This window comes from Manis javanica, chromosome X (genome assembly GCF_040802235.1).
Source record: "Manis javanica isolate MJ-LG chromosome X, MJ_LKY, whole genome shotgun sequence".
NCBI lineage: Eukaryota > Metazoa > Chordata > Mammalia > Pholidota > Manidae > Manis > Manis javanica.
This window is the reverse complement of record NC_133174.1, coordinates 57,784,321-58,031,120: the sequence shown is the minus strand read 5'-3', so window position 1 is coordinate 58,031,120 and position 246,800 is coordinate 57,784,321. Positions and strand designations below refer to the sequence as shown.

General features: G+C 41.9%; 4 protein-coding genes and 2 long non-coding RNA genes across 22 annotated transcripts; 4 read left to right on the top strand and 2 right to left on the bottom strand.

The window, feature by feature from the left end:
- Positions 1-6,215: 6,215 nt before the first annotated feature.
- Positions 6,216-15,657, bottom strand: GDPD2 (glycerophosphodiester phosphodiesterase domain containing 2). Of its 10 annotated transcripts, none has more exons than XM_017670888.3 (16): positions 15,371-15,655; positions 13,602-13,715; positions 13,251-13,354; positions 12,866-12,959; positions 12,638-12,697; positions 12,308-12,406; positions 12,035-12,128; positions 11,725-11,870; positions 11,553-11,635; positions 11,305-11,413; positions 9,555-9,776; positions 9,192-9,340; positions 7,493-7,640; positions 7,250-7,332; positions 6,971-6,999; positions 6,216-6,877 (listed from the first exon to the last, which is right to left on the bottom strand). In XM_017670888.3, the coding sequence occupies exons 2-16, from the start codon at positions 13,704-13,706 to the stop codon at positions 6,825-6,827; spliced, it is 1,578 nt and encodes a 525-aa protein (XP_017526377.1). In that variant the 5' UTR covers positions 13,707-13,715; positions 15,371-15,655; the 3' UTR covers positions 6,216-6,824. The 10 variants fall into 10 exon arrangements, with proteins under 10 accessions (XP_017526377.1, XP_017526375.1, XP_017526376.1 ...); XM_017670886.3 differs by having other exon boundaries at positions 11,305-11,455; positions 15,371-15,647; XM_017670887.3 differs by lacking the exon at positions 6,971-6,999 and having other exon boundaries at positions 6,216-6,928; positions 11,305-11,455; positions 15,371-15,657.
- Positions 15,658-17,432: 1,775 nt separating this feature from the next.
- On the bottom strand, positions 17,433-170,442 carry KIF4A (kinesin family member 4A). 5 transcript variants are annotated; one of them, XM_037002939.2, is made up of 32 exons: positions 170,309-170,349; positions 170,148-170,203; positions 169,825-169,963; positions 169,594-169,708; positions 160,963-161,153; positions 159,153-159,245; positions 150,011-150,177; positions 149,680-149,774; positions 97,638-97,754; positions 96,834-97,009; positions 93,121-93,182; positions 81,533-81,665; positions 79,787-79,845; positions 79,588-79,693; positions 75,132-75,188; positions 73,554-73,739; positions 68,060-68,163; positions 66,981-67,125; positions 66,124-66,234; positions 58,711-58,794; positions 58,126-58,239; positions 52,765-52,920; positions 52,542-52,642; positions 48,881-49,010; positions 47,527-47,697; positions 29,575-29,682; positions 28,510-28,587; positions 27,853-27,951; positions 27,148-27,330; positions 20,229-20,345; positions 18,465-18,587; positions 17,433-18,187 (listed from the first exon to the last, which is right to left on the bottom strand). In XM_037002939.2, exons 2-32 carry the CDS (start codon positions 170,168-170,170, stop codon positions 17,984-17,986), a joined length of 3,747 nt encoding a protein of 1,248 aa, XP_036858834.1. In that variant the 5' UTR covers positions 170,171-170,203; positions 170,309-170,349; the 3' UTR covers positions 17,433-17,983. The 5 variants fall into 5 exon arrangements, with proteins under 5 accessions (XP_036858834.1, XP_036858835.1, XP_073083892.1 ...); XM_037002940.1 differs by lacking the exon at positions 170,148-170,203 and having other exon boundaries at positions 170,309-170,442; XM_073227791.1 differs by lacking the exons at positions 18,465-18,587; positions 170,309-170,349 and having other exon boundaries at positions 170,148-170,295.
- Positions 18,096-25,626, top strand: LOC118969200 (uncharacterized). 2 transcript variants are annotated; one of them, XR_012127447.1, is made up of 3 exons: positions 18,096-18,206; positions 20,104-20,156; positions 25,082-25,626. It is a non-coding gene; the product is annotated as an uncharacterized lncRNA (long non-coding RNA). The 2 variants fall into 2 exon arrangements; XR_005057138.2 differs by lacking the exon at positions 18,096-18,206 and adding an exon at positions 18,583-19,089.
- Positions 170,443-170,450: 8 nt separating the features above from the next.
- Positions 170,451-173,448, top strand: PDZD11 (PDZ domain containing 11). 3 transcript variants are annotated; one of them, XM_037002945.2, is made up of 7 exons: positions 170,451-170,592; positions 171,100-171,200; positions 171,657-171,740; positions 172,011-172,067; positions 172,359-172,457; positions 172,685-172,745; positions 172,893-173,448. In XM_037002945.2, exons 2-7 carry the CDS (start codon positions 171,114-171,116, stop codon positions 172,925-172,927), a joined length of 423 nt encoding a protein of 140 aa, XP_036858840.1. In that variant the 5' UTR covers positions 170,451-170,592; positions 171,100-171,113; the 3' UTR covers positions 172,928-173,448. The 3 variants fall into 3 exon arrangements, with proteins under 3 accessions (XP_036858840.1, XP_036858839.1, XP_036858841.1); XM_037002944.2 differs by lacking the exon at positions 170,451-170,592 and adding an exon at positions 170,636-170,660; XM_037002946.2 differs by lacking the exon at positions 170,451-170,592 and adding an exon at positions 170,681-170,898.
- Positions 173,449-195,093: 21,645 nt separating this feature from the next.
- Positions 195,094-207,623, top strand: LOC108406670 (arrestin-C-like). The gene is given in 11 exon segments (XM_037002958.1): positions 195,094-195,106; positions 195,856-196,055; positions 196,173-196,232; positions 196,413-196,483; positions 197,098-197,233; positions 197,412-197,502; positions 197,764-197,840; positions 198,229-198,362; positions 199,875-199,930; positions 200,945-200,987; positions 207,500-207,623. Coding segments are annotated over 11 exon segments (1,005 nt in total).
- A 9,685-nt stretch (positions 207,624-217,308) lies between these two features.
- LOC140847389 (uncharacterized) lies at positions 217,309-231,970 on the top strand. Its single transcript, XR_012127371.1, has 3 exons — positions 217,309-217,417; positions 227,323-227,452; positions 229,787-231,970. It is a non-coding gene; the product is annotated as an uncharacterized lncRNA (long non-coding RNA).
- The last annotated feature ends 14,830 nt before the right edge of the window (positions 231,971-246,800 follow it).

Sequence of the window (246,800 nt, the reverse complement as noted above, 5' to 3'; positions counted from 1 at the left end):
GGGTGAGGGTGGTAGAGGAGTGGGTTGGAGAGGGAAAGGGGAAGAGCAGCAGCAAAAATCCTGACTCTCCCCTAGGCTTCCTCTGACACCACCCAGCAGGGAGGGAAGGCCTTGTTAACCTGTGGGAGTGGAAGTCCAGGCTCCCTACTCAGCCTTACCTGATCCTGGGAGAGGGAGAGGGGGTGGAGGTACAGGGAGCCTGATGAGAGTAAAAGTCTGGGTTTCTATTTGACACTTGCTGGTGTGGTTTCTGCTGCAGTTTTTTTCTGTGGTGTTTTATTGCAGTAGAGTGGTTGCTGTCTAAGAGTTTTCTGTCTAGCTAAGCTGCCCATTTTCTGGTCTTTTGGTGAGAGAAAACAGGCTTTTATTGAGGCTTTTTTGTTTTTCTTGTGCCCATTGGCATTTTCAGGATGCTGGCTTCTCTAGCACTCAGTGTGGGATAGATGAGGCAACAAGAAAACCCAGGGAACTCACCACCATTAGTTCAGGTCACTGGGGTTCTTAGTCTGCCCTTTTCTCCTTCCTTCAGAGCCTTCTTCTGTTTGATGTATATATAATGTCCAGGCTTTTCACCATACTTAGTGGGAGGAAGAGGAAAAAGCATGTCTATTCCAACTGGATCCAGAACTAGAAGTCTCTCTTCTTCTTCTTCTTTTTTAAATAGTGACATTAGCTTTTTAAAGAGACAAGCCGGTTGTTTTGTAGAGTAGCCTACATTCCAGACTTGTCTGCTTTTTGTCCTGCATGGTGTCATTGATCGCATTCCTCTATACCTTGCATTTACTGTAAACTGTAAATTAGAATAATAGCCATCTTAAATAGGTTGGTCAGGGTAGGCCTCACTGAGAAGGTGATATTTGGGCAAAGACTTGAGGGAAGTGAGGAAGTGAGCCATGCAGAAGAGTGTGCAAAGGTCCTGGGTAAGTAGTATACCTGGCTTGTTCAAGGACCAGCAAGGAGGACCAAGTAGCTAGAGCAGCGTGAGGAAGGAAGAGAGTATTAGGACAGGAGATCAGAGATTTAGTAGGGGCCTAGATTGTGTAGGGTCTGTAGGCCATCATAAGGATTGTGGCTTTACTCTGAGAGAGATGAGAAATCATTGGAGGGTTTTGTGCAGAGAACTGACAAGGTCAGCCTTGGGTTTAGCAGGATCCCTCTGGCTTCCATGTGGAGACTAGGCCACATGGGGGACAAGGGTGGCAGCAGTGAGACAGGCCATCAAGGGGTTACTGCAGTGATCACTGTGAGAGGTAATGGTGGGTTGGACCAGGGTGGTAGCACTGCAGGTGATGACAAGTGGCTGGATTCTGGCTGTACAAGTACCCCCCACTTTTTGAAAGTTCACTTTTATGGAAGACCTACATTAGTGAGATAGGGACGCAGCAGAGCATAACTCCTGCCTAGTTAGAGTACAGTGTGGGCCTTGGAAAAGGACAAAGTCTTACTGAGGCTTCAGGAATGTAGGAAAAAACAGGGTGCTTGAGATTGAAACCATGTAGTGATGTATTCCCCACCAGGACTCATTGCTCATAGTCATGTAGGTACATTAGTTTACAATAGGGAATCCGGGAAACCTTCACAGAGATAGGTTAAAATATAACTAGCATTCTGGTTGAGTCTATAGAAAACTCCCACTGCAGTAAGCATAAAACCCTAGACACCGAGACACCGAGCAGGAACCTTGCCCCTACCTGCACCTGCAGGGAGTTCCGTATTTTCTCTGAATAAAACTCTCTCTGTAAATCTCCTACCTTGCTTGTTCACGCAGCTCATTCTTCAGCTCTGCGAACAAGAACCCCGGCATCATTAGTACCTATTTTTGCTAACCAAAAGAAATCCATGGAAGATTTTTCTTTTCCAAAAAAAGGTGAAAACTGAAAATAGCGTTCAGTGTTTGTTTTGCAGAGAACCTTATAGAGGCAGCACACACCTTGAGCAGTGAGAACGGTATCATCAAGCTCCTTCCTGGGGAATTTCACTTAGCATGTCGGCACCAGGCCACCATAGCTTTGAACTGTGTCTGTGAGGATCTGTGCTTTATCTTGATTTATTTTGTACATCTGTTAGCATGAAGTGTCCTAAGGAATCAGGAAAGCCTAAGAGTTATTTTTTGGGTCTGGGAACACTTGAAAATGTTTCCATATAAATTAACAGTAATTGTTTTTTTTGCTTTACACCATTTCAGTTTAGAGAGGTTCCCCAGGAACGCTCTATTTTGGATAACAGGGGAAGCCTGTATTTTGAAAGGAGAGTCATCAGGATTTGCTGACATTGTGTATAAGGTATGGTTCCAAGGATTTTTGGTCAGAGGAACTGAAAAGGTGAAATTCCCATCTACTGAGGTGAGGACAGCATTAGGAGGAGCTTTAGGAAAAGATTTTTGGGGAAAAGATTGGGTGTCCAGATTTGGACATATTGAATTTGAGGTGTCTATTATACATCCAAGTGGAGAGGAATAGTAAATAGGCCCCGTCACTGAGGTGCTCAAAGTTAGAAAAATATGGAAACAGATTATTACAATACCTGCGAAAGGTGTTATTTCAGAGGCTGTACTGGAAAAGCAAGGTATCAACTCTACTTGTGGCACGGAGGACACAGAAAAGTTTCACAAAGGAGATGACATTTTTAGTTTGGTCCTGAAGGGTGACTAGGGTTCATTAGGTAAAGAGAGAAGCATCTTGTTTTACATATTCTTAGACCCTTGCACACAGTAGTTGCTCAGTCAGACCAAACCTAGTCACTAATTGTGTAACCTTGGGTGTTATTTTATTTCTCTGAGCCTCAGTTTATTTTGAAATGGAAATAATCATAGGGTTTTTGTGAGGATTAAATGTGAAACAGCACATTACCTAGTACGCGGGTTAGGGTTAATTCTTATTGTTGAATGAACAAATGAGTATCTTCCTTCTTAACCAATCTAGGCTAGGCGGATAACTTGGGAGCTTAAAGTCTTTTATATGCTCAGTAGTTTGTCAATAAACAGTGCTAGACTCTTCCCTACATCCTAAACGTAGCTCAGGAGAACAGCCCCTATAGCCTGGGCCCTCTAAACTGCTCGGAGTTACATTGCTAAAACTGTAATGAAAGGAGAGGGTCAAACTACCCTCTGCCACCCCTTCCCCATTCAGTGGTCCTCTCTCTCTCATTTTAATTTTTAATGACTGAGTAAAATCCCTTTAGATCCACAGTGAGCCTCTTCCCACTCCACAGGCTCTCTGAGACTCAGACTCGATTCGGTCGGCAAGCCTGGGAGGAGGTTGGCAACCTTGAGATGCTTTGACACTTGGAACCCCCTCCCAGCGGCTAGAGCTCCAGCCCGAGGCCCTAGGTAAACAGGCGCCCCCTACAGGTGGAAAGCAGCCCCACGCCCCTGTAGGCGGTGCTGGTTGCCGGGCAACCGGGGGCCGCGCAGAGACTGAAGCAATCTAAGAGTACGCGAAGGGATTTGGGAGGAGACCATTTCTCATCCCATCTACTGCCTCTCCGGCTCCCTCAGCAAACTGACGAGGTTGGGGCAGCGTAGCCCGCTGCTGTCTGATAATCTGGGCTCATTCTGGAAAGCAGAGCTTCACTGGGTGACCGCAGTTTTTGTGTGTGGAGAGACAATCATCTTTGCCCCTGAGCCATCTGATTTCACCTGGGAGCCGGAGTCAGTGAAGGCAAAAAATTTCTGGTTTGCACGTAGGGGCATTGCTGTAGGTGTGCATCCTCGGTGAATGGAATTCTACCAAACTGGGCGTGGGTGGGAATAATTTTGGTGGTTAGCCCAGTAAGGTATGAAGATTTTCCCACCAATGTATAGATCAGGGAACTCCTACTTAAGCCCATTAAGATAAAAAGGCCCCATAGGATTGACAATATATAAAGGAACACACATTCATACCTTGGCGGAGACAAGTTTCTTAGTGGATTTTCAGAATTAGGCTTCTCTATGGAGTTGAGAGAGATCCTGAGATTTGTGTGACCCCTGTGAGTAGGGACAGAGCCCAGCAAGAGGGAAATAAAGAAAAAGAAGTGTGGGGAGGGTGGTAAACATAGAATTCAGCAGCTTTCTAGTGCTGAATCTGGTTTGGGGCTAGCAAACACCCAGGTCTGTGGCTCCTCTATTAGGACCATGCTGAATCACCCTGTCCTTATGAGGGCCTTTGGGGACCAGAAATCCACAGCTCTTCCTCCTAGTAACCTAGCATTCTGGCCCAGAAGTAGGTCAAGGCAGGCCAAGGCCATTGCCACGATAACTCCTCTATTTAGGACTTGTCTCTTCACTCTTAGCTAGTACAACAGGAGCTTCAATGTGGCAGAGCCCCAGCCATGGCAAGCTTAGGGGAGAGCTGTGCCCAGAAGTCTCATTGTGGGCTTTCCTTCAAGGGTTCCAAGGCAGAGATAGCAGGCTGAGGTACTGGCAGCTAGAGAGGTACTGGTCCAGCCACTACCCCAGTCCACAACATCTTCACAGAGCACGATGGCAAGGGCAGGCTCTGCTCTGTGTGCCTGCAAACTGAACTGGGTCGGGGCTGTGCCTCAGCTCTATTAATAGCCCCCTAGCTGGGCCTGCTAGCCCTAAACCCGGATGCCAGGAACTGTGAGTCAGCAGCTAAAAATAGTGGAGAGCAACTACACCCCAACCCCATGAGCAGCTCCCCGAGGCCTTCCGCCCTCAAGTTTTTGTCAGTCTCATTCTCCAGTCCAGGGCCTCATAGAGGTTAAGTGCACCATAGCTGTCCAGTCCTTCTGGGAAGAGAGTAAGGCTATGCGGTGGTGGGCTCAGGGCTGACTACCCAAGGCTGGGGGCTGGGGCTGGGTGCTGCCATTCTGGCCGGGAGTCTGGACTGGGGAATTAAAGGGCCGCAGCCAAGAGCCTGGATGCTAAGAAGTTGAGGCTGCGCGGGTTGGAGACCCTGGAAGTTGTCAGGGTTAGGTGGGGAGGGGAAGAAGAGGCTGCAGGGCTGCGAGGCTGGGCGACTGGGAAGGGTCGGAAAAGAAGGGATGGGGGAGGAGCTACCTCTCGACACGTGAGAGCCCGGCAGTACCCGACAGCCTGGGCACCCCACAGCTTAGGCCGGCCCCCGATCTGATTGATGAGAGGAATCGGGAACGTGCGATAGGAAGGAAATGCAGCTTGAAAAGGTGTGGAAAGGAGACCTGCCCGGTACTAGGCGGCGTGGACCCCGGAGGAGACCCGGGCTAGGCAGCGGCCGAAACGTGGGCTCCCGGGGCTTTCCCCGCCACCCGCCGTCGCCCCCACCCACCGAGCCAGCTGCAGACCAGGTATGTTGGCGTGGACGGCTGCCCGTGTATGTATGTGCATGTGTGTGCACGGCGGGACCGGGGCGGTGAGAGAAGGGAAGGGGCGGGGTCCGGTAGGAGGAGGGGGCGGGAACACAAATTCAAACTCGCCTCCGTCAATCCTGAGACCGGAAGTTGCCAAGGGCCTCCTGGGAAGTGTAGTTTTTGGGACTGCCCTGCAACCGCGTGGGGTCCTGGCACAAGGTGCTGGTGCTGCCCCAGGGCCCAGTCTGGCAAGGTAGGGGAATGGAGTACCGACCCTCCTGACCTCGCCACCGCCTTAATTCGATTTCCCTTAGTGTGAAGACACGTACCGGAGAGAATGTTGGTGCGGTGGGGAGCTGAAGTGTCAGCCTCAGAGGCCCCTCCAGTCACCGTTTTTGCCTTCGCCCCTTTCCCCACCAGACTCCTCATCTTGGGCCAGGTCCGCACGGGTCACCTTCAGTGTTTTAGCCCAGGGACTCATGAGCAGCAAACACACTCGGGAACTTCCTCGTCGAGGGGGAGGTGGGCCAGGGAACCGGACCCTGCGTGCGTCCCACCCAGATAAGTGAACACTTGTGGAAATCGGGCCATGCCCTTAGGGTCCGGAGCCAAGGACACAGGTCCCCAACCAGCACGGGAAACAGGTGGCCTTCAGCAAATAGGTCACGCTGACGATCGAAAATGCCCTTCTCTTGGGACAGGTGACCACAAGGTGGAGCTACAGCGCAACTCTGCACTGCGTGCTTCGGCCACCCGGAACGCCCCCCGTGGCGGCCGCTCTCTGGCTTCTCTCCTGCAGTCCTTCATTGCCCCAGGCGGTCCTCCTCCCACCGTCAACCCACGAATCTCTCCGTGATGACCCCTCGATATCATGTCACATACAACTCTAGATGTAAAGTGCATCCTCCACCCAGACCTAGCACTGAAAAGATTAGACTGTGACCGATAGGAATTAAATTCATTGAATAACAGATTAACAGGCAAGATACATGAACCAACCTTTTTTGAAGAAAAGGCTGTGCACAGCAAAAAGCCACCTGTAGGCACAGAATTCCCTAGCTAGATGGGCTCTTTAGCCCCCAGCATCTGGGCAAGAAAGCAGCTAAATTGCAGGCGTCAGGGGAGACAGTTAATGGAGTGGGTTGGTGTCTCCATCATCTTAAAGTTCTCTAGGAAAGGCCTTTTGTCATCTCCTTCAGTTCCTCCTCAACTGTTCCTTCTACACAGGAACACGTGCATACAGGTCTGAAACATCATCTTGGCAATCTCCTTTTCACTTCCTCTGTTCCAGTTTCATTTGGGGAGAAACTTCTCATGATTCACTGTCTTCCCAACCACCTCAGATCAAAAAGCTCAAGGGGAGTAGATTCCATGGAAGCTTGGAGCATACCCACTATCTGGACAGTGGGTCCTTAAAGTTCAGAACCTCTAATCGGTAAAGTTTACCCCACCTCAACCCCACCAACAGTCTGCCTTGTTCACTCTCCCTTCCTTGCTGTTGTCCAGTGCAGACAGCCCCAGACTCTGGCTGGTGGGGATCCAGGGAAGAGCATTCACTCCATTATGAAGTTGTTGATCCTGGTCAGCAGCACTGCTGTTTCAAAGCCTGGGATGGTGGGGAGAGGGAAGGGCATATAGGGAGTGAGCAAGAGGAAGTCTAGAGGAGGAGAAAAATGAGGCAAGGGGAGAAAGTTCTTACCAGTTCTCTCTTTCTCCTTAGCACATCTCCTATTGGGAGAAAAGCTTCCCATTGTGAGTTCAGCCAGCTTCATGCACAACCTTTTGACCCCAGGTTCCCCCAAACTTCCTTTTCCCAGGTTCAAGCCAACTTGGTGTATAAGGAAGGGTCTAAGAATCTTAAAGGAACCAAACAGACCAAGCCCTGAGTCCCAGGCAGCATATATGAGTCTGAGTTGGCCCCATCAGCAGGACCCTGGGAAGAATAAAGACCCAGAAAGCTGGAGCACAAAGCACTCACCGTTGGAGGAGGAAGGTCCACAAAAGCAGCAGGGTAGAGACACAATTGGTAATGATCCACATCATTAGGTAGGTTTGAGGGGGCTGTGGGAATCAGAAAAGGCCCCTGTTGGTGGCCAGAGTCCCAGAGGTAGTATATGGGAGTGGGGCGGGGGTGGGGAATAAATAAAGAAGAGAGACACAGAGTTAAGGAGAACCAGGGATGGGAGGAGAAGAGGAGGGGTGCCAGTCCCAGAGTTCTTACAATAAGCCAGACAGGGTAATGCATCTGCTGCAGGAGCTGGCAGTCGTTGGTGGTGACTGAATTCACCCCTGCACACCAAAGCAGGGAGAAGAGCCAGGGCTTGTTCACTACGAATAGGTTCACTGAGACATTATCCTTGTGCAGTGCCCTGTGGAAGTGGGAAGAAACAAGAAACGTCCACAATCATGGGGCATGAGGTACAAGTCAGCTCCCATCTGTGCTTGAATCTGCAGTGTTGCTGCGAAGGGGCTGTCACTTCTACCTTTGCATAGCAGCCCCTGACCAAAAGTGATTTTCTTTGCATAGCTGAACTATCTCCTGGTGGACTCCACCTATGGTTCCTAGCTTTGCTGTCCAGGGCCACACAAATGTGTCTTCTTTGTCCCATGAGAGCCATTCAGAGGTCTGAGAAAGTGACCATATTCCCTAGAGTCTTCTCTTCTCCAGGCCCACCAGCCCCAGTGCCTTCAACCATGCGTGGGGCATGGCTTATCAATCTCTTCACCACACAACTCTCTTTAATCTGATTTTTTTCCAGTTTGTCAGTGTTCCTTTTGAGATATGAGGCCTGCATGTGAACATGCTTTCCCAGGTGGGTTTGGATGAGCTTTAAGTAGAGCACACCTCTTCCTGCCTTCTGAGCACACTATGCCTGTACGAAGGCAGCCCAGGGTGAGGTTCACTTTCGGCAATGTCACGTGCCACTGATGACTCGTTCTGTACACTGTTCAGTCAAAGCCTTGGTCTTTTTCACATGTGCCACTGCTGAAGTCAGTGTCTCTTCTCTTGACATTGTGCAGTTAACATCTATTCCTGTTGCATTTCATCTTGCTACATTTGGACCATCATCTTAGAGTGCTTAGACCTTCCAAGGCCTCAATTCATCACCAGTGTATTCATTACCAATTCACATGTTCTGGAAACATGATCAGCAATCAATGTTGACCAGGATAAGACTAAGGTGAGGGCCAAACCTGATGTCGTATCTCCCTCTATGGTGACAAACTGGGGAAAGATCTGTGAAATACTTAACGATAACTGGCCTATCATTCAGTCCACATTTTTTCTATCTGATCACAAGGACATTATAAGAGACCTTGGTAACCACATGTTTTGAAGTCTGTCATGTTTACTGGCTGGGTCAGCTTCTGGGGCTCAGCTCACATCTGAGACACTTGTGCCTCTTTCTCCTGGATCCGTCCTCTTTTGCACTTATCTCTTTGGTATAGAATGAAAATGAAAATCCTTCTGCTAGCCTACAAGGTCCTACCCAATTTGACCCCTGCCTACCTTTCCAGCCTCGTCTTCCCTTTGTTCATTAGGCTGCTGCTCCTGCTCTTCTGCAGCCCTTGGGACGTGTTAGGTCTCAGCCCAGCACCACCACTTTAACCACTCTTCCCAACATGCCCCCTCCCAAACACCTCACTCCAACCCCAATCACTCTACTACATCTTTCCATTTTGTTGTCTTCATTTTGCTTATCACTATCCAATACGCCATTTTGTTCAGTGGTTTCTTGTCTGTCTCTTTCACTAGTACGCTCAAAGCCTTCAATAAATAGGGCCTGATGTATAGCAAGCATTTGGTAAATACCTGTTGTATGAGTGAATGAATGAGTGGCCTTTGTCATCCCTGCATTGGCTCTTCCCTGCCATTAAGCCTCAGGTGATCCTTTCAACTCCTTTCCTCTGATACTCACTTAATATCCAACAGTGGCAGGTCTTGATAGGGAAGGTTGAGAAACTGGGGCCTCTCAGTTCTGTTGCCTCTTGGCTGTCCATATATCTGGCGCATTCTGGGTGCCCGTTGTTGGACATTAGCCCGGTCTTCATCGGGTAGCCAAAGGACCTGTGGTTCAGGGAGGATGGACATGAAGCTGGCAAAGGCCTGGGGATTCTGGATTGGGGGAAGGGAAGAGAGCTTTGACCACAGAATAGGGTATTGAGCTGGGGTGGGGCCCTGGGACAGAGGGCAGCCTCAAAAGTATCACCGTGGCCTGGGGAAGGCAGGGTGTAGGGAGGAGTGGGCCAAGAGAGAGCACTTGGGGGCCTGGCAACATCACCATGGCTTGGGGCACCCTTGCACTCAGCACAGTGTCCAGTGTCTGGTTCACAAAAGTGTCATGGTATGTGTGGTTTTGTGGGGGGCGGCGCAAGTCAAACATGATGGAAAGGTTGAGGACAGCAGCTTCCTTCAATAGCTCCTCCAGTGTTGGTACTGTCTGATTCTCAGCCTCTTTCCGATCAGGGCCTGACAGCTGCTTAGCCTCCCAGAAGGGTTGCCTCTATAAGAATAGAAAAATTATTTTAAGACCAGAAGAAACCTCCAGACCATGCCCCCATCCTCACCATCTTCACTCATTTCTCCCACTTGGTGTCTAGCTTCTGAGCACCTTCTGAGCCAGGATCTTTTTCAAAACAGTGACAGTTTCCAGACCTGCTAACAGCTAACTCTGTGATCCCTCCCAACCTCCTACACTCCCAGTTTCCTAACTTCCTCTCTCCCATTATAGTTGCCTTTTGGTCTCTCAGAGACCTCTGGGATCTTGACCCCTTGGTTTCTTCCCAATCCATCAGCCTCTTTCTGGCTACACCTACATCCCCTATGCATAGTCCATCCACAGCTTGAACTGTGCTCTTCCACAGCAACCTCAACTCCTTTCCTGCCCTGCCTGCTCTACAAATCCCAAACTCTGATTCAATTCTACAATTGTCTGCCTGCTCCACCCCTAGAGTTGGGGGGCGGAGTATACCATGTGGACTGCTGGCTCTGTAGTCCTAGTTTTTCTCTCAGTGCCACTTAGCCAACCTTTACTTGTTCTTGATTTGTTCCCTCTCCCGTCCCTCCTGGTGGCTATTCCAAACCTCTGCCACTCTCCTCTCCTTCCCTTGTAATCAGCAAATGACCTTACCTCCTAATCACTGACATGGGAAGAGTGAGCTATCTGATACTTATTGAGAATTTACAATGTGCCAGGCAGTCTTAGGAGTACTTTATAAGGTGTGTTAATTTATTTAATCCTCCCAACGATCCTGCAGGGTAGGTACTGTTCACATTCACCATTTACAGATGAGGAAAATGAAACACAGAGACACTAAGGAGTATTTTACCTTGGCTCACAAAGCTCAAAGTGGTGAAGCTGGGATTCAAACCCAGGCATCCCTTGCTTTTAATCACTCTGATACATCATCATGTATAGAGTTAAATGAAAGAAAAAAGCTCCCGAAGAATTTGTGAAATGATCCTATTTGTGCAAAATGAAAAGTATGTGTGTGTGTGTGTATGTATATATGCCTGTATGTATGTATATGTATATATGGAATGTGTACCCAACTTTAACAGCAGGTATCTCAGAGGGGTTGGATTAGGAGAGAACTTTCAATTTTTAGGTTACTTCTCTGATATTTTGCTTTTTTACAAGAAATATGTATTATTTTTGTAATCAGGAAAAGAGGAACCAAAAAACTAAAGGATCCTTTTAAATATTTCCCATCATGGGCAGGACTGAAGTCTGTACTTCTGCTCAGGCATCCTTTACTGTGACACCATTCCAGATACTCTCCCACACCTACCCTGCCAAACAGTGACTTCCTTCTCTCTCCTCCAGCCGGTAAAGATACTGTTTTCTCTCTAAGTTTTGTATTTTGACAGCCTGTTGGCTAGAATCTGTTCTTTACTAGGAAGGAGTGACTTGAAGGCAGGGACTGTATACCTACTGGCCAGCACAGGCTCAGTGAATGCTTATATCAGTGAATGAACTCCGCCCTGAGTAGCCTTGCAGGTGGCCACTGATTCCTGAAGGCTGTCCTCACCTCTAGGAACCAAGCCCCGGCATTGAGCTTCTTCAGTTCAGCACAGGAGAAGTCGCTGCTGTGGGCACTGATTCGGGTTGGGAACACAGAGGCCACATCCGTGGTCCTGCTGAGGTGCTCGTCATGCATAAGGAAGGGGATCCCGTCAGAGCTAAGACACAAGGGGTGTCAGAGAACCAAGCCCTGAGGCTGGTCATCGCTTCCTGAACTCCCTTGCTGTGTCCCTCAGCACTCCCAGCTTTCCTCACCTGACCATCACATCAGTCTCAAATACAGCAGCTCCACATTCGGCTGTCTTCCTCAGGGACATCAGGGTGTTCTCGGGTGCCAGCTGGGAAAGGGAATTGCTGAGCAGGTAGCAGGGAAGGGTGAGGGCCTGGGAACCCTCCCCGCCCAGTCAGAATTGTACCCAGCACTTACCATGGGGGCCCCTCGGTGTCCCACCAGCCCAGGCTTGGTGGGTAAGTCTCTGGGTTCCATGATACAGGGTGAAGAGATGCACAGAGGGGCCAGGTAGATGGTCAAGGCAACTCCAAAAAATAGGAATAGTAGCAGAATCTTGGGACCTGTGAGGAGTGGGGGAACAGGCTATGGGGAAGGGGCAGTGGGCAAGATGGGGGGTGGGGGCAAGCAGAAAGTGGAGTGCAGATACAGGAAGCTGGGCAACAGGGCAGCAGGAGGCAGAAGCATTGATGGCCAGTGAGGGTGTTTTGGGGAGTGGAGCTGTCACCTCTTTGGTGGATATGGTAGAAGGTATCAGCCATAGGCCAGGCCAGGAGGGTGATGCCAGCAACTGCTCCAATATGAAGGAATGGGGCTGTGGCCTGTGAACAAGAACTGTTGAGGAGGGCTTGTCTCCCTAGTCCCTCTCCCCTTCTCCTCCTAGGACCTGACTTCCAGAGTTCAGAGCTACTTGCCATCTTAGGGGCCAGGGAGCAAGGTAAGTCCCAGGGTTGGCCATAGGCCAACGCTTCTACCTAGGCACTGGAGATCAGCTACTCACCTGCAGTGACAGATGTAAGCTATGCCATTCCTGCTGCCATTGGATGTCCAGTCCCACAAGGCCAGTGGCCACAAGAAGCATAATGAGGAGCAGCAGCACCTGGGGGACCAGGGATGAATAGGGCCTCCTGTGTCAACCTGGGTTCCTGGCTACCTGGGCTGTCCCCTTGCTCTATGAAAACAGGACCACTCCCATCCCCAGACTCATCCGCTTTCCTTGTTCAGGTGCTGAGCTCAAGTCCTGGGATAGAATACTGAGGTTCTCAGCAAGGAGCGGGACAGGTACTGGGCCCAGTGGCCCCTCTCCCGCTCCCTTGCATCCCCACTCTACCTTGTGGATACTGTGCAGATGCAGAGGCTGGCCAGAGAGCCACAGCAGCAGGGCCAGGAGCTGGTGGCAGAAGCAATGGGGAGTAAGGAGGTGCCAAGAGGGATCACTAGAGTGGGCTTCCCAGGCTGACACCCCTCCTCCTCTCCCCTCAGTGGCCAGTGGGTAGAGCTGAGTGGAAGGAAGGGAGGGCTGAGGTGGGAGGGGTAAACCAGCTGTCCCCAGACCCACCAATAGCAGGGATGCGTATGTGACCAGTAGAGAGATGACCAGCAGAAATGCCAGGGACCAGTCCATCCAGTGTCCCCAGTGTTGGAACAGGAATCTGTGGTAAGCGAGAGAGAAGTGTCCAAATGGGGAAAAGGGTGGTAATAGTGGCCTGAGGGCAGTGAGGGTGGGTGAATCCAGGAGGACAAGAAGGGTGTGAGAAGGAATCTCCCATGGGGCCAGGACTCCAAGGATTGGGGAGCCTTCAGAGGGATTTCCTAAAAAGGTTGGGTAGCAGGAGAGCTGGACAGGGCTGGGGATGGCTGAGCACCCAGGGGTCCCAGGGTGGGGTGTAGTTGGACATGTATGCTGAGGAAAGTGGTGAGGGCGGGTAGATTCCATGACACACTCATTGAAGTTGTGCAGGTCATTGAGGAGGATGAGCCCGATGTACAGCCAGCCCAGGGAGAGGAGAAAGGTGAGGAAGAGCAGACCAAACCAGATACAGTCGCACTGCAAAGGAGCAGGAGAGAAGCTCACAGTGGATCCCCACTTCTATCTCAGAGACCCCAACGGATGGCAGCTCAAGGGGGCTCCCTGCCAGGCGTTGGGCTGCTCTGCTCTGTAGGCAGAGGGAGATTTTCTTCCTGGGGAGAGAAAGCCCCTTCCCCGCAGCTGCCTCTGAGCACACTTGGCCTCCTTATCCCCTCCAAGCGGCCTCTGCCTTGGACTTATGCCCCCACCCCCATCTCTACTCCACCTTGCTGGTTTGCATCCTCTCTTTGGGGCATTTCTTCCAGTGGCAGCTATACAGGCAGTGGAGGCAGCGGGCCCATACAGAGCAGCAGCCAGGGGACTCGGCCATGGCGAGGGCCTGGGGGAAGGGACACTTTGCTATTAGGGACCCTGGAAGAAGGCAGATCGCAGCCTCCCTCCCAGTGTATCTGAGGCCAGGGGGAGGAGCAGAGGCCTAGGCAGCTGCTCAGCAACGGGGGTCATGTGGCAGGCCCTGAGTACCAGATTGGATAAGGAGGTGAGCAAAGGGGGACAGTCTCCAGGGTCTTTCTTTCCCTTTAATCTGGATACCTGGAAAGTCAGTGGGACACCTAGGAGATCCAGCCTCTTTGCAGGCAGGATGTATATCCACTCTCTCCAACTCCTCCCCTTTTAACAGTATCCCGCTGTGGGGTTGGAACAGTAACCACCCCCCCTCGCTGTGGGGATGGAAGGCCTGCCTGGGTGGGACTCAGGAGAAACTGCCTGGGGTGGGACAAACTTGGTTCAGCAAGTTGAGGCACATCTGGCCAAGCTTCAGGCAGCCCCATGTTGGGGAGCCTTCCACCCCAGGAACCAGGAGTAACCTGTAGCAGAGGTTCCAGTTCTGACCTGGGGCAAAGGAGGCCCAGCTAGTTGGCTAGTTGCCATGGATACAGAGATTGCACACATTGCAAAGTCCTGACTGAAAGATTCTGTCTCCTTCCAGGGGGCAGTGAGAGGAAGGCTTGAGGGGAACAGGTGCCTGGGTCACTCCCAGCCTTCTGAAGGAACCCTTTTCCTCCCCCTACACACCTGGAAAATTCAAGCTTCCTCGCCCCAGTCCTGTCCCTTCCTGCCCAGTCATTCCCCAACCCCAGCCAGGAACCCAGTCTCCACCTTCCCCCTTTCAGGAGCCCCACCCTCTGAGGTCGCTTTGATAAAAGTACAACAAATACAGGGCAAAGGTGCGTGTGCATGTGTGTGGCAGGGTGGGGGTGGTTGTCTTGGGGCAGGGGATCTCTATACCTTATGCTTTGAGGTCAGGCTGAGATCGAGCTGTCTTACTGATTCCCAGGCTAGCTGGGTGTGTGACTGTGATTCTATATGAGAGGGTGTGATTTGTGTCAGCATTAGTATGTGTGTGCGCACCAGTGGGTTGTTACAAGTGGTTTTCAAGATGACTTTATGTACAGGAGCCCCTGGAGATACCCAAAGTGTGTGTGGTCTAAGTGACATGACCCCTTGTAATCTGGGAACCCCTGAGGCTGTGGAGTCTTAGGGGGCTGTGCACAGTGGCTGGGTCCCTGAAAGGAGGGAGAGTGTGACTGCTCCTGAAACCGTCCTCCTTACCCTATGCTTGCCTTGGGGAAGGAGGATTAGGGTAGGGCCAGGAGTGGGAGGGGAACTGGAGCTGGGTGGGGAGAAGGAAAACTTTTTCTTGAGACCCCTCCCAGGAAAAAGCCATCCCAAAGGGAGGCCCCTGTCTCTTCCCAACCTGGGACTGGGTTGTAATAGCCTGCCCTGGGCTTCATCAATACCTCCTGCCTTCCCTCAGCTCTTGCCCCTGTACACCAGATACTGCCTTCTGGAGTGCCACCTCCCTGCAGGAGTTGTCTGTTGGATGGTGTCAGCATCTGAGCAGCAGCCTGAACACCCCAGTCCGGGAGCTGAGCAGGGTTGCTCTCAGCCCCCCGGCCCAAGCCCTGCCGGTGGGAGCCGGTCTCCGCCCCACCGCTCCCTCCTGTAGCCCCCAGCCTTCCCGAGCCCTCACACCTTTTCTCAGCGGCAGCTCTGCTCTGCTCTCCGATTTGCACTGCACTGCTTTCCCAGCTCCTCTCCAAGTTGTATGCCTCCTCCCTCTTCCAGTCCTTGGCTCAGTCCCACCAGTCAAACAGGTGGCACTGTTGCCACCTACAGGAGGCTATGTGGGTCCTCTCTGAAGGCCTGCAGCTTCTCTATGGACTGTGCCCAGCCAGGGTGGGAAGATGGGAGGGAGCAAGGGGGAGGGAGAGCCGATCTGCTCCTTTACTCGCTGCCGGTCAAGGGGCTTGGGGTGAGGAATTCTTTTGTGCAGCCTTCCCCATCGCTCTGTCCCTCCTCCTGTTCCCATCTCAATCACTGCTGGGGCTTTGTCCTGGCTCAGGGAGGCGAGGACTGAGGGCATGGACGTGTGGGGAGCAGGGGGGAGGTGACCACACAACTTTGCAACTTGGCAGTGGGGAGAAGGGGCCTAGCCAGCACCTCCATCCCCACCGCTCCCCCGGGAAAGGGTGTGTGCGTGCGCAGGCGCATGCGAGAAAGTCTAGCATCTAGTCTCAAGCTTCCTGGGAGGACAGCCTTTATTCATCAGCCTTCCTTCCCTCTTGGGATCTTACTTGTACTTCTACCCTGTGCATATAGCAGAGACAAAGCTGCAAGCTACCTGCCAAACTCTAGGCAGCAGGTGCCCTGTTTTTGGACCAGGCCTTGTGGACCCTGGGTGACATTTCCCCTTCCCCCGCTCAGCCCAGACAGGAGATGCTCATTCAGGACATGCCGACTTGCTGCGTTTTCCCCAGGGCCTCTGAAGTCTCTTTTCAAGACTCATTTGAGAAATGTATAACGTTAGGGTCACAGGCTTTTGGAAGATGTATATGTACAAAGACGCTGTACCTATGCCACGGGCAGGAGCGGGTTCTGGGTGGGATGGGTGCTGGGAGCTGGTCTGACAGACCTTCTTTCTCTACCTTTTGGCTGAATTAGTAGCTGGAAGCCTGGGGGCTAGTGCAGTTTTGGCGGGAAAGGATGTTTTCTCTAGGGAAAGTTTGTTTACCCCTCCCCCCACACACCCTGGATGTATACGGGTGAGAAGGAAGACTGGCTCCGATGCCAAGAGCTGCCCTCCGCCCTCTTGGCCTTCCCATTGTATCCAGGGGCTCTAGTTGGCAAGAGCAGAGGCTCCCTTGGCATTAAAATGCAAAGAGAAGCAGGGCTACTTGTCTGTGGGAGGCCAGAGAGGGCTGCAGGGTCACCTAGTTTCCTTTGCTGGGCTCTGGTGGATTTTAGGGGAGTCTTGGCTTTCAAGTGTCGAGTTACAGGAGCTTCTTTTTGGTGGGTGGAGTGAGCTGGGATTCAGAATGCATGGATACCGAATCCAGGGTGTTTGAACTCCTCAGAAGGCTGCAAAGCCAGTGAGTAGCCTGTGTTTGGCATTCCAGGGCTGGCCCGATTTGGCTCTGAGCAGAGATGGAGAACACTGATGCACAGTGAGTAAGCTCCACCCCGCCTTTTCCCTTTCAAAGGAGAAAGTGGGCAGCCAGTGCTGTGCTGTCCCAGGACTAGGCAACGGTACAGTCCCACTCTCATGCCTTGCCAATAAATCAGGCTGCAGGGCGTTAGGAATGGCGACTGCTGCTGCTCTTCAGTCATACAAGAAGCATTGGTGTTAGACCTGGGTTCAAGTCCTACCTCTATTACTCACTAACTTTGTTACTTCAGAGAAATTATATAACTTCTTTGTATCTCACTTTCTTCATCTGCAAAATAAGGACACCTGTGTACTTGAGCTTTTTTGTGAGGAGAAAATCAAACTGTGGCAGGCTCACGGAACTGCTTAGTCAATATGGTTCCTTCCTCCCAAAGCTAGAGGCTAGGAAGGCTCTACAGGGAAGGTTAGGCCACTGGCCTTGTTAGCCTTATTCCACTTTGCTAAGGTAGCAGGGCCACATGAAGACATGATACGGAGCCCCACACTCCTCTCCGATAAGAGGGCCACTATAAGATAGTGAGGCCTGGATACTTGCTCTGACTCTCCATTGTATTTCTCCCTCTAGCACAGAAGGAGCATTCCAAATAGTAGATGGACTACAATCTATTTATTTACTTAACATTAACATTTAAAAATATTTCATTTACCTCAGCAACATGGAAGACAATTGAGGGTACTATTAAAACACTTAAAGTCTACAGATGGTCAAGGCAGAAAAGATCCCAACCCCATTCCTGAGGTGGGGTGAAGGATCAGTGCCAGGTCTCCAATCCTAGGCCAGGCTCTTCCATTAACTTGAGACAACCTAGAGACTGGACAGCCTTACCTGCTTACAAATAAGAAAGAGCTAGAGTGTACTGGGGACTGGTTCCTGAGAAGTCATTAGGAAAGTCAGTTGGTTCTCTCTTTAGTCGGTGGCTCAGCACCATTCTGGAGGAGACAGAGTAGTAGTTGGACTGGGGAACTGGAAACTGAGGGCCAACACCCAACAAAGTTTCCCTCCATTTCAGTAACACACTGTCCCTTTTTTCTCAACAGCAAAAAACCTGAAATTGAGAGGAGTCACTAAAACCCCCTTCTTGGCTGCAACCTGAAGGGATCTCCCAAGCCAGGCTGGGGCAGAGATGATGAGTCCTACGTCAGTGGGCCTCTTCTTCAATAGGGGAGCAGCCAGAGAAGAAGCTGGTATTGCTGGCCAGAGCTCGTTTCTTTTTCTTCCCTGGAACTTTATTTTCTTGGGAATCTGTTGCCATGTGTTTCAAATCTGGGAGGCCAAGGGAGGAGGCAGCCAGAGCGGTCTGCTTCAAGAGCACCTGTTCCACATCACACATCTCTTTCAGGATCTAGGGAAGACAGAGACAGGTAGGATTAGGTCTTGGCTAGGGGCAGTGGCTTAGCCCAGCTGAGCCACTACAGTTGCTAGGCCCACTCCCAGCACTACAAGGTGCCCCCCAAGATTGCTCTGTTGCGAAAAAACAAAACACATCCAGCCTCTGCCTTATTCCCAGTTCCCAGCAAGCTGACTGTAGGTTTACCCTCTTTTCTCCCATTGCTCTGTCATACTTAATGCAGAGATGGACAATAATACAGTTGGAAATGCCTGCCTTTTAGCCCACCTACCTTGCTGTTGGGAGTGGCACAGACGGGATTAAAGAAGCTCAATCCTGGGGTCACCTCAGTGGGATCCTCCAGTTTGAAGGAGCCTTCGGAATCCTGGGTCTGTTCAACAGCGCCCAAGCTATCCTGAGAATCAAGCAGCCAGGCTTATTAGAAATTCAGCTGCCAGGGTTACAAAATCAGTTTTCTCCACTTCAACCATTGAGGTACTAGCTGATAGCCTTATCAGTCAGTCCACACAAGTCTTAGGGAATCCCTGCTCGGAGAGTTGGAAATGCTTGGAGGCAGCCTCTGGAGGCAAAGGATCAGGTAGGACAGCAGCATGGGACACAGCATAAGGCAAGGTTTAAAGCAAGGCTAAGCCAAGCCTTGGTCATTTCTTTGATTAATCTTCCCTCCTCTACAATCTGCAATGTCCTTTTTAGCATCTCTGCAGGGTGTTGTTTGTATTAGCTTCCTTTCGGGGAAGGAAACTGAGGCCAGGAGAGAGAAGTTACTTAGGTAACAAGGTACCTCTCCGATAGCGTTTGGTCTGGAATTATAACCTGTTGTCAAGGCAACAACTGGATTAAGAGTCAGGAGGCTGGAGGCCCAATCTCAGCTGTCACGATCAGCTGTGTAATATCAGGTGAGTCACTTAAGCTTATCTCTTAAGTTTAAGAAGGGACTTAATTTCCTTCTCTATAAAATGGAAGCATTGGACTAGGTCAGTGGTCTTACAGCTGAAATCTCTTAAGAGGAAGCCCAATAAATAAAAAGTAAAGAGCAAGTTGCTTTGGTTGACATGGGGCCAAACTGAGTCGGGCCACACTCCTCTGCCCAGAAGCACTTCCATGGAGCCACCACAGGACTCCGGATCCCAAACTGACTGACAAACCACAGGAACAGGGAATCCTTAAAGGTCCCTGCTGCTCCTCCGATTCTTAGCCTGACCTTTAGCTTGCCACTTTAGTCTGTGAATGATTACCTACTTACCTTAGAAGTATTTTTAATAGAAGACCCAGGGTGAAACCATTCACATGTAGATGTTCAAGAAATGCATGACTGATCATTAGACTAAGCTTGCTAGAATTATTGTCTCTCACGTAGAGCTGCAGGAGTGAGCTTTTGCCTTGGGCACAGGTAGGCGGAAGGCAGGTATGGGGATCTGAACTGCTTGGTGCTTCCCTTCTCAGCACACATTGTTTCCCTGAGTTTGCTATTCCTGGGCACAATATAAGGACAGCTAGTTAACTTGGCTCACAGCAGTGACTATTCAAAAACACCAAATTCCTATGGGTCTTTTCTTAGAGCCATGGAATAGCTGGTCCCTGGGGAGAGGGTCTAAGTACTTACTGTTTCAAGATGTCAGAAGGATTAACTTCCTTCTTGGAAGCTGCCACCTCAGCAAATGGCCCTGACAGTTCCAGTTAAGCCTCTGGACTAGTTTGATCCTGCATGTCTATATGCTTGTAAGTGCCTGCTTTCCTGTTTCTTGTTCCTGCCTCAGAAACTAAAGAAACTTCATAGTCAATGCTGGGGGTGGGGAGCTGCATATTCTAGAAATCTCTTGGGAAGGGCTGTAGATTCTGAAGGGGATGGGTGGAAAGGCTAGCAGTGAGGAAGAAGGACAGATGTGAAATGTTTCTTTTTCTGGTTGCAGAGAGAAGAAGAGTAGGAAGAGCTGTGCAGGAGACTCCAGGTTCAGGATGGAAGGTAGAGTAGAAAAGGGTCTACAGTGGAGGGAAAGTGTCAAGGGATGGTGAGGGGCAACAGCATTGCTCCTACCTTGCTTTGCTGACGGTTCCTACACTTTGTGGGGTCACAGCTGCAGTCCATGTCACAGTCTGACTTTTGCCTCCTGCACCCACACTGCTTGTTCCCACACCAGCCCTTGCAGGAACACTGCAGAACAGGTTTGTAGAGACATATTACTGAAAGGGCTTGAAGATCAAAGTGCCTTCCCTTCATTTGCAAGCCTTTCTAGAATAAATGGAAAGGACCATGAACTTTACCAAGCTACTGTCTCCTCAGTCATCTCTCCTTCAGGGAAACAATGATCAGCAGGAACCACCATAGGTTTTCTAAGAACAAGTTATGCCAGACAAATCTATTTTATTTTTTGGATTGTATACTTGAAAGACAGACTGGAGGGAATGCCATAACGATGTGGGGCAACAGAGACTCATAGTTTTATGGGCAAAGTGAGGAACTGCGAGCTGGATGGTAGTAGACGTACGTATATTTAAGAACTGAGTATAGTTGCTCGAAATCTTTAGATCTACCCAGCTTACTTTCATCCAACTCACATTTCTGCAGTTTGTTCAGTGTCAGCCTGGGCTTTGTCCTTAGCAGTTTAATCATTCAACAAACATTTTAATAAACCACTTTTGATATGAAATAAAATAATTTCCATCTGCATATAGCACTTTGCAGTTTTCAGAGTACTTTCAAGTACAGAAATACAAAATCTCATAACTAGTCTACAAAGCAGGCATGTTTATCAGCTATAACAATGACACAAGGCTGGAAGGATGATTAATATGTAAGATAACAGGATCACAATTCAAAAATATTTTGACAGGCTGCAATTATGGGCTGAAAGAAGAAAGAAAAGTTGTAACAGTGATAAACATAAGTCTGGCATTTAGGTTTCCCCCAAATTAGCCATATAAATCTAATATGGGGGAGATCTGGCTTAAAAGTAGTTTGTGCAAAAAGGGTTAGGGATTTGAGATGTCAGCAAGCTCCATGAGTCAACAGTGTGAAATGGCTGTCCAGAAGCAAACCAGTCAGGCAGAAATCTGGAGTTCAGAAATCATGGGGTACAACTGTTTCTCTACACCCTGGGTCAGACCTTGTGTGAAATAACAGATCCTATTTTAGGGTACCATAATCGTTTTCTCAGGCATATAAGAGCATAGACAAAACACGCACACAAAACCCACTGATGTCCTGACCCCTCCCTTAATAAGCAAAATACAAATATCACTGAAGCCTCCTGTCTGCCCTTTCCTGATACCATGTGCCTCCCTCCTTTCCGAGGGGCAAAGTCTCTTGAATTAGGTATGTATTATTTCCATGCATGTCTTGTACCACACATGAGTTTTCATTTTTAAAAAATGAGGAATTATCTTACACTTTTTAGAACTTTCTATAACTGGTATGTTATGTGTTGACACATGCAGCTCCAGTTCTCTTCATTCACACCCTATGAACATGCCACGATTTATCCGTGCCCCTCCTAGTGCCCGGACTCACACTTACCAGCAAGGCTGCAACAGTAATAGTTGACATTAATGCATGCCAGGCAGTGTTTTAAATGCTTTCCATGCATTAAACCCACTTGGTCAATAAGTGTGTTTCTGTATGCACATTCAGGAGTTCACTGTGTGTATGTGTTTAAGAAAGAGGATATTAAACAAAAAAGAGGTGGGTGGCCAGGATTGTAGAAAGTGATGTTGTAAGAGAAATGGTAGAAAAAAGTGAGATAGTTTGGCTTGGAAGAAACATAGGTGGCAGAGTTCACAGAATGATGGATTAGTCAGAAGAGACCTCAGCGATCATCTAAAGCCTGATTTGATGTATGAAGCCCTTCTCTAACATCCCTGGTCTAATTAGCTGAAGCTGTAGTTATCCTGAGATAAGAGCTTCTATATAACTTGTGACCACAGGACCCAATTCTGCCATCTGGATTGACATGGAATCAGTTTAACCCCACTTTCACAGTACAGTTCAAACCCTGAGCATAATTTTCACTCCTCTGTTCCCTTCTGTCCATATCCTTTCAGAGCAAAATATACCTTGCTCCCGCAATGATCCATCACATGACATGGTTTCCAAGAATCCTCACCACCTTGACTACATACCAATTTGTCCAAGTTCCTCTTTAATTGCAACATCCAGAAATGAGCATAATTTTCTGAAGGTGGTGTGACCATTGTGAAGTAGATTGATATAAACACCTTCCTAATTATGCACCCAACAATCCTGTTAATGAGACCCAAAGTCACAGCAGCTGTTTTCCCTTGTCATATCTTTGTGGATTCATACTTAGTTTACAGTTAAATGCAAGTCCTTAAGTCTCTTTCATATGACAACCACCACTGCTGTACTGTAGTCAGAAGGTAAAAGAAATCATTATAGCATCATTTTTTAACATTATGAGAATAACATATCATTTCATAAAATTTGAAAATCATAAATATGATTTTTAATATTTAATTGTTGTACATAGTATTTCATCATGTGGAACTGTTATTGAATCAATCCCCTAATTGTTAAATAAGGTTATTATCAAAGAAACTGTTTGATATTACAAATCACCTTACAATGAATATCCTGCTAGATGAACACAATCTACATCTTACTATGGTTGACAAAGCCCTCCATGATCTGGCCCCTGACTGTCCCTCTGACTTGATCTGTACTGCTGTCCTCTCTCCCTCTCTCAATACACTCCAGTCATACTGGCCTTTTCAGATGCTCCTTGATAAACCAAGCTCATCCTGCCATGACATCTTTGCATTTGCCATTCCCTTTTCCTGGAATGGTTTTCCTGATTCTTTTTCTGACTTGTTCCTTCACTTTGTTCAGATCTTAGCTTAATTATCTGCTCCTCAAAGAGGCCTCTCCCAATCCCTCTTCCAAAGTACTCTTTTCCTACCTCATATTCTTGATGACTTCACTGTATTTTCTGTTTATCTTTTATCACCACCTAAAATTATTTTATTTGTTTTTCTGGTCACTGTTTGTCTCTCTCCACAAGAATGTCTTCAGTTCCATGAGGCCAAGATCTTACCTGTCTTGTTCATTGCATCTTTAGCACCTAGAAACAGTGCCTGATACATAGGTGCTCAAAAAAGATTTATTGAATGAATAAATCTTTTTTTCATACCAATGAGGATTTCCTTAGCATAAGTTCCTATGTGTATAATTGCTGAGCCAAGGGATAGGAACACTTTAATAAAGGTTTTTGACACATATTTTCAAGTTGCCTTCCAGAAAGGTATACCAATTTATACTCCTAATAGCAATAGACAGGAATGCCCAGCTTAGTCTCTCTCACCAACAATGGACATTATAATAAAAATAGAAATCTTTGCTTCTCTGAATAAGACAGGGCAAAATAATTCTATGACATGTCCTAGAGACACCTCACTAGGATGAAACCGATCCATTGATTGCTGTAGGCTGGGTGTAGTCCTCTGATGATTTGTAAATTCATCTAAATGCCTCAAAAATACTCTATTACCATGTCCATATGTTTCTATTTTATCCAAAGGGATAATAGTATGAAAGTGGTATCAGGAGGGCTGTGATAAGGAAGAACAGTTAGACTTTTACAGAGCCGCTGGAAAGATTTATAGAAGAGCACATTTTAGCTCAAAAAGGAACAATTTTCTAACAGTGGATTACAATGGGCTGCTCTGTGAGACTATGAGCTTCTCCCTACTGGAAGTTTTCAAGCAAGCAGAAGCTACATAAACACCTGGTTAGTGGTATTATAGAACAGTCATACAGACATACATGACATACATGACATATGTAGTCACATGAATGCCATGTGCACTGGCTGTAACTTCATCCTACTCTTTCTCACACCAGGACGCAGATCAGAATGTAAGCGAAGGAGCATAGACATATGCCATAGACATAACCTCAAATACATATGTATATGGTATGTGTGTGTATACATGTGTGTGTATCACAACTGCTGGCAACCCATCAGCACGTCCCAACCCAACAGTTGAAAACTAACAGAGGAATTCTTTATATAGAGTGGGAAACAGAGCTGAAAGAACTTGGGGGTTCCTTTTAGCCAGTACTTCTCAACCCTGTCTGCACACAGGAGATCTCTGGGGAGCTTTTTAAAAAACCAGGTCCCATCTCAGGTGGGGTCCCAGGCTTCCAGTGTTTAAAAGTCCCCTTGGGGTTTCTTATGTATAGTGAGGGCTGAGGACTATTGCCTCAAAGTCTGTAATTCTTTTAGCACTAATTTGAGTGTTATACTGTGTCTGAGAATGATTAAGACCTGGTAAAAATTTTAACATAAAGAATATCAGCCTAGGAATTAGGAGACTTGGGCTCTAGTCCTATATTTAATACCTGGCATGACCTTGGACGAGTCATTTCATCCAAGTTCATCTCCATTCTTTCATCAATAAGGTAGAGACAAGAATACCTTCTCACTCTTTGCCAAAGGGGACAAATGAGAATATTTGTAAAATGTTGACAGTGCTTCAATAACAATACCTGCATGATATTTTATCCTCACAAGGTGTTTTTTGCCTATATTCCTTCTTTTAACTTCTCAGATACTACATAACATCATACAAAGGTGTTATTAAACTCATTTATTATCCCCCCCTCCCCACCAAAAAAAAGCCAAATCCCATTTATACAGCTTTGACTCTGGATATTGTGCTGGAAGAGACCTTATACATCATCTATTCTCCTCTAATCCCTTCACTGTATAAATCAGGAATCGGAGGCCTAGGGAGATTAAGGGACTTGCTTAAGGTCACCCAACTATCCAGTGGGAAACTCAAGACTAGAACTCATGTCTACTTGGCTTCTAAGCTATTAACTTTTTTTCCTATAGCACATGGCCTAACCCTCAGCATCTCCTTTACATACAGGAAACATGGCTGAGTGAGGAACCCCCTTTTTCAGCATTAGCTTTGAACAAGTCATCATTTCGATGCCTGCTGCGGTCTCCTTTGGAGTAACCTAGGGGTCATACCAGCTCACTCCAGCTGTGTTGGAACAAATAATCACCTTCATGCAAAGCATCAAGGGCTACATCTAATGCATCTTTGAGCAGTCTGATCACAGAGCAGACATAACATCCATGCACTTCGAAGTTGACAAAAGGTAAAGACTAGATTGCATGCTTCCTTGTTCCCCTTAAAGCACAGTTATACTCTCTTCTCAAGTAATAAGATCAGTGAAAAAGCCTAGAAAAGAATTATCTTTCACTGTTTCAGACAGAATTTATCACTGGTAGCAAATATTTGCTATACTTACAAATTTTGTTATACTGCTGTATTTCCTTTTTAAGCTTGGAGCAACAGTGCTGTAATACATATAATATGCTTTCCCTGAGGACAAGTATGTACCCATATTTGCTTCACATTTGGAAATCCTTCCCAGGGGTTTTAGGTCCTCTATCATTTGTTTCTGTGTGTACTTTTCAACTCTGTTTCTTATTAGTTAGCTGACCTTTTCATCTTCATTCAGCTCATGCTCTCCACTGCATCCAGAGCAGAGTCCATAAATGTTTGAGTAAGTGAATGGAATTCAGACATGTTCTGCCCCATCTTCTCCCAATGTCCTAAGCCTCTGTCCCTCTACTACCTATTTGTGCAATATACTATTGTGTGCAAGATACATTGAGCCAGAAATGGTCTTCCAGTTGCTCCCAAGACTTATTTCCCTGTCTTATACTGCAGCAATAGTCATTGCCTTCATGGCATCTCCTAAACAATATCTACTTGGTTTGACTTTATAGTCACTCTTTCTAAGAGTTAAAAAGTCACTCTCTTTAACTCTTAAGTCTACCTCCCTGAGATGAGCTTGCTGTGGTTTTGTGGTGTGCTTCTACTGCTTTGCCTCATTTTCCCACTAGATTATAAGCTCTCTGATGCTAAGGACAAACTCTTAGTTCCACTAAGAGCACACACTATGCTGCACTCTTCATGACTCTTCCCAAATGAATTCATGCCACCATGACTGCCTATTCCTCCTAACTTGCTTCTTTTTGGTGTTGCAGCTTTATAAGGTTTAGTCCCCCGTGTCCTATACTACCAGCTACTGCAGTCAAGTAACCCTCCAGGAAGCTAGCTGGGGTAATGTGGGAACTGTTCTCTTTAGATGGAATATGGCTACAGGGCACAGTTGGGGTAATGGTGAACTATGTGGTGCCTGGGAAGTTAATGCTTCAACATCAAACATGTCAGTTTGGTAATTATGTGGGACTAGCATTGTATTAGTAAATAAAGCATGTCTTAAAGTCAGGCTGTTCCTAACTCTCCTTAACTTGGTGTGCTCAATCTTAATGACTAGACTTTCCTATAATTCCTGCTGCCCCTTAGCCTAGTGAGAAAAATCATTTTATTAGGAAAGAAAGATAACATTCCCACTTAGCTTCTGGTTTGTATTTTTAACTGATACGACCATGATGTGGTAGAAACAAACTGGACTTGGAATCAGAATATTTGGTTTCAAGTCCTGACTATCACTTTTAATGACCTTGGGCAAGGTCATTTCCCTCCTGTGATCCATCCTTCTCTCAGATCCATCTGTAAAATGCAAACAATAGGCACCTCACTGGCGTTTTTGTAATGATGAAAAGAGATAACATATATGAAAATGGCATATAAACTGTACAGTGCTATAAAAATGTGAAGGATTACTCAGATCACTTTGGAAGCAGCCTCAGTGAAGTGGTATAGAACAGCAATACCTACTTAGACTGCTAGGAACCTGACAACATGAAGAGAGCCACCTTGTGCCCTCTGACAGCCCTCTCTACTAGCTGTGCGGCCCACCCAGTGCTAGCCCAACGAGCACTCGGCAGCGGGGCCGATGCCTCTGAATGGGAGATGGGGCTCGGGTGCGCAGTATGGGGCTCTCACATTCCGTTCCCACTGGCAGTGAAGACTAATGACTAGAATCCCTGATAGAGATGACAGCTGCCTCCTACCCCTTGGATGTTCTTCTTGGACACCTTGACTAATTTTGTTGGCTTCCATTCCTCATCATCCCCTTCATCCCCATTGTCATCATCATCCTCAGGCTCATTCACAGAATGCTCTGAATGATATTTTAGATCCTCGATGTCCATGCTTTGTTCCAGGAACTTTTCTTTAAAACGGGTAGGTTTTGGCTATGAAAAACAAGTTAGGGATGGTTATTTAATGAAATAAAAAAAACACATGTAGATCATATCTTCCTAATAGCTGTTGCCAGTTATATTCTCTGAACAGAGATTTCAGACTCCCTCAAATATACCCCACTTGGCTTTACCAAGTAGAAGAAATTTTGCTTTAGCCTTTGGCCTTGCAGTCACTGAAGGCATAGAAACTGAGTAAACTGAGGGATGAAGGAGGGACTCATGATATGGTGAGATAGAAATCCTTGGATGGTCAGGAGAACACTGCTATTTTCTCTTGCTCCTCCTCTTCAGTTGTGTTTCATAATGCCTGTGCATGGCCCAAAGTCAGGCTTCTGGGGAGGAAGAATGCCTAATTTCCTCAAGATTGTACTCAGGTTTTATCTGGGACTACAAGGAAAACTGAGATGCTGAAATTTAGGAATTTTAAATCTCAACCTCCTATAAAAAATGCTTTTTGCACACTTACCCCAAACCATGGCTATGTGAGGGTATCAACAGCACTGAGCAGTTTACCTTAGGTGGGACATATTCAAAAGAAGAGTCTGGAGATAGAAGAGTATTCTTCGGAAGATGAGGTTTCTGTCTGCTGGCTACTTGGAGAAGGGTCAGTTTCTATTTGAAAAGAGGAAACAAAATGTATTTTGCAGGGCAGCTTCTGGGGGTGTTCATGGCTAAAACAAAGATTCCTAAGTTAATTTTAAACCATAGTAAGTGAGGCAAGGTAAGAATAAAGTAGGTTGAAGGACTCCCACTTTACAAGATCAGTATTAGATTCAAAAAAGAGTAAATTTAAAAATGTTTATACTACGATTAGCAGACAAAATGTGGGAAGGGGTGCACAGGGAGGGCAGTACAACACAGAGAAGACAAGTAGTGATTCTATAGCATCTTACTACGCTGATGGACAGTGACTGTAATGGGTGTCTGGGGGGGGGACTTGATGATGGGGGGAGTCTAGTAAACATAATGTTCTTCATGTAATTGTACATTAATGATACCAAAAAAATATGTTTATACCATTTTGAAATGTTCTTGACTATATCACATGAGAACTTGATGTAGACCTCAAAAATACAGCCAAGTCATCAAACTCAGGGTTGCTCCCAAGAGCTGGGCTCAGCCGCAAATGGTTCTCCCAGGGCTTGTTAAGTGGGTGGGAAGCTGTGTTACCTGCTTGATGATTTCATTCTCTTGGAGAAGCTGCTGATTTTGTTCACACACTTGTCGCATCTTCTCAAGTTCTTCATCCTATATCCAGGTAGTGTGCAGTGATAGGTAGGGTTATTTTGGACACTACATATGGTTACCAAACAACTCACACAGATAAAAACATACTGCTGCCAAGTTGCTGGCAGCAGATAGTTTCTGCACGGCAGGCATTGGCACCCAGAAAAATGCCCGATTCCCACCAGTTCCTAGCTGTCCTGAATGCCTCTTCTATTCCATTGCTCCCAAGCAGCCCTGACCACACTTGCAGGAACCATGGGCTCTGCCCTAAACGCCTTCTTTATCCTTCTCTATTCTCTAGCCTTACATCCCTTAGTCACATCAGGATACTGATTAAGAAACCCACATGGTAGGTTAGCTCTGTTTCTCTGAAGTCTATAAATGCTTTTGTTCATCTTTCTCAACACATACTAGGCAGTTTATTTGCTACTCTAATAAGACTGATTCAACTTCCTGGCACCTAAGACAACTGGATTCAGAGATACTACCTTAACTAGTTTGGTTATGTCTTTGATGAGAGGTGCCAAGGAAACCCTAGAGGAAAAAGATCCTAAGTTGTACAAAATAATGCTCTAACATGCTACTAAAGGGTGTGGTGTTCCCGGCCTCTGGAAGAAATTCAGACCCAGGCATTTTACAAACATGTTACACCTCAGCTCAGAAGAACAGGCTCAGGAAGAGACAGCTGAATACCCCTAGCTGTCTACTGGATGATTTGACTTTTTCAACTCTTTAGAGCTCAGGGTTGAGGCAAAAAACCAGGAAGACTCAGAGTCTGGTGTGAGGCATATACAGTCATTTCTATACCAAAAAGGAGGATATTCCATGTGGAGTACATTCTAAAGACTTCTAAATTGATCAAATAGGGCCAAAGACAGTAGAGACTACCATTATAAACCTTTTTCAGTAGCTAGTTACTCTGCTGTAAGAACAATGGTCTAAATCAGACAGGATTCTCAGCCAGGCCTGTGGAACCCATCTCTGGAGCCCATTGCCTCATGGCCATACCTGACACTTCAGTGTGTTCAGCAGCTGCTGTTCTTTTTCACTGACTGACTCCTCCAGCTGCTTCTCTGCCATCTGGCTTTGCTGCAGCTGACTGAGAAGGTACAGCACCTAGAGAAAGATACAACCCAGTGCAACCAAAGGAACAAGAAGAAAAAGGAATTCCAGTTTAGTTCAAGCAGTGATACAGATGACTCCTCTCTGACTTAGAAGTAAACTGTTCTCCTTTGTTCCCTGGCTTGAAGTAGTAAGCAGAGCCACAATGTACATCAGCAGGTTAATCTTGGTATTAAAGTTGCAGGCTAAGAGCCATTGTTACTGGTATGTATAAACTTAGAAAAGTCATTTCTCTCTGTTTCAGGTTTCTTATTGGCAAAATTTGGAAATACCACATGGTCTTTTGAAGGAAACTTCATACTGTATACTATATATATATATATATTTTTTTTTTTTTTTGAGAGGGCATCTCTCATATTTATTGATCAAATGGTTGTTAACAACAATAAAATTCAGTATAGGGGGGTCAACGCTCAATGTACAATCATTAATCCATCTCAAGCCTAATTCTCGTCAGTCTCCAATCTTCTGAAGCATAACGAACAAGTTCTTACATGGTGAACGAATTCTTACAGAGTGAATAAATTCTTACATGGTGAACAGTACAAGGGCAGTCATCACAGAAACTTTCGGTTTTGATCATGCAATATGACCTATAAACCATCAGGTCAAATATGAATATTCATTTGATTTTTGTACTTGATTTATATGTTGATCCCACATTTCTCCTATTATTATTATTATTTTTATTTTTAATAAAATGCTGAAGTGGTAGGTAGATGCAAGATAAAGGTAGAAAACATAGTTTAGTGCTGTAAGAAGGCAAATGTAGATGATCAGATGATCAGGTGTGTGCCTATGGACTAAGTATTAATCCAGGCTAGACAAGGGGAGCAAGACATCCACGGATGCAGAAGATTTCTCTCAAAGCAGGGGGGGTGAGGTTCTGAGCCTCACCTCTGTTGATCCCCAAATTCTCACCTGATGGCCCCCCTGTGACTGTGCCTGTCTTAGGTTGTTCCTCCCTTGAGGAATCTTACCCGTCTCTGGCTAACCAGTCATCTTCCGGGGCCATACAGGGAAATGTAAAGTTGGTAAGTGAGAGAGAAGCCATATTGTTTGCAAAGGTTAGCTTTTTACTTCTTTGCCGATTTATGCCCTGTGGCTTCTATGCCCAGCACTTGTCTCGAGGTATCTTTACCACCTGGAGGAATTATGATACTCGGTAAATTCGATATGAGGCACGAATTCTATTTAAAGTTTGTAATTAGGAAGGAAGAAGAAAAGCTATAGATGTAGCATATGAAGGAAACTTGGGAGGATTGATTATTTCTTTGACATATCTTCTTGTATAGTACCTTAAGTATGTATAGGTTTTAAACTACTAACTAATTTGCACACACATATTGACATAATAGGAATACGGTGACATAAACAAAGCAAATCTATAATTACCAGCCATCTCCAGTGAAGCCAAGAAAACCATTTAGGCACCCTAGGCATTTGTGAAAATTTATCTATGATATGATGGATATTTTCCAACTGTACTTGAACCATCAGACAAATTAAAGCAGCCCATTTCTGGGATCTGTTCACATCCCATATGTTCTTTTAACCATAGATAGTCTATAGTCATGAGATTTTGGGGTGCTACAACTTGCACCCCTCCCAACTCCTGGTTGAGTTCCAACAGTACAGATCCAGTCAAATTCGTTGTCTCACTGTATGCACATGCCAGCCTAGACATCTCCCTCCTCCTTCTTATGGCAAGTCCAGGAGATGGTGGGCTGGATGCAGCCACAACCGCAGCATCGTCCGGATCCCTGTGGAGGCTTTTTGATGATCATCCCCCGGCACGAGTTCTCCAGAGAGTGCTGATGCCGGAAGCTCCTCCTCATATCGTATCTTAGTTCATTTTCTGGGTATCCAAGCTAGGCCTTGATCTTCTGCCTAGAAACAAACAGACCCTTTGCCCACACTTTGACATGCCCTCTATACCACTGTGCAGAACTCATTGGAGGTCAGCACACAGTAACTGCTTTTTTTTTTTTTTTTTTAATTAAGAGAAAGGAATATTATCAGAAAAGAGTACCTCCATAGCTGATCATCTGACACCCTTTAAGTGATCAACATTAAGGATATTTAAAGCATGCGTTGATCTTTGATTTACCAATAGTTTTATCCTGTTAAGGAGTAATCCCCCTTTTCTTTCTTTCTTTCTTTTTTTTTTTTTAAATTTTTAATCTACACTTACCTGAAGAATACTATGTTTACTATGCTCTCCCCTATATCAGGTCCCCCCTAACAACCACATTACGGTTACTGTCCATCAGCTTAGCAAAATGTTGTAGAGTCACTACTTGTCCTCTCTGTGTTGTGCAGCCCACCCTCCCCTTTCTCCCTCCCCCCCATGCATGCTAATCTTAATACCCCCCTTCTTCTTCCCCCCCCTTATCCCTCCCTGCCCACCCATCCTCCCCAGTTCCTTTCCCTTTGGTACCTGTTAGTCCATTTTTGGGTTCTGTAATTCTGCTGCTGTTTTGTTCCTTCAGTTTTTCCTTTGTTCCTATACTCCTCAGATGAGTGAAATCATTTGGTATTTCTCTTTCTCCGCTTGGCTTATTTCACTGAGCATAATACTCTCCAGCTCCATCCATGTTGCTGCAAATGGTTGGATTTTTCCACTTCTTATGGCTGAGTAGTATTCCATTGTGTATATGTACCACATCTTCTTTATCCATTCATCTACAGATGGACATTTAGGTTGCTTCCAATTCTTGGCTATTGTAAATAGTGCTGCGATAAACATAGGAGTGCATCTGTCTTTCTCAAACTTGATTGCTGCGTTCTTAGGGTAAATTCCTAGGAGTGGAATTCCTGGGTCAAATGGTAGGTCTGTTTTGAGCATTTTGATGCACCTCCATACTGCTTTCCACAATGGTTGAACTAATTTACATTCCCACCAGCAGTGTAGGAGGGTTCCCCTTTCTCCACAGCCTCGCCAACATTTGTTGTTGTTTGTCTTTTGGATGGCAGCTATCCTTACTGGTGTGAGGTGATACCTCATTGTAGTTTTAATTTGCATTTCTCTGATAATTAGCGATGTGGAGCATCTTTTCATGTGTCTCTTGGCCATCTGTATTTCTTTTTTGGAGAACTGTCTGTTCAGTTCCTCTGCCCATTTTTTAATTGGGTTATTTGTTTTTTGTTTGTTGAGGCGTGTGAGCTCTTTATATATTCTGGACGTCAAGCCTTTATCAGATCTGTCATTTTCAAATATATTCTCCCATACTGTAGGGTTCCTTTTTGTTCTATTGATGGTGTCTTTCGCTGTACAGAAGCTTTTCAGCTTAATGTAGTCCCACTTGCTCATTTTTGCTGTTGTTTTCCTTGCCCGGGGAGATATGTTCAAGAAGAGATCACTCATGTTTATGTCTAAGAGGTTTTTGCCTATGTTTTTTTCCAAGAGTTTAATGGTTTCGTGACTTACATTCAGGTCTTTGATCCATTTTGAGTTTACCTTTGTATATGGGGTTAGACAATGGTCCAGTTTCATTCTCCTACATGTAGCTGTCCAGTTTTGCCAGCACCATCTGTTGAAGAGACTGTCATTTTGCCATTGTATGTCCACGGCTCCTTTATCAAATATTAATTGACCATATATGTTTGGGTTAATTTCTGGGGTCTCTAATCTGTTCCACTGGTCTGTGGCTCTGTTCTTGTGCCAGTACCAAATTGTCTTGATTACTATGGCTTTGTAGTAGAGCTTGAAGTTGGGGAGTGAGATCCCCCCTACTTTATTCTTCTTTTTCAGGATTGCTTTGGCTATTCGGGGTCTTTGGTGTTTCCATATGAATTTTTGAATTATTTGTTCCAATTCATTGAAGAATGTTGCTGGTAATTTGAGAGGGATTGCATCAAATTTGTATATTGCTTTCGGCAGGATGGCCATTTTGACGATATTAATTCTTCCTAGCCATGAGCATGGGATGAGTTTCCATTTATTAGTGTCCCCTTTAATTTCTCTTAAGTGTGACTTGTAGTTTTCAGAGTATAAGTCTTTCACTTCCTTGGTTAGGTTTATTCCTAGGTATTTTATTCTTTTTGATGCAATGGTGAATGGAATTGTTTTCCTGATTTCTCTTTCTATTGATTCGTTGTTAGTGTATAGGAAAGCTACAGATTTCTGTGTGTTGATTTTGTATCCTGCAACTTTGCTGTATTCCGATATCAGTTCTAGTAGTTTTGGAGTGGAGTCTTTAGGGTTTTTTATGTACAGTATCATATCATCTGCAAATAGTGACAGTTTAACTTCTTCTTTACCAATCTGGATTCCTTGTATTTCTTTGTTTTGTCTGATTGCCGTGGCTAGGACCTCCAGTACTATGTTAAATAACAGTGGGGAGAGTGGGCATCCCTGTCTGGTTCCCGATCTCAGTGGAAATGCTTTCAGCTTCTCGCTGTTCAGTATAATGCTGGCTGTGAGTTTATCATATATGGCCTTTATTATGTTGAGGTACTTGCCCTCTATTCCCATTTTGCTGAGAGTTTTTATCATGAATGGATGTTGAATTTTGTCAAATGCTTTTTCAGCATCTATGGAGATGATCATGTGGTTTTTGTCTTTCTTTTTGTTGATGTGGTGGATGATGTTGATGGATTTTCGAATGTTGTACCATCCTTGCATCCCTGGGATGAACCCCACTTGGTCATGGTGTATGATCCTTTTGATATACTGTTGAATTCTGTTTGCTAATATTTTATTGAGTATTTTTGCATCTACGTTCATCAGGGATATTGGTCTGTAATTTTCTTTTTTGGTGGGGTCTTTGCCTGGTTTTGGTATTAGGGTGATGTTGGCTTCATAGAATGAGTTTGGGAGTATTCCCTCTTCTTCTATTTTGTGGAACACTTTAAGGAGAATGGGTATTATGTCTTCTCTGTGTGTCTGATAAAATTCCGAGGTAAATCCGTCCGGCCCCGGGGTTTTGTTCTTGGGTAGTTTTTTGATTACTGTTTCAATTTCTTTGCTTGTAATTGGTTTGTTTAACTTTTGTGTTTCTTCCTTGGTCAGTCTTGGGAGGTTGTATTTTTCTAGGAAGTTGTCCATTTCTTCTAGGTTTTCCAGCTTGTTGGCATATAGGTTTTCATAGTAGTCTTTAATAATTCTTTGTATTTCTGTGGAGTCTGTCGTGATTTTTCCATTCTCATTTCTGATTATGTTGATTTGTGTTGACTCTCTTTTTCTCTTAATAAGTTGGGCTAGAGGCTTATCTATTTTGTTTATTTTCTCAAAGAACCAGCTCTTGGTTTCGTTGATTTTTGCTATTGTTTTATTCTTCTCAATTTTGTTTATTTCTTCTCTGATCTTTATTATGTCCCTCCTTCTGCTGACTTTAGGCCTCATTTGTTCTTCTTTTTCCAGTTTTAATAATTGTGATGTTAGACTATTCATTTGGGATTGTTCTTCCTTCTTCAAGTGTGCCTGGATTGCTATATACTTTCCTCTTAAGACTGCTTTCGCTGCATCCCACAGAAGTTGGGGCTTAGTGTTGTTGTTGTCATTTGTTTCTATATATTCCTTGATCTCTATTTTGATTTGTTCATTGATCCATTGATTATTTAGTAGCATGTTGTTAAGCCTCCATGTGTTTGTGAGCCTTTTTGTTTTCTTTGTAGAATTTATTTCTACTTTCATACCTTTGTGGTCTGAAAAATTGGTTGGTTGAATTTCAATATTGTGGAATTTACTGAGGCTCTTTTTGTGAGCTAGTATGTGGTCTATTCTGGAGAATGTTCCATGTGCACTTGAGAAGAATGTATATCCTGTTGCTTTTGGATGTAAAGTTCTATAGATGTCTATTAGGTCCATCTGTTCTAGTGTGTTGTTCAGTGCCTGTGTGTCTTTACTTATTTTCTGCCCGGTGGATCTATCCTTTGGGGTGAGTGGTGTGTTGAAGTCTCCTACAATGAATGCATTGCAGTCTATTTCCCTCTTTAGTTCTGTTAGTATTTGCTTCACATATGCTGGTGCTCCTGTATTGGGTGCATATATATTTAGAATGGTTATATCCTCTTGTTGGACTAAGCCCTTTATCATTATGTAGTGGCCTTCTTTATCTCTTGTTACTTTCTTTGTTTTGAAGTCTATTTTGTCTGATATTAGTACTGCAACCCCTGCTTTCTTCTCACTGTTGTTTGCCTGAAATATGTTTTTCCATCCCTTGACTTTTAGTCTATGCTTATCTTTGGGTTTAAGGTGAGTTTCTTGTAAGCAGCATATAGATGGGTCTTGCTTTTTTATCCATTCTATTACTCTATGTCTTTTGATTGGTGCATTAAGTCCATTTACATTTAGGGTGACTATTGAAAGATATGTACTTATTGCCATTGCAGGCTTTAGATTCGTGGTTACCAAAGGTTCAAGGTTAGCTTCTTTAGTATCTTACTGCCTAACTTAGCTCGCTTATTGAGCTGTTATATACACTGTCTGGAGAGTCTTTTCTTCTCTCCCTTCTTATTCCTCCTCCTCCCTTCTTCATATGTTGTGTGTTTTGTTCTGTGCTCTTTTTAGGGGTGCTCCCATCTAGAGCAGTCCCTGTAGGATGCCCTGTAGAGGTGGTTTGTGGGAAGCAAATTCCCTCAGCTTTTGCTTGTCTGGGAATTGTTTGATCCCACCATCATATTTAAATGATAGTCGTGCTGGATACAGTATCCTTGGTTCAAGGCCCTTCTGTTTCATTGCATTAAGTATATCATGCCATTCTCTTCTGGCCTGTAGGGTTTCTGTTGAGAAGTCTGATGTTAGCCTGATTGGTTTTCCTTTATAGGTGACCTTTTTCTCTCTAGCTGCCTTTAAAACTCTTTCCTTGTCCTTGATCCTTGCCATTTTAATTATTATGTGTCTTGGTGTTGTCCTCCTTGGATCCTTTCTGTTGGGGGTTCTGTGTAATTCCATGGTCTGTTTGATTATTTCCTCTCCCAGTTTGGGGAAGTTTTCAGCAATTATTTCTTCAAAGACACTTTCTATCCCTTTTCCTCTTTCTTCCTCTTCTGGTATCCCTATAATACAAATGTTATTCCTTTTGTATTGGTCACATATTTCTCTTAGTGTTGTTTCATTCCTGGAGATCCTTTTATCTCTCTCTATGTCAGCTTCTATACGTTCCTGTTCTCTGGCTTCTATTCCTTCAATGGCCTCTTGCATCTTATCCATTCTGCTTATAAATCCTTCCAGGGATTGTTTCACTTCTGTGATCTCTTTCCTGACATCTGTGATCTCCTTCTGGACTTCATCCCACTGCTCTTGCATTTTTCTCTGCATCTCATCCCACTGCTCTTGCATTTTTCTCTGCATCTCATCCCATTGCTCTTGCATTTTTCTCTGCATCTCAGTCTGCATGTTCATGATTTTTATTTTGAATTCTTTTTCAGGAGGACTAGTTAGGTCTGTCTCCTTCTCAGGTGTTGTCTCTGTGATCTTTGTCTGCCTGTAGTTTTGCCTTTTCATGGTGATAGAGATAGTTTGCAGAGATGGTACAAGTGACCGCTGGAAGAGCTTCCCTTCTTGTTGGTTTGTAGCCTTTTCCTGGGAGAATAGCGACCTCTAGTTGCTTGTGCTGGGCAGCTGTGCGCAAACAGGGCTTCTGCTTCCTGCCCAGTTGCTTTGGGGTTTATCTCCGCTGTTGCTGTGGGCTTGGCCTGGCTGGGGCTGTTCCTCCAAAATGGTGGAGCCCCGTTGGAGGGGGAGCGGCCAGGAGGCTATTTATCTCCGTAAGGGGCCTCTGTGCTCCCTGCTGCCCAGGGGGTTAGAGTGCCCAGAGATCCCCAGATTCCCTGCCTCTGGTCTAAGTGACCTGTCCTGCCCCTTTAAGACTTCCAAAAAGCATTCTCCAAACCAAAACAACAACAGCAACAATGAGAGAGGGAACAGAAAGAAAGAAAAAAAAAAAAAAAGGAAAAAACAAGCGATTTTTTTTTTTTGTCCTCAGGTGCCGGTCCCAGGCACCCGCTCACTGGTCCTGTTGCCCTGTCTCCCTAGCACCAGGGTCCCTGTCCTTTCAAGGCTTCCAAAAAGCACCCACCCACCGGTCCCGCAGTGAAGGAACGGTCGATATTCTTTGTCCTCAGGCACTGGTCCCATGCACCCGCTCACCAGTCCTGCCGCCCTGCCTCCGTAGCACCGGGGTCCCTGTCCCTTCAAGGCTTCCAAAAAGAGAGAAAAAAAGGGGAAAAACGCGCGATTTCTTCCGTCCTCAGGTGCCCGTCTCAGGCACCCACCCACTGGTCCCACAGGAAAAAACGCGGGATATTCTTTGTCCTCAGGTGCCTGTCCCAGGCACCCGCTCACCAGTCCCGCCGCCCTGCCTCCCTAGCACCGGGGTCCCTGTCACTTTTAGGCTTCCAAAAAGCACTCGCAGAAAAGAGAAGAAAAAAAGGGGAAAAACGCGCGATTTCCTCTGTCCTCAAGTGCTGGTCTCAGGCACCCGCCCACCGGTCCCGCAGGGAAAAACGTGGGATATTCTTTGTCCTCAGGCGCCGGTCCCAGGCACCCGCTCACCAGTCCCGCCACCGTGCCTCCCTAGCACTGGGGTCCCCGTCCCTTCAAGGCTTCCAAAAAGCGCTTGCCAAAAAGAGAAAAAAAAAAAAGGGGAAAAACGCGCGACCTCCTCTGTCCTCAGGCACCGGTCTCAGGCACCCGCCCCCAGGTCTCGCAGGGAGAAACGCGGGATATTCTTTGTCCTCCGGCGCCGTTCCCAGGCACCTCCTCACCGGTCCCGCCACCCTGCCTCCCCAGCAACGGGGGCCCGTCCCTCTAAGGCTTCCAAAAAGCGCTCGCCAAAAAAAAAAACTGCTCCGGTTTCTCTCCACCCGCCGGGAGCCGGGGGGAGGGGCGCTCGGGTCCCGCCGGGCTGGGGCTTGTATCTTACCCCCTTCAGAAGGCGCTGGGTTCTTGCAGGTGTGGATGTGGTCTGGATGTTGTCCTGTGTCCTGTGGTCTCTATTTTAGGAAGATTTTTCTTTGTTATATTTTCATAGCTCTATGTGTTTTTGGGAGGAGATTTCCACTGCTCTACTCACGCCGCCATCTTGGCTCCCCCTCTATATATTTTTTAAATAACAAAAAGCGGCGGAGCCAGGATGGCGGCGTGAGTAGAGCAGTGGAAATCTCCTCCCAAAAACACATAGAGCTATGAAAATATAACAAAGAAAAATCTTCCTAAAATAGAGACCACAGGACACAGGACAACATCCAGACCACATCCACACCTGCAAGAACCCAGCGCCTTGCGAAGGGGGTAAGATACAAGCCCCCGCCCAGCGGGACCCGAGCGCCCCTCCCCCCGGCTCCCAGCGGCTGGAGAGAAACCGGAGCGGTTTTTTTTTTTTTTTTTTGGCGAGCGCTTTTTGGAAGCGTTAGAGGGACGGGCCCCCGTTGCTGGGGAGGCAGGGTGGCGGGACCGGTGAGCAGGTGCCTGGGAACGGCGCCGGAGGACAAAGAATATCCCGCGTTTCTCCCTGCGGGACCGGCGGGTGGGTGCCTGAGACCGGTGCCTGAGGATGGAGGAGGTCGCGCGTTTTTCCCCCTTTTTTTTTTCTCTTTTTGGCGAGCGCATTTTGGAAGCCTTGAAGGGACGGGGACCCCAGTGCTAGGGAGGCACGGTGGCGGGACTGGTGAGCGGGTGCCTGGGACCGGCGCCTGAGGACAAAGAATATCCCACGTTTTTCCCTGCGGGACCGGTGGGCGGGTGCCTGAGACCAGCACTTGAGGACAGAGGAAATCGCGCGTTTTTCCCCTTTTTTTCTTCTCTTTTCTGCGAGTGCTTTTTGGAAGCCTAAAAGGGACAGGGACCCCGGTGCTAGGGAGGCAGGGCGGCGGGACTGGTGAGCGGGTGCCTGGGACAGGCACCTGAGGACAAAGAATATCCCGCGTTTTTTCCTGTGGGACCAGTGGGTGGGTGCCTGAGACGGGCACCTGAGGACGGAAGAAATCGCGCGTTTTTCCCCTTTTTTTCTCTCTTTTTGGAAGCCTTGAAGGGACAGGGACCCCGGTGCTACGGAGGCAGGGCGGCAGGACTGGTGAGCGGGTGCATGGGACCAGTGCCTGAGGACAAAGAATATCGACCGTTCCTTCACTGCAGGACCGGTGGGTGGGTGCTTTTTGGAAGCCTTGAAAGGACAGGGACCCTGGTGCTAGGGAGACAGGGCAACAGGACCAGTGAGCGGGTGCCTGGGACCGGCACCTGAGGACAAAAAAAAAAAATCGCTTGTTTTTTCCTTTTTTTTTTTTTTCTTTCTTTCTGTTCCCTCTCTCATTGTTGCTGTTGTTGTTTTGGTTTGGAGAATGCTTTTTGGAAGTCTTAAAGGGGCAGGACAGGTCACTTAGACCAGAGGCAGGGAATCTGGGGATCTCTGGGCACTCTAACCCCCTGGGCAGCAGGGAGCACAGAGGCCCCTTACGGAGATAAATAGCCTCCTGGCCGCTCCCCCTCCAACGGGGCTCCACCATTTTGGAGGAACAGCCCCAGCCAGGCCAAGCCCACAGCAACAGCGGAGATAAACCCCAAAGCAACTGGGCAGGAAGCAGAAGCCCTGTTTGCGCACAGCTGCCCAGCACAAGCAACTAGAGGTCGCTATTCTCCCAGGAAAAGGCTACAAACCAACAAGAAGGGAAGCTCTTCCAGCGGTCACTTGTACCATCTCTGCAAACTATCTCTATCACCATGAAAAGGCAAAACTACAGGCAGACAAAGATCACAGAGACAACACCTGAGAAGGAGACAGACCTAACTAGTCCTCCTGAAAAAGAATTCAAAATAAAAATCATGAACATGCAGACTGAGATGCAGAGAAAAATGCAAGAGCAATGGGATGAGATGCAGAGAAAAATGCAAGAGCAGTGGGATGAGATGCAGAGAAAAATGCAAGAGCAGTGGGATGAAGTCCAGAAGGAGATCACAGATGTCAGGAAAGAGATCACAGAAGTGAAACAATCCCTGGAAGGATTTATAAGCAGAATGGATAAGATGCAAGAGGCCATTGAAGGAATAGAAGCCAGAGAACAGGAACGTATAGAAGCTGACATAGAGAGAGATAAAAGGATCTCCAGGAATGAAACAACACTAAGAGAAATATGTGACCAATACAAAAGGAATAACATTTGTATTATAGGGATACCAGAAGAGGAAGAAAGAGGAAAAGGGATAGAAAGTGTCTTTGAAGAAATAATTGCTGAAAACTTCCCCAAACTGGGAGAGGAAATAATCAAACAGACCATGGAATTACACAGAACCCCCAACAGAAAGGATCCAAGGAGGACAACACCAAGACACATAATAATTAAAATGGCAAGGATCAAGGACAAGGAAAGAGTTTTAAAGGCAGCTAGAGAGAAAAAGGTCACCTATAAAGGAAAACCAATCAGGCTAACATCAGACTTCTCAACAGAAACCCTACAGGCCAGAAGAGAATGGCATGATATACTTAATGCAATGAAACAGAAGGGCCTTGAACCAAGGATACTGTATCCAGCACGACTATCATTTAAATATGATGGTGGGATCAAACAATTCCCAGACAAGCAAAAGCTGAGGGAATTTGCTTCCCACAAACCACCTCTACAGGGCATCCTACAGGGACTGCTCTAGATGGGAGCACCCCTAAAAAGAGCACAGAACGAAACACACAACATATGAAGAATGGAGGAGGAGGAATAAGAAGGGAGAGAAGAAAAGAATCTCCAGACAGTGTATATAACAGCTCAATAAGCGAGCTAAGTTAGGCAGTAAGATACTAAAGAAGCTAACCTTGAACCTTTGGTAACCACGAATCTAAAGCCTGAAATGGCAATAAGTACATATCTCTCAATAGTCACCCTAAATGTAAATGGACTTAATGCACCAATCAAAAGACATAGAGTAATAGAATGGATAAAAAAGCAAGACCCATCTATATGCTGCTTACAAGAAACTCACCTTAAACCCAAAGATAAGCATAGACTAAAAGTCAAGGGATGGAAAAACATATTTCAGGCAAACAACAGTGAGAAGAAAGCAGGGGTTGCAGTACTAATATCAGACAAAATAGACTTCAAAACAAAGAAAGTAACAAGAGACAAAGAAGGACACTACATAATGATAAAGGGCTCAGTCCAACAAGAGGATATAACCATTCTAAATATATATGCACCCAATACAGGAGCACCAGCATATGTGAAGCAAATACTAACAGAACTAAAAAGGGAAATAGACTGCAATGCATTCATTGTAGGAGACTTCAACACACCACTCACCCCAAAGGATAGATCCACCGGGCAGAAAATAAGTAAAGACACACAGGCACTGAACAACACACTAGAACAGATGGACCTAATAGACATCTATAGAACTCTACATCCAAAAGCAACAGGATATACATTCTTCTCAAGTGCACATGGAACATTCTCCAGAATAGACCACATACTACCTCACAAAAAGAGCCTCAGTAAATTCCACAATATTGAAATTCTACCAACCAATTTTTCAGACCACAAAGGTATGAAAGTAGAAATAAATTCTACAAAGAAAACAAAAAGGCTCACAAACACATGGAGGCTTAACAACATGCTACTAAATAATCAATGGATCAATGAACAAATCAAAATAGAGATCAAGGAATATATAGAAACAAATGACAACAACAACACTAAGCCCCAACTTCTGTGGGATGCAGCGAAAGCAGTCTTAAGAGGAAAGTATATAGCAATCCAGGCACACTTGAAGAAGGAAGAACAATCCCAAATGAATAGTCTAACATCACAATTATTAAAACTGGAAAAAGAAGAACAAATGAGGCCTAAAGTCAGCAGAAGGAGGGACATAATAAAGATCAGAGAAGAAATAAACAAAATTGAGAAGAATAAAACAATAGCAAAAATCAACGAAACCAAGAGCTGGTTCTTTGAGAAAATAAACAAAATAGATAAGCCTCTAGCCCAACTTATTAAGAGAAAAAGAGAGTCAACACAAATCAACATAATCAGAAATGAGAATGGAAAAATCACGACAGACTCCACAGAAATACAAAGAATTATTAAAGACTACTATGAAAACCTATATGCCAACAAGCTGGAAAACCTAGAAGAAATGGACAACTTCCTAGAAAAATACAACCTCCCAAGACTGACCAAGGAAGAAACACAAAAGTTAAACAAACCAATTACAAGCAAAGAAATTGAAACAGTAATCAAAAAACTACCCAAGAACAAAACCCCGGGGCCGGACGGATTTACCTCGGAATTTTATCAGACACACAGAGAAGACATAATACCCATTCTCCTTAAAGTGTTCCACAAAATAGAAGAAGAGGGAATACTCCCAAACTCATTCTATGAAGCCAACATCACCCTAATACCAAAACCAGGCAAAGACCCCACCAAAAAAGAAAATTACAGACCAATATCCCTGATGAATGTAGATGCAAAAATACTCAATAAAATATTAGCAAACAGAATTCAACAGTATATCAAAAGGATCATACACCATGACCAAGTGGGGTTCATCCCAGGGATGCAAGGATGGTACAACATTCGAAAATCCATCAACATCATCCACCACATCAACAAAAAGAAAGACAAAAACCACATGATCATCTCCATAGATGCTGAAAAAGCATTTGACAAAATTCAACATCCATTCATGATAAAAACTCTCAGCAAAATGGGAATAGAGGGCAAGTACCTCAACATAATAAAGGCCATATATGATAAACCCACAGCCAGCATTATACTGAACAGCGAGAAGCTGAAAGCATTTCCACTGAGATCGGGAACCAGACAGGGATGCCCACTCTCCCCACTGTTATTTAACATAGTACTGGAGGTCCTAGCCACGGCAATCAGACAAAACAAAGAAATACAAGGAATCCAGATTGGTAAAGAAGAAGTTAAACTGTCACTATTTGCAGATGATATGATACTGTACATAAAAAACCCTAAAGACTCCACTCCAAAACTACTAGAACTGATATCGGAATACAGCAAAGTTGCAGGATACAAAATCAACACACAGAAATCTGTAGCTTTCCTATACACTAACAACGAATCAATAGAAAGAGAAATCAGGAAAACAATTCCATTCACCATTGCATCAAAAAGAATAAAATACCTAGGAATAAACCTAACCAAGGAAGTGAAAGACTTATACTCTGAAAACTACAAGTCACTCTTAAGAGAAATTAAAGGGGACACTAATAAATGGAAACTCATCCCATGCTCATGGCTAGGAAGAATTAATATCGTCAAAATGGCCATCCTGCCCAAAGCAATATACAGATTTGATGCAATCCCTCTCAAATTACCAGCAACATTCTTCAATGAATTGGAACAAATAATTCAAAAATTCATATGGAAACACCAAAGACCCCGAATAGCCAAAGCAATCCTGAAAAAGAAGAATAAAGTAGGGGGGGATCTCACTCCCCAACTTCAAGCTCTACTACAAAGCCATAGTAATCAAGACAATTTGGTACTGGCACAAGAACAGAGCCACAGACCAGTGGAACAGATTAGAGACCCCAGAAATTAACCCAAACATATATGGTCAATTAATATTTGATAAAGGAGCCGTGGACATACAATGGCAAAATGACAGTCTCTTCAACAGATGGTGCTGGCAAAACTGGACAGCTACATGTAGGAGAATGAAACTGGACCATTGTCTAACCCCATATACAAAGGTAAACTCAAAATGGATCAAAGACCTGAATGTAAGTCATGAAACCACTTAACTCTTGGAAAAAAAACATAGGCAAAAACCTCTTAGACATAAACATGAGTGATCTCTTCTTGAACATATCTCCCCGGGCAAGGAAAACAAAAGCAAAAATGAGCAAGTGGGACGCCATTAAGCTGAAAAGCTTCTGTACAGCGAAAGACACCATCAATAGAACAAAAAGGAACCCTACAGTATGGGAGAATATATTTGAAAATGACAGATCTGATAAAGGCTTGACGTCCAGAACATATAAAGAGCTCACACGCCTCAACAAACAAAAAACAAATAACCCTATTAAAAAATGGGCAGAGGAACTGAACAGACAGTTCTCCAAAAAAGAAATACAGATGGCCAAGAGACACATGAAAAGATGCTCCACATCGCTAATTATCAGAGAAATGCAAATTAAAACTACAATGAGGTATCACCTCACACCAGTAAGGATAGCAGCCATCCAAAAGACAAACAACAACAAATGTTGGCGAGGCTGTGGAGAAAGGGGAACCCTCCTACACTGCTGGTGGGAATGTAAATTAGTTCAACCACTGTGGAAAGCAGTATGGAGGTGCATCAAAATGCTCAAAACAGACCTACCATTTGACCCAGGAATTCCACTCCTAGGAATTTACCCTAAGAACGCAGCAATCAAGTTTGAGAAAGACAGATGCACTCCTATGTTTATCGCAGCACTATTTACAATAGCCAAGAATTGGAAGCAACCTAAATGTCCATCGGTAGATGAATGGATAAAGAAGATGTGGTACATATACACAATGGAATACTACTCAGCCATAAGAAGTGGAAAAATCCAACCATTTGCAGCAACATGGATGGAGCTGGAGAGTATTATGCTCAGTGAAATAAGCCAAGCGGAGAAAGAGAAATACCAAATGATTTCACTCATCTGAGGAGTATAGGAACAAAGGAAAAACTGAAGGAACAAAACAGCAGCAGAATTACAGAACCCAAAAATGGACTAACAGGTACCAAAGGGAAAGGAACTGGGGAGGATGGGTGGGCAGGGAGAGATAAGGGGGGGGAAGAAGAAGGGGGGTATTAAGATTAGCATGCATGGGGAGAGGGAGAAAGGGGAGGGTGGGCTGCACAACACAGAGAGGACAAGTAGTGACTCTACAACATTTTGCTAAACTGAGGGACAGTAATCGTAATGTGGTTGTTAGGGGGGACCTGATATAGGGGAGAGCATAGTAAACATAGTATTCTTCATGTAAGTGTAGATTAAAAATTAAAAAAAAAAAAGGAAAGAAAGAAAGAAAAGGGGGATTACTCCTTAACAGGATAAAACTATTGGTAAATCAAAGATCAACGCATGCTTTAAATATCCTTAATGTTGATCACTTAAAGGGTGTCAGATGATCAGCTATGGAGGTACTCTTTTCTGATAATATTCCTTTCTCTTAATTAAAAAAAAAAAAAAAAAGCAGTTACTGTGTGCTGACTTCCAATGAGTTCTGCACAGTGGTATAGAGGGCATGTCAAAGTGTGGGCAAAGGGTCTGTTTGTTTCTACGCAGAAGATCAAGGCCTAGCTTGGATACCCAGAAAATGAACTAAGATACGATATGAGGAGGAGCTTCCGGCATCAGCACTCTCTGGAGGACTTGTGCCGGGGGATGATCATCAAAAAGCCTCCACAGGGATCCGGACGATGCTGCAGTTGTGGCTGCATCCAGCCCACCGTCTCCTTGACTTGCCATAAGAATGAGGAGGGAGATGTCTAGGCTGGCATGTGCATACAGTGAGACAACGAATTTGACCGGATCTGTACTGTTGGAACTCAACCAGGAGTTGGGAGGGGTGCAAGTTGTAGCACTCCAAAATCTTACTATAGACTATCTACGGTTAAAAGAACATATGGGATGTGAACAGATCCCAGAAATGGGCTGCTTTAATTTGTCTGATGGTTCAAGTACAGTTGGACAATATCCTTCATATCATAGATAAATTTTCACAAATGCCTAGGGTGCCTAAATGGTTTTCTTGGCTTCACTGGAGATGGATGGTAATTATAGATTTGCTTTGTTTATGTCACCGTATTCCTATTATGTTAATATGCGTGTGCAAATTAGTTAGTAGTTTAAAACCTATACATACTTAAGGTACTATACAAGAAGATATGTCAAAGAAATAATCAATCCTCCCAAGTTTCCTTCATATGCTACATCTATAGCTTTTCTTCTTCCTTCCTAATTACAACCCTTAAATAGAATTCGTGCCTCATATCGAATTTACCGAGTATCATAATTCCTCCAGGTGGTAAAGATACCTCGAGACAAGTGCTGGGCATAGAAGCCACAGGGCATAAATCTGCAAAGAAGTAAAAAGCAAACCTTTTCAAACAATATGGCTTCTCTCTCACTTACCAACTTTACATTTCCCTGTATGGCCCCGGAAGATGACTGGTTAGCCAGAGACGGGTAAGATTCCTCAAGGGAGGAACAACCTAAGACAGGCACAGTCGCAGGGGGGCCATCAGGTGAGAATTTGGGGATCAACAGAGGTGAGGCTCAGAACCTCACCCCCCCTGCTTTGAGAGAAATCTTCTGCATCCGTGGATGTCTTGCTCCCCTTGTCTAGCCTGGATTAATACTTAGTCCATAGGCACACACCTGATCATCTGATCATCTACATTTGCCTTCTTACAGCACTAAACTATGTTTTCTACCTTTATCTTGCATCTACCTACCACTTCAGCATTTTATTAAAAATAAAAATAATAATAATAATAGGAGAAATGTGGGATCAACATATAAATCAAGTACAAAAATCAAACGAATATTCATATTTGACCTGATTGTTTATAGGTCATATTGCATGATCAAAACCGAAAGTTTCTGTGATGACTGCCCTTGTACTGTTCACCATGTAAGAATTTATTCACTATGTAAGAATTTGTTCACCATGTAAGAACTTGTTTGTTATGCTTCAGAAGATAGGAGACTGACGAGAATTAGGCTTGAGATGGATTAATGATTGTACGTTGAGCGTTGACCCCCCTATACTGAATTTTATTGTTGTTAACAACCATTTGATCAATAAATATGAGAGATGCCCTCTCAAAAAAAAAAAAAAAAAAGCAATGAAGGTTTGTTTCTCAGCATAACTTCTTGGCTTGCCAGAGTTTACCTTTTCTTGGTGTTGTTGCTCCACTCTGACTAGCTCTGCCTGTAACTCTGTCTCTATTTCAGCAAAGTGAGTTCGTTCTTCAAACAGTATCTTCTGCATGTCAGCACAACTGGCCTTGTTCTGTTTCAGGCTGCTTTCAAGCTTGCTGACCTGTATTTTGGAGGAGACCAGCTGGAAGATATAAAAGAAGATCAGTTTATTTTGAGAATGGCTACCTTTCCCCATTCGTTAGGCAGGAAAATGTCAGCTTTTTTGAAATGGACTGAGAAAAGTTCTTCCATGTCCAAGTCCATCTCATTTTTTCCTGTCACACGAATGCTACCATTGAATAGTAACAAGACTATCCAGGCCAAGAGCCTGTATTTCTGTTGAAATAGTTATCGCAGAGCTAGAAGGCACTGCTAAGGTCATTTATTTTATTTTATTTTTTTGCTAAGGTCATTTAATCTCTTGCTCTGCCTCAAGGCAAGAATAAACTGAACACAAACAGTATCTGACAACTCTAAATGCTAATATTTAAGACATTCTTCCTTTAAGGGAAATCCACAGGACACATGAAATCCTTATGGCCAATTATGTACCATCTCAGAATGTCTGTGCTCACATGCTGGAACTTGTAGACACATTAGCTGAGACTGCAGATCTGGCTCTTCAGGATAGGCTGATATCCTATGCTGGCCAAGTTTTATGTTCTCTACTAGCCCAGCTGGTGAACATCATAAACACCAGTGTTCATAAGACTAACCAGGATTTCCTTAGTGGAAAGATCTGCTAAGCCACCACAGAAACATATAAAGGATAGCAGGGCTCAAACGAATGGAACTAGAGTTTGTATGCTTATCAAGTAAAAGAAATGTCTCAATCATCACAGGTGATTTAATTCTCCTGGTAACAATGTAAGATGATATATTATTTAAGGTGGTGGGAAGATGGATTTTCCTTAAGATGAATCTTTCTATAGCAAAAGATGATTAGGTTTTCTTTTCTTCTAGATTGCATCTTCTACTTTTTGAATATACATCTCATATGAATTTTAAAAAGTAGACAGTCTATGAGTTTGTGTTCAACCAGTGGTCTACTATGGCATTCTGATCTTTTCCTGATAATAAAAGTGAACATTTATTGAGCACCTGACATATATGCCAGGCATAACAGGTATCAATTTGTAAGTCTCATCAGTTTCCTAAGTGACTGCCTTGAACTTGCTCACTTCAACCTTTACTCAACCATGTTAATGTCATTGTGGTTTCTACCATGAAAAGTGTCAATAACATTACAAAGGCATTCCAGGCTAACATCTTATTTCAACCTAATAAGCCAGACCCCTAATTGCTGGTATTAGAGGGATGTTTACCTCTCCAATTAAATATTTCAGGGCACATTTGGCTTCCAGAATGGTAGCAATATTCTCCCAGCGGTGTTTTGGCCTGTCTTCACTTTCTGCATCCAGAAGCTTCTGTTGTAGGTCAGCAATCTGAGCACTCCTTCAGGGAAAGAAACAGTGAGCATATTGTTAGTAGTCTTAACACCAAGGAGAAGGGGATCTTTTTCCTTCAAGCTCTGAGGAGAAACTTCAAATAGTTTTATGGGTGGAGGTATAAATATTATTTAAATAATGATTGCATCATCTGGTTAGGATTTTATACAGTATCTCAAATCCTGTTGCAAAAGGACTCCAAGAGACTAAATGGTTTTATTTTATTAAATACTGGTTGAAATAAATAGGGCATTTAGTGGGACTCGGAAAGATTTGTTTTAGGAAGGCTTTTGTTGTAACTTGGTCTTGAGGCTATATAAGCTCAGTTTGTGATATGCCGGCTTACCTAAGCAAGGATAAGATTCAGATTGGAGACCTAAAGGAAAAAGATCTCAAAAGAACAAACAGGTAGATGTTTTTTGCTGGAATCAAATACCAAACTGATACCCGGGGGAGCTATTGTAAAAGGTTATCTTGAAGTGCCTACTACATGACTGAGAAGTTTCTAAGAAGACTAGATACCCTGATCTGCATTATAGCTTTCTGACACTTTCTAATCAAGTATGGCGTGAGACCAAGGTCTACACAATATTTCAGTTTCATTAACAGCTTCCTTCTTACCATGTGTTCAGTGAGAGAGAGCATACTAGCTTATGTGTAACATGCAGTGCTATGTAAGGTACTAGAAAGAAAATGGGTACCAAAGTAATTTAAGATAGCAGTTCTCAAAATTTTTGGACTCGGGACCCCTTTAGACTCTTAAAAATAATTGAGGACCTCTAAGAAATTCTGTTCATGTATGTTACACCTACAGATATTTATAGTATTAGAAAGTCAGACTGAGAGACAATTAAATGTTAATTCACTTAAAAATAATCCATTGTACAGTAACATATTTTATGAAAAACAACTACATTTTCCAAAACAAAAAAATAACTTGGTGAGAAGAGTGGGATTGTTTTACATTTTCACAAAGCTCTGTAACGTGTGGCTTAGTGGAAGACAGCTGGATTCTCACATCTTGCTCTGCACTCATTCTTTTCTATCAGGTTTTGGTTGGCATAAATGACATTCTGGTCTCACATGGATACATAGCTGGACAAGGGAGGAGCATTTTAATAGACTTTTCAGATAATTGTGGATATTCTTTGAGATTACACCCAAACCCAACAAGTGGTAGTTCCTTAAAAGTTAGTTGAAATGTGGAATTTGAAACTATTATTAACAAACTTTTCTTACTCTTTTATATTAAAATCTACTGGTCTATGTTGTTATCTGAATAGATCTTTTACCCACCATGATTCTGTAATGTCACTGGACAACAGTGATCATGCAGAGCCTCCAAATGTTAACACATTTCATTATACAATATGTAAAAAAATTATAATTCCTAATATCACTACTAGTCTCATCAGAGAAGTTATGAAAATTGTCAAGCTCACAGTGGCAGATACAAGTTTTCCAAAATTAAGTCTTGCTTGAAAGCTCAAATTGTATCTTTGGTGACAAACACCGTCAGCTGTTCTCCTTAAAGAGAGAGGCTCACTGTTCACTTTTGAGAAATGTCTGCTAAGTACCCGCGATGGAATAAGCACAGTTTGTCAGTCGTTCCTTCAAGTAAAAATGATGTTCCAGGGAAAACAAGGCCTGTTGCGCTCCCACCTCAAATAACTGCACAAACTCCTTCCCTGGAGAGGACGTTGTGCCCCAGCACGCAGCAGAGGTGCTTCGTGGCGCCCCTCCTGTTCAGCTCCGCAGCACGGCAAACAGATCTGAACGCAATGGTCCAGATTTCATCAAGGCAACCATTGTTACTGCTTCAGCAAAGCCATCCTTAAATGAAACTGGACTTCCCCCTGGGAGCGTGCGGTGGTGAGAGGGACAATGACCACTAGGTACAGGTTGGTGCCACTGCTTTGACTCAGGCCAAGGTGTCAGCAGGTTTGTCCACTATTGCTTTTGCACTATCATGGCAAATGTCAACATAGTAAAAATGGCAAATAACATATTAATATTATTATTATGTGAGTAGTTTTGATGGCTCAGACTTCCTGAAAGAGCCTCAATGACACCCAGGGGTTTGTGGACCATAGTTTTAGAACCCTGGGCTAATAGATAGTCCTTTTCTTCAACGAGCTTATAATCTGTCTAGATTGACAAGACTAATAAATACAAAACACTAAATATAAATGTAACCTGTATTATCTGTGCCACATGATTGCGTAAGCTCTGTAGGAGTTTACAGAAATGGAGAATTAGTGAGGGATGAAGAGTCAGTGAAGGCTTCTTGGAGCAAGTAGGCCAAAACAGAGTTGTCATCTAGCATATGCCCTTTCCTGTCTTCTCTGATGTTTATGTCCATTAATTATTTCAAAATTTAGTTGAAGTCTCATCAACTTTAGGAAAATTCCCTTGATTAAACTTAGCTCTGTCTACTTGCCCTCTACTTGGCTCCTTATCTACATTTAAATAATCATTTACTTATGCACAGTGATCTGCAGGTAAGTGTATAACAATCAGCACTTAAAAAAATCAAACCCGATTTGTAGTTTTTGCTAGTTTCTGTGATGTAATACTTTCACCATAACCAATTATAAGCTATGAATGGTTTACAACATTCCTGAAATTTTAACAAATGATTCCAACATGATACTGTGAGTCATCATACTAATTCCACTTTGAGAGCAAGGATGATGCCATCTATTATTTCTATATATCCTGAATGATCCAGTGCAGCACAAAGCAGAAACTCAACTTTTGAGTGACTTATAGATGTATCCAAAGATAAATAACTAGTGAGTGTTACTAAAAACAAATTAAATGATCTCCTAAGTCTTCTGGACAATAAAATTCTATTAGTCAAAGACACTATAAAGTCTGTCAAAGTTCTGTTGCTTCTAGAAATCATAGATACTTAAAAGACAGTAACAGTGATTAGAGAGGCTGTGTAGCATACTTCTGATCTTAGAGCTGGGAAGGTAGAAAGAGAATGTTTATTGAGCACTTCTAATATGCCCAGTACTGTATTATCTATGTATTTTACTTACAAATCTCATTTGATGCTTGTAACTTCACTTATATATTATACCTACTTTGCTGATGATTTCTAAAGTTCTCCTACATTGTTGCTCTTCTGGTCATTTCTTGGGTTTTGTTTTTAGTTAGTTCTGTATTTCAGAGATACTATTGTATAAAAAATTGTGGTACATCCCATAAGGGCTTTGGGATTAGGTAGATGGGATTTCAAACCTTGGCTCTGTATGACCTTTAGCAAATTTCTTAAGATCTCTGAACTTCAGTTTAGATTTCTAAAGTGAGAGGATGATACTTAACTCATAAGTTATAATGACACCTCATAAGGAACAAATGAGAAAATGTATCTGGTGAAGTGTACTGTTCTAAGAATTGCTTTCTCTTGTTTCTCCACCATCACAAAGCTTTTGAAAAACAAAATTGATTGATAGGTTCTATTTTGATTGCAAGCATAAACTTTCTTCCAGGCAGTAATTTTTATAATGCTTTAAAATAGTCCCATTACCTGAATTCCATTTCAGTCTCTAGGCTTTCAATCTGTTTTGTAATGGAATCCTCTGACTCAGAAACTTGACCACGCAGTTCAGCAAGTGAGAATGTGCGCCTCTGTAAAGAACAGTGGGAATGAGGGTGAAGTACTACAAGGAAAAGGATCCTCCAAAGTGGTGCGGGCTTCTGAGAAGTGCAGAGTCTGATTATGGGTAACATATTGCCGTATGGGCATTTACCCGGAGTTTAGGAGGCGGATTCTCCCCAGATTGCTTTTTCTCTTTGAGTTGAGCCACATCCTGAGCCAGGATTTTTCTATCTTCAAGAAGGTCACTCAAATGGCGTTTGGCTTCCTCAGTACTGACCATAACCTCAATTTCATTTCCAAGCCAATTCTAGAAGAGAAGTCAGTGATGTGTTAGGGATAAGGAATCTCTTCCCTTGGGCTAGATTTAGCTCCAGATTTAATTTCACTCAGATGAGAGCCCAAGTAACAAGAAGTGAGATTTCCATTTGTGCCTAAACTCCCCCAAAATTCTAACAGCTCTCTAAGAAACTTTAATGGCAATATCCCAAAAGGTCACAAGAGAGGCTTTCTGCAGAAAAACTTTTTCAAGGTATCCTAGTATTTTGATGTACTATGTGTTTACCCTTTCCCTTTTTTTCCTTAACCAGTCACAATATAGGATTCAAGTATATTTCAATTATCCATTTTGTGTAATAAACAGTTATCCATTCTTAATCTTTAAATTAGATGAATGGAATACTTTCCAGCAAACAAAATTAACCTAATTCAGTTTTTAAAAAAGTAAACATCCCTGAGAACACTTTCACTTTTGGTGAAACTATACCATGCTAAGAGTAAGCAACACAAAGCTGGAGTGGATATATTAATATCAGATAATATAGAATTCACATAAAAGAATATTACCAAGGATAAAAAAAGATCATTTCATAATGATAAAGGAGTTCATTATTCAAGAGAACTTAATCCTTAACATTTATACCTCTAAAAACGAAGGACCAACATATATGAAACAGAATCACATATAAGCCAATAAGGAGATAATATGGAATCATAAAAATACTCAATTAGTCCAAAAAAAGCCAAAAAAGAATGAAAAAGGGAATGAAGAACAGATAGGACAAATAAAAAACAAACAGCAAGACGTCAGATTCACACCTACCCATATCAATAATCATATTAAATTTAAGTGGTCTAAACACTCCAATTAAAATGAAGAGATTGTCAGATTAGATTTAAAAAGCTAGACCCAGCTATATGTTGCTTACAAAAAAACCCACTTTTAAAATGAAGGACTAAATAGGATCAAACTGAAAGGATTTTTAAAAAATTGTGTTAAAATAGCCAAAAGAAAGCTGGAGGGGCTATATTATTACCAGAAAAAGTAAATTTCAGATCACAGAATATTACCAGGGATAAAAAAGTTCATTGCATAATAATGAAGTGATCATTTAATCCTAAAATTTTATGCCCCTAGTAACAAAGCTTCAAGATACATGAAACAAAAACATATAGAACTACAAGGAGAAAAAGACAAATCTATAACATATTAATATTATTATTGGTAGAACAAGTAGGCAGAAATTTGGTAAGGATACAGTTGAAATGAACAGCACAATCAATCAAATAGACATGACTGACATTTATAGATACTCCATCCAACAACAGCAAAATACACATTTTTCTCAAGTACACATAGAACATTTGCTAAGATTGACCATATTCTAGGCTCTAAATATCAATAAATTCAAAAGGATTCAAGTAATATAAAGTATGTTCTCTAATCGCAATGGAATTAAATTAGAAATCATAACAGAAAGGTATTTGGAAAAATACCCCAATATTGTAAACTAAATAAAATACTTTTAAGTAACCCATGGGTCAAAGAAGAAATCAACAAGGAAATTAGAATGTATTTTGAATACAATGAAAATGAAAACATAACTATCAAAATTTGTGGGATGTCATTAAAAGAGTACTTAAGGGGAAATTTATAATACCACATACCTAAGAAAAAAAGATATCAGTGATCCCAGTTTCTAGTTTAAGAAACTAAAAAAATAAGAGCCAATTAAGTCCAAAGCAAAAATGAGGAAATAATAAAGATCAATCATCAGAAATTAATGAACTGGGTTTTTGGGGTATACTTTTTATTGTGGTAAAATATACATAACATAAAATTTGCCATTTTAACCATTTGTAAGAATGAATTGGTTCTTTGATACACCTCTAGTTAAACTGATCAGGAATAAAGAGAAATACACAAAATATCAACAACAGGAATGAGATATATGACATTACTACAGCTTTTATAGATATTAGAATGATAATAGGGAATATTATGAGTAACTTCATGCCAATTAGACAACATAGATGAAACAGACAAGTTTACTGAAATACACAAACTATCAAAGCACACTCAAATATATAACCTGAACGGCTATATTTATCTAAAAAATTTTAATTTAGTTAACTGTCCTTCCCCCCAAAAACAAAAACTAACAAACCCTCAGGCCCTGATGGTTTAACTTGTGAATTGTACTGAACTTTAAAGGAAGAAACCATACTAATTCTATATAAACTCTTGTAGATAAGTCAAGAGGAAGGAATACTTTCCAACTTATTCTAAGAGGCCAGCATTTCCTTGATACCAAAACCAGACAAAGACATTACAAGGAAACAGACCAATATCCATCATGAACACAGATGCAAAAATTTTATACACAACATTTTAATTTTATGTGTTGTTGCATCCAACAGTACATAAAAAGGATGATATATCACAACCAAGTGGATTTTATCCAAGGAATGTAATGCTGGTTCTATATTTGAACATCAAAATAATTTAACAAATCAACAAACTCAAAACAAAATGCATTTGACAAAATTTACATCTACTAAGAATAAAAACTTACAGTAACCTAAGAATAGATAAGAACTTTCCCAATCTGATACAGGGCATCTACAAAACACCTACAGCTAACATCATACTTAATGGTGGAAGACTAAATGATTTCACCAAGATCAGGAAAAAACAAAAGGGCTTCTACTGTTACCACTCCTCTTTGATATCATCCTGAAGGTCCTAGTCAATGCAATAGGGCAAGTAAAAGAAATAAAAGACATACAGATTAGAAAGGAAGAAATAAAACTATATTTACAGATGGCATGATTGACTATGTAGAAAATCCCAAAGAACCTACAAAATAGCTACTAATTAATAGAAGATGAAAGTTAATATACAAAAATCAATTGTATTTCTATGTACTGGCAATGAACAACTAGATAAGCAATTTGGCAGTTTCCTATATAAAGTTAAAAATATATTTACCATATAACCCAGTAATCCCACTCCTATGTATTTACCCAAGTGAAATGATGACCTATATTTATACAGAAATCTGTATGTGAATGTTTCTGTAGCAGTTTTATTCATAATCACCAAAAACTGGGAAGAAACCCCCCAAGATATCCTTTAACAAGTGAATAGATAAACTGTGGGATATCCATACAATAGACATCCAGAAGTCTATTGACTTCGGGAATACAGAAAAAAAAGAAGCAGAAACTACTGATAGAGGCAACATGGATGAATTTCAAAATACATTATGCTAAGTGAAAGAAGCCATACTGTATGTTTCTATTTATATGACATTGATGCAAAGGGAAAACAGTAATGACAGACTACAGATCAATATTTACCAAGGGCCAGAGATATGGGAAGACTTGACTACAAAGGAGTACAGGGGAATTTTGGGGGATAATAGAACTACTATATACATACTATACTATATGTATATATATACACAACTATATCTTGATTGTGGTGGTGGTTACACACCTGTATGTGTTGTCAAAACTTGCAGAATTGTACACTAACAAGGGTAAGTAAATTTTACTGTATAGAAGTTATGCCTTAATCAAAGAAAGTGGAAAAAAAATCAATGTCATTTGCCATATTAACAGAGTAAAAACAAACCATAAGGTCATCTCAATAGGATTTAGAAAAAACTTTTGAAAAAACCTAACATCCATTCATGATAAAAAGTTTCAGCAAACTAGGAATAGAAAGAAACTTCTTCAACCTGATAAAGGACATATACAAAAAACCTACAGCTAATATCATACTTACTGGTGAAAGATTGGATGCTTTCTCCCTAAGATTGAGAACAAAGCAAGGATGTCCACTTTCACCTACTATATTCAATATTTACTGGAGGTTCTAGCAAATGCAATGATGCAAGGTAAAGTTAAAAAAAGAACAGATAAGAATAAATAGAATTGTACCTATTTGGAGATGACATGATCATTTATGTAGAAAATCCAAAGGACTCTACAAAAAAGCTGAAAGAACCAACAAATATGTCCAAACAGTTGCAAATTGAAATAAAAAAATACATTTCCAATATCTTAAAAATACGAAATATCTAAGGATATATTTGACAAAAGATGTGTAATATCTGTACATTCAAAACTAAAACACTACTGAGAGAAATTAAAGACTTAAATAAATGGAGAGATGTGCCATGTTCATGGATCAAAAGATTCAATATTGTTAAGATGTAAATTCTCCTCAAATTTATCCATAGATTCTATGTAATCCCGAAACTCCTGGCAAACTTGCTATAGAAATTGACAAGCTGATTCTAAAATTTTGGGAAATGAAAACTAAAACAGCAATGAATTACTACTCACTGCCCATTCATTAAAAGACCTAACATTTAAAAGACTGACCATACTAAGAATTGGTAAGAATGTACGAGAACCCTCATATATTGCTATAGAAATACAGAATGGTACAACCACTTTGGAATACAGTTTGGCAGTTGCTTAAAAGTTAAAGCACACACCTACCATATGAACCAGCCATTCCACTTCTAGATTACCAACCCAAAAGAAATAAAAATATATATCCACACTCAGTACAATATTTGTAAGAGCCAAAAACTGGAAAGAACACAAATGTCCATCAACAAATGAATGGATAAACAGTTGTGTATCCATACAATGGGATGCCACTCAGCAATAAAAAAGGAAAGAAGTATTGATACACACAACCACATGAATGAATCTCAAAAATAATTATGTTGCATGAATGCCAAAAAAACCCCACCCTTGTATGATACCATTTTTATAAAATTATAGAAAATGGAAACAAATCTATCATGACAGTAAGTAGGTTAACGGTTGCCTGGAGATGGGGGATAGAAGGGTAGATTGTGGAGGGGAGGGAGAAATTACAAAAGGATACAAAGAAAGTTTTGTTCATGATGGACACTGACATTATCTCAATTGTGATTATTTCAGGGTTGCATATGTTTCAAAACTTATTCAGCTGTATAGTTTAAATATGTACAACTTATTGTAGGTCAGTTATACCTCAATAAAACTGTTAAAAAGTAACTGAACCTCAAAAGGGGCAGGGATAGAAAGTGTTCTCTACTCTTGGTCAGTATCTTTAGGAAATAGACTTTCAAGTTCTTCAGTATTTACGTCTAAATGAAAAGAAAGCTATTTCACATATTTTCCTATCTCCAATGTGCACAAGAGAAATGGCAGTTCAGCCTGTCCATACCTTCACTCGAGCTGCAGTGCCTTCCATTCCACGGCTCTGAGTCTCTTTCCGCTTATCTGCGACCTCCCATTGTTTTTGGAGAGCGTCTTTGAGACGCTTGTTAGCAGCTGCTGCCTAAATAAAAATAGCTCATAGTAATGTTGAGTTGAAGGGTAAAAATAACATTTTAATTTCTAGCATATAAGTAAAGAAAAATAAAAAATTCAATGGGCTTGAGTTCCTACAGGAACCAAGTTTATAACTCTTCAAGTACATAATGTTGGCAAACAGCTACTGTTTTAGAGCCTAGGAAAGGCACACATTTCAAGGAAGTATTGTAAACTGAAAGTGTCAGGAAATGTCACATATCAATATCACTCTGCAATTTTTTTGGAAAGAAGCAAGCCCAATTGAAAAAAAATTCTTATTTGAATAGTACTATTTTCATCAGGTTTTTATCTGCTCACAATTTATGACATATAAATAGGGGTCAAGATTTAGATCCCTGGTTTCTCAGGGCACTGGATTATTTAAGGGATATTACTTTGCCAGCATCTAAGCCTGGAAGTGACAATACACTTGACCTAGCAGTTTGGATTTTCTTACCTCCTCAGTCTTACGTCTGAGCACATTAGACTGTTTTTGGAAGTTTCTTTCAAGTTTGAGCAGTTCATATTGCCTCTTACGGTTCTGAGAAGAAAAAAGTCAGACTTCTAATTTTTATTTAGCTAGCTAAGATAAAACCTTATAATATAACTAAAGAGTCTTTCAATGGTACAGTCCTTATGGAAAACAGAATGGGGATTCCTCAGAAAATTAAAAATAGAACTACCATAAATCCAGTAGTCACACTACTGGGTATATATTCCAAAGGAAATGAAATTAGTATCTTGAAGAGATATCTGTATTCCCATATTCACTGTAGCACTATTCACAATAACCAGGATATAGAAATGTGTTTGTCAACAGATGAATGGATAAAGAAAATGTTATATGTACAGACACATACACACACACACACACACACACCAAATGGAATATTATTCATCAAGAAGGAAATTCAACAAGAAGGAAATCCTGCCATTTGTAATAACATGGATAAACCTGGAAGTCATTATAGTAAGTGCAATAAACCAGACTGAGAAAGACAATACTGTATCTCACTTACATATGGAATCTAAAAAAGTCACTCTTAGAAACAGAGTTACCAGGTTATGAGGGACTGTAGGGGTGGGGAAAATGGGGGAAGTTTGGTCAACGGGTACAAATTTTCAGTTATAAGTTCTGGGGATCATTGTGTAGCATTAGTGACTATAGTTTATAATTATTATACACTTGAAATTTGCTAAAAGTTCTCACCAAACTGAATAAAAAAGGGTAACTATATGAAGTGATGGTTATGTTGCAATCAGCAAATATGACATCTCCAAATTTATTCTTCTCTTTCAAGATTCTTATGACTATTCTGGGTCACTTGTATTTCCATATGAATTTAATGAACAGCATATGAATTTCTGCAAATAAGCCAGATGTAATTTTGCCTGGGATAGTGTTGAATCTGTAAATCAATCTGGGGATTTATTCTATCTTAAGAGTATTAAGTCCATGAATATGGGTTTATTTAGATCTATTTATTTATTTAGATCTTTAATTATTCAAGATGTTTTGTAGTTTTTAGTGTATGTCTTACACTTGTTTTGTTAAATTTATTCCTAGTATTTTATTCTTATTGATGCTATTATAATGGAATTGTTTTAATTTCATATTCAAATTCTTATTTGCTAGTGTATAGAAACTGATTTTCATATATTGAACTTATGCAACCTTGCTGAACTCATGTATTAATTCTAATAGTTTTTTAGTAGACTCTCTAGGATTTTCTACATATAAAATCCTATGATATAAAATATCATCTGGTAACAGAAAAAGTTTTGCTTCTTCCTCTCCAAACTAATGCCTTTTATGTATTTTTCTTGCCTAAATGCCCTGGCTAGAGCCTCCAGAACATTGAATAGAAGTAGCAATCTTCTTTGTCTTGCTTCTGATTTTAGGGGGAAAGTAACTTATCTTTCACCATAAATATGATGTTAGCTGTGGGATTTTTTCATAAACGTCCTTTACCAAGTTGAGGAAATTCCCTTCTACTCCTCATGTCTTGAGTGTTTTTACCATAATATGGTGTTGGATTTTGTCAAATGCTATTTCTGTGTCTATTGAGTTGATCATGTATTTCTTGTCCTTTAATCTGCTGATATGATGTTTTACACTAATTGATTTTCAGATGTTAAAGACGACCTGCAATTTTTCAGATAAACTTACTTGGTCATGGTGTATCATTCTTTTTAATTTTTTAAAATGCATTACATTTTTATTATAAAAACTTATTTTTGAACAAGTAATACATACACATGATTTAAAATTAAAATTTTCCCTCTGTCCTGTCTGTTATCCACCCAGTTCCCTTCCCTGGAAACACCAATGTTATTAATAATAGAGTATTATTCTTTTTATATGTTGCTGGGTTCAGCTTTTTAGTATTATGTTGAAGATTTTCATGTCTATATTCTTAAGATATATTGTTCTGTAGTTTTCTTTTCTTGGGATGTCTTTGTATGCTTTTGGTACCACGTAAATACTGGCCTCATATCATGAGTTGGGAAGTGTCCCTATGCTTGTTTTTTGGAATAGTTTCTGAAAATTTGGTATTATTTCTTCTTTAAATGTTTGAAGGAACTTACCAGTGATGCCAGGATCTGAACTTTTCTTTCTGGTAAGTTTTACATTACTAACTTAATCCCTTGTTACAGGTCTGTAAAGAAAGACTTTCTATTTCTTCTTGAGTCAGTTTTGGTAGTTTTTTCTTTCCAATAATTTTTCCATTTCATCTGGGCTATCTGATTTGTTGGCATACAGTAGTTCATAGCATTCTCTTATAATCCTTTCCTTCTGAAAGACTAGTAGTGATGTTCCTGCTTTCATTCCGAATTTCAGTAATTTGAATTTTCTCTTTTTTTCTTGTTAAGCCTATCTAAAGGTTTGCCAGTATTTGTCAATCATTTCAAAGGACCAAATCTTGGTTTCATTGATTTTGTTTATTTTTCTATTCTCTATTTCATTAATTTCCACTGTAGACTTGAATACTTCCTTCCACTGACTAGCTTTTGGTTTAGTTTGCTCTCCTTTTTTCAATGTCTTAAAGTAGGAGGCTAGGTTATTGACATCTTTCATTTTTAATATAGGCATTTACAACTATAAATTTCCCTCTTAACACTGCTTTAGCTGCATCCCATGTTTTGGTATGTTATGTCCTTGTTTTTATCATCTCAGATTTTCCTTGTGATTTCTTCTTTGACTCACTATTTAATTAGGACTGTGTTAATTTCTTCGTATTTGTGAATTTCTCAAATTTCTTTCTGCTGTTGATTTCTTGTTTCATTCCATGTGACTGGAAAACATACCTTGTATTATTTCAATTCTTTTAAATTTATTGAGGCATGTTTTATGGCCTAACATATACTCTATCCTACAGAATGCTCAGTGTGCACTTGAGAATATATATCTTGCTATTGCTGGTTGGAGTGTTCTATAGATGTCTGTTAGGTTTAGTTTATAGTATTGTTGAAGTCTTTGATATCCTTGCTGATCTTGTGACTAATTGTTATATCCATTATTGAAAGTGAGGTACTGCAGTGTCTGAATATTAATGTTGACTTGTCTATGTCTCCTGTCATTTTTGTGTTTGCTACATGTATTCTGAGGCTTTGTTAGGTGCGTATATTTTCTATAATTGCTTTATCTTCCTGGTGGATTGACTTTTTTACCATTATAAAATAATCTTTTATTTCTATTAACATTTTGTGTTTAAAGTGTATTTTATTTGTATAGCCATTTCAGCTTTTACGGTTGATGTTTATATGGCAGGTCTTTTTCCATCCTGCTTTCAACCTCTCTGTATCTTTGAATCCATTATCTACCTTCTGTAAACAGCAAATTTTGTTATATATCTTGTTTTTTAATCCAGTCTGACAGTGTCTTTTGATTAGATTATTTAATTCACTCACATGTTTCTATTGACATGGTTAGATTTATGTTTAAGTTTACTTTTTGTTTTCTACATCTTATCTTTTTTGTTCCTCCATTCTTCTTTTATTGCTTTCTTTCATATTAAGTGAATATTAATATTTTGTAGTATAGCACATTAATTCCTTTAATGATTTCACTATATTTTGAGTTTTCTTAGTAATTGCTCTAGTGCTTATAATAAACATCTTGTCAGAATTCACTTCAGATAGTAACTTAATTAGTTTAATTCCAGTGAGACATAGAAACATTATCTCTATATAGCTGTTCTCCTCTTTTTATGCTATTGTTATGCATATTGCATCTATATGTAATCCCAAAATATATTTTTATAATTATTACTTTATACAGTTTATATTGTTTAAACAAGCTATGATGAAAGGAGAGGAAATATATATTTATAGAATTTGTTCTTATCTACCATTTCTGGTTCTCCTTTTTTCTTCCTGTAGATTCATATTACCATATGATGTCATTCTATACTCTAATACAACTTTGCTCCCAGCCACCTCCATTGTGCTGCTATTGTCAAATATATTACATATTTATATGTTATAGGCCCATCAATACAATTATGACAGATGATTTTATACACCTGTTTTTAAGTCAGTTAAGAAAAGAAAGGAGAAGAAATATACAATTATACTCTCTTTTAGAATTACCTACATAATATCTTTACTGGCACTTTTTGCTTTTGTGTTTTCTTTTTCTTTTTTGTGCAGATTCAAATTATTGTCTCGTACCACTTGCTTTCATTCTGAAGTTCTTTTAGTATTTCTTATAAGGTAGGTATACTAAAAACAAATTCACTTAGCTTCTGTTTACATGGGAATGTCTTTATTTTGCCTTCATTTTAAAAAGAAAACTGCTGTCTGTTAAGATTCTTGGATGACAGTATTTTAGTTCAGCACTTTGAATATGTTGTCCTACTGCCTTCTGGCCTCCATTGTTTTTGATGAGAAGTCATCTGTTAAATTTTACTGGGGTTTCTTTGTATATGATAAGTCATTTTATCTTGCTGCTTTCAAGGATTTTTGTCTTTGTTTTTCAACATTTTGACATGATGTCTCTTGGTATGGATCCCCTTGCATTTTTTCTGTATGGGGTTCACTGAGCTTCTTGGATGAGTAGATTAATGTTTTCATCAAATTTAGAAAAATTTCAGCCATTATATGTGAGTATTTTTACTGCTATTTGATTTATTGTTCTCATTGAGCTATCAGTTTCCTCTAAATTGTTCACCACCAAAATTTCCATTGTTTTGGACAGCCTTTTAGGTTTTAATTTTCCCACACTCTGTCTTCAAATAAAGTCAGTCCCCTTAGGTAAGGCTGCATTCCTGTAGCTGTTCCTATGGCCTGCCTCTCCCCCTGGGCAGAACCTCTGAACCACAGCTCAGGACCTGTGGGTGGGGACAGCAGTTCACTTTTCTGAGTGATGTTTCTGTTCTATGAGTAAGGTACTGGGAAGGAGCAGTATAGCCTGTTTTTCTTTGCTTGCCTGTACTAACATCCTATGATTAGATAGGCTGCAGTAATCAGCTCTAGTATTCCTGACCTTATGCAGCAGGGTTATAGCTTCTAGCCTACACATGGGGGCTAGGTGGAAGAAAGGATACCCAGACTGTCTTGGCTGCTCTTGCCTAAAATAGAGCTTCAGCAACATGGAGCTGCAGGGGATGAAAAAGAAAAAAACATAGCCATAGATTGGAAGCTGGGGGGTAAGGAGAGGGAGTTAGTCAGGGCTAAAATGCCACAGACTCTTGCTTCTTATTGAGATTTACTAGATATGCTTGAATTATCATTGGTTTGCTGTATGCCTTAGGATGATTTCCAGAGACTTTTAATGGTTGTTTTTGTAAGTTTCACCAGATGTCCTTTTACTGGGAAGAGTCCACAAAGCTCCTCACATCACTAATCCAAAAGTACTTTTCTCTGTATTTCTTGACCCAAAATATCACATTCTGGTCCATTCTAAAAATTTCTCCAAATCAATGTCCTCTCCAAAAACGCTGTTACTACTCTAATTCAGGCCTTTACTATCTTTCTGGATGATGCAATATCATAACTGGTGTTCTGGCCTCCAGTTTCTCAATAGTTCAGTTTGTTCTATACATTACTCTTAGATGTATCTTTCTAAAGCAGTACTTTACTGATATCACTTTGTTTCTCAAAAACTACAAATCTTTGTACCACTAACAAAGTTCAAACTTCTTGGATCTTTAACAATACAGCTTTGACTTGTCTTTTTAATGGAATCTTCTACTATTCTTTATCCCACCTGGAACATTCACCATTCCTTGACCATGCCTATAAAGTTGTTGTCTCTGTTATCCTCCCTGTTATTCAAGGCCTGTTCACCTATCATCTTTTCATTCCAACTAGAACTGTGCTTCCCTTTTAAAATTACTTTGGTTTTTTTTTCTCATGCATCATTATCAATTTTCTCTTGGCTTCTGCCTTCCATCATTTGAAACTGCTGAAGTCCCTTCTGGCCTAAGAGCTCTTGCCTATTTCTCCCTCTCACATTCACCTAGTCTCAAGTCTTTAAGTCCACAGCCAAGTTTCTTGTAAGTTATCTATAGGCACTCCATTTTCTCCTCTCCTTTCTTCAAACCATTGCCACTTGTCTCTTCTTGCTGAAGTCATTTATGGCTCTTAGTTGTTGTATCTAGGGCTCATATCTCAGCCCTCTACCTAATTGATTTTGATCTCTGGGAAATATAACCCTATTGATCACTCCTTCTTTGTAGAAAACCTTGACACTTCACTGGGGAATGCCTCTTTAGTCTGTAAGCCTCTTGAGGTCAAAGTCTGTATCTGCCTTAGTCATTGAGGAAGCACCCATTGCCCAGTGTGGTGTTGGCCCTATAACAAGCATATGATAATTGTCTAATAAATGGCTCCCTTGCCATCTCTGACACCTACTCCAGTCATACACCTATTTCTCTAGCCCTCATTTACAAGTGACTCGTCTTCTTCTATCCTCTACTTAAATACTTTCTCTTCCCCAAGGTCTGTCTTTGATCCTCCTATTTCATGCTACAGGCTTGTCTTTGGGTTACCTCATTCTTTTTTTTTTCATTCTAATCTTTTTCCCTTCACCTATTTCACCCATCCCTCCACTCACCTATCCTGTGGTAACCACTGTGTGTTCTCTGTGTTCATGAGTCTGTTTTGTTTGTTTTGTTTTTTTAGATTCCACATATAAGTGAAATCATATGGTATTTGTATTTCTCCATCTGATTTATTTCACTTGGCATAATACCCTCTAGTCCATCCATGTTACAATGGTAAGATTTCATTCTTTTTAATGGCTAATATTTCATTATATATATGTACCACATCTTTTTTAACCATTCATCTATTTGATGAGACTTTTAGGTTGTTTCCATGTTATGATTATTGTAAATAATGCTGCAATAAACACTAGAGGGCATATATCTTTTCAGATTATTGATTTTGTTTTCTTTGGGTAAATTCCCAGAAGTAAAATTACTGGGTCATATGGCATTTCTATTTTTAGTTTTTTGAGAAACATCTATGCTACTTTCCTTAGTGGTTGCACCGATTTGCAATCCCACCAGCAGTGTACAGGGTTCCCTTTTCTTCACATCCTTGCCAACATACTTTGGTATTATAGACCATTTGTGAAGCATAGATCTCTTTAATCCTTGGATTGGAGAAAACCATGCTTATGTCTAACCTTTCCCTTTAGACAAGACATTCTTTAAGGGCAGAGCACATATTACTTATCTTTCTATTTCCCATGGTATCTAGTGGATAGTATCTTACACACAGTAGATGTTAACAACTAGCTGCTAAATTCATGAATGTGTCATATTTTTGGAAACATCAGTTGTTCAAAGAGAAGCTTTAATGTTATTCATCCCAGAGAAGGGTTTATTAAGCAGGCCTTTGAGATGTTGTAGTTACTTACTTGTTCTTTTAACTGGATTACTTCTTTGTCTTTTTGTTGCTTCCATTGTCTAAACTTCTCAGCATCCTCTTTCAGCTGACGCATTAACTGTACACGCTGGTTTTTCATCACCTGTAAACAAAAACCAGTACAAATATTAGTTATCTTTACTTATTCTAGGCTGATGTACAGATGGATAGACTAATCATTAAGAAGAAAGAAAACCCAGAGCTAATCTCAGAAGACTGCCAACAGGTTTTCTGATTAGGCTTGCAATACCCCTTGCTATGCTTGCACAGGGTTTCCAAGAGTGTAGACTACACAAATGAACACTGAAGAAATAAAAGAAAAAATGTACTTACAAGGTAAATCTAGCCCTAAGTTCGCTGTGTATAAATGAAATTTCAAGGAAATATCTACTAAGCCTCAAGGACAAATTCACCTAGCAACAATTATATTCTAAAGGTTTCAGTACAAGTGGCCTGTAACCACCATTTTGCAGATGTCAGAAGTTGAAGATTCAATAACTGAAAATTTTCTCAGTGTCTATCACTTTGCAACTATTTTATGAAACTATTCCATATGACCATGGAAGATGGTCAGAATATCACCACTAAATATTAAGGTATCTTTGCTCTTTGGTTTCATAGAATCTAACATTGAACTCCAAATGTCAAGGTAGGGTTTGATTATTCAGATTCTAGATGACTACAAGCACAACGTCCTGCAAAAGGGACATTTGTGGAGATTCACACACTGGAAATGATGGCCCTGCCTGCAACTTTTTCACCTGAAAACACCTCTGTAGTATAATTCTAAATGGAATACCTATGCTTGTAAGTTTCAAGAGGGTAAATGAAAGGATGAGAGTTTATTACCTGTATCTCCTGGTTCAGTTTGGAGACAGTATGTTCTGTTGATTCTTTCAGCTTCAGAAGTTTTGATTGTTCATTCAGTTTCTTCTTCAGATCAGCTATTTGACCCTCTAGTTCCTGGAGACGTTTGCGGCGGCGCTCACTCAACCTAAAGACAGATAGTGTACGAATGAAGACTAGCAGCAGCAAAGCCTGACTTCAAAAGACATAATGTTAGACTCTCTGGTTCACAATACTGATATATATAAAATTGGTGACCAGTCACATAGCTACATTTAATAATGAATATCACCCAACAAGCAAAACTGTCTCAATAATGGGAGCTTAATACAAAGAGTAAAACAACAAATTTTTGAGTATGTAACAATGCAATTGCCTTAGTACACCATTCCTACACCACTCTGTGTTAAAAGGATGATTCTTTGAAGGCGTTTCACTTCACTTTAGCTCTAAGGAATAATTCAGATGTTTGTTATACAAGCTTAAAATAGAAGGTAAACATCTGGCATAATTTCAAAGAACACAAACTTTAAACTCAATAGATAGAGTCACTGAGTAAAAGGAAGGTAGAATAGCATATAAAGCAGAGGTCTGAGGAAGAGTAGGATATTCTGGTTATCCATCTTGGTTTTATTCTTGACTAAGGGATGACTAGATTGAATTTTCATTTACTACTCTGGACATTAATTTTATTCACAAGCTAATTAACCATCAGTTGCAGGAACAAAGAAACTATTGCTGACTGGTAGCTCTGATACACTTTCAAAATCCAGCTCAAATGCTAACTTCTTACATAGCCTTTCTTGATTATACCAGCCTAAACTGGTAGCTCCTGCCTCTGACATCTTAAAGCAATTCTGCCTAGGAAATTAATTTGGCCTCTAATCATATGCTGTGTTATGACATTCTTTTACTGAGATGTTATTTAAAATCTCAATTACTTAACTTTTCTTTTGTTTAGGTCTCTTCCACAACTATGTTTAAATCCTGTGGGGGCAGGAAATGGCTTTTACTTCTCTTTCCTTTATAACTCCTCATACATAGTAGGGACTTGAAATAATATTTATTGGCTTTATTCTTACTTGGCTTGGTTGACATCTTTCTTTGTTGTCTGAAGTTCAAGAACCAGTTCTTCCTTTTCCTTTTGCAGATGGATGACTTCCAATTCTAGATTTTTTATGTTATCCTAGCAATGTTATAGGTCAGAGAGAAAGAAAGCATATAAGACAGGAAGAAAATCACTTCAATATTCCACATCTTAAGGAACTATGCATTCAATTTTACCACTTCAATTGCACACTAAAAACATCTGTACCTGATTTGATGGAGATTAAGTTATGTAATGGGAAAAGTATGGACTTAGAATCTAAAGGCCTGTGTTTTAACCTTGACTCTTAAAGAAGTCACTTCATCTCTTTTAGCCTTAGTTTCTTTACAGAAAAGAGTTAATATAGCTGGCCTGAGAGTGCTATTCTTAAAAAGTCCTGCTTGCAAGGTTGACCCATGGCTCATGTCTGGGACCTTGGATTTTGGTAGGGTCCGTTATTCCTTAATTTATACAAGTGGCTCACTATGCCTAAACTGTGCAAACACTATCTTCCTTGATGGACACCATTTCACACATGTTGCCACAAATCATTGCTGGAGGAATTAAGTACATACTATTACTCCATTGGGAGAAGACTCTTGGAAGATTGCACCTGGTTTCTGTCAGACTTTGCCCCCTGTGCCTCTTCCCTTGGTTGATTTTGCTTTGTATCTTCCACTGCAATAAATCTTAGCTGTGAGTGTGACTAATATGTTGAGTACTGTGAGTCCTCTCAGTGACTTGTTGAATCCTGGACGTGGTCTTGAGGAACCCTGAGAGTTTCTCTATCTATGTAAACAATTAACAATACCACTTACCTCATAGGGGTTGTTGGGAAGATCAAATTTAAAAAAAAGTAAAGACATTGTGTACACTATAAAGAGCTGCATAAACATTCCTATATTTAGAATTTTCAAAGGTATGTATTTAATAGCAACTTCAGTTCTGCATTCATTTAAGAAACATACTAGAAACTGAAGTTTAGTATTTCCAAGATTGGGAAAACCCAAAGAACAGATCCCTTTCTTTTCTAATAAACAAAAAAGATGAAAGGCAACTAGTTGAATGATTGGTTGGTAGCCAAGAATATTATATGCAGACCCTAGACTAGTACTAAAATGACACAAAAAGGCAGAGGCAGGTTAGGTGGGGCTGTAACAGAAAAGCTTTCTAAATAGGCAAGAGCTGTTCTCCATGAGATATACTGAGCCACTACAGTATAACCAATGAAAATCAATCTCATTGCTTTATAGTTACCCTGCAAATTTAAACTGCAATAACATACGTGTGTGTATGTAATACACTTATAGAAGTAACACATGAAAAAATTCTTGTAAAAAATAATCCAGATAATACATACAAATGGCAAGCTCCCTTAAATGCCTCCCCATGCCAAAATTCCAGTCCCTTCTCCAAAAGTAACCACTATTATCAGCTTGGGCTAGAACTTGTAGACATTATTTTTTCAGAAATTTACTTATTGTAGATATTTGCACATATATGTGTACACTATATTGTGACAAATGTCTAGAATATATAATATGCAAATAAAAATAATATATAATATAGATATACATATACATACATACATGAATGTGTGTATGCACACTGAAATGTGTTAAAGATAAATAGAATTGCATTATATGTATATATTATTCTGTAACTTCTTTTTTTAAACTTGGTTTTGTAGATTTATTTATATCAGTGCATAAGGATCTATCTCATTCTTTTTTCTTACCATAATGAAATATTCTTGTACATGCCTTTTATGCATATGTGCAAGGTTTTTTCTAGGGTAGAGACAAGTAAATTACATGGTCAGGGGGAAATCTTTTCAATTTCAATAGATGCTGGCAAATTGTTCTCTGAAGTGGCTATTCCAATTTACACTCTTACTGGCTATCTAGGAGAGCACATTTTCCTGCACCTCTATCAACATTTTATATTACCACACTTTAAAATTTTTACCAGTTGGATGGTGAAAATATTATCTCTTCACTATATATGCTGTGTTCAGGTGATAATTGTCTCACTGACTCTACAAGGGGTATCACTGAAATATTTAAGTCCTGGGCTACTATAAGTTATGGAAATCTTCATTAATCAGAACCCTATGTTCTCAAATTTTTCTACAGTAGTTCTTCACAGTGTAGGAAAAATACTGTTTAGAAGAAAAAACTACCTTTATTTCCTGTTAAAAGAGAGTGATGAGTGATTTATATGTGATTAAAAGGTACTGTTTACATTAAGAATTTAATTCCTCTTAAGTTTAAGGTTTGGGAGTTCAAGTATATTTGATCTAAGGGAAAAAGGAGAGGATATCTTACTACAGCTCTAGCTCTAGCTCATTACTAGCACCTATTCATAGGGTTAGAAGTGTACCCAGGGGAACATATGTCCTGTGTTTCTAGGCAAGAGTACGAGAGGAATAATTTCTCAGCTTGATCATTAATCCTTTGTTTACCCTGGGAAGGTCAAAATATATTCAACCTAAAAAAAGCTGCATTTTATGTCCTGTTAACATGGAAGACTGAGCTACATATTTAACTTGCTCCCTCCTGAAATCCCACTGAAATGGACCAAGCTAAGGATATATATATATATCAGCAAAGATGAAGAGAGCAGCCAAGAGATATAAACATCTTTTGGAGGAGGAAAATAGGTGGGTAAGTGGTAACTGACTTAGAAGAGTAGGAAAAAAAAGTGCTAAAATATGACTCTTATAGGACAAATGCCAGGAGACAAGCCAGTTCCTACCACAGGATCACAGAGAAGAGCAGAGGTTTCCTCTCTGGAGTGGCTGGACCTGACAGGCTGGACATACAGACAGCAGACATTGTAGAAGGCAGGGATAAAGTATCACACTCCTGAAAGAGGATTAAATAAAGTGGAGTTCCCACCAACTCCCTTATTTTCTCTGGATTACCAGAAATAAGGCATACCACCACTCTGCCTACACAACTTCACGCAGGAGAGTGAAATATTTCTTTGGCGGAAACTGACCAGCCCAAGAGAAACCCATGCATACAGACCTTTCTATTGACTTCTAGTGCTACACTGTTAAATATGAAAGGAGAGCCAAAGATCACTGGAAATTGGAGGAAAGCTTCTTACATGAAAGAAAGACTAAAACAAAAGCACTAAAGAAAGGACTTTGGAGGAATCAGAAGCAAGGTAGGAAAGAAGAAAAACTTGACAAAATTTAATTACTATACTTAGAGATGAATACTGCATCTATGAGAAAAACAGTAGAAAAAAGAACAAAGGATTAAAAAAATCTTAGAAATTAATAGGCAAATTTAAAAAAATCACCACAAGGAGTGGAAGGAAATCTACCAGCGTGTGGAATAAAAAGACAAAGAAATAGAAAATAGGAGGGAGGAGATAAAAAAAGCACAGGCTAAATCTAAGAGATTAAATAGCTGCCTAAGAGGAGTACAGGAAAAGAGAGACAGAGAAAATGGAGAAGGGGCATTATTAAAGAAATAATATAAGAAAACTTTTCATTAAAGGAGAATACAAATTTCTAGATGGAAAGGACCTAACAAATACTAAGCACAAGTGAGAAAAGACGCATACCAAGGCACATCACTGTGAAATTAAATAACACTTGGGGGCAAAGAAAAGCTCTTGAAAGTTTCTAGAGAAAAAAAAAGGTCAAATAAAAAGAATCAGGAATTATAACAGATTTCTCAACAGCACCACTGCAAATAGAAGACAATAGAGCAAAGCCTTCAAAATTCTGAAGAAAAATGATTTCCACTATACAATTCTAAACCCAGCCAAACTAATAAGTATAACAATAATAAGCTATTTTCAGATTTACAATTGTTTAAAACATTTTCCTGTCATGTACATTTTCTTAGAAAGCTATTGGGATTATACTCCATCAACAGAAAGGAGTATTCCAAGAACAAGAAAGATATGGAAGCTGTTTCAACACATAGATGAGAAATGAAGCTGACTCCCAGGATGATGGTCCCTGGTTGACAGCTGGGCCAGGACTAGAAAAAGCAAACAAGGACAAAAAATTCCAGGAGAGCTGTTCTCAAGAAAGAAATAGATTGATAAATTACCAAATTACCATAATGGATTGATATTTTTTACCATATTAAGAGGAATTTTATAATTCTGCTAAGAGGTTTAGAGATGATTATGGACAAGTACATTGAAGACTAAGTAAATGAAAAAGGGAGATTACTAACTCCAGAAATACAAAAAGCTATATGAAAAAGAAAATGGAATCATATTATAATGTGTGACTCAGCTGTACTGACATAATTTACATAATCATAAAACTTTAAACACTAAATATTCATTTAATAAAAAATTATAGTCATTTTGAAAGACAGAGATAAAACAGTGTACATGGGTGGCTGTAAAACAGCCAGCCATATTCTCATCTCCCATAGTGAGAAATCAGCTGATAATGTCTAACATTTTAAAATTAACATAATTATACTACCACTCTTATCTAGAAATATGGAGGCAAATGTCAGAAGAAACAGCTTACAGAACTTAAAGTATAAGCTTAGGGAACAGGGGAGAAGGTGGTAGGGCAGGAGATTGCGTTTACTGTCTTCAGTATTGTACTATTACTATTTGACTTTTAAAAATGATATACATATATTTGTTCAACAAATAAAAATCAAGTTTTAAAAAAGTTAAACAAGACTGTGATAACAAAAAGGAAATTAAAACCTCTATTGGCAACTTGGTTATTAGTGCTTTGGAAGCAACCTCCACCCTAAGGGAAAAAGTGGTGAAAATGATTTAGGAGATATACTTCTTGTTTTCACTTTGAAAATTTAGGGGAGCTGGTGGTAGAAATGCATGAGTACTACAGGGATTTTTCAATACCAGCATATAGGACTTTGGGAGTAGAATATAGCTAGATGGGAAAACAATCCACCCTTCCCCCTACCAGCCCTGCTAACTAACATTCCTTTGTGGATGGGAAACACTGAGCTACAAGGGAAAATAAGGTCTGGAGCAAGGTAACCTTGTGGTAACCTGAAAGCTAAAGGCTTGTCTTTAAGTAAGCAAAGATCTGATTATTAATTAGCAGGGGCCACTTAGAACTACAACTAGGAAAAACAGTTTAGCCATTTGCCAAGTCATGTGATATCCACTACAAGTCTCTTCATAATTCACCCTATAACCCAGACCATCTAAGAGATGTAGCTTCCTCAGAATTCCAGCATAGTTATTAGTACAAAACTTCTCCACAAATAGGGACATTTATTATAACATTATCAAACCGTTTATTAAATACTTGTTGCATGAAGTAAGGTATTAGATTAAATGAAAAAAAATTACAGGTTCCCTATCCGGAATGTATCCTTTTTTTAAACCAACAGTACAACTCCAGTTGTACTATTCCCATTGAGCTGTCTTGTTACCATCAAAAGCTGCATGCCTGTTTTCTTTCCATACAATTAAAGAGAGATGGTAGACAGGAACGAATGCTACACTAGCAAATATTTTACCTGGTACTGGAACTGAATGGGCTGCAGTTGGCTGTCATTCTGAGTCATCTTCCTCGCCAGGGCCTCTTTCAGAGCAAGGGCTTTATTCAACTCAACCAGTTCCTTAGACATCTGAGCTTGACGTAGAGCATGCTGAGTGGTGAAAGCATCAGAAGACCTGCTATTTTCTGGACTGGTTTCCACTTGCTGGAAAAGATCAGGATAATGACTTGGAGTTCCTAAGGCACTGTTTCATCAAGTCTCATAGCCACTTCTCCATTATGAGTATCTCTGCCCTTTTATTTATTTAATTGAAGTATACTTGATGTATACTATTGTATTGGTTTCAGTGTACAACATAGTGATTCAGCAGTCATACATACACATTATGAAATGTTCACAAGTAAGTGTAATTACCAGGTATCACCACACAAAGATATTACAAGATTGTTGATTATATTCCCTATACTGTACTTTTCATCCCTGTTATTTCTTTCTTTCATAATGGGCAGTTTATACCTCTCTATCCCCTTCTCCTATTTTTCCCCTCCCCCACTGCCCCTCCCTTCCCCTATGGTAACCACCAGTTTATTCTCTGTTTAAAAGTCTATTTGTTTTGTTTTCTCATTTGTTGTATTTTTTTAGATTCTGCATATAAATGAAATCATATGGTATTTGCCTTTCTCTAACTTACTTCACTTCTTTTAAACTAGCTTCACATACATTTGCTTTAAACATATGAAATAAATCAAGTCAGCCTGTTTCCCTGCTCTCACAAGCTACTTATTTCTTATAAGGAATATAACTGTGTCTTTTAGAGTGAAGTAAGCTTCTGCTCTTTCCTTTATTGATTTGGCCAACATTTCTTACTTTTACCTCATTCTAAGGGGTCCTCAGAGGAGAGTGAGCTCAGGAAATGGCACATTTGGAAGGGTAGATATGGAGAAAAGCCTTCATTCATTCTCACAGAGCTGACCTCTGGCACCTGATTTAGCCCCTATTTTTCTTCTTTCAGAACATGAAAAATACTCATATATATTTGTTTTAGGTGGAAAGGCTGTCTCAAGCAAACCATTACCCAGCCTTTCATTCCGACTTGGCTCCACAGCCTTTAGCCAACATCTAATACATCTTATCTATTCTCGTACCATGAACACTCAAAACACTTGCCTTGGTTCTTTTAGCCCATAACCATTTCATCCATAGACAAGTATGCTGAGAAAAAAATTTCTCTTCCATTTCTTCTCTAATGCTTTTCAACTTTGCCATAATTTCCTTATTTGTTCCTTTCCTCATTTTAACTTGCTAGACAGTTGATGCAGAATGCTAGCATTTAACAAGAAATCAGTAAGCCAGACTGCAAATATAGAAGTGATATCCTTGAGAAGCCTTGCTGTGCATTACCAGTTACACTGTTAGAAACAAAGCCTATACAAGTTAGGGAGTTTACAAAGCTGAGATTCATACTCAAGATTGGATTTTGAAGGCATTTCATGCAGGATGATAGCAATCAGGGATTCTCTTCCTCACCTGTGTGATAAATTATAGGAAATGGCACAGTTAAAAACCTCTGGTTCTACACAAATGGTTATTACTTACAGTTTCTGGTTCCACTGAAGTATCAATGTCTGTGGCCATGGAAGCAGCAGTTTCATCCTGTAATGACAAATGATGTTTCAGTTTAGCAGAAAGATTCTGAAGTGAAGCTTACTAGTGGATTTTATATTGGTTATTTAATTTTTTTCAAGTATATATAGAGACCATTTAAGGTATTGGACCCATTTTGTACTCACATATACTGCAACAGCCACACATTTCCATTTCTCAAGAGTCTGTCTTCTTTATAAAGGTCAATTGTATAGTCTTTATAAAAAACAGGGTCATGTGCAACTGCCATATTTATTGCACCTTTCCTGTTCTGCCAGAGATTACTGGGCCAGAGTGAAACACTTAGTCATTCTAACAGGCTAAAGTTTAACCCACTTTATAGACTCTACCCTTTCTTTTTTAATGTTTTTACCACTGTGTCTATCTCTATAATGTACAGATAGGTCTAACCGGTTCTCGTGGACTTACCACTATAAGAGCAGACACATGAAACAAAGGCAATGCAGCAGTAAAGTGAATAGAATGAAGGGCTATTTTTGATTTTTATTTTACAGTTGGTCAAGGTAGCAAGAACCTACTCTAAGGAAATAAATGCCACAGGTAGAAACCCCAGAAAAATGTGCTTATGAAGTCAGAAAAATATACTGCAGCCTCTGCCCTTCATTTGCATAAGAACTGATCACATACAGCTACTCCACCCAGGTAGTGGTTACTTGAAGGAAAAGAGTAAAGCACTGATTCTCTCTCAGAGAAGGGCAAATTCCCTTTTTGGGCATTGGAACACCACCTAGCAGGGAAACCTAAAACTACTTATTAGGACTATTGTTTTTAGGCTATCATACGAGCAAGCTCTGTTCTCCCCATTGGAATTTAGGCTTTATTTGGCATTGCAGCATACGGACTGCCACTTTTGTTTAAGTGATTCTCCAAAGCCTGGGAAGAAAGGATTATTTCCAGGAAGTCATGTGCTTAAGAAGGTCATAGGTGACAGAGCTATTGGCTCAGTAGCAAGGAAAGAATTTAGGGTTAGCACATTGGAGTCGCTGCACCAGCCCAGTGAAACATTACATAGTTGTTGAAACTTGAATCTCAGTAGCCTTAAGGTAAGGAGTGAAGAGGCCTTTAGTAAGTGCTGTTTGTAAACCATTTCCCATATTCTGCCCACAAATTCCCAAGCAGTGAGACTCCTAAAGAATTCAAAGGAAGCTCCGGTGTTCCCAGATCCTTTCTCATCATGCTTTGCAGTACTGATGATTCTCCAAGGACAGGACATATTAAAGCCTTCTTAAAAAAAGAACACTTCAATATATTATGAGCTAACGGTTACCCTTTCCTCTCTCCAGTGTTTTATGTTTCAGTAAAAGGACTATTGTAGATTGGCTTTTGAAGACTTTTCTCATACCTCCCAGAGGGTCAGGATCAAAGTCAATGGGTTAATCCTCAAGGAAGACATGTTGTTAACCATGCAGTTACCTTTTGGATTTTGGCCCAGTGAAATTTCACAATGTTAAGGCTTAAGCTTTGGTGACATGTTCCACATGAACATGGTAGGATTCTGCCTTCATAATCCTAAATGTAAATATATAACAAAAGGATTTATTTTAAGCTAACAGCCTCTTTCTCCCACATTCTAAGGCTACAACTGAGAAGCTCTTGTACAAGTTAAAAGGCATAATTTGCTGAAGGTGATGGTCAGGGAAATAAGGCTGGGGTGTACTGAGCTACATTAACCAAAACTGACCTTCAAAATAAAGTTTGTGCTTGTAGGCTGTAGACAATACATTTACAGGGCATGCAAAATGCTTTTTATGGAACTGATCTTGGAGGAGGTGGTAAAAACAAAAACACCTGATTTTGTGGGAACTGAAAGGATTGCATCAATGTCCTCACAGGTAACTGCAACATGGGGGTTTACTTGAATTGTATTTTAAAAGAAGAAATGGTACAGTTTAGTGCTTAAAGCCCTAGGAGGAAGATTTAGGAACAATGGTTGCCTTCATAACTGAAAAGGCAGTGTTCATCCATCACTTAAAATACAAATAGTATTAATCCAGAATGAAGGGCACAAGCACTTAGATTTAAAACATTTTGCTTTCACTGTAGTGAGTCTTAAAAGCCACAGGATACACTGTTGTGTATTTCCAAAAAATATGTAGTTGGGAGGGTCTCCAAACAATAGACACAGAGAACTGATTCAAGAGTACAGCAGGAGCCCTGAGTTAAAGGGTTTACTATACTTAATCATGGCAGTGGATAGAAGCCAGGAATTTTATAAGCTTGTGACAATCTTTAGCAACCTCTTGTTGCATATGCCAAGTGAATTTCAGTGGCAGACACAGCCCTATTTTATTAACTTGGGTCCATGTGTTTCCTTCTTCATCTTTCCCATGTGACTCAAAACCCCAAAAATGAGGTGTTGTGAAATCTTCTAACATCAGTGTGGTGGCCATGAGCAATGGTGCCCCAGATCAAACTTTTCTAATCTCACAGGCTTTTGCTCCAGTACAGTTCTGGAGCCTAGATTATCTTAATTCTGAGGCAGCTCACAAAAGGTTTTCATAAACTAGATGTTTTACTATAGTTAAGTGCAATTACAGATGGTGAAATTTAACCTTCTGATAGCTATTCTCTGGCATGCACTCTATACCTAATCCACTTTGAAGTTTTTACCATGTTCTAAACTTTCCTACCTCTTTGCTTTTGCATATACCTTTTTCTCTATATAGATTGCCCTTTCCTCTTTGTCTGTGTGGCAAATTCCTATTCATTTTTTAGGACCCAGTCAGTTTCTTCTGTGCTGTGACTTCTACGCAGTTTATCATCCCTTCCTTTGTGCTCCCACTGCAATTTGCTTATATTGCTAATGTTAAGAGGATTAAAACAGACATGAGAGAGGGTTCCTCGTTTTCCTTACTTCCTTTGCCTTTCTCCCTTTTTTGCCACCTCTCCCACCTGTGAACCTGGCCAACTGACAAACTACAAGGCTTGCAAGAACAACTCTTGAGAACAATTGGACAGTTATCAGGATGCGATTATACCAATGTTCTTGAGTAAGAGGCATGAAAACTGGAACAGCCTCCAACCAAAAGTTCTACAGCAACACAGCAATTAACAACAAAAACTGCTACCTGATCCAAACCACAAGGATATAACACTCCTCTCTTCTTAGCCTATAAAAGACCAATACTGTTTTGAGTTGGGGAGTTACCTGGAGTCTTCAAGTGCTCTCTGAGTGCAGCAGTTAAATAATGCCTTTAACCTCTATTTGAGTCACTTAAATCATTTTCTTTTGATATTAATGCAGTACTTAGCAAGGTTACATAGCTAATGAGTGGCAGAACTGGCTTCAAACCAGGGCCTGTCTGGCTCTGGAGCCCAGGTTTTCAATTACTGTGGCCTATTCATTAGAGAAATAAACTGCCCTCTTGGACTGCTTGTGATAGTTTTATACAATACTACTTATTCTAAAACACTGCTTTCTAGTCTTTTGAGAGCTTTCTTATTTAATTTCTTGGAACTGGCCATTCCAACCCTTCCCCCCAAAAAATACTGTATGGTATTTTTTTTCACTGATTCTAAGAGTAAAAGGTAGGTGTATATGATTTTGTGATACCCTTTGGACAACTCTAGAAAACACTGGGTAAGACCTGGGATGGAGAATCACTGTTCTGGTAAAATTAAAACCTCTGCCCAAGAGCTAGGAATTATCATCAGGTGTTTACATATACATTACTGCCACAGAATAATAAACAAGAGGGTATAGGTGGAATAAAACCAAGCATACCCTTTAACAACCATGACTTCTTAACATAATATGATGTCAATTTTGTAAAAAAGTAGGTATGCCTAAGGAATAAGATAAAGAAGTAATACCAAAATAAAGAGATTTTAGGGTCGTGGGATTATAAGAATTTTTCTTCTGGGGAAATCAACAAAAAACCACCCCCTCCTAAAACCCACCCAAGACTACTATGATAGTTCTAAAAATAAATTAAAATGGTGAACTTATAGCAGCATGAGCTTTCAGATTAACTTATTACTGGTTATAAAAGAGATCTATGGTTGCTCTAAGCTACCTGTTAGAACCCAGCTAATTTAAAGTAAGGATATGGTACAAGGCCTCTTATTAAGTTAGCTTGCACTGAGAAGATAACAAATCAATGACTGCTACTCATGCTACCTAGGCTATTTGGCCCTGCTATGTTGTTGCTTCCAGTGTTTGATTAGAACACTGAAATATTAATGTGCCATTGCATGTGTAACCTCTGAGTGTTCTGATTTAACAAATTCAATATTCAGATCATATCCAATGACCCCTGACCTCTGTCCTCAAGTAGCTCACAATCCAGTTGTTTCAGCAAAAGTCACACAGTTAGACATGTTTACATGTATCAAGAGGAACAAACGAAAGCAGTATATCTTTTTACCCTGTCCCTACTTGGCTTACCGATAGTTGGGTAATCACTTGCTGCAGATTATGAATTATCTCTACATTATCTTTTAATTCCTGGTCTTCCAAAGTCTCAACTAGCTTTTGAAGATCCACTTTGCAGCTGAAAATTCAAACAAGGGAAGCCAGGGGTTAATCATACTGCAAAGGCCAGAGGTGATATAGGTCACTACCAAACATCTGGTAGGAAACTTACGCTGCATGTTGCCTGAGCTCTTCTAGCTTGGCGTTCATTTTTTCATTCGCTTGTTCTGTCTGAAACAAAGACCCAGGAGATCATCAGTGGCAGTGCCTGACAGCCTTACCTAATTATGTCCTCTCTCTTACCCCCATGGATTAAAATCTAGGTAGAGAGACTGCCTCCTTTGCTGTAATAAAGGATTTAGCAGGCTTTGGTTATTTAGTGAGAAATGTGTTTTTTTTTTTAACAGTCACGGAAATTAGCCCTTCAGTCAACATAAGCTACTAAAAATAACACCCAACCAGCTGGGTGTTATGCTTGCCATGAAGCTCAAACTATGGCATGGAGTGTGAAGCCTTCATTTCATACAGAACTTTGCAACTGGGGAAAAAAAGCAATACTTCCTGGCATGCTACTCCCTGCTGTTTGCAAAAAAAACCACTTACTTTAAACTGCCTCCTACGCTACACTGTGTTCTAGCCCCAGCATAAGGGCATTTAAAACATAAAAGGGTCTTGTACTGAATATGAACAGAGATTTTTTTTTTCAAGTTACATTATTTGATATGGTAGGCTAGTTTTAGCAAAAGAAAGCAAGAAAAAAGGGGGAGGCCTACGAATGATGGCAGAGAAGAAATGGAAGAGGTGATTGAAATTTTCCATTTTATTTCAGTCACACTATCTGTAACATGCTAGATGCTGCAACAGATTTGGGGAGGATAAGTTTATATAGGACAAAAGTGTTGTGCTTGTTATGAAGTTCTGAAAGGACATTAAACAATAAGCCTATCAGGTAGCCATTATAACAACCCTATAAAGATCAGATGAGTATGTGGCTAGAATAACAAGTACTGTCTGTTATGTCAGCCACACTCACACGGGAAACACAGCTTCCAGGGTGACTTCAAAGGCATAAAATCTAACAGTGTAGACAAAATTGTATATAAAAAAATCCCCTAGATCCCATTTTCATCCTTCCATAGTAATGGACAATACAATGGATGTAGGATTTGGCCCCCTTTAAAGAAATCTTTAAGCAGCTTACCCTTCCTTGACTGGAGAGCACACTGATGCATGAAGGTGTGTAAATTACAGATGTTCAATTACATTTTGGTGGAAATTCATTTTCGCTTTTGGCAATAGCTGTGCTATCAAAGTTGTATTTAGACTAGTAGAAAAATGTTAGTAACAGAGCCAGAACTCACTGATCCAGGAGGTTACTATCCTACAGGTAGTAGGATACAGAACTGGTATAATCAGTTACGTAGTGACCACTATTTGGAAATTAACTATATGTAAAAGGAATTAAAATTAATTTCCCAGCTGTTCCATCTCACCATGGTAACTGTTAGGATGGGTTGTGAAATGTGACATTAGGGGAAGGGAGACAGAGAAGAACTAAGATCTTAGTGAGGGGACAGCCACTTGGGATTATGGATAGAGACTAGGCAGGACTTAAGGTGACAGAGGGACCTGGTTCTTTCCTCTCTGGTATTTTAGAACAAATCTATCTTAAGATGGGATTCACATAGATTCTTTGTGGTGGATGTATAGGTGTTTATTGTACAATTTTTTTAACGTTTTGTATGTCTGGTGATAAGTCCATGTACTTAACCCAGGAGGGGCTCTATGGAAGATATGGTAATACCTATCCATTTTTTTCCACATAACTTGCCTCTTCTAATGAGAAGCATGTTAAATATTTCAGAAACATAAGCTAGTAACTGCCTAGACTGCTAGCAATTTAGCCTTGGGGCCTCACCAAAATGATCCTTTCCAACATCTGGGCAGTCTGACCAGCTGCCTCACTTAGACCACGACTTAATTTTTCATTCTCTTCTACCAGGGACTGATTCTTCTCCATTAGGGACTGTAGATTTTCTGATGGCTCCACACTAAAACAAGAAAGCAACATATTAGCAAAATACGATTGGTAACACCTATATCAAAGGTGGATGAAAATATATCCCATAGTCCTTTTGGGGGGGTTGGTTTAGAATTACTCCCCCTATAAAGTCTGGTAAAAGTGTGCCCACTCCAATTTATTCTCCCAGTCAGTATATAGTATATTGGATGAATAAAACGGTATGCCTGAAATACTTTAATGGTTTGGAGGAAGGTAATAATTCAGAGCCAGATATGGTTGCAACAGGAATAACTAACCTCTAGCCTTGGCTCTTGGTTTACGATCTTTCTATTTGCGCCATGCAGTGAAGAAGTGAAGGCTAACTATAGCTAAGATAGATGTTCTTTCCCTCTTCTTTCCACTCTCAATTCCTCATCAGAGATTAGGAAAGTAGAGAAGGAAGAGCTATGGAGGAGGTAGAAGTGACATGGCTCAGGGTCAAAATTTAACCTCATCAATATAAGTCAGTAACCTATTTACTGTAAAATTGAGGGAAATGGCATTTAAGAAGTCAGAAAGTTGAAATGATGACCAGTGGCCCCCAAGAGTACATTTCACAATCTTCAATAGACTAGTGCTCCCTTCTAAATGCTTGCCCTGCTTGAAAGTGATGACCCATAACCTCTTGTTCATTTGTCTCTCAAATTTTTTAAATTGTTTACAGTGGGTGGTGGCACCAGTGGTGTCCATTTGAAATAGGAGTGGAAGGGAAGGACAGAAATAGCATGAAGAAATACATAAAGATAAGAACCTTTAAAATTTATGCAGAGTATTTGATATCATTTCCAAACTAATGAAGCAGACCAATAAGAAGTACAGTTTTAGTTGGTCTCCTTTTTTCTAATCCAGTGGGATTAATTGTTGAAAAGATTGGAAAATAAGACTGTGAAAAAGATCAGAAGAAACATGAAAATTTGATGTAGGAGATTGAAGGGAAAAATGAATACTTGTCAAGGCTATCATGAGGAAAAAAAAAAAAGACAGGGAACAGCTGTTCTCAGTCTCCAAAAAGATAGAAAAGGATCTCAGGAATAGATGCTCCATCACCCAGCTTAAGACGTCCATGAATTCTTACAGAAGATCTTAGCATGCTCTTTATCAAAAAGTTAATACAAGGTCACACCATAAGATCTCATATTACACTGTTGAGAATTTACTAAGACTCTTGTGAAGGAATGTTCAATTAAAATGTGGATTTTAAAAATAAACTACGGGTAAATTTAGTGTTATTTTTAACTGCTCTGATAGTTTCTTCTTTCCTTATTGTTATTAAATTGAAAAGTTCCATGGATCATTCAGGTAAGTTGACAAGCTTGAAAGTAATGATACTTTTAACTTAATAGTATTTCCCCCCCCCCAAAAAATTTTATGTTTTCTCTAAATGGGGGAAAATACAATGGAAAACCAATGTTTCCTCTTTCACATTCTATTTAACTGCCAATGCTAGAATTCAGGTTAGCTGAGCAGGTGCCAATTGACAAGCACTTGAAGAAAATCAATACAAAAGTTTCAATGAGAGGCAGAGCCAAGATGGCGGCATGAGTAGAGCAGTGGAAATCTACTCCCAAAACCACATACATTTTTGAAAATACAAAGACAACACTTCCTAAAAGAGAGACCAGAAGACATAGGACAACATCCAGACCACATCCACACCTGCGAGAACCCAGCGCCTTGAGAAGGGGGTAAGATACAAGCCCCGGCCTGGTGGGACCCGAGCTCCCAACAGCCCAGCTCCGGGCGGGAGGAGAGGAGTTGGAGTGGGGAGGGAGAGGGAGCCCAGGACTGCTAAATAGGCAGCTTTAGCAATCCGCACAAGAGCGCAGACACAGTGCATGCGTGGGGTCCTGGATACTAGGGAAACAGGACAGTAAGACCTGTGAGCAGGTCCCTGCAGCCGGTGCACTGGGGACAAAGAAAAGCGAGTGCTTTTTGAAAGCCTTGAATGAACAGGGACCCCACTGCCAGACGTAAGCGTCCTGGGACACTTAGTCCTGGAGCAGGGAACTCTGGGCACTCTAAACCCCTGGATAGCAGGGCAGCTCAGAGGCCCCTCACGGAGATAAACAGCCTCCTGGCTGTTCCCCCTCCAAAGCGGCTCCACCATATCGGAGCAGCAGCCTGAGGCAGGTCACCCCCACAGCAACCACAGAGCTAAACTCCATGGCAGCCAGCAAGAATCAGAAGCCCTTTCTGTGCATAGCTGCCCAGCACAAGCCACTAGAGGTCACTGTTCTCCCAGGAGAGGAAGGCCACAAATCAACAAGAAGGGAAGTTCTTCCAGCCGTCACTCGTGCCAGCTCTGCAAACTATCGCTATCGCCATAAAAAGGCGAAATTTGAGGCAGACAAAGATTGCAGAGACAACACCTGAGGAGACACAACTAACCAGTCTTCCTGAAAAAGAATTCAAAATATAAATCATAAACATGCTGACGGAGACGCAGAGAAATATACAAGAGCTAAGGGATGAAGTCTGGAGGGAGATTACAGACGTCCGGAAGGAGATTACAGAAATGAAACAAACTCTGGAAGGATTTATAAGCAGAATGGATAAGATGCAAGAGGCCATTGATGGAATAGAAACCAGAGAACAGGAACGCATAGAAGCTGACACAAAGAGACATAAAAGGATCTCCAGGAATGAAATAATATTAAGAGAACTGTGTGACCAATCCAAAAGGAACAATATCTGTATTATAGGGGTACCAGAAGAAGAAGACAGAAAAAGGGATAGAAAGTGTATTAGAAGAAATAATTGCTGAAAACTTCCCCACAATGGGGGGAGGAAATAATCGAACAGACCATGGAAATACACAAAACTCCCAACAGAAAGAACACAAGGAGGACAACACCAAGAAACATAATTAAAATGACAAAGATCAAGGACAAGGAGAGAGTTTTAAAGGTAGCTAGAGAGAAAAAGGTCACCTATAAAGGAAAACCCATCAGGCTATCATCAGATTTAAAAACAGAAACCTTACAGGCCAGAAGAGAATGGCATGATATATTTAATGCAATGAAACAGAAGGGACTTGAACCAAGGATACTGTATCCAGCACGATTATAATTTAAATATGAAGGAGGGATTAAACAATTCCCAGACAATCAAAAGTTGAGGGAATTTGCCTCCCACAAACCACCTCTACAGGGTATTCTAGAGGGACTATTCTAGATGGGAGCACTCCTAAGACTAAACAGATGTCACCAGAGAATATAAAATCATAGCACAGAAATCAGACCAACCAAATACCAACTAAAGGCAAAAAATAAAAAATAAACTACCCACTAAAAGCAGTTAAAGGAAACACAAAAGAGCACAGAATAAAACAACCAACATATAAAGAATGGAGGACAAGGAATAAGAAGGGAGAGAAGAAAACAATCTCCAGACAGTGTATGTAACAGCTCACTAAGTGAGCTAAGTTAGGCAGTAAGACACTAAACAAGCTAACCTTGAACCTTTGGTAACCAAGAATCTAAAGCCTGCAATGGCAATAAGTATATATCTTTCAATAGTCACCCTAAATGTAAATGGACTGAATGCATCAATCAAAAGACACAGAGTAACAGAATAGATAAAAAAGCAAGATGCATCTATATGCTGCTTACAAGAAACTCACCTCAAACCCAAAGACATGCACAGACTAAAAGTCAACGGATGGAAAAACATATTTCAGGCAAACAACAGAGAGAAGAAAGCAGGGGTTGCAGTACTAGTATCAGACAAAATAGACTTCAAAACAAAGAAAGTAACAAGAGGTAAAGGACATTACATAATGATAAAGGACTCAGTCCAACAGGAGGAAATAACCATTATAAATGTCTATGCACCCAACACAGGAGCACCAGCATATGTGAAACAAATACTAACAGAACTAAAGGGGGAAATAGAATGCAATGCATTCATTTTAGGAGACTTCAACACCACTCACTCCAAAGGACAGATCCATGAGACAGAAAATAAGTAAGGACAGACACGCACTGAACAATACACTAGAACAGATGGACCTAACAGACATTTACAGAACTCTACACCCAAAAGCAGCAGGATACACATTCATCTCAAGTGCACGTGGAACATTTTGCAGAATAGATCACATACGAGGCCACAAAAAGAGCCTCAGTGAATTAAAAAAGATTGAAATTCAACCAACCAATTTCTCAGACCACAAAGGGATAAAACTAGAAATAAATTGTACAAAGAAAACAAAAAGGCTCACAAACACATGGAGGCTTAACAACATGCTCCTAAATAATCAATGGATCAATGACCAAATTACAACAGAGATCAAGCAATATATGGAGACAAATGACAACAACAGCACAAAGACCCAACTTCTGTGGGACGCAGCGAAAGCAGTGTTAAGAGGAAAGTATATAGCAATCCAGGCCTATTTAAAGAAGGAAGAACATTCCAAAATGAATAGTCTAACATCACAATTATCGAAACTGGAAAAATAACAAATGAGGCCTAGAGTCAGCAGAAGGAGGGACATAATAAAGATTAGAGAATAAATAAACGAAATTGAGAAGAATAAAACAGTAGAAAAAAATCAATGAAACCAAGAGCTGGTACTTTGAGAAAATAAACAAAATAGATAGGCCCCTAGCCAGACTTATTAAGAGAAAAAGAAAATCTACACACATAAACAGAATCAGAAATGAGAAAGGAAAAAATCACGACGGACGCCACAGAAATACAAAGAATTATTAGAGAATATTATGAAAATCTATATGCTAACAAGCTGGAAAACCTAGAAGAAACGTACAACTTTCTATAAAAATACAACCTTCTAAGACTGACCAAGGAAGAAACAGAAAATCTAAACAGACCAATTACCAGCAACAAAATTGAATCGGGAATCAAAAAACTACCCAAGGACAAAACCCCCGGGCCAGATGGATTTACCTCAGAATTTTATCAGACATACAGAGAAGACATAATACCCATTCTCCTTAAAGATTTCCAAAAAAAAGAAGAGAAGGGAATACTCCCAAATTCATTCGATGAAGCCAGCATCATTCTAATACCAAAACCAGGCAAAGACCCAACCAAAAAAGAAAATTACAGACCAATAACCCTGATGAACATAGACGCAAAAATACTCCACAAAATATTAGCAAACTGAATTCAAAAACACATCAAGAGGATGATACACCATGATCAAGTGGAATTCATCTCAGGGATGCAAAGATGGTACAACATTCGAAAATCCACCAACATCATCCACCACAACAAAAAGAAGGACGAGAACCACATGATCGTCCCCATAGATCCTGAAAAAGCATTTGACAAAATTGAACATCCATTCATGATAAAAACTCTCAACAAAATGGGTACAGAGGGCAAGTACTCCAACATAATAAAGGCCATATATGACAAACCCACAGTCAACATCATAATTAACACAGAGAAGCTGAAAGCTTTTCCTCTGACATCAGGAACAAGACAGGGATGTCCACTCTCCCCACTGTTATTCAACATAGTACTGGAGGTCCTAGCCACGGCTATTAGACAAAACAAAGAAATACAAGGAATCCAGATTGGTAAAGAAGAAGTCAAACTGTCACTGTTTGCAGATGACATGATATTGTACATAAAAAACCCTGAAGACTCCACTCAAAAACTGCTAGAACTAGTATCTGAATTCAGTAAGTTGAAGGATATAAAATTAATACACAGAAATCTGTTGCTTTCTTATACACTAACAATGAACTAGCAGAAAGAGAAATCAGAAAAACAATTCCATTCACAATTGCATCAAAAAGAATAAAATACCTAGAATAAACCTAATCAAGGAAGTGAAAGACCTATACCCTGAAAACTACAAGACACTCTTAAGAGAAATTAAAGAGGACACTAACAAATGGAAACTCATCCCATGCTCTTGGCTAGGAAGAATTAATATCGTCAAAATGGCCATACTGCCTAAAGCAATCCACAGATTCAATGCAATCCCTATCAAAATACCAACAGCATTCTTCAACGAACTGGAACAAATAGTTTTAAAATTCATATGGAACCACAAAAGACCCCGAATAGCCAAAGCAATCCTGAGAAGGAAGAATAATGCAAGGGAGATCTCACTTCCCAATTCCAAGATCTACTACACCACAGTAATCCAGACAATTTGGTACTGGCACGAGAACAGAGCCACAGACCAGTGGAACAGAATTGAGAGTCCAGATATTAAGCCGAACATATATGGTCAATTAATATATGATAATGGAGCCATGGACATACAATGGGGAAATGACAGCCTCTTCAACAGTTGGTGGTGGCACAACTGGACAGCTACATGTAAGACAATGAAACTGGATCATTGTCTAACCCCATATACAAAAGTAAAATGAAAATGGATCAAAGACCTGAATGTAAGTCATGAAACCATAAAACTCTTAGAAAAAAACAGAGGAAAAAATCTCTTGGACATAAACATGAGCAAGTTCTTCATGAACATACCTCCCTGGGAAAGGGAAACAAAAGCAAAAATGAACAAGTGGGACTATATCAAGCTGAAAAGCTTCTGTACAGCAAAGGATACCATCAATAGAACAAAAAGGCATCCTACAGTATGGGAGAATATATTCATAAATGACAGATCCAATAAAGGCTTGACATCCAAAATATACAAAGAGCTCACGCACCTCAACAAACAAAAAGCAAATAAGCCAATTAAAAAATGGGCACAGGAGCTGAACAGACACTTCTCCAAAGAAGAAATTCAGACAGCCAACAGACACATGAAAAGATGCTCTGCATTGCTAATTATCAGAGAAATGCAAATTATAACAACAATGAAATATCACCTAACACCGGTAAGGATCACTACCACCCAAAAGATAAACAACAATAAATGTTGGCAAGGTTGTGGAGAAAGGGGACCCTTCCTACACTACTGGTGGGAATGTAAATTAGTTCAACCATTCTGGAAAGTAGTATGGAGGTTCCTCAAAAATTCAAAATAGAAATACCATTGACACAGGAATTATACTCCTAGGAATCTACCCTAAGAATACAGGCAGCCCAGTTTGAAAAAGACATATGCACCCCTATGTTTATCACAGTACTATTTACAATAGCCAATAAATGGAAGCAACCTAAGTGTCTATCAGTAGATGAATGGATAAAGAAGAGGGGGTATATATACACAATGGAATATTATTCAGTCATAAGAAGAAAACAAATCCTACCATTTGCAACAACATGGATGGAGCTAGAGGGTATTATGCTCAGTGAAATAAGCCATGTAGAAAAAGACAAGTATCAAATGATTTCACTCATCTGTGGAGTATAAGAACAAAGAAAAAAACTGAAGGAACAAAACAGCAGCAGACTCACAGAACACAAGAATGGACTAACAGTTACCAAAGGGAAAGGGAGTAGGGAGGATGGGTGGGAAGGGAGGCATAAGGGAAAAAAAAATGGGGCATTACTTTTAGCAGACATAATGTAGTAGGGGGTGACAGGGAGGGTTGTACAACACAGAGAAGACAAGTAGTGATTCTATAGCATCTTAGTATGCTGATGTACAGTGACTGTAATGGGGTAGGTGGGGGCGACTCGGTGATGGGGGGAGTCTAGTAAAAATAATGTTCCTCATGTAATCATAGATTAATGATACCAAAATGAATAAAAAAAGAACACAAACAGCAAACCAATGGGAAAAAAAAGGTTATCATGGTAAATTTTACATTATGTATATTTTACCACATATGCATATGCATTTTTTTAAAAACATGGGCTGCCGTATCACAAGACCTTTTAGATAAATGGGATACATGAACAGACAATTCACCAGAGAGAGATAAATGTGGCTCTGGCACAATGCTCAAACCAGCTCACAACTAAAGAAATACAAATTAAAACAACACTGAGATAGTATTTCTTACCTATCCAATGGGCAAAAATTGAAAATGTATGACAACACATTCCACTGGAGAGGCTGTGAGGAAACAAGCGGTCTTATACAATACTGCTGGGAATGAAGACAGGTATAAGCCGTCTAGAAGGGAATATGGCAATATCTAACAAAATCACACATGCACTTACCTTTTTGTCCCAGCAATCCCATTTCTAGAAATATACGCTGAAGATAAATCACTAATGATGTTTAAATATATACATACAAGGTTACTCAGTGAAGCATGTTTGTAATTGCAAAATATTGGGAACAATCTAAATGTCCACACAGAGCAGAGAGGTTGAATTAATCTGTGTGGTGTATGTGTAAAATAAGAGTACCATGAGGCTGTAAATAAATGAGGAAGACTTCTATGAAATGATAAATGATTTCCAGGAAATAATGAAAAAAAACAAAGCTACAAAAAGTATCTAAAGTATACTACCATTCCTATGAGAAAGAAGGGGATATGCAAAAATACACAGGTATCTACACATTTGTACATAAGAAATACAGGAAAGCTAAACCAGAAATTAAGGAGATTGGTTAAATATAGAAGAGGGGAAAATAGTGGTGAAAAGGGGGTGGAAATTAGGGTGGAATGGGAACAGGGTAGCAGGGATGAAGAGGGAATGATACTTCTCTGAGTATATATATATAAAAATCAAACAAATATTCATATTTGACCTGATTGTTTATAGTTCATAATGCGTGATCAAAACTGAAAGTTTCTGTGATGACTGCCCTTGTACTGTTCACCATGTAAGAACTTATTCACTATGTAAGAATTCATTCACCATGTAAGAACTTGTTCGTTATGCTTCAGAAGATTGGAGACTGACGAGAATTAGGCTTGAGATGGATTAATGATTGTGCATTGAGCATTGACTCCCCAATACAGAATTTTATTGTTGTTAACAACCATTTGATGAATAAATATGAAAGATGCCCTCTCAAAAAAAAAATATTGTGGTAAATACCATATGATTTCACTTATATGTGGAATCTAAAAAAATAAGACCAATGAACAAACAAAACAGAAAGAAATTCATAAATACAGAGAACAAATTGGTAGGTGCCACAGGGGAGGAGGTAGGGGGACAGTGAAACAGGTGAAAGGAATAAAGGGGTGCAAACCTACAAATATAAGTAGGAGATGAAATGTACAGCATAAGGAATGTAGTCAATAATATTGTAATTCTTTGTATGGTGACAGATGGTGACTACACTTATTGTAGAGAACATTTTATAATATATATAATTTGAGCATTTCATAATGTATGTAATTGTCAAATCACTGTTGTACACCTGAAATCAATATAACATGTATCAACTATACTTTAATTCAAAAAATTAATTAAATAGAAAAACAATATTGTGGTAAAAAAATATAAAATTTATCAGCTTAACCACTTTTAACCATGTACTTTTAAGTGTACAGTTCAATAGTGTTAAGTATTTTTACCTTGTTGTACAATAGATCTCAGAACTTCTTTATCTTGAAAAATAAAACTCTGTACCCATTAAACAAGTATGATTCAATCTCCCCCACAAGCTACTTTTTTACAGTTTTCTGCCATCGCTTTTATTTATGGAGCTCTTCACCTTCATCTATATGCATAGTCACGCACCGATATTTTCCTGCAGTTCTTTTGTGGGTTTTATCTTTTTAAAAAATTGTGGTAAAAAACATGTAACACAAAACTAACCATCTTAACCATTTTTAAGTGTACAGTTGAGTAGCATTAAGTATATTTACCTTGTTGTAAAACAGATCTCTAGGTATTTTTCATCTTGTAAAACTGAAAATATATACCCATTAAACAACTCCCCTTTTGCCCCTTCCCACAGCCCCAAGGAACTACCATTATATTTTCTGTCTCTATGAATAATTTGACTACTCTAGACATCTCATGTAAGCAAAATCATATAGTATTTTTTTTGTGACTACCTTATTTCACATAACATAATGTCCTCAAGTTTCATTCATACTGTAATATGTGGTAGGATTTCCTTCCTTTTTAAGGCTGAATAATATTCTGTCGTATGTTATATGTAAAAAGTATCACATTTTGCTTATCCATTCATTCACTGATAGACATTTGTGTTGCTTCTGCCTCTTAGTTACTGTGAATAGTACTGCTGTGAACATGGGTATGCAAATATCTCCTCAAGATTCTGCTTTCAGTTCTTTTGGATATATACCCAGAAATGGGATGGCTAGATCATATGGTATTTCTATTTTTAACTTTTTAAGGAAACTCCATATTGTTCTCCATAGCAGTCATACCATTTAACAATCCCTCCAACAGTGTACAAAGGTTCTAATTTTTCCACATCCTCTTCATATCCTTGCCAATGTTTGCTATTTTCTGTTTTTTTTATAGTAGCCATCCTAAAGGTGTGCAGTGATATCTCACTATGGTTTTGTTTTGCATTTCTCTGCCCTGAGTATTTCTTTTTGTATAACTCTAAGTCTGAGGCCATCATAGTGTTTCATGTACCCAAAATATAAAAAATTAAAACCGACCAAGACATAGGGAAGACCCAAAATGGAATACAAACAATAACTGTGAGAAAGAGTATCTTGCCTGGACACTCTGAGTCTAAAAACTGTATGTAATGCTATAACCTAGTTCATAAAAGCGTTTCTCACAGGGGTATGGGCTAGCAGTTCTGAAACTGTCCATACTTGAACTGAACAAATAAGTAAATAGGTTGCAGATCAGGTGGTTTCTCACTGCTAGGGAAAGGAGTTATAAATAAGGAGAGGAGGAAGGCTAAAACAAACCCTGTAGTGTTGGACTGGAATCAGAGGTATCAGTGAAAATCATGGTTTTTAATATCTATGTAGAGGGCTATAAAAATATAGATATGAGTGTATGTGTGGATTACTATACATACAGATATGTCCTAGCTCTACTGACTGAGGACTAGAAGTAGTGAGATGCCAGTTAACAGTGAGCACACCTAGTACCCAGATCTGGCTTCTAAACACCATTTTCCAATAGAAAAAACCCAGGGCTCCTGGAAGATATGGCTGATACCAGAACTGGGACAGGGAAAATAAAAGATGGGTGTGAAATATCCTGTGGAATTGCTTAAAAACTTGAAGGTGCATTAAAGAACACAGGAGCGACCCTGCAGGAGCTCCACATGGACAAAGCAGGAACAGCTTGAGCAATAAAACAAAGAATGATAGTTTTGGATATTAATCCATAGAATAAAATAAAAACCCATGAGCCTTTAAGAATCAAATAAACAAACAAACAAGTAAGTAAGTAAATAAATAAATAAAAGAGACAGCTCTTCCTCACAGCAGAATTCTAATTAATAAATTGCTGAGGACAGAACCAAGCTTTCTATTACATCAGGCTTTCTCAAAGCTAACTAGCTAAATCCTAAATCATTAGCAAATTTGCTAAGTCCTAACCTTGACATTAAGTACTCCAGGAACTTTAGTATATCAGGGAAAATGACCATTAAGAGAACTAGCCTCCACTAGAATATACATTTAAAACTAACATATGACTATTACTTTATAGATCCAGGCAGGGTACCTCCATGGGCTTGTAGCAACAAAACCTGTAGCTGCTGTACCTAGGAAAAACAAAGAAAAATAGTCAGCTAGTCACCAATCAAAAGCTACTTATCCCTTATGAGCAAAATTACCACAATTAGCAGTAGGTCATTTTACTTGATACCTATGAAATCTGAGGCATGACTTAGGTATTACAGGAAGTATCAGGGTGGATGTGTCCATGATAAAAGAACAACAAGCATTACATGAATAACCAGTATTCAGATGAGTTGCCCCTTTTACCTAAGCATCTTAATGAGTTTTTCTTGAGCACCTATTTTAAAAAATTAAATTCAGCACTAGGCTAGGCAATGTCAGGGGGAGGAATACGAGAACAAATGCAAGTGGTTTATTCTCAATATTTACAATCTAGTTGATAAAGACAAGCCCAATGCCTGAAATAGCAGGAAATACAAGACAGAAGATGGAAGTCATTAAGTACTTTAGGGTTCTGAGAAGAAGCAAATTAATGGATTCCCCAAACAGTCAAGAGGAGGCTGCATAGGGATGGATCTTAAATTAAACCAGATTGCATGTGTAATCATCCTCTTCCATTTCCCATAACAAAAGAGGAGCTGTTCTGCTGTGAAGCAGGTACTATTATTATTTCCATTTTATAGATAGGGAAACTGAGGCACAGAGAACTTATCCAAGGTACATAGCTGTTGAGTTATAGAGTTAGGATTGAACCTGGGTAGTCTGGCTTCAGTGTAAATGTTCTTAACCACTGTACTTTGCTACACATGCTATTTCTTCTCCCTGATTTCTCTTCCTTCTTTTCTGCGTAGATAATTCCTACTTAATCCCTCAGATCTCAGCTCAAATGATGCTACCTCAGGAAAGCCTTCTCAGATTAGACACATAACAGAAGATCCTTTCCATACTTTCATAGCACCCTATAGCATGCTATCCCAGTTTATTATGTTATGTTGGTATGATTATGTAGTTAGTGTTTTTCTTTCCTACTAGATAATAAATTCTATGAAGGCAGGAACTGTATCTGCTTTGCTCAGCAATGTATCCTAGCACAGTACCTGGCACATAACAGTGTTCAAAAATATTTACTGCTGTAATTAATGACCAAATAAATGACTAGGAAGAAGAGAATTTTTGGCAATAGGAATACACATGAAAGAGAATAGAGGGGCAGACTGAGTATGATATTTTGTAGTTGAGATGACAGTATGAATACGTAACTTACTTCTATTTTCTACAGTGACCCCCTAGGAGGGGAAGATAAAGGAGAAGAGGAGGGAACAAAAGAGACTAACTGAATAGTAATTATCACTGAGGAGGAAGACCAGAGACAGTGAGCACTGGACAGTTGGGAAACATCAGATTCCCAGTGGAAAGAGTACTATATACCCTGGAAGGCAAGAAAATTTGGCCCCCCCAAGCCTGGGTCAATCCAACTACCTGCCTTATCAGCTCCTCTGCCAGGGCTACTGAGCTGCTGCACAACCAGTCATACTGATACCACCACAAATACATGCTCCTAGTCAGCTACCCTCCCATTTACATGATTTCGAGCCTTCTGTGGTCTCCTCAGTCCATCTACCCTATTGAGATCCTGCTTGCTCTCAGATGACCTTGCCCCCTACTTCACTGAGAAGATAAAAGTTATCAGGCTAAAAGTCCCTCATTTCCCTTCTTCTCCCTCTAAATCAGTGTCACTGTGTTCTTCCTATCCTAACCTCTTTCCTTCTAGTCTTGGGGGCAGGTATCCCCTCTACTGTCTAAAGCAAATCCCTCTTTATTTGTGCTCAGGATCTCAACTACTTAGAGACAGTCCCTTATCAACTAGTACCTATTCTCAGTCTTAGTCTCTCCCAACTGGTTCTTCCACTTGTTCAAGTCTCTTCCACATTTTAAAAACAAAACAGATCTACATTGCTTGACCCTTGACTACCTAGCTATTGACTATTTCATCTTGTCTTCTTGAAAGAAGAGCCTATCAGCTTCCTCCACTTCTGTATCTATTCATTCACTGTCCATCTCACAGCAATCTGCTCCTATTATTCCCCTGACTCTCTTTTCACACTGAGATCACCAATAGCCTCCCTGTAATAAAAAAAAAAATCAATGAACATTTTCAATGCTTACTTTACACTTCTTTTTAAATTTATATTTCTGATAACCCTCCTTGAAACTTTCTCCCGTTGTCTTCCATAACAGCACTGACTTTCTTCTTACCTGTTTGCTCCTTCTTAGTCTCTTGTTGTCTTCCCTCCTTTCCTCATTCCTTAAAAGCTGCTGTTCCTCTAGCATTCTGTCTTTGACCTTCTTCTCTTCTTGGCCATTTGCTCATTCAGACCTTTACTGTGCCAGGCACTCTTTGGTCTCATCCACTCCATTAACATTAGGTACCAATTAAATGCCAATGACAAATCTGTATCTTCAGCTCAGACCTCTTGACATTAAACCAATAGCTATGTTTGGACAACTCGACTTAGATGCCCTCCTAGACCTTCAAATTCAAAATGCCCCAGACTGAATTTAATTGTTTTCATTTTCCTAACTGACTCTGCGTTTCCTCTTGTATTCCCTGACTCAATGATTGGTGCTACCTTTTATTTTTTTTATACACTTGTCCAAGCAAGAAACCTGGCAATCAACCTTGATTCTTCCCACTGACCCTTCCACATCAAATTTGTTACACAGTAAGCTTTATACATTCTTCTTCTACCTTCTTGGTTTTTCCTTTTCCTAATGTATCCCCTTTTCTTCTCTATTGCTACTATTTTTAATTCAGACCACACTTATCACCTGGGTTATTGTAACAGCCTAGAGTAGTCCCCACTTATCCACACAGGGTATGTTACAAGACCCCCAGGGGATATCTGAAACTGTCGACAGTACTGAACCCCATACCTGCTGTTGTTTCCTATACGTATGGACCTATGATAAACTTTCATTTATAAATTAGGCAGTAAGAGATTAACAAAAATAATGATAAAACAGAGCAATTATAACAATATACTGTAATAAAAGTTATGTGAATGTGCTCTCTCTCTTAAAATATCTTACTGTACTGTGCTCACTCTTGTGATGATGTGAGATGATAAAATGTCTATGTGATGAGATGAAGTGACTGTCAAGTGAGGCACTGTGATGCAGCACTTGGTTACTACTGCACTTCTGACAATACATCAGGAGGAGCATCATCTGCTTCTGGACTGTGGTTTATCATGGGGGATCCAAAAACACGGAAAGTGAAATGGTGGATAAGGGGGGACTGCTATAATTTATTTTCCTATTTCTAGACATGCCCAACTCTAATCCACTTTCTCTATACTTGTTAGACTGATCTCCCTAACACACACTTCCCATGTCGGCCTCCTACTTAAAATCCTTCAGTGGCCTCCACAGTTTTCAGGTTGAATTTCAAATTCTTTAACAAAGGACCTTCAGGTTCTGGTGCCTTTCTACCTCTCTTGCCTTGTCTCTTATTGCTTACATTTTCTCTATCAGAGAAATCTCCACTGCCACCCCCCAATCTTAAATAAGACAACAAACATGTCAATAGGAGTTACTTTAAGATTTCCTTAAACTAGCATAATGCTTAACCAACATCTCTAAACTTTTGGTAGAGGAGAACCTGAGAAATAGAGGCTCTATCATTCCGCTCACATACTTCTAATTTTTCCCATCAAATTTTAAGACCCTTATACCTGTTGCTTCAGATGACTAAGTTCAGCTGTTTGGGGATCAATATTAACAACAGGTTTGTTCTTGATTTTTCTTGCTCTGTCAGCATAGCGAAGGGTATTTAATGTTTCCTCTAGATTGGAGTCAGCAGGACTCACACAGGCTATCATTAGAGTATGGCTGTTACCTCCTAGAGAATCTGAAAAAGAACAATGGAAGGAAGTGAAATCAAACAAGTAGGACACAAGCAGAGTTGTCGACTGGGTTGGTGACCTCAAACTCAGAGCTATAAAAAACAAATTCCTCAGTATCTGCAAATTTCCTATTTGTGTCAATATAAAAAAGTGAAGATTTTTGATGTGTAATATTGATACAGTTTAGAATCCTACTGCATGTGTTCTTCTTCTCAAGAGAGACTGATTTCAGCAGTTAATCAGGTTTAAAACAGCTGCAGCCTGGCCGCAGTAAGTTAGGAGCCACTATTGGGATTAAACATTCTTAGGATGCCCCCTCTAGGTAGATTTTAACTCTTCATGGAATTCTGCTTAACAGCACTAATAAAGAAACAGTAACCAAGTTCATTCTCAGGTACAAAGTACTAAGCACAGTTGGCATTCTACAGATTTCTTGGCTCCCCAAGCCATATATAAAGACATCTCTCCATTATTCTTAGAAGCCTATTTGCCAGCAGGTCTGTCTCCTATTTATCAGTTAGATAGTTCTTTATGCGATAGCCTCCAACTCTGGCGTTTTATCTGTTCCATCTTCGCTTTCTCAGCACTATCATTGTGAGTTTCTCTCTTATTTGAGAGACTGTTTGGGCTTACCTTGAAGTAGTCGAGTCAACTTGGAATCTCTGTAGGGCACAAAGCCACCCTTTTTGTCATCTCCAAGAGCACTGATTACATTTCCCAAACACAGGAGTCCTCGGTTAATATTAATACCTAATAGCAGGAAACAAAATTTAAATTGCTTGGTAAAGTATCTAACATATACCTACATTCATCCTGAGAAAGAAAAGAAATAAAGACTCCACAGAGATATTAAGTCATCAATCTTTAGGAAACTTCTTAACCTCATTCACATTTTTGAGAGTACCTTCTGAAATAAGTTCAAAAGGACATAGGCCCAAACCTTGGACATGTACCATTTAGTCTGTACTTCTTGCCCTTTTTCATGGAAACAAAGCAGACAGATAACTGTTACCATATAAACAACCATTTGTATATTTACTTTTTATATCCATTATCACACTTAATCCTTAAATGAATGCTGTGACATTAGATGAAGTTATTTTTTATTATTATTATTTTTGCTATCATTCTCATTTTACAAATAAGAAAACTAGATCAGAGGTTAAATGACTTGTTTAAGGTCACACAGCTAGTAAGTGGTAGACCTGAGATTCCATCTCAGGATTTCAATCAAGTCCTATGCTCTTTCTATTGTACCACACTGTAAAACCTTTCCTCTTGTTGCTTTAAAAAAGGGAAAAGATTGTTTTTTCACTCTGTCACTCCAAGGCTTGCTTTTTAAATACTTTAATAATCTCTGAGGGCCCCTAAAGCCCCTGAACTTCTCATGATTGTGCTTATTGTGGAAAGGCTATACAGTATAATGGTTAAGTACATATGCTTTGGTTCAGTTAGGCCTAGGTTCTAATCTTGGCTCTAAGACTGACTAGATGATTTGGGGTAAATTCTTCATAAAATGAGGCAAATCCACCTACTTCATTTGGTTGCAGTGGGGAATTAAATAAGATACTTTGTGAAAAACAAAGTTAAATGATATTATTATTAGCATTACTCCACCTTTTGCTTTTTCAGCCATACTTTGGACTCCTTTATAACCTGAAACAATTATAAGACCCTGAACTCCAGATTCCCTTCTGACTGCATCTTATTATCCTTTCATTTCTTTCATGGATACTGTTCTTTATCCTCGTGAGTACCAATTTACTGACACTTTCTAATACTCCCAGTCGATCATCCTTTCCTGGGCCTTAAACTACCTGTTCTGGTGTGCTCAATCATTTCAGTTATGCTTTCCCAAGAACTCACTGTACCTATGACCTTCTGCCATTCCTACCATGTCAATTCCTAGCCATAGGTTAAACTTACTATGTGTGCATGTTTAAGTTTCTATTGTCTAGAATACTGATGAAAGTCACGTAACCACACAGACTAGATCCATTCATTATAAACCATGCTGTCTGACCATAGCTGAACCTTGGTCAATTGATGGTTTTTGATTCCTCATTCCTACTTCACCACAGCAGCTATTCTAAACATCCATTGTTTTCTTTTTATATCGTTAATGTACAATTAGTTGAACATTATGGTTACTAGACTCCACCTATTATCAAGTCCCCCCCACATACCCAATTATAGTCACTGTCCATCAGCATAGTAAGATGCTATTGAATCATTACTTATCTTCTATGTATGTACTGCCTTTCTCGTGTCCACCCCCGCTACATTATGTGTGCTAATCGTAATATCCCTTTTTCCCCCTTATCCCCTCCCTTCCCACCCATCCTCTCCAGTCCCTTTCCCTTTGGTAACTGTTAGTTCATTCTTGGGTTCTGTCAGTCTGCTGCTGTTTTGTTCCTTCAGTTTTTTTCTTTGTTCTTATACTCCACAGATGAGTGAAATCATTTGATACTTGTCTTTTTCTACCTGGCTTATTTCACAGAGCATAATACCCTCTAGCCCCATCCATGTTGTTGCAAATGGTAGGATTTGTTTTCTTCTTATGGCTGAATAATACTCCATTGTGTATATATACTCCCTCTTCTTTATCCATTCATCTACTGATAGACACTTAGGTTGCTTCCATTTCTTGGCTACTGTAAATAGTGCTGCGATAAACATAGAGGTGCATGTCTTTTTCAAACTGGGCTGCTGCATTCTTAGGGTAAATTCCTAGGAGTGGAATTACTGGGTCAAATGATATTTCTATTTTGAGTTTTTTGAGGAACCTCCATACTGCTTTCCATGATGGAAATTTACATTCCCACCAGCAATGTAGGAGGGTTCTTCTTTTTCTACATCCATGCCAACATTTGTTGTTGTTTGTCTTTTGGATGGTGGCCATCCTAACTGGTTGTGAGGTGATACCTCATTGTGGTATTAATTTGCATTTCTCTGATGATTAGCGATGTGGAGCATCTTTTCACGTGTCTGTTGGCCATCTGAATTTCTTCTTTGGAGAAGTGTCTGTTCAGATCATGTGCTCATTTTTTAATTGACTTATTTGTTTTGTGTTTGTTGAGGTGCGTGAGCTCTTTATATAATTTGGATGTCAACCCCTTATTGGATATGTCATTTATGAATATATTCTCCCATACTGTAGGATGCCTTTTTGTTCTACTGATGGTGTCCTTTGCTGTACAGAAGCTTGTTAGTTTGATATAGTCCCACTTGTTCATTTTTGCTTTTGTTTCCCTTGCCCAGGGAGATATGTTCATGAAGAAGTTGCTCATGTTTATGTCCAAGAGATTTTTGCCCATATTTTTTTCTGAGTTTTATGGTTTCATGACTTACATTCAGGACTTTGATCCATTTTGAGTTTACTTTTGTGTATGGGGCTAGACAATAATCCAGTTTCATTCTCTTGCATGTATCTGTCCAGTTTTGCCAATACCACCTATTGAAGAGGCTGTCATTACCCCCACTGTATATCCATGGCTCCTTTATTATATATTAATTGACTATATATGCTTGGGTTTATATCTGAGATCTCTATTCTGTTCCACTGGTCTATGGGTCTGTTTAAACATCCATTGTTTTTAAGACTGCAAATCTATCTTCACTCTATTAGGAGATGATTTCAACAAATACACTATGGAGATCAAAATTATCCACAACAGCTTCTTAACCTTTCCTCCCCTTACCTCACAAGTCTTTCCTCTACTGTTATTGATTCCTTCATCCCTTGTTTCAGAGGAGGAAACAACCACTTTAATTTTTCCTTCAGTCTCTGTTAGTGTTTCTGTGCTCTCCATTTTCTCTGGGACCCTGAATCCTTTGATTTTGCCCCTCTTTCTCAGAGCTTCAATTTTTCTTCCCTTCAGTAATACCTTCTTGTCACTCTATACACGTGCTCAAATCTCCCCAATCTAAAACAGAAACAGTTCCAAGTGACCATCCCTTTCTTTTTCTTTTATAGCCAAGTGGAAGGGGTACTATTTTTCAGGGCCATTTGTCCTATCCAGGATGTAAAGGAGAACCTGGTGAGATTTGTCAGAGCTGCTCACCAAAGCCTGTACTTTGTGTAACCCTAATATTAGTTCATTCTTTTCCTTTCTTTCCCCTTTTAGCCAAACAGAACATTGTGCCATCTTATTGGCTCATATCCTATCTTGGATGTAAAGGAGAGACTGCTGAGGTTCCTCGAACCTGCTGAGCAAAACTTCCACCTATACTTTCATATAGGAACAAAAAAAAAATCCAGAAGAACCTGAGAAGAATCTATGGTTACTATGGTCTGACCAAGAACCAGAGACTTAAGGATAAAGAGGCTGTTTTTTTTCTGTTCTTCAAATGAGAGTTGGGGCTTTGAAATAGAAAGGAGCAAGGGAAATGAATATTTCTCTAAAAAGAAATCATTACAAAATAGGATTTGATCTTGTGTTGTAAAAAGATTAAAATTCCAAGTTCTTGACATAGGTGGGGTATCCATCAAAGGACTGCGTAGAACATATTTGCAGAGACTTTAAAGTTCTGATCAAGGACATCTATGGAGAAAAATACCCAGATAAAATGATAAGACAAGAACTTCTTCTTTTCTCTAAAATATTGAAAACAGATCAAGTGAGAAGAGGATCAAGAATACTACTCAACAGCTTTGGGTATTTGTTCACTATGGCAACAAACAAATATAATAGAGACTTTAACTGAAGGAAAATATCACTTCACAAGTATCATGGAGGCATGTTACAAGGGTTTCTCAAGTAGAATAGACGGATATACTTGTAACAAGGAAGAAAAACTAGGTAGGAGAGAAATGAAGCAGCTCTATATGCAGCAGCCTTCAACTGGGGACAATTTTGTTTCCTAGGGGACATTTGGCAATATCTGGAGACATTTCAGTTGTCACAACTTACAGGACAGAGTTGAGTGCTACTGGCATCTAGTGGGTAGAAAGCAAAGATAGCACCATCATACAATTCACTGGACAGCACCTGCACCTCAAAATTACTTGACCCCAAATGCCCATAGTGCCATAGCTGAGACACCCTGCTCTTTATGTGAAGAAAATATGTATGAGCCTAAAGCAGGTAGCATGGCCAGGTAAATTAGGGTGGAAAACAGAAGTAATGTAGTATTGATATGGTCCATTTAGTCAGAGACAGAGAATGATGTGTCTCTGCAATGGATCACAGAACTCACAGGACTCCAATTGAGAGTGACAGTTTAGGCAAAAAGAGAGATACTTCAGAGTTTCTGCAAGTGTAATTTGGATTTTGTTTTTAAAATTATTGTTTTTTATTATGGTAAAATATATGAACATAAAATTTACCATTTTAACCAGGGGTTTTAACCAGGTGTGCAAGGCTGGAACACAAAGGCCAAGCTAAGCAGCGTGGTACAAAGTGCAGAGCTTTGGGAAGAGCCCTAAGCAGGGATATCCAGTTTAGGAAGAACAGCTGGCTGCTGGTTGGTAGATGACCTGAAAGGGTACCTGACTGAAGATAGGGAAACCAGCTGCTAAGCTTGCTATAAGCTAAGAAATGATGAAGGTCTGAACTAAGATAGTGGTAGGAGGGTTAGAGAAGAGAAAGGGATTTGAGGTGATTAAATAAGACTGACAGGACCTGGTGACTGATGGGATTGGGGGAAGCCAGAGTGAAGGAAGAGTATGGAATGATACCCTGGTTTCAGGCTTGGGTGGCTTGGAGGATGTTGGTATTATTTCCTGCAGTTGATGGACGGGTGGGTTTAAAGAGGCAGGGAGGGATGAGGAGTTCAGTTTTAGATATGTGGAATGGGAGTTGCATCTGGGACATTCATTAGATGCCCCACAGCAGCTACATTTACAGGCTGAAACGTAGGTGTGGGATATGGACTAGAGATAGACGTTTGGGATTGGCAGCATATGGGTAGGAGTCATAAGCATCTATGTGGGTGACACCATTTAGGGTGGTGCAGAGGTGACAAAGTGATAGGTTGAACAGTGGGAAGAGAAAGAAAAAAAAGCCCAGGACAGAACCTGGGTTGTTTCAGGTATGGGCAGGCAGGAAGAAGAGCCTGAGAAAGAGTCCTCGGGAAAGTAAGAGGAAACCTGGGAGAGGGTAGTGCCATAGATCCAAGGGATTAATAAGACTGTCTAGAGAAGGGGAAGGGTGACAGACACTACGGAATCACAAAGCAAGAGGTGGACTGCAAAAAGCTAATGGATTCAGTTGCTCAGGTCATTGGATGACCTTGGCAGGGACAGTTTCAATGGGATGAGGATGGAAGGTTGGCAAAAAAGCAGAGTGAGAGGAAAAGAGAAGAGGCAGTATAGTATGAGGAAGATAAAGGATTTTGTTTTGTTTTAAAGTGGGAAGGAAAAAAACCCAGCAGAGAACATACAAATACAACAGTACAGAGATCTGAAACAAGAATACTGTTTGGAAAATGAGTAGATTGCTGAGGCTGGAACCCTGTAATTTGTGGGGAGGTGGTGGGAGATGAAAATGGAAATACAGAGGGGCCCGAAAATGACAGAATTTCAGAGGAGAAAAAGTACAATGGATGATGAAATGGTTACAAAAGGCAACATTGAAAATCTCAAGACTTAAGTTGAACCTTGACAGATAGCTATGTTGTAGGTAGTATGATGGGGGAGATGGGAATGACTGCATTCTGGGAAAGAAGAGGAAATGGCTGTGATGCAAGTGCACAGAATCCAGAATTAGCAGGTTGTGCTGTGGAAGCTCTGTAGCTGGAGTGGAGAGTGTGGGCAGGGAAGTTGGGAAAGATACCTGGGAGAGTAGGCTGGGACCAGGGACAAAGGGTCTGGAAGAGCTGGTTATGGTTTTTAGCTCTCATCTTGTAAGCTGTGATATGCCACTTAGTGTCTAATTGGTAGGTACCATGTCCCAAAGTGGTATTTTAAGGAGATTAATATAGCTATTGTATTTAGCATGGAATGCTTCCTAGGAGCCAAAGTGTTAGGAGGCTCTTTCCCAGGTTTGCAAGGTGAAGGCCTGGACTTTGTAGAGGCAGCAGGAACAGACTGGAAGTAGGTGCATCTCCATAATACTGCTAAGGAAGAACTAACAGTAGGTAGTGAGTGCTCATTCCAAATATGGGAGCTCATGCTCAGTGCAATAACTAGCATAATGGAACAAGAAGAAGAAAAAGTAAGAGAGACTGAAAGGAATAGTCTGAGGTAGGAAAAGATCTAGGAGAGTGAGTGCTTACAAACCAGGAAAAGAGCTCAAGAAAGGTATGTTTGAGTGTCAATACCACAGAGGTCAGATGAGATGGATGCTGAAAAGACCCAATTTGTTTTGGTAATTAAGATATCACTGGTTGATCTTCTACCTGAGGGATTAGAAGAGTGGGAAAAGACAGACTACCAAGAGTGAAACAGGTTTCTAGACACAAAATCAATATTATAAAATAAATTGATTTCCGTGTGTCAAAAACAAAGTTAAAATATAAAATTTACAAAGATTCCATTTAAGCTGGTTACATGGGTTTGTTCAGTTTGTGAAAATTCAGCAAGCTCTTCGCTTATGATATACATAATTTTCTGTTTATTATACTTCAATAAAAAGAGTTTAAATTTTACTTTCTGTACTCTCAAAATATAAATTGGCAAAGAATAGAACAAAAGATGTATAAGACTTCTACAGGGAAAATTATTAAAAAATATTACAGAAGTCCTAAATAAATGGGGAGATATACTATGGAAATAGATTTGGAAGACGTAAATTGACTTTAAATAGAGTGCCCAGAAAGAGACCAAGCTGTATTTGGGCACTTAAAATATGACAGAAATGGCACTGCTCATCAGTGGGGAAAAGATGGACTTTTTAACAAATAGTTCTAGGACACGTCGGTATTTATATGGAAAAACAAAGTTGAAACCCTATATCATACCATGAACAAAAAACAGTTCTAGGTGGATTTAAGACAAATGTAAAACGCAAAATTGGGAAGCTTTTATTATATAGATAATACAGAAGAATATTGTTAGGGCCTTGTGGTACTGAAGGATTTATTAACCAAGATACAAAATAAAGGAGGCATAAATGAAAGGAGAGTGAAAAGACAAGCCAGAGATGAGGGAGAAGGTATGTGCAAAACATGTAGGGGTGGAGAGGTTTGCAATAAATATAACTAAATGGGCCTGGAAATTACAGTATAATAAAGTACTACTTTTTAAAATCAATAAGGAAAAGACAGACACAATAGAAAAACAGACCAGACTAGTAGAACAGGCATTTTATAGAAAAGAAAATATACATGGTCAATAAACATATGAAGAGGTGATCGACCCGCCTTTGGCCATCAAGGTAATGAAAATTAAAAACACAAGCAAGTTTATCACTCTACACCCACCATATTGGCAAAACTTTGACATTCTGACAAAACAGTGCTGGGGAATGAGGAGCAAGGACTCTCATACACTGAAACACTTCGGAAGGCAGTTGGGTGTATGTACCCTATGACCCAGTAATTCTACTTATAGGTATATACCCTAGAAAATTCATATACATATGCATCAGGGTACATGAACAAGAATGTTCATAAGGGCATTGTGGATACTAGCCATCAACAGTGAAAGAAAGAATAAATAGCAGTATAATCTTATAATAGAATAGTATACTGCAGTGGAAATAAAGGAACTACAACTGTTTGCAACATAGATGAATCTCACACACAATGTTGAATGGAAGATGTAAGTCACAAAAGATTACATTCAGTGTGATCCCATTTATACGAAGTTTAAAAATAGACAAAATTAAGTCATGCAGTTTGGAGATGTATTTATTCACAGGTGGCATTATCAAGGAAAGCAAAGGAATTATTACTACCACAAAAGTCAGGAGTGGTTACCTCCAGAGGGAAGGGAGGGGGTTGTGACCTGAGAGGGGTATATGTGGGGCCTGTAAATCTTTCATTTTTCATCCCATGTGGTAGTTATAGTTACATGGGTGTTCACTTTATAGCTATTAAGTGAAATACATGATTTATGCGATTTTACACATATAAGCTGTTATCTCACCAAAAAATGTAACTAAGTGAACCACTTGTGTTGTTAAGCAGTGTAAACATTTTTGAGAGGCTTGACTCTAAAGGAAAGAAGATAGGGGAGCAGTTACAGGAGTCAGGTTGGAAGGAATTTGTGTACATATGTTCATCAAGAGAGATGTACAAGAATATGCCTAGCACTATTGATAATAGCTACAAACTAAAGATTACTCAAATGCTCATTCAACCGTAGAAAGGAAAAATATTGTGGCATATTCACCAAGGAAATATGTATAGTGATGAAAATGAATGAACTACATACATAATGTTGAATTAGGGTTACTAGATTTAGTAAAAGAAAAAAATACAGGCCCTCCAGTTAAATTTGAATTTGAGAAAAATAATGAATCATTTTCATTTATCTGAAATTCAAATTAAACCGGGCAGCCTAAATTTTCTCTGGTGACCTTACATTGAATGAAAGACATCAGATGCAAGGAGTTACCCTTTGGGGAAGACAGAGAGTGGAGATGGGCACAAGTGGTACTTCTGAGATGCTTGTAATATTGTTCCTTGATCTGGGTTCTAGTTACATGGGTGTATTCGCTATATGAACATACATTAAATTGTATAATTACAATTTGGGCACTTTGCTGCATGTATAACTTAATTGAATATGATATCCATCTGTAATCCATTTATAATCTACCTGGCAATGACTGAAATATGTTTTATATTTAAAGTCACAACAAAAAATAGGGATAAACTTAAAAAGAAATGTACAACACCCACACTGACTAGAGGGGAATACCTTGAACAGATAATTTAATCCAGAATATAAATGGTTTATAAATAGTATGTTCAACTTCACTAATAACTACAGAAATGAAAATGAGATGCCATTTTTCACTTATCAAATTGGTAATAACACTTAGTAGAAAACTTTAGAAAAATGAACAATCTCATGCCTTTGTAAGAATATGGTAGTTCATTTAAAAAATGTAGATGGATTTTGGCAAGCTGGTAGGTTAAAGTTATCCCAGATCCCTTCTGTTCCGAAGTCTGATCCATCCACTCTGTTCTTGAGCCAAGTAGGTGATACAGTCAGTCAAGACAGTGAGGTCACAGGATGCATCTGAGACCTGAGAGTAAGGAGTCTTGGAGGGTTTTTCATCTTTTTTTTTATTAAGGTATCACTGATATACAATCTTATGCTCAGGTTTCACATGAGTAACACTGTGGTTACTACATTCCCCCTATTATCAAGTCCTCACCACATAGCCCATTTCAGTCATGTCCATCAGCATAGTAAGAAGCTATAGAGACACTACTTGTCTTCTCTGTGCTATACTGCCTTCCCCGTGCCTCCACTATATTACATGTGCTAATCATAATGCCCCTTAAGCCCTCATCCCTCCCTTCCCACCCACCCTCTTCAGTCCTTTTCCCTTTGGTAACTGTTAGTCCATTCTTGGGTTCTGTGAGTCTGCTCCTGTTTTGTTCCTTCACATTTCCTTTGATGTTATACTCCACAGATGAGTGAAATCATTTGTTACTTGTCTTTCTCTGCCTGACTTATTTCACTTAGCATAATACCCTTTAGCTCCATACAGTTTGCTGCAAATGGTAGGATTTGTTTTCTTCTCATAGCTGAATAATATTCCACTGTGTATATGCACCACATCTTCTTTATCCACTCATCTACTGATGGACACTTAGGTTGCTTCCATTTCTTGGCACTGTAAATAGTGCTGAGATAAACATAGTGATGCATATGACTTTTTAATCTTGATCCTGTTTACTTAGGGTAAATTCCTAGGAGTGGAATTTCTGGGTCAAATGGTATTGCTATTTTGAGTTTTTTGGGAACTTCCATACTGCTTTCCACAATGGCTGAACTAGTTTACATTCCCACCAGCAGCATAGGAGGGTTCCCCTTTCTCCACTTCCTCACCAGCATTTGCTGTTGTTTGTCTTTTGGATGTTGGCCATCCTAACTGGTGTGAGGTGATACCTCGTTGTGGTTTTAATTTGCATTTCTCTGATGATTAGCGATGTGGAGCATCTTTTCATGTGTCTGCTGGCCATCTGAATTTCTTCTTTGGAGAAGTGTCTACTCAGGTCCTCTGCCCATCTTTTAATCAGATTATTTGCTTTTTGGTTGTTGAGATGCATGAGCTCTTTATATATTTTGGATGTCAATCCCTTATCGGATATGTCATATGTGAATATATTCTTCCATATTGTAGGATGCCTTGTTGTTCTGATGGTGTCCTTTGTTGTACAGAAGCTTTAGTTTGATATAGTCCCACTTGTTCATTTTTGCTTTTGTTTCCCCTGCCCTAGGAGATATGTTCATGAAAAAGTTGCTCATGTTTATATTCAAGAGAGCATTACCTATGTTTTTCTTTTAAGACTTTTATGGTTTCATGACTTACATTCATGTCTGATCAATTTCGAGTTTACATTTGTGTATGGAGTTAAACACAGTAATCCAGTTTCATTCTCTTACATGTAGCTGTCCAGTTTTGCAACACCAACTGTTGAAGAGGCTGTCATTTCCCCATTGTATGTCCATGGATCCTTTATCATATATTAATTGGGCATATATGTGTAAGTTTATATCTGTGCTCTCTAATTTGTTCCATTGATCTATGGATCTGTTCTTGTGCCAGTACTTGATTACTGTGGCTTTGTAGTAGAGCTGGAAGTTAGGGAGCATAATCACTCCCGCTTTGTTCTTCCTTCTCAGGATTGCTTTGGCTATTCGGCGTCTTTTGTGCTTCCATATGAATTTTAGAACTATATGTTCCAGTTCACTGAAGAATGCTGTCAATATTTTCACAGGGATTGCATTGAATCTGTAGATTGCTTTAGGCAGGATGGCCATTTTGACAATATTAATTCTTCCTACACAAGAGCATGGGATGAATTTCCATTTATTAGTGTCCTCTTTAATTTCTCTCAAGAGTGTCTTGTAGTTTTCAGGGTTTAGGTCTCTCACTTCCTTGGTTAGGCTTATTTCTAGATGCAACTGTGAATGAAATTGTTTTCTTGATTTCTCTTTATGCTTGTTTACTGTTACTGTGTAGGAGTGCAACAGATTTCTGTGTATTAATTTTGTATCCTGCAACTTTGCTGAATTTGGGTATTAGTTCTAGAAGTTTTGGAGTGGATTCTTTAGGGTTCTTTATGTACAATATCATTTCATCTGCAAACAGTGACAGTTTAACTTCTTCCTTACCAATCTGGATGCCTCTATTTCTTTGTGTTGTATGATTGCCATGGCTAGGACCTCCAGTACTATGTTGAATAAAAGTGGGGAAAGAAGGCATCCTTGTCTTGTTCCCAATCTTAGAGGGAAAGCTTTCAGCTTTTCACTGTTAAGTATGATGTTGACTGTAGGTTTATCATATATGGCCTTTATTATGTTGAAGTACTTGCCCTCTATACCCATTTTGTTGAGAGTTTTTATCATGAATGGGTGTTGAATTTTGTCCAATGCTTCTTCAGCACCTATGGAGATATTGTGATTTTTGTCCCTCTTATTTATTGATGTAGTGGTTGATATTGATGGATTTTCGAATGTTGTAGCATCCTTGCATCCCTGGGATAAATCCAACTTGATCATGATGCATGATACTCTTGATGTATTTTTGAAATTAGTTTGCTAATATTTTGTTGAGTATTTTTGCATCCATGTTCATCAGGGATGTAGGTTCACCAATGTAGGTTTTTTCTGTGTGTGGTGTTGTTGCCTGGTTTTGGTATTAGAGTGATGCTGGCTTCATAGAATGAGTTTGGAAGTATTCCCTCCTCTTCTATTTTTTGGAAAACTATAAGGAGAACAACTATTATATCTTCTCTATAAGTCTGGTAAATTCAATGGTGAAGCCATCTGGCCCGGGGATTTTTTTCTTGGGTAGTTTCTTGATTACCGATTCAATTTCATTGCTGGTAATTGGTCTGTTCAGATTTCCTGTTTCTTTCTGGGTCAGTCTTAGAGCATTGTATTTTTCTGGAAAGTTGTCCATTTCTTCTAGGTTATTAGCGTAATAATGTTTGTTAGCATATAATTTTCATCATACTCTCTAATAATGTTTTGTATTTTTGTGGTGATCATAGTGATTTTACCTTTCCCATTTCTGATTCTGTTTATGTGTGTAGATTCTCTTTTTTACTTGATAAATCTGCCTAGGGGTTTATCTATTTTGTTTATTTTTTCAAAGAACCAGCTCCTGGTTTCCTTAATTCTTTGTATTGTTTTATTCTTCTCAATTTTATTTATTTCTTCCCTGTTCTTTATTATGCCCCTCCTTCTACTGACTTTGGGACTCATTTGTTCTTCTTTTTCCAGTTTCAATAATTGTGAATTTAGACTGTTCCTTCGGGATTATTCTTCCTTCTTTAAATAGGCCTGTACTGCTGTATACTTTCCTCTTAGAACTGCCTTTTGTTGCATCCCACAGAAGTTTGGGCATTGAGCTGTTGTCATTTGTCTCCATATATTGATCTGTTTTAATTTGGTCATTGATCCATTGATTATTTAGGAGCATGTTGTTAAGCCTTCATGTGTTTATGAGCCTTTTTTTCCCCTTGAACAATTTATTTCTAGTTTCATACCTTTGTGATGTGAGAAGGTGACTGATACAATTTCAATGTTTTTGAATTTGCTGAGATTGTTTTTGTGGCCTAGTATGTGATATATTCTGGAAAATGTTCCATGTGCACCTAAGAAGAATGTGTATCCTCCTGCTTTTGGATGGAGTGTTCTATAGATGTCTGTTAGGTTCATCCATTCTAATGTGTTGTTCAGTACCTCTGTCTCCTTACTTATTTTCTGTCTGGTTGATCTGTGCTTTGGAGTGAGTGGTGTGTTGAAGTTTTCTAAAATGAATGCATTGCATTCTATTTCCCCCTTTAATTCTGTTAGTATTTGTTGTACATATTTGGGTACTCCTATTTTGGGTGCATAGATATTTATAAAGAGACTATTTCCTTCCCTGATTGGGGAAGTTTTCAGCAATTGCTTCTTGAAAGACACTTTCTACCCCTTTTTCTCTCTCTTCTGGTACCCCTATAATATGAATATTGTTCCGTTTGGATTGGTCACATAGTTCTCTTAATATTCTTTCATTCCTAGAGATCCTTTTTTCTCTCTCTGCCTCAGCTTCTTTGTATTCCTGTTCTCTAATTTCTATTCCATTTACCGTCTCCTCTACCTCATCTTATCTGCTTTTGAATCCCTCCATTATGTTTCATTTCAGTTACTGTATTTTTTTAAGGTGCTTATCTCCTTCTTGAATTCGTCCCTTAGCTGTTTGATATTTTTCTGTAGCTCCATTAGCATACTTTTGACTTTTACTTTGAATTCTTTTCCAGGAAGATTGGTGATTTCAATCTCACAATGCCCTCTTTCTCGTGTTTGAGGGATTTTGGATTGAACAAGGTTCTTCTGCCTTTTCCTAGTTCTGGAGCAATGGGAGTGGTCACAGGGAAGTGGCGCAGGTGTCTGCTGCAAGGACAAAGCCCTTTCGTGCTTCCCAGTCTCAATTCCTGTCTCCGCTGTCTGTGTTGGTTAGCTGCGGACAGGGAGTGGCCTCTGGGTTCACCCTCTAAGCTGCCGTGGGCGGGCCAGTGCTCAGGATGGTGTAGGACAATAGTGTGGTCACAGGTGAGCAGTGTGGTATCTGCCGTGAGGACAAAGCCCTTTCGTGCTTCCTGATCACAGTGCCTGTCTCCCCGCTTTCAGGGCTGGTTTGCCATGCACAGGTAGTGGCCTCTGCTGCCATGCGCAGGGACGCCCTTGGGATGGCCTAGCACGATGGTGGGTGTTGCAGGCGAGCAGCGCAGGTGTCTGCCATGAGGACAAAGCCCTTTTGTGCTTCCTGGTCGCAGTGACTGTCTCCACTGTCTGGGCCAGTTAGCCACGCACAGGGAGCGGCCTCTAGGTTAATCTCCTAAACTGCTGTGGGTGGGGCTGCCCTCCTGCTGACCTAGGCAATGGCAATCGTCACAGGTGAACAGCATGTGTGCTTGGCAGGAGGGCAAAGCCCTTTCATGCTTCCCAGTTGCCATGCCTATCTCCACTGACTGTGCTGGGTAGCTGGGTGCAGGGAGCGGCCTCTGGATCAATCCCCTAAACTGCCATGGGTGGGGCAGCCCTCAGGATAGCTTAAGGTAATAGTGCTGGTCGCAGGCAAGCAGTGCTGGTGTTTGCTGGGAGGGCAAAGCCCTTTCGTGTTTCCCGGTCACTGTGCCTGTCTTCATCGTCAGGACTGGTTAGCCGCACGCAGGGAGAAGTCTCTGCTGTAGGCAGGGCTGCCCTCCAGCTGGTCTACAGCAATGGCGTGGACAGTGGGTTTGCATGCAGGTGCTGGCGGGGTGGAAGAAGCAGCAGGCTGCTTATCACAGCAAGGGACCTCAGGACTGCATTGCCAACCAGAGGGATGGAGAGCCTAAAGCTCCTGAAAGTTCCAAAGCTGCTGGGCTGAGTGTGCTGGCATGACTTTGTCCACCTGTTCCTTCTTCTAAACCCTTGCTCCTTTAGCAGCCCTCTGACTGTTGAGAAGTCTTTCAAAGCGCCTGCTTTTCTTCTGTCTCAGGGCAGCCGGTTGTGGGAACCTGTTTGCAGTCTTACTCTCTGACTTTGGTTTTCAGCCCCTCTAATCTCCAGAGCACCACACAACGTGGGTCTGTGCTCCCAGGGCAGATTTCTAGGACTGGGTATTTAGCAGTTCTGTGCTTCCACTCCCTCCCTGCTCTGGTTATCTTCCTCCTGACAGGTGAGCTGGGGTGGGGGTTGTGGCTTTTTTACTTTATCCTTTTCCATGTGATGTTCACTTCTCCCAGAATGTAGACTGGCTGGTGTACTGCTACTTCTGGCCACTCTTTTAGGAATAGTTGTATTTACTGTATTCTCAAAATATATGTGGTTTGGGGAGATTTCCACCACACTTCTCATGCCACCATCTTTTTTCCTCTGAGTTTTTCATCTTTAGAACAGAGGAGAACTCTGAACTAAGGGCCTGGAGTCTGATGTAGTAGAGCCAAAGAGCATGGAAGGGGACATGGCTACTGGTGAAAGCTTGGTCTACAGGACTGTATGAGCTCTTAGGGGACAGGTGATACTGCCTATGTGAGTATGCCAGGTTTCTCTGGATCGAACATGCTAAGAAATGGAAGAGTTGGGTTGCGTGCCCTCTATCTTGAGACAAAGACAGCACCAGGGAACAAGAGTACAGAGTTCTCCTCTTGTTGCCTTCTGAGGGTGTGATAAGCTGCCTGACAACATGCCTGCTGCTATAGTGCTTCCTTGTGGGCAGAAACCACTGTGCCTTTTCTCTTTACATGGCTACTATGAGTTAAGTCTTCCCAGAATTAGACTTGTGCTCCAATGAGCAAAGAAAAATAATGATACATGTAAGGGGACCCAGAAGCCAGAGAGGAACAAGCAGAACACTCATAACAGGCCTTTAATGAAACAGAATTGCTGAAGGAAATGGACAACCTGAACTTTACATCTCTCAGGAAGATTAAAGCCCAGCATAAAAAAGACTTTCTGGAAATAAAAGAATTAAATAGCACTTACCGAAACCAGTAGCAATTATCATTTCAAATATTAAAATGCTAAAACCATTCCAATTAAAATCAGAAGCTAAATCCCCCTGAAGGAAAACAACTTTCAGAGCCTAGGGTATATCCATCAACATCCTTCTCCTGGCTAATAAACAAAAATAAGAGAATTAAATCATAGGAATAAATATTGGCAAAGAGATCATTTTCTTTTTACTGATATGATTTTATACTAAGAACCTAAGACTATAGTTTAAAAAATACTTAGAACAGAGATATATGTATTAAGATGGGTGAATCTCATAAACATTAAAAACATCAGTGACAAAAATAATGCACACATTATGAAACCACTTATGAAAAGTTTAGAAACAGGAAATATTAGGAACATTAGGTATTATTAAGGGATACAAGAATAAGGAAATTAATGGAAAAGGTAAACACCATATTCAGGATGATAGTTAAATTCACTCCAGTCTGACACAGCCTGTTCTGATTCCTCACCACTCAAAGGACACGGCTCTGGCAAAGATCGCCAAAAAATGTTAACCTGGCTGTCTCAGTCCTCATCTTGCGTGACCACTCTGAAGCATGGGACACAAGTGGCAATCCCTTCTTTCTAGAAACTCTTACTTTGCTTTTTTAGCTACTACTATCCCTTTGTGTCTGTTCCATCTCTTTTATCAGCAACTTTCACATATTAAAGACTCTTAAATATTAGTGCTCCTCACTGATACTTAGTGTTGGCTCTCTCGTTATCTGGTCTTTCTCTATATAACTCTCCCTGGGCAACCTCACCCATAGAATCTAGATATCTATCTCCAGCCCAGATGTTGCTTCTAAGCTTTAGCTCTGCATTTCCCATTTTCTTCTGGATTTTTCTAATATGTATTCCAAATTTGACAAGTCTAAAATCAAACTCATTATCTTTCCTTCTGTCTGCTCCTTGCAAACCTATGCCTTGTGTTCTCACTAGCTGCCCTTCTGCTAATGGCCTCTCCCACTTGATCTAAGACTTAACTGTGATTTTGTCATAAACTCTGTCTCACAAATCAAATATAACACTTGAGTACACCCCCTTTCTCCACCCCCAGCAATGCTATATGCAACAAAATTCTGATGAGCTGTATCCACCCTCTGAAAATATTCTAGAGCAGCTAGTAACTTTATTGGCTCACAACAGGTACAAAATGATTCCCTCTAATAGAGAGGGGTGGGACTTGACTTTGGGAATGATATTTTGTTAGCTAAAGAAAAGCTAATTCTGCTGGTACAAGTCACATCCCTATAAGCCTCTTCTACCCTCAAAATCTACCTCAAATGTTAATAAGCACCTTAGCATCCATCTTAGCAAGCTCCTACAGCTCTTAGTTCAGCTGGGCTTGCCTATAAATATCAGTAGGGACCCTCTATTCCTTATTAACCATCATTCAGAGCAAGAAAAAACACAGAAGATGAAATTAAGTTATTAAGAGGCTACTATATACCAGGAATTATGCTACATATTTTACATATTTGAGTTTACTTGATGCTCACATCTTTGTGGGGGCATATATTCAAATCGTATTTTACAAATGAGGAAATCGAAGCTCTGAAGCTAAAATGGGCAGCCCAGAATGTGCATGCAAAACCCTCTAATGCAACTGAGTGAAATCTGAAAGCCCCTAAAGTCTATGAAGATGCTGCCATCAACTGCCTGTGAATCTATCACTGGTGGATCAGAAACTGCAAAATCCCTGAGAGACTGGTAGTGGATGAGTCAGACTAACAGAAGAAAAAATATACAGGAGAGAACTGCTGTAAAAAGATGGCACCAACTCTAGAGGTAGTATAGACTTGAAGGTAGTGGATTCAGCAAACAGGAGGGTTGCCTTGTGACAACAGTCAAGGTAATTAATTGATTGTGGTACCAGAGTAGGAATAGGCCACTGGGCCAGTAGCCAATGAATGATATGGCAGGAATAACTCCAAACACAAACATAAAAATATATAATATAAAACCCTTTGTTAACAGAGAACATTAGATTGGGTATAAATGGATGAATGACTGGATAATAAATGAATGAAATTAAGCTACAGAGTTTTGATAAAGGATGCAAAAAGAGAAACTAGGCAAGAACTAACAAAGGAAAAAAAATAAGCAAAGAAATATTTATCAGACAAAATAGGTATAGTCCTCTAAGAAGATATATGCCATGATACTTTAGGCAGCTAGCAATATAGCTTCAAAATACATAATGCATAAACAAAGAAATACAAGGAGAAGGTGACAAATCTTTGGTCATATTTTGAGAAAATAATATACTTAGTAAATAACAAGAAAGGATATGAAGGAGCTGAATAATACAATTAATGAGTTTATCTAATAGGTATATATAGAACTATATACCTAACAGAAAACACACTTTTAAAAATACACATGGCATATTAACAAGTATCAAATAAGAATCAAGCCAAATTTCAAAAAGCTGAAATCACACACATTCATTGATCATAATGCAATAAATCAGAACCTAACAATAAAAGAACACATAGAAACACCTACATAACTCCTAGGCTAAAGACAAAATGAACAAGGAAATGACATCCTTTTTAGAAATGAACAGTTAGAGTACCATTTCTCAAAAATTTTAAATTACATTTCCTGTACTTAGAAGAAAGTGTATAGTGTTAACTGTACCTTTTTAGATAAGGACAACTGAAAATAAATGAGCTACACCATCAAAAAAGAGAGAAGCAAACAGTATGTGCAAGTAAAAGAAAAAAAAATGATCCTGAATATGATTTAGCCTCTTCCAACTACCAATTTGTAGGAAATACAGAGGAAAGAGAAACATGTCAAAACTACATGGAGATGCAGTCAGAGAAATTCAGACTATGAGAAATTCTACAAGACAGCCTGACTTCTTCAATAAATAAATTCCAGGAAGTTGAAGGGTAAGGAGAAATGGAGGGGATACCCACACATTAAAAGAGACTGAAAAGACCTATCGAGTAATAACATGTGGTTTTTGTTTGGATCCTGATCCTAATAAATAAAATCAATGAAGACTATTAGAAATTAGAACACGTACTGGTATTTGATGATATTAAGGAATTATTATTAATTTTTTAGGTGATTACAATTTTAAAAGAGTTCTGTTTTTTTCAGATACACACTGAAATAAATAAAGCAATACGTTTGGGATGTTTCAAAAAAGTATCAAAGGAGAAAGTGATTAGGATATAAATGAAACAAGACATTAGTTTCTTGTTGGTCATAAATTAGTCACTGTTGAAACTGCATGACAGGTACATGGAGGGTTCATTGTATCATCCTGACTTCTTTTGAATGGGCTTGAAAAGCTTTTAAGAAAAGAAAAGGAGAAGCAAAGAACTCTCAGGAAGCAATAAAAAGAATATAACAAAACAAAATAAAATAACCTAGGAGGAAGTCATTACTAGAGAATAAAAAAATTGAAAAAAAAATGGAGTTAGTCAACAAATCTGTCAAATGTGATATAAAAAATAGAGAAGATATATAATTAAATGAACTGAAAATAGAGACATAATTAGATATAGAGCCTTTTAAAAATATAAAGTAAATCTATATGCAATACTATAGCAATAAATTTTTGACAATCTAGAAAAAATGAATAATTTTCTAAGAAAATATAAATTACCAAAATTGGCTCAAGATAATGAAAATGAAATCTTCAAGAAACCTTCAAAGATAATTTCCTTGTTATACAAAGTATACCAGAGCATAGAAAAAAATTTAAAGCTTCCAAATTCATTTTATACAGTTGACAAAACCTTCAAACCAAAACTGGACAAAGAGAGCACATATACAAAAAAAGTTATAGGCTACTCTCTCACAGAAACAGGTATGTAAGTGTCCTAAATTGAAAACTAGTATGTGAAATGCAGCAATGTAGAGAAAGAATAATTTGTCATGGTAAATCAGGGATGATTCAATGACAGAAAATTTATTTTTACAATTCACTCTATCAATAGGTTAAAAGAAGAAAAATTGCATTAACATTAATTCCTAATGAATAATAAAATACAACACTCACTACTTATTTTAAATATATGAAATTCTTAGCAAACTAGGAATAAAAGGCTACTTTCTTAACTTGATAAAGGATATCTGCCAGAAATTTACAGTAGATCGTTTAAAGGCGAAACATTCTCAATGTTCTGGTTGGAGTACAAAAAGAACAAAAGGTAATGGCTACTACCACTGGTACTATTTAAACTTATACTGAAAAAATATAAGAGCAGAAATAAGGTACATATGTTGGAAAAGAAGAGGTCAAATCATGTACCTGAGAATAATGTGAATGAATATCCACCTAGAAAATCCAAGAAATGCAACTGACAAATGATGAGAAACTAAGAAAGCAATTCAGTAATGTGATTACATACAAGATCAAAATTTGAAAATTAATAATTTTCCTATACAGGATCAGAACATAAAATAGAAAAAGAGATATTCCAAATACCAATACAAACTTGTAACATTCCAGAATAAGCCTACCAAGATATATGGTATAAGAATTATACTAAGAAAACTATAAAAACTTACCAAAAGACATAAAGCAAGATGTGAATAAATGTACAGACATAATGCTCCTGGGTAGTTAGCCTCAATTCTCCTTAAGGTAATCTATAAATTGAATTCAGTTCTCAATAAAATTCCCACAAAGATTTTTCATAGAACTTGACAAACTGATTCTAAAATTCATCTGGAAAAGAAAATAATCAACAGTTCTGATAAAAGAAAACAGGAGAAATTTGCCTTCCCAGAGAGTAAAACATACTATTAACTAGATATAGTAAAAAAAGGTTTAAGAACAAATACACTAAAAGGCTGGAACAGAGTCCACAAATGGACCCAGATACATATGGTCAACTCAATACACCAAGCTACTAAGTCAATTCAGTGGGTAAAGGAACTTTTTAATGCAGGGTACTACAGCAATTGGATACCCATGACAAGGGAAAAAATGATACTTAACCCCTATCTCACTTTATAACTAAAAACTAATGAAGACTTTATAGAATGAATATCAACATAGGTCTGGAGGTCCTTACCACAGTAATAAGACAACACAAATCAATAAAAGGCATCCAGATTGGCAAGGAAGAAGTTAAACTGTCACTGTTTGCAGATGACATGACACTGTACATAAAAAACCCTAAAGACTCCACTCCAAAACTACTAGAACTAATATCGGAATTCAGCAAAGTTGCAGGATAAAAAATTAATACACAGAAATCTCTTGCATTCCTGTACACTAATGACGAACTAGCAGAAAGAGAAATCAGGAAAACAATTGCATAACAATTGCATCAAAAAGAATAAAATACGGGAGGCGGAGCCAAGATGGCGGCGTGAGTAGACCAGTGGAAATCTCCTCCCAAAAACACACAGAGCTATGAAAATATAACAAAGAAAAATCTTCCTAAAATAGAGACCACAGGACACAGGACAACATCCAGACCACATCCACACCTGCAAGAACCCAGTGCCTTGTGAAGGGGGTAAGATACAAGCCCCAGCCCGGCGGGACCCGAGCGCCCCTCCCCCCGGCTCCCGGCGGGTGGAGAGAAACCGGAGCGGTTTTTTTTTTTTTTTTTTTTGGCGAGCGCTTTTTGGAAGCCTTAGAGGGACGGGCCCCCGTTGCTGGGGAGGCAGGGTGGCGGGACCGGTGAGGAGGTGCCTGGGAACGGCGCCGGAGGACAAAGAATATCCCGCGTTTCTCCCTGCGAGACCTGGGGGCGGGTGCCTGAGACCGGTGCCTGAGGACAGAGGAGGTCGCGCGTTTTTCCCCCCTTTTTTTTTTTTCTCTTTTTGGCGAGCGCTTTTTGGAAGCCTTGAAGGGACGGGGACCCCAGTGCTAGGGAGGCACGGTGGCGGGACTGGTGAGCGGGTGGCTGGGACCGGCGCCTGAGGACAAAGAATATCCCCCGTTTTTCCCTGCGGGACCGGTGGGCGGGTGCCTGAGACCGGCACTTGAGGACAGAGGAAATCGCGTGTTTTTCCCCTTTTTTTTTTTCTCTTTTCTGCGAGTGCTTTTTGGAAGCCTAAAAGGGACAGGGACCCCGGTGCTAGGGAGGCAGGGCGGCAGGACTGGTGAGCGAGTGCGTGGGACCAGTGCCTGAGGACAAAGAATATTGAGCGTTCCTTCCCTGCGGGACCGGTGGGTGGGTGCTTTTTGGAAGCCTTGAAAGGACAGGGACCCTGGTGCTAGGGAGACAGGGCAGCAGGACCAGTGAGCGGGTGCCTGGGACCGGCACCTGAGGACAAAAAAAAAAAAAAAAAAAAAAATCGCTTGTTTTTTCCTTTTTTTTTCTTTTTTTTTTCTCTTTGTTTCTGTTCCCTCTCTCATTGTTGCTGCTGTTGTTTTGGTTTGGAGAGTGCTTTTTGGAAATCTTAAAGGGGCAGGACAGGTCACTTAGACCAGAAGCAGGGAATCTGGGGATCTCTGGGCACTCTAACCCCCTGGGCAGCAGGGAGCACAGAGGCCCCTTACGGAGATAAATAGTCTCCTGGCTGCTCCCCCTCCAACGGGGCTCCACCATTTTGGAGGAACAGCCCCAGCCAGGCCAAGCCCACAGCAACAGCGGAGATAAACCCCAAAGCAACGGGGCAGGAAGCAGAAGCCCTGTCTGCGCACAGCTGCCCAGCACAAGCCACTAGAGGTCGCTATTCTCCCAGGAAAAGGCTACAAACCAACAAGAAGGGAAGCTCTTCCAGCGGTCACTTGTACCAGCTCTGCAAACTATCTCTATCACCATGAAAAGGCAAAACTACAGGCAGACAAAGATCACAGAGACAACACCTGAGAAGGAGACAGACCTAACTAGTCCTCCTGAAAAAGAATTCAAAATAAAAATCATGAACATGCTGACAGAGATGCAGAAAAAAATGCAAGAGCAATGGGATGAGATGCAGAGAAAAATGCAAGAGCAGTGGGATGAGATGCAGAGAAAAATGCAAGAGCAGTGGGATGAAGTCCGGAAGGAGATCACAGATGTCAGGAAAGAGATCACAGAAGTGAAACAATCCCTGGAAGGATTTATAAGCAGAATGGATAAGATGCAAGAGGCCATTGAAGGAATAGAAGCCAGAGAACAGGAACGTATAGAAGCTGACATAGAGAGAGATAAAAGGATCTCCAGGAATGAAACAACACTAAGAGAAATATGTGACCAATACAAAAGGAAAAACATTCGTATTATAGGGATACCAGAAGAGGAAGAAAGAGGAAAAGGGATAGAAAGTGTCTTTGAAGAAATAATTGCTGAAAACTTCCCCAAACTGGGGGAGGAAATAATCGAACAGACCATGGAATTATACAGAACCCCCAACAGAAAGGATCCAAGGAGGACAACACCAAGACACATAATAATTAAAATGGCAAGGATCAAGGACAAGGAAAGAGTTTTAAAGGCAGCTAGAGAGAAAAAGGTCACCTATAAAGGAAAACCAATCAGGCTAACATCAGACTTCTCAACAGAAACCCTACAGGCCAGAAGAGAATGGCATGATATACTTAATGCAATGAAACAGAAGGGCCTTGAACCAAGGATACTGTATCCAGCACGACTATCATTTAAATATGATGGTGGGATCAAACAATTCCCAGACAAGCAAAAGCTGAGGGAATTTGCTTCCCACAAACCACCTCTACAGGGCATCCTACAGGGACTGCTCTAGATGGGAGCACCCCTAAAAAGAGCACAGAACAAAACACACAACATATGAAGAAGGGAGGAGGAGGAATAAGAAGGGAGAGAAGAAAAGACTCTCCAGACAGTGTATATAACAGCTCAATAAGCGAGCTAAGTTAGGCAGTAAGATACTAAAGAAGCTAACCTTGAACCTTTGGTAACCACGAATCTAAAGCCTGCAATGGCAATAAGTACATATCTTTCAATAGTCACCCTAAATGTAAATGGACTTAATGCACCAATCAAAAGACATAGAGTAATAGAATGGATAAAAAAGCAAGACCCATCTATATGCTGCTTACAAGAAACTCACCTTAAACCCAAAGATAAGCATAGACTAAAAGTCAAGGGATGGAAAAACATATTTCAGGCAAACAACAGTGATAAGAAAGCAGGGGTTGCAGTACTAATATCAGACAAAATAGACTTCAAAACAAAGAAAGTAACAAGAGATAAAGAAGGCCACTACATAATGATAAAGGGCTTAGTCCAACAAGAGGATATAACCATTCTAAATATATATGCACCCAATACAGGAGCACCAGCATATGTGAAGCAAATACTAACAGAACTAAAGAGGGAAATAGACTGCAATGCATTCATTGTAGGAGACTTCAACACACCACTCACCCCAAAGGATAGATCCACCGGGCAGAAAATAAGTAAAGACACACAGGCACTGAACAACACACTAGAACAGATGGACCTAATAGACATCTATAGAACTTTACATCCAAAAGCAACAGGATATACATTCTTCTCAAGTGCACATGGAACATTCTCCAGAATAGACCACATACTAGCTCACAAAAAAAGCCTCAGTAAATTCCACAATATTGAAATTCTACCAACCAATTTTTCAGACCACAAAGGTATGAAAGTAGAAATAAATTCTACAAAGAAAACAAAAAGGCTCACAAACACATGGAGGCTTAACAACATGCTACTAAATAATCAATGGATCAATGAACAAATCAAAATAGAGATCAAGGAATATATAGAAACAAATGACAACAACAACACTAAGCCCCAACTTCTGTGGGATGCAGCGAAAGCAGTCTTAAGAGGAAAGTATATAGCAATCCAGGCACACTTGAAGAAGGAAGAACAATCCCAAATGAATAGTCTAACATCACAACTATTAAAACTGGAAAAAGAAGAACAAAGGAGGCCTAAAGTCAGCAGAAGGAGGGACATAATAAAGATCAGAGAAGAAATAAACAAAATTGAGAAGAATAAAACAATAGCAAAAATCAACGAAACCAAGAGCTGGTTCTTTGAGAAAATAAACAAAATAGATAAGCCTCTAGCCCAACTTATTAAGAGAAAAAGAGAGTCAACACAAATCAACATAATCAGAAATGAGAATGGAAAAATCACGACAGACTCCACAGAAATACAAAGAATTATTAAAGACTACTATGAAAACCTATATGCCAACAAGCTGGAAAACCTAGAAGAAATGGACAACTTCCTAGAAAAATACAACCTCCCAAGACTGACCAAGGAAGAAACACAAAAGTTAAACAAACCAATTAAAAGCAAAGAAATTGAAACAGTAATCAAAAAACTACCCAAGAACAAAACCCCGGGGCCGGACGGATTTACCTCGGAATTTTATCAGACACACAGAGAAGACATAATACCCATTCTCCTTAAAGTGTTCCACAAAATAGAAGAAGAGGGAATACTCCCAAACTCATTCTATGAAGCCAACATCACCCTAATACCAAAACCAGGAAAAGACCCCACCAAAAAAGAAAATTACAGACCAATATCCCTGATGAATGTAGATGCAAAAATACTCAATAAAATATTAGCAAACAGAATTCAACAGTATATCAAAAGGATCATACACCATGACCAAGTGGGGTTCATCCCAGGGATGCAAGGATGGTACAACATTCGAAAATCCATCAACATCATCCACCACATCAACAAAAAGAAAGACAAAAACCACATGATCATCTCCATAGATGCTGAAAAAGCATTTGACAAAATTCAACATCCATTCATGATAAAAACTCTCAGCAAAATGGGAATAGAGGGCAAGTACCTCAACATAATAAAGGCCATATATGATAAACCCACAGCCAGCATTATACTGAACAGCGAGAAGCTGAAAGCATTTCCACTGAGATCGGGAACCAGACAGGGATGCCCACTCTCCCCACTGTTATTTAACATAGTACTGGAGGTCCTAGCCACGGCAATCAGACAAAACAAAGAAATACAAGGAATCCAGATTGGTAAAGAAGAAGTTAAACTGTCACTATTTGCAGATGATATGATACTGTACATAAAAAACCCTAAAGACTCCACTCCAAAACTACTAGAACTGATATCGGAATACAGCAAAGTTGCAGGATACAAAATCAACACACAGAAATCTGTAGCTTTCCTATACACTAACAACGAATCAATAGAAAGAGAAATCAGGAAAACAATTCCATTCACCATTGCATCAAAAAGAATAAAATAACTAGGAATAAACCTAACCAAGGAAGTGAAAGACTTATACTCTGAAAACTACAAGTCACTCTTAAGAGAAATTAAAGGGGACACTAATAAATGGAAACTCATCCCATGCTCATGGCTAGGAAGAATTAATATCGTCAAAATGGCCATCCTGCCCAAAGCAATATACAAATTTGATGCAATCCCTCTCAAATTACCAGCAACATTCTTCAATGAATTGGAACAAATAATTCAAAAATTCATATGGAAACACCAAAGACCCCGAATAGCCAAAGCAATCCTAAAAAAGAAGAATAAAGTAGGGGTGATCTCACTCCCCAACTTCAAGCTCTACTACAAAGCCATAGTAATCAAGACAATTTGGTACTGGCACAAGAACAGAGCCACAGACCAGTGGAACAGATTAGAGACCCCAGAAATTAACCCAAACATATATGGTCAATTAATATTTGATAAAGGAGACATGGACATACAATGGCAAAATGACAGTCTCTTCAACAGATGGTGCTGGCAAAACTGGACAGCTACATGTAGGAGAATGAAACTGGACCATTGTCTAACCCCATATACAAAGGTAAACTCAAAATGGATCAAAGACCTGAATGTAAGTCACAAAACCATTAAACTCTTGGAAAAAAACATAGGCAAAAACCTCTTAGATATAAACATGAGTGATCTCTTCTTGAACATATCTTCCCGGGCAAGAAAAACAACAGCAAAAATGAGCAAGTGGGACTACATTAAGCTGAAAAGCTTCTGTACAGCGAAAGACACCATCAATAGAACAAAAAGGAACCCTACAGTATGGGAGAATATATTTGAAAATGACAGATCTGATAAAGGCTTGACGTCCAGAATATATAAAGAGCTCACACGCCTCAACAAACAAAAAACAAATAACCCAATTAAAAAATGGGCAGAGGAACTGAACAGACAGTTCTCCAAAAAAGAAATACAGATGGCCAAGAGACACATGAAAAGATGCTCCACATCGCTAATTGTCAGAGAAATGCAAATTAAAACTACAATGAGGTATCACCTCACACCAGTAAGGATAGCTGCCATCCAAAAGACAAACAACAACAAATGTTGGCGAGGCTGTGGAGAAAGGGGAACCCTCCTACACTGCTGGTGGGAATGTAAATTAGTTCAACCATTGTGGAAAGCAGTATGGAGGTGCATCAAAATGCTCAAAACAGACCTACCATTTGACCCAGGAATTCCACTCCTAGGAATTTACCCTAAGAACGCAGCAATCAAGTTTGAGAAAGACAGATGCACTCCTATGTTTATCGCAGCACTATTTACAATAGCCAAGAATTGGAAGCAACCTAAATGTCCATCTGTAGATGAATGGATAAAGAAGATGTGGTACATATACACAATGGAATACTACTCAGCCATAAGAAGTGGAAAAATCCAACCATTTGCAGCAACATGGATGGAGCTGGAGAGTATTATGCTCAGTGAAATAAGCCAAGCGGAGAAAGAGAAATACCAAATGATTTCACTCATCTGAGGAGTATAGGAACAAAGGAAAAACTGAAGGAACAAAACAGCAGCAGAATTACAGAACCCAAAAATGGACTAACAGGTACCAAAGGGAAAGGAACTGGGGAGGATGGGTGGGCAGGGAGGGATAAGGGGGGGGAAGAAGAAGGGGGGTATTAAGATTAGCATGCATGGGGGGGAGGGAGAAAGGGGAGGGTGGGCTGCACAACACAGAGAGGACAAGTAGTGACTCTACCACATTTTGCTAAGCTGATGGACAGTAACCGTAATGTGGTTGTTAGGGGGGACCTGATATAGGGGAGAGCATAGTAAACATAGTATTCTTCAGGTAAGTGTAGATTAAAAATTTAAAAAAAAAAAAGAAAGAAAGAAAGAAAAGGGGGATTACTCCTTAACAGGATAAAACTATTGGTAAATCAAAGATCAACGCATGCTTTAAATATCCTTAATGTTGATCACTTAAAGGGTGTCAGATGATCAGCTATGGAGGTACTCTTTTCTGATAATATTCCTTTCTCTTAATTAAAAAAAAAAAAAAAAAAGCAGTTCCTGTGTGCTGACCTCCAATGAGTTCTGCACAGTGGTATAGAGGGCATGTCAAAGTGTGGGCAAAGGGTCTGTTTGTTTCTACGCAGAAGATCAAGGCCTAGCTTGGATACCCAGAAAATGAACTAAGATACGATATGAGGAGGAGCTTCCGGCATCAGCACTCTCTGGAGGACTCGTGCCGGGGGATGATCATCAAAAAGCCTCCACAGGGATCCGGACGATGCTGCGGTTGTGGCTGCATCCAGCCTACCGTCTCCTGGACTTGCCATAAGAAGGAGGAGGGAGATGTCTAGGCTGGCATGTGCATACAGTGAGACAACGAATTTGACTGGATCTGTACTGTTGGAACTCAACCAGGGGTTGGAGGGGTGCAAGTTGTAGCACCCCAAAATCTCATGACTATAGACTATCTATGGTTAAAAGAACATATGGGATGTGAACAGATCCCAGAAATGGGCTGCTTTAATTTGTCTGATGGTTCACGTACAGTTGGAAAATATCCATCATATCATAGATAAATTTTCACAAATGCCTAGGGTGCCTAAATGGTTTTCTTGGCTTCACTGGAGATGGCTGGTAATTATAGATTTGCTTTGTTTATGTCACCGTATTCCTATTATGTTAATATGTGTGTGCAAATTAGTTAGTAGTTTAAAACCTATACATACTTAAGGTACTATACAAGAAGATATGTCAAAGAAATAATCAATCCTCCCAAGTTTCCTTCATATGCTACATCTATAGCTTTTCTTCTTCCTTCCTAATTACAAACCTTAAATAGAATTCGTGCCTCATATCGAATTTACCGAGTATCATAATTCCTCCAGGTGGTAAAGATACCTCGAGACAAGTGCTGGGCATAGAAGCCACAGGGCATAAATCTGCAAAGAAGTAAAAAGCTAACCTTTGCAAACAATATGGCTTCTCTCTCACTTACCAACTTTACATTTCCCTGTATGGCCCCGGAAGATGACTGGTTAGCCAGAGACGGGTAAGATTCCTCAAGGGAGGAACAACCTAAGACAGGCACAGTCGCAGGGCGGCCATCAGGTGAGAATTTGGGGATCAACAGAGGTGAGGCTCAGAACCTCACCCCCCCTGCTTTGAGAGAAATCTTCTGCATCCGTGGATGTCTTGCTGCCCTTGTCTAGCCTGGATTAATACTTAGTCCATAGGCACACACCTGATCATCTGATCATCTACATTTGCCTTCTTACAGCACTAAACTATGTTTTCTACCTTTATCTTGCATCTACCTACCACTTCAGCATTTTATTAAAAATAAAAATAATAATAATAATAGGAGAAATGTAGGATCAACATATAAATCAAGTACAAAAATCAAATGAATATTCATATTTGACCTGATGGTTTATAGGTCATATTGCATGATCAAAACCGAAAGTTTCTGTGATGAATGCCCTTGTACTGTTCACCATGTAAGAATTTATTCACTCTGTAAGAATTCGTTCACCATGTAAGAACTTGTTCGTTATGCTTCAGAAGATTGGAGACTGACGAGAATTAGGCTTGAGATGGATTAATGATTGTACATTGAGCGTTGACCCCCCTATACTGAATTTTATTGTTGTTAACAACCATTTGATCAATAAATATGAGAGATGCCCTCAAAAAAAAAAAAAAAAAAAAAAAAAAAAAAAAGTGGTTTCCCCCAGAGAGTAGGACTGGGGCTCTAGAGAAGTGGGGAGAGTCATTGTTGCTTTTCATTATGAAGCCTTCAGAAGTATTTGTTTTGATCAAATGCATGTTACTTTTATCTTAAAAAAATAAAAGGATCTGTGACAAAAAAAAAAAAAAAAAAAAAAAAAAAAAAAGAATAAAATACCTAGGAATATGCCTAACCGAGGAAGTGAAAGACATGTACTCTGAAAACTACAAGACACTCATGAGAGAAATTAAAGAAGATACCAATAAATGGAAACACATCCCCTGCGCATGGATAGAAAGAATTAATATTGTCAAAATGGCCATCCTGCCTAAAGCAGTCTACATATTCAAGGCAATCCGTATCAAAATACCAACAGCATTCTTCAATGAACTAGAGCAAATAGCTCTAAAATTCATACAGAACCACAAAAGACCCCGAATACCCAAAGCAATCCTGAGAAGGAAGAATAAAGTGGGGGGAGGGGTTATGCTCCCTAACTTCAAGCTCTACTACAAAGGTACAGTAATGAAGATAATTTGGTACTGGCACAAGAACAGACCCATAGACCAATGGAACAGACTAGAGAGCTCAGATATTAACCCAAGCATATATGGTCAATTAATATACAATAAAGGAGCCATGGATATACAATGGGGGTAATGACAGCCTCTTGAACAACTGGTGTTGGCAAAACTGGACAGCTACATGTAAGAGAATGAAACTGGATTACTGTCTAACCCCATACACAAAAGTAAACTCAAAATGGATCAAAGAGCAGAATGTAAGACATGAAACCATAAAACTCTTAGAAGAAAACATAGGCAAAAATCTCTTAAATATAAACATGAGCAACTTTTTTCTGAACACATCTCCTCATGCAAGGGAAACAAAATAAAAAATGAACAAATGGGACTACATCATCCTAAAAAGCCTCTGTACAGCAAAGGACACCATCAGCAGAACAATAAGGCATCCTACAGTATGGGAGAAAATTTTCACAAGTGACAGATCCAATAAAGGGTTGACATCCAAAGTATATAGAGCTCACGCACCTCAACATACAAAAAGCAAATAATCTAATTAGAAAATTGGCAGAGGAGCTGAACAGACAGTTCTCCAAAGAAGAAATTCAGATGGCCAACAGATACATGAAAAGATGCTCCACATCGCTAATTATCAGAGAAATGCAAATTAAAACCACAATGAAATATCACTTCACATCAGTAAGGATTGCTACCATCCAAAAGACAAACAACAATAAATGTTGGTGAGTTTGAGGAGAAAGGGGAACCTTCCTACACTGCTGGTGGGAATATAAACTAGTTCAACCATGTGGAAAGCAGTATGGAGGTTCCTCAAAAAATTCAAAATAGAAATACCATTTGACCCAGGAATTCCACTCCTAGGAATTTACCCTAAGAATGCAGGAGCCCAGTTTGAAAAAGACATATGCACCCCTATGTTTATTGCAGCACTATTTACAATAGCCAAGAAATGGAAGCAACCTAAGCGTCCATCAGTGGATGAGATGAATGGATAAAGATGCGGTACATATACACAATGGAATATTATTCAGCCATAAGAAGAAAACAAATCCTACCATTTGCAACAACATGGATGGAACTAGAGGGTATTATTCTCAGTGAAATAAGCCAGGCGGAGAAAGACAAGTACCAAATGATTTCACTCATCTGTGGAGCATAAGAACAAAGGAAAAACTGAAGGAACAAAACAGCAGCAGACTCACAGAACCCAAGAATGGACAAACAGTTGTCAAAGGGAAAGGGACTACAGATGGTGGGTGGGAAGAGAGGGAGAAGGGGAATAAGGGGCATTACAATTAGCACACATAACGTTGGGGGTGGGCACAGGAAAGGCAATATAGGACAGAGAAGGCAAGTAGCATCTTACTATGCTCATGGACAGTGACTAATGGCATATGTGGTGGGGAATTTATAATGGGGGAAGTGTAGTAACCATAATGTTGCTCATGTGATTGTATATGAATGACACCAAAATAAAAAAGTAATTAATTAATTAATTAATAATAAAAAAGAAAACTGTTAGGCAATTTCTTATAAAGTTAAGCATTTATCTACTTTTTCCATTCCTAGGTATTTACCCAAGAGAAATGAAAATATATGTTAACAAAAAGATCTATACACAAATGTTCAAGGCAGCCTTATTCATAATAGTGAAAAAATGGAAATAACCCAAATTTCTACCAACAGTAGAATGAAGAACAAATCATGGTATAATCATATGGTGGAATACTACTCAGCAGTACAAAGAAACAGATAATTAATCAAAGCAAGAATATGAACAAATATCAAGACAAAAAACAAAATAGAAAAAAATTCCAATACACATTATGGTGAGCAAAATAAGTCAGACATAAAAACATATGATTCCATTCATGTGAAGTCTAAGAATATGCAAAATTAATCTATGGTGACAGAAATAGGAAAGTACTTGCTTAAGGTGGAATAAAGAAGGGTGGACTGACAGGAAAGGGCTACCAGGGAATTTTCTGGGGGAAAAGGACATGTTTTATATCATGTTTTGGGTGGTAGTTACATGACTACATACACATATCAAAACTTAGTAAACTGAGCATTTACAATATATGCATTTTATTGTATGCAAGTTTTACCTCATGAAAATATTACAAAGTTAAAAAATGAGACTGAGAAAAATATATGCAATATATGTAACAGGGATTAATATCTAGAACATATAAACAATTCTTAAAGTCAAGAAGGAAAACACAACCCGAAAGGACAAAAAATAAGCAAAGTGTATGAATATGCAATTCACAGAAATGGAAAGAGAAATGGCCAATACCATGAAAAGATGCCTAGTTTCACAAGTAATTGGGAAAATACAAGTTTTAAAAAATAACATGCAATGTTCAAGACAGGCAAAAATAAAAAGGTCAATAATATCCAATACTGTCAACAGTACAGGGAAACATACGGTCATATATGGTAGGTGGTGTGCATACTGGGACAGACATTTTGGAGGATAATATTTATCAGTATGTAAAATCTCAAATGCGTTTACCCTTCAACCTAACAATTCCTCTTCCAGGTATATAACTCTCCTCTTCCAGGTATGAATACTGTCATGTGTACATCATGTAAAAGGCTATTGACTGAGGGATCATTTTGCAACAGCCAGAAATTGGACAACCTAACATCATTCAAAAAAGGAAAGTTAAATAAACAAGGTAGACTTTGTATACTATGGAATCCTAATAGCAGTCATAAAAATGGGGTAGACTTACATACTGACACAAAAAGATTTCAAAGGTACATTAATCACCAAGAGATAAAAAGCAAGCTGAAAAACAGTATGTATAGTATGATATCACTTATCTTTAAAAATAACAGGAAAACACCAATAAAAATACATATGTACAGAAAAACATCTGAATGTTAGTCACCAGGCAGGTGAAAGTGGTTACCAGATTAGGATTGGGTTGTATATCAAGGGGGATTTTATCTTCATCTCTGTTGCTTGTGTTTTTATATTAGGAATTAATTTTTATATTACATGTGTAATTAAAAGGAATTAAATTAATTTAGCAATGCCAAAATTTTAAAAGGCACATAACAAATATATTACTATATGGATATATACACTCAAGCATCAAAAAATATCTGGTGTTGATACACACCAAATTTAATAGCCATAGTTAAAAAAGACCCTGGCTGAAAGCTTCAAAGGAAAATCTAAGGAATGAATTGTTCATAGGAGCTTTGAAAAGCTCTGATGTATTTCTGGAGATTAGAAAGCATGTGCATACTCAAAAAAGCCCTCAACTTTTACCATGGCTTTGAGGCCCTGCTCAAGAAGGAAAAACTAAGAGTTGTAAAGAGTCTGAGCACTGAAGGCAAGACCCAACACATACACAGAGCCCTAGACAAATGTTGCAAGAGTTATAAGTTCAATGCGCTTAAGGAAATCTGAGACCAGTCATTAGCTAACCACTTACGTAAATGAGTAGACACTTATATGACTACACACTATAGAGAATTACAGTTAGTCCAGGTAAGTCTCTATACACACAAAACCCACAAGTTAGGTTTATCCTAGGAATGCAAGGTTGGTTTAATATCCAAAAATCAATTAATACAATATACCATATCAACAGAACAAAAAAAATAATGTGATCATGTCAATAGATGATGAAAAATCATTTAACAAATTCATGATAAAAACACTCAACACACTAGGTATAGAAAGGAATTTCCTAAACCTTGTAGGGGCATATATGAAAAATCCACAGCTAATATCATAGTTAATAGCAAAAGACTGAATGCTTTTCCCCTAAGTTCAAGAACAAAACAATAATATTCACTCCCAACCACCTCTACTCAACATTTTCTGGAGGTTCTAGCCAGGACAACTAGGTAATAAAATGAAATAAAGGCACCCAGAAAATATAGGAGGAACTGAAACCCTCTGTTCACAGATAGTATGACCTTGGATATAGAAATCCTAAGGAATCCATTAAAAAACTGTTAGACCTAACAAATTCTGCAAGGTTGCAGACACAAGATCAATATACAATTCTAAAATGAAATTAAGAAAACAATTCCATTTCCAACAGTACTGAAAATATTAAAATATGTAAGTAAACTTTACAAAAGAAGTAAAAAGCTTATACCCTGAAAATAAAAAAGTTTTTGAAAAATATTAAAGAAGATCTAAATAAGTGGAAAGACACTTGATGTTCATGAACTGAAAGACTTAATATTAAGATGGCAATACTTCCTAAATTGATCTACAACTTCAACACAATGTCTATGAAAATGCCAGCTTGCTTCTTTTGCAGAAAATGAGAAGCTGATCCTAACATTTGCATGGAAATGCAAGGGACCATCCTGAAAAAGAACAAAGTTGGAGCACTCACACTTCCTGATTTCACACTTACTACAAAGCTACTGCAATCAAGACAGGGTAGTGCTGGCATAAGGATAGGCATAATATATCATGAAATAGATTTCGGAGTTAAACTGCTTCTTGACAAGGATGCCAAGCCAATTCAATTGGGAAATAATAGTACTTTCAACAAATGATGCTGGAATAACTGACCACCTACATGCAAAAGACTTAAGTTGGGACTGCCACTTCATACCATATATAAAAATTAACTAAAGAGCCAAGATGGTGGTGTGAGTAGGGCAGAGGAAATCTCCTCCAAAAACCATATATTTTTGAAAATACAACAAATACAACTATTCTTAAAGAGACAAGATACAGTACAACAGCCAGGCTACATCTACATCTGCGGGAACTCAGCACCTCATGAAGCAGGTAAGATACAAGCTGCGGCACGGCGGGACCTGAGTACCACCCCACCCCCACCCCAGCTCCCTGGCGGGAGGAAAGGAGTCAGAGCCGGGAGGGAGAGGGAGCCCAGGACTGCTAAATACCCAGCCCTAGTCACCCGCACCAGGAAAGCTGACACACAGTGCGTGGTGTGCTGGATATTAAGGAAACAGAACAGTAAAATCTGCGAGCAGGTTCCTGCAGACGGCACCCCTGGGACAAAAGAAAAGTGAGTGCTTTTTGAAAGTATTAAAGGGACAGGGGCCTCAGAGCAGGACAGAAGCGTCCCAACACACTCAGCTCAGCCGCTAGGAATCCCAGGGAACTCCGGGCACCCTAACCCTCTGGGAGGCAGCGCAGCTCTGAGGCCCCTGATGGCGATAAAAGCCTCCCATCCATTCCTCCACTGGCGTGGCCCCGCCATAGTAGGGGAGCACCCTGAGAGCGGCTGCACCCACAGCAACTGCCCAGAGCCTCTTCCACAGCCACCCGGGCCAGACTCAGAAACCCTGTCGGCAGGCAGCGGCCCAGCATAAGCCACTAGGGGTTGCTGTTCTCAAAGGGAGGGAAGGTGACAGGCAAGGAGGAAGGGACTTTGTTTTCCCAGCTGACACATGCACCAACTACCCATGACTAGTTCTACCGGCATGAAAAGGCAGAAGAATTTGATCCAGACAAGAATAAACCAGACAACCCCCGAGAAGGAGCCTGGGGAGATAGATTTAACCAATCTGCCTGAAAAAGAATTCAAAATAAAGGTCATACCAATGCTGATGGAGCTGCAGAGAAATATGCAAGAGCTAATGGATAAAGTTGGGAGGGAGAATATAGAAATAAAACAATCTCTGGAAGGACTTAAGAGCCGACTGGATGAGGTGCAAGAGACTGTTAATGGAATAGAAATCAGAGAACAGGAACACAGAGAAGCTGAGGCAGAGAGACACAAAAAGATCTCCAGGAATGAAAGAATACAAAGAGAACTGTGAGACCAATCCAAACGGAACAACATCCGCACTGTAGGGGTACCAGTAGAAGAAGAGAGAGAAAAAGGTATAGAACGTGTATTTGAAGAAATAATTGATCAAAACTTCCCCAATCTGGGCGGAGCCAAGATGGCGGCGTGAGCAGGACAGTGGGAATCTCCTCCCAAAAACATACATATTTTTGAAAATACAACAAATACAACTAATCCTAAAAGAGAGATCAGAAGACACAGGACAACAGCCAGACTACATCCACACGTACGAGAACCCAGTGCCTGGTGAAAGGGGTAAGATACAAGACCCGGCCTGGCGGGACCCAAGCGCCCCTCACCCCAACTCCCGACGGGAGGAGAGGAGTCGGAGGGGGGAGGGAGAGGGAGCCCAGGACTGCTAATCACCCAGCCCAAGCCATCCGCACCAGAGCACAGACACAGTGCATGCATGCGGTGCTGGAAACTAGGGAAACAGGGCAGCAAGATCTTTGAGTGGGTCCTGAAGCTGGCGCCCCTGTGACAAAGAAAACCGAGTGCTTTTTGAAAGTCTAAAAGGGACAGGGATGCCACAGCTGGAAGGAACCATCCAGGTCACAGTTGAGCAGCTGGAAATTCCAGGGAACTCCGGGCACACTAACCCCATGGGCAACAGCTCTGAGACAGCTCCCGGAGGTAAACAGCCAAACAGCCCCTGATCCATTACGCTTTTGGGGCCCCGGCATAGCAAAGCAGCAGCCTGAGGCTGGCCACGCCCACAGCAAGGGAGCTTCCTCCATACTGGCTGGACAAGATACAGAGACCCTGTCTACACGCAATGCCCAACACGAGCCACTAGGGGTACCAGTTTTCCCAGTAAAGAAAGGCCAGGAGCAAGTGGAGAGCCAGCTGACAGAAAGTCAATAGCTCACCATTGCACCTATCAACATGAAGACGCAAAAAAATTTGATCCAGACAAGACTAACCCAGACAGCTTTGACATCTTCTACATCTTCCCCTGAGAAGGAACCTGGGGAGATAGATTTAACCAGTCTTCCTGAAAAAGAATTCAAAACAAAAGGCATAACCATGCTGATGGACTTGCAGAGAAATATGCAAGAACTAAGAAGTGAGAATACAGAAATAAAACCAGCTCTGGAAGGACTTCAAAACAGAATGGATGAGATGCAAGAGACCATTAATGGACTAGAAAACAAAGAACAGGAATGCAGAGAAGCTGATGCAGAGAGATAAAAGGAACTCCAGGAATGAAAGAATTTTAAGAGAACTGAGAGACCAATTGAAACAGAACAATATCCGCATTATAGGGGTACCAGAAGAGGAAGTGAGAGAAAAAGGGATAGAAACTGTCTTTGAAGAAATAAATGCTGAAAACTTCCCCAAACTAGGGAAGGAAATGGCCTCTCAGACCAGAGGTACACAGAACTCCCATGACAAGGGATCCAAGGAGGGCAACACCAAGACACATAACAATTAAAATGGCAAAGATCAAAGACAAGGACAAAGTATTAAAGGCAGCCAGAGAGGAAAAAAAGGTCACCTACAAAGGAAAACCCATCAGGCTATCATCAGACTTCTCAACAGAAACCCTACAGGCCAGAAGACAATGGCATGATATACTTAATGAAACAGAAGGGCCTTGAACCAAGATTACTGTATCCAGCACGATTATCATTTAAATATGAAGGAGGGATCAAACAATTCCCAGACAAGCAAAAGTGGAGGGAATTTGCCACCCACAAACCACCTCTACAGGGCATCTTACAGGGACTGCTCTAGATGGGAGCACTCCTAAAAAGAGCACAGAACAAAACACCCAACATATGAAGAAGGGAGGAGGAGGAATAAGAAGGAGAGAAATAAAGAATCTCCAGACAGTGTATATAACAGCTCAATAAGCGAGTTAAGTTAGACAGTAAGATAGTAAAGAAGCTAACCTTGAACCTTTGGTAACCACAAACTTAAAGCCTGCAATGGCAGTAAGTACATACCTTTCAATAATCACACTAAATGTAAATGGACTGAATGCACCAATCAAAAGACACAGAGTAATAGAATGGATAAAAAAGCAAGACCCATCCATATGCTGCTTACAAGAGACTCACTTCAAACCCACAGACATGCACAGACTTAAAGTCAAGGGATGGAAAAAGATATTTCATGCAAACAACAGGGAGAAAAAAAGCAAATGTTGTAATACTAGTATCAGACAAAACAGACTTCAAAACAAAGAAAGTAACAAGAGATAAAGAAGGACATCACATAATGATAAAGGGCTCAGTCCAACAAGAGGATGTAACCATTATAAATATATATGCACCCAATACAGGAGCACCAACATATGTGAAACAAATACTAACAGAATCAAAGGAGGAAATAGAATGCAATGCATTCATTCTGGGAGACTTCAACACACCACTCACTCCAAAGGACAGACCCACCAGACAGAAAATAAGTAAGGGACACAGAGGCACTGAACAACACACTAGAACAGATGGACCTAATAGACATCTACAGAACTCTACATCCAAAAGCAACAGGATATACATTCTTGTCAAGTGCACATGGAATATTCTCCAGAACAGACCACATACTAGGCCACAAAAAGAGCCACAGTAAATTCAAAAAGATTGAAATACTACCAACCAACTTTTCAGACCAGAAAGGAATAAAACTAGAAATAAACTGTACAAAGAAAGCAAAAAGGCTCACAAACACATGGAGGCTCAACAACATGCTCCTAAATAATCAACAGATCAATGACCAAATTAAAATAGAGATCAAGCAATATATTGAGACAAATGACAACAACAACAAAAAATTCCCAACTTCTGTGGGACACAGTGAAAGCAGTTCTAAGAGGAAAGTATATAGCAATCCAGGCATATTTAAAGAAGGAAGAGCAATCCCAAATGAATAGTCTACAGTCACAATTATTGAAATTGGAAAAAGAACGAATGAGGGCTAAAGTCAGCAGAAGGAGGGACATAATAAAGATCAGAGAAGAAAAAATTGAGCAGAACAAAAAAATAGAAGAAAATCAAGGAAACCAAGAGCTGTTTCTTTGAGAAAATAAACAAAATAGATAGGCGTCTAGCCAGACTTATTAAGAGAAAAAAGAGAATCAACATATATCAAAAGATTCAGAAATGAGAAAGGAAAAATCACGATGAACCCCAAAGAAATGCAAAGAATTATTAGAGAATACTACGAAAACCTATGTGCTAACAAGCTGGAAAATCTAGAAGTAACAGACAACATCTTAGAAAAATACAACCTTCCAAGACTGACCGAGGAGGAAACAAAATCTAAACAGACCAATGAACAGCAACGAAATTGAAGCGGGAATCAAAAAACTACCCAAGAGCAAAACCCCCATGCCAGATGGATTTACCGCGGAAGTTTATCAGACATACAGAGAAGACATAATACCAATTCTCCTTAATGTTTTCCAAAAAATAGAAGAGGAGGGAATACTCCCAAACTCATTCTATGAAGCCAGCATCACCCTAATACCTAAACCAAGCAAAGACCCCACCAAAACAAAAAATTACAGACCAATATCCCTGATGAACATAGATGCAGAAATACTAAACCAAATATTAGCAAACTGAATTCGAAAATACATCAAGAGTATCATACACTATGACCAAGTGGGATTCATCTCAGGGATGCAAGGATGGTACAACATTCGAAAATCCATCAACATCATCCACCATATCAACAAAAAGAAGGACAAAAACCACAAGATCATCTCCATAGATGCTGAAAAAGCATTCAACAAAATTCAACATCCATTCATGATAAAAACTCTCAACAAAACGGGTATAGAGGGCAAGTAACTCAATATAATAAAGGCCATATGCGATAAACCCACAGTCAACATCATACTGAACAGCGAGAAGCTGAAAGCTTTCCTCTAAGATCAGGAACAAGACAGGGATGCTCACTCTTCCCACTGTTATTCTACATAGTACTGGAGGTCCTAGCCACTGCAATTCAACAAAACAAAGAAATACAAGGAATCCAGATTGGTAAAGAAGAAATCAAACGGTCATTATTTGCAGATGACATCATATCGTACATAAAAAACCCTAAAGACTGCACTCCAAAACTACTAGAACTAATATCAGAATTCAGCAAAGTTGCAGGATACAAAATTAATTCACAGAAATCTGAGGCTTTCCTAAACACTAACAATAAACTAACAGAAAGAGAAATCAGGAAAACAATTCCATTCACAATTGCATCAAAAAGAATAAAATAACTAGGAATAGACCTAACCAAGGAAGTGAAAGACCTATACCCTGAAAACTACAAGACATTCTTAAGAGAAATTAAAGAGGACACTAACCAATGGAAACTCATCCCATGCTCTTGGCTAGGAAGATTTAATATTGTCAAAATGGACATCCTGCCCAAAGTAATCTACAGATTCAGTGCAATCCCTATCAAATTACTAACAGCAGTCTTCAACGAACTGGAACAAATAGTTCAAAAATTCATATGGAACCACCAAAGACTCGAATAGCCAAAGGAATCCTGAGAAGGAAGAATAAAGTGGGGGGGATCTCACTACCCAACTTCAAGCTCTACGAGAAAGGCACAGTAATCAAGACAATTTGGTACTGGCACAAGAACAGAGCCACAGAACAGTGGAATAGAACAGAGACTCCAGACATTAACCCAAACATATATGGTCAATTAATATACGATTAAGTAGCCATGGACATACAATGGGGAAATGGCAGCCTCTTCAACAGTTGGTGTTGGCAAAACTGGATAGCTACATGTAAGAGAATGAAACTGGATCATTGTCTAACCCCATAACAAAAGTAAATTTGAAATGGAGCAAAGACCTGAATGTAAGTCATGAAACCATAAAACTCTTAGAAAAAAACATAGGCAAAAATCTCTTGGACATAAACATGAGGGACTCTTCATAAACATATCTCCCCAGGCAAGGGAAACAAAAGCAGAAATGAACAAGTGGGACTATATCAAGCTGAAAAGCTTCTGTAGAGCAAAGGACACCATCAATAGAACAAAAAGGCATCCTACAGTTTAGGAGAATATATTCATAAATGAGAGATCCGATAAAGGGTTGACATCCAAAATATAAAAAGAGCTCACGTACCTCAAAAAAAAGAAAGCAAATAGTCCAATTAAAAAATGGGCAGAGTAGCTGAACAGACAGTTCTCCAAACAAGAAATTCAGATGGCCAGCAGACACATGAAAAGATGCTCCACATTGCTAGTCATCAGAGAAATGCAAATGAAAACCACAGTGAGATATTACCTCACACCAGTAAGGATCGCCACCATCCAAAAGACAAAGAACAACAAATGTTGGCGAGGGTGTGGAGAAAGGGGAACCCTCCTACACTGCTGGTGGGAATGTAAATTAGTTCAGCCATTGTGGAAAGCAGTATGGAGGTTCCTCAAAAAGCTCAAAATAGAAATACCATTTGACACAGGAATTCCACTTCTAGGAATTTACCCTAGGAATACAGTAGCCCAGTTTGAAAAAGACATATGCACCCCTATGTTTATCACAGCACTATTTACAATAGCCAAGAAATGGAAGCAACCTAAGTGTCCATCAGTAGATGAATGGATAAAGAAGATGTGATACATATACACAATGGAATATTATTCAGCCATAAGAAGAAAACAAATCCTACCATTTGCAACAACATGGATGGAGCTAGAGGGTATTATGCTCAGTGAAATAAGCCAGGCAGAGAAAGACAAGTACCAAATGATTTCACTCATCTGTGGAGTATAAGAACAAAGAAAAACGTGAAGGAACAAAATAGCAGCAGAATGACAGAACCCAAGAATGGACTAACAGTTACTGAAGAGAAAAGGACTGGGGAGGATGGGTGGGAAGGGAGGGATAAGGGGGTGGAAAAAGAAAAGGGGCATTAAGATTAGCATGTATAATGTTGGGGGAGGCATGGGGATGGCTGTGCAATACCGAGAAGACAAGTAGTGATTCTACAGCATCTTACTACACTGATGGACAGTGACTATAATGGGTTTTGGGGTGGGGGACTTGGTGAAGCGGGGAGTCTAGTAAACATAATGTTCCTCTTGTAATTGTAGATTAATGATACCAAAAAAAGAAAAAGAGTAAAAAAAATAAATTAACTAAAAATGGATCAAAGACCCAAATGTAACATCTAAAACCATAAAATTTTTAGAAAACAATAGAGGCTTAAATCTTTCTGATGTTGGATTAGGCAATTGTTTTAGATATGATGCCTAATGTACAAGCCACAAGAGAAAAAAATAGATGCACTGACTTGATCAAAACTTTTGCTTTAAAGAACACCATCAGTAACGTGAGAAACAACTCAAAGAATGGGAGAAAACATATGCAAAGCATGTATATGATAAAGGGTTAGGATCCAGAATATATAAAGAATATACACAACTGAGCAATGATAAATAACCCAATTAAAAACAGGCAAATGATCTGAATGGACATTTTCCCAAAGAAGATATACAAATTCCAATACAGCACGTTTGTGTTAGGCATCATTAGCCAACAGAGAAATGGAAACCAAAACCACGAGATACCACTTCACACCCATTTAGGATGGCTATAATTAAAGTCATAACAAAAGTAAGAATATAGAGAAATTAGAATCCTAGTATATTGCTGGTAAGAATGCAAAATGGTACATTTGATATGAAAAATAATGTGGCACTTCTTCAAAAATTAAACATCGTGTTACCATTATGACCCAGCAATTCCACTCTTAAGCATAGACCTAACAGAAATGAGAACATATATCTACACAAACACTTGTACATCTATGCTCACAGAAGCATTTTTCATAAAAAACAAAAATGGAAACAACCCAAATGTCTGTCAACAAATGAATGGATAAATAAAATCTTAACATACTCATGTAATGCAATATTATTTGGCAACAAAAAGGAATGAAGTACTGACACTTACTACAACATAGATGGACCTTGAAAGCATTATGTTAAGTAAAAGAAGCCAGTCACAAAGTATCACATATGGTATGATTATATTTGTATGAATTATCCAGAATAGGTAAATCCATAGAGACAGAAAGAGGATTAGTCATTGCCTAAGGGCAGGGGGTGGGTAGGGGTAACACTGCGGAATAACAGAGTGACTGCTAATGGGCATGGGTTTTTTTGCAGTGATGAAAATATTCTAAAGTTTATTGTTGTGAGGGTTACACAACTTTGTGAATATACTAAAATCACTGAACTATACACTTTAAAAGGGTGAATTTTATGGTATGTTAAATACATCTTAATTTTTTTAAAAAAACACACTTAAAGAGGGGAAAAAAGATGGCAGAGTAGGAAGGCAAGGCAGAAATCTCCCCTACACACACCAGGCACACACCAAGAAAGCAACCATAGCAAATACAACTAATCCTGAAAACGAACTGAAGACTGTAGAACAGACCACCTACACCTGGTAAAGGGAAGACCACATAGAGAAGGGTAAAGTGGTAGAGTCACAATGGAGTGGGACCCAAGCCCTTCCCCCAGCCCAGGTGGGAGCTGGGAGGAAGAGAAATGGAGCAGGGTGGGGATAGACGCCCAGGAACTATGCACACTTGGTACTGGAGATCTCCTCTAGGAATAGGAGTTCATATTGTGTTGGGTTCTGGTGATTAGTAGGACTGTCGACACCAGGACAGTTGGAATATGCTGGGAGGCTGAGACTCCATCTGCTTGTGGAGGAGCTCCAGTGGTCTTGCAGAGACCAACACAGATGCAGCAATTGACTTGCCAGCAGTGGGAGGGGAGCCAGAGGGGCAAGGGTTGGACTGAGCTCTCTCTGCAGGAGAAAGTGCAGGTGAACAATACTGCCCCAGCCTGCCCTCAGCTTCACAAGTTGATTAGTCTTGGGAGTCCCACACACTGCATCCCCCATGCTAGTGGCACAGCCCGGAGGTACTTCCTGCGCATTCAAGGCACGCCAGCCAACTCAGCCTGGGTGCGTAGGGCTTTGCTGCCTGATAGGCAGAGGGAGACTCTTTCAGATTTCTCTGCCTGTTAGTGAGGCATCTGCAGGAGCCAGCTCTAAGAGCTCCTTCCTCCCCATGAGCGGCCAAGCCTGTGCACCACCAGGGTTGGGTGGGGGAGGGGGCTTGCCTCACTGACTCGCTGCCTCCCTTGCTGGCCTGGACTCTGACAGCAGGACTTGTGATACCACTTGTCTATGTACCCTCCTACCGCACATGTGAGGCTGCCCCTGTGGCCTGCCCCCCCCAGTGCAAGACTTACCTTGTGACCATGCACACTGCCATTGAACAATTTGCTGTGCGACCCAAACAGCCCACCCACCCCGTTAACCTAGCAGCCCTACCATTGCTGCAGGGTAGGCAGATGGTGGCCCCACCCACAACAATCCTAGCAGAAGCCACTGCTCTGATCACAGAGGGCCTTGCAAGGCAAACTGCTGGCCTCCATGGAAATAAACCATTGCCAGCAGAAAGATAGAAAGGAGGCCCTTCCTATTGCCTACCAACAGCAACTGGGGCTCTACAGCAAAGGAGAACCAGGCACTGGAGAGGAAAGAGTCCTGAGTTTCTGGGCACCACAGGACACCTTCTTCATAAAGCCATTACTCTTTAGACCAGGAAGCAGAGCAGATCCATCTAATACAAAAGAAGAAACAATGACAAAATGAGGAGACAGAGGAATATGTTACTGACAAAACTATAAGAGAAGATGCCAGAAAGAGGGCAAAATGAAATGTAAAGCATCAGTCTTCTTGATAAAGATTTCAAAGTAAAAGTAATATGCTCACTGATCTGCAGAAAAGTATTGAAGAGCTCAGGGAGGATTTCAACAAAGAGATACAAGAGCTGAAAAAGATCCACTCAGAGTGAAGAATACAGTAACTGAAATGAAGTGCACAATGGAACAAATGAATAACAGATTGCTGCAAGTAGAGGAAATACTCAATGAGATGGAAAATAGAGAACAGTAACACAACAAAGCTGAGGAACAGAGAGAAAAAGTGTCTCTTGAATGAAGGAATGTAAGAGCTGTGCGACCAGTCCAAATGAAACAATATTCACATAATAGGGGTACGAGGAGAAGAGAGAGACAAAGGGATAGTAAATCTCTTTGAGGAAATAATTGTAGAAAACATCCTCAATCCAGGGAAGGAAATAGACACGCAGGTCATGGAAGCACAGAGAGCCCTAACAAAAGGAACCCTGGTAAGACAACACCAAGACATATAATAATTGATATGGCAAAGATTAAGGATAAGGAGAAAGTACTGAAAGCAGCCGGAGAGAGAGAAAAGATTATTTATAAGGGAAACCCCATCTGGCTATCACCAGACTTCTCAGAAGAAACTTCATAGGACAGAAAGGAGTGGCATGATGTTTAATGTACTGAAACAGATGGACCTTCAACCAAGAATCCTCTACACAGAAGGATTAACATTCAAATTTGAAGCAGAAATTAAACGATTCCCAGACCAATAAAGGCTCAAAGAATTTATAATGACTAAACCAGCATTACAGGACATGTTAAAAAGACTGCTGTATATGGAAATGTTCCTAAGGTTAAATAGTTTTCACCAGTGAAAATAAATCCATAGTAAAGGTAGTAGGACAAATTAATTACCAAGCTAGTATGAAATTAAAAGTAGTAAAACCAACTATACCCAAAAATCAATCAAGGGATACACAAAAAGTGCAGATCATGACAACTAATACATAAAGTGTTGGGGGAGAAAATGAACAAAAAAAGTACTTTTAGATTGCATCTGAAATAGAAAAGTCATCAATTTAAAATATAGGCTGTTATAGCCAGGAAGCTATCCTTGAACTTTTGGTAACCACAAACCTAAAGCCTATAATAGATACACAAAATATTAAAAAGAGAAATCTAATCACAACACTAAAGAAAACCATCAAATAATGATAAGGGTATAAGAGAGGAAGAAAGCAACAGAGAGGTATTATAAAAACAACCAGAAAACAATTAATAAAATGGCAATAAGTACATACCTATCAATAATTACCCTAAATGGACTGAACACACAAATGAAAAGACAGAGTGCTAGAATGGATAAAGAAACAAGACCCATCTATACGCTGCTTACAAGAGACTCATTTCAGACTCAAAGACATATATAGACTGAAAGTGAAGGAATGGAAAAAGATATTTCATGAAAAAATGGGGACAAAAAAGCAGGAGTAACAGTACTTATGTCAGACAAAATAGATTTCAAAACAAAGAAAGTAACATGCAACAAAGGACATTACATAATGATAAAGGGATCAGTCTAACAAGATAATACAACAATTGTAAATATCTATGCAGCCAACATTGGAGCACCAAAATATATTTAAAAAACACCAACAGACATAAAGGGGGAAATAGCAAAAAAATCATGTTAGGAGACTTTAACATACCATAATAATGAAAAATAAATAACGAAACAGAGGCACCGAACAATACATTAGATCAGATGGACTAAAGAGATAACTACAGAATATTCCACCCAAAAGCAGCAGGATACACACTTTTTTCAAGTGTACATGGACTGTTCTCCAGGATAGATCACATATTAGGCCACAAAATGAGCCTCAATAAATTCAAAAAGATTGAAATTGTATCAAGCAACTTCTCAGACCACAGTGGTACGAAACTAGAAATAAATTACACAAAGAAAACAAGCCTGCAAACACATGGAGGCTAAACAACATGCTTCTAAATAATGGATCAATGCCAAAATTAAAATAAATCAAGCAATACCTGGAGACAAATGAAAACAAAAATTCCACAGTCCAGTATTTGTGGGATGCTGCAAAGGCTGTTCTAAGAGGGAAGTACATAGCAATACAAGACCTTAAGAAATAAGAACAATCCTAAATAAACAGTCTAAACTCACAATTAAAGAAACTAGAAAAAGAACAATGAAACCGAAAGTTAGTAGAAAGACAGACATAAAAAAGATCAGAGGAGAAATACATAAAATAGGCAATAAAACAATAGAAAAAAAATCAATGAAACCAGGAGCTGGTTCTTTGAGAAGATAAAAGAGATAAACCTCTAGCCAGACTTACCAAGAAAAAAGAGTACAGAAATAAACAAAATCAGAAGTGAAGAAGGAATAGTTACAATGGATACCACAGAAATACAAAGAATTATTAGAGAATACTATGAAAAATAATATGTTAACAAACTGGAAAACCTAGAAAAAATGGACAAATTCCTAGAAAAATATAATCTTCCAAGACTGACCCAGGAAGAAACAGAAAATCTGAATAGACCAATTAGCAGCAATGAAATAGAATTGGTAATCAACGCCCCCCCCCCCACAAAAAATGTCCAGGACCAGATCACTTCACAGCTGAATTGTTCTAAACATTTAGAGAAGTGCTAATATCTATCCTTCTTAAAATTTTTCAAAAAGTAGAAGAGGAGGGAATCCTTCCAAACTCATTCTGAGGCCAGCATCACTGTAATACCAAAACCAGACAAAGACACTGCAAAAAAAGAAAATTACAGACCAATATCCCTGATGAACATGGGTGCAAAAATACAACAAAATATTAGCAAAGCACATTAAAAAATGCATCAAATGGATCATCCATTACAACCAAGTGGGATTTATTCCAGACATGAAAGGATGATATAATATTCACAAATCAATAAATATCATGCACCACATTAACAAAAAGGATAAAAACCACATGATCATCTCAACAGATGCTTAAAAGCATTTGACAAAATTGAACATCCATTCATGATAAAACCTCTCAACAAAATGGGCATAGAGGGTACATACCTCAACATAATAAAGGCCGTATATGACAAGCTCACAGCTAACATCATACTTAACAGTGAAAAGCTGAAATTTTTCCTCTAAGATCAAGAACAAGACAAGAATGTCCACTCTCATCACTTTTATTCAACATAGTACTGGAGGTCCTAGCCATGGCAATCAGACAACACAAAGAAATACATGGCATCCAAGTTGTTAAGGAAGAAGTTCAACTGTCACTATTTGCAGATGACATGAAATTATACATAGAAAATCCTAAAGACTCCACCAAAACACAATTAGATCTAATCACTAGATTCATCAGTTGCAGGGTACAAAATTAATACAGAAAAATCTGTTGCATTCCTATATACTAACAATGATCTAGAAGAAAGAGAAATCAGGAAAACAATCCCATTTACAACTGTACCAAAAAGAATAAAATACCTAGGAATAAACCTACAAGGAGGTGAAGGACCTGTACTCTGTAAACTGTAAGATACTCATGAGAGAAATTAAAGAAGACACAAATAAGTGGATTATCTATTCTGTGGTCATAGATAGGAAAAATTAAATATTATCAAAATGGCCATTCTTCCCAAAGCAATTTATAGATTCAATGCAATCCCTATCAAAATACCAACAGCATTTTTCAGTGAACTAGAACAAATAGTTTTAAAATTCATATGGTACCACAACAGACCCCTATAGCCAAAGCAATCCTGAGAAAGAAGAACAAAGCTGGGGGGATTACACTGTCTGACTTTAAGTTCTACTACAAAGTTATAGTAATCAAAACAATATGGTCTGGCACAAGAAGAGATCTGTAGATCATGGAACAGAATAGAGAGCCCAGATATATACCTGCACATATACGGTCAATTAATATATAACCATGCCATGAATATACAATGGGGAAAAGTCAACCTCTTCAACAACTGGTGTTGGCAAAACTGGAGAGCTACATGCAAGAGAATGAAACTGGATTACTGCCTAACTCCATACACAAAAGTAAACTCAAAATGGATCAAAGACCTAAATGTAAGATATGAAACTATAAAACTCTTAGAAGAGAACATAGGCATAAATCTCTTGAACATAAGTATGACCAGTTTTTTCATGGATATATCTCAGGCAAGGGACACAAAATAAAAAATGAACAAGTGGGACTACACCAAACTAAAAAGCTTCCGTATCTCAAAGGACACCATCAGAAAAAAAAGGCAACCTATAGTATAAGAGAGTATATTCATAAATGGTTCATCTGATAAAGGATTAACATCCAAAATATATAAAGAACTCATACATCTCAACACCAAAAATACAAATTACCTGATTAAAAAATGGGTGGAGGACCTGAACAGACATTTTCTCTAAAGAAATTCAGATGCTCCATATCACTAATCATCAGGGAAATGCAAATCAAACCCACAATGAGGTATCACTTCACACCAGTCAGAATGGTCACTACCCAAAACACAAGTAATAACAAGTGTTGGTGAAGATGTGGTGAGAAGGGAACCCTCCTGTACTGTTGGTGGGAATGTCAGTTAGTACAGCCAGAGGAAAGCAATATGGAGGTTCCTCTGAAAGCTAAAAATATAAATAGCATACAACCCAGGAATTCGACTTCTAGGAATTTACCTGAAGAGAACAAAATCCTTGTTTCTTAAAGATATATGCACCCTTATGTTTACTGTCACATTATTTGCAATAGCCAACATATGGAAGCAACCTAAGTGTCCATCAATAGATGAATGAATAAAGAAGATGTGGTACATATACACAATGGAATATTGTTCAGCCATAAGAAATAAAAAGAAATCCTGCCATTTGCAACATGGATGGATCCAGAGGGTATTATGCTCAGGGGGAGATAGACAAATACTATATGATTTCACTTATTTGTGGTATATAAATACAAAGCAAAACAGAATGAAAAAAACAGTAGTAGACTCATAGACACTGAGAAGTGACTAGTGGTTACCATGGGTTTTTGGGATAAAAGGGCACAAAAATTCTCATGCATTATATAAGTTGGTTAAGGGGGTAGTAGTACAGCATGGAAAATATAGCCAATGATTCTGTAACATCTTCCTATGTTGATAGTAACTGCACTAATGGGGGTGAGCATTTAATAATATGGGCATAACTGGTGAACCACCATGTTGTATACTTGAAACAAAAATAAGATTGTATATCAATGATACTTCAATACAAAAATATTTATTAGGCTTTCCCCCAAAAAGAAACTTAAACAGTTACCACACATGACCCAGCTATTACACTCCTAGGTATATACCTAGAGAATTTTAAAAACTTGTTCACATGAAGACATATACATATGTTCATATAGCAATACTCAAAATAGCCTAATTGAATGCTATTGATGAAGACACAAACAAAATGTGTTATCCATACAATGGAAGTATGATTCAGTAATAAAAGGGAATGAAATTATCGATACACACTACAATATTGATGATCTTTGAAAACCTTATGTTAAGCGAAACAAGCCAGTCACAAAAGACCACATATTGTATGATTACACTGCTATGAAATATAGGTAAGTGGTTGCCTATGGCTAGAGAAAGGGGTAGGAATGGGGAGTGACTGCTAATGGGTATGGAATTTCCTTTTGGGGGTGATGAAAATGTTCTATAACTAGATTGTGGTGATGGTTCCAAACTGTGAATATACTAAAATCCACTGAAGTATAGTATAAATGGGCAAATTTTATGGCATGTGAATTATATCTCAATAAAGCTGTCAAAAAAAACAACTCATAACTGTACACCTAAAAAAAGATAAAGGAGTCACAAGAACCTTTAAAAATAGTATTCAGAAGGCTAAATCTCAAAGTGCAAATGCAGAACAAAAAGGGTACTTTTAAATATGTTCAGAACAAAAAGATGAATGAGGCAGAAATAGGTCTCTGCCCTATGCCAGCAGTATATTAATGATAAATAACCAAGAAGTAAAATTCCTCAATTACTGTTTTTGCTTCTGCCTTCTTGGTTCCCAAGAGGGAACTTTAGCCCAATATGAGTAGTGGTAGTGAGTGAGAACTCAACTGCTTTAATAAGAGTTCAGATATCTTGGATCAGATGAATTATAGCCCAGAGAACTAAAAGTAATTTCAAATGAGAATGGAGAAACTATGCCAGTGATCTTTGAGGAATCATAGAGAAAGATGTTCCAGAAGACTGAGCAGATGCAATTTCAGTTTTCAAGAAAAGAAGAAGGTAAGTTAAGTCCATAAATTACAGGCCAGTAAGTTTGATACAAGCCTCCTAGGTTATTACAGGGATGGCTTATAAGAACCTAGAAATGGAAGAAAAAGTACTAGAAAAGCCAGCTTGAATTCACTAAGAAAAAGTCAATTTAGGGTAATCCTTATTTCTTTTTTTGCACTGTTATAAGCTGGTAGCTATGAGAAATATGGTAGATATACTATCTCTGGACTTTAGCAAGACATTTGATGAGATCTTTTATGAGATTATTAAGAACAAAATTGAGAAATAGGAGTTAGTTGTTAATTTTTGTTAGGTAGATTAATAATTGCTTGAAAGACCATTCCCAAAGCATGCAGATTACCAGCTCACTATCATGCTAGATGAAGGTTTCTAATAGCAGACACTATGGGGCTCTTCTAGCCTTAGAGGTTTCATCATTTATATCCAACAACTTAAAGTAAGATATGGAAACCATGCTGATGAGCTTTTCAAGTGACAACATATGGGAAGGACAGTGCATACTTGAGATGACAGAGTAAGGATATTGATTTTAATCATAAGTAGTTGGGGTAATACAAAACAAAACAAAACTAAAACTAAAACTTGCCTGAGCCAGATGAAATCAAACCAAGGGCCAGATCCAAATCTCATATGTAAATTAGAAAATTAATGCAAGGGAAAGGAACAATTTTTCACGATTTGTGAAATCAGCCTCAAACCGGAATTGTAGCTACTGTTAGAATGTGACCTGCAATATTCTAGTAAAGACACCAACAATACCAATATGAGTACTAGAAGTTTTTATCTAAAACTGTGGCTTTGATTACTCTCACCCTCTTTTAGTCGATCCCCTTCAGCCTTGGTTTTCTTCTGTCTTTCTGATCCAGCAAGGTCTACAAGATGCAACTTGGAGTGAAAGCTGCTATTCCTGTGATGAGAGGAAGACACAGGTGAGAATGGTACACAAGCTTGAGGGTAGTTGAGTATCAAGGCTGACTGAGATGCTGGCTCTCATCTTCCTTCAAGTCAGTCAAGGCTCCACTGGTTACTAGTGCTCAGAGTACTGAGATCAGATGATCTGCCAAATCAATTGAAGAAGCAACGTAATATTCAACGTTAGTAGAACTAACATTAAAAACCTTGACTCTGTAAACAGTAACTTACTTGTCACTTTTCTTTCTTTGCTCTATCAAGACTGTAAAGATGGCATGAGATCGGGATGACTGGGAGTTCATAGCTGTGGAGGCCACAGTCCTACAGTTGTTGCCCTGCTCCAAACAGGAAACAGTATCCAGAGCAACTAAAACAGTCTTCTCAGTGAGTCCCACAATCTAATTCAGAGAAAGAAAAAATTCCCTAATGATTCAACTTCATCAGAAAAAGGATTGGTAGTTTAAAAAACAATGCCTTGAGATCACAGGAAGATGGCAGCATGACGAGTTCAGTGGAAATCTCCTCCCAAAAACATATATGTTTATGAAAATACAATAAATAAAACTATTCCTAAAAGAGACACCAGTGGATACAGTACAACAGTTAGGATACATCTACATCTGCGAGAACTCAACATCACACTGAGGGGGTAAGATACAAGCCGTGGACAGGAGGGACCCGAGCGCTACCCCACCACAGAACCCAGCAGGAAGAAAGAAGTCGGAACGGGGAGGGAGTGAAAGCCCATGACTGCTAAACAAACAGTTCTAGAAATCCGCACCCGGAGCACAGACACAAGGTGCACAGGGTGCTGGATATTACAGAAATGGAAAAGCAAAACCTGTGGGCAGGTCCCCGCAACCGGCACCCCTGAGACGAAACAAAAGCGAGTGCTTTTTGCAAGTCTTAAAGAGACAGGGACTTCACAGCTGGACAAAGTCATCCCGGCACACTTAGCAGCTGGGAATCCCAGGGAACTTTAGGTGCCCTAACCCCCTGGGCAGCAGCGCAGCTCTGAAGCCCCTCACAGCACTAAGCAGCCTGCCAGTCATTCCCCCAACTGGAGTGGACCCCGACACACCGGCCCAGTAGTGGGAGAGTGGCAGTGCATGCCGGGGGCGGTGGCGCCAGAGGGGACAGGGAGCAGCCCATGTGCGCTGGCAGTGCCAGTGGGGAACAGGAGCAACTCATGTGAGCCTGCCGCTGCAGCGACCAAGCAGCCTGGGAGGGGCCCATGCATGCCGGCAGCAGTGGCGCCAGAGGAGCAAGTGAGTGGTCCGCACGAGCCTGCAGTGGCGGCCGGGGACAGCCTGTGTGTGTTAGCGGCGGCAGCGCCAGAGGGGCACAGGAGAGGCCCACACGAACCTGTAGTGGTGCCAGAGGGAGCAGCCGCGCTCCCAGCAGCCGACCGGGATCCCAGCCCAACGCAGAGACGCCTGGGCCAGACACAAAGGCCACTGTTGGAATACAGCTGCCCGGCAGGGTCGCTGCTATCACAGAGGAGCGTACCTGGTGTGCCTACCACTCCCCACAGGGCTCTGTGCTGCGCTGACGGAGACCCCACCACAGCAGCTTAGGGGATTAACCCAGTGGCTGCCCCAGGACTGCGGGTAATCGACACAGGGAGTGGAGAAGGGCAAGGCATCCAGCAAGCAGGAAAGGACTTTCTTCTCCCAGCTGACACACCTACAAACTGCCTATAGCCACCACTATCACCACAAAAAGGCAAAAAATTTTAGCCCAGTCAAAACTAGTTCAGACAACCCGTGAGAGAGGCTCTTGAGACAGACCTAACCAGTCTCCATGAAAAATAATTCAAAATAAAAATCATAAACATGCTGATGGAGCTGCAGAGAAATATACAAGAGCTAAGGGATGACGTCCAGAGGGAGATTACAGAAGTGAAACAATCTCCAGAAGGATTTATAAGCAGAATGGGTAAGACGCAAGAGGCCATTGATGGAATAGAAACCAGAGAACAGGAACGCATAGATAGAAGCTGATGCAGAGAGAGATAAAAGGATCTCCAGGAATGAAACAATATTAAGAGAACTGTGTGACCAATCCAAAAGGAACAATATCCGCATTATAAGGATACCAGAAAAAGAAGAAAGAGAAAATGGGATAGAAAGTGTCTTTGAAGAAATAATTGCTGAAAACTTCCCCAAACTGGGGGAGGAAATAGTTGTTCAGACTACGGAAGCACACAGAAATCCCAACAGAAGGGACCCAAAAAGGACAACACCAAGACACATAATAATCAAAATGGCAAAGATCAAGGACAAGGACAGAGTATTAAAGGCAGTCAGAGAGAGAAAAAAGGTCACCTACAAAGGAAAACCCATCAGGCTATCATCAGACTTCCTAACAGAAACCTTACAGGCCAGAAGAGAATGGCATGATATATTTAATGCAATGAAACAGAAGGGCCTTGAACTAAGGATACTGTATCCAGCATGATTATCATTTAAATATGAAGGAGGGATTAAACAATTCCCAGACAAGCAAAAGTTGAGGGAATTTGCCTCCCACAAACCAACTCTACAGGGCATCTTACAGGGACTGCTCTAGATGGGAGCACTCCTAAAAAGAGCACAGAACAAAACACCCAACATATGAAGAATGGAGGAGGAGGAATAAGAAGGGAGAGAAATAATCATCAGACTGTGTTTATAAGAGCTCAATAAGCAAGTTAAGTTAAACAGTAAGGTAATAAAGAAGCTAACCTTGAACCTTTGGCAACCATGAATCTAAAGCCTGCAATGGCAATAAGTACATATCTTTCAATAATCACCCTAAATGTAAATGGACTGAATGCACCAATCAAAAGACATAGAGTAACTGAATGGATAAAAAATCAAGACCCATCTATATGCTGCTTACAAGAGACTCACCTCAAACCCAAAGACATGCAGAGATTAAAAGTGAAAGGATGGAAAAAGATATTTCATGCAAACAACAGGAAGAAAAAAGCAGGTGTTACAATACTAGTATCAGACAACATACACTTCAAAACAAAGAAAGTAAAAAGAGATAAAGAAGGACACTACATAATGATAAAGGGGTCAGTCCAACAAAAGGATATAACCATTATGAACGTATATGCACCCAATACAGGAGCACCAAAATATGGGAAACAAATACTAACAGAATTAAAGGAGGATATAGACTGCAATGCATTCATTTTGGGAGACTTTAACACACCACTCACTCCAAAGGACAGATCCACCAGACAGAAAATAAGTAAGGACACAGAGGCACTGAAAAACACACTAGAAGAGATGGACCTAATAGACATGTATAGAACTCTACATCCAAAAGCAACAGGATACACATTGTTCTAGAGTGCACATGGAACATTCTCCAGAACAGACAACATACAAGGCCACAAAAAGAGCCTCAGTAAATTCAAAAAGAGTGAAATCCTACCAACCAACTTTTCAGACCACAAAGGTATAAACTACAAATAAATTGTACAAAGAAAGGAAGAAGGCTCACAAACACATGGAGGCTTAACAACATGCTCCTAAATAATCAATGGATCAACAACCAAATTAAAATTGAGATCCAACAATATATGGAAACAAATGACAACAACAAAAAGCCCCAACTTCTGTGGGACGCAGCAAAAGCAGTCTTAAGAGGAAAGTATATAGCAATCCAGGCATATTTAAAGAAGGAAGAAAAATCCCAAGTGAATAGTCTAATGTCACAATTATCAAAACTGGAAAAAGAAGAACAAATGAGGCCTAAGTTCAGCAGGAGGGACATAATAAAGATTGGAGAAGAAATAAATAAAATTGAGAAGAATAAAACAATAGAAAAAAATCAATGACATCAAGAGGTCATTCTTTGAGAAAATAAACAAAATAGATAAGCCTCTAGCCAGACTTATTAAGAGAAAAAGAGAGTCAACACACAGCAACAGAATTAGAAATGAAAAGGAAAAATCTTGACGGACCCCACAGAAATACAAAGAATTATTAGAGAATACTATGAAAACCTATATGCTAACAAGCAGGAAAACCTAGGAGAAATGGACAAATTCCTAGAAAAATACAACCTTCCAAGACTGACCAAGGAAGAAACATAAAATCTAAACAAACCAATTACCAGCAAAGAAATTGAAGCGGTAATCAAAAAACTACCCAAGAAAAAAACCCCTGGGCCAGATGGATTTACCTCGGAATTTTATCAGACATACAGAGAAGATATAATACCCATTCTCCTTAAAGTTTTCCAAACAATAGAAGAGGAGGGAATACTCCCAAACTCATTCTAGGAAGCCAACATCACCCTAATACCAAAACCAGGCAAAGACCCCACCAAGAAAGAAAACTACAGACCAATATCCCTGATGACCATAGATGCAAAAATACTCAACAAAATACTAGCAAACCAAATTAAAAAATACATCAAAAGGATCATACACCATGACCAAGTGGGATTCATCCCAGGGATGCAAGGATGGTACAACATTCGGAAATCTATCAACATCATCCACCATATCAACAAAAAGAAGGACAAAAACCATATGATCCATCTCCATAGGTGCTGAAAAAGCATTCAACAAAATACAACATCCACTCATGATAAAAACTCTCAACAAAATGGGCATAGAGGACAAGTACCTCAACATAATAAATGCCATATCTAATAAACCCACAGCTAACCTCATACTGAACAGTGAGAGGCTGAAAGCTTTTCCTCTGAAATTAGGAACAAGACAGGGATGCCCACTCTCGCCACTGTTATTTAACATAGTACTGGAGGTCCTAGCCACAGCAATTAGACAAAACAAAGAAATATAAGGAATCCAGATTGGTAAAGAAGAAGTCAAACTGTCACTATTTGCAGATGGCATGATATTGTACATAAAAAACCCTAAAGAATCCACTCCAAAACTACTAGAACTAATATCGGAATTCAGCAAAGTTGCAGGATACAAAATTAATTCACAGAAATCTGAGGCTTTCCTAAACACTAACAATAAACTAACAGAAAGAGAAATCAGGAAAACAATTCCATTCACAATTGCATCAAAAAGAATAAAATAACTAGGAATAGACCTAACCAAGGAAGTGAAAGACCTATACCCTGAAAACTACAAGACACTCTTAAGAGAAATTAAAGAGGACACTAACCAATGGAAACTCATCCCATGCTCTTGGCTAGGAAGATTTAATATTGTCAAAATGGACATCCTGCCCAAAGTAATCTACAGATTCAGTGCAATCCCTATCAAATTACTAACAGCAGTCTTCAACGAACTGGAACAAATAGTTCAAAAATTCATATGGAACCACCAAAGACTCGAATAGCCAAAGGAATCCTGAGAAGGAAGAATAAAGTGGGGGGGATCTCACTACCCAACTTCAAGCTCTACTAGAAAGGCACAGTAATCAAGACAATTTGGTACTGGCACAAGAACAGAGCCACAGAACAGTGGAATAGAACAGAGACTCCAGACATTAACCCAAACATATATGGTCAATTAATATACGATTAAGTAGCCATGGACATACAATGGGGAAATGGTAGCCTCTTCAACAGTTGGTGTTGGCAAAACTGGACAGCTACATGTAAGAGAATGAAACTGGATCATTGTCTAACCCCATAACAAAAGTAAATTTGAAATGGATCAAAGACCTGAATGTAAGTCATGAAACCATAAAACTCTTAGAAAAAAACATAGGCAAAAATCTCATGGACATAAACATGAGGGACTTCTTCATGAACATATCTCCCTGGGCAAGGGAAACAAAAGCAAAAATGAACAAGTGGGACTATATCAAGCTAAAAAGCTTCTGTACAGCAAAGGACACCATCAATAGAACAAAAAGGTATCCTACAGTATGGGAGAATATATTCATAAATGACAGATCCGATAAAGGGTTGACATCCAAAATACATAAAGAGCTAACACACCCCAAGAAACAAAAAGCAAATATCCCATTAAAAAATGGGCAGAGGAGCTGAATAGACAGTTCTCTAAAGAAGAAATTCAGATGGCCAACAGACACATGAAAAGATGCTCCACATCGCTTGTCATCAGAGAAATGCAAATTGAAACCACAATGAGGTATCACTTCACACCAGTAAGGATCGCCATCATTGAAAGGACAAACAACAACAAATGTTGGCGAGAAAGGGGAACCCTCCTACACTGCTGGTGGGAATGTAAATTAGTTCAACCATTGTGGAAAGCAGTATGGAGGTGCATCAAAATGCTCAAAATAGAAATACCATTTGACCCAGGAATTCCATTTCTAGGAATTTACCCTAAGAATGCAGCACTCCAGTTTGAAAAAGACAGATGCACCCTTATGTTTATCGCTGCACTATTTACAATAGCCAAGGTATGGAAGCAACCTAAATGTCCGTCAGTAGATGAATGGATAAAGATGTGGTACCTATACACAATGGAATATTACTCAGCCATTAGAAAAAAGCAGATCCTACCATTTGCAACAACATGGATGGAACTAGAGGGTATTATGTTCAGTGAAATAAGCCAGGCGGAGAAAGACAAGTACCAAATGATTTCACTCATATGTGGAGTATAAGAACAAAGGAAAACTGAAGGAATAAAACAGCAGCAGAATCACAGAACCCTAGAATGGACTAACAGTTACCAAAGGGAAAGGGACTGCAGAGGATGGGTAGAAAGGGAGGGATAAGGGTGGAGAAAAAGAAAGGGGGCATTACGATTAGCATGTATAGTGTTGGGGGGGCACGGGGAGGGCTGTGCAACACAGAGAAGACAAGTAGTGATTTTACAGCATCTTACTACACAGACAGTGACTGTGAAGGGGTATGTGGGGGGGACTTGGTGAAGGGGGGAGCCTAGTAAACATAATGTCCTTCATGTAATTGTAGATTAATGATAGCAAAATTAAAAAAACAAAAAAACAAAAAACTGATCATCTACCAGAAAAAAAAAACAATGCCTTGATGTTCCAGTAAAACCTCAATAAAGGCAACAGTTGTAGTGATGAGGAGTGCTAATTAGTAACTGTAATTACTGCAAACCCAGGTGTGCAATTTCCCCTAGGGACTTCCAAAACAAGGGTGCCAACCAATACTGGAGCTGGAAAAGACCTCTAGATTTGGGGATAGCAATGGTTAAATGCCTTCCAGGGACCCCCAAATGAAGGTAAACTTTGGCCCCATGGCCATTAAGGGGCGCACAAGCAGCTATGCTATTTCTTTGCTACTTTCTCCTCCACGTGACCCTGTGGCCCTCCCTTGCCGCCAACCCATTTTAAACCTCATTTTCACTAGGGGAAATAGCATCATTAAGTTTCTACTGGATTAAGAAACCAGGAAAACGGGATCCTAGGCTTGGTACTCTAGCTACCTGGGAGAATAGTGTAAGTTAGAATCTCCTAGAGCCTCTGAAGATTGACCCAGATGATTATGAAGTATTTTTGAGCCTCCAAATGCTATGGTTTTATTACTCCCTTGCTTCAAAGCCTACATTTGTGGCCCTGATTTCTCTTCCTTTACTTCTAATTACCTGCTACTTACACTGTGAAATCAGTGAATCATAAACCAAATTTATCTTCCTTCCACCACTGATTTTACTACTTCTCCATTCTCAAAACCTCAGGTTCCCCTTCAGAACCTCCTATCCCTCCATATTTGACCTGTCACCAACTCCTAGTCATTCTTCTGAATCCATTGCTTCCTTTTCCTTTCCACATCTACTTGCCTAGTCCAGGCCCATAGTACTTCACACCTGAAAAATAAGGCAAAGTTTCCCCAACTGGCCTTCCTCATCCTACTCTTTCTCTTTTTCAATCCATTTCTGTTTTGTCTTCCAAAATGTCACCATACTACTAAGCTCTGTGCTAGATAATGAGAATACAGGGATTTTAAGATACTTTCCTAACCTCCAAGAGCTCACTTAATTGGAGAGATATAAATCTAACACAAGCACTTGGTAAAAGTAGCCATGAAAATCCTTCATTCGGAAGTATTAAATAGCTTATATACTATTTACAGCTCTTTAGCCTGGCTTCATACTCTGGTCCTAACAAATCTCCTATCACCTCCTTAAAGCAGAATATAATTTCTGCTTTCCTGCTTAAGCTATTCCTTACTGTAATACCTATACTTCTTTTCTCTACCTTCTTACATTCCATCTACTGAAGAGTTTTATGAACTTGTCCCTACCCACGCCAATTTAAGTCAGAAACTCACACTTCTTTATCTTATAAATTTCAACTCAAATGCTTGGGATTTAATTCTTGTCTGAGCATGGGGCTTTAGATCTAGAAAAGATCTTGGAACTGGGTCAGAAGCTGGCTCAGTACCAACATTCTTCCTGGCGATAGCAAACACATTGCCCAGGTTTCTTATCCTCACTATCTAATCTGCTTCCTGTACTGCAAGTTCATCAGGCTTTCAAAATAGGTCTGATCCTTAAAGCCTTGCTTGGTATCTGAATAATGACTTAATGACCCAGAAGGAAAATAAAATGTTTCTAGAAGCAGAGGTACTGTTACCCTAAACCTTTAACTTTCTGGGCAGGAAAGAGAGGAAGGAGAGGAAGTTGGGTAAGATATTATGTTACTAAGATTTCCTAGGTCTATACCACCTATTCTCATCTACTTTGAGCCTCCCACTCTCCCACTCTTGAACACTCAAGCTGGTGCTGGACCCAAGCTCTGCCTGCTTTCAACACTGGTTTCTGCATTTGGCCCACTCCCATATGCACAATTCCCAAAATTGTCTCAAATTATCTGTTCAGCTATAGGTCCTCATCCTGCATCTATACCATGTGATGGAAGCTCTCAAATAACCAACCTTTTCTTCCTATGGTACTTATGAATTTAAAAATGTTGTATTACTTAACTTTTTACTTTTTAAATATCATCTCAGAACCTAACACGATGTGTATTACAGTGCTGCCCAGCAGAGTTTTCTGTGAGCATGGATATATTCCATATCTGTTCTGTCCAATACAGTAGCCACTAGCCACATATTTACCTATTGAGTACTTTAGCATGTAGCTGGTGTGAGTGAGGGACAGAATTTTAAATTTTATTCTATTTTAGTTCATTTAAGTTTAAATAGCCATTTATAGCTAGTGGCTACTGTACTGGATAGCCTTGGAACTCTGTACAAACTAATAAATATTTAATTGATACTAGCATTCCTTTAAGAGGTACAGGAAGATGATAAAACTTCCCTCCCAATAAGAGTTCCCATCTAGGATTTCCAGATTAACAAAGGGAATTTGGACCATACAAAATCTGAAAGACTGAGATGTTAGTAGTCATTTAAAACCACAGTGGCAAATAAAAGGGATATGAACTTCAATAGTGGCCAACATTTTTTAATGACATCAGATGAGAGACAAACACACCTTTATGCCTTCCTTAGGATCCTCCCGTATATTTATTTGACAGGCTTTCTCACGAGATGGGCATAGAAGATCCAAGATTTCTTCATTGTAAATCTGATATTGTTAAAAACAAAGTGGTAAAAACAAGATGTTAACAGAGGTAATCTTGGGGTGGTGGGATCACAGGTAATTTTTTAAATTCTTTATGATATTCTGTACTATTATTTCTTACAACAAACATATTATTTTTATAATTAAGAAGAGGGCTTTAACTCCACATGTTACTAAGATTTCCTAGGTCTATACCACCTATTCTCATCTACTTTGAGCCTCCCACTCTCCCACTCTTGAACACTCAAGCTGGTGCTGGACCCAAGCTCTGCCTGCTTTCAACACTGGTTTCTGCATTTGGCCCACTCCCATATGCACAATTCCCAACATTGTCTCAAATTATCTGTTCAGCTATAGGTCCTCATCCTGCATCTATACCATGTGATGGAAGCTCTCAAATAACCAACCTTTTCTTCCTATGGTACTTATGAATTTAAAAATGTTGTATTACTTAACTTTTTACTTTTTAAATATCATCTCAGAACCTAACACGATGTGTATTACTTGATACTTATAAGAATGAATTCACATTTACTTGTAACAAAATTGAGACTGCTCTGTTAAGACAAAAGTCCCTTAGGAATAGCAGACACAAAGAAAATTTACACGGGTACCCAAACTCAGTTCTTTGATGGTGTCCTAACAGCATCATCTTTGCCAATTTGTTAAAATCTAAGTAATGGGTCCTTAGTGGAGGGTGGAAATGGGAAGTAAAAGGGAGAAGTGGTAACCAATATTTCAACAACAGAACTTTTTGTACCTAGAACAGTGTTTAGCACATAGTAAGTACCATATTTGTTTCTACTATGGGTGTTGCTACTATTTAAAATATCAAGTTCTTAAGCTGTTACTACATTTGATTACCTTGGCCACAATTAGGTTAATCAAGAGACTCAAGAAGGCTAATCTTTATGATGTTTAACTCTCCATCTTCCAACCCTTTACTGCCTATACCTACTAACATATTAAGATTCAACTTCAGGATGAAATATTTATATAATAGTTTTTAATTGCATGTTTAAATTATACAAGTTTAATTACTGCTCCTTAAAGATAAGACATCATATTATGCTATGGAACCAAACAGCCAGTTTCCCAGGAGCCACAAATTCCCTAAGCATGTGTTTTTTGTGTCATGAAGTTAGAGAGAACAGGTCAATCGACTTGAATACTAATATACACTGGAATGAAAATACCCACATGGGCAGGGAGTTTTATTCGTTTTGTTCACTGATATATCCCAAGTACCTAGAACAGGGCCTGTAACATAGTAGGCATTCAGTAAGTATCTGTTGAATAAATACTCTATCATCACTTTCATGGCTCAATATTTCACCCAATTTTTATAACATTCTTCATGAAGTAGCAGCATTATCAGTTAAGCCCAGAACAGCAAAGGGAAATCAAATGTTTCTCTGGGGACTATTTGGGGAATCAGTAATAGGGGCCAAATTGGAATTAAAGAATTCCCATCATCTTCTTATATGGCAGTGCCAACTCCTCTAACAATCAGATTAAACAGACTATTCTGACAAGAAAAGAATTGGGTGGGAGCCAGATCCAACTGAGCCAGTAAGTTTTCTCTATTAATTTATTAAGGTATAATTTCCTAAAAATGCTGTTTACTAATTTGAGTCACACCAGGAAAAACCTGATTTGGGTTTATTTTTCTACCCAAAGATAAATGCAAATCCAGAGTAATTAAAGATAAATCACTTACCTCTAAGTATGACACTTTCAGAATAAATTCAAAGTCACTCTTTTTCTCAATCTCTTTGAAGAGCAGTTGTATTACTCTAGGAATAACCCCAACTGTTGGTTCATTCTCTTGCTCTGCAGTGTATGCACCTCCCATCGAATAGGTTTTTCCAGAGCCAGTCTGCCCATAAGCTAGGACGGTTGCATTGTATCCTGGCAAAATAGAAGCCACATGCACAGTGGTGTTCAAATATTTTCATCCAATCAATATCGTCCATTTCCTTCAGCATTACTTATAATAAAATTGAGACTGCTCTCTTAAGACAAGGGTCTCTTAGGAATAGCAGACACAGAGAAAAGTTATAAGGGTACCATTAGTTTGTACTACTCTACATAAGGAAAAAGAAAAATACCAACCCCAGAATGGGTGCCCTTCATGATAGCCCTTGAAAGCTAGGAAGTAAATATTCACAATCGACTGAGATAATGAAGGCGGCCAAGTCACTATCAAAAAGCCATTTAGAGCTCTGTAATTCTACTTCCTCTCTACTCAGAGGTCTGTGGTATTGTGACTTCAGAGTACAAGAGGGTGCTGTTGAGCTGACTGAAAAATACTGGCTTTGTCTTCGCAACTGAGAGCAATGTTAACCTAAAACATTTATGTTGGAATCACTTTCTACTTCATATTGCAGCTAAAGACTGTAATTTAATTCTCATAGTTCCAAAGTTAAGAATGTAAAAGTAGAACTATAGTGCTCTTACTAAGCTGTGAAGATACCTTATAAGGAAAATGACCAGGTAATGAAGGGTCTGGAAACCATACTGTTTCAGGAACAGATAAAGGGAGGGATGGCTAATTAGAAGAATTAGAATCATATACTGGTCTTCCAAATATGTAAATAGGAAAAAGATTAACTTTATAATGGAGAAGCCTGGCAGATAACACTTTAATCAAGTGATCAAAATGAACACCAGCAGTAATGAAACATATCAGAATTATGTGCTGCCTGATAGGATTCAATGAGAAGAATACAGCATCATTTCTGATATTCCTGCTAAAGATATACAACCTGAATCTAATCATAAATATGTATTACAAACCCAAATTGATAAACAGTTTACAAAATAACTGGCCAATGTGGGAGAGGATTAAAGATGGCGGCGTGAGAGGAGAGACAGAGGCTTCCTCCTAAAACTGGATACAATTAGAAAATTTAATTGGCGCAACTAATCCTGAGAGAGCAACAGGAAAGAGGAAGCGTCAGACTACACACACCTGGAGAAAAGAGCAGACCTCAGCTAACGGGGTAACCTACCAGAGCTGTGGCTCCGTGGGACCGGAGTCCCTCCCCCACCCCAGGTCACCGGCGGGAGGAAGACAAATGGAGCAGGCAGAAACCTTACAGGCAGAAGGGAGGGAGTGGAAGGCTTGGGACTGCTAAATACCTAGCTCCGGAGATCTGCTCAGGGAGCACAAACCTACATTTCATGGTGCTTTCATGAGACTCACATGACTACTGGGTTGGAAAGTTAATACAGGCAGAGTTACTGGGGAGACTGGGATTCCGACTGCTTATGGAAAGCAGGGATCCATATCTGGCTGCTCTGGGACAAAAACTTATACCTGTGTGCCTGGCCCACTGGCTCAGGCAGTGGAGACAGGCACAGCAGCCAGGAGGCAGGGAACAGCTCTTTCCTACCCCCAGTACCGCTCCCCTGCAACCTGACACTGCTTCAGGGGCTCAGCAGCTCCAGAACAGAGCTTCTGGACACTAGAGGGTGCCATATACAAACATGAAACGCCAAAGGAACCTTCTCCAGAGTAAAATTGTTAATACAACTCCCAAGAAAGATTTAAATGATATGGACCTCGTGACTCTTCCTGAAAGGGAGTTCAAAATAAAAATAATCAACATCCTAATGGAGGTACAGAAAGACATCCAAGAACTCAGGAATCAATTCAGGTCAGAGATCCAATCGTTAAAGAACATGATGGAGGGTATTAAAAGCAGGTTGGATACGGTGGAGGAGACAATAAATGAAATAGAAACTAGAGAAGAGGAATACAAAGAAGCTGAGGCACAGAGAGAAAAAAGGATCTCTAAAAATTAAAGAATATTGAGAGAACTGTGTGACCAATCCAAAAGGAACAATATTCGCACCAGAAGAAGAGAGAGAAAAAGGGATAGAAAGTGTCTTTGAGGAGATAGTTGCTGAAAACTTCCCCAATCTGGGGAAGGAGATAGTCTCTCAGGCCATGGAGATCCACAGATCCCCCTACACAAGGGACCCAAGGAAGACAACACCAGGACACACAGTAATTAAAAGGGGAAAGATCAAGGATAAGGACAGACTGTTAAGAGCAGCCAGAAGCAGAAATAAGATCACATACAAAGGAAAGCCCATCACACTAACAACAGAGCTCTCAGCAAAAACCTTACAGGCCAGAAGGGAGTGGCATGATGTATTTAATGCCATGAAGCAGAAGCGCCTGGAACCAAGATTACTTTATCCGGCAAGATTATCATTTAAATTTGAAGGAGGGATTAAACAATTTCCAGATAAGCAAAAGCTGACAGAGTTTACCTCCCACAAACCATCTCTGCAGTCTCTATTGGAGGGACTGCTATAGATGGAAGTGTTCCTAGGGATGGATAGCTGTCACCAGAGGTAGTAAAATCATGGTAGGGAAGGGGGAGCGCAAATGCAAAATTGAACTGACTATCCCCAAAGCCAATCAAGGGATAGAGAAAAGTATAGAATCTGATACCTAATATATAAAGAATGAAGAAGGAAGAAAAAGGAGGAGAAATAGAAAAGAACCTTTAGATTCTGTTTGTAACAGCATACTAAGTGAGTTAAGATAGACTCTTACATAGTAAGGAAAGTAACCTGGAACCTTTGGTAACCATGAATCTAAAGCCTGAAATGGCAATAAGTACATACCTATCAATAATCACCCTAAATGTAAATGGATTGAATGCACCAATCAACAGACATAGAGTCACTGAATGGATAAAAAAACAAGACCCATCTATATGCTGCTTACAAGAGACTCAGCTCAAACCCAAAGACATGCACAGACTAAAAGTCAAGGGATGGAAAAAGATATTTCATGCAAACAATAGGGAGAAAAAAGCAGGAGTTGCAGTACTAGTATCAGACAAAATAGACTTCAAAACAAAGAAAGTAACAAGAGTTAAAGAAGGACATTATGTAATGATAAAGGGCTCAGTCCAACAAGAGGATATAACCAATATAAATATATATGCACCCAACACAGGAGCACCAGCGTATGTGAAACAAATGCTAACAGAATCAAAGGAGGAAACAGAATGCAATGCATTCATTTTAGGAGACTTCAACACACCATTCACTCCAAAGGACAGATCCACCAGACAGAAAATAAGTAAGGACACAGAGGCACTGAACAACACACTAGAACAGATGGACCTAACAGACATCTACAGAACTCTACACCCAAAAGCAACAGGATACACATTCTTCTCAAGTGCACATGGAACATTCTCCAGAATAGACCATATACTAGGCCACAAAAAGAACCTCAGTAAATTCCAAAAGATTGAAATCCTACCAACCAACTTTTTAGACCACAAAGGTATAAAACTAGAAATAAATTGTACCAAGAAAGCAAAAAAGCTCACAAACACATGGAGGCTTAACAACACGCTTCTAAATAGTCAATGGATCAATGACCAAATTAAAATGGAGATCCAGCAATATATGGAAATAAATGACAACAACAACACAAAGCCCCAACTTCTGTGGGACGCAGAGAAAGCAGTCTTAAGAGGAAAGTATATACCAACCCAGGCATATTTAAAGAAGGAAGAACAATCCCAAATAAATAGTCTAACGTCACAGTTATCAAAATTGGAAAAAGAAGAACAAATGAGGCCTAAAGTCAGCAGAAGGAGGGACATAATAAAGATCAGAGAAGAAATAAACAAAATTGAGAAGAATAAAACAATAGAAAAAAATCAATGAAACCAAGAGCTGGTTCTTTGAGAAAATAAACAAAGTAGATAAGCCTCTAGCCAGACTTATTAAGAGAAAAAAGAGAATCAGCACACATCAACAGAATCAGAAATGAGAAAGGAAACATCACGACGGACCCAACAGAAATACAAAGAATTATTAGAGACTACTATGAAAACCTATATGTTAAGAAGCTGGAAAACCTAGAAGAAATGGACAACTTCCTAGAAAAACACAACCTCCCAAGACTGACCAAGGAAGAAACACAAAATCTAAACAAACCAATTACCAGCAAAGAAATTGAAGCAGTAATCAAAAAACTACCCAAGAAAAAAACCCCTGGGCCAGATGGATTTACCTCGGAATTTTATCAGACATACAGAGAAGACATAATAACCATTCTCCTTAAAGTTTTCCAAACAATAGAAGAGGAGGGAATACTCCAAAACTCATTCTAGGAAGCCAACATCACCCTAATACCAAAACCAGGCAAAGACCCCACCAAAACAAAAAATTACAGACCAATATCCCTGATAACCGTAGATGCAAAAATACTCAACAGAATATTAGCAAACTGAATTCAAAAATATATCAAAAGGATCATACACCACGACCAAGTGGGATTCATCCCAGGGATGCAAGGATGGTAGAACATTCGAAAATTCATCAACATCATCCACCACATAAACAAAAAGAAAGACAAAAACCACATGATCATCTCCATAGATGCTGAAAAAGCATTCGACAAAATTCAACATCCATTCATTGTAAAAACTCTCAGCAAAATGGGTATAGAGGGCAAGTACCTCAACATAATAAAGGCCATATACGATAAACCCACAGCCAACATCATACTGAACAGCAAGAAGCTGAATGCTTTTCCTCTATGATCGGGAACAAGACAGGGATGCCCACTCTCCCCACTGTTATTCAACATAGTACTGGAGGTCCTAGCCACGGCAATTAGACAAAACAAAGAAATACAAGGAATCCAGATTGGTAAAGAAGAAGTTAAACTGTCACTATTTGCAGATGACATGATATTATACATAAAAAACCCTAGACTCCACTCCAAAACTACTAGAACTGATATTGGAATACAGCAAAGTTGCAGGACACAAAATTAACACACAGAAATCTGTGGCTTTCCTATACACTAACGATGAGCCAATAGAAAGAGAAATCAGGAAAACAATTCCATTCACAATTGCATCAAAAAAATAAAATACCTAGGAATAAACCTAACCAAAGAAGTGAAAGATCTATACCCTGAAAACTATAAGACACTCTTAAGAGAAGTTAAAGAGGACACTAACAAATGGAAACTCATCCCATGCTCTTGGCTAGGAAGAATTAATATCATCAAAATGGCCATCCTGCCCAAAGCAATATACAGATTTGATGCAATCCCTATCAAATTACCAACAACATTCTTCAACGAACTGGAACAAATAGTTCAAAAATTCATATGGAAACACCAAGACCCCTAAGAGCCAAAGCAATCCTGAGAAAGAAGAATAAAGTGGCGGGCATCTCACTCCCAAACTTCAAGCTCTACTACAAAGCCATAGTAATCAAGACAATTTGGTACTGGCACAAGAACAAGGCCACAGAACAGTGGAACAGATTACAGACTGTAGACATTAACCCAAACATATATGGTCAATTAATATACGATAAAGGAGCCGTGGACATACAATGGGGGAAATGACAGTCTCTTCAACAGATGGTGCTGGCAGAACTGGACAGCTACATGTAAGAGAATGAAACTGGATCACTGTCTAACCCCATACACAAAAGTAAATTCAAAATGGATCAAAGACCTGAATGTAAGTCATGAAACCATAAAACTCTTAGAAAAAAACATAGGCAAAAATCTCTTGGATGTGAACATTAGCAACTTCTTCATAAATATATCTCCCCGGGCAAGAAAAATAAAAGCAAAAATGAACAAGTAGGACTATATCAAGCTGAAAAGCTTCTGAACAGCAAAGGACACCATCAATAGAACAAAAAGGTACCCTACAGCATGGGAGAATATTTTTGTAAATGACAGATCCGACAAAGGCTTGACATCCAAAATATATAAGGAGCTCACGCTCCTCAACAAACAAAAGGCAAATAATCCCATTAAAAAATGGGCAGAGGAGCTGAACAGTTCTCCAAAGAAGAAATTCAGATAGCCAACAGACACATGAAAAGATGCTCCACATCGCTAGTTATCAGAGAAATGCAAATTAAAACCACAATGAGATATCACCTCACACCAGTACGGATGGCCACCATCCAAAAGACAAACAACAACAAATGTTGGCGAGGTTGCGGAGAAAGGGGATCCCTCCTACACTGCTGGTGGGAATGTAAATTAGTTCAACCATTGTGGAAAGCAATATGGAGGTTCCTCAAAATGCTCAAAATAGACTTACCATTTGACCCAGGAATTCCACTTCTAGGAATTTACCCTAAGAATGCAGCACTCCAGTTTGAAAAAGACAGATGCACTCCTATGTTTATCATAGCACTATTTACAATAGCCAAGAAATGGAAGCAACCTAAGTGTCCATCACTGGATGAATGGATAAAGAAGATGTGGTACATATACACAATGGAATATTATTCAGTCATAAGAAGGCAACAAATCCTACCATTTGCAACAACATGGATGGAGCTAGCAGGTATTATGCTCAGTGAAATAAGCCAAGCAGAGAAAGACAAATACCAAATGATTTCCCTCATCTGTGGAGTATAAGAACAAAAGAAAAACTGAAGGAACAAAACAGCAGCAGAATCACAGAACACAAGAATGGACTAACAGTTACCAAAGGGAAAGAGAATGGGGAGAATGGGAGGGTAGGGAGGGATAAGGGCAGGGAAGAAGAAAGGAGGTATTATGATTAGCATGCATAATGTGGGGGGTCGAGGAAAGAGGAGGGCTTTGCAACACAGAGAAGACAAGTAGTGATTCTACAACATGTTACTATGCTGATGGACAGTGACTGTAATGGTGTTTGTGGGGGGGGACTTGGGGTAGGTGTGAGCCTAGTAAACATGTTCTTCAAAAAAATAAAATAAATAAAAAAAACTGGCCTATGATCTTCAAAAGTATCATGATCACTTAAGTCAAAAAAAAGACTAGAGTTTTACAGTGAAAGATACTAGAGGCAGTACAACTAAATACACATGTGATTCTAAACTAGATTCATTTACTATAAAGGACATTACTGGAACAACTGGTAAAACCTGAAAGAGGTCTGAGGACTAGATGGTAGTAATTCACAATTTTGATGGTTGTATTGTAGTTATGTAGCAGAAAGTTTTTGTTTATGCCAAATACATACTAAAGTATTCTGAGGGACTCAGGCAAGCAACTCATTTCAAATGGCTCAGGAAAAAAAAGTTCTTTATGCTGTTCTTACAACATTTCTATAAGTTTGGGATTATTGCTTTAATATTTAAAAAATTTGAAAGAAAGTGTTCAGTGTGACCTACGCCATGACATCATTAAAAAAGTGAAAAACAAATGTGAATAGCTGTTGCCTGGAAGAAGGCTTCTGTTTGTCTAGAGTAATGAATTAGCACCACTGGGTAGAAATTACTGGGAAGCAAATTTCATATCAATATAATCTAAAGCAATTAGAGTTGTCCAAACACTGATCAGTAGGACTACCGAGTCAGTGAGTTCCCTGTCAAAAAAATTTCGAAGAGACGCTGAAAGTACACGTAACAGAGATATTGCTAGAAAGTATTTTTCTTTGGATGACAAGTTAAACTAGATGATGCACAAATGCACCTTTCAATTTTAGAAACTAGTATGCATGGTCTTACTTCTCTTAAATAGCCTTCTGCTTTAAATCCTGTATAAGAATAACCACTGTATAAGAATGAGAAGTAGACACCTCTCAGGCCCTGCTCCCTACTTCAGAATTCTACTATGGTCTTCAACAACACTAAAGCCTTAGCTTCTGCAATAAAGATTGTTAACTGACCAGAATATTCAGGGGCTTTAGGAAATCTCCTTCTTGACCTAAAATAATTCTACTCATCTTTCAAGACCTACCCCAAAGGTTCCCTGTGCTGTTAAATTCACTCCGAATTCCCCAAACATAATTAGTATCATCCTGGTTTTCATACCATTTTGTAGAAAATAATGCTACTTCTATAGCAGAAATGAGTCCACTGTATTTTTTTTAACTTTTTAAAGACAGGGGCAAAAAGTTTAAATTTTTTAAAGTACTTAAAATTATGTATTGTAGTCATCTACTTTCATTCCTACCCCTGGACTTTAAATCCTTCAGGGCCTGGAAGCTATACTATTTATCTCTGAATCAGGCTTTGCAGGGCCTGGGCCTCGGGCAGAGTGGTATATTGGTCATCATCAGCACCATCGAAGAGCTTAGAATCTAATCAGGATGGAGGACAAAAAAAAATACATAGAAGTCAAACATGAGCAGAACCACAGAAAGCAAATACAGTATAAAACTAGCTTCAAGGGTACAGAGACTTTCACAAAGTGATACTGGGTTTGTTGTAGACTGTGGGCTTTTTGAAGGCAGGACGCATGTTTCGTCCCTTTTTCTATTTGAAGCACTTATACACCGTGCCTGACACATGGTGGTATATGCTCAAGAATCATGGAAGAATTAAATAGCGTTACCTTTAAATATGCCTTTTATGAGTGGCGCTACTGCTGTATTGAAGACTTCTTCCTGTTCAGTAGTGGGGTCAAACACAAAATCGTAGGTAAAGGATTTGTCAGTACCAACCACCACCTAGAGAAGACAAGGGACAAGGAGTAAGAGAAAAAAAAAATGGAAGGCGAGACCACGCCCCTCCTGCCATTTGGCTCCAGCTGTTTAGAGACAAGGCCCAAGACTCAGCTACGCACCTGAGGTTCCCCGGGTATGAAGGAAAGGCACATCTGGCAGCCTTCACTAATCTCTTTGGGGACCAGAGGGCGACATCGCAGTGCCACTCTTACAGGAATTCCCTTCACCTCTTCCTTCATGATCCTACCTCGGCACCGTCTAACAAGGAGAAAAAAAGAAAAGATGCTTGCTGATGAATCGTGGTAAATCGGCAGGGTGGGGAGGGCGTCCTCCCTCGGTTCAGGTCCTCCTCAGAGGGTAGGGTGGGTTACGGAATTCAGCGGTAGCGGTGGCAGCCTCCGCTGCCCGCGGAATCGCTGACGCAGGGGAGTCACTCTCATACTTGGCCACGACAGGGCTGCCCATCAGCCCGAAACTCTGAAGACAGCGAAGTGGCGTCTGAAATGGAAAGGAAAAGCCCCAGGGCAGACGACGACAAAGAACCAAAGCGCCAGAGTATCGGGAAAGGAAGATCCGGAGTGAAGGTGTACCCCTTTAACTCACCAAGCCAAACGCCCCTGCCCCGGTCTCCCGCCGCCCTGCCAACCGGAGCTTTAACCGCCAAGTTTCAAATCAATCCCAGAAGCGCCGGCCAATCGGAGCGCGGACAGCCCGCGGGCGGAGCACGCACGTCGGCGCGCACAGGAAGAGCCGGAGTGAAGGGGCGGGCTTGCGCCCCTCATCCTGAGCCCGCCCCTTTGCGACCCCGCCGAGCGTCTGCTTCCGGGTCTCAGACTGAATTGGCGGGGAGCGGAGCTGGAGGAAGCGGATCCCTGCAGGCAGATGAGGTGGTGCTGCGTTTATCGCGTCGTGTGCGCGGGACTCCGGCCGGGGTTACGGGGCGGGGATCTGCAAGGTGGCAGAAGAAAGGGTTGATCTGAGGGTCCCCACCATTACTGATGACATCTGGGGAATGTGGAGCTGTGCCCTGCCCCGAGTCCCTATGAATAATTAGTCAGGACTCCCTTGGACTTAAAAGTAGAAAGATCTTTTTAGACTGGATCCTAATTACCTCTTCTCGGGAATGAGGACTGAAGATGATAACATCTACTTTGCAGGATTGTTGTGATAAAGGAGTTTAGAGAACCTAGCAGGTTGCTTGGCATCCATATGTTAGCAAAGTTAATATTTTTTTCCATCTTTTTCTTCTCTCCCCTAATCTTTATCAACTAGAAGTGGGCTGGGCTTATAGACTAGCATAATTTGAATGGGTTGAAGTTTTTTGTGAAACTTGCTGGTCTTGCTGTCCCTTTCGAACCTTTTCTGTCAGCTTTAATTAACCCTTCCATCCCAAGGCCTTGCTGATGAGATGGACAGCCGGATTCCTTACGATGATTACCCAGTGGTTTTCCTGCCTGCCTATGAGAATCCACCAGCATGGATTCCTCCTCATGAGGTGAGGACCTTTTGTACACTTGAATAGGGGATTTTTCCCTGTGGGCATAACATAATATATGGAAGGTGTGATGGCAGGGTTAAAAAGTTCAAAGGAGTGTGAATTTTAGCCTTTGTTGTAGCCAGGGGACCCAGAAGGTGGATTCTGAGCACCTGGGCCCACTGGGAGCATCTTATGGAATCTTCCTTCCAGAGTCCATTCACACCAGAGGACTCTGGAAATTCAGAGCCCTAGTTTCCATTCTGTTGTGGTGAAGAAATGGGGAGCTACTGGGCTGCTAGCATTCCCCCGTGCTGTCCATGTATACGTTTGGACAGTTTTTTCTGTTCTTAAACTAAACCCATGACTTTACCTTTTCCTGACTTCGGGGTGATGCATTGCATTTGTGTTTCAGATGAAGGTGGGTATAAAATCTAAGACTGGTAGTAAGATTTATGGGGTTGCCATGTCTTGCAGAGAGTATACCACCCAGACTACAACAATGAGTTGACCCAGTTTCTGCCCCGAATTGTCACACTGAAGAAGCCCCCGGGAGCTCAGGTAAGCTGATGGAACAATTGCATCTTATTTCAAACTAGATTTGTGTGTACCAGGCCCAGAAGCTGGCTTAAGTGGGCTAGATTGGGAAGCAGTTAGGGAGTTAAGGAAACTTCCTTTTGTGGGCAGGAAGGCTGAGACACCACTTCCTCAGCTTCTGACTTCTCTCTGAGGGACACATAGGCCAAGCCGTCATACAGCAATGCTACTAGGTGTTCTTGGGTTTGGGATCTATATTGAGCTCTGATTCTGTGCTCTGCTTTTGTCTTACAGTTGGGATTTAACATCCGAGGAGGAAAGGCCTCTCAGCTAGGCATCTTCATCTCCAAGGTGCGTGTGCCTAGTAGGCCATATGGATAGCTACTTCCCTCTGTTAAGTTATGAGACTGCAGAATGTCCCAAGGCCTGGGAGAAGGATAATTCAGTACACTCATAGAAAGGGCATAATGGGGACACCTTTTCCTGTTTAAAACTTCCCACCTGGCAAGCCATCTGTTGTTTCCTTACATTGTCTCACACACACAAACCTGATAGCATCTTACATTTGAATAGCACTTAATTTCACTTACAGTCATTGAAATGATACCACCTCAAGCACACATATTTTCTCCTTGCCATTAGGTGATTCCTGACTCTGATGCACATCGAGCAGGACTTCAGGAAGGGGACCAAGTCCTAGCTGTGAATGATGTGGATTTCCAAGATATTGAACACAGCAAGGTGAGCACAGGATTTGGGCTGTGGTGAAGCAAGAAACTATCCCAAGTAGAACAAGTTGGATGGGATTAGTCTAATGGTAACTTAATGAGACTCTCTCCTGAGGAAGTGTACCAGGAGGAAGCAGCTATTAGTGACTGGAAAGTTGAGTGTCAAACTGTTTGCCTCCTGTTATGATCTTGTCCTGGGTCATATTTCTTCAGTTGTACAAGCTGCTCTGTTCCTTCCAGGCTGTTGAGATCCTGAAGACAGCCCGTGAAATCAGCATGCGTGTCCGCTTCTTTCCCTACAGTAAGTACCACTCTCTTTTTTTACTTACCTGGCAGGAGCCTGGGAGGGAACTTTTTAAACTGATTACTAGAAGCCCCACAAATTGGGGCTGGAGAATTGGGAGCTCAGGCCTGAAAATAACCTGCTGCTTTTCCTTCTTTTCCCCAGATTATCATCGCCAAAAGGAGAGGACTGTGCACTAGAGAGTTGTAACCCACAGCCATCCGCATGGAATCTTCTAGAAGAAGTTGGCTAGGCCTCAGGGACTCTACTCTCTACTCTCAGCCCCACCCTGGAAGAATGGAGTGGGGAGGATGGGGAGAGAGTGAGGCCCTGCATTGAGCCGGCTGGACAACTGCATTCCCCATGTTGTACTGCACTTTAGTTCCCTAGTTTTCTGAGTGAGCTCCATTCCCTAAAAGGAGAAGGATGATGAAGTCTAGGTATAGCCTAGCCTGTGGAGAGCCCTACTAGAAAAGGCAACTGACGTTTTTAAAATACTGTGTGCTAAGTAATAATCCATATGTCATATCATTTTCATTAGAGTATAGAAATCAGTAGAAAAAAGAATCCTGGGGGGCCTTCCATCTAATCTGCCTGGCATCTCATCCCATCCTTATATTACCAGTCTCATATACTCCAGAGACTCCAGTGGAACCCTGTTTTTTTCCCCCTTTCTTCTCCTGTCCTCTCCCCCAAAAAGTAAAATGCAATGCTGAAGCAATGTTGGTGTGACTTTTGGATGATACTAACTGGGTATAAAATGCTATTGAAGCAAAAATAAAAGCTCTTCCAAAGAGAGGAGCCACTGGAAGTAACAAAGCAACACTATACTTCACAACTACCTCTGGCCAGATGCTAGGGAGGCCCAAGAGCCTTACCTACAATCTAACTGAGGAAAGGTACAGGGTGAGGGTACTGGGAGAGATAGTGCCCCTCCCCCCTTGAGCTCTGGACATTTCTTTGCAGGGGGCATGATTAATATAGTTCTGTCCTTCCCAGATTCTTTGATCTGGAACATAAACTAAGGGAGATGCTTAGCTATGTTTCTTTTCAGGGACAGCAATAAAATACTGGTGCCCAGCTTCCAACTTGTAGGTTGAGTAGTAGTACTTGCTGACTTCTCCCTTTTCTTTAGCCCAACCAACAAATAACCTGCTGCCATGTTCTTAGTTCCTTAGTTACCAATCCACTGTTAGAGATTCCAGGCCACACTGTAGGCCATTTCCATTGGCATGTTCAAAATACCCAGTCAGAATAGAAAGCTTTCTAATGAGGTATGGGGTAAAGTGCCCTCAAAATGCAAGTCACACATTTGTCTTGGAAGAATCCTGGGAAGCTTAGATACTTATTTCTAGACCTTGGAGAAAGAGTCTTGCTTTGGATGGAGCCTGTTTTAATAAGTGAGGTAAATTGTTAAATATGGGAAACAGTTCTAAATAGCAGTAATATATCTCTGAGGAAGTTCTGGCTCTTCCGATAAATCCCACCCCAGCTCTACTCAGTTACCTGTTGTCCAGGCTCAGTGCCATTGTTTGACAGCAACATCCTTGCGGAACAGAGCTGGAGGTAGAACTAATTCAGCTGTCTCCGTTTCCTGGGAAATCCACTCCTGTGTTCCTGTTTGCTCTACTGCCCCCAAGTGGCCATCTTGAGAAAAACTAGAAGCTGAGATACTGCACAAAGGCCTATTAGCTGACTTGAAATCCAAGACTCTTGAGTTGTAAAAAAACTCATCTAAGAAGTAAACATGGTAAAAAGTTCTAGCCAGGTGCCACTAGCCTAAGAGGTAAAAACCCTCCTGCCCTACACTGGTTCTCTTTGAGCTACTTGGAATGGTTCTGTGTTGGGACACTAGCATGATGCAACTGCACTGTGGAGGTACACGTTTAGCATACAGAGTATGCAAGCAGTAACGGGCTGAGGCAAAAGGACCAGTCTTATATTGAGCGTGTAATAAGAAAACAGTGCAGAATGAATTGTATCGGTCTTTGAGGCATCTCAGCTGCTATAGAACTGCATCCCCTATAGAGATGTCTTAGCAGAGAAAGTAAGGTGGGATTCCTAGGTCCTGCAAGAAGTTCCCACCCAATAGCTGCAAGATGCGGTTAAGAAAAAATGATATTTTCACGGGTTCCATTTTACTACTAAATCCAGGAATTGGACAGGAGCTGAGTAAATGGCCAAGTATTTAAACCATAAGCCTGCGGTTTGGGAAGAAGGTCTGGGCACTGAGAAGCCCAGATGCAATAAATTCATCAAATTAGGCAGAGAGACAGTCTAAGCCATCAGGGGAAAATGGCTTTTCATGCCTGAGTCATTGTAGGGCTCCAGTTGGATTTCAACCACTGAAGTGTGTGTTAAGTAATAGAGTGAGGTGCCTGGGTCAAATCTCAACTCCCAGTGGCAGCTTTCAGGAGACACAAGAATTCTGATCTTGTGATCCCTTTCACCTAAAGGCAAACCAGGGGACTGCTTTGGACTGAAGTAGGTCCCACTTTCCTTTAAATATCAGTTAGGCAGAAACATTGGCCTGGCCATCAACTCAGCAAAGGAAGTTTACCTTCTCTGCTTGTACACTGCCTACCTCAGCAAAAAATTCAACTACCTTCAGTGGAGATTAATTATTTCTGGAAGGAAAGGCAGAAGCCATGTGTTGGAATAGCTGTGTGTGTATGCGTATGAATGGTGATGCACAAAAGAAAAAAAACAGGTTCAAAGACATGATTCCAAGCCTTTGCACTGCATGATGGGAGATGAAACTTACCCCCACCCCACGATAGGACAAGTCAAGGTTATCCGAAGGAGTAAGCAGTGGTGGATAGCTGGTGACAAGAGTGCAACACAAGTATTGTAATGGGTAATACACTTTAAACATTCTAACCAGTTGGGCACTAGTCTCAATAACTTCACATTGAGGCCTCTGGATTTTTCTTCTCTGAATTCTGCAGAGACTGTCTGGAACAATGAGAAATGATGTAAGGGACCAGATAGTAGTAAGACCCCTTCTGACTCAGAGTTAGTGGATAGAGATAGATCCTTCTGAGGTGTGATGATGCTTCCGTAGGACCAAGAAACTTAGATGCCTTGAACCCAAGACCTCTCTGAACCCTGACAATTTTAACTTCTCCCAAAGAAATAGAGGACAGCAGACCTTCCCCATAGACATTATATAAGAAGTTGTAGTTATACCTTACCTATTGTTATTCAGGTCAATTTTGTTTCCCACCAACAGGATGGTGACATCATCACCTCTTTCTGCTAGTACATCTTCTACCCACTTATCTGTCTTCTTGAAAAAATTGATGTTTACAATAGAATGTATTACAGAGCTGAAACATTTAATAGAGGTCTGGAAAGAATCATGTACCTATCCTTACTCTCTGCTAATCTTAGTAACCTCCCTATTGCTTCCCACAAACCCCCTTTCAAGCAAAATATAGCATAACAACCACTTGTGATGTCACAGACAGCCACTGCAATAGTTGAGTCATGAATGCAGCCAGGAATTTAGGATGTAAAAGCCCTACTGGGGACATAATAAAGACCAGAGAAGAAATAAATAAAATTGAGAAGAATAAAACAATACAAAATATCAATGAAACCAAGAGCTGGTTCTTTGAGAAAATAAACAAAATAGATAAGTCTCTAGCCAGACTTATTAAGAGAAAAAGAGAATCAACACACATCAACAGTATCAGAAATGAGAATGGAAAAATCATGACAGACCCCACAGAACTACAAAGAATTATTAGAGAATACTATGAAAACCTATATGCTAACAAGCTTGAAAACCTAGAAGAAATAGACAATGTCCTAGAAAAATGCAGCCATCCAAGACTGACAAAGGAAAAAACAGAAAATCTAAACAGGCCAATTACCAGCAACGAAATTATAGCGGAAATCAAAAAACTAACCAAGAGCAAAACCCTCAGGCCAGATGGATTTACCGCAGAATTTTATCAGACATACAGAGAAGACATAATACCCATTCTCCTTAAAGTTTTCCAAAAAATAGAAGAGGAGGGAATACTCCCAAATTCATTCTAGGAAGCCAACATCACACTAACACCTAAACCAGGCAAAGATCCCACCAAAAAAGAAAATTACAGACCAATATCCCTGATGAACATAGATGCAGAAATACTAAACAAAATATTAGCAAACCGAATTCAAAAATACATCAAGAGTATCATACATCATGACCAAGTGGACATGCCATGGCAATTAGACAAAACAAAGAAATACAAGAAATCCAGATTGGTAAAGAAGAAGTCAAACTGTCACTGTTTGCAGATGATATGATATTGTACATAAAAAACCCTGAAGACTACACTCCAAAACTACTAGAACTAATATCGGAATTCAGCAAAGTTGCAGGATACCAAATTAATACACGGAAATCTGTGGCCTTCCTATACACTAACAATGAACTAACAGAAAGAGAAATCAGGAAAACAATTCCATTCACAATTGCATCAAAAAGAATAAAATACCTAGGAATAAACCTAACCAAGGAAGTAAAAGACCTATACCTGGAAAACTACATGACACTCTTAAGAGAAATTAAAGAGGAAACTAACAAATGGAAAATCATCCCATACTCTTGGCTAGGAAGAATTAATATTGTCAAAATGGCCATTGTGCCTCCTACACTGCTGGTGGGAATGTAAATTAGTTCAACCATTGTGGAAAGCAGTATGGAGGTTCCTCAAAAAGCTCAAAATAGAAATACCATTTGACACAGGAATTCCTCATCTAGGAATTTACCCTAAGAATACAGCAGCCCAGTTTTAAAAAGACAGATGCACCCCTATGTTTATCGCAGCACTATTTACAATAGCCAAGAAATGGAAGCAACCTAACTGTCCATCAGTGGATGAGATGAATGGATAAAGAAGATGTGGTACATATACATAATGAAATATTATTCAGCCATAAGAAGAAAACAAATCCTACCATTTGCAACAACATGGATGGAGCTAGAGGGTATTATGCTCAGTGAAATAAGCCAGGTGAAGAAAGACAAGTACTAAATGATTTGACTCATATGTGGAGTATAAGAACAAAGAAAAAACTGAAGGAACAAAACAGCAGCAGAATCACAGAACCCAAGAATGGACTAACAGTTACCAAAGGGAAGGGGGGGTTGTTATGCCCCCACCAGTAAGATGGCGAACTTCCGGCTTCTCTTCAGGGTCCTCGGTTCCCGATGGAGCCACCTGAAGCCCAATCACCTCTTGCCCCCTTCCCAATCCCAGCACCTAGCCAATAGCCACCAGCCCCGTAGAAGTAACACCACAACCACCCCATGCCCCTTCCTATATAACCCAGTGCCTTTCTCTAAAAAAGCGGATTTCTCTGGTGAATTGCTGCTGTGTGTCACTCCTTTCCTTTCATTGGTGCCGAAACCCGGGAGACGGGACACCTCAACTGGGCCCTGTCTTCCCCCCAACACCAGCAGCAGCTTACCCTCGTCCTCTTTTTCCGGCACTGGCTCATCACACTCACCACTCCTTTCTGGCCTTTAGGTAAGTTTTCCCCCCAGAGTGGGCCACTCTCCCCCGAGCTATCGCAGTGCCATTGACCGTGATCGTCCAGCAAGGCCCTGATGCTCGGGGATGAGGAGGGAACTCTCCCCGCCTCAGGCCTTCATGGCTGCGGCAGACCCTCAGGCCCCTCCTCCGACAGTCATAAACACACTCACTGTCCCTTCCATCAGTGCCAAAACTTTTTAAGCAAAATTTCCCTGGGGTGGGCCACTCTCCCCCAAGCTATCACAGTGCCATTGACCGTGATCGTCCAGCAAGGCCCTGACACTCAGGGATGAGGAGGGAACTCTCCCCATCTCAGGCCTTCACGGCTGCAGCAGACCCTCAGGCCCCTCCTCCAACAGCCATAAATCCCCGCCTCAGGCCTTCATGGCTGCAGCAGACCCTCAGGCCCCCCTTCCAACAGCCATAAATGAGGTGACTCCTTTGCGGATGAGAACGCTCCCTTTTCCCCCCTCCTCCTTCTGTTCCGTCCACCGAAATCCATTCTCTCTGCCGAAAATTCCTAGTACTAGGTACCTCGTGACTCCGGCACTCTGCCTTCTTAGAGAAGTCTGGGTGACGACCCACACTTCCTAAGGAATTCCGACTCGTGTACGAATTTCTGCAGACCACCAAGGATCATTGGGGATGCCCTTTGTCTCCTTGCGGTCTGCTTCCAGTCTGAGGATCTCCGTTCGTCTTCCCCTGCTTGTCTCCTTCTCTGTCCTTTAGCCATGGGAGCCTCCTCATCCCTCCCTGAAAGTTCACCTCTTGAATGCCTGCTCAAGCATCTACCTACCCTCTCCCTGACATCTGATATAAAACCAAAACTTCTCCGTAAATACTGCTCCAAAGATTGGCCGACATACCCCCTAGACAATAACAACCAATGGCCTGCAGGGGGAACTCTTGATCCTAACATCACTCGCGATCTTTTTAACTACTGCCAGCACCTGAAAAAATGGAAGGAGATTCCCTATATCGAAGCTTTTCGCCTCCTAGCTCAAAATCCCAGCCTCTGCACCACCTGCTCCCTGCCCCAAGTTCTCCTAGCCTGCAAGCTGTCTCCCTCCCCTCCCCACACTCCCAGTCCCTCTTCAATTACCTTTGACCCGGCCGACGAGCCTCCGGCCATACAGGCTGCCCCCTTCGGCCCCTCCCCCTCCTACAACCCCTCCACCCTCCACCACCGCTGCTGCCTCCACCCCCACAGAAGCCCCCCGTCCTTTCCCTTCCCCCTCCTCCCCTCCCTCCACCACTATCTCCTCCCCCCCTCCCCCCCTCCTCCTCCATCCCCCTCACATTCCCCCCTCCCGCAGATCGAGCCTGAGCCTTTCAGCCCCCCTCTACCTAAGTTCCAGGAGCCTCCTCAGTCTTTGCCCCCTCAGACTCGGTCCCGAGAGCCTCCCGAAATTATCGCGTCTTTGCCCCCATCACCTGTTTTCCCCCCACAGACTGAACCAGAACCCTTCAGTCTCCCTCACACTCAGTCCCGAGGGCCTCCCAAAATTATTGCCCCCCTCCGGGAGGTAGCAGAATCTGAAGGCATCATGCGCGTTCACGTACCTTTCTCCTTAGGAGATTTAGCCCAACTACAGAAACGTCTAGGTTCCTTTTCCACTGATCCCACGACATACATCAGGGAGTTTCAATGGACCCTCCAGTCTTACAGCCTCACACATCATGACATTTTCATACTCCTGGCCAATACTCTCCTCCCTGAAGAGCGTAGATGAGTTTGGGACTTCACCCAAACGCACGCTACCAAAACCCACAGGACTAACCCAACCTATCCCCCTCACCCCACTGCTATCTCCAAACAAGACCCACACTGGGATTATAACACTGCCGTGGGGCTCCGCTCTTCAGATATTTTTGCCTCCTGCTTAATAGCAGGTCTGAAAAAGGCAGCTCGTAAAGTTGTCAATTTTCAAAAGCTCCAAGACATAATTCAAAAGAGAGACGAAACCCACTCTGAGTTCTTAGACAGACTCACTCAAGCCCTATTACAATATACCAGCCTGGACCCAGAAATGCCTGATGGAAGACATGTCCTTATGACATACTTCCTAGCTCAAAGCTACCCTGACATTAAAGCTAAACTCAAAAAGTTAGAACAGGGCCCCGCTACCCCACAGACTGAGATCCTAACAGTGGCCTTTAAAGTCTTCCATAACCGGGAGGAGGAGAAAGAACGCCATAAACAAAAGGCTGATCAGGCCAATTTCCAAATGTTGGCCCAGCTGATAAAACCACAACCTGGGAGCCCCTCTACAAACATGCCCCCCCAGGAACTTGTTCCCAGTGTGGAAAAGAGGGACATTGGTCAAGGGCATGCCCCTCCCCCAAATCTCCTACCACCCCATGCCCCAGATGCCACAAAATGGGCCACTGGGGGTCTGATTGCCCAACCACCCAAAGGGGAGGCTGGACGAACAACCCCCATCCTAAGCCCGCCGTAGTGACGCTGGCAGAAGAAGATTGACGGGGCCTGGGGGCTTCTCGCCCAACCATTTCCATCACCAAACAGGAGCCCAGGGTTACTTTAATAGTAGATGGTTGCCTCATCCCCTTCCTCCTAGATACAGGAGCCACCTTCTCAGTCTTGCGAGAATACTGGGGCCCTACCATGCCTGCCATTACTCCTATAGTTGGGGTAGGAGGTAAACAGATTTTCCCATTAAACCCCCCCCTTTTATGTACAATCCAAAACAATCCCATATCTTTCTCCCACTCCTTCCTGGTTATACCCCAGTGTCCCATCCCTTTACTAGGACGGGACTTCCTTTCTCTCCTCCATGTTTCCATAACTATATCCACTCCCACAGCCCCCAGTACTCCCTTTCTGATGGCCCTCATAGCTGACGACCCCCCTCTACCCCATGAAATCTCCCGTTCCGCCCTCATACACCCTGTGAATCCCAAAGTTTGGGATATTACAAGCCCCTCCGTGGCTCTATGTCCTCCTGCCTCTATCAAATTACATGACCCCTCTCAGTATATCTGTCAGGCCCAATACCCCCTAACCACTTCAGCCCTCATAGGCCTCCAACCCATCATTCAAGATCTCTTAAACAAAAATTACCTCAGACCCACTCACTCCCCATTTAATACTCCCACATTAGCTGTTAAAAAAAACAACGGATCTTTCCGCCTTGTCCAAGACCTTTGCCTCATCAACATGGCCGAAGTACCTATCCATCCTTTAGTTCCAAATCCATACACCCTTTTATCGCAGATCCCTGCCTCGGCATCCCACTTGTCAGTCCTAGATCTCAAGGACGCATTTTTTTCTATCCCTCTAGACCCCTCCTCCCACGATTTTTTCACCTTCACCTGGACGGATCCATGTACGAGACATTCTGAACAACTCACTTGGACAGTTCTGCCACAAGGCTTCCGAGATAATCCCCATATTTTTGGACAAGTCCTAGCTCAGGACCTCAAACAGTTTCATCATGATCACTCCAAGTCCACTTTATTACAATACATAGATGATCTTCTACTCTGCAGTCTCTCGTGGGAACAGTCTCAACTTGACACTGCCTCTCTACTTAATCTTCTAGCTTCCAGAGGTTACGGGGTATCCCCCATCAAAGCTCAAATCTCTTCCCCTTCTGTCACTTACCTTGGATTCCTTCTGTCTCAACAAAAAAAGTCCATTACCTTAGACAGAAAACGACTCCTTTCTGACCTGCCTGTTCCCAAAACCAAGACAGAAATCCTTTCCTTTCTAGGCCTGGCTGAGTATTTTAGAGCATGGATTCCTAACTTCTCCCTGTTGGCAAGACCCCTATACGACCTCAGCAAGGGCCCCCCTGAAGAACCATTATCATCCTCACCCCGACACTCCTTCATTAAGCTCCACCAAGCCCTTGTAGAAGCTCCAGCTCTCCATCTCCCTGATTTGTCAAAACCCTTCTCATTATACATTCATTAGAGGTCCAGTCAATCTCTAGGAGTCCTAGGCCAATATTTTGGCCCATCCTTTGCCCCAGTAGCTTATCTCTCCAAACAATTAGACCCCACAGTTCGGAGATGGGCCCCCTGCCTACGGGCATTAGCCGCTGGACAGCTCTTGCAGAAAGAAGCTCATAAACTAACATTCGGAACGCCCCTTACCATTCTGTCCCCACATCACCTAAAAGATCTCTTAACCTACAAAAGTTTACAGACTCTCCCTCCCTCCAGACTCCTGACCTTACTGTCCTCTTTCCTCCAAAATCCAAACATTTCTTTCCTTCCCTGCCCGCCCCTGAATCTGGCCACTCTTCTTCCTCTGCCCTACTCTCCTCATACTCCCTCGCATGATTGCCTAGAACCCTTCACAACTTCCTTCCATGCCACTCCACGATCTCCGAAGGAGCCCTCTCACACTCTGACGTCACCTGGTTTACTGATGGGTCCTCCTTTAAACATGAGGGCACCCACTATGCAGGATACGCAGTAGTCTCCCTCAAAGATGTCATTGAGGCACGAGCCCTACCCCCTGGTACAACCAATCAACAGGCCAAACTCATTGCAGCCACCAGAGCTTGCACTCTGGCCCAGGACACGTCTCTCACATTGTACACTGACTCCAAGTACATATTCCACATTCTCTTGTCTCACATGGCAGTATGGAAAGAACGAGGCCTCCTCACCACAAAAGGAAATTCCATAACTAATTCAGCCTTAATTACTAAACTTCTAGAGGCTTCACAACTCCCACACCGACTAGGCATAGTCCACTGCAAATCACATCAAAAGGATGACTCCCCCATTGCAAGAGGGAACAACAAAGCCGACAGAGTAGCCCGGTCAGTTGCCCTATCAGAAGACACACCAGACAACAATCCGTCTGCCCTTGCGGTTTTAGCCTTATCACAAGACGCCCTCTGCTCTCAGGACAAAGAGTCTCTCTTCCGCCTCTTACATGACCTGTTCCATCCCAGCCCCCAATCCTTGATCCATTTTTTACAATCTTTTTTTCCTCTCTCTCCTGAAGACAAACCCCTACTTAACCAAATCACCTGCAAGTGCACCATCTGCCAACGCACTAACCCTAATACCCACCTCAAAGCCCGACCCTTCCAGGCTCATCAAGCAAGGGGTAATGTCCCCGCTGCAGATTGGCAAATAGACTTCACTAACATGCCCCCTGTACGACGTACCAGATACATACTCGTGCTAGTAGATACACTTTCAGGATGGGTCAAAGCTTTCCCCACCACTAACAAACGAGCGTCCATAGTTGCCTCTATCCTCCTCACCCAGATCTTTCCTAGGTTTGGGATGCCCACTTCCCTCCAATCAGATAACGGCCCTGAGTTCACTGCCCAAATTATCCAGAACCTCTCCAAGTCGCTCTCGCTCCCCTGGCATTTACATTGTCCTTATTGACCACAAGCTTCAGGAAAAGTAGAAAGAGCCAATAGGACTCTAAAAGACATCCTGACCAAACTATCTCTAGAACTACACCTTGACTGGGTTCGCTTACTTCCCTTAGCTCTACTCCGCATTCGGGCCCTCCCAAAGAAACCTTCCTTCTTGTCGCCCTTTGAGATCATGTACGGCCGCCCGATTCTACCCCCGGGGCTCCCTTCTCACAAAGGACCAATTCCTCCCAATATAGCCTTTCCACTACTCTCTCTCCTCCGCACTGAATTGTGGAAATATCAGGATTGGCTCCTTCCTGATCCATCCGCCTCCCAAAATCCTCCTGTCTTACAGCCCGGCCAACTAGTGTTTTATAAGCCACCAGAGGATCAGCCCTCTCTCACCCCGAAATGGGAAGGTCCACACCCAGTTATTCTCTGCACCCCCTCGGCCGCCAAGCTCTCACTGCCTGATAACTCTGTCACCCCTTGGATTCATATCTCCAGGTTGAAACCAAATACCCAGGACCCACCTTCTCTGGACACCCAAGACCCATCAGTCACAATCCAGAGTCCTTCGGATACAGCCCAAGACGCTGTCTACTCTACCACACCTCATCCCTCTGATCCCTTGAAGCTCCGCATCTCCTGTGCACCCCCTTTGCCATCCATACCCAAATCTTGACTTTTTCCTCCTTTACTGCTCTCTCACTTTTTTCCGTCATTCCTATTGTCTTCCCTGCTGCCCCACCCTCCTTTGTATGGCGATTCAAAGTCAAGCAGACTTACACACAGCATCAAACAAAAGTTACTGCCCTCATTGCCACATCAGACAGCCCTCTGAAAGGCTGCTCTGAGCCTTTGTACCTCCACTTTCCTCCCTCCACCGAAGTATTCATTTACAGCTACCTTTATTCTCCCTACCTCTGCTTCCTCTATGACCAAAGACAAGCCTATTGCAGGCGATGGCAAGACACCTACGGGGGATGCCCCTACTGGTCTTGCACCATTCACTACATGGGTGACTTCCAGTACCCAGAGTATTACTCCTCCAACAGTTTCATGAAATATCCCAACGGCTCATTCTCCTTATCAATCCCAGATCCCTGGGACTCTCGATGGGCTGCTGGAGTAACAGCCTCAGTTTACTACAAGGGGTCCTCGACCCCCCACGGTACCCTTCATATCTCTCGAGAGCATGTTCCCTCTCGCTCCCAGATCTCTCAAGTTGCATCAGATATCAGACATTCCAAGAAAGTCATTATCCAAACTCTTGATGGCACCTCTTCATCTTCTTATTCCTCCTACTCTTGGTTACAGCTCATTCAAGACACCACCATCTTTCTCAACCACACCCTCAACACCGCCAATTGTTTCTTGTGTGCATCACTACAGCGCCTACTGCTGGCCGCAGTGCCCCTCAATATTTCCAACTACTCTTTCCATGCAGAAGGACAACCCCTCCGTCCCCTGGCAGACATACCCCTATGGGAACCAGAATATGCAGATAATCTCACCATCCACCACTGTGTAGGCCCAACTCCACCCCCCTCCAGTGCACTTCACTGCCTCTCTATCTACACCCCTACCTCCGGCTCTAAGACTTTTACACAACCGGGACACTTCTTTTGGTGTAATGGCAGTCTTTTCAACTCACTACCTCTCAACTCCGATACACCCTGCATTCTCATCACCCTAATCCCACAGCTTACACTTTACAGCATGGCAGAATTCCTTGAGCTCCAACCTCCCTTGCACTCGCGCACAAAAAGGGCTGCTTTCCTTCCCATCATGGTCGGTATCTCTTTAATCACCTCAGCCATTGGGGCGGGGTTTTCGGGAGGAGCCTTGGGTCACTCTCTATGGGCAGTTAGAGATCTCGACGCCAAACCTGAGGGAGCCCTGACATCCACTGCCGATTCCCTAGCCTCTCTCCAAAGACAGGTCACTTCGCTAGCTAAAGTCACCCTTCAAAACCGGCGGGCCCTAGATCTGCTTACAGCCGAGAAGGGCGGCACCTGCGTCTTCCTCTGGGAAGAGTGCTGCTATTACATCAACGAATCCGGCATTGTAGAAACTGATATTACCAAACTCACCGACCTTGCCTCCAGCCTCCACTCTGCTTCCAATTCCAACTCATTCTCGTCAATACTAACAAACCCCCTCCTCACCTGGCTCTGGCCCATCGCAGGCCCCATAATAGTCATTCTTCTCGTCTGTCTCTTCTTACCCTGTATAATAAAGTTCATCAAATCCCAAGTCGGAAAAATCTCTAATCAAGCTTTCAACCAGCTTTTACTCAGGAACTACCAGCCTCTGGCCACAGAAGATCCCTCACCCTCATGTGACCTCCTCACCACATGCTGAGATGGACCCCTCTCTCCGCTGGAAACTGTCCTGGAAACAATGGCCGCAGACGCCTGGTTCCTGACACCCATATCCTCTTGGCACCATTGGAATCAACAGGTCCTCAACCTATGGTTACAGGGAACCTTCATTGATTTCCAACCTGAAGAAGTCCACATCTACTCATCCTTACTGTGGGGAGTCCTATCAACCCTTTCCTCCCAATCCTCAAACCCTCACTCCCTTCTCCGCCCCTGTTCAGCAAGAAGCAGTCAGAGAGAAAGCAACGTCCACAAACCCATAGAGGAGAAAGGGGGGAATGAAGGGTCCCCACCAGTAAGATGGCAAACTTCCGGCTTCTTTTTGGGGTCCTCGTTTCCCGCCGGTGCCACCTGAAGCCCAATCACCTCTCGCCCCCCTCCCAATCCCAGCACCTAGCCAACAGCCAACAGCCCCGTAGAAGTAACACCACAATCACCCTATGCCTCTTCCTGTATAACCCAGCACCTTTCCCTAATAAAGCGGAACTCTCCGGTGAATTGCTGCTGTGTGTCGCTCCTTTCCTTTCAAGAGCCAGAGCCATCCTCTGAGGAAGGCAGATGAAAAGATACTAAACACCAGCCAGCTCTGTGGGGAGGTGAGGGGGTAAGGTCTTGTCTCCCCAGAGCTTGGAGATTCTGGCTCTACATTCTCCATGTCCATGAAGCCTGGCCCAGGGCCCTGTAGGAAGGACAGCCATTACTTTTCTTGCTGTCATTGTGGAAATCCTGACAGCTGCAAGACAAAAACATCTCTACATTTTTTTGTATGCTGTTTATTATTTTTTTCTTTTTATTAAAGTATAATTGATATACATTCCTATGAAGGTTTCAAAAGAAAAACAGTGTGGTTGCTACATTCACCCATATTATCAAGTCACCACCCCATACCCCATTGCAGTCATTGTCCATCAGTGTAGTTAGAAAAAACATCTCTCATTCTATTAGCAGTTATATGACACCAGGGAATCTGATTAGAGCCTATAGCATGGACTTAGTTTAGCAACTGAAGACAGTCAAGAGCTGGCGGAGTGTGTGGGAGAGTTTACTCCAGGTGGTATTGATAAAGATGTTAATTATCTATTCCCACCACAGGCAACTTCCTGCTAGGAGAACCTGCCCTGGAGCCAAGAATTCCTTGCTACCTTCTTCCCCAACAAGAAAAGAAATTCAAGGCTCACAGATGTTCACACACAGTACAATACACTCAGCCTCCCATACTCAAACCCCACCCTCAATTTACAGGAGATTGACTCCTACTGTGCACATAAGCTGGGATAATCACGTGTCAACTTCCTAAACGTGTCAGCTTTCTAGATGTGTCAACCTCACGAGTCCCAACTCTCACATGCTGGGGGCTGGGGAAGGAGTACTCTTTCCCATATTCTTGGCTTTTGCATGGTCTGCAATACCTGATCAACAGATAGAAAGACTGGAGTGTGACACAAGGCTCTCCTTTCAGAATCACAAAGGCCTATACTTTGAGCCCTCCTATTTCTGCCCCTCACCATGTGTTTCCTTTAGTGTTTATGACTCCTCTTTGATCCTAGTCCTCAGATTCAAAGCCTCAAAAAGCCAAAACCTTGTATTTCCCCTTCTCAAGATTCCCTAACTTTAAAACTATCAGAATCAAACCTCTACCCCCACCCTGTACCAGCAGTGACAGCTTGCTAATCTTTCAGCCACTAATCTGCTTTCCAAACTCTTAGCACCTGAGCTATATATAAAGCAGCATTTCATGCCCCCCTCCCAGAACCCTATTCTTCTACTCTGACCCTCACCAATCCAAACACTCAGAGGACCTTGGGTATAAGAGGCTAGGGAGGCAAACATACCAGGGCTGGAGATGGATGTGAGTTTCATCTCGCTCCCTAGGTAATACTCCAGAGTCCTCTTTTTCTAGCCCCTACTAGGTCCCATATCCCTTGCCCTTAGCACCACTTCCCACTAATATATCATTGAGCATTTGAGGGGTACCTTTCCTGAGACAGCTGGCAGGCACTCAGGGTGAGAGACCTTGTGAAAGACCTCTGGAAGCTCCCCAAAGCTCAGCCTTCAAACCAGACCTAATATACATCAAAGAGAAGTACTAGAGAGACATCTCCCTCTCTCTAAGGGTCCCTACTCCATAGCCTAGTGCCTGGGGAAATGGATGGGGATAAGGATGGGAAAATCTGTGGAGGGTGATTGTCTTGTCATTGGGTTTCAGCCCAAGACAAGTTCACTATGGATTCAGTGAGACTGAAAAAAATTGACAGTGGAATGTTTAGGGGGTAAAAGCATTTACACCCAACTTTATTCCCACAGTGGCAGGTCAGTCACTAGAATCCTCATCCACCTCAGCCAAGTCTGCATGCAGCAAGCCGGTCTCTGCCTCTGGGCCTCTCTGCCCCAACAGCACTCTAATACCAAAACCAGGCAAAGACACCATTTAAAAAAAAGAAAATTACAGACTAATATCCCTGACAAACATAGATGCAAAAATATTCAACAAAATATTAGCAAACCAAATTCAAAAATACATAAAAAAGATCATCCATCATGAACAAGTAGGATTTATTCCAGGGATGCAAGGATGGTACAATATTAGAAAATCCATCAGCGTCATCCACCACATCAACAAAAAGGACAAAAATCACATGATCATCTCAGTGGATGCTGTAAAACATTTGACAAAATTCAACATCAATTCATGATAAAAACTCTCAATAAAATGGGTATAGAGGGCAAGTTGCTCAACATAATAAAGCCCATATATGACAAACCCACCGCAAGATCGAACTTAACACGGAAAAGCTAAAAGCTTTTCCTCTAATATCGTAAACAAGACAAAGATGCCCACACTCCCCACTTTTATTCAGCATAGGTCTGGAGGTCCTAGCCATAGCAATCAGACAACACAAAGAAAGAAAAGGCATCCATATTGGTAAGGAAGAAGTTAAATAGTCACTGTTTGCAGATGACATGATACTGTACATATAAAACCCTAAAGAATCTGCCCCAAACCTGTGAGAACTTATAACTGAATTCAGCAAAGTTGCAGGATAAAAAAATTAATGCACAGAAATCTGCAGCATGCCTATATACTAATCATGAACTAGCAGAAAAAGAAATCAGGAAAACAATTCCATTTACAATTGCATCAGAAGAATAAAATACCTAGGCATAAACCTAACCAAGCAGGTGAAAGGCTTATACTGCAAAAACTACAAGACACTCATGAGAGAAATTAAAGAAGTCACCAATAAATGAAAATACATCCCATGCTCATGGATAGGAAGAATTAGTATTGTCAAAATGGCCATCCTGCCCAAAGCAATCTACAGATTCAATGCAATCCCTATCAAAATTCCAACAGCATTCTTCAATGAACTAGAGCAAATGGTTCTAAAATTCAAATGGAACCACAAAAGACTCCAAATAGTCAAAGCAATCCTGAAAAGGAAGAATAAAGTTGGGGAGATTATGCTTCACAACTTCAAGCTTTAATACAAAGCCACAGTAATCAAAACAACTTGATACTAGCACAAGAAAACACCCATAGGTCAATGGAACAGAATAGAGAGCCCTGATATAAACCCAAACACGTAAGGTGAATTAATATACAATAAAGGAGCCATGAATATACAATGGAGAAATGACAGCCTCTTCAACAACTGGTGTTGGCAAAACTGGACAGCTACATGCAAGAGAATGAAACTGGATTATTGTCTAACTCCATACACAAAAGTAAACTCAAAATGGATCAAAGACCTGAACGTAAGTTATGAAACCATAAAACTCTAGAAGAAAGCATAGGCAAAAATATCTTGAATATAAACATGAGCATCTTTTTCCTGAACACAACTCCTCGGGCAAGGGAAACAAAAGCAAAAATGAACAAATGGGACTACATCAAATTAAAAGCTTCTGTATAGCAAAGGACACCATCAGCAGAACAAAAAGGTATCCTACAGTATGGGAGAATATATTTGTAAATGACATATCTGACAAGGGGTTAACTTCCAAAATATATAAAGAACTCACGCTCCTCAACACCCAAAAAAAAATAACCAGATTAAAAAGGGGGCAGAGGATCTGAAAAGACACTTCTCCAAAGAAGAAATTCAGATGGCCAACAAACACATGAAAAGATGCTCCACATCGTTAATCATCAGAGAAATGCAAATTAAAACCATGAGATACCACCTCACACCAGTCAAGATGACCAATATCCAAAAGACAAACAACAACAAATGTTGATGAGGATATGGAGAAAGGGGAACCCTCCTACACTGCTTGTGGGAATGTAAATTATTTCAACTACTTTGAAAAGTAGTATGGAGGTTCCTCAAAAGCTAAAAATAGAAATACCACTTGACCCAGGAATTCCACTCCTAGGAATTTACCTGAAGAAAACAAGATTCCAGATTCAAAAAGACATATGGACCCCTATGTTTTTTGCGGCACTATTTACAATAGCCAAGATATGGAAGCAACCTAAGTGTCCATCAGTCGATGAATGGATAAAGAAGAAGTGGTACATATACGCAATGGAATATTATTCAGCCATAACGAGCAAACAAATCCTGACATTTGCAACAACATGGATGGACCTAGAGGGTATTATGCTCAGTGAAATAAGCCAGGCGGAGAAAGACAAGTACCAAATGATTTCCCTGATTTGTGGAGTATAACAACAAAGCAAAAACTGAAGGAACAAAATAGCAGCAGACTCACAGACTCCAAGAAGGGACTAGCGGTTACTGAAGGAAAGGGCTTGAGAAAGGTGGGTGAGGAGGGAGGGCAAAGGGTTTTAAGGGACATTATGATAAGCACACATAATTTAGGTGGTCACGGGGAAGGTAGTATAGCACAGAGAAGACAAGTAGTGACTCTTTAGCATCTTACTATGCTGATGGGCAGTGATGGCAATGGGGTGGTTGGGGGGGACTTGATAATATGGGCAAATGTAATAACTACAATGTTGCTCTTGTGAAACCTTTGTAAGATTGTATATCAATGATACCTTAATAAGAAATTTGAGATTAAAACACAAAAAATTTCTTTTCTTAAAAACAAAATTAGGAATGGGAAATGAAGCTTAGAATAAGATCTTTTTAGGCCCAGAGTCTGCAAAGATTATGGTGCCCCTTCCCCAAATAATATTCAGGATATTCAGAATAGATATATTTCTGAAACATAAGTAAAATTGTATTTTTCAGAATTACACAAAATTTACTTGTGTGCTGAAATTAAAATAATTGATTTCTAAACTTTCTAATTTTCTCCATTTTTGCTGGTGGTGCCCCTGCTTCACTGCTGATCTAAACATGGTCTTAGACTGCCTATGGAAAGTTCCAATGTGCCAGAAATACATTAAAATTTCCCAATTCTCAAGTGTTGCCAACTAAATAAAAGATTTTTAAAAACCAAAATAAATAAAAAAAACACAACTGTATTTTTCCATAGGCTGGATGTGACCCTCAGGCTGCCATTTTGCAACCTGTGGTGTATGTCTTTCCATCTCACCTTTTTGTGTAGGGAAACCCCCTATCTTTTCTGCAAAAAATAAAATCTCAAACAAAGAAGCAAACAAAGCAATAACTTTCCCAATTAACAGTAAGAGACATTACTCTGGCCACAGTACTATACATCAAGATTGCACTGAAATAGTTTTTCACTGCTTTTTTTTTCTTTTAATTCTTACTCTGTGATCCAATGAGACTGAAAATTGAGTTTGACTTGAAAAAGGCTCAGAAGAAATTGATGAGTACTGGTTCAGATGTAACCATTAGATAGTGTAGAATAAAATAGCTTTAATCTCTCAGATTAAACAGTGTGGATAAGCAGTCCAGACAATTTTAAATATCAGAGGAAATTTGGAGGTAAAGCCAGTAAATTAATTAACTTATTTAAGACTCTCAATTACCCCATTTGAAAAACCAAAATCCTTTTTTCACATTCCTACAAAGTCTTCAGAATAACCTACAGAAAGAAATCTTTAGTTTTAATAACTGCATGTTGATCTAGGAATAAGATTTTTTCCCTTTTATTCTAATCTTTATGCCCCTTAGTAGAGTCCTATATTATTATTCACTTAAAGTGTATATATTTCTTAACTTTATTTCATAGCTATTTTATATTTTTTCTTAATATTATGACAACAATCTTATCTGTATATTTTCTAATATGTTTTTTCTATTGAGGTACATTTGTTGATATAAAATATGCTTTTATGTTATACCACTCAGTGAAAAAGGCTAGTTGTTGAGCAGTATATGTGGTGGTGTGAATGAAGTGTTGTTTAACAAAAATCTATCTGGGCTCTCTCTGTATCATTTATTACAACTGCATGTGAATCTACAGTGTTCCCAAAGTAAAAATTTAATTTCAAAAAGGCAATGAGAGAAGTCTTAAATACCAAAGTGGCCTTATATTTAATTATAGTAACAAACTTGGAAAACAAACACAACAGATATCAACAGCAATCATCTCCGGAATATGATGTATGATGGCAGGGTTTTAATTTATCTTTTAGTTTGTATTTTCAGATCTTCACAAAATTAATATGTATTATTTATATAAAAAACACAAATATAAATTAATAACTTTGGAATAGATGTTGAATTTTTAAAAATGAAAACAAGTTATTTACCTGCTAGAGAGTCAGTAAGATCTTGGTGGGGGGAAGGCTCTTCCCACTTGCAAATAGTGGGGTGTGCCCAGAACATGCATCTGATTAAAACCTTTGCCTCAGGAGCTACTAGATACCCTTCTGCCTTGCCCCTCCTGATATTTTCTGTCTTACTCCTCATCTTTTTCATTTCCTCCCTCCCCCACTTCTTTCCATCCACCTCTTTTTCTCTCCTCACCTTCTCTTGTCTCTTCCTTTCCTTTGTCTCTGTTTTCCTTTTCCTTTTCCTTCTCTCTCCCTTCTCCCATTTTAACTGGCCATAATTGAAAATCAAGGTGAATTTATTTGTTGTACCTTTTCAAAATTGTTAAATTTGTCTCTGTTGTAAAAAAAGTTAGAAAGCACAGATGGAGAGACTGTAATCCTCTCATCAAGAGATATTCACTAATAATGTTTTAGTTCATATGTACTCATATTTTCTGTGCAAGAATATCTGTATTTGTATTTCAAAGGCTATACTATAAATATTTTCTGATATTTTTATCTATGTCAATAGATAAAAATATATAAATTTTTAAGTTGCCTAGTATTACGTTGTATGGATGGATGTATCATAATGTATTTAGGCAAACATCAATTGGACATTTTTTGGCTATTATAAACAACCTTGTACACTGCATAGTTGTATATATATATTTTTCCTACTTGTCCAGTTATTTTTTTAAACAAAATGCCTAGGAAAGGGATGAATGGCTAAAGGGCATTCACACATTTTTAAGGCTTTCTATTGCCAAATTGCCCTCCAAAATAGTTGTACCAATTAACTCTCCCTCCTGTAGTGTACGAGGCTGCCCATTGCCCTAGTCCTTATAAACACCACCATTATCGTTACTTTCAGTCTTTGTTGTATCTTTTGAGTATGATTCATTTTCCTTGTTCTTAATATTAAAAGCAGATAATCTGGCAGTTTGATATTTTGATGTCTTAAAAATATGAAAATAAGTTGCTTTCCATTAGTGTGGTCTGTCCATAATTTTCTTTTCTTTGGGTCAGGGTTCCTGATAGAAATAAGATTCTTCACCTCTGTTCTACATCTTTTCTTCCCTCAGTCTCTGTCATTCTGTCCTTAGACAGGTATTACTCTGTACCTCACCCCATACTCCACTAGGGCACTGAAGCAGCTTTCTATTTGCCCCTAATCTTAGGTACTGGCTGAAAAGTGTGAGCTCAATTATAACTGTTCCATTTCTGCCAATATTCCCATGATCAACATGACCATCATGATCCACATCTAAAATTACAATTTCCAAAGGGATTTGTTATACATCAATTCTTTACAACCATCTTGTAAGTAAAGGGTCTGGGCTTTGGAGTCAGGCAGGCCTGCGTTGAAATCCTGGGCTGTCACTTAACTGCTCTGAGCTCATTTCCTCTACCTGTAAAGAGAAGATAATAGTTCAGAGGATTGTTGTGAGGTCTAAATAACATGTATAGAGCTCTTAATGCAGTCCTATTACTGATCAGTGAAAGAACTGAAGCTCAGAGAACTAGAGGGAATTGTACAAGTCTTATTTGAGCACAGATATTCTGACCCTAGAGAATTATGTAATGAATACCTGTCTCACCACCTAGATTTAAAAAAACAAATGGAAATGAATTGAAGTCTCCCGTGTGTCCTTCCCTGGTCCCATTCCCCTTCCACCTTCCCTCCTCCTCTCCCCTCCTCCACTCGAGGTAAGAACTATCCCAAAATTTGGTATTTATTATTCCCGTGATGTTCCTATACTTCTACTCAATATTTATACATCTGTGAGCAATTTTGGTATTGTTCTACATGCTTTTAAAAACTTTATATACATGGGGGCAGGTTGTGCATATCATTCTGCAGCTAGCTATTTTTCCTCAGTAATTTTTTAGAGTTAACCCTGGTAATGCATGCAGTTCTAGTTCATTTATTTTAACTCAGTTTAGTATTCCATTATATGAATATCACTGAGGCTCAGAGAACTAGAGGGATTTGTACAAGTCTTATTTGTACAACTGTATTAACTGTTCTCCCATTTATAAATACTTAAATTATTTCCAAATTGATGATGACAAACATTGATGCAATGGACATGCTCGTATGTGTCTCCTTGTAAACACAAGCAAGAGTCCCCTTAAATTCTTTTTTTTTATTAAGGTATATTTGATATACACTCTTATGAAGGTTTCACATGAAAAAAAATGTGGTTACTACATTTACCCATACTATCAAGTGCCCATAGACCCAGTCATTCTTTAAGAGAGAGCCCCCAAACCACTGAGTGTTTCTTTTAGGCATTTGTTTAAACTTGACTGTCAATTTCTGCTTTTCATTTTTGTAAACTATGTGGTTAGAAATATGTCCTGGACCCTCTCAGTTTTATGTAATGAAGCAGGACATAGTCTACTCAGATTTGCAGACGTGTTGTTTTGGTTTATTCAGACAGCCTCACAATGTCCTCTGTTGGTGAGAGAATTCTAAAAAATGGTTGCACATATAAACCTCTTATTCTTATTATCAAAGCCAGTGCAGTGGGTATTTAATGGTCCAAAATCCATTCGTCCAGACAATCTCTGCTGAAGTTTACTATGAGCTTGGCTACGAGTCCCCTTAAATTCTTGTTAGGCCATAAGATATGAGCAAATTCAGTTTTACTAGATAGTTTTCCAAAGTGGTTGTACAAATGTGTGCTCCCACCAGCAATGTGTAATGAGCTCCTATTGATCCATATCTTCACCAACACTTAGTATTATCAGACTTGAAAATTTTTGACAATCTAATGAGTATAAAGTATCTCACTGTGGTTTTAAATTGCATTTATCTAATTACTAATGAGACTGGGCATAAATTTTCATTGTTTATTGGCCATTCCATTTTGTGCTTCTGCGAAGAGCCTTTGCACACTTTTATATTTGGATATTTTTATATTTATCATTGATTTGCGCAAGTTCTTTATATATTGTAAATGCTAAAATTTTGTTTGCTATATGTGCTGCCAATATTTTCTCCCAGACTTTTGCTTGTTTCATTGTTTAGAAAGACTCTTACTGTAATGAAGTTCTGAATTTTACTGTAGTTAAGTGTATTAATTCTTTTTTTATGGCAACACTGTTTTGACCATATTATATCATCTCTTCATGTCTTTCTATGAACAACTTAAGACCTCCTTTCCCCCTTGGGCCTGACAGGTCACCCTATTCCTCCTTTGCCTGAAGTTTTTGTCATGTTGACACGTGCCTTTTGCTATGGCCATGATGACTTTGATGTGATTGGTCTGACGTTCTGCAAAGATCTGTATGTACAAGTCCAACAAGGGGTCCCAGCTGAGCCCACCAGCCCCCAAGGGCTCCTCACAGTCCTACAGGAGTGAGTGCTGCACAAGTTGGGGGACATTGTCTACCCCTTTACTTTGCAAGTACTGACCCCCCAGTACTGAGCAAGATTTCTGGAGGAAATAAGAGGGAAAGCTATAGAAGGAGAATAGAGGAAAGGGGTCTCTGGTCTCTGTTTCTTCTGTTTGCTGATTCCCTAGATGGCTGTCAACTTGCCCTGTTCAACGACACTGCAGCCAGGTCCTGGAGATATAGAAAAGGTGAGATCTCAGTTTAGGAAGAGGGATAGATGGGCAGTGCTGGGAGAGGAACAGAGGGACAAATGGACAAGCCTGGAGAAACAAACAGCTAAGGGATGGGGTTGGCATTTCCTTATAGACCCATGAGGAAGGGAGGGGCAGTGTTGGAAATGAGCTCTCTTTGCTCCTGTCCCTTTGCAGGCCTGTGGGATTGACTTTGAATTAAAGAGTGTCTGTGCTGAAAACCTGGAGGAGAAAATCCCCAAGAGATAGTCTGGTACTCTCCAAAATCCCTGCATCTAGCCTGTACCAGTAAACAGACGAGGAAGGATAGAAACAGCCCTGCTTCTAACCCCTGTATCACCATCACCAACAACTCAGATGCCCACTTCAGATTCCTCTCTGACTTCTCTTCTTTGCTCTAAAGCAATGGTCCGCAAACTTTCCTGTAAATGGCCAAAAAATAAGTATTTACCCTTTGTGAGCCATATAGTTTCTGTTGCAACTACTCAACTCTGCCACTGCAGTGCAAAAGCAGTCATAGATAGTAGGTTAATGAATGAGCATGGCTGTGTTCCAATACAACTTAATCTACAGGCACTGAAATTTGAATTTTATGGATTTTTTTTCAACCACTGAAAAATGTAATAACCATTCTGAGCTCCCAGGCCATACAAAACGGGCAGCAGGCCAGTTCTGGCCAGTGAACCACAGTTTGCTGACCCATGGCCTAGATACCTACACTGAGGGTCTAGAGGAGTTCTTGGAGGGAGGCCTTCCTCCACTCCCCCTCCCCTCCCAAGCAAGGACTGGGCTATGTGGTTTTCATGGGGAGAGTCAGAGTCCCAAAGGAGATGTTCTGGCTAACCCCTTGACCTCTACTCAGAGATTCTGTGTGGCTGGTGGTTTGGAAAATACAAGTTGCACCCCTGAAGCCAGGCCCTGGCCCCTGGACCCAGACCATTCACTACTTCCTTCTGTCAGCTAAGCCTCTACAACTCCAGGTCTGGATGGACAAAGAGGTTTGTGACCCACCATTTTCCCTGCTACCCTGCAGCCCCTCTGAAACCCTTTCTTCAATAATTTCCTACTGGGTAGATAGGGATGGAGCCAAGGTGGCAACAGTGCTAAGGAAACAGGAACTCCAGGTCTTGACCGGGCATTCTCTCACAAATTTGTGATGGAACTCTCTTGCTTCAGGTTCACTACCATGGCAAACCCACCTCTGTCATCAATGCTATCAACAACTGAACCAACAAGGTTATCAAAAAAAAAAAAATCAAGATTTCAGGTGAGCTTCTTTTCCTATTCCCTTGCACCTGATCCCAAATGCACAGGTCTTTTGCCAACAATCTACTCCACTTAAGCAGTCTGCATTCAGCTAGACCTTCCCTCTGATGCAGGCTTATCGAAATACATATCTTTGCCCGTGAGCACGTCCTAGTGCATTATTCATAGTGTGCCCACGTATAAGGTCATATCTGAAGGCAGTGAGTTGGTGTCTTGAGGATGACTAACTGATTATAGTCATGCACTTTTCCTGGCTGTTCAGATGGCCAGATCACAAATGTTGTCCTGTATTCACTAGACAAGTACACCAAGACCATGTTAGTTCAGGAGTTCACATGAGCTGTCACTGGGGCCTGGGCCAGAAGGCCAAGGGGTGTGGCGGTAGGAAGAGGGCTGAGGAATGGAGGTGCAGGAGGGGATTAGGGAAAGAAAGAAGTGGATAAGATCCCAGGACTGAGGAAGGTCAAAGAGAGGGCTGACATGGAGAAAAGGAGGGATTTCCAGGAGACCTAGAGAGAGTATACCAACAAGAATATCATCACAATCCCAAGAAAGGGCAGGGGCATAAGGATTTCCCACCAGAGCAAATGTTCCCACTCTCCACGGTCAGACATGCCAGCAATTTTGGATACTCCAGTAGGTTGTAGAATTGTGCAAGACACTCTTGAGAATGCAAGTACACTTGTTGGCAAGCCTAGCCTAAGCTCTGTTCTTCTTTCAAAGGGAGACTATAGCTGCTAACTCCAATTTCTCCAAGAGCCTTGCAATAACCCCACTCCTGGATGCCAACTGCCAGAAACAGAGCCTGGCAGTGGGTGGCAAACTCAAGTATGGTGCTACCAGTCTGGCCTCCAGCACGATGTAAGTTCAAATGTAACTCCCAACTTCCATTTTCTATCCCCAACCCATTCTGATTGCTATAGATACAGTTCTGGGTTTTACCTTTGATAACACATACCTATTTTTTTTAATGTCACTAGTCCAGTGTTCAGAGATCCCTCCAGACCTGAGGGCCAACAGTAAGCTAAATAATGCCTGTGGGATCAATGGCAGACTTAGGTCATAGGCAGCAAGAAAGGAAAAAGTGGTGAGGAAAACATTGTTACATTGTATAATATTTCAGAACTCACAAAGGTTTTACATATGTACCATGTTATCTTCATAAGAATCCCACTAAAGTAGACTGGATATGTGTCTTTTTCCATTTTACACTTCAGAACCCTGAAGTTCAGAGATGAAGGAACTTGTCCAAGTTTCCAAAGCTGATAAGTGGCAGAGGTGGAAGGATTCTATCACATCATCCAATCTCTACAGTAGCTACTTTCTAGCAAAGACAGAAATAGGATGGGAAATGAGGAGATGAGAAATAGAGGAAAAGGAGGACAAAAAGGATAACGATATGACAGGAACTGATAGAATTCTATCAAATAATTCATTTGTTCCTCTGCCTTTGGAGGCTGGCCTAGTGTTAGATGTGTCTTTCGCCAAAGCCATCTGCCACTGTCTGGTAAGCGTTCATTCCCCCCACCTCTCCCCATGCCTTATCAATCATGTAGCAATAAACTGCTATTGGTAAAAGATCCTTAGGAATCATTCAAACAGCATTATTTTACAGAGAGGATCAGCATCCCAGGGCCAGGAAGAGACATTCCCAAATCGTACAGCTCTCTGTGTCCTATTTGTCAATCAGTGGGTTTTCATTGAGCATCTGTTACATGCTCATTCCTATGCTAAGCAATGTGGGAGGATACAGAGAAGTTTTAGACAGTCTTTGCCTCCAGTCAATTCATGACCTAGCTGGGAACAAAGAGGAATGCAAGTGTAATCTCACAGTTAAGTGTTTGTACACATGGTTCTGATTATAAATCCAATAGAAGTTAAAAGAAGCCAGTATAGCTGGAGAGGGCTCCCTGGAGGAGATAGAATGAGTTAGGTATTGAAGAATGTGTAGGATCTGGATAGCAACAGAAGAAGAAAAGAGCATTCCAGACTGGGAGCACATCATGGGCAAAGGCTAGAAGGTGGAAATCCACATGGCATGTTCTGAGCATGGAGAGAGGATGGGTCGGCTTAGGTTATATTCCAGGTGTTAGGGAGTTAAGGCAGAAAAGGTTAGAGAGGCTGGGTGGGACCAGATTGTTAAGGGTCGTGAAAGCCAAGCAGAGTATTTATATTTAGAGAGGTAGGCTCTGGAGCAAAGGATGACATGGTAAAACTGGATTTTAGCAACAGAAATGTGGTCCCAATGAGCAGGACAGATTAGAGCCTGGGAGACCTGTGAGAAGACAAAAGGTGCACAGAAGGGACTGGGGGACTGAATGAATTGCTCCCCTGGCCCCACAAGCACACAACAATGTATACTACCACCTCCAGTCTTCAACCTGGAATGAACAAGGAGATCCTGGGGATTCTGGTGGCCTACAAAGTCAGTCACCCTGGTGGTGATGCCAGGGTTCTTGCTTGCGGAGTCGAAGAATAAACTTCACAAACACTCAAGGTAGGAGAACAAGAGAGACGCTTTTATTTAGAGATAAAGTGAGAGGACAGAGCTCCTGGCTCATGCCAGGAGGGGATAAGGGAGCGTGTAGTTGTGAGTTGTCTAAGGGATTTATAGGCTGTTGAGGATTTTTAGGAATGTGATAAAGGGCTTAGGGGTGTGGACTTGTTAAGTGGTCTTAAAATGTTATCCTCCAGGTACCTCTACAAAATTAGCATAAGAAATTTACTGCAGATTCTTTCCCAGAATAGCAGCTTCTTGGTCTGGGAGCATATCAAGACTGCCTGCCCTGCCCTTAAGGTGGGCTAAGTTATTGTCTGTTTGCTATGTTGTTTATCGCTGCCTTGTTTGCCATATTAATTGCCCATGTTGCAAAGTACTTAATTAGGTCTGAAGGAGGAAAAACAGCATATAGGCCTGGGCCTTTTAGCATGCTAAATTGAATCTTACACAATGATTACAAATGATTAGCATAATAAAAACATGGGCTATGCTGAGATACTTTCCTTTATCTGGGAAATATTAACTGATCTCACTGAAGAATGACTCTAGAGCTAAATGTTTAGCATGGAGTTTTGGGGGGTTTTTTTGCATATAGTTACACTGCTCTGACTATAATTATCTTGCCTTGCTTTTTCCAGAAGCCTTCACCCTACTCTGTCTAAGCCCACGGTCCCTGTCTCAGTGGTGTTCTATATAGGGTGAGTGATGGTTCAGGCTCTGTCTAGGCAGGGGCTGGGGAGCCACTTCTGTTTCCTCCCAGCTGGACTGACCCAATCAAACTGTTTCCCACCCCTTCTCCCAGACCAGGTTCCCAAACCTGTGAGTTCAGTGAGCAAGCCACTTTCCCTTCAGGAAACACATTCTGTTGCTCAGTTGGCCTTATGATCCCTTATCCCCCAGTAAAATTAGGTTGCCACTTTCCATTTTCAGCTGTTAATTTTAGGGTGTCATTCTATTCTCAGCATCTTAGGTGACCTGACTGCCAGGTAAGAGATTGTGGGGAGGGGGGAAAAGGGCAGGAAGGGGAAGGTGAGGAGATAAGGAGACTGAGAATGTTAGGGTGCAGGCTTCCGAGGCTTCCCCAGAGAACAAACTACACAGGCATAGAGATGTAAATTCAAGCAAAGTCTTTATTCAGCCAACTAGTTGGGGTCCAAGTCAGCCCGATGCAGCGGGTCTCAACAAGGACCCCGAGCACTCAGAGCCAAGGGTTTATATAGCAATTTCAAAGCACTTAACTCATAGCAATTTTCTATAACTATACATTATTCTTGCAAGACATATATCCTGGGGTTAAGCAAGGGCAGGGTAAGACTACTCCTCAATGGTTAGGGAGGTTCTGCACGATAAGCTTGGTATGTAAGATTTACTGACCAAGGTTAGCTGACCAAGGGTCACAGCTGCCCACCACCCGGTGCTCATGATTAACTTGTTTTTCAAGGCCTTACCCAGTTCCAGTTTTTCTTTCTAAGTCACATACTCAGAAAATGGCTTCTAGGCCTTTTAAGATGGCTATGCTTATGCTAACCTATTTCTATTCTTACATTCCCCTCTTCTTCATGTATCTATTTCAATCATGAAATTAGGGGTCATCTGTTTGGTTAACACTCTGATAGTTCTGTCTCAACACTATGATTTGCACGGTGCTAATGCATTCTTTGATAAAGGTAACACATGGAGTGACTCCGGTTTGGCGGGCCTACTACTTGTTAGAATAAGCTGGGGTGGTGCTGATTACTTCTGTCTTGTTGTAGAGGGAGGTGTAAGTTTTAGGAACTCTCTCAATGCAGGTTCTTTGCCTACTTGCAGAGGATAAAGTGAGTCTCGGTCTTTGTCTTCTACAGATAGGGACTCTAGCTGCTGCTAGGGAAAAGGGGCGATGACCGCTCTGGCTGCTTCATGCTGAGAAGGGGGTGCAGTAAAGGGTGCAGCTAGGTCTCTATTACTGGTCAGTTGAGAGGGCTTCAGAAGGCTGGCGCTTCTATTACTATTTGCAGTTTTGTGGCTTCTAGGCAAGATAAAACAAATTGTGTTATTAGGTTATGTAGCAACATCTGGAGTTGGATTTTCTATTCTGGAGGCTGCAGTTATTGAAACAATACTTTTCTCTAAAATCACCCTCATTTTTATTAGAAGTAACCAGGTTAAGAAAATAATTAACAGCTGGCTTGATCATTTGCACAAGTGCAGCAAGAAGAGCAATTGATTACACAGGCTCTTTTAAATATGCTTTGCTGGAACTTTTTGTAAGGAATTTCAGATTGAACTTTTAAAGGCCTCTTGAGGCCAGACAGCCAAGCTAGACTTGCCATCAGGCTTTGCCTGCAGTACCTGTAGATTTGGATGAATTCTTCTCTTCTCGAGGTCTCTGAACCTGCCAGGAAGTGACCTTCTTTACTCACCTGGTAAGGCTGCTGGGAACTCTGTAAGCAAGGTACCAGGCCAGTTCTTCCAAGGGGCTTTGTTGGCTTTATAAAGTCAATCTTAGTTCCTTAAAGTTGTTCACATCTGAGTCCATGCACATGTCTCTCAGGTATGACATTCCAGTCAAAGCCCTGGCAGTATAACCAGTGTTCTTAAGTAGTCTTCTCACAAGGAAAGCAGATTCTTATTGAACTCATGCAAATAAACATACTGCCATGGAATACAAAAACAGTCACTGAAAGTTTTTAAACTCTGGAGGGATCAGGTAGAGAGAAGGAAGTTTCAATTCTGCTCATAAAGATAGTCATTTACTAAACTGTTGTCAGTTTAAGAGAACAAGGTTAAAACACTTTATCAGCAACATTTGAAACAAAAAGACACAAAATCATTTTCTTTAGTTTATGTAATTTTATGTAACTAATACCTGTTCTGCTGAAATCTAGTTCTTTACCAGTTTAGGGATAATACTATAAATGACAAAAGACTTACAAATGACAATGGTTAAAGATCTGATGAGAGCTTACTGTAAGACAGTTGACATAAGGAAATTCTGATATTTCTGTAATACAAAACATTTAGTAACAAAGTTTAGCATCATTCTCTTTGACAGTGCTTTCCTGGTAAATAAATATATATATATCAGATAAATAAGCCAAATTAGTCAAATACTTTCTCTAATGAGAAAAAATTCTTCTGACATGTTCCAGGGGCCCTCTGGAAAATATCAGAGTTAACTAGAGGTAAAAGCACTTTTTTTTGAACTTAGCATAAGTGTCCAAGACCAGATACAAAAAAAGCAGAGAAAGTGCTTAAGTCTACAGGTCTTCTCTGAAAGCTTCAAGAATGTTTTACTCTTTAATAGTAGATATAAGCTGCTATGCAAATTCTATTAAAAGCTCTAAGATCATTTGCATTAAAAAATATGAAGAGTCCTCTGAAGGACTACTACTAGTAAGATGGCAAACTTCCGGCTTCTCTTGGGGGGGGGGGGGGGCCTTGGTTTCCGCCGGCGCCACTTGAAGCCCAATCACCTCTCGCTCCCCTCCCAATCCCAGCACCTAGCCAACAGCCAACAGCTCCGTAGAAGTGACACCTCAATCAATTCATGTCCCTTCCTATATAACCTAGCACCTTTCCCTAATAAAGCTGAACTCTCCGGTTAATTGCTGCTATGTGTCGCTCCTTTCCTTTCATCCCCCATGTTTTTTTTTTTTTTAAAACATACAGCATATAAATTAAACAAGAAGACCTGGTGGTTGTCAAAAAAATCTATTACAACCTTTCTCAAAAGTGGTCACACGTTTGTCCATTTAAACTTTTACAGTGAAACTTGTTTTTCTGGGAGAAACATAATCTTGTCTAGATTCTAGTTTAATTTTTAAGAATAAATTTTGGTTTGTTAACTAAGTGCATTTAATCAGCTAAAAAAAGCTTTGTTACCACTCTGCTTAGGTGGATAAATTAAGAAAACAAATAATCAGTAACAACTTTAATCATTTGTTGGTTAGAGATTTTTCCACTTATAAAAATATATGGAATAAATAATTCAATTTCTCAGGCCATGCAATCGTTTTCAATAACAAAATATTTCAAAGGCAAATAAAGCTTATACAGTTGTTAACAAACTTTAGCTTTTCGTCTTTTTAATATTACGATTTCATTTTTTTTTTTTTTTTAATATTCTGGCAACTCACTGAGACTTTAAGCATGAGAAACTGCTTTGATCTTTCAACATTAAGAGCAGACTAACAGTTAAAGAAAACTGTTTAACTGGAAACGAGATTCTAATTTTGCTGTGCACTTGATATCAAGACTCACTTGCTTTAATTTCACTAGGCACGACTATATCTGTAAGAATATAGTAATTTATTCTTCATTTGCCCCATGGTCCCAAGCACATAAACCGGTGAGAATTATGCCTGGGCTTGCCTGCAGCTTGACTGGGTTTATCTCACCTTATCTCTAAACATCTTGACCCTCCCCCCAAAGCAACAGGCTGAGCGGATCTTCCACAACAAAAGGCACCACGCTGTTTTCTTTCTTTAAATAAATAGCTGTACTTTAGAACAAAGTTACTTTCTTTTATCACAAAACACATTTTTTAGCATGCAGAAGAGTTTTCATTCTTTATACTTTTTCTTATTAAAACATACATTTTTTAGCATAGAGAAATGTTTTATTACTTTAAGTAGTTTTAATTAAAACTTAAAACCATTAGAAACTTTAATTTCCAGTGAACACCGAGAAGCAGGCCATTGTAAACTGTTAAACTAACATTCTTTAGATTGACAAATTTATGAACACATTTTATAATTTCTGTAACCATGAGCTTTACAGCACAATCTCTCATAGAGTATATCTTCTTAACTTAGCAAAACTTTAAGGTTTTAGGTTTCTACAAAGATTCTCAGGCAGTAGGTAGGTATACACACTGTAACACACAATTAAAAAGAGGTTCACTTGCTTCAGTCATTTAGTTCACTCATTCGTAACAACTATTCTAGATTACTTACAAGACCTTTACTGAATATTAGACAAAGCCAAGCCTTTAAGCATTTTATTTTTAAAAGATTTAGCAGATAACATGACTTAAATGACCTCAGGTAAATTTAGGCAGCTGATAACTACAAGGACATGCCCGCCTCAGGCAAACTCAAATTAGCATTAATGCTTAACACTTTTTATCAGGTTTTCTGGAAGTTTTAGAATACCCAATTTTCACAAGCGCTTGTCTTTAAATCAATTTCATTAATACCATCCGGAGGTAGAAAGATATATTCATTTACACACTTAGGGGGTCGTCTGAGTCTGTCTCATGGTGAGAAAGAAGGAAAAAGAATATGAGGGAGACAAAGGCGAAGGATGAAGATGCCACTTCAAACAAAATGACTGTTGTATGTGCTTGTGAACGAGTGCCTGTCGTTGCACAGTTTTTCTTCCACGGGGGACGCGAATTTATCTGGGATTCGCGGCTGTGACCCCCTTATCCTGTCACGGGAGTCTTCTAGCGGCGGGCGCCCTAATGGCTCTTAATTGCCCGACCCGTGCCCGCGGGGAATGATGTAGTGGCAGAAAGGAGGAACGGAGAGAGCAGGAGAACCTTAGAACAAGGAAACTTAAAATGAGAAGCGCAAAAAAATATAAACTGAAACCAAAACACAGTAAAACAGTCAATGATAACACTAAGCACACACACACCACATCTGATCGCACTCGTTCGGACCGGTCCTTCTCTCACTCTGGTGCGCACCACACTCACCACTTTCAGGGTCTTCAAAAACTCTCGTAATTCTCCTGAAGGGCGTCCACTCGGACTGCCGCAGGGTGACGAGCTCAATCTTTTCCTCCTCGGGCGCCAGTTTTCTGCCGATCGGATTTGCCTTCCTAAGGCCGAGTCACTCGGACCCTAGGGCCAGGATTGGTTACCTGGACTTTTACCCAGGGTCACTAACCTGGGGGCCGGGACTACCAGCCCTGACTTCCTCACTCGGGACTACTAACCCGAGACCATACACGGGATGGCGACTCCCGCTTTATAATGGATTTATGCAGACACGAGGGGGCGACCCTCGAATTACACTGCCCCGTCCGGACAATTAGACCTTGCCTCCAGCTGTCCTTTGTTCTCAGGGAAGCCGCTCGAGATCCCGGACGAGCCCCCAAATGTTAGGGTGCAGGCTTCCGAGGCTTCCCCAGAGAACAAACTACACAGGCATAGAGATGTAAATTCAAGCAAAGTCTTTATTCAGCCAACTAGTTGGGGTCCAAGTCAGCCCGATGCAGCGGGTCTCAACAAGGACCCCGAGCACTCAGAGCCAAGGGTTTATATAGCAATTTCAAAGCACTTAACTCATAGCAATTTTCTATAACTATACATTATTCTTGCAAGACATATATCCTGGGGTTAAGCAAGGGCAGGGTAAGACTACTCCTCAATGGTTAGGGAGGTTCTGCACGATAAGCTTGGTATGTAAGATTTACTGACCAAGGTTAGCTGACCAAGGGTCACAGCTGCCCACCACCCGGTGCTCATGATTAACTTGTTTTTCAAGGCCTTACCCAGTTCCAGTTTTTCTTTCTAAGTCACATACTCAGAAAATGGCTTCTAGGCCTTTAAGATGGCTATGCTTATGCTAACCTATTTCTATTCTTACAAGAAGAACGAAGGAGAGCCTGAGGGCATCCCAGGACCAGATAACTGAGGGAGAGAGGTTCAGGGAGTGGGCTTGAAGATGATGCCAGGGTTCTTGTTTGCGGAGCTGAAGAATGAGCTTCACAAACAGTCAAGGTAGGAGAGCAAGGTACAGGCTTTTATTTAGAGATAAAGTGAAAGGACAGAGCTCCCGGCTCATGCCAGGAGGGACAAGAGAGTTAGTAGTGGTACGTTGTCTAGGGGGTTTTATAGGCAGTTGAGGATTTTTCGAGAACATGAGAAAACTTAGGGGTGGGGACTTGTTAAGTGGTCCCTGAATATTAAAAATTAACTTAACTGTAAGGAATTTCCTGCCTTGATTTCTCTCTGGGACACCGGCACCTTGGTCTGGGAGCACATCAAAAGGCTGCCTGCCCAGCCCCCAGGTGGGCTGAGGTATTGTCTACTTGCTAAAGAAACTTGCCTCTTGAACTTACTGGGTGTTAAAATGCAATTTTATCTTTAAGATGGAATTCTTCCTCCCTTTAACTATGCTGTCTACAGCTGGGTCTGCATGTTAAGTTAGTTGCTCAGTTTGCAGAATCACCTCCTCAGATCTGAAGGAGGAAAGACAGCACATAGGCCTGGGCCTTTTAGCATGCTAAAGTGAATCTTACACAAGGTTACAAACGATTAGCATAATAAAACATGTGCTACTCTTCTTTATCTGGGGAACATTAACTGATGTCACTGAAGAATGATTCTAGAGCTCAATGTTTAACATAGAGTTTTAGTAGGGGGGTTTCCTTGCATGTAGTTACATTGCTCTGACTGCAAATATCCTGCCCTGCCCCCTCCAGAGGCCCTCACTCTATTCTGACTACATCTATGGGTCCCTGTCTCAGAGGGGAGAGCTGTAACTCCACATTGGAAGTCTTGCAGTGATGTTGGTGTGCTGCTGCCCCTGATACTGACGCACCCAGGCCATCACAAGGGAAGCCATGAGGTGGAACTCATAGGAATGGTGGTCCTGAGGGCTGGACACCCAGCAGTTCTGATTTCATGAAGCAGACACTGGCAGTTTGGGAAGAAATCGAATGGCAATAGGCAGGCTGCACTGTCTAGGTTTTCAGGGGAAATGTGTGTGCGTGTGTGTGTGTGTGTGTGTGTGTGTGTGTGTGTGTGTTGTGTTGTGCTGTGGGGGAGGGAGAGCATTAAAAAAAAGGAGGGGAAAGAGTAAGAAGACATTTCTTCAGGGAACTAAAGATCTCCTTATTAGCTTAGCTCTATTTTTCTCTCCCTCTCCATGCTTGCTACAGAGGGCGCTAGGTAATGAAATGTGAGGCCAGGAAGACCCATGCCCCCTTCCCCCCTTGCCACCCTCCATTTAATGACTTTGGAAATGTAAAAATGGTTCCCTGGAGTGTTGCTTTCAATGTGTGTGCAGTGGAAACATATGGTTGAGCTTTGTGTCATAGTTCAGTGCTTTTCACGCCTTCCTTTGCCTTTCTGCGTCCTCCGCCTCCACCCCCTGCTCTTCTCAGAATTGTCCTTCCCCTTCATCCCTTCCATTTTTCTTTTTTCTTTCCCCCCTGCCCTCTCGCCCCTGCTTCTTCCGTCTTTCATTCTGCGATCCCTTCCCACCTTCCCACCCGCAGGTTCTTAGTTCCCCTCCAGAGGTCACAGGGGACTTTGGTGTTGAGAGACGGGGAGGGAGCGAAGGGAAACAAGCCAGTGTGTGGTCAATCTCGGGGCAGGGTAGGAAGGAGCGGTGAGGGGACAGCTACCAAGTGGGGGCTGAGGATCTGCGCTGGGAAGCCGGGTACGGGTCACTTCTCTGAGATGACGAAAAGGGAGTGAAGCCGGAGGACGTTGGGGAAGCTGTTCCTAAACCTTCATTCCTCTCTGCTGCATTGCAAGCTCAGAGGACATAGTCATCGAATGAATTACTCGGTAGGAGGCTTTGCCAGCGGAGGGACACGCGGGGAGCTGAGCAGCTTGCTCTGGTGCCTGTATGTGGGAGCCCCATTGTAATGATGACCTAATAAATCAGCTTGTTCAGACATGCCTGGTGATTTCTTTAGTATTTCCTCCTCCTGGAAGGTAATGGAACTACAGAGAGCTGGAGGCCTCTTCCATGGTCAGTGATTAGATCATACCGTAGCCTGTGCTTTTCCCCAACCAACCCCCGACTCCCTCTGGCACGACCACCCACCCTCTGTGGGTCCCTCACCCTTCCTGCCGGGCCCTGGCCATTCCCGCCCCCACCCCACCATCCAGCCCGGCCCTCCCCACTCTGCGATCACCCACATCCCAACCTCAGGAGCCACAGAGACAGCGGGCAGGACCCGAGCGGGAGTGGCCGTGCACCCTGGCTTGAGGGAGACGCGGAAGGTGAGTGGCATGTTAGCTGCAAAGGGATCCAGAGCGCCCCCTGCCTGCCACAGTGTATGCCTTGGCACGCCGCGGGGTCCACAGTGGGGCCAGAAGCCTCAGCCTGAAAACCTTCCAGAGACCCTGGTCTCTCTGCCAATCCAGATTCATGTGTGGGGGAGTAGAGCGGTGGCAGTCTGGGTTGAGCTTTGGAGATAAGGAGGTGTGACAGTATGGAACGGAGAGGGGAGCCCTCTGGGGAATCAACTTCCTCCTTGCCCAAGGTGATGGACAGTTGGCCTACTTCCCTACAGTGGGGAAGATAGATCATCACCTGCTTCATATACAACAGCTTCAACTGTGTCTGCCAGGTGACCCCACCACCAAGGCATCATATGGTCTATTTTTGCCCACTTCCTTAGCTGACTTACCCAGAGATTCTTTTCTTCAAAGCTGTCTCCTATAAGCGTTGACAAGTTGAGCTGAGACAACCTTCTCAAGGACCATTCTCCACTTTGGTTCTAAGATCACCTGGTATTGGGAATAGAGGAGGTTGCAGAGTATCTGACTCCCATTTGCAGGCAACCATTGGAATTGACTTCCTGTCTAACATGTACTTGGAGGATCAAATAGTGACTGTTCATTGTCATATCAATGTCCCTACACCTCAACCCCCTGGGCCTGTTAATCATAGTAGGGTAGCACCACCCCAGCCTATCTGTGGATAAAGGAGGGAAAGAAAAATGTGAAGCCTCTCCAAATTACCAAACCCTGTGCTGTTTCTTTTTCTCTCTGTCCTCATCTAATCTCCAGCTACAGAACACAAAGTCCAAGTCACCTTAAATCCTTAAATCTTCTGCTCTGTAGGGTCTTCCTTAATCAAAACAGTGTATTGAGATTGGGCCTGTCCTAGGATGATAGGCCATTTGGTTTTTGACCATAACAGCCACTTTTCAGGGATTTTCCTCCACTCTCTTTAAGTTCTAACCTATAAAAGGTACATTTCTTTTCTCTCTCCACCTTCTTTCTAAAAATCTGTTTTATGCAGGTGCAACTGCAGCTATGGGACACAGATGGCCAGGAGGGATTTTTTTTTGGTATCATTAATCTACAGTTACATGAGGAACATTATGTTTACTAGGTTCCCCCCTTCACCAAGTCCCCCCCACAACCCCTATTACCGTCACTGTCCATCAGCGTAGTACAATTCTGTAGAATCACTACTTGTCTTCTCTGTGTTGCACAGCCATCCCCATGCCTCCCCCCACATTATACATGCTAATCATAATGCCCCCTTTCTTTTTCCACCCCTTATCCCTCCTTTCCCACCCATCCTTCCTGAAAGGAAAGGAGTGACACACAGCAGCAATTCACCGGAGAAATCCGCTTTATTAGAGAAAGGCGCTGGGTTATATAGGAAAGGGCATGGGGTGATTGTGGTGTTACTTCTACGGGGCTGGTGGCTATTGGCTAGGTGCTGGGAGTGGGAAAGGGGCGAGAGGTGATTGGGCTTCAGGTGGCACTGTCGGGAACCGAGGACCCTGAAGAGAAGCCGGAAGTTCGCCATCTTACTAGTGTGGGCCCTTCATTCCCCCCTTTCTCCTCTATGGGGTTGTGGACGTTGCTTTCTCTCTGACTGCTTCCTGCTGAACGGGGGCGGAGAAGGGAGTGAGCGCTTGAGGGTTGGGAGGAAAGGGTTGATAGGACTCCCCACAGTTAAGGACGAGTAGATGTGGACTTCTTCAGGTTGGAAATCAATGAAGGTTCCCTGTAACCATAGGTTGAGGACCTTTTGATTCCAATGGTGCCAAGAGGATATGGGTGTCAGGAGCCAGGCGTCTGCGGCCATTGTTTCTAGGAACAGTTTCCAGCGGAGAGAGGGGTCCATCTCAGCGTGTGGTAAGGAGGTTACGTGAGGGTGAGGGATCTTCTGTGGCCAGAAGCTGGTAGTTTCTGAGTAAAAGCTGGTTGAAAGCTTGATTAGAGATTTTTCCGACTTGGGATTTGATGAACTTTATTATACAGGGTAAGAAGAGACAGGCGAGAAGAATGATTATTATGGGGCCTGCAATGGGCCAGAGCCAGGTGAGGAGGGTGTTTGTTAGTATTGAAGAGAATGAGTTGGAATTGGAAGCAGAGTGGAGGCTGGAGGCAACGTCGGTGAGTTTGGTAATGTCAGTTTCTACAATGCCGGATTCGTTGATGTAATAGCAGCACTCTTCCTGGAGGAAGACTCAGGTGCCGCCCTTCTCGGCTGTACGCAGATCTAAGGCCCGCCGGTTTTGAAGGGTGACCTTAGCTAGGGAAGTGACCTGTCTTTGGAGAGAGGTTAGGGAATCGGCAGTGGATGTCAGGGCTCCCTCAGGTTTGGCGTTGAGATCTCTAACTGCCCATAGAGAGTGACCCAAGGCTCCTCCCAAAACCCTGCCCCAATGGCTGAGGTGGTCAAAGAGATACCGACCATGATGGGAAGGAAAGCAGCCCTTTTTGTGCGCGAGGGCAAGGGAGGTTGGAGCTCAAGAAATTCTGCCATGCTGTAAAGTGTAAGCTGTGGGATTAGGGTGACAAGAATGCAGGGTATATTGGAGTTGGGAGGCAGTGAGTTGAAAAGACTGCCATTACACCAAAAGAAGTGTCCCGGTTGTGTAAAAGTCTTAGAGCCGGAGGTAGGGGTGGAGATAGAGAGGCAGTGAAGTGTACTGGAGGGGGATGGAGTTGGGCCTACACAGTGGTGGATGGTGAGATTATCTGCATATTCTGGTTCCCATAGGGGTATGTCTGCCAGGGGGCGGAGGGGTTGTCCTTCTGCATGGAAGGAGTAGTTGGAAATATTAAGGGGCACAGCGGCCAGCAGTGGGTGCTGTAGTGATGCGCATAAGAAACAATTGGCGGTGTTGAGGGTGTGGTTGAGAAAGATGGTGGTGTCTTGAATGAGCTGTAACCAAGAGTAGGAGGAATAAGATGAAGAGGTGCCATCAAGAGTTTGGATAATGACTTTCTTGGAATGTCTGATATCTGATGCAACTTGAGAGATCTGGGAGCGAGAGGGAACATACTCTCGAGAGATATGAAGGGTACCGTGGGGGATCAAGGACCCCCCATAGTAAACTGAGGCTGTGACTCCGGCGGCCCATCGAGAGTCCCAGGGATCTGGGATTGATAAGGAGAATGAGCCGTTGGGATATTTCATGAAACGGTTGGAGGAGTAATACTGTGGGTACCAGGAGTTACCCATGTAGTGAATGGCCCAAGAACAGTAGGAACATCCCCTCTAGGTGTCTTGCCATTGCCTGCAATAGGCTTGTCTTTGGTCATAGAGGAAGCAGAGGTAGGGAGAATAAAGGTAGCTGTTAGTGAACACTTCAGTGGAGGGAGGAAAGTGGAGGTATAAAGGCTCAGAGCAGCCTTTCAGAGGGCAGTCTGATGTGGCAATGAGGGCAGTAACTTTTGTTTGATGCTGTGTGTAAGTCTGTCTGACTTTGAATCTCCATACAAAGGAGGCTGGGGTGGTGGGGAAGACAATAGGAATGAGGAAAAAAGCAAGAGAGTGGTAAAGGAGGAAAAAGTCATGATTCGGGTATGGATGGCAAAGGGGGTGCACGGGAGATGTGGAGCTTCAAGGGATCAGAGGGATGAGGTGTGGTAGAGTAGACAGCGTCTTGGGCTGTATCCGAAGGACTCTGGATTGTGACTGATGGGTCTTGGGTGTCCAGAGAAGGTGGGTCCTGGGTATTTGGTTTCAACCTGGAGATATGAATCCAAGGGGTGACAGAGTTATCAGGCAGTGAGAGCTTGGCGGCCAAGGGGGTGCAGAGAATAACTGGGTGTGGACCTTCCCATTTCAGGGTGAGAGAGGGCTGATCCTCTGGTGGCTTATAAAACACTAGTTGGCCGGGCTGTAAGACAGGAGGATTTTGGGAGGCGGATGGATCAGGAAGGAGCCAATCCTGATATTTCCACAATTCAGTGCGGAGGAGAGAGAGTAGTGGAAGGGCTATATTGGGAGGAATTGGTCCTTTGTGGGAAGGGAGCCCCTGGGGTAGAATAGGGCGGCCGTACATGATCTCAAAGGGCAACAAGAAGGAAGGTTTCTTTGGGAGGGCCCGAATGCGGAGTAGAGCTAAGGGAAGTAAGCAAACCCAGTCAAGGTGTAGTTCTAGAGATAGTTTGGTCAGGATGTCCTTTAGAGTCCTATTGGCTCTTTCTACTTTTCCCGAAGTTTGTGGTCAATAAGGACAATGTAAATGACATGGGAGCGAGAGCGACTTGGAGAGGTTCTGGATAATTTGGGCAGTGAACTCAGGGCCATTATCTGATTGGAGGGAAGTGGGCATTCCGAACCTAGGAAAGATCTGGGTGAGGAGGATAGAGGCAACTGTGGACGCTCATTTGTTAGTGGTGGGGAAAGCTTTGACCCATCCTGAAAATGTGTCTACTAACACGAGTAGGTATCTGGTACACCGTACAAGGGGCATGTTAGTGAAGTCTATTTGCCAATCTGTGGCAGGGACATTACCCCTTGCTTGATGAGCTGGGAAGGGTTGGGCCTTGAGGGGGGTATTAGGGTTAGTGCATTGGCAGATGGTGCACTTGCAGGTGATTTGGTTAAGTAGGGTTTTGTCTTCAGGAGAGGGAGAAAAAAGATTGTAAAAAATGGATCAAGGATTGGGGGCTGGGATGGAACAGATTGTGTAAGAGGCGGAAGAGAGACTCTTTGTCCTGGGAACAGAGGGTGTCTTGTGATAAGGCTAAAACCACAAGGGCAGACGGATTGTTGTCTGGTGTGTCTTCTGATAGGGCAACTGACCGGGCTACTCTGTCGGCTTTGTTGTTCCCTCTTGCAATGGGGGAGTCATCCTTTTGATGTGATTTGCAGTGGACTATGCCTAGTCGGTGTGGGAGTTGTGAAGCCTCTAGAAGTTTAGTAATTAAGGCTGAATTAGTTATGGAATTTCCTTTTGTGGTGAGGAGGCCTCGTTCTTTCCATACTGCCATGTGAGACAAGAGAATGTGGAATATGTACTTGGAGTCAGTGTACAATGTGAGAGACGTGTCCTGGGCCAGAGTGCAAGCTCTGGTGGCTGCAATGAGTTTGGCCTGTTGATTGGTTGTACCAGGGGGTAGGGCTCGTGCCTCAATGACATCTTTGAGGGAGACTACTGCGTATCCTGCATAGTGGGTGCCCTCATGTTTAAAGGAGGACCCATCAGTAAACCAGGTGACGTCAGAGTGTGAGAGGGCTCCTTCGGAGATCGTGGAGTGGCATGGAAGGAAGTTGTGAAGGGTTCTAGGCAATCATGCGAGGGAGTATGAGGAGAGTAGGGCAGAGGAAGAAGAGTGGCCAGATTCAGGGGCGGGCAGGGAAGGAAAGAAATGTTTGGATTTTGGAGGAAAGAGGACAGTAAGGTCAGGAGTCTGGAGGGAGGGAGAGTCTGTAAACTTTTGTAGGTTAAGAGATCTTTTAGGTGATGTGGGGACAGAATGGTAAGGGGCGTTCCGAATGTTAGTTTATGAGCTTCTTTCTGCAAGAGCTGTCCAGCGGCTAATGCCCGTAGGCAGGGGGCCCATCTCCGAACTGTGGGGTCTAATTGTTTGGAGAGATAAGCTACTGGGGCAAAGGATGGGCCAAAATATTGGCCTAGGACTCCTAGAGATTGACTGGACCTCTAATGAATGTATAATGAGAAGGGTTTTGACAAATCAGGGAGATGGAGAGCTGGAGCTTCTACAAGGGCTTGGTGGAGCTTAATGAAGGAGTGTCGGGGTGAGGATGATAATGGTTCTTCAGGGGGGCCCTTGCTGAGGTCGTATAGGGGTCTTGCCAACAGGGAGAAGTTAGGAATCCATGCTCTAAAATACCCAGTCAGGCCTAGAAAGGAAAGGATTTCTGTCTTGGTTTTGGGAACGGGCAGGTCAGAGAGTAGTCATTTTCTGTCTAAGGTAATGGACTGTCTTTGTTGAGACAGAAGGAATCCAAGGTAAGTGACAGAAGGGGAAGAGATTTGAGCTTTGACGGGGGATACTCGGTAACCTCTGAAGATAGAAGGTTAAGTAGAGACGCAGTGTCAAGTTGAGACTGTTCCCACGATGTACTGCAGAGCAGAAGATCATCTACATATTGTAATAAAGTGGACTCGGGGTGATCATGGTGAAACTGTTTGAGGTCTTGAGCTATGACTTGTCCAAAAATATGGGTACTATCTCGGAAGCCTTGTGGTAAAACTGTCCAATTAAGTTGTACAGAATGTCTGGTGTATGGGTCTGTCCAGGTGAAGGGAAAAAAATCTTGGGAGGAGGGGTCTAGAGGGATAGAAAAAAATGCGTCCTTGAGATCTAGGACTGAGAAGTGGGATGCGAAAGCAGGTATCTGCGATAAAAGGGTGTATGGATTTGGAACTAAGGGATGGATAGGGACAACGGCTATGTTGATGAGGCGAAGGTCTTGGACAAGCTGAAAAGATCCGTTGTTTTTTTTAACAGCTAATATGGGTGTATTAAATGGGGAGTGCGTGGGTCTGAGGTAGTTTTTGTTTAAGAGATTTTGAATGATGGGTTGGAGGCCTATGAGGGCTGAAGTGGTTAGGGGGTATTGGGCCTGACAGATATACTGAGAGGGGTCACGTAATTTGATAGAGGCAGGGGGACATAGGGCCATGGAGGGGCTTGTAATGTCCCAAACTTTGGGATTTACAGGGTGTATAAGGGCAGAACCGGAGCTTTCATTGGGTAGAGGGGGATTGTCGGCTATGAGGGCCATCAGAAAGGGAGTACTGGGGGCTGTGGGATTGGATATAGTTATGGAAACGTGGAGGAGGGAAAGGATGTCCCGTCCTAGTAAAGGGATGGGACACTGGGGCATAACTAGGAAGGAGTGGGAGAAAGGTATGGGACTGTCTAGGATCGTGCATAAAAGGGGGGTGGGTTTAATGGGAAAATCTGTTTACCTCATACCCTGACTATAGGAGTAATGGCTGGCATGGTAGGGCCCCGGTATTCTCGCAAGACTGAGAAGGTGGCTCCTGTATCTAGGAGGAAGGAGATGGGCGACCGTCTACTGCTAAAGTAACCCTGGGCTCCTGTTTGGTGATGGAAATGGTTGGGCGAGAAGCCCCCAGGCCCCGTCAATCTTCTTCTGCCAGCTTCACTATGGCGGGTTTAGGATGGGGGTTGTTCGTCCAGCCTCCCCTTTGGGTGGTTGGGCAATCAGACCCCCAGTGGCCCTTTTTGTGGCATCTGGGGCATGGGGTGGTAGGAGATCTGGGGGAGAGGCACGCCCTTGACCAATGTCCCTCTTTTCCGCACTTGAAACAAGCTCCTGGGGGGGGCTTGTCTGTAGAGGGGTGCCCAGGTTGTGGTTTTATCAGCTGGGCCTACATCTGGAAATTGGCCTGATCAGCTTTTTGTTTATGGCGTTCTTTCTCCTCCTCCTGGTTATGGAAGACTTTAAAGGCCACTGTTAGGATCTCAGTCTGTGGGGTAGTGGGGCCCTGTTCTAACTTTTTGAGTTTAGCTTTAATGTCGGGGTAGCTTTGAGCCAGGAAGTATGTCATAAGGACCTGTCTTCCTTCAGGTGTTTCTGGGTCCAGGCTGGTATACTGTAATAGGGCTTGAGTGAGTCTGTCTAAGAACTCGGAGGGGGTTTCGTCTCTCTTTTGAATTATGTCTTGGAGCTTTTGAAAATTGACTACTTTACGAGCTGCCTTTTTTAGACCTGCTATTAAGAAGGAGGCAAAAATATCTCGAGAGTGGAGACCCACGGCGGTGTTATAATCCCAGTGTGGGTCTTGTTCGGGGACAGCAGTGGGACCAGGGGGACAGGTGGGGTCAGTCCTGTGGGTTTCGGTAGCATGTGTTTGTGCGAAGTCCCAAGCTCATCTACGCTCCTCAGGGAGGAGAGTATTGGCCAGGAGCATGAAAATGTCATGATGTGTGAGGCTGTAAGACTGGAGGGTCCATTGAAACTCCCTGATGTATGTCGTGGGATCAGTGGAAAAGGAACCTAGGCGTTTCTGTAGTTGGGCTAAATCTCCTAAGGAGAAAGGGACGTGAACGCGCACGATGCCTTCGGATCCTGCTACTTCCCGGAGCGGGGTGATAATTTTGGGAGGCCCTCGGGACCGAGTCTGAGGGGGCAAAGACGGACAAGGCTCTTGGAACTTAGTTAGAGGGGGGCTGAAAGGCTCAGGGTCGATTTGCGGGAGGGGGGAAGGTGAGGGGGATGGAGGAGGAGGGGGTAAGGTGCCGGAAGAGATGGTGGAGGAGGGGGAAGGGAAATGATGGGAGGCTTCTGCGGGGGTGGAGGTGGCGGCGGCGGATATAGAGGAAGGGGGAGGTGCTGTTGTAGGAGAAGAAGGGGAAGGGAGAGGACGGGAGGCTTCTGCCGCGGGGAAAGAGGCAGTGGTGGCGGCGGAGGGTGGAGAGGTTGTAGGAGGGGGAGGCGCCGAAGGGGGAAGTCTGTATGGCGGAGGCTCGTCGGCCGGGTCAAAGGTAATTGAAGAGGGACTGAGTGTGTGGAGGGGAGGGAGACGGCTTGCAGGCTAGGAGAACTTGGGGCAGGGAGCAGGTGGTGCAGAGGCTGGGATTTTGAGCTAGGAGGCGAAAAGCTTCAATATAGGGAATCTCCTTCCATTTTTTCAGGTGCTGGCAGTAGTTAAAGAGATTGCGAGTGAAGTTAGGATCAAGAGTTCCCCCTGCTGGCCATTGGTTGTTATTGTCTAGGGGGTGTGTCGGCCAATCTTGGGAGCAATATTTACGGAGAAGTTTTGGTTTTATATCAGGCGTCAGGGAGAGGGTAGCCAGATGCTTAAGCAGGCATTCAAGAGGTGAACTTTCAGGGAGGGATGAGGAGGCTCCCATGGCTAAAGGACAGAGAAGGAGACAAACAGGGGAAGACAAACGGAGATCCTCGGACTGGAGGCAGACCACAAGGAGACAAAGGGCATCCCCGATGATCCTTGGTGGTCTGCGGAAACTCGTATATGAGTCGAAATTTCTTGGGAAGTGTGGGTCGTCACCCAGACTTCCCTAAGAAGGCAGAGTGCCGGAGTCACGAGGTACCTAGCGCTAGGCATTTTTGGCAGACCAAACAGGTTTCGGCGGATGGAACAGAAGGAGGAGGGGGTGGGAAAGGGAGCGTTCTCATCCGTAAAGGAGTCACCTCGTTTATGGCTGTTGGGGGGGGGGGGCCTGAGAGTCTGCTGCAGCTGTGAAGGCCTGAGGCGGGGGTTTATGGCTTTTGGAGGAGGGGCCTGAGGGTCCGCTGCAGCCGTGAAGGCCTGAGGCGGGGATTTATGGCTGTCGTGGGAGGGGCCTGAGGGTCTGCCGCAGCCGTGAAGGCCTGAGGCGGGGAGTATTCCCTCCTCGTCCCCGAGCGTCAGGGCCTTGCCGGAAGATCACAGTCAATGGCACTGCGATAGCTTGTAGAAGAGTGGCCCACCCCAGGGAAATTTTGCTTAAAAAGTTTCAGCTGAGGCGGGGGTTTATGGCTTTTGGAGGAGGGGCCTGAGGGTCCGCCGCAGCCGTGAAGGCCTGAGGCGGGGAGCGTTCCCTCCTCGTCCCCGAGCGTCAGGGCCTTGCCGGACAATCACGGTCAATGGTGCTGCGATAGCTCAGGGAAGAGTGGCCCACCCCGGGGAAATTTTGCTTAAAAAGTTTCTGGCCTGAGGCGGGGGTTTATGGCTTTTGGAGGAGGGGCCTGAGGGTCTGCCGCAGCTGTGAAGGCCTGAGGCGGGGAGCGTTCCCTCCTCGTCCCCGAGCGTCAGGGCCTTGCCAGACGATCACGGTCAATGGCACTGTGATAGCTCTGGGAAGAGTGGCCCACCCCGGGGGGGAAAACTTATCTAAAGGCCAGAGAGGAGTGGTGAGTGTGATGAGCCAGCGCCAGAAAAAGAGGATGAGGGCAAGCTGCTGCTGGTGTTGGGGGGAAGATGGGGTCCAGTTGGGGTGTCCCGTCTCCCGGGTTTCGGCACCAATGAAAGGAAAGGAGCGACACACAGCAGCAATTCACCGGAGAGTTCTGCTTTATTAGGGAAAGGTGCTGGGTTATATAGGAAGGGGCATAGGGTGATTGTGGTGTTACTTCTATAGGGCTGGTGGCTGTTGGCTAGGTGCTGGGATTGGGAGGGGGGCGAGAGATGATTGGGCTTCAGGTGGCGCCGGCGGGAACCGAGGACCCCGAAAAGAAGCCAGAAGTTTGCCATCTTACTGGTGGGGACCCTTCAGCTCTGGCTCAGATGGCTGGGCCTTCCCTGCCTCCTACTCCCTAATGTGCATACTGGACAGCTGTCCTGCATTCCCTTTGCACAGCTAACTGTCAGCCTTTGCATTCCTTGCTAGTATGTAGTGCTGGAGGGTTTCAGCTCTGGGCAAGTTCACTCTGGTTCAGTGAGACTGAATAACAACAATGGAACATTGGGTTAAAAGGTCTTATACCAAGTTTTTTTTCTCATAGTGGCAGGCCGAGCGCTAGAATCCCTTCCACATCTGTGGATCCACATCCACAAGCAGCAAGTCCACCATTTACAATCCATCTCCACCTCCACACACAAGTGCCTAGCAGTCATTCTTTTATACAGTAGGGGATCATTGCCCACACGTGTGTAAGCATGTGCTTGTGCAGTAGGCCAAGTATTACACCATTGCATGTGAGCAGTGGGCAAGTAGGTTAGGGCCAGGTGAGCATTCTGGCCATAGAAACTTCCATTTTCCTCACACTCCACCCCTCCAGGATTCTTGCCTCAAAATCTACATGCCCTTAATCTTCTGTAATGGTGCCTGTTTGAGAAAGTGGAAGCATTGTGACCAGATTCCACAATAGCAGTAGAGGATAACAACAACATATAGATAATAACAAAGATTGTGATGATGATATTCGTCCTCAAGCTTAAGGAGATTGATGCCACCAGGTAGTCATTCCAGCCATATTTAAACCAATTTTACTCAGATGAGTTCATGTATGATTCTCACTTTCTACAGGAGACCAGTAGCAGAACTGCTAGGTAGCTCCATACACACCCAGAAAGCAGTAGTTTTTGCTAGGGTGTGTGCCCAATCCACAAACACATTAGAGGAGATTAATATTAAGGGTGATAAGACACATGTTTTAATAAAATCAACATAGGCAAATCTTGTCCATCAGGTAGGATGCATGCAAGAGAGTGGTCCTGTGATAGGACCATGGCAGGAAGGGGGTCCCTTCCAGATCTAGTATATCAAACCTTTACCCCTCTCTCTGTGGAGTTACTGAAGAGTCTATATATAGTGCTACTGGAGGTGCATGCACTGGCCATAAAGATAAAACAAAACACCCTGCTAAGATGCTTCTACCTTAGGGTACACTATTATGATCTCTGGGGACCACTCTTCCATTGCTCCAGGAATACACAGGAGACCAGCTTCCAGACCTTGTCCGTAAGGTGCCAGGAAGGTGAGCCATCTGTGGTCCATGTGTCAAAACGTCCAAGGCCATGTCCACTGAATGGAGTCTCCGGGGTTATTGTAATTGGTGCTGGTGGCAAAATATTATTCTGGTGGCCAAACCCCAACTTCAACTATTCTTACTTAGTTTGTATCTGCAGTTGTATAGGGGAGGCAGCAATGTGTGCTAGCATATCTATGGGGCTCAATGCCCACCTCCAGGGCTTCTCATTCAAGCACCATAGCACTGTCCATAAGTGGACTGACCATCCCCATAGTCTATTAGTATCTGATTTCAGGCCACATCTTAACAAACCATTGTACCTCTTAATAATGCCTGCCCCAGTAGGATTATATGATACTTGAAACTTCCACTTTATCCCTAACTGTTGCACCCATTCTCATAGAGCATGTCCAGTAAAGTGGGAGCCTTGATCACTTTCAGTTACCTGTGGTTGGCCATAGGCTGCAAAGAGACACTCTAGCCCTCTTTTGGTTATTTGTTGGTCTGTTAGTCTGCATAACACACAGGAAAAGCAACCAGAAGTCCAGTAGCTGTGTTCACACAAGTCATGACATATTGGTACCCGTCTGACACAGACAGAGGCCTAATATAGTCTATCTGCCACCTGACAAGAGGTATTGGCCCCTTAGCTATAATCCAAGGTTGTTGTGGGACTCGGTGTAACTCCCTTTTAGAGCATACAATGCACTCCTGTGGGGCTATGTTGACTTCTTCAAAGGTCAAAGGCAGGCGCCAACAATGGCCTACAGTCCACATTGTCTTCTGCCCTGCATGCAACAAATGTTGATGTAACCATTGGGCCACATCAGAGGCAGGCTTTCATTCTAGCCCACATACCTGGGCCATTTCATCTGCTTCATCATTTCCTGGGGATGCCAATGGCAAATTACCTATCACATGACATACTGTAACTGTTTTAGTCTGTCCAAATGCCCGTAAGTCTTGCCACAACTCTTGCCCCCAAAGGGGCTGTTCACCAACCAACCAGTTGGCATGGTACCATGTCGGTAGCCACAGAGTCAAGCCTTGATACACAGCCCAGCTGTCAATGCAGACAACTATAAGGGAGGGCTCTTGAGTGATCATGAGCCATACCGCCTGCAACTCTGCCCATTGACTGCTCTTCCCCTCACCATCTTCCATCCATATTGTCTCAGTTTTAGGATGGAAAGCTACAGCCCTCCATCTCAGGGGCTGCCCAAGGCTGGAGCCATCTGTATACCATGCATCTCCAGATGTAGGGGTTCTTCCCTCCTGATAAGGGCTCTCTGCTACTAGTGGCTCTAAGGCAAGTTCTTCCTGCCTTTCACTGGTATATGTCACTGGCCTTAGTAAGTGTTGCAGTTCTCCAGTCAATGCACTAGTAGAGAAGGTGCTACACTGCTGTAGGTATGTACCTCACTTAGCCAGTATAGGAATCTGTGCCACACCACTCCATGGTTTTTGGGTCCAATGTTCTGGTCATGGGCTCCATAGCCAGCAAGGCATAGTACATGGCAACCAATTGTTTCTATGTTAGGTGTACCATACTACTTCTGCTCCTTTCCAGAGTTGTGACCATAATCCAGTAGGGTGGCAAGTTCATTCAAGCTGCTGCCGGAGACCCTAGCCATAACTGTCTTCAGTCACATGAACATCCAGCTCACAGGGCCTTGATGGCTCTATCACACTCAAGGTCTGCATGGCCTTGACAGCCCATTTTGCAGTGGCAAAGGCACATGTCTCATCCCAGTCCCACCTGATGCCTTTTTTACCAAATAGTATGAGGGCTTCGTAATTTGTGTTAAGTGCCCAAAAGACCCAAGAGCTCGTGTAATACTGCCACAGTGGTAGGGGTAGGGAAAGCCCGATCCTTATCTATTACTGCTTCTGGGATAACTTTAGTTTTACCCTGCCAGACAACCCCCAAGAACTTTACAGATAAACCAGGTCCCTGAAACTTGGTGCTGTTCACAACCCATCCTTTCTCCTATAGGTGTTGCAGCAGTCTAGATGCTGTACCTTCTAGGTCTGGTAGAGAATCAGACATGAGCATAGCATCACTAATATAATGGTACAGCTGCACAGTTGGCAGTTTCTCTCATGTTGCCAAGTCCTGGGATATAAATTCATGACAGATGGTGGGACTGTGGAGGTATCCCTGTGGAAGGACAGTGAAAGTCCACTGCCATCCTGCCCACATGAAGGCAAACTTTCCTGTGATATACCAATGAAAAAAAGATATTAGCAAGAACCACAACATAATGATACATCCCTAGTTCATGATTGAGGGTATCCATAAGGGCTACAATAGAGGAGATGGCAGCATACAGAGGGAGAATGACTTTATTCAGTTCTCTGTAATTCTCTGTCATACTCCAGGAGCCATCCAGCTATTTTACTGGCCACACCAAGGAATTAAAAGGGCTGTGGGTGGGTTTTATAATACCCATCCTCTCTAGTTCCTGGAGGGTTTCTCCAATTTTATGTCCTCCAGGAAATTTATATTGCTTAGTATTAGTCACCTGCTGATGCACAGGCAAAGCTATGGGTGGGTGTTTTAGCATGTCCCCTCAGAACTGCCTTCACCACACATATATATCTTCAGTCTGATCTCAACTGCAGTGGTCAGCACCCATAGGCCCTGCAGGATATCTATCCCCAAAATATATTCAGGGATGGGAGTGATATACACAATATACTCCTTTGGGGATAGATGCCCTATTCCCAATGGGATTTGGGCTTGTTTCACTCTGATAGCCTTATCCCCATATCCATCTGTAACAGCATGGTTACCATGAAACCACATGGGGTTGCCATAAATCAGCCAGCTTTCAGCTCCTGTATCTACCAGAGCCAGGACATGTACATTCGGTGGTGACCAATTAATTGATATTTCAACATGTGGCCTCCAGTCCCCACCTGGTCCCTCAAGGCAGGTACCTTGACCCTCCCCTCAGTCAAACCATATCACCCAATCAGCTTCCTGTGAGGGTCCAGATGAGGTCAGCTATCTCTCCAGCAGGAAGTCTTTCAGGTGTACAGGCTGGACTTGTGGCTTTGTCTTCAGCTTCCATTTCTTGATCTTCACCTTAGCCAATGACCAAAACTGCTGCTGTGGCTTCAGTTGTTGCCACAGCTCTAGTAAGATTTTATTTGACTTCCCATCCAATTTCTCTTTATCTGCTCCTGCCTCTATCAGATCAACCCACATCTGGGTCCTCGCTACCTTCACAGGGCCCTCTAAGCCCTTCCTCTCAGTAGTGAACTGCACTCCCTTCCATCCCCACATCAATTCAGCCTCCCACATATCTGCTACAGTACAGGTAACTGCAATTATGGGCTGCCTTAAGCGATGGGCAAGAATGGCCACTAAGGGCCCAAAGAGGGACAAGGAAGCCATTTGCAGCACCATATCCCTCATCCCCATAGTAAACAGCTACTTGTCAGGGTCATGATTTCCTGGGTCACAAATGGCATTTTTCTTGCCTAACTCTTGTAACACCTATTGGAGCTGGGCATACATCTGCCATCCAGCAAGGGAAGATGGTAAGTCACCCTGATTGGGCCATGCAGGGTGAAGGGCAGCCATCACACACTCGGTAAATGAATGGTTACCTGGGGTCTGGTGTGCATGTGCAGTTGCTGCCACAAGGCAGGATAAGTTGTCAGGGAAGCCAGCTTTCATATCCCTGATCCAGACAGGAGGATACTATCTACCCCTACATCCCAAAGGAACAGGAGCCAGGCTGATATGGACTCCAAGGGTTTCTGCTGAAACCAGGAGCCCAAATCCACCACTCTGCCTAGGCAGAACATAGAGTGCTCCACAACCTGGGGAGGGGCTGAACCTCCCCTGGAGGAACCATGGTTGCTGAGTCTTAATTTTCTTGACTGCAACTGGGTAGATTTCAGTAGAGAAGGTGTTAGTGCCTCTGGCACAAACTTCACCTCTTCGTCCTTCTCCGATGTATCCTCCACCACTTCAGGAGCTGATGGTAGATTTCTCACCACTCCACAGAGTGCCTCCGCTGCTACAACCTTTATCTTCTCCACAGCACCTTGCAGTGACACTTTCTCAATCTACAACCAATCTCTACTCCTCCACAGTACCTCACAGCTGGCATTTGCGTGCTGCCTCTTCTTGTGCTTCTTTCAGGAGTACATCCTTCTCTTTCAATGCCTTTACCTTTTCCACAGTGCCTTTCAGCAATGCCATCTCAATCTTCAAAAAATCTTTTACCTCCTCCACAGCACCTTGCAGCTCACGTTCTTCTGCTGCCTCTTCTCATGCTTCTCACAGGAGTATGCCCTTCTCATTTATAGCCTTTTTATTTATTTATTTTATTTTTATTTTATTTTTTATTTTTGAGAGGGCATCTCTCATATTTATTGATCAAATGGTTGTTAACAACAATAAAATTCATTATGGGGGGGTCAATGCTCAATGCACAATCATTAATCCATCTCAAGCCTAATTCTCGTCAGTCTCCAATCTTCTGAAGCATAATGAACAAGTTCTTACATGGTGAACGAATTCTTACATAGTGAATAAGTTCTTACATGGTGAAGAGTACAAGGGCATTCATCACAGAAACTTTCGGTTTTGATCACGCATTATGAACTATAAACAATCAGGTCAAATATGAATATCTGTTTGATTTTTATACTTGATTTATATGTGGATCCCACATTTCTCCCTTTATTATTATTATTATTATTATTATTATTTTTAATAAAATGCTGAAGTGGTAGGTAGATGCAAGATAAAGGTAGAAAACTTAGTTTAGTGTTGTAAGAGAGCAATTGTAGATGATCATGTGTGTGCCTGTAGACTATGTGTATAGCCTTTTTTTAACTCTGTGAGAAATAGGCAACCCATGGCTCCTGCCACCATGTGGGCACTCTGTTTCTCAAAGGATTTCCCTATTTTGTGGAGGGCCTCCACCACTGCCTCAGGCATCACCTCCATTTGTCCCCAGTCCTGGGGAGGGGCCCACCTCTCTAGAAGGAAAGCCACCTCAGACCACATGCCCAATGGGGGACACCCAGATATCTCTTCACCCATAGGGGCATCCTGCAGTATTTCCTCACCCAAGGGGCATTCTTCTGAAGTACCCATTCCATGAGGGCAGCTTATTCCATTTCTTTTGGTCTGCAGTAAATCCTGCCTACCATGCTAAATGTAGTGCCAGAGGGTTTCATCTCTGGGAAAGTTCACTCTGGATTTGGTGAGACTGAATAATGACAACAGAACATCGGGGATAAAAGGTTTTATAACAAGCTTTATTCTCACAGTGGCAAATTGAGCGCTAAACTCCCATCCATATCTGTGGATCCACTTCTACACACAGCAAGTCTGCCATTCACAATCTACCTCTACCTCTGCACATAGGTGCCTAGCAGTCACTCTTTTATACAATAGTGACTCAATGCCAACATGTATGTAAACATGCACATGCACAATAGGCCAAGTATTTGCATGTACAAAATACATCATTGCATGTGCACAGTGGGCAAGTAAATTAGGGTCAGGTGAGCATCCTGGCCATGGGAACTTCCCTTTTTCCTACACAGCATATACCCCAGAGTCTTTTCTTTTAGTTTCTGTAACTCCTCGGAGATTTTCTGATAGAGCTCGAAATAGAAGCCCAGATTCTGCAGGGACCATAGTGGGATCAAAACTAATGTTGGGCATACAGAGTCATATACTTGCCAAGGTTAGTGTCTGGGGGGAGGTGAAAAGTCAAAATGCATGTACTTTTGGACCATCTTGCAGATTATTTTTGTCTTCAGACTCACACTTAAGGCTTACTGACTCTTTAAACCCAGGTCCATGGGCCTCTAAGCAGGATGAAAGTAGATCTGGTAGGTCTTTAACTCATTATTATGACTGAACTTAAATCATTATCTCTTTTCCAGGAGTATGTACATTTTTTGACTGAGGTATTTTACTTATTTACAAACAATAAGATGCACATGTCTTAATTGCACAGTAAAAACTTGAATTTTTACTTACTGTAGTAGACTGAATATTGCCTCCCAAATATATCATGTCCTAAACCTTGGAACCTATGAATGTAACTTTTATGGCCAAAGGGACTTTGCAGATGGGATTAAGTTAAGGATCTTGAGATGGGAAGATTATTCTGGTATTTGAGTGGACCCTAGATGTGATCACTAGTTTCTGTAAGAGGAAAGCAGAGGGAGATAGGGGAAGATTTGACTACAGAGACAGAAGGCAAGGTGAGGACTGCAACAGCCATCTTGTGACCATGCAAGTTGCCAAACAGCATGCTAAGGTTGCTGATCAGAAATATGAAAAGAATCAGGACTTTTTATGACATTGTTGAAGTGTTGGATCAGCCAATCCAAAGTGCTTACTCCTAGACTTAGATGCAAGATAATAAATTTCCTTATTTTAAAGTCAGCCACATTGGAATTTTCTGTTATTGCAACTAAAAGCATACTAGTGGACTTAAGTGGGGTCTGGGTGACAGCATTGATTCAGTGAGGGAAGAAGGAGAGGGGAAACAGACTTCCCATGCTGGAGATAAAGAACAGACATTTAGGAAAACTGAAGGGCACAGTACAGAAAAAACACCTGGACAAGGCTAACTTGGGTACAATTATAGGGAGCCAGTCGCTTTTCCATGTACTACATCAGCCAGTTGCTAGCATTATGCCAAGCAGTAAGTGAGCAGTGCATGACTTGTGCCAGAAATAATCCTGTATCTGCACCACGACCCCTGCCCAGTGTCCAAAGAGCAGGAGGTGCCCCCTTTGAAGACCTTGAGATAGACTTCACAGATATACAGCCAAGCAGAGGGCTCAGATACCTCCTAGTAATAGTGTGTACATACTCTGGGTGGGTCAAAGCCTTTCCAACCAGGACAGAATGAAGCTGGGAGGCAGCCAAAGTCCTCCTGAGAAAAAATGTGCCCCAGTTTAGCTTACCATCTACAATTCACAGTGACAGTGGACCTGCCTTTGTAGCAGATGCAGTAAATTTTTCAACATTTCCTGATAACTCCATACTGCATACAGACCACAAAATTCATGGAAAGTGAAGTGAATGAATTGCACCCTCAAAGGAACCCTAGGTAAGTTTTGCCAAGAAACTGGCCTCCTGTGGCTGGACCTACTGTCCCTGGCTCTCCTGCATGCTTGCTGAACACCTGGGACTCAAGGCTTTTCCGCTTTTGAGTTAGTGTATGGACGCCCTCCCCCATGTCTAGGAAGCCTCCCAGGAAACCTATGCCAGGTAAGAGATAAGGGAGAAAGAGAACAGCTCCAAGTCTTTGGAGCCACCCTAAATAAGCTGCAGCAATATACCACAGAAAGCCCCAATCTCCTTAGGGACCCCAGCATATTTCTTCTGGGCTGGGGACTCAGTCTGGGTCAAAGATTCAAAAAGGGTCCCCCTCAAACCTCAGTGGAGTGGCCCCCACATTGTTGTTCTAACCATTCCTACTGCCCTCAAAGTCGTAGGCATCACTCCGTGGGTCCATCATTCCAGAGTGAAGAAGGCCCATAATCCGGATTAAAAAAATACATCAGTGGAAGGCATAGCCAGACATCCAGAATCCTCTCCACCTCCGCATCCAACGATTACCCTCTGACTCATAAACACCTGCGTGCCGTGGATCCCAGCCCTCGCTGCAGTGGTAGCTTTCATCCTGGGCATTGAACTCTCTGCTGTAGCCCCACCTCCTGTACTGGATTATTCCTCAAAAGTTGTCCTTTTCATTGTCTATTAGGTAATCATAGGTTGTTTTGCTATTCTTACCTGTTTCTCCTAATTATACTCAAGCCTCAGCCTGCATCTCCCCACTACCACTCTGTAATGTTTTTTTATACCTTCTTTCCCATCCCTTCCTCCCCCTCATTTCCAGGGAACCTCAGTGTGTTTGCGTAAAGTTAGACAAATGGGGGACTGGGATCGGTGCCTACACCTACATGCCTGCTAAATGTTATGATAAGAACAGGGCCACCCTTTGCCTTAGAGATGGGAAAAGGTACTCAACTAAAACAATAAATAAATGAGACTCAGACTGTGCAATTAGGGGAAGAAAGAGATCCACTGTCTGCTGGACCTACCTCACCCACACTGTAATGTCTGATGGGGGGGAGTCCAGAACCAAGCACGAAGTGACAGGGATGAAAAGGTCAAGTAGGCCCTAAAGGCACTAACTAAAGAACCAGTTTACCACAAAGTATTGACCTCTCAGGTTTTTCCGTAACAGATTAAGCAGTTCAGTATTACTATGGGGTCTGCCTTCAGTCCCTTGAGTGTCCTCAGCTCCCACTGCACAAAGTTGGTGGAGGACTGTGCTAAGGAGGTACACCAAGGAAGACTGGAGGGCTGGGGGATGGCATGTGCCCCTCCCCCTCCTTTCTAATTTTCATTGGCCCTTGAAATAGGTGCCCATCTCCTCTACTTGCACAACCCCTCTATGACATTTGTGCCTTCCGAGTCGCAAGTGTTAAAATGGAATCCATGGCTAACAACTCTTTTAAAGGGCCTTGCTGGGCCAGCGGTTCTGTTGCTCCTTGAACTATGAGTGGGACCCTGCATCTTTAACTGGCTCATTAACTATCAAGGAATGTATTTCCTCCGTACAGCTCATGTATATGCAGAGCCATTATGACCCTGTTATAAACCTAGGAGATGATGCCCCCTAAAACGAAGTGTTTAAAGGGACATCAGAGGGGGGAGTGACAGGGAAAAATTTACAAGGACAGCAATCTAGTCCAGGTGGCTCCCTTCTGCTTCTCAGCAAAAACAACACAATACTCCTTTAATTCCCGCTCTGCCAGGCACTCACTCCCTAAACTTACTCCCCCTTGCTTGCTTGCTGTGCATATAGAAATGTTGCAGATAATGAAGCAGAAAGATATATATTGCTCCCCTTGCCTTTGTTTGGGGCTCAGATCTTGGGATATTACTCCCCTCCGAGCCCACTGGTGTAAAATTAAAACCTCAACACTCCAAGACTTCCGGGTGCCGCTTGGTTCTTCTGTCAGTGATCCAGTCCAGGTTTTTTCAGGTTTTTCTGTAACACTTCCTTGGAGTAAGCCAGTCTTCCAGTCCTCAGCATCATCTCCCATGAGCAGGGGTGATGGTGTGGAGACTGGTTCCTAGGTGAGTACCAAATACAGGCCGAAGTGGAGCAAGGGAAAGAAAAGCCCTCATTCCCCTCCCTGGTTCCTCTTACTTTATCGTAACTTTGTTCCTGTTGAAGCAAGTTGAGTTGTGGGTTTTGTATTTTGTTTTGCTTTTTGCACCCAAAGACTATACTTCTAAACCATATCTTATTTCTCAGTGCTTCTGTCCCCAATGCCAGGAAAGTCCTAGGCCCTCCCTCAGTATTGAATGAACAATCAGTGGGTGCATGTCTTAGTTTGAAGTCTGTAATCAGGATTGTTTCTTACAGGTAATGAGATCACAGGACCCCCAAGGAGGAGTGTGTCCTGGGAACTTGAGTGGTGGATGAAAAGCAGAAGTGGAGGACAAAGTACACATTACAAAAGGGGGGAAGAATGCAAGAAAGTGTTGGATTCTCCCAGAGGAGGACGCCACCCCAAATCACTCACGGAAGGCGTCTCTTGATGCAACAAGCAAGAGGAATTTATTCAGGAACCAGCTAGCTGGGGTCCAAGTGTCAGCCCGACGCAGTGGGTCTCAACAAGGACCCCGAGCACTGAAAGCCAGGGGTTTACATAGCATGTTCGAAGAAAGAGAGAGAGAAAAAAAGTATCTTTCCACAAGCACATAACAGTGTTTTTCCACAAGCACATAACTTTTCGGCTGGCGCCACATCCTGGGGTTTAGCAAGATAAGCTTGGTATGTATGATTAACTGATTGAGGTTGGCTGACTAAAGGTCACTGCAGTTGGTGCTCATGATTGATTAACTTGTTTTTCAAGGCCTTACCCAGGCCCAGTTTTTTTCTTTCTAAGTCACATACTCAGAAAATGGCTTCTAGGCCCTTAAGATGGCTATGCTTATGCTAACCTATTTCTGTTCTTACAAAAGGAAGGCAGGTGCTGACCTTGAAGTCTGCTTTGCAAAAGACAAAGTTCCACATACTTTGCCTCCCCTACACCTGGAGGGTCCTCCCCACTCCAGGTCTTCCTGCTTATTGAATACCAGTCTGGCCCTTGGCAAACATTAGCACTCAGGTATTGCAGCATCACTGCTTACATAAGTGCTGACATCCTTGTGGTTGAGGATGGGAACTAGCCCTTGGCAATACAAGGGAGGTTGGCGTTTGGTCTTTCCATGACAGAATTTTCTGGGCCTACATCAATTCCTTCTCTATGTTCTCTCATCCTTGTAAACTGTCTTCTCCAGGACTTCTCCTGGATTAACTTTTAATAATCTGTGCATTTCTGTTTTCTTCTGCTCTATTTCCTCCTACCCACTTGAAGAAAAGGAGGTAAGATGTTAAAAAGACAGTCAAGCTACAGAGTTGATCTGTATATGTATTTTCCCTTTTAACAGCAGATGTGATCCCTTGCTTTAGTATTTTAATGTACAATATGTCTGGGATTTCCACATGAGGATAGTTGTATTTTTAATATACACTGAGAAATATATAAACTAAAGCACTATAGGTATGTATCATGACATGTGAAAAAAATATGTGTAAGCATATTATTTATTGATTCTAGACAATGCCTGTGCCATGTAGGAATTTCCACAGCCCTTGTAATAATTTACTATCCCCCACTCCTCAATAATTTGCTGCCTACAGGTTGGAAATGATGGCTTATTTGTTTTTTTTTTCAAAATGGAAAGTGATTTATTGTTTTTCTTGATTACAAAAATTATCCATGTAAATAATAAAAACTTCAGACTATTCAGGAAATCATAAAGGGAGCAAAAGTCACTCTTGACCTCACCACCCAGAAATAACACTGTTAACTGTTAACATCCTGGTATTTCTCTTTCCTGACTTTTCTATACAAATATAGACACAAATATTGTGAAGATTTTGGCTCTGAGTCCAACATATCTAGGTCTGTACCTCAGCTCCACCAATTACCTGAACCATATGCAAATTACTTAACCTCTTATTGCCTCCATTTCCTCTTCTGTAAAAAGATGAATATAATACTTACCTATGTCATAGTGATAGGGAAGATTTACGAGGACAGCAACCTTGTGGGTGACTCCACTCTGTCTCACCCCTCTTCCACAACACAAATAACACTACAAGGACAGTAATTTACGAGGTGGCTCCCCTCCGCCTCACCCCCCTCCTCAACCCAAACAAAGAAAAACACTCCCTTGGTTTCCCGCTCTGCCAAGCACTGGTTCCCAAGGTTCACTCCCTAAACTCCCTCCCCCTTGCCTGCTCGCTTGCTGTGCATGTAGGAATGTTACAGATAAGGAAGCAGAAAGGTATAAATTGCTCCCTTTGCCTTTGTTTGGGGCTCAGACTTTTTAGGAGATTACTCCCCTCTGAGCCCACCGGTGTGAAATACAGCCTCAACACTCCAAGAACTCCAAGTGCCGCTTGGTTTTTCAGTCGGTGATCCAGTCCAGGCTTTTTATCAGTATTTTCCATAACAATAGGGTTGTCATGAGGATAAATTCATGTAAAGTACTTTGCTCAGTGCCTTGCTTATATATATATATATATATATATATATATATATATATACATATATATATGTTCATATTTAAAGCTCAATAAATGTTAGTTTTGTATAATTTACTAACCAATATGGAATCATACTATTTACACTGTTTTGTAATGTTTTTTCACCTAATGGTACATCATGGACATTTTTCGTGTTGGTTTTCCTCTATAACATCACACATAGCATTTCACCATATGGATATGCCATGATTCACTTACCTTGTAACGGAGTACAGAGAGCATCAAGAGTCAGGAAAAAGAACTAATGACACTTAACCTGACTGCCTAGAGCGAGAACCACCCAGTTTTTTTCTTGTGTAAATTACCCGAGGCTTCTGAGAAATGCGCCTACGCTAAGTTAGATAACTAGAAGTGGGCAACAGCCTGGGAATGCCTAGGGATGTATCCCGTGATAAGTCACGTAGACATGCTTGGGTAAGCAAGAGATAACAATTGAAGCTGGCAGGCAACTGGTGCATTCCCTAAAAAGGTTACAATGTTTCCCATTAGTTACAATATAGGGTGTGTTTTAAACCTATTGGTTGTAGAACTGCACGGGCTTTGGTGTAATGGCTGTGAAGATCCTATATAATCAGTACCTAAAGTTGCTTTGGGGTTGGCAGCTCGGACTCGGCCTGCGTGTCAGGGGAGGTGCTGTCAACTCCAGCTTGCTGGCTGAATAAAGACTTTGCTTGGATTTTCATCTCCGTGTCCATGTGTCTTGTTCTCTGGGAAACCCCGGAGTCCTGGACCCTAACATCTGGGGGCTCGTCCGGGATCCGTGCGGCTTCCCTGAGAACAAAGGACGGCTGGAGGTAAGGTCTAATTGTCCGGACAGGGCACTGTAATTCGAGGGTCACCCCCTCGTGTCTGCATAAATCCATTATAAAGCGGGAGTCTCCATCCCGTGTATGGTCTCGGGTTAGTGACCCCAAGTGAGAGAGTCCGGGTTGGTAGTCCCGGCCCCCGGGTTAGTGACCCTGGGTGAACTCCAGGTGACTAATCCTGGCCCTAGGGTCTGAGTGACTCGGCCTTAGGAAAGCAAGTCTGATCGGCAGGAACCTGGCGCCCGAGGAGGAAAGGATCGAGCTCGTCACCCTGCGGCAGTCCGAGTGGACACCTTTTGGGAGAATCATGAGAGTTTTTGAGGATCCTGAAAGTGGTGAGGGTGGTGTGCACCAGAGTGAAAGAAGGACCGGTCCAAACGAGTACAATCAGATGTGGTGTGTGTGCTTGGTGTTATCATTGATTGTTTTATTGTGTTTTGGTTTCGGTTCATATTTTTTTCTGCGCTTCTCATTTTAAGTTTCCTTGTTCTAAGGTTCTCCTGCTCTCTCCGTTCCTCCTTTCTGCCACTACATCATTCCCCACGGGCACGGGTCAGGCAATTAAGAGCCATTAGGGCACCCACCCCTAGAAGACTCCCGTGACAGGATAAGGGGGTTATCCCAGATAAATTCGCGTCCCCCGCAGAAGAAAAACTGTGCAACGACAGGAACCCGTTCACAAGCACATACAACAGTCATCTTGTTTGAAGTGGCATCTTCATCCTTCGCCTTTGTCTCCCTCATATTCTTTCTCTTTTTCTTTCTCACTATGGGTCAGACTCAGGCTACTCCTAAGAGTCTGATCCTTTCCCATTTCCCGAAGGTCAAGGAACAGGTCTTAAATATGAGCCTTGGCATCAAGAAGGGTAAGCTTGACACCTTTGGCTCAGTCGAGTGGCCTTCCTTTGGAGTAGGCTGGCTGACCCAGGGGTCTCTTTCCCTGGACCTTATTGGCAAAGTCAAAACCATTATCTCCTGACCAGACCCTGAGGGCAACCCTGACCAACTCCCCTATATCTTGGTCTGAGAAAATCTAGCCGAGAATCCTCCATCCTGGCTGAGGCCCTTTCTGGTGGGGAAACCTCATATCGACCCACTAAAGACCTCCATCCTAGTTGCTCAGGAAGAATTAAAGCCCTCCGATCACAGGGCCAGAAATCCTGTGTGCCCAAGTGCGCCGCCTGTCCTCCCTGACAGTTCTCCTCTCTACCCCCTCCCGCCAATTGAGCAGCCACCCCCGTATGCAGAGGAGAGGGGTGAAGCTGCCGGGAAGATAGAAAACGAAGCTGGGGAACCCAGCGGGAACCAGGCGGCCGCAGCTTCCCCAGACTCTTCAGCAGAGGGAGGCAGGAGGCCGGAAAGAGCTTCCCCACCCTCCCCCACCCTGGCCCCATGCTGGGCACTAGGTAGAACAGGAGGAATGCAGTTAAGGCCTCGGGGTCCAGGGAACAAGAAGGGGAGGCTCCCTCCTCCACCTCAGAAGGAGCAGTGCCAGTTCTGCCTGTGCGTGCCATCGGTACAGGCATCGCTCAACAATATCAATACTGGCCCTTTTCATCTAGTGACCTCTATAATTGGAGGACTCAGAACCCTCCCTTCTCAGAGGACCCCAAGAGTGTCTTATAGGTCTAGAGAGTCCATTATGTTTACCCATCGTCCCACATGGGATGACTGCCAGCAATTGCTCCACACTCTCTTCACGACAGAAGAGTGAGAGCGTATCCTCAACGAGGTCAGGAAAAGTGTCCTCAGAGAGAATGGAAGACCCACTACCCTCCAGTCCATCATCGATGAGGCGTTCCCACTTATGTGCCCGGATTGGGACTTCGGGACTGCAGAAGGTAGGGAGCATCTCTGGGTCTACCACCAGACTCTCATGACCGGTTTCTGGGTGGCCGCCAGATGGCCCACTAACCTGGCTAAGGTAAAAACTATTGTTCAGGGGGAAATGGAAAGCCCAGCCGCGTATCTGGAAAGGCTGTTTGATGCTTACAGGCAGTATACCCCCATAAACCCGGAAGCAGAGGAACATAGATCAGCTGTAGTCCTCTCATTCATCAACCAGGCAGCCCCCGATATCCGGAGAAAACTCCACAAGCGGGAGGACCTGGGGGAGATCTCTATTAGGGAACTGCTGCAGCAGGCAGAGAAGGTCTTCAATGCTAGGGAAACTCTGGAAGATAGAGAGGAAAGGCTGAGGAAAGAGAAATGGGTAATGCAGGAGAAAAATAGGAAGGAAGACAGAGAATTTCAGAAGAGGGAGAACAAGAAGCAGAGGGAGGAGATGGCCAGGATATTCCTGGCCGGGGTGAAGGAGGGCCCTAGGCCACCTCGAGGAACAGGACCCCGTCAATCCCGACTAGGACAAGATCAGTGCACCCTGTGTAAGAGATATGGACATTGGAAGAGGGAGTGCCCCCAAAGGAGGGAACAAGGAGGAGGGAACCCTGTTAAGACCCTGCACCTAGGAGAGGAGGATTAACAGGGATGGGGCTCGGCACCCCTCCCCGAGTCCTGGGTAACTCTGTGCGTGGAGGGGACTCCCATTGGGTTCATGGTAGATACTGGGGCACAATATTCAGTTCTCAACCAGGTCCACAGTCCGCTGAACCCAGGACGCACAAGTATAGCCCAGGGAGTGACAGGGTCCAAGAAATGTGCCTGGACCACTAGCAGAAAAGTGGACCTAGGAAGGCATCAGGTCTCTCACTCATTTCTGGTCGTACCTGAAAGCCCCGCACTGTTGTTAGGTAGAGACTTACTAACCAAGGTTGGGGCGTGCATTCATTTTGAACCCGAAGGGATAAAAATCATGGACAAAGAAGGGCGGCCCCTACAACCCGCGCATGTGTTAACTCTGTCCCTGTCCGACGAACATCGTCTGTTTCAGGCGGATCAAGAAAAGGGGGGCCTGGGAGAAATGGACTCTTGGTTGCAGAGGTTCCCTTCTGCATGGGCCGAGACCAGAGGAATTGGTCTCGCTAAACATCTATCCCCGGTCGTTGTTCAACTCAAAGCTGCGGCTCTACCCATCCGGGTCCAGCAATATCCAATGCCGGAAGAGGCTAGGAAAGGGATAGCACCCCATATCCATAGACTGTTGGAGACAGGAATCCTTAAAACCTGCCAATCTGCATGGAATACACCCCTGCTTCCAGTGAGGAAGCCTGGCAGTAGAGATTACAGACCAGTGCAGGACTTGCAAAAAGTCAATGAGAGGGTAGAAGACATCCATCCTACAGTGCCCAACCCTTACACCCTACTCAGCCACCTGCCACCCACGCATGTGTGGTATACTACTCTGGACCTGAAAGACGCTTTCTTTAGTATCCCACTCTCTGAAGTTAGTCAGCCTTTGTTTGCCTTTGAGTGGCAAGAGCCAGGCAGGGCGGGGGGGAGGAAGAAAAGGGCAGCTTACCTGGACTAGACTACCACAGGGCTTCAAGAACTCTCCCACCTTATTCAATGAAGCCCTAAGCCAGGACCTGGAGCCCTTTCGCAGGAGCCACCCCTTTGTGACACTGCTGCAGTATGTGGATGACCTGTTGCTGGCCACGGAAACCCGTGAAGAGTGCGAAGAAGCCACGGGGAACTTGCTGGCTGAACTGGGCGAACTGGGATATCGAGCCAGCGCCAAGAAAGCCCACATCTGTCAGAGGTCAGTAGTCTACTTGGGGTACAAAATATCTAATGGGGCCAGGTGGCTAACGCAGGCCATGAAACAAACTCTCCTGACTATCCCCGACCCTTCCTCACCCTGGGGAGTGAGAGAATTTCTTGGCTCAGCCGGGTTTTGCAGGCTCTGGATTCCAGGGTACACAGAAATAGCCCAACTGCTGTATGAAGCGACCAAAGAAGGGCCGGACTGGCAATGGACTCAGGAACAACAAGAGGCTTTTGACAGACTAAAAGAAGCTCTCCTCCAGGCCCCTACCCTATCTCTGCCAGACCCAGAAAAACCCTTTATCCTGTTTATAGATGAAAGGAAGGGAGTGGCTAAAGGAGTCCTGGCTCAGCAGCTGGGCCCATGGAAAAGACCTGTGGCCTATTTGTCCAAGCAGCTAGACACAGTGGCCTCCGGGTGGCCACCTTGTCTGAGTATCCTAGCAGCTATCGCTCTACTCGTAAAGGAGGCAGACAAGCTGACTTTTGGCCAGAACCTGAGAGTGACAACCCCACATACCGTAGAGGGGATCCTCAAGCATCCTCCAGGAAAATGGATGACGAACGCAAGACTCACCCACTACCAAGGGCTCCTACTAGAGTCTCCATGAATCGCCTTCTCTGACCCGGTAACCCTAAATCCTGCCCCCTTCTGCCAGACCCAGATCTGACGACCCCCATCCATGACTGTAGAGACATCCTTTCTGAAATTATCCAGATGCGAGCAGACCTGAAAGACACACCGTTACCAAACTGTGAGCTAAATTGGTATACGGCTGGGAGCAGCTTTGTGCAGGAGGGGGTCAGGAGAGCAGGGGCAGCAGTAGTAACCCACGACGGGGAAGTTGTCTGGAGTGCAGCTCTGCCCCCTGGCACCTCAGCACAGAAAGCAGAACTTATTGCTCTCGCTGAGGCCCTGGAAAGAGCAGAAGGCAAGCGGGCCAACATTTACACAGATAGCAGATATGCATTTGGCACTGTCTATGTCCATGGTGCCATCTACTGAGAAAGAGGATTCCGTTCTGCGGAAGGGACTGAGGAATCTGCAAGAAGTCCAAAGACTACTAGCTGCTGTCGAAAAACCCAAAGCGGTAGCAGTTATACATGTACCAGGCCACCAATCAAGGAAGACACCTGAGGCCATCGGCAACAGCCATGCTGATGCGGAAGCTAAGAGGGCAGCCCTCTCGGACTCCCTTGTACTTGCAGCCCTCAAAATACCCATACCTGAACTGCCCGCCTTGCCACCCAAACCTGAGTGTTCCCCCCAGGATCTTGAGTGGATTAAGAAACAAGTCTCGGGGAAAGTGTTTGGGGAGGGAAATTGGAGTAGGGACCAAGAATGTAGGTTGATCCTGCCAGAAGCATTGGGGCAGTACATGCTTGCTAATCTGCATAAGTCCACCCATCTAGGCTGGAAAAAGCTGCTCAGCCTTTTCCAGTCCACGCAGTTGTTGTTTCCCCCCCAGAATGAGGCAGCTCGTCAGATCACGAAAGAATGCAGAGGCTGTGCAATGCTAAGACCAGCCCCAAGAGGGCTGCACCCGGCAGGTACCCGGGAAAGGGGGAGGGCTCCAGGGAGGAATTGGGAAATAGACTTCACCCAAATAAAACCAGGGAAGTATGGATACAAGTATTTGCTGGTTATGGTAGATACTTTCTCTGGGTGGGTGGAGGCCTTTCCAACCAAGCATGAGACTAGCCAGGTAGTAGCAAAAAGATTAATTGAGGAAATCATCCCCAGATATGGGGTCCCGGAAGCAATAGGTTCCGATAACGGCCCGGCTTTCATTAGCAAAATCCTGCAAGGACTAGCCCTAGCTTTGGGAGTAGATTGGAAGTTACATTGTGCTTATAACCCACAAAGCTCTGGGCAGGTAGAAAGAATGAATCGGACCCTGAAGGAGACCCTTTCTAAATTGGTATTAGAGACTGGCAGGGACTGGGTGACCCTCCTTCCCTTAGCCATCTTCCGTGCTCGGAACTCCCCCTATGTACATAGTTTAACTCCATTTGAGATAATGTACGGGGCCCCTCCACCCATAACCCGGCGAGTGCAGCTTCCCAGTGCAGAGGACCCGTCCCCTGACTATCTGAATGTGTTGCAAGCTCTTGCTAAAGTGCAGCAGGAAATCTGGCCCCTGATCAGAGCATATTACGAGGGCGGGAAAATTCCGAGCCCGGAACATGGCATAGTCCCAGGGGATATGGTATGGGTCAAAAGACACCAAGTGAGGACTCTCGAGCCCAGGTGGAAAGGACCTTACATTGTATTGTTTATCACCCCCACTGCTCTCAAGGTTGATGGTATCACTCCATGGGTGCACCACACCCACATTCGGATCCTACCTCATAACGATCCAAGGAACCAAAAAGAAGAGTGGAAGGTGCAGCAGCATCCTGCCAATTCCCTAAAACTACACTTAAGCAGAAGATGAAAGAGACCCTGCTAATAAGCTCCTTAGTATGGATCTTCACAGGAGCCACATCTGTGGGAATCAGAGGCACCAACCCCCATCAACCAAGGAACCTGACCTGGATGCTGATTGATAGCGACAATGGGGAAGTCATCAACTCCACACAACACAGTGTGCCAATCGGAACCTGGTGGCCTGACCTGTATTTCTGCTTTTGGCAGATCAACCCTGTTCACCGATCCGTCCCTCCAAATTTGGCTCGCTCCCATGGGTTTTATGCTTGCCCAGGAATAAGTAAAGGAAGGCACTGTGGGGGGGTGCATGACTTCTTTTGTGCCAGCTGGGACTGTGTAACTTCGAACGATGGGGATTGGAGATGGACAGTTACAAAAATCGATTCTGTCAAATTTACTTATGTCAACAAGGGCATCCCTCATCACCAGCCTATGACCCTTTACAAAATCAAGGGTTGTGACAAAATGGACCAGGATTGGGTAAGAGTTCAATTCACCGAGATGGGCAAAAACACTGAGGTATCGCGCTGGATAAACGGACTAACATGGGGAATGGTGTATTATAAATATGGGGGGCACGCCGGCTCGACCCTCATCATTAAATTAACTGTGTCAACTCCCACCGCCACCATAGGTCCCAACACGGTTATAAATCCCCAGAAATCTTCAATCCAGGACAAGGGCCTGAGCAAAAAAGATGATAAAATGCCGACCAGAACGCTTGCTCCAGAGCCCACGAGAGGACCGGGTCCATCGACCTCTGGGTTGTGGGCCCAGCACACTCCCTCCGGGTTAGATAATCCCATGTGGGAAATGGTGCAAGCAGTAGTAGAGACTCTTAACCACACCACTTCCTCCCTCACCGATCCCTGTTGGCTATGCTACCCAGGTTCACTCCCCTTCTATGAGGCAATCAGGATAAATGGCTCCTACACTATCAACAACTCCCATCCCACTTACTGGGACGGGAGACCGTGGGGACTTAAGATCGCTCAAGTCTCAGTCATTGGTACATGTGTAGGCACAGTCCCGACGACCCGGAGCCAGTTATGCTCCTCCTATAATAACACTACGTGGGAGCAGGGAAAGTGGATTATACCCTCCTCGGGCTGGTGTCTCTGCTCAAAGACAGGCCTCACTCCGGCCCTATCCACCTCTGTGTTCAATGCTAACAGTGAGTTTTGTGTGCTGGTGGCCATTCTACCTTGCCTAATGTATCATTCTCATGAATCTCTCCTTTCTTATTGGGAAGAAAGGCTGAGCCCCCACCAGAGCAAGAGGGAGGTTGTTACCACCCTGACCACTGGGACCCTCTTCTCCCTAGGGATAGCAGGGGCAGGCACTGGGGTCGCAGCCCTTGTGACACGGGAAAAAGGGCTCACAGCCCTGAGGCTGGCAGTCGACAGGGACCTAGAACAACTCCGACAGTCAATATCAGACCTGGAGCAATCCCTCACCTCCTTGTCGGAGGTGGTCCTACAGAACCGAAGAGGCCTGGACCTCTTGTTCTTAAAAGAAGGTGGGCTATGCGCAGCCCTAAAAGAAGAATGCTGTTTCTATGTAGATAAGACAGGTGCAGTCAGAGATTCCTTAGCCAAACTAAAAAAAGATCTTGACAGGCGGCGTAAAGAATATGAAAGCAGCAGCAGCAAAGGCTGGTTTGAGTCTTGGTTCAAGCACAAGCCATGGTTTGCTACCCTCCTCTCGGCCGCTGCAGGACCACTGGTCATCCTGCTGTTTTTGCTTACCATCGGCCCGTGTATAATAAACAGGCTGCTTAGGTTTGTGCAAGAGAGGTTTGACACCGTCCAACTCCTGGTCCTTCGCCAAAAATATCAGGCCCTAAACACCGCTGCAGAAGATTCCTTAGTCTGATCAAGAAAAGGGGGGAAATGTAACGGAGTACAGAGAGCATCAAGAGTCAGGAAAAAGAACTAATGACACTTAACCTGACTGCCTAGAGCAAGAGCCATCCAGTTTTTTTCTTGTGTAAATTACCCAAGGCTTCTGAGAAATGCGCCTACCCTAAGTTAGATAACTAGAAGTGGGCAACAGCCTGGAAACGCCTAGGGATGTAACCCATGATAAGTCACATAGACATGCTTGGGTAAGCAAGAGATAACAATTGAAGCGGGCAGGCAACTGGTGCGTTCCCTAAAAAGGTTACAATGTTTCCCATTAGTTACAATATAGGGTTTGTTTTAAACCTATTGGTTGTAGAACTGCGCTGGCTTTGGTGTAACGGCTGTGAAGATCCTATATAATCAGTACCTAAAGTTGCTTCGGGGTTGGCAGCTCAGACTTGGCCTGCGTGTCAGGGGAGGTGCTGTCGACCCCAGCTTGCTGGCTGAATAAAGACTTTGCTTGGATTTTCATCTCCGTGTCCATGTGTCTTGTTCTCTGGGAAACCCCGGAGTCCTGGACCCTAACAACCTGATCTCCTATTACGGAGGAAACACTAATTTGTAGACATATTTTGCACTGTCTGGTCAGACTTCCAGGTCTTTTCATGGTAGGTGGAAAGTCACCGATAAGAAACCCTGTTGCCCATAGCCCTTGCAACCCTTTCAGTGGCACTGCTCAGTTTCCTCTCTCCCAGCAGTTTTCAGGATTTACTAGTGCAGAAAGTGGAATGCTTTCTCAAACCTCCATTAACCTGGGTAGTGACTAGGCACTGAGTAGCCTGGTCAGCAGAATCATCCTCTCTCTCCAAGAGATTGAGACAGGGACGGTGGGTGTAATCAGAGTAGGGTGAGGGCCTCCGGGGGAAAAGCAGGGCAGAATATTTACAGTCAGAGCAATATAACAATGGGCAAAGAAATCCCCATTAAAACTCTGTTAAGCATTATGCAAAGTTAAAGTCACACTAATTCTCTAGGGAAAGATACCTAAGAATATAGACATCTTCAGTGAGATCAGTTAAAGGTCAAAAGGCCAGGAGCAACTTGGCCTGGAATGTTTGAGTGTTCTGCAAGAGCATCAGCATAACCCGTTGATGCTGGGGTTCTTGTTTGCAGAGCCAAAGAATGAGCTTCACAAACAGTCAAGGTAGGAGAGCAAGGTACAGGCTTTTATTTAGAGATAAAGTGAAAGGACAGAGCTCCCAGCTCATGCCAGGAGGGGACAAGAGAGTCCATAGTGATGCATTGTCTAGGGGGTTTTATAGGCAGCTGAGGATTTTTCGAGAACATGAAAAAAACTTAGGGGTGTGGACATGTTAAGTGGTCTCTGAATATTTAGAATTAACACAAGCAACTTCCTCTGATGATTTCTCCCTGATACCAGTATCTTTGTCTGGGGGCATATGAAACAAGGCCACCTGCTCAGCCCCCAAAGTGGGCTGAGGCATTGTTTGCTAAAGAGTAAGTGAAGAATTTCTAATGTCTTAACTTCTTAGGTATTAAAATGCAATCTTATCTTTAAGGTGGAATCCTTTCTGCCTTTTACTGTGTTGTTTATGCCTGGGCTTACTTGCTAAATTAGTTGACCAGCTTGCAAAATCACTTCATCATATCTGAAGGAGGAAAGACAGCACATAGGCTTGGGTCTTTAAGTATGCTAAAGTGAACCTTACACGTGATTATAAATGGTTAGCATAATAAAACATGTGCTACTCTTCTTTATCTGGGGAACATTAACTGATTTCACTGAAGAATGCTTCTAGAGCTCAATGTTTAACATAGAGTTTTAGCAGGGGGCGGTTTTCTTGCATGTAGTTACATTGCTCTGACTGCAAATATACTGCCCTGCCCCCTCTGGAGGCCCTCACCCTACTCTGACTACATCCACAGTCCCTGTCTCACTGTGACCCTGCTGTCAGCCCTAACAATCAAACTTTAACCCAGCCCACCTTGAGGACAGGGCAGGTGATGCAAATCCACACCTCTAAGTTTTTTTCATGTTCTTGAAAAATCTTCAACTGCCTATAAAACCCCCTAGACAACACACCATTATGGGCTCTCTTGTCCCTTCCTGGTGTGAGCCGGTGAGACAGGGATGGTGGGTGTAGTCTGAGTAGGGTGAGGGCCTCCAGGTGAAAAGCAAGGTGGAATATTTACAGTCAGAACAATATAACAATGGGCAAAGAAGTCCCCATTGAAACTGTTAAGCATTATGCAAAGTCAAGGTCACACTAGTTCTCTAGGGAAAGATACCTACCAATATAGACATCTTCAGTGAGATTAGTTAAAGGTCAAAAGACCAGAAGCAGCTTGGCCTGGAATGTTTGAGTGTTCTGCAAGGGTATCAGCATAACCCGTGACCCCGCTGTCACCCCTAGCAATCAGACTTTGACCCAGCCCACCTTGACAGGGCAGGTGATGCAAGTCCACACCCGTTTTTTTCATGTTCTCAAAAAATCCTCAACTGCCTATAAAACTCCCTAGACAACGCACCACTACGGGCTCTCTTGTCCCCTCTTGGCATGAGCCAGGAGCTCTATTCTCTCACTTTATTTCTAAATAAAAGCCTGTAACTTGCTCTCCTACCTTGACTGTGAAGCTCATTCTTTGGCTTCATGAACAAGAACCCCAGCATCAAGATGACTGGGTCTGAAGAGAGGGCTTCACCCTCTTCTCCAAACAGCTCAGGTAACAGATTTCATGAAGGGTCCCCAAGTCCTACTAGACCTGGGAGGGCTGATGCTGTCGATTTACCTCAGCTCAAGCTCAGAGAATGTTTAAATGAAAGCCACATCCAAGGCTTAGGTAAAGTGTGGAAAAATAGGACTTGAAAGCTGTGGGTCCCTGAGGTCAGTTTATATCCAGGAAAAACTAGAGTGAGAAATCTGTTTTATCCACACATTGGTTTCAATGCTTTCATATTGTTGGGAGAGCGTTGTGTATTTTCCTCTGTCCTTGTCCCCACCATGACAAAGAATTGAAGGGCAGAGACACAGTAGTGGAGCAGAGTAAAAGTTTTATTTAAAGTAACTTAAAGAGAGAAGTGCAGCAGGCAACCTCAGCAAGGAGAGGTGCCCTGAAAGGTTTGGAGAAAGTTTAAGATTAAAAGGTTACACACTTAGAAAGTGTGGGTGACCTCAGAGAGAGAGAGGAGTGTGCTCTGAAAGGTTGAAAAGAGAGAGTTTAACAGGTTACACACCTAGAAAGTGTGGGTGACCTCAGAGAGAGGAGAGCCCCAAAAGGTTGGTGGTTCCCCTTTTTAAGGATTCTTTAGGACCCTAAGGGCTGGGGGTGCAGACTTATTAAGTGGTCTTTGAATACTTAGAATTAACTTAACACAAGGAAGTTCCTGTGCTGATTTCTCCCTGGGACACTGGGGTCTTGGTCCTGGAGCAGATCAAACAGGCTGCCTGCCCAGCCCCCAAGGTGGGCTGAGGTATTGTCTGTTTGCTAAAGAGTAAGTTAAGAATCTTACATTTTTAACTTCCTGGGTGTTAAAATACAATCTTTAAGATGGAATCTTTCCTTCCTTTTACTATGTTGTTTATGGCTGGGCCTGCATGCTAAATTAGTTGCCTAGATTACAAACTACTTAATTAGGGCTGGAAGGAGAGCAAAATGGCATGTAGGTAAAGGTAAAGAAAGTAAGCTGGGCCTGCTTGATTAATACAACAAAGACATGGGCTATGCAGAGGTACCTTCCTTTATCTGGGAAATATTCAAACATTCCAGGCCCAGTTCCTCTTGGCTTTTTAGCTTTAATTGGTTAATTTTGTGTCTTTTTTAGTGGACTTTCTGACCTTTTTCTCTTTCCAACCACTCGTATCTATTTTCCTGCCTAACAATATTGTTTTGTTTTTGAGAAAAAAATTAATCTACTCTCAGCTGAACTAAGGGTGAGAGTGATTGCAGTTTCGTAGGCCAAGAATTTTCTTGGTATGTGGGTGGTCCTGGCCATCCTGATTTGTATCAAAGGAAATGGAGTTGATGCCAGGGTTCTTGTTCATGAAGCCAAAGAATGAACTTCACAAACACTCAAGGTAATTGAGCAAGGTACAGGCTTTCATTTAAAGATAAAATGAAAGGACAGAGCTCCTGGCTCACGCCAGGAAGGGACAAAAGAGTCCATGGTTGGCTCATTGTCTAGGGTTTTTATGTGTGGTTGACGATTTTCAGGAATGGGGGTAAAGGGCCAGGCATGCAGATTTGTCCAGTGGTTCCAGAATGCTCGTTTTGCTAAGTAATAGAAGAAATTTCCTGCTCTGATTCTCTCTCGAGATAGCAGTTTCACTCCAGGAGCACGTCAATCAAGACCGCATACCCTGCCCCCTGAAAGCCTATCTCACTGTGACCCTCCTTACCCCAGAATGACTCAGGAGACATGGGTCCATGCAAGAGATTTTATTATCTGAAAGAGAAAATGGCAGCCCCCAGAGAGAGAGCAACCTCGTGGGGCAGAGCGTTGTGCCTTTTATAGTGGTGTAGTGGGAAAGTACCTTGGCCTGTTGCCTTAGGCGCAGGGCGGAATGTTTAGAGATAAGGTGAGGCAAGTCCAGACATGATTTTCACTGGCCTATGTGCTTGCGACCATGGGGTAAATGGAGGATAAAGTACTATATTCTTATATTCCTCCCTTTTCTGTTTTATAGGGAAGGGGTGAAGGTCAGTCTTTGGTAACTACTTCCTGCTTGTTAGGGGCGATATAGTTCATTTTTGTATTAATGGGGTTGGTCCTCAGATGAGCCCTTGATCTGAAGTGGTGATGGCGTGTTCCAGGTTTAATAAGGATCATCATCTTTGGAAAGGGGTTGGTAATCCTGTAATATAAGCTGGTTAAAAGTCTAGTTAGAAATTTTTTGCATTTGGGAGTGGAGTGTTTTTTGAATTCAATTAATAAAACAAGGGGCTATGAGCAGGATTAGAAGGGTTAGGGGAAGGGGAGTAGCCAATGGGAAGAAGATTTGCCATAGTTGACTAGGGATAGACCAAGAGGCATTTTGGGCTAGCTGTTGTCTTCTCTTTTCCAAGTCTTCTTGCAATTGTTTGATTTTGTTTTCTACTATTCTGGACCCATTAACATAAAAGCAGCATTCTTCCTGCAGATATAGGCAGAGTCCCCCTTTTCTGACCATTACAAGATCTGATCCATGGCAATTCTAGAGGACTACAGCAGCTAGAGAATCCAGTTGGGTTTGAAGGGTTAATATGGATTCAGCTACTTGTTGAATATCCCCTATTAGTTGATTAGAGAGTTGTTGATAATAAGTAATGGATGTGGTTATTCCAGCAGTTCTGGTGGCTATGCCTGCCGTGACCCCTAAGGTGGCTAGTAGGGGAATAAATTGAATAGCACGTTTGGGTCAGGGTCTTACATTACCTATTAGGGGTATAAGGACTTCCTTGTCCCCTGGGACAATGTCTATGGATGGAAATAAGAGGACCAAAGTGCATGTGCCTCTCCATCCAGGGGCAAGGCAGCAATAGACAGTTGTCCCATATAGGAGGGGGGTTTCAGGGACTGGCAGACAGTGAGCCTTTGTGGATGGTGAGTAGGTGAGAGTTTGTCTACACTGTTCTTTCTGTAATTCTCCTACAGAGGTGTTTCCCGTTGAGGTAAAACACCTCTGGAAGAACTGAAAAAGGGGCACTCTAGAAAGCTTGGGTGAGACATCAGCCAGGTCTGGGGAAGTCTCATTGAGCTGATTGAACTGTTGAATTGTAGAGGACTAGCTATTAAATGAGAGAAGCCTGCTCTCAAACACATCCAGCACCCCTGAGCCAGAGAGGGATTGGTAAGGTTAAGTAAGTGATGGGTAGTATTAACTATTTGAGTTAGGAGAGGGTCTTTAGGTATGGGTTCCCATCTGATTGACAGATTGAGGAATGCCTGGTGGGACTGAACATGTTGTGAAGTATTTGGGTCAATACTTTAAGACATATTCCTGGCGGGCTTGATCTGGTACTCCACCCCCGTCTGA

Bases quoted from the DNA above. Each gene is read 5' to 3' on its own strand.
- PDZD11 (XM_037002945.2), top strand. From the start codon at position 171,114: ATGGACAGCCGGATTCCTTACGATGATTACCCAGTGGTTTTCCTGCCT. The intron at 172,068-172,358 runs GTGCGTGTGCCT...CCTTGCCATTAG, and splicing joins TAGGCATCTTCATCTCCAAG to GTGATTCCTGACTCTGATGC. The intron at 172,458-172,684 runs GTGAGCACAGGA...TGTTCCTTCCAG, and splicing joins AAGATATTGAACACAGCAAG to GCTGTTGAGATCCTGAAGAC.
- KIF4A (XM_037002939.2), bottom strand. From the start codon at position 170,170: ATGGGCAGCCCTGTCGTGGCCAA. The intron at 169,964-170,147 runs GTATGAGAGTGA...TCTCCTTGTTAG, and splicing joins GGCAGCCCTGTCGTGGCCAA to ACGGTGCCGAGGTAGGATCA. The intron at 18,188-18,464 runs GTAGGTGGGCTA...TGTCTTCCCTAG, and splicing joins GTGCCACTCCCAACAGCAAG to ATCCTGAAAGAGATGTGTGA.
- GDPD2 (XM_017670886.3), bottom strand. From the start codon at position 13,706: ATGGCCGAGTCCCCTGGCTGCTGCTCTGTATGGGCCCGCTGCCTCCAC. The intron at 12,698-12,865 runs GTGGGTCTGGGG...TTCTGCCACCAG, and splicing joins CATACGCATCCCTGCTATTG to CTCCTGGCCCTGCTGCTGTG. The intron at 12,129-12,307 runs GTGAGTAGCTGA...TCTTGTTCACAG, and splicing joins GCTTACATCTGTCACTGCAG to GCCACAGCCCCATTCCTTCA.